Source organism: Equus quagga, chromosome 15, assembly GCF_021613505.1.
Source record: "Equus quagga isolate Etosha38 chromosome 15, UCLA_HA_Equagga_1.0, whole genome shotgun sequence".
In the NCBI taxonomy this organism is placed as follows: domain Eukaryota; kingdom Metazoa; phylum Chordata; class Mammalia; order Perissodactyla; family Equidae; genus Equus; species Equus quagga.
Window position 1 is genome coordinate 47,058,871 of NC_060281.1, and position 288,358 is coordinate 47,347,228.

Below are 288,358 nucleotides of genomic sequence, written 5' to 3' on the forward strand. Positions count from 1 at the left end.
CAAGTGAGAGCTTCCAATTTTGTGAACTACAGAATCTCATAGGGTTTTTAGGGATCAAATTTCATCATCTAGAGAAATTGCTTAGTTATAAGTACTAAATAATAATAATTTCCCTCCTCAAAAACCTGTTAGCTCTTAATATGGCTGGAAGGATTTCAAGAATCCCGATTATTGTTCTATGCCATTTGATATTCTTTCCAACTCATATGTAGTATCTCTTAGAGAAATGTTCAATAATTATTTGTATGTTTGAATGCAGGCAGATTCTTTAAGTTTTATAATCAGCATAACTTATTATAACCCATTCTACTCCTAGTAATTCCCAATTAAGAATGAGTTCTGTACCAAAAATGTGTGAGGAACTCTAGGTTTGGTGACATGTAACTCCAAACTGAATTTCAGCATAGAAACAATGTGATTTTAGAATCTCAACCTGCACAAGTTACTCCATCCCATAGTGAGGCTGATACTACTTCAGGGTAAAATTAGGAAATTTTGAATGCAGATTTCTTCTTGTCTCTTATTCCTTGTCTGCTATCAAGCTTGGTAAAGTTTCCAAGAACTCAATCGCATGAATGTGGGACTAACGTATTATTGTTCCCTCAAATATTGTTTTACCTCAAAGAAATAACTGTAAAATGGGGTAAACGATTGAGATGAAGTCTAAGGGGGGATGTGGATTTTTCCCTATCTCCTCAAATCCTCCCAATTTTCTATTCTAAAGTTTTGTCTTAGTTTGGCCCAGCTCTTTTGCATGTCTCTTCCTTCAAAGCTTGGATATGAAGGTGTCCCCACACAATAAATAGGCTCTAAGAAAGGGATGATTCTTGAGTCCCAGCCAGTCCAGTCTCCTGTGCTGGAAATTCTCAGTCTGGTGGGGTGGAAAGGGAAAATGGGATGTGGCTACAGTTCGGTCTCCTATATATGTAGCCCACTTAAAGATTTAGGTACAGATCTTCCCTGTGAGTTAGCTTATTGAAAATTACTTTACCCTGCGTGTCAAATACCTAGGTAAGAATTGCAAAAGACAAACAATTGTAGTTAAGAAGGATGAGGTGCTTAAGAAGGAAGAGCGTGCATACTTGGCGAGTCCAGTGGGGAGTAAGCGGTGGAGGGCAGCATGAAGCTAGGACGGGGAAGCACAAGAGGAAGTAGATTAATTCTGTCTATCATATTTTGCAACTTTTTATAGCCTTGGTGGTTATGGTCAGAGGCGCCACTGAAAGCCACCATTTGCTCTATAAACTTAGGTCTGATACAGCGTGGTTCCTTAGGTGCCAAAAGGCACTACAAATTCCAAGGTACCGTAAGATTGGTTTCACTATTTGATTTGTACGATTTACACAGTAATTAGAATTGTGCAGTTTGGTGGTGGAGATGGTATAAAAGTCTTGGAGTTAATTATTTGTATCTGATAGCTGGATGATATTAGATGCTTTCTATCTAAGCAGTTATTATGAGCTCTACATACATCAAGGCTTTCATCAGAACCACTATCCTGCTGAGGTTAATATTCATTCTATTTGCAGATGAGAAAACTGAAGCTTAGAAAGAGGATCAGTAACTTCCCCAAGGCTACACAGCTAGTAAGTGATAGATCTGAAATTAAGTCTATTTGACTCCAAGGCTATTTATAAGCTTTAAAATCAAGTGTCTCAAATGAAACATTAAGCCCGTCTTTTTTCAGAGTAGATTTTTCTCCCTAATCATTTGGTTACTTGTCTCAACTCTTAAAGAAATGTTGGGTTATAGTCCTGGCTTTGACTGCCCAGCTCTGTGTCCTGGAACGTGCCACCTGAATTCTCTGGACCCGTCTTGTCCGTTGAATGAGAGGGCTAGACCACACGATCACCAAGACCTTTCTAACGGTCAACTCCTACAATCTCTACACGTATTTTGTGGATTCAGTCTTTGAGCCTAACTCACTTATTCACTTTCCTAAATATAATGCCTTCTATTTGGAGCAAATATATACATACTTTTGTTACTGAATGTACCGCTTACCTCTAATGTGAGCTGACTGTGTAGGTAGTAATTGCGACCATTTATTGCATTTCTTGTATACCAGGAAACATACTAGGTGCTCTACATAGAGGATCACAACAGTCCTACAAGGTGGATTTTCAAGTTCCTATTTTATAGAGGAGGAAGCCAAGGCTCAGGTTTTGACTTATCTAAGGTCAAGCTAGAGAGTGGCGGAGCCAGACTTCCAGCCCTTGTATATTTGACAATAAAGCTCTTATATGTTTAATGGAACATTAATGAAATTGCAGATATTTTCTAATTCTGCTTTAGGCTTAAAGGTCATGGACGTTGTTTTTTCAACCAGTTTTTTTTCTTTTTATAAGATATTATCTCCTATCTTTGATTTTATTATCTGCTTTCTTTCTGTCCGCTTTACCAACCGACGGGAAGAAGCAGAACGGGAAGGTTAACGTTTTTACGTTAAATGCCTCTTTCAAAGACTAAGTTTACAACCAAGAACAGTAAAAGGAATAAACGCTCCGGCTTTGTGCCTCTGCGGCAATCCGCGATCTCCTTCCGCGTCCTCCTGAGAATTCGCGTTCTTCCGCTGAACTACGTTTCCCAGCGGGCCGCGCGGCTGAGAGCGCGGGCTCGACATGCCCTTCCTTCCTCTTCGCCTATCACCGGGTCGCAGCGTGATGATGCAAACTCGTCGGGCGCTGACGAGTGACGGCATTCTGGCTCGCGACCGCGGCGGCGGCCTTAGCAGCGGCAAAAGGCGCAACAGCAGCGGCGACTGCAGGGACGACGACGACGGCGGGGCGGGCGCTGTGCGCAAAGGGGAGGGGTAGGCGGGCGGCGCCGGCGGCTTCAACTGCGGCAGCTACGGCTAGGGCGACGGAAGAATCCCCATCAGCCGGCGGTCGAGTTGGGCCTAAGCGCCTGGAGCCGCTTCGCTGTCCTCTGCGGGGGATCTCCATAGAGACCGTGACATACACAGAGGCGGGGGTCCGCGGGAGGCTGCCGGACCGGAGCCAGCTCCTCGGCCTCTGTCGCCGCCACCCCCTTCCCTGTTGCCAGCGCGCATTCTCTCGCCTCTCCGGCTCGCAGCCTCGCGGTTCCTGGTGTGCCTGTGCTCCGCTGTGTGGGCAGTGCGGGCGGACTTTTGGGCTGGGGCCGGGCGGGGGTGCTCTAAGGCCGCCGCCTCTGCCTCTCCCGCCCCCTTACCCGCCCCGGACGGGGAAGCAGCGGAGGCTCCGCCATGGCCTCGGGAGCCGGAGGAATAGGAGGGGGCGGTGGCGGCAAGATCCGGACGCGGCGTTGCCACCAGGGGCCAATTAAGCCTTACCAGCAGGGGCGACAACAGCACCAGGTACGGGACCCCGACGCGGTGGTGGCCTAGGGGATCGGGAACTCGGCGGGAGTGAACAGGCAGTGAGGGGCCCTGGCGCCCCACGTGGAGCGGACGGGAGGGCCTGAGGAAAGGCCCGAGCGAGGCGGCGGGAGCTCAGGCGGCTGGGGTGGCGACGGGAAGTGGGCTGACACAGGCCCATCTTTCGGCGCACACGTGTGGTTCGGGCCGCCTCTCCCCAACCCTCGGGGCCAGGGGCTTCCCCCGGACAGGCGCAGGGCGGGAACAGCAATTCTAGGCCCACGATGCCCGCGTTTCTTTCGGTTTTGGCGGGGGTTGGGGGTTGAGGGTATTACTCACGTCCTCTCGGGGGAGAAAGGGAAAGATGTGGCTGGAGGCCTCTGCGCTTGCTGTTTTCTAGTCTCCCGCGTTTCAGTGTGTGTGGGGAGGGGGCTGCCCAGAGGAATCTGCCTCCGGGGGTTGGCGGGGGCGCTGTTACACAGAAAGTGGAATAACTTACTTGCAACCTATTAATTAATTCTCCGTCTCCCCTGTCCTTGTCTCTCCCCGATGTGAGAGCATTGGCTTAGATTTTTTTTTTCTCTTAACCGGGTTATACTTAACTGTGGCACTCGGGCATTTTGAAAGTCCCTCTCCACCCTTACGTCTTTTCTCTGCTGCGAGTCTTCCCTCTCCCCCGTTTCCCGTTTGTCCCCCCCCCCTTTTATTTTGGAGGCTGGAATTGGCCATTCTGTACAGTTGACCGGGAGATCCAGTTCTGATCTCATGCACAAAATATTTTAATATTATGGGGCGTATTCTAGAAGTTTAGGTACTTTTGACACTCCGGGAATGTTGGTGGTCTTACAGTTTAACCACCTTGTGCGCTCATGGGTGTTCGAAATTATGAAAAGGAGTTTATCCTAATTGTAAGTGAGATAATTGAGTCTGAGAAAATTTCAATTTTTAAATGTTAGTTGTTGGTTATGGAGATTGAGTTGGAAAATGTTAACTTATTTTAATAAAAGTCACTTATAAAACTTCTCAGTGATACTAAGGTGGGAAGTAAGTGTGTGTCTTAAACATGTTAAAAAACCAGAATTACTGTATAGCAAAAGGGTCTGATAACTTGTTGCATCCTGTTAAAGGTAGACTTCCTAGGTTGCTTTATTCTGGGTGATAATGAATATTGGACACTTTAACGTGTTTGGTGGTGGTGTTAAATTGTATCGTTAAAAAACAGAATTTTAAAAGTAAAGATTTGAGAGAAATTTTTTGGTAGTAAAAATTATGGTTTATAATATTAAGTAGTTCTCTACTAATGGTTAGAAGTCTTGGCATTAACTGTTACTTCTCACCAGTTTTCCCCCAGATGTATATATACAGAAAGTACTTGGTTTTCAGATTTCTTTGTGAGAAACGGGTATGTACTTGCAGGCAGATTTAAGATTAGAGTTCAGGTCACAAGCCTGGCCATTTAACCTAATCCTTTTGTAGAATGGAAGTTAGACACACATGCTTTCTGTTTCTCTTTGAATGCTTTCTTAGGTCTCCTTAAAAGAGAGTTACTACATAAAAAATGAAATTTTTTCTGTTTTAAATACAGATCATTGGATGGTTTGGACGGAGTTTAGAAAGGAGCTAATGTATTCCAGGTGGCAGAAGTTATAATCACAGCTTATTTTTAAATGTACTTAGATAAAAATCTAATTTGGGGGAGATGATGTCTTAACAACATAACACCTATGACCCAAATTGTCTTAGAGCTGATATGATTTCAGTGTGGTTTTGTTTTAGAGCTTGATAATTTTATCATTTCCCCCTACCGAAATTCCTTTCATCTTTTTGCCCCAGCCATTTAATTGAAAAAGAAAATACATTTTTAACTTCTGAATTGAGACTACACATGTTTGGGGTTTCTTGATCAACACTGTAGGTGTTACTTAACATTGGCAGAAACTACCAAAGAAAAGTACGTGTCCAGGAATATACAAAAGAATACTCCTTATCGGTTTTTTTTTAATCTTAAAATAAGGACTTTCCTTAGTCTTTAGTGGAACTTTTGTGGACGTGTAGACTACCTGCGTGCTGTACTGTCCAAGGCTGTCACCTCTGTGTTTTACAGGAGATGCTGAGTCATCATGAATATCAAGGAGCTTCATGACATGGCATGTTTTATACTAATGTTATTTGATTAAATGTCGAAGAGTTTCTGGGCAAAAGTGAAGTTTTTGGATGTGTAGTAGAGAGTTGGAATAAGAAGGAGAGGTCTGACACTGTTAGTTAATGGATGTTTGCCATTGCCTGCTAGGCCAACTGGCTTGTGCAATCATGCAGTACCTGCGACTTTTGCATGTGTTCAGCTGACTTGTAATTTCCTGTTTTGACGACTTCTGGTTTAGCTCTGCTGAGATATATCTAGTTGACGTTTTTTTCTTTTTAACTTCTGATCTTTAAAATGGCATCTTGCTTGAAGTTGTGGAGACAAATCCATTGTCTAACTCAACGAACTGAAGGGTAGTAACTTAAGAATTGTAGAAGCAGCAGTGAAGAACAGCCCTGAGTGATGTGAGCTGATCGTTTTCACTTGCCTTCTCCCCTGCCTCCTAACTCTTAGCCCAGATGCATTTAGGAAATGGTGTCATTTTTCGAGTTGTGAGTGAACAGGTCACTAAAGAGGATGTGGTTAGTTCTTGTCACCTGTTCAGTCTCCTCTCCCATTTCCTTTCTGTGCAGATTGTCAGGCCCAAAAAGTCAGCTCTGGAGAGGTCACGCTGCTTTTCTTGATAGCCACCACACAAAACTTGAGCCCCTGGGCAAACCAGAACCTTGCCTCTGGAAGAATCTACTGCCACCTCCTGGTGAGAGGGAACTATTTATTTTTTGCCCTTTTTTGGGGGTTGTGCTTCAGAGGTTTTGTTTTCTAGTTTTGGAACCAAGGGAATCCACTCATTTTCGCATCCTGGAAGTAGTTACAAATCAGTTCCTGCATTTAGCTATTTAAAAAAAGGGGGAGAGGGGACCCTTTATCTATTGAAGTAGCTTAGATCAGGAGTCAACAAACTTTTTCTGTGAAGCGCCAGATAGTAAATATTTTAGGCCTTGTTGCCACAAATTCTTTGTTTTTACAGTCCTTTAAAAAATGTAAAAATTATTCTTAGCCTGAGGCCGGTATAAAAACAGGCCGAGGGCTGACATGGGCCCACAGACTATGGTTTGCCCAACCCTGGTTTATATGATAGTGTAGTGGTTTTTTTGTTTTGATAGCTTCTATATGATACTTTGTCTTAAGTATGTCCTGGTTGGTATCTGCTGGCTAAAGAGTGTTCCCAGTTTTGAAAAAGAGGGATATTTAGAGGTTGAATACTTAATTCGTTCCAGAAGTCACTAAGTAGTTTTGACTTATTTTTATTTGCTTTGTCCTAGATATTCAATACTATCAGTGAAAATAGAAATGGAAATAGTTGATGGGGAAAAAAACATGCTCTAATGGAGTCAGAGTATCTGGATTTAATCCCTGTTCTGCCACTATTTGGACAAGTTATTTAAGTTCTTTCTGTTTAGTTTACTCATTTGTAAAGTGGAAATTGTTGTGAGGGTTAAATGAGATAATATAAGTAAAGCTGTTAGAACAGGGCCTGACATATATAGTAAGGACTCATTTGAAATTGTTGTGATTAAATAGAACCTTTTGATTTAAATGTTTTAAGGGGCTGGCCCAGTGCCTTAGTGGTTAAGTTCCTGCACTCCACTTTGGTGGCCCGGGACTCACGGATTTGGATCCCAGGCACAGACCTACCTGCTGCTCATCAAGTCATGCTGTGGCAGCGTCCCACATACAAAGTAGAGGAAGATTGGCACAGGTGTTAGCTCCCTAGCAATGTTCCTCGAGCAAAAAGAGGAAGACTGGCAACATGCGTTAGCTGAGGGCCAATCTTCCGCACCAAAAAAAAAAAAAAAAAAAAGTTTTAATTGTCTGAATTTTGCTCCCTCCTAGTTTCCTTTATGTATAGAAGTTCAGTCTTTTCTAGGCTCGTGTTGGATTTAAGGACTTGTTTCCTGAGTGATGAAGCCAAACTTTAAACTGTTACTACCCTCTTAAATACTTATTTATTTTTAACATGTTTTCCTCATAGAATTGCCAGTCATTTAAGTCTAGAGGAAAATAAATCCAAGTATTAAAATGTTTAATGCAGAGTAGGTTTTTTGTTTATGATGAGAGGCCACTGTGTCTGATACTTTGTCAATTTACTTACTAATTTTTGTAATAAGATAAATGACAAAAAAGCCCAGGTGTTGTTTCCATTTCCTGGAAAATTCCCTGATGAGGCAGTTACCTGTTAGTTTGAAGTAAAATGAAGACTTTGGTCTCATGTCACTAATTAAAACCATTTTCATTAGGCACAGAATATTATTGGAAAGATGTAATGACCTTGTATTTTCAAAAATGTTCTGTTTGTAGCTACTTAGCTTATGTCATGGTTGTAATATATTTTTGAAAGATTCTTCTGTGTTGGGAAGTCCAGTTTAAAGTTTTGCCACCAGGTATAATATACTGTGTTTGCTGTCAAACAGAATGGTAGAATACCTTTTCTGTCTATAGATATTTCAGTTTGCTTGTCGGTTTGCTTGATTTCGCTTATCTTTTTCATAGTGTGACTCAAGAGATAAACTCTTACATCCAGTTTCAAACACATTATGTAAGAAAAGTGACATTATCTTGTAGGTAACTTTTAGTGGATTAAACTGCTTTGGGCGTTTATTGGGTCTCCTATTGCTAGTCTGAAAGGTTTTGTAGGGACTTCTTTTTTTGTCCTTATTGTTTGATTACTGTTAATTATCTATTAATACCATCTCTATAATATGGATAACTAAAAATAAGAGAGGAAGCTAGGTCATGTTTCTCCTTACTGCATTAGTGGCAGAGGGTTTTGAAGGAGGTTAAAATTTGGCCAGTTGTACTTTTTAATTTTTTAACTAGAAAAATTTTTATTTTCCTGTGTTTTGACTTGATCTCTTGAAGTTGAGAAGAGAAATGAAAAGTATGGATTTTAAATGGCTAAAAGGATTTGGACTAGGTGGGTAGGGAGAGCTTGACTGCTCAACAACTATCTGTAGGTTGTAAAATATGACAAATAATAGATTTGGAGCTTAAATTCAGATTTTTGAAACTTAAATTCAGATTTTTGAAACTAGATTCAATATAACTGCATTAGAATTTGAATACTTCCTTTTTTCCCTCATGGAAATAACTGAGTGTGAGTTATAATAGGGGTGCATTGTTAAAATAAGTAATGTTAGAATGGATATGTTAAAAAACAACTGAAAGATTAGATTGGCATCTAGGTTTTTAGTATTTAAGATGTTTTTATAATTAGATATTCCCTTTTTTTTTGGAGGAAGATTAGCCCTGAGCTAACCACTGCCAATCCTCCTCTTTTTGCTGAGGAAGACCGGCCCTGATCTAACATCCATGCCCATCTTCCTCTAGTTTATACGTGGCACGCCTACCACAGCATGGCTTTTTGCCAAGCAGTGCCATGTCCGCACCCGGGATCCGAACTGGAGAACCCCGGGCCACCAAGAAGTGGAACTGCGAACTTAACCGCTGCGCCACCAAGCCAGCCCCCATATAATTAGATATTCTTTATGTCACATGAAGTCTTGGATTCTTAACCTTTGTCTTTCTTCATTTGGGCTTGGAGGGAACAAGAGGGAAAACCGATTAGGGAATCTATAAGAAATAAGACTTTCAAAAAAGTTTGGAAAGGAGAGCCTGGAGACACAGGAGTTGAGTGAGTAAGGAGAGTGTGCACAGAACCCTGGAAGAAAACTAAGGGTCAGTGACAGGCCTCAACAAAATAAAGGCACCCAAAAGAGCAGATAGGAGTCAAAGCAGCACTGTATTCTGGGAGAATAGGGCTCCAGAACCGTAAAACTGAAGACAGATAATATTTGGTATTTATAGTTAGAGATCCAGTGAAGTTATTTGAGAAAGGAGATTATATAATCTGAATACTAGTATTTAGTAGAAGATAATGTGAAGAAAAGAGAGTTGAACAGAACTGAAGTCGAGAAAACTAGTAGGAGTAGAGAGCTTTATCTAAGAAGGAAGGCTATGTAGTAATGATAAGGAGGTGACCGTATAGGAGAGATGTCCCTGGTTATTCTGAGATTACAAATTGCTGAAAAGATATATAGGAAAAGAATGTCTTTTTCATTACAAATGAGTTCTGAGTTAGGGTTGTAGAAGGGTCTTGCCCCGCCTCAGCCTTCAGCCTTGAACTCAGGTTAAATGTAAGTTGAAAAACTAATATATTCACAGTGCCTTACATATTGAATGTGCTTAATGCATGTGTAATATTGAGTTGAATTTACTTCTGGCCCCCAAAGTGAGTATTTATTCTGAATCTCAGTGGCATTTTTGACGTTTTTTGCCATGGTTTACCAAGTGAAGAACCCTTAGTTGTTGAAGAGAAAAAAGCAATCAGTTCAAGTTTAAAGATTACTCCTTTAATCCTTGAATTTAGCATCATTACTTATGATCATCTAATGTATGATTATCTAGTGTAGGCTTTGCTTTAGGGTTACGGGGAATATTTTTAAGATTTTAATGCCTCATTTGTTCTGTTGCTTTTTTCTAAGCCCTTCATTAATTGTGCTTTCTTTGGCTACCTTTCTGCTTCTCTCCATTTAGTTGGCTTTGTGTTATTTACCATCGCAGAGGGTGGTTCAGTTTTCCCATGCTCTTGGATAGGTTCACAAGTTGTTTTTTGGAGGAAGGGCTATTAGTGTGGGAACAAAAATAATATAGGCTTAAGGTGAAGCTGTTAGACCAAGCAAATGTATGATTTATTTTTGAATTCAAGAATTCCTGATGTCCGTTTTAGAAACTTGTCATAGAATATTCGTGTGTGGGAATAAGAAGTTGGTTGAGCAGTGCAGTTATAGATAATTAAAACTGTGCACCAGCTAATCTGGGCACTTTACAGACCTGGGGCCTGTCCTCCCAGAGCTGATGCTCTAGTGGAGGCAACAGACGGACTATAACTACCCTCCTGTTTGACACATTGTCATGGTGTAGGAAATACAGGACACTGTTGATGCATATAAAGGAGTGACTTTCCCAGACTTGAAGGATCAGAGAAGATTTTCAGTAGGAAAACTTAGATCAAGTTAGAATGGTGGCAGTTAGGCTTGCCGCTGCAGCCTCTGAGGGCGGGGAGGAAGCTAATGCGGTAAAGTCCAGTCTGAGTAGCCACTCCTTAGTAGACCTTTACTCAGTGTGCCTCCGCTTCTCCCTCAAGTCTTGTCTTGTTTTGTTTTGTTTAAGTGTCAGAAAGCATTCTTTCTTCAGGTCCGTACAGGAAGCCAGTTTGCCTCATTTCCGTAAAGCCCTGAAGCATACTCTCAGGAACTCTTGAAGAGGTAGACCTTTGGGAAGAGAGTCAGAGGAACCTTGATTCCGTAAGGAAACTGTCGGCTTTTCTAACTCCCTTCGCTCTTTCTCAGTTTTCCATTAGTGCCTGAAGTCCATCTTTGGTACTTCAGAACTTAAAAAAAATAGCCTGGCAGGGAGTTAATTCTCCAAATCTATTTGATAAACAAAGGCCCGTACCTCTTTATAGTCTGCCCAGTTCCGAGTATAGTCAGGAGATTTCTTTTGCCCTAGCAGTTTTTAAAATTCTCATATCTGGCAGTTGGTTGTTTACTATAAATAAGCGTGTTAAGTCTTTAACACTGGAAATAAAATAGGTTCAAAGGTAGGCTTTTATGTTTACCTCTGGTTTGATTTTCAGAGTTGATGTTATACAGTAGATACTTATAAAAATTGGTATAATGGTATGATATATTTGATAGATAATGAGATAATCGTGGAAATAGGGTGGTCTTTTAGATAAAATTTTGTATTGTTGTTAGTGCCATCCTCTCATCTTCTGGTGCTCTATCAGACAACGCTCCACTGCTATTCGTAGGGTTTTCGTGGTCAGTTTTTTCAGAAGTGGGTGGCCAGGTCCCTTCTAATCTGTTTAACCTGGAAGCTCTACTGAAACCTGTCCACCATGGGTGACCCTGCTGGTATTTAAAATTCCACCACGTAGCTGCTGCACTATGACAGCTGACAGACCCAGTGGTGTGGTTTTCTGACCAGGAAACAAACCTGGGCCGTGCGGGTGAGAGCGCCGAATCAACCACTAGACCACCAGCACTGGCAGGGTTATATTTACCATGGCCTTAATTGGGAAACTGGTCACTGAGTTTTTAGATGATTTTAGTGCAGTGTTTCTCAAACTTTAATTTGCATAAGAATTGCCTCAAGAGCTTGTTAAAACAAACACATTTACGGGGCTGGCCCCTTGGCCAAGTGGTTAAGTTCGCGCGCTCCGCTGCAGGCGGCCCAGTGTTTCGTTAGTTCGAATCCTGGGCGCGGACATGGCACTGCTCATCAGACCACGCTGAGGCAGCGTCCCACATGCCACAACTAGAAGAACCCACAACGAAGAATACACAACTATGTACCGGGGGGCTTTGGGGAGAAAAAGGAAAAAAAATAAAATCTTTAAAAAAAAAAAAAAAACACATTTGCATTTCTAACATGCTCTTAGGTGACACCAATGCTGTTGGTCTGAAGACTCCAACTTGAGAACCACTGTTTTAGTCCTTTTATAGTAATTAGATACACAGTTGTGTGTCACTTAATGATGGGGATATGTTCCGAGAAATGTGTCGTTAGGCGATTTCACTGCTGTGCAAACATTGTAGCGTGTACTTACACAAACCTAGATGGTATAGCCTACTACACACCTAGGCTGTATGGTACTAATCTTATGGGACCACGACTGTATATGCAGTTCATCGTTGACCAGAATGTTCTGTGGTGCATGACTGGTACATCAGAATCACTTGAGAGTGTTTCTTAAAACAGGTGAACCCTACCTCCTGAGTTTGGTAGGGCTGGCATAGGGCCTGAGGTGATGCTGGTAAAGGAACCACACTTTGGGGACCACTAGTACTGGAGTATACTGAGCTTAATTTTGCTGTTCTTGATGATTTGGGGTCATTTACCCTACAGAGGTATGCTAAAGTGTACGGATGTTTGTTTTTTTATAACGGTTCCAGGTCAGTTTTATCATCCCTATTTCTTTTTACTGTCAGACTCTTCATGCTGTCATTCATTGTGCCACTCGTAACTTCTCTCTCTCACTGTAGTTTTCTTGTACTAAGCTGTCGTGGGCTGAGATTAGATAAATTGGTTAAATTTTGGTTTAGAAAAGAAAAGTTCTCTAAGCAAAGTATGTGAGCTTTACTGAATGAGCTTTATTATATCGATTTTGACTGTTCAATTTTGTTTACTGATTCTTCACAATGCCTGATGCTGCCACATAAGTGACCTTTGGTTAAATATGATGTTAATTTTAAGTTATTCTGTACTTGCCTCCTTTGGGTGAGTAGGGGTCATAGGAATCTCTGATCCTTGTACTAACTAAACTTACCTTAGATGAAGTCCACAAAAGACTTATTTTACACTAAATTCTTGCTATAGTGTTTTAGCTAACTTACCACTTAATATCAAGTATATGTCTTACTTTTTTTCAAGTCTTATTTAAACTGTGTTATATCTTGTAAGCACTTTCAAGTCTTTTGAAATATAGGGAGAGGGTAAATAAATATTTAAGTATAACTAAAAATAGTGAATATTCTATGTATGTTGTTATAAATAATAAATTTTGGATGTAGGTGTATAATCTTTCTTTCCAAAGTAACTAATACTGTGTAACATTAGCACAGAAAAGGGGAACACTGAATTTGTGTTTTTTAGTAGTGAGTATCCTAGGGCCTTTGGCTTCACATGTTGCTAGAGAGCTTACGTTGTGGATGTGTTCAAAATACTGTCTGGAGAACACATGGAAAAATGAGTACATATTTCCCGGTTGTTACCTACACCTTTTCAAACAATAAGAAAATACTATTCAAGTACCTATATGGAAGTGTCTTCCATCTTTTCTCATGACAGGGTTTTTTAAGGCCCCTTTGTCTTGGGTTTGCTTTTGTAGATTTATGTATTCTGTCTTGATTTTGATTATCGTTTTTTGTACCTGCCAATTTGGTTTTTTTGCTTATGTGACTCTTTCTCTGAAATCCTACTAATGCTGCTTTATGAAGCGATGTGTTGCCTAAAATTGGTTACCTCACCCCAGTTTGTTTCTGCTAACTTCTTTTTCTCATCAATTATAAAGTTATTAGTATATCTTTCTATTTTGTAAATTGTGAGGTGCTTTCACATTATTTCATTTAATCTTCATTCTAATTCCTATCGGGTAGTAGTAGGAGGGGGTATTATTCTTATTTTACCTGGAGTAAATTAAAGCACAGGGAGGTACTCGGACTTCACCCTAGGTCCTACCAGTCCCAAAGCCCATGCTTTGACTTTAACCTCGATATGCCTAGTAGTTGTGTTTGTACCTTGAGCAAGTTACTTAACTTCATTGTATGTCTTCATCCGCAAACTGCTTCATAAAATTATTGTGAGGATTAAATTGAATAATATGTTTAAACTGCTTAGAACAGTGCCTGATACATAGCAAAGGTACAATAAATGTTAATAATACTGATAGTTGTTATACTACATTTTTTTCTCCCTTTAAAATTTACCGTAATAAAATTAATTCTTCAGATTTTCAGGCAACATTTGATATAATAAAATTTTACCATCAAAAAAAATCTTAGATTATTTCCTGAGTTTATTATGTTGGGTTACTTGTCTTATTGCCTGTTTTTTTAAAAAAAGACCATGTTTGGTTTGTCTAAATTTTTGTTCTTCAAGAATGTGCGAGAAAATAATTGAGGAAACTGTTGAAGGTATTGTTTATATTGCTTCTTTTAATATGCTGGCATCAGAAGGGATGACTTTTCTCTGGGATTATAAGATTTTAGTGCGTAACTATTACTAAATCTAAGATTTATATTGCTTTCTGATCGCCTATAGGAGTTTTTTAAGGATTAGAATAATGTGGCCATTTGAGATAATTATTGGTTTATGGATATATGCATATGGAAGAATGAAAAAGTAGGAATTTCATAATGTTTATAGAAGTTGTAAAATACCGTTATGTCAGCATTAACTCAAGTAGCTGAATTTTACGAAACTTTGTTGGAAACAGTTGTATTTTGCTTGGTATGGCTTTCTTTAAGTAGGTACATATTTAAAAACATCATTTCTAAAACTGCTTTACATGTTTTTCCCCCCAACAGGGCATTCTTAGCAGGGTTACAGAATCTGTTAAGAATATTGTGCCAGGATGGTTACAAAGATACTTCAACAAGAATGAAGATGTATGCAGCTGCTCAACAGACACAAGAGAGGTACCACAGTGGCCGGAAAATAGGGAAGATGACCATCTGATATATGCTGATGAGGAGAGCTCTAATATTCATGATGGGAGAATCACTCCTGAGCCAACAGTCAGTAATACAGAAGGTAAGTAGAATGTGGACTTTTTTATGAATGATCGGTTTTCGTGCCTTAATTTTAAATATCTTTCTATTACCTGGTTCTGGTAAGTCTAATTGGTTGATACATAAACCATGTAGGAGGAGGGTCATGATCAGGTTCAAATTAGATATCTTTCTTTATTCATCAGCTTCTTGTTCATTAGGGGAGGCTGAAATACTATGTCAGTTAAGAGTGCAAGCTCTGGTGTTAGACTTTGGGTTTGAATTTTCATACCACCAATTGTTAGCCCTGTGGCATGAGGCAAGATAATCTGTTCTCTCGTCTATACTCTCACAAATTGTTGTGAAAAAAGTAAATGTGAAGCACTTAGAATAGGTGCTGGCACTTATGCAGCACCGTATAAATGTTAACTTACAGCGAAACTGTGCTGGTGCCTCCAGTACATCAATTTGGGTATGGTATAACTGCAACTGGCTGCTCTCCTCTCTGCAGCAAGCTCACCTGGGGCATCTCATTAATCTTAAAATTAAGTAACCCTGCATTTTAAAGGCTTGAACTCTTTCGGATCCACTTATAGTATTTTGGTGGAGTTTACGGATATTAAGTAGCTTCAGTATAACCCATGAATATGTCCTATTTAGGAATATTACTCTGTCATTTAACTTTATATAGTTTTTACAGCTTTATTGAGATCTATCTCACGTACTGTAGAAGTGTACAGTTCAGTGGTTTTTAGTATATTCACAGAGTTGTTCAGCCGTTACCACAGTCAATTTTATAACATTTTCGTCACCATCCCTTCCACCCCTTCCCCCCCAAATCCTGTATCTATTAGTGGTCACGTCCCATCCCTACCTTTCCAGCCCTAGGCAACCACTAGTCTGTCTCTATAGATTTACCTATACTGGACATTTCCTATAAATGGAAGCTTAAAATATGTGTTCTTTTGTGACTGGCTTTTATCACTAAGCATAATGTTTTCAAAGTTCATCCATGTCAGCATGTATCAGGACTTCATTTCTTTCCATTGCCAGGCAATATTTCATGATATGGATAAACTACAATTTAATTATCCATTCATCATTTGATAGACATTTGGATTGTTTCCACTTTTTTTTTTTAAAGATTTTATTTTTTTCCTTTTTCTCCCCAAAGCCCCCCGGTACATAGTTGTGTATTCTTCGTTGTGGGTTCTTCTAGTTATGGCATGTGGGACGCTGCCTCAGCGTGGTCTGATGAGCGGTGCCATGTCTGCGCCCAGGATTCGAACCAACGAAACACTGGGCCGCCTGCAGCGGAGCGCGAACTTAACCACTCGGCCACGGGGCCAGCCCCTGTTTCCACTTTTTGAATATTATGAATAATGCTGCTATGAATGTTCATGTGCAAGTTTTTGTGTGGATGTGTTTTTTCTTGAGTATATATCTAGGAGTAGAATTACTGCGTCATATGGTACTTTTAACATTTTGAGGGAAAACTGTTTTCCAAAGTGACTATACCATCTTACCTTCCCACTGGTGGTGTAAGAAGATTCCAGTTTCTTTACACCCTTACCAATACTTGTTTTCCTTTTTTTTTTATTATAGCTGTTCTAGTGGTTATGAAGTGGTATCTCATTGTGATTTTGATTTGCATTTCCCTGATGACTAATGATGTTGAGCTTGTCATATGCTTATTGACCATTTGTATATCTTTGGAGAAATGGCTATTGAAATTCCCTTTTCCGTTTTTAATTGGGTTGTCTTTTTATAGTTGAGATGAAACAGTTCTTTATGTATTCTGGATATAAATCCCTTATCAGTGTGTGATTTGCAAATATTTTCTCCCATTCTGTTGGTTGTCTTTTTACTTTCTTGGTGGTGTTCTTTGAAGCACAAAAGTTTTTCTTTTTGATGAAGTCCTATTTATCTCCCAGTATATGTTTCCTTCAATATATATATTTTTTCACTACATGTTTTGACTTATTTATAATTATAGATTTTTTTCTAACTCTGTGTTAAGTCTTGTCTTTCCTAAATAATTGATGTGGATGTACAACTTAGTAATTTTGGTGTACTTAGTAATGTGTTTTCCTGCCTGATTTGCTTATAGTGAAAACTAGTGAGAATGAGATGCACCTGGAAGAATGATTCTGATTTTGGAGAAATGGCAAATCTAGTTTTCTTAGTGATGTTCAGTTTGGCTTAGTCTTTAAATGTTTGCTTATTTTTACTAGAATAACTTAGGAAGTTTTAAGATCTGTACTTTTAAAGATTTCTTTCACATATGTTACCAAGAACCATCTTGAGACTTTATCTGCTAGATTTCTAAGCTGGCTGCCTTTTCTGGCCATTGAATGGGACTCGAGCTTTTCTCTTTCTTTTGATTAGAGACTTAGAGTGTGCACCAGCGTACAGCCACAGAGACGGAAACCTTTTCCATTCTAATGAACATGCTTGTGAGGATTAACTAACTTGAGGAATTTAATTTAGGTGTGAGATAAATGGAGAGTTTCTCATTTACATCTGTAAAGTTCCTTTTTGTGTGTTTGTACTTTCATTGAAATAATGAAAATAATTCAGTGGTCTGCCAAGATCAATTCCAACTCGAATTTTATTCATTATATTATTGTTTATACGGTAGCTTTTCTGTCACATGTATATTAGACATACCTTTGTGAGTAACTTCTAAACTCAAATTATTACGGAAAATTTCAAACTACAAAAAGTAGGGAGGATAGTACAGTGAACCCTCCTGTAACCGTTACCCGGCTGCAAAGACACCCAGCTTATGGCTGATCTTGTGTTCACTCACCTTCCCACTCTAACGCCCCTGATTATTTAGAAGCAAATTGTGAGCAGCTTCTTGATGTTAACTTCAGAAATTTGATAGCATTTTTTTTCCCCTTTCTTGTCTTAGATCTGAATCCTGCTCTTATCTTAAATTTTGTAAGTTCCAGACAGTTCTCTTCACACAGCCTGCCTTGACCTTTCTCCACGTATTTATTCGATACTGGCGGTCACCTAATGTGTGACTTCAAGTACCACTGATAACTCCCCAATTTGATGAATATAGGTCTTACTAGATATAACAAAGAAATCAGTTTATGTTTACTCTGAAACATTATGCTTAAATTTGACAACACATTCTCAAAACAACTTAGACATATCTGCTCTTTAAAGTAGTGTCAAATTATTGAAAGCTTAGAATAATTTAGATATAACAGCCCTGAACCTTGTTTACTAAATATTAATTTTCCCAGTGTAAATTTTATGTTAATAGTAACTAGAGCTGGAGAGTACTGTACGTTCTTCAAATAGCACAGTGCACTTACTGTTCTTATAATTGGTTATAGAATCTGTGGCCCATTTCAGATCTGTTGTCCACAGCTTTCTGCTTATGGGCCTCCTTTTGTTGACTGTCCTAATAATGGTGAGTCTTTGGATGTCTAGATTTCTTCTGCTACATTAGTGGAATGGATCAATGGGGAGAACCTCAAATAATGTACATGTTAAATTTTCTTTGACTCGATAGGAGTTCAGGCCTCTGAGGGCCCCACAGTGGCATATCTAATACGCTAGTCAGCAGTGGATTGAAGTTGTAGACTACTTTGGCTGATTGGTACCATGTGATCATAGGTGTACTCTTAGAAACTGGGAATTTGTGGCTGATGAGAATCTGCAGATGACATGGCTTGGTTTCGTCTTAGTATCCCAAACTGTGTACTGGGCCTGGTTTGGGGCATAAGGACGCTCTGTAAGTCTAAAAAAAACTGGCATTGCTGTTAGCAGCATACCTTCACATACAAGTATATCGTGCTAGATTTCTGTTTCCTCTATAGCTTCTGTATATACTAGATGTAGCAGATGTCTGCCAATAGCTAGAAAATTGTTCTGTCTCTTTTATCCTGTAGGATAAACTGATGAAGGAGTGAGAGAATGGCTAAGTAAAAAGCACTTTTATGATATAATATACAACAAAATTAAAAACTTCATATCCTAAGAAACATTTCAGCCTTTATCTATGTGAATCCTGACTGTAGAGAAAGTGAAATATTATAATGTTTAAATGCCAATACCAGTAGATTTCTAAGCTCCAGCCAGTAACTCTCTTAACTTGAGCACGCCTGATAAGAAATCATTACCTATAAAATCAATTTAGGTATTCTACTAGATTTTTCAAATAAGATTTTTCATAAATAGTGATTTTTTTTAAAAAAGAATTCTTCATTGCCATTCTTGGTGCACCTTGCTTTTTAAAAAATTGTTTTTTTGAATTGTAAAATATATATAACAAAATTTACCATTTTAGCCGTTTTTAAGTGTACATACAGTTCACTGGCATTAAATACGTCCACATTGTTGTGCAGCTGTCACTACCATCCATCTCAACCGTTTTCATCCTGTAAAACTGAAACTCTGTATCCATTAAACACTAACTCCCCACTCCCCTCTTCCCCCACCCCTGGCAAACACCATTCTACTTTCTCTGTGACTTTGACTACTCTTAGTACCTCGTATGAGTCGAGTCATACAGTATTTGTCTTTTGTGACGGACTTATTTTACTTAGCATAATGTTCAAGGTTCATCCATGTGGCATGTATCAGAATTTATTTCCTTTTTAGAAAAGGCTGAATAATATTCCATTGTATGTGTATACTACATTTATTCATTCATCTACTGATGGACACTTAGTTTGCTTCCATCTTTTGGCTCTTATGAATAATGCCCTTAGGAACATGGTTGTACAAATCTCTTTGAGACCCTGCATTTAGGTCTTTTGGGCATTTCCCCAGAAGTAGAATTGCTGGGTCATATGTTAATTCTATTTTTAATTTTTTGAGGAACTGCTATACTGTTTTCCACAGCAGCTGCACCATTTTGTTTCCTGTGAACAGTGCACAAGGGTTCCAGTTTCTCCACATCTTTACCAACGTTTATTTTCTGTTTTTCTGATAGTGGCCATCCTCATGGGTGTGAAGTGGTATCTCATTGTGGTTTTGATTTGCATTTCTCTCATGATTAGTGATGTCCAGCATCTTTTCCTATGCTTGTTGGCCATTTGTATATCATTTTTGGAGAAATGTCTGTTCAAGTCCTTTGCCCACTTTTTAATCAGGTGGTTTGATTTTTTTTGTTGTTGAGTTGTAGGAGTTCTTTATGTATTCTGAATATTATCCCCTTTATCAAATATGTGATTTGCAGATATTTTCTACCATTCTGTAAGTTGCCTTTCAAACTATTATTTAGTGCACATAGTTTTTAAGTTTGATACAGTACCATATGTCTGTCTTTTGTTTCCTGTCATATCCAAGAAATCATTGCTAAGACCAGTGTCATGAAGCTTTTCGCCTCTGTTTTCTTCCAAGAGTTTTACAGTTTTGGGTCTTACGTTTAGGTCTTTAATCCATTTTGAGTTAATTTTTTTTATGTGGTGTAAGATGAAGGTCCAGTTTCGTTCATTTGTGTGTGAATATCTAGTTTTTCCAAAACTTGTTGAAGAGATTGCCCTTTCTTTATTGAGTGGTCTTGGCCTCCTGTCGAAGTTTATTTAACCGTATATATGAGGGTTTATTTCTGGGCTCTCTAGTCTATTCCATTGGTCTATATGTTTATCTTTATGGCAGCACTGCACTGTTTTGATTACTGTTTTATAGTGAGATTTTGAAATCAAGAAGTGTGAGACCTACAATTTTTTTTGTTCGCTTTCAAGATTATTTTGGTTTTTAGGGGTCCCTTGAGATCCATAAGAATTTTAGGATATTTTTTCTATTTTGCAAAAACTGTCACTGGGTTTTTGAAAGGGATCGCATTGAATCTGCAGATTGCTTTGGGTGGTACTGACATCTTAACAATATTAGGTTTTTCAGTCTGAGAACATGGGATGCCTTTCTATCTATTTATATCTGCTTAAATTTTTTTCAGCAATGTTTTATAGCTTTCATTGTGCAAGTCTTTCACCTCCTTGGTTAATACCTAAGTGTTTTATTCTTTTTGATGCTTTTTTTTTTTTTTAAGATTTTATTTTTTCCTTTTTCTCCCCAAAGCCCCCTGGTACATAGTTGTATATTCTTATATTCTTAGTTGTGGGTCCTTCTAGTTGTGGCATGTGGGATGCCGCCTCACCGTGGCTGGATGAGCAGTGCCATGTCCGTGCCCAGGATCTGAACTGATGAAACACTGGGCTGTCTGCAGCGGAGTGCTCGAACTTAACCACTCGGCCACGGGGCCGGCCCCTTTTTGATGCTATTTTTAATGGAACTGTTTTCTTAATTTATTTTTCAGATTGCTCATTGTTAGTATCTAGAAACGTAACTGATTTTTGTGTGTGGAATTTTTATCCTGTTACTTTGCTGAATTTGTTTATTCTAATAATTTTTTTGTGAAACATTTAGGAGTTTTTACATATGAGATGTATCATCTGTGAACAGAGATGATTTTACTTCTTCCTTTCCAATTTGGATAAATTTAATTTCTTTTTCTTTATTACTCTTGCTAGAGCTTCCAATACTGTGTTAAATAGAAACGAAGAAAGCAGGCATCCTTATCTTGTTCCTGATCTTAGAGGAAAATCTCAGTCTTTCACCAGTGGTATGATGTTAGCTGTCAGTTTTTCATATATGGCCTTTATTATGTTATTAATGTTTCCTTCTAGTCCTGATTGACTTTTTATCTACACCTTATTTTTTGTATAATAGCACTTTGAAACTAAATAGTCAAGAATTGTTTTGTATTGCTTAAGCTGTTAAATATTTTTGAAGATAAACTTTTAGAAAGATAGTACATAGAAGAAAATTATAGAGTAGCAAATACAATCCAGCAGCACGTTAAAGAATAGTAGACTCTTCTTACTCACTGGGTAGAGTTAATCTAGGGATGCAAGGAATCATTCATCATTAGGGAATTATTACTATAATTTGGCAATGTTAATAGGTGAAGTGATCTTATACATTTTCTCTTTTTGATAGGTACTAAATAGGCATTTGCCAGAACTTAAAATCTTGTTTATTTCTGTTTGGAATTTGGAAACTACTGTTTCCTTAACATGTCATCCAAACGCCAGAAATCATGTATAATGGTGAAACATGAGAGGCATTCCCATTAAAATCAGGAGTAATATGGACGCCCAGTCACCACTTCCAGATATTAAAAATGTAATTAGATAAGAGGATGTATGTATATGTATGAGTATTGGGAAGGAGGAGGCAAAATGATCTTGCTTACAGATAATACCTAGAAAACCCAAGAAAGCCAACTGATTTTTAAAAATCTGTTTTGAATAAGAGAATCTAGAATAAGAGAATTCTAGAAATTAATCACAAAGTTAATATTGATAAAAAAATCTAACAACACTCTTTAACCAGTAACCAGTTAGAAAAGTATGAAGGAAGAAAGGATCCCACTTAAAATATCAAACAATGAAAACATATAGAAATATACTTATGAAGTGTATGGCACTCTAGAAGAAGAAGTTCTTTAAAGTCCTGATGAGGGATGTGAAGGAGACATGAACAAAAAGAAAGGTGGGTAGGAAAACAATCTGGAAATGATATTAGTTCCTTCTTGAAATCTTTTAATTTCAGTGTGATCACAGTGAAGTAATTTTAACGTATCTGTTAGGAACTTTGAACATATTTAAGATAAGTATTTTACAGCCTTTGTTAAGTACAACATCTTGGCTATCTTGGGTCCAGTTTCTGTTGACTACTTTTTCTCCTGCTATGAATCATATTTTCTTTTTTTATGAATACCAAATGATTTTTGACTAAATATTGTCATGTTGAATAATACGTGTAGAGATTGTGGATTCTGTTATCGTCCTCTGAAGAGTATTGATTCTTGTTTTAGCTGACAGTAGTTACTGAATGATTTTGAACTTTTTTTTTTTTGAGGAAGATTAGCCCTGAGCTAACATCTGTGCCCATCTTCTCCACTTATGTGTGGGGCACCTGCCACAGCATGGCCCAATAAGCAGTGCTAGGTTTGCTCCCGGGATCCAAAGCAGCAAACCCCAGGCCCCTGAAGTGGAGCCTGCAAACTGAGCTGCTATGCCACCGGGCCAGCCCTGTGATGATTTTGAACTTCTGTAGATTTAGTTTTATGCTTTGTTAATGTGTGTCTGTGGAAAGTCCAAGGTGTTTCTTAAGTCCCCTATGTGGCGGAATTTAGTCTGCAAACTCTTGTCTCCTCTGTGGCTTTTTAGGATGAGTCTCCAGTAGGTCTTGTTCTAGGACATGATCCCTAGTCCCAAGGGGAAGCTTTTCTGGTATCTCAGCTGAATGCCAGGGATTTAAGGAGGTGTTTATGGGATCTCTGAATTCTGAAAGCTCTGGAACTTCACTGTCCTCAGCACTGCTTTTTTCCCCTAGCACTGCTCACCTTCTATCATCTGTTTTCTCAACTCCATAGCAGCTGCTATTTGGTAAGACTTAGGTGGTCTCTCTCTGCATATGTATAGCCCATCTTCTCTCTAGACACAGCTTGTGGACTTCTGGAGGCCCCTCCCTGCATAGTTGGTCTTTTGTTTTTTTACTGACCAGTGGCCTTAATTTTGATTTCTGCCTGCTGTGTTTTGCTTGGACTCCAGCTGTTTGTGCCAGGTCTGAAAATATTCCTAGACAAGCAGCCTGGGTAGTGATAGGTCTCACTTTATGAATTTTCTTGTGCTGTTTTCTAGTGTCTGAAAGCTGTTGCCTCATATTTTGTCCAATTTTAAGTTATTTACAGTAGGATTAATCTGGAGGCCCAGTTATTCCAGCCTAACTAGAAGAGTCTTTGGAAACTTGCCAAATGATTCTAAAGTTCTCAAAAATACGCCTGAACATGAATAGAAAAATTCTGAAAAAGAATAGGGCAATGTGGTGTAAAGTGGACTGACTTTTTTGTGTGTGTGTGTGAGGAAGATTGGCCCTGAGCTAAGATCTGTTGCCAATCTTTCTCTTTTTGCTTGAGGAAGACTGTTGCTGAGCTGACATTTGTGCCAATCTCCCTTTTTATGTGGGATGTGACCACAGTGTGGCTTGACAGTCAGTGCTAGGTCCATACCACAGATCCAAACTTGTGAACCCTGGGCCCCCAAAGCAGAGAGTGCGAACTTAACCACTATGCCACTGGGCCAGCCCTGGACTAACTATTACAGGCATTAAATGTGTTCTGAAGTGAAAGTATTTAAAGCATTATGGTATTGGTACAGAAATTTACAGACATCATTGGGGAACGGGTAGAAAAGCCTCTTGGAATTTAGTATGTGGTAGTGGTGGCTTCTCAATCAGGAAAATATGGCTTATTTAACGTTATTTTAGAATGTAAACAGACTTATCATTTGGAAAACAGTGAAAACTGAGTCCTTGACTACTACATCATAACTGATTTCACATGGAGTCAAGATTAAACATTATTTTGAAATAAAAGCAACAGTACCCAAAAAGAGAAATGAGTAAAATTTTTTATTTCTTACAGTTTTGGAATGGTAAAAGACTGTAAATAAGGTAGAAGTTACTTCTATATTACGGAAGACACCATCAAAAAATGAGTGAATTCAACCAACAGTGAAAAGTTTGTTGTAATATTTCAAATTATATCACACTGATCTTACTGATCAAAAAGAAAGTAGATCTTAACTAATTTTGGTAGTAAGAGAAAGTATATCAGTAAGTAATTAACAGAAGAAATATAAATGACCAACGAATATAGGGAAGGATGCTCAGTACCCCTCTCATTTAAATAAATGCAAATAAAATAGTTATGGCATTTCCCAAATTAGAGTGACAGAAATCAGAAAAGGTTACTATCCAGTATTAGAGAGTATGAGGGAGATGTAAATTGTCATTTGCTATTTGTGGAAGTATAACTTGACAGGAAATCTTTGAATCACACTATCTCTCATAAACAAAAATGAGCATGTACTCTGATCTAGTATGATAGAACAATTCCACATGTAATTGTTTTTTCCATGAATTCTCAGGATACCTTTGATTGCTTAGGCCACTTTATGGGCCCAGCTTCAGACTTGCAGAATCAGATTTTTTTTTGTAGATGACTTAGGATTATTTGTTGAGTAATTTTTCCTCATGTTTGTCTTACATACATACTTAAAGAACCATGGATTTATATAAAAGAATACTCTTAAAAGTCTGCAGATATAAGTGCATGTATGTTTGATAGAGTGTTAGGGAAACAATCACATATATATATTTATAGTTAGAGTAAATCAGTGTGGTAAAATACAATGTGGTCTTTAAAGGAAATGAGCTCTGTATGTAGAGATAAAATTACATTGGAATAGAAAAGCAAGTCGTAAAACAGGATGCAAAAGCATGATTATTTGATTGGCGAAAACATTTGCACGTGCATATAAAATATCTGAGAGGATATACAAATTTAATAACTGTTGTTTCTGGAGGGCAGACTTATCCTTTTTGTGTTTTGGCTTTCTTATATGGTTACTTTGCTTTTATTTTTTATGAGCAGATTTTGTAGTAATATCAATTTAAGGAAAATCAAGAACCAGGCACTTTTGAAAGTTGTATGTGATCACTGAAATATATTTTGATACTAGGTTAGGAAAATTAATTTCAGATGGTTGAAACTTTGGCTGAAGAATATCTTAAATTGGGCTTAACATGGGAGGCCTCAAGGATTTGAATTGAAGCTGTATTTATTATATAGTATATTTTCTTAAAGTAAACACCATTTGTATTGCTTTTTCTAAGTTGTATATCTGTAACACTTATGCTTTTCTTTTAAGAACCCTCAACAACTAGTACGGCTTCAAATTATCCGGATGTATTAACAAGGCCTTCTCTTCATCGGAGCCATTTGAATTTCTCCATGTTGGAATCTCCTTCGTTACACTGTCAGCCCTCCACATCCTCGGCCTTCCCAATCGGCAGTTCTGGATTTTCCCTTGTAAAGGAAATTAAAGATTCTACCTCTCAGCATGATGATGATAACATCTCAACTACCAGTGGTTTTTCCTCTAGAGCTTCTGATAAAGGTATTCTTGGCATTTGGTAGTAAATTTGGTAGTAAAATTAAATTTCATTGGATTATTTTTTTCTAATTTGTTTGTAATTTTCATTTTCTATTTACAAAAATCCAGGGTTTTGTAATTAGTGCTGTTACTATGCATTACATATTTTTCTTTCAGATATAGCTGTGTCAAAGAACACTTCAGTGCCACCTCTGTGGTCCCCAGAGGCTGAACGTTCTCATTCACTCTCACAGCACACTGCCACCAGCTCCAAAAAACCAGCATTCAACTTATCTGCCTTTGTACCACTTTCCCCCGTGAGTACTAATCACATTTGATTTAATCACATTAGTTTTGAGTGTTTATTGCTTATAATTTATCATTATGTTTCTGTGCAGTCACTTGGGAATACGTCAATCCTTAAAACAAGTCAGCTTGGAGATTCTCCTTTTTATCCTGGAAAAACAACATATGGTGGGGCAGCAGCTGCTGTACGACAGCCTAAACTACAAAACGCACCATATCAGGTTGGTTTAAACAGGAGAAAGATTGATAGCCTTTTTTGAAAAAATAATAAGTAACTATTGGCACTCAGAGTTTTAGTTCACTTATTCTTTGGTAAAATTATAGAACTGTGGATTGTAATCGTTCTTTTCATTTAGAGAGTATATGAACATTATTTTAGACCTAAGCGAACGTTTTATGCATTGGATTTGTGTGTGTTTTTTAGAAAGTGTGATTGATTAATTCCTTTTTTTAAAAAAAAATTGAGGTATAAATTACATATAGTAAAATTTTGCCAGTTAGAATATTTGAATTTTAACTAAACACGTATAGTTGGGTAACCACTTCTGCAATCAAAAGATTAAACATTTTCATCACCTCAAAATGTTACCTTGTACATCGCTGTAGTCATTCCTTCGTGCTACTTCTACCCTCTGGCAACCACTGATCTGTTTTCTTTCCCTTTAGTTTTGTTTTTCCCAGAATGTCATATAAATTTAATCATGTAGTATGTAGCCTTTTGAATCTGGCTTATTTTACTTAGCATAATGCATTTCAGATTGATCTATATTTTTGCATATATCAATAGTTAATTCCTTTTTATTGCTGAGTTATAATACAGTTTGTATATCCATTTACCAGTGAAAGAACACTTGGGTTGTTTCTAATTTTTGGCAAAGTGGGGAATAAAGCTACTGTGGACATTTTGTGTGAAACTTAATTTTCATTTCTCGAGTAATACTTAGAAGTTTGAACTGCTAGGTCATATGGTAAGTGTACTCCAAACTTTATGATAAACTGCCAAACTGTTTTCCAAAGTGACTGATACCACTTTGCATTCTCACCAGTAATGTAAGAGTGTTCTGGCCAGCACTTGTTCTCATCAGTTATTTGTTTTTTATTTTAGCCGTTCTAAAAGACATGTAGTGGTAACTACCTCACTGTGATTTTTATTTGCATTTCCTTAATGACTAATGATGTTGAGTGTCTTTTCACGTGCTTGTTAGCCATCAATATATCTTCTTTAGTGAAATACCTGTTAAAATCTTTTGCCCGTTTTTTTAATAGGATTTTCTTATTAATGAGTTTTGAGAGTTCATTATTCAGGATGTAAGTTCTTTATTATATGTTTTGCAAATATTTTCTCCCATTCTCTGGCTTGTGCTAACAATGTCTTTTGAAGAGAAGTTTTCACTTTTGATGACATTCAGTATATTGGTTTTTTTCCTTTTATGGTTCATGTCTTTGGTGTTGTGTCTTAAGGCGTTTTTGCCTAACCCAAGGCTACAGAGATTTTCTCCAATATTTTCTTCCAGAAGCTTGATAGTTTTTAGGTTTTAATTTAGGCCTATGATTCACTTTGAGTTAATTTTTATATGTATCAAGATTCATTTTTTAACGTGAATGTCTGGGAAAGTATACTTTCTCCATTGAATTGCATTTGCCTTATTGTCACCAATCATTTGACCACATATGTGGCTCTATTTCTGGACTTTGTGTTATGTATCTTTGTTGGCAAAAGGCCAACACTAAAGTGTCTTGATTACTGTAGCTTTATAGTACATCTTGAAATCAAGATAATGTGAATCCTGCAACTTTGTTCTTTTTTAAGCTTGTTTTGGCTTTCCTAGATCCTTTGCTTTTTCATAAGTTTAGAACCACCATAACAGTTTCTACAAAGTCTTCTGGGATTTTGATTAGAATTGCATTGAATTTGAAGATCAATTTGGGGAGAATATACATGTTAACAAAATTGAGTCTTCTAGTCCATGAACACAGTATGTTTCTCCATTACTTAGGTCTTTAAATTTCTTTAATCAGTGTTTTGTAGTTTTTATCACACAGACCTTGCACATATTTTGTTAGATTTGTACCTAAGTATTTCACGTTATTTGGTATTAGTCAAGAATAAATAGCCTGACTAGTCTGTTCAATGATTGAATGCATAGCTGAAAAACCTTCCAGCAAAGAAGACTTTAGGCCCAGATAACTTCCCTGGCGAATTCTACCAAACATTTAAGAAAGGAATATTACCAATTCTAGACAAGCTTTTTCATATAATATGAGAGTATACTTCCGAACATATTTATGAGACCAACATTACCCTGATAATAAAACCGGACAAAGACATTACAAGAAAGCTACAAAACCAATGTTTCTGATGAATTACAGACACAAACCTTCTCAAGGTCACAAAATACAAGATCAATATACAAAATCAGTTGTATTTACATATCAACAGAGCACAATCGGAAATTGATAACTTTAAAAACATATTATCAACTAAAGGTAAATTGCAGCATTCTATGCTTTGTCCTAAGAATTTCTTGAGGATCGTAAAAATTCTGTTTTGTGTGTATGTTATGGTGCTTGCGTTACAGGCTTTGGCATTTTGAAGATGGAGGAGCAATAGTGCTTTAAGCATATAGGCTTTGGAGAGGGAAATCCGTGTAAAGATGACAGTCCACGACAGACGTAGAAATAACAGAAACAAGTGTATTGGAAGATTTTGTCTTCTCTTTAGCGTTCTTTCCTAATTAGAGGATGCTTCCATGTATAATTAACAGTAGTTTTGAGTCTTATTTCTGAGTGTGCTCATGAAAGGCAGTATTTTACTTAAGAAAGTGTTAACTGGATGTTGGAGTTACACAGGGAGCTTTTTCTTAAAGCTTAAACCGGCTCATATTAATCTTTTTAAAAAAAATTTTTACAATTAGAATAGTTCAGCATGTTAATAGAAGATAAGATTATCCAAGCCTATGATTCACAGAATAGTTCAAGTCAGAGTATATTCCTGCTGCTACTTCTGTTTCTTATATTGAATCCTGTACTTTTTAATGCTGAGTCCTGGCATATGCATAGAATCCTTCTCAACACAGGCTTCCAAATGTTTATCATTGACATTTGGGATTAAATTTCTTTGCTGTTCCTTTCCTAGAGCATTAGAGCTGGGAGCTATATTAAAGATTCTAATTCAGTTCCATTTTATTGATTTGTGAACTGAGGCCCTGAGAAGCCAGTGGTTAGTAGAATCCAGTGAAAAAATAGACTGTCATGTTTTCCTAGAGGATTTTAATGTTGCCTATGTTTGCCAAAGCCTCTGGCCTGAACAGCAATCTTTAATGGGCATCTTTAATGTAGAATGTTGCAGCTACTCTGAAAATATATTGAATATTTGGTATCAGAGAAACATTAAAGTGGTTCTTGTAGTTCACTTTTTCAGATATTATCAGCTATTTGTAGGAACAGTTATATTTTGATCGTGATAGTATTTTTTTATATTAAACATTGCCAAACTGCTTTGTTTTGTGGTAGTCACTTGGTTATTGAAATGTTGTAATGCATTCTTGAGAAAAGGGAGTGTTTCTATTTGACTCGTAAACATAGCTTGTCTGTTAAAGGGTACTTGTCCATTGTTGATAAGGTTTTTTCCTCAACTCCAATTTTAAGAAAGTTAAAAAGTCATTTATTAAGAAATAGCCGAGTATTTAAAATTTTTCTTACATTAAAATTTGAGAAGCAAGTCAATTTAAAATGTTTAATTTCAATTGCAGTAGAAATTACAGTCTCTTTGTGTAGCTATCTTAGAATTTACTATAACTAAATATTATTTAATACCCAGAATAACCAATATTTTAATGCCGTTCTCATTAGTTTAGTGTTCTTTGACGTAAACATCAGAGATAAATGGATCAAGGTAGTGCTAGAACATTTTACCAGTTACCTAATTTTTCCCGTTTAACATAGCTGGCAGATCTTAAGAGTGGTGCATGCTGTCTTATCACTTTTTTCTGGTTGTAAGGGTAATTTCTTAGGGAACTGGATTTCTGATAAAGGCAAAAGGGAAAAGTTGATGATAAACTTAATGATACCACCCAGAGATAAAGTTTTGCTAACACCTTAACCCTGTTTCACTTTGGGCATCCATTCTATTTTGTAAGCATTTTCATTGCCTGAAATACGTGTTTTAGAGTTTATGCTTCCAACAAATAATACAATGTTTACTTTACAGGCACCGGTCAGAAGACAGATGAAAGCTAAGCAACTCAATGCACAGTCCTATGGTGTGACTAGTTCAACAGCTCGGCGAATATTGCAGTCTTTAGAGAAGATGTCAAGCCCTCTAGCGGTAAATTTTTAAAATCACAATTAAATGCAGGAGTGTAACAAAATTTGTTTAGTGAAAAATCTTAATTTTGTTATTATTTCTACATTAACAGGATGCAAAAAGAATTCCATCTGTTGTTTCTTCTCCTCTGAATTCTGTAAGTTGATTTTTAAACTTTTTTAAGAGATATATTGGTGATGAAAGTCATTTTTCAAAGTTTCCCATCTATTCTAATAGTGTTTTATTTTTTCAGCCTCTTAATAGGAGTGGGATAGATACCACCACAGACTTTCAGGCCAAAAGGGAAAAGGTAATATTTCTTTAGTTTTTATTTATTTAAAGTATCAGCAGTTTTGTTGTATTTATTTTTAAGTTATCAAGTATGCAAAGTGCATTTAGTTGATAGTCATTAGGGAACGTGTTTAAAAAATAAGGTTTTTTTACTTAGATATTGTAACCTCTTGTGAGGGCCTTAGCACAACGCTGTGTATGTAGTGATGCTCAGTCAGTAGTTTTTGGTTATTGGCATTTCCATCTTCAGCATCTTGCCAGTCTTCGTGAGTAACTCTTGCCTTTTGATAAACAAAAATAAAAGTGAACAGAGCTTGAAGTGCTTAGTAATTAGAAGTTCAGTGAACTAAAACCCTTATGGAACATAGTTATCTCGGTAAACTTTCCTTGTTAACAAACATTATGTCAAATCTGTTATGTGTGTTGGGGGCCGGCCCCATCGCCGAGTGGTTAAGTTCGCACACTCCGCTTTGGCTGCCCAGGGTTTCGCTGGTTCGAATCCAGGGCGCGAACATGGCACCACTTGTCAGGCCATGCTGGGGCGGCATCCCACATACCACAACTAGGGCCCACAACTAAAAGTATACAACTGTGTACCGGGGGGCTTTTGGGAGAAAAAGGAAAAATAAAATCTTTAAAAAAAAAAATATCTGTTGTGTGTAATAGAATTTCAAATTGGCATATCTTTCATTTGTCAGCCAAAATACTGTTCTAGGATAGCAGAGCTAGTAAAAAATATAATATAGATTATATCTTGATAACCCTTTTTATTGTATTTGGTTAAAATTAGCTTTGGAGGTTACTGTGGAAAAAGTAAAATGCTTGCTTAACTAGCAAGGGTTAAAGAGTTCCATTTTTTGTTGGTTATGTGTGTGGCTAGTTAAGTATCCTTCAGGGGAAGGAGATTCCCAGATCCTTATTTGTGAAAACATTTGTTACAACACCAAGTTCCCCCAGAAATAATTGATTAAAATTATAATTCTCTGAATTAATTGCAAGGACTCTATTCAAGATATTGGTAAATTATTTTTACTGAAACTCTGATGCAGAGAAGAATGCTAAAATTGAGATTTTCTTGGGATGGTGTTGCTTCTCAATTTTTAGAATTACCTGGACATTTGTAATCAGGCAAGAGGGAATCCATTATTAGCTGCTTTGACGGCATTCATTTAAGCTGTTAGCTGCTTTTATCAGACTCCCATTTATATCAGATTGTTTAAAAAGAAGTAGAATTTAGGGGCTGGCCCCGTGGCCGAGTGGTTAAGTTCGCGCGCTCCGCAGCAGGCGGCCCAGTGTTTCGTTAGTTCGAATCCTGGGCGCGGACATGGCACTGCTCATCAGACCACGCTGAGGCAGCGTCCCACATGCCACAACTAGAAGAACCCACAACGAAGAATACACAACTATGTACCGGGGGGCTTTGGGGAGAAAAAGGAAAAAATAAAATCTTTAAAAAAAAAAAAGAAGTAGAATTTAAAAACTATACCATAATAGAAGTCTTCCTCAATAAAAATTTATTAATTGTTGAGTATAGTATCAATAAAATTTTATTAATGAGTGCAAGGGTATATAAAGGGCAGAATACAATATTGTAGTTCTGGTTTCATGGATGTAATCAGATGGGTTTACAAAACAGACTGTCTCATTGAGTTGTAGGATCACACTTGTGGTGAGGATTTAGGGCAGAGCTAGTAACTGTACAGAGGCTTTGCCCTGGAAACCAGTGTTGTTCACAGTTGCTGCCGGGTGAAAGGACTGTATTCATAGTATTACAGTCTTTGGACATAGTAGAAGTTCTTGGTTTTATAGTCGTCTAACACCAGCAGGACTTTTACTGTGTTTCAGTGTAGCAAAAGACTGTTGACAAAATACTTGTGCACTTAGATAATAAAGCCAGTACATTTTAGGATTTGGAATTCTTAACAGTGCTCTACTAATTAGACTTAAATTATAAGACTTTTGGTTTAGTTTTAAATAACAATAGAGGAAAATTAACTTGGAGAGAGTTCACATTTTTAGCAAATAAAATATTTTCATAGCTGGTTTAAAAATATCTTATTTGCAGCTGAAGAAAATTTAGATAGTAATTTGGAGGAAATGTGGCAAAATTAGTTTTAGTTCATATATTTGAAATTCATTCTGTAAAAGCTTAGATTTGTGGAGTGGTTTTGAATATAGTTCCTATTTTGTGTGTGTGCATGTGTGTTGTATGCACATGTGTGTGAAAGTCATTAAGTCTGGAATGAATCAATCTATGAAACCATTTTGGGATGATATGTATATAGGTGTTTATGTATCTATAAATAAACATTTTTTTTCTGTATACATCATTGGTTCTATTACTGTCAGTTTTTTCTCTTAGTATTTGTTTGCATCCACTGGGTATTTCTCTAGAAAATACTCATAGTCTCTAGGTTATATTAGCTACTGTCAAATAATTTTTAGATAGGCATCATTGATATGTATGAAAATAAAAATTTGTCTTTGATTTCCATTTACCTGTAAGGTGGACTCTCAGTATCCCCCTGTTCAGAGACTCATGACCCCAAAACCAGTTTCCATAGCAGCAAATCGAACTGTTTATTTTAAACCATCTCTGACCCCAGCTGGTGAATTAAGGAAGACTAATCAAAGAATAGATAAAAAGCACAGTGTGAGTATGTGTTTATTTTTGCTAGTCTTTGAATATTGATTAAAATGAATAAGAATAAATAATGTAAAATACAAGTACTCTATCATTGCAACCTAGCAACTAATAATGCATAAAGTTTGTGAATTAGTGATGATTATGAACTGGCATGCCTTTAAAATGGCTGGCACTTTGATCAAATCCTAAATTAGTATTTACTAGTAAACTAGAATATACTCAATGTTTAGATTAAATAGTTTTGCCAGACTTGTTTTATCTGTGTGTTTTATTTGTGTTGTTGAACTACATATTTGAAAATAAATTTCAGGCATTATGTCTGCCCACCCCTAAGTACTTTGGCATGCATCTCATAAGTACTGTCTTCTATTTCTGAAGAAATTAATGTCAGTTCCTTCCTAATAATTGTGTTGTATCTAGTCCATATTCAAATGTTGTTTATAGCTGCTTTTTTGAACTAGAATCCAAGAAAATTTCACACATTGCTTTTGATTTTGTCTTTCTAGACCTCAAATCTTCACCCTCACCAATTTGTTTTAAAATAACTGCTCTACTGAGACCATACCATTCACCAAATTAAAGTGTACAGTTCAGTGGTTTTAGTATATTCACAGGGTTCATCCATCACCACAGTCCATTTTAGGAGATTTTCATCACCATCTTGCACTCCCCAAAAAATCCCATACCTGTTAGCACTCACTCCCCACTCCTACCCCTCCAGTCCTGGGAACCACTAATCTGTCTCTATAGATTTGCTTATTCTGGACATTTCATATAAATGGAATCTTAAAATATGTAGTCCCTTCTGACTGGCTTATTTTACTTAGCATAATGTTTTTAAGGTTCATCCATGTCATAACATGTATTTGAACTTCATTCCTTTTTATGGCTGAATAGTATTTCATTGTTTGGATATACCAGATTTTGTTTATCTGTTCATCAGTTGAGGGACATTTGAGTTGCTTTCCCTTTTTGACTATAATGAATGATACTACTATGAACTTTTGTGTACAAGTTTTTTTTTGTGGACATGTTTTTATATTACTCTTGGGTTTATTTGTAGGAATGGAATTGCTAGTCACATTGGTATTTGAAGAGATCAGACCAGTTGTCATATAAAATGTGCCATATTCTGGATTTGTCTGTTTTCTTGTGTCATTTAACTAAATCACATTCTTTTGTATTTATTGTGTTTATATAGCATCTTACAATTTACCCTTTTTTATATTTAATCTCAATCTTCATGATAACCCAATTTCTTGAAAATTTTCAAACTAAAGTTGAAAGAATAGTACAGTGTTTGCCCATTACTCTTTTATCTTGATTTACTAGTCATTAACATTTTGTCATATTTGCTTTATCAAAATTTTAAAAATATTTTGAACCTAATTGTGGATTTATAGACTTGGGAGAAGAATTTTGAGAACTACACGTTTTGCTGTATTTGCTTTATCTTTTTCTGTGTGTTTTCTGCAAACAAGGAATTCCCTCACATAACTGCAGAACATTTACCGAAACCAGAAGCTTAACATTGGTACAATAGTTTTATTTAACCTACAGATTTTATTTAGATGTTAGCAGTTGTCCCAAAAGAAAAAAAATCTAAGAACATGTCTTGCATTTAGTTGTCATCTCTTCATCTCCTGTAGTCTAGAGTAGTTGCTTAAGGATTTCTTTTTTTGTGTTTCACAACATTGATATTTCTGAAGAGTTCAGGTAAGTTACTGTGTAGAATGTCCTGCAATATGTGGATGTCTGATGTTTCCTCATGATTAGATTCCACTTACGTACTTTTGGTAGTAATACCACAGATTAGATGCTGAGCTCTTCTCAATGTATCATATCAGGAGGCACATACTATCAATTCCTCCCATTACTGACAATGTGATCACTAGTTAAGGTGGTGTCAGTGGCATTTCTCCACTATAAAGTTACTATTTTACCTTTTGTAATTAATAGTATCTTGTGGGGAGATAACTTTGAGAGTATAAATATCCTTTTCAGCCACTAGTGTTAGCATTATTGATGATTTTTACCTGAACCTATTGTTAGTAGATTGCCAAATAGTGGTTTTCTAATTCTACCATTCATTCTACATTTACTAGTTGACTTTCTACTGTAAGAAGAGTTTTCTTTTCTCTGTTTATGTATTTACATATCTATATATTTTTAAGTCAACTTGAATTCTTATGTTCAATAAGATTATAATCCTTTATTAGTATTATTTATTCTTATGCTCATATTCTCCTCTATTTGGCCTTTGAACTGGTGTCTGTGTCCTTTTATTATTTCCCCATCATTTTTTGAGCACTTGGTTGCTTTTTGACATTATAAAATAATCCAGGCTTATCTTGTGAGTTTCTGGCCCCAGCGCTGTCCTGTAATCAGCCATTTCTCCAGGGAACTCTGATTCCTTTCAGTGGAGGAACTCTAAGTTGCAAAGAATTGTTTCAGAAGGGAATATCTTTGTAAATTTGCTTGTGTATTTAATAAGCCATAACAAAAGATAAGTGAACATATTTTCGCGGTTGGTAAGTATATTAACTTTGTATACTACTCTTTTGTTGAAAGGACAGTTGTGCTTGGTGACGTTATATGTATATAATCACACTGTAACTGTTAGTCACCATTCAGAAAGTAGACTATAACTTGCAAATTTCAGACTTCATTAACTAAAAAAACCTTCAAGTTCCTGATTCCAAATTTAACTTCCAAATTAACATTCACAGATAGAAGGGTGGTATTAAGAAAATTAAAACAAATAGGCAAGCATGTAAATATGGTGTGTTTATTGTTTTCTAGACTGGATATGAAAAAACTGTAACACCAGAACAAAAGAGAGAACAACGAGAAAGGTAATGTCAACTTTATAGCTAAACTTCATGTGTAATTTGTAAAGTATGTTTGATTTACATAAGCATTTTTGAAGATTAATAAGGTTAAAAAATTGGAAATTTTACACACACAAAAATCTGTCAGCTTTAAAGTCACTTTCAGCTGAACACGTATTTTCTTGTTAACAGTTCTAAAGCTTTAAGTATTCAGTTAGTTAACAAGTTATGGACCAGAGTAATATATCATTTGTTTTAATTTTCTTTTTCTTTGCCTAGTGGCTTTTCTTACCCAAATTTCAGTATGTCTGCAGCCAATGGTTTATCTTCTGGAGTAGGTAGTGGAGGCGGCAAGATGAGACGAGAAAGAACACGCTTTGTGGCATCTAAACCTCCAGAGGAGGAGGTAGGGTTATATACTTAATACTCTTGAAGTTTATTAAAAGCTTTGGTGTGGTGTGGTGTGGTGGTGAGGGGGATGACCTGGAGGTCCCAGGGAAGGATGGGGTTTGGGGAGACCCAGTACAAGAATAATCTGTCATCGAAGCAGTCCCTTCAAAATGTAAATGTGTGTGTGTGTGTGTGTGTGTGTGTGTGTGTGTGTGTGTTTTAAACCACTAGGCTTTTTTAATCTCCTTCACTGTGACAACACAGAAAACCTAACCTAGTACCTTAAATTTCATAGATATCATTTAAAAGCCATAGTTATTCAAATAAGAGAGATTGTAATTGAAATTATTTGACCCTCCTAATATTATTGTATAGTTAGGTTTTGCCCATTTCTGAAATTTACGTAAATGGATTAAGACTGTATGTATTCATCTCACTTGCCTTTTTCTTCATATTATTTGTGAAATTTATCAGTGTTGTGAAAGGTAACTCTCGGTTATTTAATTTCACTGTTAGATATAATCTGGTATGAAGATTACCAAAATTCATTCTGCAGGGTACATAGGGGTTGATTCCTAATACTTCCTCAGGTGGATATTTATGCACTTCTCCCTTAGCACACATGCAGTATTTTCCATAGGCTGTTTAGGAATGGAATTATTGGATTATAGGAGATGATACATATCTTCAAACGTATTAGATGTTGCCGTATTGCTCTTCCAGGTAGTTTTACATAACACTTCCCCATGATAGTAGATAGATCTGCTTTTTCTTTATCCTTACCACTACTTGATTTTGTTGATTTTTAAAGTTTTGCTAATGTGATGAAGGTGAAATGGTATGCCATTGGAGTTTTATTTTCATTTCCTTATTTACTAGAGAGGGGAGAGATCTTTTTATGAGTTTCTTGGCCATTTCGGTTTTCTCTTCCTTTCTCCGTTTTTTCTATTGGGTTATTTCTTTTATTAGGAAGAGTTCTTTATATATTCTGGGCATGAAAGTTTGAAGAAGGTAGGGTTTAACTGAAGATTGGTTAGATTAACCTTTCTGTCTGTAGGTTGCTCTATTTGTTTTCTAACTAAAGTTGAATTCAGGTTTCATTTCAGTCTTTCTGTAAATGAATTTCAGCCTAGCTGGATCATTTAAGTTTTGATACATAGTGCTTTCATTTGTAGTTTGTTTCTAATTAAAATTTCATTTGTGACTTCCTCACTGACTCATGAGTTTCTTAAGAGTATGTTTTTAGGCTTTGAAACAGGAGGTCTTCTATAACAGTTTCTCTTAAGTATGAAATCGTATTTTGATTGAAATTGTTGTATGTATCAGTGGTGATTTTCTTCATGTTTATTGGTATTTGCTTTGCAGGCTTACTTAGATTGGAAGGTCTTTCTTCCTCATTTTTTCTTTATCTCTTTTCTGATTTAGCAGTTTCGTAGTTGTGCCTCTCTGACTCACTAGAAGCAGACTTCAGCATTTGAGTTTTCTTCCGTATAGCCTGCCTTGTCCTGATATTTGAGATTAGGCTAGGGGACTTGACTCAGTTACTAGTGGTGAGGCTGTCTTTCCCTTAGGTTCTACTTGTTGCTCTGTTGGACTGTTGTGAAGGGAGGGACTGTATTAATGTATTCTACTATCTTGAAAGAAAACTAAAGTCTTGAATGCCATTGATCATACAGTATTTAAAAGTTTGCAGTTTTCTAAGCAAATCAGTTTTCTTTTGTCATTAAAGCTCTTTACGTAGACGAGATTAGTTACATTTAAGAAATGGGAGTTTTTGGAAGCTGGTGGCATAGAAGGACCCTGAGCTCACCTCCTCCATTGGACACAACAGACCTACAACTACATGTGGATTAATTTTCTCTGAGATCTGGAAACTCAGTGAAAAGAACCTCTGTAACAAGGGACAACACAGAGAGAAGTGGAAGAGGCAGAGATACAGTGTGCTGTCCAAGAGCAAGCTAACCACAGCCATGCTGCCCACAGCAATAGTGGCCCCGCCACAAAAGAAGGGCACACACAGGCCATACAGGGGACATCCCTCGAGCATTTGGTACAGGTGATGAGAGGAGAGCACACTGCTGGGCCCCATAAGACATCTCTCACATAATGCTACATTTCCAAGATCAGGAGATGTAGTGGATCTACCAAATGCATAGAAATAAGCACAGAGAGGTAGGCAATCTGAGACAGAGGAATGTGTCCCAAATAAAAGAACAGGACAAATCCTTAGGAAAAAAACTAAACAAAACAGAGATGAACAATCTACCTGATAAAGAGTACAAAGCATTGGTCATAAGGATGCTCACTGAACTCAAGAGACTAGATGAGCACAGTGAGAACTTCAGCAAAGAATTAGAAAATATAAAAAAGAACCAATCAGAGCTGTGAAATACAATGACTGAAATGAAACTTTCACTAGAGGGAATCAGCAGCAGAGTAGATAACACAGAAGAATGGGTCAGCAATCTGGACGACAGAGTAGAGGAAATCACCAAAGCTGAACAGAACAAAGAAAAAAGAATTAAACAGGAGGAGGACAGTTTAAGGCACTCTGGGACAAACATCAAGCTGTTATTTCTTCAGGTAAATTCTCTGTCCCTTTATTTCTCTCTTTTTGGGATGCCTAAAATGTGAATGTTAGTGCACTTGATGTTGGTTAAAGACTTGAATGTAAGAGCTGAAGCCATAAAACCCCTAGAAGAAAACATGGGCAGTACGCTCTTTGACCTCAGTCTTAGCAGTATCTTTTTGAATGTGTCTCCTCAGGCAAGGGAAACAAAAGAAAAAATAAACAAATGGGACTACATCAAATTAAACAGCTGCTGCACAGCCAAGGAAGCCATCAACAAAATGAAAACGCAACCCTACCAGTCGAAGATATTTGCAAATCATATATCTCATAAAGGGTTAATAGTCAAAAATATATAAAGAACTTGTGCAGCTCAACAACAGAAACTTGATTGAAAAATGGGCCTGGGGCCCAGCCCCGGTGGCGTAGTGGTTAAGTTTGGCCCACTCCACTTCAGTGGCCTGGGTTTGCATCCCAGCTGCAGACCTATACCACTTGTCTGTTAGTGGCCATGCTGTGGTGGTGGCTCACATAAAAGGAAAGAGGAAGATTGGCAATGGATGTTAGCTCGGGGGGAATCTTCCTCAGCAAAAAGAAAAACCCATGGGAGGCCAGCCCCATGGCCAAGTAGTTAAAGTTCCATGCACTCCACTTTGGGGGCCCAGGTTAGTGGCTTCAGATCCCAGATGCAGACCTACTCCACTGGCCAGCCGTGCTGTGGAGGCATCCCGTGTACAAAGTTGAGGAAGATCGGCATGAATGTTAGCTCAGGTCTGATCTTCCTTGCACGCACACACACACAAAAAGGCAGAGGATCTGAACAGACATTTTTCCAAAGAAGATATACAGATGGCCAACAGGCACATGAAAAGATGTTCAGCATCACTAATTTTTAGGGAAATGTAGATCAAAACCACAATAAGATACCATCTCATGCCCGTCAGAATGGCTATAGTTAAAAAGACAAGAAATAAGCGTTGGAGAGGATGTAGAGAAAAGGGAACCCTCGTACACTGCTGGTAAGAAGGTAAATTGGTACAGCCACTGTGGAAAACAGTATGGGGATTCCTCAAAAAATTAAAAATGGAGGTACCGTATGATCCAGTTATTCCAGTTCTGGGTGTTTATCCGAAGGATACAAGAACACTAATTTAAAAAGATATGTGCGCACACCCCTATGTTCATTGCAGCATTGCTCACAGTAGCCAAGACTTGGAAACAACCTAAGTGTCCATTGATGGATGAACAGGTAAAGAAGATGTGGTACATACATACAATGGAATACTACTCAGCTATAAAGAAAAGATGAAATCTTGCCATTTGCAACAATATGGATGGACTTTGAGGGTATTATGTCAAGCAAAATAAGTCAGAGAAAGCCAAATGCCATATGATTTCACTCATATGTGGAAGATAAAAACAAAGAAACAAACATATTTACAGAGAATGGATAGTGGTTACCAGAAGGGAGGGAGATGAGGGGAAGGAAAAAGGGGCACATTTGTATGGTGACGGATGGCAGCTAGACTTTAGGTGGTGAACGTGGTGTAGTCTATACAGAAGTCTAAATACAAGGACATACACCTGAAATTTGTATAATGTATAAATCAGTGTTACCTCAATAAGAAAATAAATTTTCGAAAAAGATTTGGCTTACTTTGTATACATAAGGAGATTAGTATCTGATTACTGTAGCATGAGCTTTTTCTTTAGACAAGCTTTTATATTTCTCAGTAAAATTCATGACCCTACTTTTTTAAAGTTTATCCTTGTATAAGGAAAACATTCGCTTGGTTTGGTGTTTGCCAGAAGACAAGTTTGTGAATTTTGCTTATGTCACTTTGGTTTCGATTTTTAAAGACAGAGTTTCTCAGATCTTTAGTTGATATCTGTAGCTCAGTTTTAGCTGTCTTGCAGATATATATTTAGTATGACTTTGATGTATTGAGACTTTTGCAGGGAGGGGTTAAAAATTTATTTACTTTTGTTCTTATTACCTGGTATGCTAACTGTGGAGCTTTATGAAAATCTAACCCCTGAGACCTCTTTATCAACTCCCCCCTTCTCTGGGCCCCCTCTCTTCATTCCAGCCAACTGCCAACTGCCAATTTTACATCCCAAGATGCCTCACCCGACTCCTGTCCCTAGCTCTGTTCCACACTGGGGTTATAGTCTCCACATTTCTGAGGAAAGAGGTACTAATAGTTGGCTGCTCCAAATTTTCTACCTACACTGTGTTTTTTATCTAATAGATTAGGATAGATACTTCCTTACTTAATTACTATCCAGTGCTGTTTTTTTGTTTCAGGTGTCAAATATGTTGCCGTGGTTGTTTCTTAATTGTTACAGTTAATGAGACTTTTTAGTAATAGAAGATTCATTTTTGTAGGTATTTTAATGAAGGCTTTCAGGAAAGGTCAAATGGAAGAAGTTTTATTTTTAATTGAATGTAAACAAATTATGCTAGTTTCAGATACTGTTGCAGCTTAACAGGGATTGGTGCATTTTGATTCACTAAACATTCAGGTTACTAGAACTATGTTGAAAATAACCCATTTCGCAATATGAGGTAATAAGAGCGTGTTTTAGCTTTCACCTTATCTTAGATTCCAGAATTTGTGAAGATTGTGTGTCAGTCACTAAACATATTGGCATTTTGCCTCTACTGTGATATCAGTCTGGGTTTTATAATGAAAAAGCTCATTGATAGAGAATATATAAGCAGTATATAATAAGACTGAGTTTGGGGAGATTTAATTGCTTGATATTGTCATGTCAGGTCATCCTGCCACTTACTAGCTGTGAGTGACCTTGGTCAAATTAACCTCTTTGTACATCACCTTCATCTGTAAAATGAGGATAAGAAGAATAAATATATTGAGTGTGTGTCTGTAGGATGTCTGCCATTTAATAGCAGTATGAAATTAGGCCATATATCTCCCTGCCTCTGTTTCCTCATCTACAACAGTAGTAACTACCTCATGTGAAGGGTATTATAAAGGTATTATATAGTAAGTCACATATTTGATGATTTTTGTGTTCAGCTTGAGGTGTCTGTAAGCATCCGGTAAGAATTTCCGACTTTCTTTCTCCCAAATTTGGGACCTGCTTCTGATGAACTAAGTTAAAATTTTGGTGAATAGGAATCAAATTTAGAGTCAGTTCAGGTTAATAAAATAAGGAACCAGTATGGCCACGTATGTAGCTTAATGAGTTAGCATGAGATATAGGTTATTCATTTGATGTGTCCAGGTGTTGTAAGGGTTTAAAGGCGAGAAAATAAGGCTAAGGGTTGGAGAAGGGAAGACATTTCCCTACAGAAATAGCCAAATGCATCTTTTTTTTTTTTTCCCTAATAGTTGGCATTTTTGTGACCCAACAGGTGTAGCCAGTTCCCTAGGGGCAGGGACTATGTATGTTTTGTTGTTGGTGATGGTGCTGAGGAAGATTAGGTTCTAATATTTTGTTGTTTGCTTTGTCCGATAAATAGCCATCTTACTATTTTTCAGGTGCATTCAGTGTAAGTTGAAGACATCAGTACACTTCACCCTCAGATTCTTTAGCTTACATAGCATGAACTAGAGTTAAATATTTATTGTTTTTTAACTTAGTGAAGATGTACATATAGTAAAATGTAAAAGTCTTAGGTATACCATTTGATGAATTTGACAAATGTTTATACCTGTGTAATGCAGACTCCTATGAAGGTGTCAGACATTTCTGTGACTCCAGAAAGTTTACTTATGCTCCTTCTTAGTCAGTAGTCATTACCTGCTACCCTGGGGGCAATCAGTATTCTCATTTTTTCCACCATATATTGGTTTTGCTTGTTCTGGAACTTCGTATCAATATAGTTTTTCTTTTGTGCCTAGCTATTATGAATAAAGCTGCTGTAAACATTCCTATTCTTGTACCTTTTTGTACACGTTTATTTCTCTTGGAGTGAATACCTGGAAGTGGAGGTGTGAGGTTGTTTGGTATGTGTTCAACTTTTTTTTTTTTGGTGAGGAAGATTGGCCCTGAGCTAACATCTGTTGCCAGTCCTCCCCTTTTTACTTGAGGAAGATTGTCCCTGATTCATCAAGCATAGCTTTATGAGCAGTGTGTAGGTCCATTCCTGGGATCCGAACCTGTGAACCTTGGGCCACCAAAGCAGAGTATGTGAACCTGACCACTATGCCACTGCGCTGGCCCCATGTTTAACTTTTTAAGCAACTGCCACATTGTTTTCCCCAAAGTGATTGTAACATTTTACACTGCCACCAACAGCTTTTCTACTACTCCACATCCTTACCAGTAGTTGATTGTCATCTTTTTAATTTTAGCCATTCTGCTTTGTGTGATGGTATTGTGTAAATTTTGTTGTTGTTTGTTTTTTTGGTGAGGAAGATTGGCCCTGAACTAACATCTGTTGCCAGTCTTCCTCCTTTTTGCTTGAGGAAGATTGTGGCTGAGCTAATATCTCTGCCAGTCTGCCTCCATTTTGTATGTGGGATGCCACCGCAGCATGGCTTGATGAGTGATATGTAGGTCTGCACTTGGGATCCCAACCCACGAACCCCAAACCTCCAAAGCAGAGCATGCAAACTTAACCACTACACCACTGGGCCAGCCCCAAATATCTCATAATTTTAATTTATATTTCACTGATGGCTGATAATGTTGTGTTCTTCTTTATGAGCTTAAAGGCCATTAGTGTATCTTCCTTTGTGAGGTGTCTGTTTGGATCTTTTGCTCTTTTAAAAATTGGGTTGTCTTATTATTGAGTTGTTACAGGAGCTCTTTATAAATTCTTAACCCAAGTACTTTGTCATATACATATCTTAGAAATATTTTCTCCCAATCTGGCTTGCCAATTCATTTTCTTAACAGAATCTTTTGATCAGCAGTTGTTCTAAATCTTATGAAGTTTGAATTTATCTTTTTTCCCCCCATTATTTTTACTGTTCTTTGTGTCCTGAGAAACCTTTGCCCATCCCCAGGCTGCAAAACAGTTCTCCTGTTTTCTTCTAGAAGATTTATAGTAGTGCTTTTTGTTTTTTGTTAATTTCCTGTTTGATTTCTTATATGATCCATGGATTATTTAGAAATGTGTTTAATTATGATGTTAATGTTTTGAAATGTATGGAGACATGTTTTATAGCCCAGCATGTGGTCTACCTGATGAACCTTGGGGAATGTATGTTCTGCAGTTTTGAAGAATAGTGTTCTGTAGATGTCAGTTAGATAAGATGATTGATAGTGTTTCTTAGACCTTTGTTCTTGCTGAATTTTTTTCTTGGGGGTGGGGGTGTGTCTGATTAGTCTATTAAATTGTTGAGAGATGGGAGTTAAAAGTGTCCATTTCTTCCAGAAATCTTAGTTCCCACGTGCTGCCATTTCCCTTCACCCGGAAGAACTTGTCGAGCAGATTTATGGCAATAGATACTCTTAGACTGGTTTTATTTGAAAGCATGTTTATTTTGCGTTTTTTGAGGGTGGGAGTTGGCTTTACTGAGGATGATTTATGTCCGATAAACTACATGCATTTGAAGTACTCAGTTTGTGAGAGCTGGCAGTGAACGTATCTGAACTCTTTCTCCTTTGTCGGTGGCAGCTGAAACGCTTTAGTCTTAGTTGGCTCTTTAGTATCTGCTTCACACACATGTCGTTTACAGGTCTGCCAGAGATTTGAACAGTTTATATGCAGACGTTGGGCTCCCCTTCTGGAGCTCTTCATTCTTGCGTCTTCCCTCATTTTCTAGCTGCTGTGGTTCCCTAGTCTGTTCTCTGATTCCTTAACCAACAGATTGCAGTTTCCTCTCTGAATTTCACCCATCCAGTGGCACCAGTTGAAAGAGAACAAGAAGCTTACTCAGTATCCTTCTCTTCTTCTAAGTATCTTCTCCCCCTCCAGTTTCTGCTTGCTTTTGGTTGCTTCCCATTGTTTTCAGATGGTTGTTTTTTATGTATTTAAGTTTAGCATTGTTGCCGGTCACAGCATTGGTCAGATACGAGTTACTCCACCATTAGCAGAAGCAAACTCTTTGTGTTTACTCTTAATCTGGGTCATTTGAGACTTGGAGTGGTCTTTGCTGTGTTGAGTTAAAAAGCAAGGCAGTTCTCCAGATTCATCAGTACTGAAGTTTATTAAGTGCTTATTTTACGTGCCAAGACCGTATATAACTTTGTTTCATATTAATACCCAAACTATGGTGTATTAAATTTTTTCTCATTTTCACCATTTAGGAAATTGGTAGTCAGGGTGCTTAGGTTCACAAAGTCACATGGCTGGCTGGTAGCACAGCTGGGATTCAAATCTTGTTTAGTTCTTTTGATTCAAGAGCCCGCCTTGTTAACACTGCATGGTGCTACCTTCTCCCTATTTTAAATTTACCTGTAGCTATATCAGTTCTATTTGAAAATAAGTATAGATAAAAGAATGACATGAAAAATGGACTACATCATTATAAAATTTGTGTCGTGTTGTAGGAAATGGAAGTACCAGTATTGCCGAAAATCTCTCTACCCATCACCAGTTCTTCACTACCTAGCTTCAATTTTAGTTCCTCGGTGATCACAACCTCCTCTCCATCACCCATTAGTCCTTCGCAGTCATTAACAAACAAGGTATAGAACCATTGTACAAATAGAGGTGATTTTTGTTCTTATTCTTTATTTTTAAAAATGTATTATCTATTTAAAGCAGTGATTAATTTTCACTATGGAAGTTAATAACAGAGTAAGAAGAGAAAAATGGAAATTGTGTTTTGCTTTTTTTTAAAATTTACATTATAAGGGATACATTATAATAGAAGTGTTCTTCAATTCTTATGCAATATGTTAGAGAAAGAGATGATTGTAAGTTTGTTATTAAACACTGTTTCCATTAAGCTACCTTTTTTGGTTAAGAATGGATTTATGTTTTTGTTTCTCAGGTAGGATTAACATCTTTAATCTGCTCCTGAAATTTTTTTGCTTTCTTCCTGGCTTTTATTTTTCCTGAGCATATTTTATAGTAGGCAAATACTCACCTCTAAGATAATGTATACTTCTCTTCCAGGAGGAAGCTAGATTTTATAGCAGTTGCTGTTAAATATTTTTCAGAAGTTAAAAAGTGATTTTTAAATCTGAAAGGGAAAAAAATTGCTTTTGGCTTCTTTGGAATAATTAATTTGCTTAAGGTCAATTTTAATGTCAGTTTCTTTTTCTGAAATGTTCTGTTTCATTTCTTTAATAATTTGGAAAACCAGGTACAAATGACCTCTCCAAACAGCACTGGCAGTCCCATGTTTAGATTTTCATCTCCAATTGTAAAATCTACTGAGGCAGATGTACTACCTCCATCATCTGTAAGTAGCAATCAAGGAATATTTCATGTTTATTGGTTTCAAAGGCATACTGTAGTTTTATCAAATCCATGATGCCCTTGGTGGTAAGAAGTCCCACTAGTTTTCTTCTGACTTATGAAAAAATTTCAATGTACAGAAAACTTGGATGAGTAAACACCTATATATTTTTCACTGCATATATACGTACACACATACACATTTTCTCATGTACTATTAGAAAGTTGAGATGCAAACATCTTGATACCCTTAATACTTTTCCATGTATTCCCTAAGAAAAAGGACATTCCTTTGCATACCCACAGTACAGTTATCATACCCCCCAAATTTAACATGATATAATGATAACATAATCCATATTCAGATTTCCCCATCAGCTCCAGACTGTCCTTTAATTGCTGTTTTGTTTCTCTTGGTCCTAGATTTGATTAAGATTAAGACCTAATCAACTAAATCATATTGCATTTAGTTAGCATGTCTCTTGAATTGCCTTTAATCTAGAAAAGTTTTGAATTTTTTATGTCCCATAATGTATATTTGTTTTATAATTACGAAGTAACTATTTTGAGGGAAGAATAATACATAAGTTTAATGTTTAAGTTGCCCCACCCTTATTTGGCACGTGTATCATTTTAACATTTTGCCTTCCGTTTTTCACTCTGTCCTTGTTTTCTGTCAGAACTAGATATTCTAGATCATTGTGTAATTTCCTTGCCTCATACCTGAAATCTGTCTGTTGTCCAAAAAGTTTCATACTTTTTATTGGAAAATGGCATTTAGAAACCGAGAACTAGGCATTAGAAACACGTTATTTTATGTACTGCTCTGACGGAAAACAATGCTTAAGAAATTAAAAATGCTGCTGTTAAACTATGACACACCATTCATTATAAGAAGCGTCCCAATTTTAGAGATTGTAAAATATGAAAAACTACGAATCTTAGAATGCATGAAATTCAATGTTTTTTTTACTTGGAATTTAAAAATACTCTATATTTGATATTTGTTTAAAACGAAATTGACGGTTAAAGGATACTGTTTCTCTTTACAGATTGGATTTACATTTAGTGTGCCTGTTGCAAAAACAGCTGAACTTTCTGGCTCTACTAGTATTTCAGAACCAATTACAAGTAGTTCAGGTAAGTAAAAATTTCTCACCAATTTCAACATAAAAATAGTTGCATACAGTAAATAGTATTTCAAATTCTTTCTTTCACCTTTGGCAGGTCTTGTAAATGCTTTCTTTCGTTTGAATGAACTTAGCTCGGAAAAGCAAATAGAAGCTAGAATCAGCCTTTTGACAATGCTTTTTAGTAATTTTCTTTGGATATATTTGGCTCCCTAAGTGTAAATGTTACCATTTGGTTGTGAGAGGGATAGTCACAACAGCAAATTTATCCACTGTCTTTGATGAGTCAAGATAAAGTGACAGTTTATTATTAATGAAATCTCATTGTAAGAAATCCAAGGGTTGTCTACCTTGTAATTGCTATGGATTCCATCTCTAGGTTTACTCTTCAGTTCACAAGCATTTTTATGGTTAAGCGTTATGCTGACCCCTGCAGATCATGATATGTAATTTCTAAACTCAAGAAATGGGCGTAACTGAGGGAAAGAAACTGAGTACTCAGTTAATTAAATCATAGGATTTTGTTGTGATAGTGGTGGTTTTCTTTCAAGTGTTTGAGAAATGGAGAATCATCTGGGCTGAGTTAGGTCAAGAATTTTGGAACGAGGGCATTTTATCCAAGAAAAAACAGCAAATGAAAGAGAACAAGAGGACATGACATAGTTTGAAAATTGCGAATAATTTGTCTGAGGTTGAGACGTAGCTTTAAATCCTGAAAATTCTTGACTGCTATGCTAAAGAGTTGGATTTTAATCTGAGTGTAGTAGGAAAACATTGAATGATCTTTATATGGGGGTGAGATGGGTATTGTGGAGTCACAGCAATGTGTTGAGTGAGGGTGTGGTTGAGAGTCGGATATTATAGGCTGGGACATCAGTTAAGGGGCTCTTGCCCTATCCAGAAATGTTTCTTTGGCTATTTGCTGAGTTTCAGAGTTTTTATAAACTAGATCCTCCCTCAAAAGATAGATTAAGAAATAAATCAGAGAGTCGGGACATAGAAGCTAGAGAGATCTTTGGCTTTGGGTAATCGGGAAGATAAGAGCATAGATTATGAGAGTGGCGCAAAATAAGAATTTGACTGATATGTTTGCAATCCTAATTTTTATTGAATAAATAGCCTTGAGAAAGTAACAAGCACATTTCAGGTGTACTTCTTACCACAAGATTTTTTTTCTTTTTTGAGCTCAGGAGGAAAACCCTATTCAAATTACCATTTTCATGCCTAGTTGTGAGGAAAGGTGTTAAAATTCTTTCCAGTTTTTACCAATCGTAACTGAATGAGCAACAATTTGTTAAAACAACTTTTGTGTTTCATTACATCTGGGGAAATTACCTAGATTTTGAGAGTTTATTATGAGTGGCATATTGAATTGTGAGAACTGTTCTTATGTTGACACCTCTGATTCTCACTACTTCTGTCATTAAAAAGCTGATTGAGGGGCTGGCCCGGTGGTGTAGTGGTTCGGTTCACATGCTCCACTTGGCACCCAGGATTTGTGGGTTCAGATCCCAGGCGCAGACCTACACACCTCTCATCAAGCCATGCTGTGGTGGTGTCCCACATACGAAAGAGAGGAAGACTGGCACAGATGTTAGCTCAGCCACAGTCTTCCTCAAGAAAAAAGAGGAAGGTTGGCAACAGATGTTAGTTCAGGACCAATCTTCCTCACCAAAAGAAAAAGAAGGAAAAAAAGCTCATTGAAAATGTGAAAGTCATGATTAATTACTTTGTGACAGGAACCTCTTTTTCCATTGTTTTCTTTTTCCATCTCTTTGAGTACACTTCAAGGAATCCTTAAAATTTAACTTAAATTACTAAAAGCAATTTAATTTTGATTACAAAGGAAGACAGAATGGGATAAAGTGATAAAAGCATATGTTTTCTTTGTTTTGACAGTTATAAGAGGGTAGATATGGTGTTTCGTTTTTTGCATATGTTTGTTATTGAGGTGAAATTGACGTAAGATAAAATCATTTTAAAGGGAACAGTCAGTGGTGTTTAGTGCATTCACAGTGTTGTGCAACCACTACCTCTATCTAGTTCCAAAACATTTTTATCACTCCCCAAAGGAAACCTGTACCCATAAAATAGTTGCTCCCCATTTTCCCTTTCCCCCAACTCCTGGCAGCCACCAATCTGTGTTCTGTTTCTTTGTTTTTACCTATTCTGGAATCATACACTATGACTTTTTGCATCTGGCTTCTTTCACATACTGTTTTCAGCGTTCATCCGTGTTGTAGTATGTATCAGTACTTCATTCTTTTTATGGCTGAATGATATTCCATTGTGTGAATATATCATAATTTATCTATTCATCCACTGATGGACGTTTGGGCTGTTTTCCACCTTTTGGCTGTTGTGAATAGTGCTATTACAACTATGCATGTACTTGTATTTCTTTGAATAGTAGTTTTAACCCTTTGGAGTATGTACCTAGACCTAGAAATGGAGTTGATGAATCAAATGGTAGTTATGTATTTAACTTTTTGAGGAAGTACAAAATTGTTTTTCTCAGTAGCTGGCTCCTTTCGCCTTCCCACCAGCAGTGTATGAGAGTTCTAATTTCTCCACATTCTCACCATGCTTATTATTTTCTGTCCTTTGATTATAGCCATTCTGGTGGGTATGAAATGATACTTTGTGCTTTTGATGTGCATTTCCCTAATGACTAATAGCGTTGAACATTTTTTCATGTGCTTGTTGGCCCTTTATATGTCTTCTTGGGAGAAATGTCTGTTTAAGTCTTTTGCCCATTTTGAAATTGGTTTGTCTTTTTGTTGTGAGATAAAAGCACTTTTATATAGTCTGGATACTAGATCCTTATCAGATATATGATTTGAAAATATTTTCTCCCATTCAGTAAATCATCTTTTCACTTTCTTAATAATGTCTTTATTTTTATTTATTTTTTTAAAGTATACTTTTTGGTGAGGAACATTGGCCCTGAACTAACATCTGTTGCCAATCTTCCTCTTTTTTTTTCCCCCCTCCCCAAAGTCCCAGTACATAGTTGTATATGCTAGTTGTAGGTCATTCTAGTTCTTGTTTGTGGGATGCCACCACAGCATGGCTTGATGAGCGGGTCCATAGGTCCATGCCCAGGATCCAAGCTGGCAAACCCTGGGTTGCCAAAGTGGAGTACACAAACTTAACCGCTTGGCCATGGGGTCAGCCCCCTAATAAAGTGTTTATATGCACAAAGGCTTTTAATTTTGGTGAAGTTCAGTTTTTTTCTTTACTTGTGCTTTTAATGTCGTCTCTAAGACTCCATTGCCAAATCCATGGTCATGACAATATACCTCCGAGGTTTTCTTCTAAGAGTTTATGATTTTAGTTCTTCTGTTTAGGTTGTTGATCCATTTTGAATTAATTTTTCTTTATGGTGTGTTATAGCAGTAGGTAGATTTTTTTAGAACTGCTTCACCCGCTACTTTTACATTGTCAAATATTTAAGGAAAAAACCTGGTTATTTATATTTTATCATAGAAAATTTCAGACATTTTCAGAAGTAGAATAGTAGACTGAATCCCCATATACTCTTAACTGAGCTTCAACATTTACCATTTTATGACCAATCTTGTTTCTCCCTCTCTCCTTTCTTCCTTCCCCCTGCCACACACCCACATAAACACACCTTTCAGGTTATTTTGAAACAATCCCAAACATGTTTCGTCTGTAAACAGAGACTTTCCCCCTTAAAAATATAAGCACAAAACCATTATCATACTCAATATAGATCTCTTATTTTAAGTAATAAGGATGTGTTCATCTTAGGAAGTTTAGAAGATATAAAAAGTAAAAGCAGTAAATAATCACTAGCAGCCACCATTATTCTTTAGATGTAGATATTCAAAAATCTTCTGGATTCTCTAACCTCCGATTTCCCATAACTATGCTTCTAAAAATGATTTTTGTGGCTGCATAGTGTTCTATCATGTCAGCCTTCTGTAATTTCTGTAACCAGCCCCTTATCATCCAGGTTTTCAAAATTATAACTGAAGGATATTTTTAATCACAGAATGAATTTCTAGAAATGAAATATCTGGCTCAGTTGAATATTTTTAAGGTTTTTTTGGTCAGTATCATAAATTGCTGTTTAATCAAACACCTGTTTCATGCAGTATATGAACTTGATGAAATTGGCATATCCTCTCCAATCTTCATTTGATTTTCTTGATTACCAGTGAATTCACTGTGTGACGAGTCCAGATTATATTTTTTGTCCTTTTGGAGCAGAGAGATGTACAGTATGGGAAATAGTATTTTTATGTCTTTATAATGGCAAATTAACCCTGTACTTTGTCATTTGTTCATTTTCTTTGAATTCATGATGTTTTAGAAGTTGATCCAGATTGGCTTTGAAAGATCTTTCTAGTACATTTAACTCAAGTCCAGTACTTTTCTTGGCATAATATCTTTTACAATTAAAAAAATTACAGCTCAAGATATCACTGCAGCGAACAGTACAATCTGTAAGAAGAAGCCAGATGAAGTTTGTGAGGGCCCTTTTAGACCTGCAAAGACCCTGAAAGAAGGAAGTGTCCTAGATGTTCTGAAAAACCCTGGTAAGAGAACAGCTGCCTTTGAGATAACCTAAAATCTTAATTACAAACTCATGGTCTCATTTTAATGTCATTTGTGTTATACTGTAGGCTTTTAAAAATTGCAACTAGTTTGATAGGAGATTGACTGTTGAATGTAGACATAGTCAGATGTAATTATTTTAGGGGAAATGTCTTAAAAATTCCACTTGTCTCTTTAGAATTCAAGGACTCCAAACTAAAATGAAATCTCTAAGAGGCAGGTGTAGAAGGAGAAAATGAATTGCCTGCTAATAGAGATAGGCCAATATGGAATAAAAGTAAATAAATCTGAAGATATACCTGGACAGTCTTTCTCTGATGAGAACATTGAACTGCTGCCTTCTCAAATTATTCCCCAGTTGTGGTATATACATAACAAGGCCAAGTGAAAAGAAAACATTTGCTGATTGTAACATATATACATACAGGGCAGTACTCACTGGAAATGAAACAAGATTTGAATGCTTATTGGGTAACAATTTGAAGGTGATGAATAGAAGTCCTGAAATAGGAATAACTTTCGGTTTGAAAATCAAAGAGGATAGTCATAATTTCAATTGTGATGTGTACTATAAGAATATGAAAGTTTTTATAAGATAATCTAGTAGCTCAGAAAGAATTGAGATTTACCCAGCAGATGTGTTCATGTATAATTGAATAGGAGTTTCAAAATGAGGTTGGATGCTACAAGATTTAGAAAGGTTAGGTGTTTTTGGTCTAGCTCTCATTTTATAGTTGAGTCCCCTGCCTACAGGAGTCTTGATAATTTAGGCAATTTTACACAGTTATGGCAGAACTCCAGAATGCCTGTACTAGAATTAACCAAGTAGTCGGTAAGCATCAGATGCATATAGTTTACCTTTGTCAGAGTTACACTTTGCATTTAATGCCCACTACTTCCCCCTTTTTAACTTATTTTAAATAGCAAAAATTTGGAAGAGTCATGTTCTTTTGAGGGAAATTAGGACAATCCACAAAAGTAGGAGGAAAAGAAACGTCTTATAACACCTTGAGATGGTTGCTGTTAAAATTTTGCCATCCTCAGTGACTCAAATGAATCATTAACTAAATGGTACATTGTTAACCACTGGGAGTAACTGAAATATATGGGATTGTTTTGCCCTTATGCTAAAAATTGCTCTAAGCTGGATTATTTCTTGGTACCACTAGAAAATGTCTAACAATCTTCTGTATATTCTTCCCCTCCAATTTTCTTTTCCTTTGGTGCTAAAGGCTGGAGAAACAGGTCACTGAGTTTGTTGGTATATGTAAAATAAGCTAATGGGTCCAAAGTAAAGGATCAGAAAATTATTCCATAAAGTGTAGCTTGAGTGAATCATTTCAATGACAGCAGTTTTGGTAGCAAAAAGACTTTTTTTCTCTTATTATTCCATGGTTCTATGTGAATACCTTAATTCTCTAAATACACCTTCAGTGGTTACAAAAAGGATATACTTACGATATGAAAGGCTCTGAGGTTTTATATTAGAGCTATCTTTGAGGCACTTTTGTTTGAATTAGTGTTTGGTAACTTCACGTGGACATGTGTTTGAGTAGCATGAACTTGTGCTCCATTAGGATAGACTGAGTCTTAATAATGTTTGTATTTCTAAGGTTTTACCATATGGTTTGGTACATCTTTGTTGGAATTTGTCATCATATTTGTCATTGAACCATTACCATTTAAAAGCTTTATATGAGTTTAGTGTAATTAAAAGTAATCCTTAACACTCTGTTGTACTTTGAAGGGACATCGGTCAACTAACCATACCTGCACAGCTCAGCTGATTTTTACGGAAGTAAAGGATACCACACTGTGGATTATGGCTGGACAAAATTCAAAGATTACAGATAATTGAAGTCATTTGGCATAGCCAAGGGAACACCTGAAAGGATGAGGAAGGCAGGCTATGAATGTACCGTAGTTCAGTGTTGCAGGAAGGCAGAGTATAGCAAAATGTAGATGACAGTAGTATATATTAGTAAATTAGTACAAATTAAAGCCTTAAATTAGGTATTAGTTGAATTATAGTAAATAGAAATTCCTATAGGAAGATGATATACTATAAACAAAATTTCTGTTGTAGAATTTTAACTAGGTCCGTTGCTTATTAATTATGTGATTAATACTAGAACTATTGCTTAGGTGAAAAACAACACTTTAAGTAGTCCAGCTTGGATTGTAGTAATTTTGCAATAAGATAAATGTGTTCTCCCAGTAATGATATTTCAGTTAATGTTTAGATTAGAAAGCTTCCCTAATTGTTTTTTTTTTTTTTTTTTTTGCATTCTCCTCTTCCCATCGTTATAGGTTTCACCTCACCAAAGGCGGATTCTCTTGCTGCTCAGCCTACCACTACGAGCCCGGTGGTTTATACAAGACCAGCAATAAGTAGCTTTTCTTCTAGTGGAACTGGGTTTGGGGAAGGTTTAAAAGCTGAGTCATCGTGGCAGTGTGATACTTGTCTACTCCAGAACAAAGTTACAGACAACAAATGCGTAGCCTGTCAAGCGACAAAATCACCACCAAGAGATACTGCTAAACAGACTGGAATTGGGACTCCAAGCAAAAGTGGCAAACCAACTCTTTCTGCATCAGGGACAGGCTTTGGAGACAAATTTAAAGCAGCAGTAGGAACTTGGGATTGTGATACCTGTTTAGTACAAAATAAACCTGAAGCGATAAAATGTGTAGCTTGTGAAACACCGAAACCTGGAACTGGTGTTAAGCGAGTCATTACATTGCCAGTGGCTTCAGAAAGTGCCGTAACTATGGCTGCTTCATCCTCCAGCTGCACTGTGACCCCTGGTACCTTAGGATTTGCAGATAAATTCAAAAGGCCTGTGGGATCTTGGGAGTGTCCAGTATGCTGTATTTCTAATAATGCAGAAGACAATAAATGTGTGTCCTGTATGTCTGAGAAACCAGGTACGTTGATGATTGTTTGGAATAATTTTGTCATTTCTTTAGTAGAACATTTTAATTTATTCTCTATAACACCACTAAGAACAACTTCAGTATTTTAAATTTTCAGGATGAGCATTTCCTCATATGTCTTAATTTTTCTAAACTATCTTGAGGTTAAAATGACTGGCTTGAGGCTAGGTCTGCATGTTCTCTTAGGATAGGAGATGTTTTCGTCAATCCCATATATACCTTGACCTCTTCTTGGATGTAGTTTTATCAGAAACTTCTTGCTCTTCATGATCGTTTTCAAAGTTGACTAATAGAGATAATGTAAGGTCTTAGAATGGGGCAGTGTTTCTCAAACCTTTATACAAAATGAAATATTACTTTGTCTCTTTTTCTCTGAGTAGAAGTGAGGATGGCTAGTGGTCATTTCCAGAGAAGGTTTCGTTAAGGGGTAGACAACGTTGCTTTATGAAGAGGCTGTGGGTGAATATTAATGGTGATATTGTGCCTGTATGCTTTCTGCCAGAGATACTGCCGCTGTAGTTCACTACTGAATCATTAATGAAAACATTCTAACTTAGCCCACCAGAAAAATGGAGTTTGGTTTGAGTTTTTCCTGTTTCTCTGTTCAAATTTGAAAGAGTTACTGAAATTCAAATTGATCTTTAATTCATCTGGAAATGACTCTTTGCTGTTTTTGTAATGCTATCATAATTATTTGGTACAGATATATGGTGACATGGATGCTAAATAAAACATATATGAGTATCCTGGGAATTATATTTCCTATTTTTATTGCATTTATTCATGGACGTGTGGTTTTATATCTGCAATGGAAAGCTCTTGAGTTATTAGCCTAAACCCCTTGTCTGAACACAAGGAGTGAGCCATATTTCTAATTCCTATTGGACATCGCCACAAGAATAAGATTTCAGAATCTTTGTTTTAAAATATCTTCGTCTTCCCATATGGCATCCCTCCTCTAAAAAAAGTAGAAAGCCCTTGATGCTTGTAGGAGACCAAAATTCTGAGTTGACAGGAAAATAAAACTTTGAGTCAGGAAATAAATTGTTACACACAAAGGCAGCTCATATATGTATCAAAGAACTTTGACTTCATCCTGTAAATGGTGACCATCATTTTAAGCAGAGGAGTGATAAAGTCAAATTTGCATTTTTGATAAATCATTCGGTGGCTTTTTGGAGGATAGATTTGAAATTCAGAGACCAGAGAATAGTTTAGGAAGTTGTATCAATAATACAGGCAAAGTGTGATGTGTACTAATGAAATTAAATAAGGATGGGGTATGTAGAATAATGTACAGTTGAAGACATGTTGATTTCAAGCTGCTGAAGTTGACATTCAGATATATGTGAGGCCTTTGGATATACTGATAATGGAGCCTCTGGGCTGGAGATCAGATTTGGGAGTCATTGGCTCATAGTTTTCAAATAAGTCATGGGAGTCAAGGTTATGTAAGGTGAGTGAATGGAGTGAATAGAGAAGACAGCCTAAAACTGAATTCTGCTAATTTAAGGGAGTGGCAGGGATAAAACTTTGGAACACTTAATTTCTTAAAGGCATAACTGGACAGGGAAAACAAAATCCACATGATACTTGTTGCTTCTTAGAAGGATGAATTTCAAGGGAACAAGACCAGAGGTCTGAATAAGAAGGTGGTTATTCAAGCAGGAGATAAGGGGAGCTTGAACTAGAACAGCAGTAGAAAGGTCAGAAAAAATGAGAAATGAAATAGATTAGAGAAATACGTAAGGGAGGAGGAGCCATCTAGCCAATCTCACCAGGTGGATAATGGAACTATCAGCTAAGAAAAAGACCACAGGAATGAAGCTCAGAAGTGTGGGTTGTAGGTACAGATCAGGAAACTTTTATTGGTGATGAAAACCATCAGAGTGGATGAGAGGTTGTGAGAAGGGCAGTGGACCAAAGATGGAACCTCAGGGAGCAATTTTATTGGCAAGATGGAAGAAAACATGCCAATAAAACACAGAGGTCAGGTAACTGGGAGAAGTGACAACAATTGGAAAACATTTAGAGAAGTGGGAGTACCAGAATGAATGGCTCCATTCTCAACCCTGTATTTCTTCAGCATTGTGCCTTGCAGACCCATCCTTCTTGTGCAGCCTCCTCTCCCCACAAACTTGCTAGTTCTGCTTAAAGATTTAAATAATCGAGTCTGTGAATCCATCTCCTGCTCCTTAGCCATTTCTTCCTCCTTTGCACTCTTGTTTAGATCATTTCTCACTTTCCATCTTGGTGATGGTGCTACATGTATTTATGTTTTTCTTTCTCCTTTTTAGCTCATGAGCACCTTTAGAAGTTAAGCAACATTTTATTCATCTCTATGTCCCCAGAACCTAAGTACATTATGGTGTTTGATAAACGTCTGTTAAATGGCTAGCTTATAACAGAAATGCCATGAACATAGTAGTAGGTGATGTCGAGTTGAATTGCAAAGTGGATGATAGAATACTTCTACGCAAAAATGATTATTTGAAAGGCAGAGACCTGTGCTTTGAAATCTTGAAATTAATATGGTCTGTGGCTGTGTATTTTTTATGTCTCCAAATAATGCCTCCAATTTATATCTTACATTTTATAATGCTGTGCTGTTGGAAGAAATTTGATAAAGAGTCTTAAGAAAAATTTAGTCCTTTAGGCTCCGATTTGTGAGCATGATTTTTTTTAACTGGCTATTCAAACTTGAGGTTAAGAGGGAGCTCATCATTGAGCAAGGTGAATGTGAGCTGCTCATTTATAAGAGTAAAAGAAATCTGAGATGTTTTTACTGTTTTTAACAATGTAATGTCTATATTTCTGGCGTTTTCTCTGTGTTAATAGGAAACACTAATAAAAATGGAACGTTCGGACTTACTGGTATCATTAAGATACTGACATAATGCAAATTAGAATTTTCATGTGTATCCTCATTATTTTTTAGGCAGTTCAGGACCTGCCTCAAGTAGCACCACTGTCCCTGTCTCTCTGTCTTCTGGAGGCTGCCTAGGATTGGACAAGTTCAAGAAACCTGAGGGAAGCTGGGATTGTGAAGTATGCCTAGTGCAGAATAAAGCAGATTCTACCAAATGCGTAGCATGTGAAAGTGCAAAGCCAGGCACAAAATCTGAGTTCAAAGGTAAGGTGTTGGTAAAGTGCCTCCTGGTATTGCCATTTTAAAGTGAAATATTTGCAAACAGCTTTAGTTTTAAAATTACTCATTCTCTATTGAAAATTCACCTAAAATGAGGTATTGTCCTAGACTTCTGGCTCACGTCTATCTCTGAGTTACTATAAAGTTGGATTATTTGCTGGTCAGCAGTGGGGTATCTTTCTGTAGCAGGGTAAAAGAACTATTCTGTCACGTGTTACTGAGTCTGAGAGAGTTTTAGGTTTCTATTTTTAATTGTTAACAGCCCTTTGGCATCTCAATGAATTTCCTGACTCTTATTTGGCTGGGAATTTACACCCCTAGAACCTTATTGTAAAGAATCTAGATTTGGGCTTTGGTTTCCCAGAGTATGTCTCAGATTTTGTTATGTTATGTAAATGGAAAGAAGAACCTCTGAAAGTAACTTATACTTAATTACCTGGAGGCCAAGTTTTTCTAGTCTTCATATTCCTGTGTGAATTATTTCATGTTTTATATGGGACACAGTTTAGTCAAAATTTTGATTTTGGGTAAATCAAAAGCTGGATTTTGGGGAGGGGGGGGAAGCTAGAAGGGAAAAGAAATTTTACATCTGAGAAAGATTTTAATCTGTAAGAGAGTAGGCCTAAAAGATGGGAATGTAAGAGCATTAAAAAAAGGAGTATCCAACTTTTACTACTCATAATTACGCCTTGGATTAGTTATTGGCTTTCAAACTTTTTTGACTGCAAACCAAAGTCAGTAAACTTTCGCCTTGTGACCCGTCACATGCACAGTGTCTATGTGATTGAAAGAAAAGTTTTACAGACTAATACTTATCTCTAGTATGTGTAAGATACCCTAGTGTTTTCTATTTTTTTTCTTTTTAGAAGGCAAATGCTGGTTGCCGCCTACTAAATTAATTACATGACTAATGGGATACAACAGGTTTGAAAGCCACTGCTGCCTTCCAGTGTACTTTAGCTCCCTCTCTAGCTGTACCTCAGGGTCCCTGTCCCATGTTTTCTACCTGTAGTGCAGTAATCATCATACCTTTAAATCTGTCCCTTTGAGGCAGAGGTGATAATTAGTTAATTATTTTCTTTGGCACCATTATTTATAGCTTTCTGTGTACTACCACTTAAGTATTTCAGAGACCATGTGGATGGCCGTTTGCTCCTGAGATTCTGATGGACTGTTTCCATTAAGTTTCTTAGGGAAAGAAAGTGGGGTGGGTAATCATTAAAAGGGGAAGACGGAAGAGGAGGGTTTGTAAAGCTTGGCCATCGTTTGTCTTTATTTCCACATGGGTAGCAGAGTTGTGGATAAATATCTTGGCACCCTTCAATGATTCCTTTGCTGAGTCAGCCAGTCAAGTGCTTCATTTCTGGTTTATTCAGCTCCAGAAAAGCATTAGGAATCCAAGACTTTGATCTCGTCAGTATAGCAGTATCTTTTTAAATACTGCTTCCACTCATGTAATTCTTGTTCTTTGATGGCTAAAAAAAACCTGTTTTAGATTCTTGAGTAAATAACACATTTATTCAGAAGATTTAAAAATTAAATTATGATAGGATTCACAGTGAAAAGTATTTCATGACCCCACTGGCACATTTTCCATCCTTCCTCCCCCAGCAAAGGTAATAGCTGTGGTTAATTTCTCATAACTCTTTCAGAGTTTCTTTATGCATATCATAAGCAAATATAGTCTTATTCTGTATCTTCTTATTTCCCTCTACCTTGTTAGAAAAGGCTATATACCACAGTGCCTTTCTGCCCCCTTGGTTTTATTATGGATTAGCTTGGACACATATTTGTTCTTCATTCTGGATTACATATGGCATTTTGATTGTCTGTGAATTTATCTTTCAAATAAAGACTCAGCTGTAGAATTCCTGGGTCAAAGGGTATATGTGTTTGTAATTTTTGGTAAATATTGATGAATTGCCTCCCATAAATTTTGTGCTAATTTACACCTCCACCTGCAGTGTGTTAATAAAGTATCTGTTACTCCTAGTCTCATCACCAACACTGTTTTATCAAACTTATTTGACCTCTGCCAGTCTGATAGATGACAAGTGGCATGTCAGTGTAGTTGTGACGATTGAGATGTAATTCCCATGGTGAATATTGGCACCTTGGTTCATGTTTACTACCATTGCTAATACTCTTCAAAGCAGGCCTTTTCAAAGTTATTCCTACTCCCTTTGGTTTTCAAAGTTTAGATTTTGTTTGAGAAAATAACTGTAATTCAGTGTCTTTGGTGTCTCTTATATTTTTTGAAGGCTTTGGTACATCTTCCTCATCTTCAAACCCAGCAGCCTCATCCTTCAAATTTGGTATCCCATCATCCTCTTCCGGGCCTTCTCAGACTTTAACAAACACTGGAAATTTTAAATTTGGAGATCAAGGAGGCTTCAAAATAGGTGTGTCATCAGATTCTGGGTCTATAAACACCGTGAGTGAAGGCTTTAAATTTTCTAAACCAATAGGAGATTTGAAATTTGGAGTTTCATCTGATTCTAAACCTGAAGAAGTTAAAAAAGACAGTAAGAATGATAATAATTTTAAATTTGGACTTTCTTCTGGTTTAAGCAATCCACCTTCTTTAGCTCCATTTCAGTTTGGGATGTCTAATCTTGGGCAGCAAGAAAAGAAAGAGGAACTGCCTAAATCTTCATCTGCAGGCTTTAGCTTTGGTACAGGTGTTATTAACTCTACCCCTGCTGCTACTAACACTGCGGTGGCCTCCGAGAACAAGAGCAGCTTCAGTTTTGGAACCACAGAAACCAAGAGTGTCTCAGTGACTCCTTTCACATGTAAGACAGCAGAAGCGAAAAAAGAAGAAATGCCTGCCGCCAAAGGAGGGTTTACTTTTGGCAATATGGAAGCTGCCCCTCTACCATCTGCCTCATTGTTTGCTTTGGGAAGGACAGAAGAGAAACAGCAAGAGCCTGTCACTTCTACTTCTCTGGTGTTTGGGAAGAAAGCTGACAACGAAGAGCCAAAGTGTCAACCAGTGTTTTCCTTTGGGAATTCAGAGCAAACCAAAGATGAGAGTTCTTCAAAGTCGACCTTTAGTTTCAGTATGGCAAAACCATCTGAGAAGGAATCTGAACAGCCAACAAAGGCCACTTTTACTTTTGGAGCTCAAACCAGTACTACAGCTGGTAAGTATTAAACGTTTTCTTACAAGGTGTCTCTGATATCTTGACAAACGCAGCAAGTCAAGGAATGGTTTACACTGAACATAGTTGAGAGAGTACCAGTAACAGAACTCTTGGGGAAGGAGCCTAGGATTCTCAGTTTTATCTGCTTCAAACCCCCATGATTCTGATGAAGTTATCTACGGATCGAATTTTGAGAAATACAGCTCTAAGGGAAAGCCCACGATACACATTTGTCTGAGTCTTTCTTCTGTTTGGGCTTTTATAATCAGAATTAGCATATGCTATTCAGGATAGGCATTCTTTCTTAAGCTCATAAAATATTTCTTAACTAATAAAATCTTTATGAATAGGCCTTCATTTGGAAATAGAGATAATTACTCACTATCAGACATTTAAGGAACATGGACAACAAAAATAATTAATTCCTGAGGAATAGAGGTGGTTATGAAAACTAAAATCCTGAAGAAAAAAACGAAATAGCATTTTTAAAAGTTAAAAAACATGGTTGGTGAAATAAGATCATTCTGTACACTGAGTAGCAGAAAAAACATAGCAGATAATCAGATTAGTGTACTGGAATTTCCCAGAACACAGTAAAGAATCAAATTAAACACTTATGAACACTTTTGGATAATAAATTGAAAACACAATAAAATGAAAAATTAACTTAAAAAAATAGTATGGAATTTAACACATAGGTATGAGTAGTTTTTGTCTATTAAATTTTTACTTGAAAATTTAAAAACACTTTAAAGAAAAACTAAATTATGTACTATATGGAAAGGGATAAAAATGAGGTAGGGTCTAATCAAATTTAATCATGGTGTCACCATACTGTTTCCATTGAAATCAGCGCTCTTAAAGCCTCCTGTTAACCAACTTGAAAATGAGCCAACATGCTCCATTTTCTGTGAATCATACTACTGTCCATATCGTAATGTGACCAGCCCTGTTTAGTAGACAATATGGGAACTTCAGTAAGGTGGCTAGATCCAGGATCACCATATAAAAATCAATGGCTTTTCTCCAGATCTGCAATAAGTAGTTGGACAACATATCTCATTTGTATTTTCTAACATTTCTAATTTGTATTTTATAATAGCAACAGAACCTGTTACATGCTAAATAATGAAAAGAACATAAAAGTCTACACAGAAATCGAAGTACAATGATGTACACCTGAAAAAAAACATAAAGGGCATATTTAATACTTGTTCCTAAGTGAGAATATTCCCCCCATCCCCAATATAATTTCTCTTCTTAGAGGAATTTTTGCCAAGCGTGATAGGCTAAACTAATTCTAAAATTTCATATGGAAGGAGAAACGCACAGAAGATTTTGGAGAGAAGGGCAAGTACACAGTCGGGTTTGCCCTACTAATCTCAAACTATACTGTAAAGCTACAGTAATTAAAACTGTCTAGAAACAATAACTGTAGAGGAAACATGCACATATATCTGGAAATTTAGTATGAGATAAAGGTGGAGTTAAAAATTGGTGAGCAAAGGATGCACGAGTCAATAAATGCTGCAGAGAAAGTTGGCTATTATTTGGAGAAATTGAAGTTATAATCTTGCTGACATAAACTTCAGAATCAAATTTATAAAACCACAGCTATCTCCCACTGTCTGAATTTGCTATCCAAACACAGTATCCAGTTAGATTGGGATTTAAGGGATATTTTAACTTTTGTTAATCTGAAGGCTGAAGGTTTTCGTATGTAAGACAAAAAATCCATAAGCCCTAAGAGAAAAGCTGGGTGTATTTGACTGTTATCAAAATTTAATGTAACAGTTGTCCATTTGATGAATGAATCTATATAGAAAACTTAGTGATTCTGTTTTCTAATGAAATCTTAGATTTAGCATAGGGAAAAATGCTTTCTGGACTGCTTGTTCTTAAAGATTTTTGTTTTTTAATTTCTGTCTTACAGATCAAGGTGCAGCAAAGCCAATTTTTAGCTTCTTGAACAACAATTCCTCTAATTCAAGTACACCAGCCACTTCTGCCTCCAGTGCACCTGCGGCCTCCTTTGTGTTTGGACAGGCCAGCAATCCTGTGAGCAGCTCTGCCTTTGGTAACTCTGCTGAATCCAGTACATCTCAGTCTTTGCTGTTTTCTCAAGAAAGCAAACCAGCAACCACGTCCAGCACGGGTACAGCTGTCACCCCGTTTGTCTTTGGTCCTGGAGCCAGCAGTAATAATACTGCAACCTCTGGTTTCAGCTTTGGAGCTACAACCACATCCAGCTCTGCAGGTACATTTAAAAAAGCAAAACCATGCTGGATTGGCTTTAATTATATCAAACCTTAGCAAATAATATAGCAGGTTATCACAAAACAGCATGGGTGCCTTTTAGGTCATCTATACCCGGGATGTTGTCATTACTCACCATGTGGAATAAATGTACACTTTGTGTTCAAGTTTATTATAATTAATTCTTGGAAACAATTTTTCTAATCTCAACAAGAGTGTAATCTTTAGTTTTTCCAAGTGTTCTTTTTGAAATGTTAAATTGTAGGTAAGCAGACACTGGGCATTATTTTATTAAACATTAGTTCCTCATTATGCACTATATACATGATTATGACATTAGCTGATTTCTGCAGTGTATTAAATTTCTGATGAGAAATCAGTTGACTTCTTAGATATATCCCTTTACCTAAAAATTTTGGACTATGAAGGTGGGGAGGCTTGTTAATAGTTTTTTTTAATATGGGTTCTATATGGTTTTACTAAATAATGGTAGAGAGAATAGTAATCTTAATCATTATTCAAAACTTGTCTTGATGGGATTTATTAAGCAAGGTAAGAATCTGAAAAGAAGTCTGAAATTTGCTTTTGCATTTATAGAGATTTCTTGAGGATTATCTCGTTTTAGCTATCATGGTGATGCAAGTATTTCTGTGGGCCTCTAGGATCCTCCTTTGTATTTGGCACTGGACCTTCAGCACCATCTGCCAGTCCAGCATTTGGTGCTAACCAGACCCCAACATTTGGACAAAGTCAAGGTGCCAGCCAGCCTAATCCGCCAGGCTTTGGGTCTATATCATCTTCAGCAGCATTGTTTTCTGCTGGTTCTCAGCCTGCACCACCTACTTTTGGGACAGTGTCAAGCAGTAGCCAGCCTCCTGTCTTTGGACAACAGCCTTGTCAGTCTGCGTTTGGCTCTGGAACAGCTCCTAATTCCAGTAAGTGTGTGGTAGTGATGTAGTTTGTATCTGTACTTAGGTTCTGTATGTTTTAAATATAATTTTTCTTTGAACTTTGAAACCATGTGTATGTCTTTCCTTGTTTTGGTCTCTGGTACTTGGCAGAATAGAGAGGTGCATGTCTAGACTTCACTGTAAGCAACATTCCCTATTTTCACACTATTAAGCACTTTTAAGGTACTAACGTGTTTGATTAAAATGTAGTTATTTCTTGCTCTTTGATTAGGTGCTGGATTCATTCAGTCCTATTTTTCCCCAGCTGAATTTCGGGGCACTCTAGATTTCAGCTGTATTTCCTAATCTCTTTATGACTAGATTATACCCCAGCTCCAGGCTCCTGGACAATCCAGCTGAGGGGTCTCATGACGCTTCCTCTTTGAGGATACTAGCTTTTTCACTTGCATGTTTACATAAACATTCCTGTGGCTTTTTAAATATCACTAATCACATTGTAGTATAATGATGTATTTCCTTAAGATTGCACCGTGTATATTTTTCTAATTGTGAAATATAACCTCATATAGAAAAGCATGAAACATAAGTGAACTATGCAGTGTTGAAGCAAACCCTTGTGTAACCAGGAGCCCCTTCTGTATCCCTTTTTGATCACATTCCTCTCTTCTTTCCTTGCTCTAATGCTATCTTGGTTTTTATGGTAATCATTTTTGTTTTTTTTTAAAGTTAACTACTGATAGACGCATCTCTACAAAATACAGTTTTGCCCAATTTTTAACTATATAAATGGAATCTTACCATATTCAGTCTTTTGATTATTGCTCCTTTCACTCTGTCTTATCTGTAAGGTTCATCCATGTTATTGCATACAGTTTGTTCATTTTCATTGCTGTAGAGTAAATCACTGTATGAATATACAGCAATTTATCCATATAGTGTTGACAAATGTTTCTGTTGTTTTTAGCTATTAGGGAATGCAACCCTGCACATTCTCCCTGGGAGAGGGATTGCCAAATTAAAAGGTGTGCATATCTTATACTTTAGAAGATAATATAAATTTTTCCTGATGGATTGTGCCAATTCACATCCTACCAGCATTGTATAAGGATTGTCATATTTGGATTCTACTTGATTTCATTTTTTGGGAAGTCTTTTTATAAGGTTTTTGGGTCATTTTTCTGTTCAGTTGTTTTGCTTTTGTTTATTGATTTGTAGGAGTTCTTTCTTCTAGATATTAGTATTTTGTCGGTACATGTAGCAAATTTCTCGTGTTTTGTGACACTTTTTAATTGAGATTTATTGACTTTATTCTCCTAATGTGGAATTGGAGAGAGTTTAGCTTTCTTTGATACAGGTAACATTGCCCTCCATCCTCCTAATGTAGTGACATACAGTTAGATCGGTATTCTAAGTATGCAAATACAGTATGATGTACTGTGATTTTCTTTTCTATACACAGCTTGGGGCTGTTTTTCACTATCTCAAAGAAATTTCTCACAGAATCTTCTAGCATGCTCCTCCCACCACGCTTTCTAGGACTGCTGTTTAACTGTCGTCTCGGGGATCTCTTTTTAACTGTCTCTTTGTAGATTCCTTTAGCTTCCTCTTAAAGGAATCTCTGTTTCCTGGATGCCGTGTCTTCCTTCTTTTTCTCTTGTTTTGATGGAGTACATCTTCCAGTGATTGCTTAAAGACTCAGGGAAGAAAATTTTGAGGCCTTGCATTTCTTTTGGAAGGATGTTTCTTCTGCCCCCATGTTTGGTAAGATTTTGGTTGAATATAGATTTAGATTGGAAATCATTTTCATAATTTTGAGAGCATTCCTTCGTTGTGGACTTTCTGGCTCCCAGGGTTACTCTTCAAGTTTTGACTACTCTGTGATTTTTGACTTATTTCTTCTTTCTGGAATCTCAGAATCTTTTGTTTTGCCTCCAGTGTTGTGACTTATCAGGAGGATGTTCCTTGGTCCGAATCCATTTTATCTATTGATTATGTAAGGAATGTAGTGTGTCCTTTCGTGAACTTTGATTCCTGGGAATTTTCTTGAATTATTTCTTTGAAGATTTTATGCCTTATTCTCTAACTTTCATTCTCTCTTTTTTTCCCCACTTTTTGTCTTTGTTGTACTTTCTGGGAAGATTTCTTCACTTTATCTTTTTACTTCCGCTAGTATCACTTTTTAATTTCCAAGTCTTCTTTTTTGTTCTGTGGATATTTCCTGTTTATATCCTTCTGTTGTTTCAGAACTGTTATCTGTTGATCTCTTGAGGATATTAATAATGAGGTGGTTTATTTCTTAAAGCTTTTGCTTAGTCAGTTTCTCCAAATTGCTTTTGGTCTTAATGTTTCTTATGAAATACTTTCCTCAAATGTCTGTTGCTGCTTGACTATCTGCTCCAAGCTTTTAGATTTTTTTCAGTTGGAGTAAGAATATTTCACATGAGTTCTACACTTTCAGCAAATAAAGTGAACAATACAGCATTGTTAACTATAGGCACGCTGTAGAATAGCAGGCCTCTAGAACTTACTCATCTTGCCTAACTAAAACTTTATACCCACTGAATAGCAACTCCCAATTTCCTCCCATCCTCCTCCCCACCACCAGCAGCCACCATTCTTCTCTTTGCTTCCATGAGTTTGGCTGTTTTAGATACCTCACGTAAGTGAAATCGTGAAATACTTGTCCTTCTGTGACTGGCGTATTTCACTTAGCATAATGTCTTCCAGGTTCATCCATGTTTTTGCATATTGCAAGATTTCTTTCTTTCTTTTTTTTTTTTTTACTTAAGATTATGATAGTTTACAACCTTGTGAAATTTCAGTTGTCAGTCATGTTGTAGGTACACTCTTTCACCCTTTGTGCTCACCCCCACCCCCCCTTTCCCCTGGTAACCACTAATCTGTTCTCTTTGTCTACATGTTTAACTTCCACATATGAGTGGAGTCATACAGAGATTGTCTTTCTCTGTCTGGCTTATTTCACTTAACATAATACCCTCCAGGTCCATCCATGTTGTTGTGAATGGGACGATTTTATCCTTTTTTATGGCTGAGTAATGTTCCATTGTATATATATACCATATCTTCTTTATCCAGTCGTCAGTTAGTTGATGGGCACTTAGGTTGCTTCCACATCTTGGCTATTGTAAATAATGCTGCAGTGAACATAGGGGTACATGGGACTTTTGATATTGCGGATTTCAGGTTCTTTGGATAGATACCCAGTAGTGGGATGGCTGGGTGATATGGTATTTCTATTTTTAATTTTTTGAGAAGTCTCCATACTGTTTTCCATAGTGGCTGCACCAGTTTGCATTCCCACCAGCAGTGTATGAGGGTTCCTTTTTCTCCACAACCTCTCCAACATTTGTCTCTTTGTTTTGGTTATTTTTTCCATTCTAATGGGTGTAAGGTGATATCTTAGTGTAGTTTTGATTTGCATTTTCCTGACGATTAGTGATGAGCTCTTTTCATGTGTCTATTGGCCATCCATATATCTTCTTTGGAGAAAGGTCTGTTCATGTCCCCTGCCCATTTTTTGATCAGGTTGTTTGATTTTTTTGTTGTTGAGTTGTGTGAGTTCTTTATATAGTATAGAGATTAACCCTTTGTCGGATATATGACTTGCAAATATTTTCTCCCAATTGGTTGGTTGTTGTTTTGTTTCAATCCTGTTTTCCCTTGCCTTGAAGAAGCTCTTTAGTCTGATGAAGTCCCATTTGTTTATTCTTTCTGTTGTTTCCCTTGTCTGGGAAGACGTGATGTCCAAAAAGATCCTTTAGATACTGATGTCAGAGAGTGTGCTGCCATGGGGCCGGCCCAGTGGCACAGCAGTTAAGTGCACACGTTCCGCTTCTCGGCAGCCAGGGGTTCGCTGGTTCGAATCCTGGGTGTGGACATGGCACTACTTGGCAAAAGCCATGCTGTCGTAGGCATCCCACGTATAAAGCAGAGGAAGATGGGCATGGATGTTAGCTCAGGGCCAGTCTTGCTCAGCAAAAAGAGGATTGGCAGTAGTTAGCTCAGGGCTAATCTTCCTCAAAAAAAAAAAAATAAAGAGTGTACTGCTTATATTTTCTTCTAGAAGCCTTATGGTTTCAGGTCTTATCTTTAGGTCTTTGATTCATTTTCAGTTTATTTTTGTGAATGGTAAAAAAGAATGGTCAATTTTCATTCTTTTACATGTGGCTTTCCAGTTTTCCCAGCACCATTTGTTGAAGAGACTTTCTTTTCTCCATTGTAGGCCCTCAGCTCCTTTGTTGAAGATTAGCTGTCCATAGATGTGTGGTTTTATTTCTGGGCTTTCAATTCTGTTCCATTGATCTGTGCATCTGTTTTTGTACCAGTACCATGCTGTTTTGATTACTGTAGCTTTGTAGTATGTTTTGAAGTCAGGGATTGTGATGCCTCCAGCTTTGTTCTTTTTTCTCAGGATTGCTTTAGCAATTCGGAGTCTTTTGTTGCCCCATATGAATTTTAGGATTCTTTGTTCTATTTCTGTGAAGAGTGTCATTGGGATTTTAATTGGGATGGCATTGAATCTGTAGACTGCTTTAGGTAGTATGGACATTTTAACTATGTTTATTCTTCCAATCCATGTGCATGGAATGTCTTTCCATCTCTTTATGTTGTCATCACTTTCTTTCAGGAAAGTCTTGTAACAGTTTTCGTTGTATAGGTCTTTCACTTCCTTAGTTAAATTTACCCCAAGATATTTTATTCTTTTTGTTGCAGTTGTGAATGGGATTTTGTGTTCTTGAGTTCTTTTTCTGTTAGGTCGTTGTTAGAGTATAGAAATGCTACTGATTTATGTAAGTTGATTTTATACCCTGCAGCTTTGCTGTAGCTGTTGATTATTTCTAACAGTTTTCCTATGGATTCTTTGGGGTTTTCTATATATAAGATCTTGCTGTCTGCAAACAGCGAGAGTTTCACTTCTTCATTGCCTATTTGGATTCCTTTTATTTCTTTTTCCCGCCTAATTGCTCTGGCCAAAACCTCTAGAACTATGTTGAATAAGAGTGCTGAGAGTGGACACCCTTGTCTTGTTCCTGTTCTCAGAGGGATGGCTTTCAGTTTTTGCCCATTGAGTATGATGTTGGCTGTGGGTTTGTCATATATGACCTTTATTATGTTGAGGTACTTTCGTTTGATACCCATTTTATTGAGAGTTTTTATCGTAAATGGATGTTGGATCTTGTCGAAAGCTTTCTCTGCATCTGTTGAGATGATCATGTGGTTTTTGTTTCTCATTTTGTTAATGTAGTGTATCACGTTGATTGACTTGTGGATGTTGAACCGTCCCTGTGTCCCTGGTATAAATCCCACTTGATCATGGTGTATGATCTTTTTAATGTATTGCTGTATTCGGTTTACCAGAATTTTGTTGAGGATTTTTCCATCTATGTTCATCAGTGATACTGGCCTGTAGTTTTCCTTCTTTGTGTTTTCCTTGCCTGGTTTTGGGATCAGGGTGAAGATTTACTTCTTTTTTAAGACTGAGTAATATTCCATTGTATGTATGTGCATCATTTTCTATATTTGTCTATCTGTCAATGGATTTTTAGGTTATTTTTACTTCTTGGCTATTGTGAATAATGCTGCAATGAATATGAGAGTCCAGATATTTCCTGAAGATCCTGATTTCACATCTTTTGGATAAATACCTAGAATGGGATTGCTGGATCATACAGTATTTCTATTTTTGATTTTTCGAGGAACCTCCATACTGTTTTCCATAGTGGCAACACCAATTTGCATCCCGACCAACAGTGCACAAGGGTTCCCTTTTTCCTCATCCTCACCAACACTTACCTCTTTTTGATAATAGCCATTCTAACAGGTGTAAGGTGGTACCTCATAGTGGTTTTCATTTGCATTTCCCTGATGATTAGTAATGTTGAGCATCTTTTCATATACCTTTTGGCCATTTGTATGTCATCTTTGGAGAAATGTCTATTCAAGTCTTTTGCCCATTTTTTCTTTTAAAGATTGGCACCTGAACTGACATCTGTTACCAATCTTCTTCTTTTTTTCCCCCCCTTCTTCCCAAAGCCCCCCAGTACATAGTTGTATATTCCAGTTGCAGGTCCTTCTTGCTTTGCTATGTGGGACACTGCTTCAGCATGGCCTGATGAGCAATGCCATGTCCACACCCAGGATCCAAACTGGCGAAACCCTGGGGTGCTGATGCAGATTACACGAACATAACCACTCAGCCACGGGGCCAGCCCCCTTTTTCCCATTTTTTAATTGAGTTATTTGGGGGTCTTTTTGCTGTTGAGTTGTAGGAGTTCCTTATATTTTGTTTATCAGTCCCTTATGAGATATGGTTTGCAAATATTTTCTCCCATTCTACTCATAATCTTATGAGTGTAGGACACCTCAATACCACTTGATAATTCTTTGTACATGGCTAGGGCTTATAGATCTTGAATTTCATTATAGGTTGATCTGACTGCTTGTTTACTTGGGAAGACCTGAATGTTTGTATCTTTAGGTCTATCCTTTTAGATTGTCAGATTCCCCAGAGAAAATTCTTGCAGTCTCCTTTCTGGAGGGTATGTACATCCTGCTGACTGCCAGTGTTCTGGGCGCTGAGTCTGGGAGGGAGGCTGCAGTTCTAAATGTTCATTACATCAATCTACTCTTAATCTTGCTGTTTTCAGTGTGATATCCTTGCCTTTAACTCTGCATGATTTCTCAGTCCCGAGACCTCCAGAGACTGAAGTTCTGTTCTTCTGCTAGGGTAGAGGAAGAGAATTACCATTCTGTTTCGTGTTGGCGAGCGATTGATCTAGGTATCTGCTTCTTAAACATATTCTACCATCCTTCTTGTTTTTTAGTCACAACTTGATTCTTACTTTCCGGGGTACTTGGAAACCTAAACTTTTTGGGTATGTTTAGTGTAAATGGCATTGCCTCTGTGCTTCCCCTTGCTGCTGATTTAGTATTCCATTCCAGTCAGCCTTCTAGCTTCTAAAGTTTGTTGCTGTCATCTCCTCTCTCCCTATCTTTGTAAAAATCCCATTACTGTTATTTTAATGTAATTTTTGAAAAAGATAGTGCTAAATCTGTTTGTTGATTCCGCTGTCTTTAACCAGAATTCCACCCTGCCCTTTTTACCTTGGTCGTGGGTAAGTTGGGTCACTTGTTGGAGGATGTCAAGTATGTATTGTTTGTCACTGGAGAAAATGCGTAATTTCAACTTGAAGTGATTATAAGAGAGCTTAACCGTTTACGTGTTTTTGTATGTAAAGGTCAGAGTCATTACTAGAAAAACTATCATTTTTACCTTAATGGAGCTTTTCTGCTTCCACTGTTGTAGGTCCAGCTTTCCAGTTTGGCAGCACCACTACCAATTTCAACTTTACAAACAACAATCCGCCAGGAGTATTCACATTTGGTGCAAATCCTAGCACACCTGCAGCCTCAGCCCAGCCTTCAGGCTCAGGGGGCTTTCCATTTAGCCAGTCTCCAGCAGCATTCACTGTGGGGTAAGAGAACTTTTTGTTGAAATGGGGAATTTTACATGGTATGGGTGTGTGCATATGTATTTAGTGTGTATGTGTTGTGTTTTTAACATCACCAAGATGTACAGTTCAGGTAAAATCAAGTATATTCTCCAGTATCAATTTACCATATTATAATTTTGGAGGATCATAGCCTGAGAAAAATAGCAATAATTGTGTGTGTATTAGGTGTAACAGAAAACGTGTTTACTTTGTCTTTTTTTCTCCCCTTTGTCACTGGTCACATTTAATGTTATTATGACTCTGAGATTTTATCTGAGCATCATGTCACAGGAAGTTTTTATTTTTCACAGGTCAAATGGGAAAAATATGTTCTCCTCTTCTGGAACTTCAGTTCCTGGTCGCAAGATAAAGACTGCTGTTAGACGTAGGAAATAAAGGTCACAATGGTGTTATACACAACAGTTTTAACAACGGCTGGTGCCCTTCTTTCAGATACTGGAGTGTACTGTGTGCTGGGGTTATCTGAAGTCAGATCTGCCTAAGGACTTCTTTAATTTTGGAATTTTCCTCTTCTTTCTTTACAGAAGTCCCATCCTCACCTCTCCCACCCCCTTTTTAAAAAATAGTAGCTAGACTGGTGACTGATTCTTCAGCAAAAATATTTTATGATCCAGCAGATTATTCACTGATTTGGCATAGGCTGGCTGAACCCAGGATTAGAGCCCGCTCGGTGAATGGCTTTGTATAGAACCTCTTCATCTGCACCACTATGTGCGTTGATATGCGTTTATGGAACGCACTGAAATTGTAATTATATCTGAGGAATTCTGTATAGATTAGAGGATGTTGAAATGAATGATTTCTATGCTGAGTTTGTGCTGGTGTATGTGTGAAGTGAGTGAGTTGGGTGTATTGTGCACTAAAATTTTCTGATAGAGGAAGCCTGATTTTAAAGAATGGTCCATGCTAAGGACTTGTTAGATCTAGTTCGTTCTCCATTTAATAATTATATGCTATTTCTATATTTTCATCCTTCTGACTATCACCTGTCTTGCCTTTTTCATTATTTTATTATGAAACTTGTGTAAATACAATTTTGTTTCTGTACTTTTTTGGCATAACATAAATCTGTGAACTTGAAATTTTCATTTTGTGTTAGAAATGTTTTTTGTTGTTTAGTCTTGTCTCAGATTTTATTATGTAAATCCCATTATTCAAAGTTGCCTAAATCCATTTGGAAATCTTTAAAAAAAAAATTGGGGATTCTTAAAGTGAATTTATTGGCTTTTCTGATCCAGTTTTGTTTGGACCAAAAACCAGTATTGTACAAAGTATTAAACATATATTTTTATATTTACTGAAATGGACTGTGGTGACTTTGGATAATAAGGAAAAGTTTAATATTAAAGCCATGTTTATTACAGTATAATTAACATGTTAAACCATGGGATAAATGCCATCAATAAAAAAATTATGAAATACTTTTTGTTCTAGTGTTAACTCATAACAAAGGTACCAGTGTTAATGGAAGGGAACTCAGAAGGTTAGCAGTGGTCAGTTAGAAGAGAAATTCCAAAGAATACATGTGATTTGGAGAACTCCGAAGTGTGAAGGTGAAAGTGTCTGAATTTACGACGTGTGGAAGGTACCCTGCTTTTTGTCTGGTGCTAGGAATCTCGCCTACTTTGCACATAAACTGACGTATCTTTTTAAAAGTTGAAAATAAACACACACAACCATTTCTGTTTGTACTTGTATCTTCCTTAATAGGTGATTAGACAGTGTTTATTGATCAAGTTCTTGGAGATACATGCCCAGAGCAGCTCGCAAAAACTTCAGTGGTCCTTTTGTGTAGTCTTTTGGATTATTTTGCCAAATGTTTTTGTTTAAACTAGATTCCTTTTTTATGGTCCATAAAAGAGCTCGTGGGACAGCATTTAATAGTTTTATTCTTCAATTTGAAGGCACAGTTATTTTGTGCTGACTTTTATTTTGCTGAACTAGTTGGAGTCTAAATTCAGAACTTAAAAATGTTTAGGAGCTTTTTTGTCTGTTTCCAATGAAAAGATAATTTTTCTTATTGAAAATATCTTAGGCCATCATCAAATGCTGGTTTTGGAGTAGAAGTTTTATATTTCTAATACTTTATTTATTTATTCTAAAGATTGGCACCTGAGCTAACAACTGTTGCCAATCTTTTTTTTTTTTTTTCCTGCTTTTTCTGCCCAAATGCCCCCAGTACATAGTTGTGTCTTTTAGTTGTGGTTGCTTTTAGTGGTGGCCTGTGGGATGCCACCTCAGCCGGGCCTTACAAGCGGTGCCATGTCTGGGCCCAGGATCCGAACCAGCGAAACACTGGGCCGCTGCAGTGGAGCAGGTGAACTTGACAACTGGGCCACAGGGCCGGCCCCTCTAATACTTTATTAATAACACACATTTGACATGGACCTGTTTGGGGGCAAACAATAATGGTAAAGTAAACTGGAAATCTGTGGTTTGAGGGTGAGAAGTTAATGACTAATTAAATTGCAGGCGCATTCCTTCTTAGCCATTCTCTAGGCCCACATGGACAGGAATATTCTGGGAAAGATTTTTCATAAAAAATGTGCTATAAATTATGTTTCATTTTATTTAGTACTTTAAAAAAAAGTGACTGAAAAGGATACTTAGGGTAGCTTATCTTAAAAAGGAAATCTTCTAGCCCCCAAAACTGAAGCTTATAGGGCTATACTCAAGACTTGTTTTTTCCATCTCAACTGCTGTAATTCTCAGGCTGCAAATGAGAGCACTAGAATACATTCTTGGTAGCAGCTCAACCTCAAACCTGTTCCTGCTTAAGTTCCGCAGAGGTTATCTCCTTATTACACTGGTTCAGATTGCAGACCCACTTCTGAGCTATTCCCTGTGGCTGTAACATCAGCCTGGCAGGCTTGGGTTATATGCTCTATGCAGAAGTGAAAACCGAGGGCTGTTTGTGGAAGAAGGGGACACATCATGGAAAGAAAACAATAAAAGCCCACTTCCCATGCTGGACCAGTGAGGGATTTTTAACTGAAAATAATTGCAGAAGGGAGGAAAGCTATATACAGAAAGATTGAATAATCAGGTATGTTTATATAATTTGGTTGATTGACGAGGGGTCAGTCATTCTCACTGAACGTGCAGCAGTATAACTTGGTGAGGTGTGTCAAATGTATATTCTAGGCCCTCCTCACCAGAGAGTCATTCATTCCCCGGGTCTGGATATGGCCCAAAACTCAGTATCATTAAATAAGCACCTGGAACTCCTGATGCATGCAGTCCAGGCATGCCACTTTGCTATGTTGTTTTGAGTAATTTACGATTTCAGGCATTAAGAAAAAGTACAATTCAGACAATTGAAAACTGTCTTTAACCAGCTGTTTATTAATATTTGTTACAGATTCTCTCCTGAAATTGTTTATGTAGTTAGGATTTTATTATTTGAAATAAGTGTTGGATTAATTTTAATAATTTGTAACCAGGCCGTAAACTTCCTAGTTCAGCCTGGGGAGCACTTGTTTACTTTAATTGTATTCGCAGTATGTCATTTCCTGGGCCTGTTGAAAGTCTGAAACTCAAGGAAATTTTACAAAGGTTAGCATGTGTCCAATAGAAACTGTCAAATTTGGTATAGTAAAATTGAGAAAATGGGTATGTTGGGTCTAGCTACACACACCAGCTAGATAACTGTGTCAGAGCCTTCATTTCCTTATAATATGGGGCAACTTTTATAAACGTTATCTCAAAAGTTCACTGTAGTTCCAGAATGTGGTGTTTGTGTCTGGGCTCATAACAGCACAGTGCCTACAGGACTCAGACCAGGCCATAGTTTAGCTACATTTATCTTTTAAATCTTTGTCCTTCTTGAGGAACCTGTTTTTTTATCCTGTTCTCCTTCCTCTCTAGATTTGTTCATAAAGGTTAGAATAGGAAATGCTTGTAAGATCTTTCTTAACTAGGTTTACACTGCCCGGCTCAGTCATTTACTAGCTATGAGACTGCACTTCTGGATCCTCATGTGTAATGTGGGCCCTTAATATCGTACACAGTGGTTGGGATGGTTAACAACTTTAAGGAAAGGACAGGGTTAGTTTAACATTGTTAGTCATCTGTGGGTAACTTTTGAGTGATTTGCTAAAAGAATATATCCCCAAAAGTGGGTGATTTTGTTTGATACACCTCTATTTCTGAAAGCACTCTAGTTGACTGCTGTCGCCATTCTCTTGAAGGCAGAGAATGCTAGAGAAGCTGTATTTGGAAGCAAGGTCTCCCTTAAGCAGGAGGTTCTAGAGCAAACCTTCTCAAAGAAATGGGCAAAACACAAAAGCACTGGTGACTGGGTATTTATTGAGACAGAATACAAATTGGTGGCATACAAATTATTAAAAATAGAATGCTGAATTTCATTTATAGGCAAGCCATCAGATACTGTTTGTGGGTCAAGTCCTATAATGAACTACAAGGAAATATAGATACACATTTTGAAATAAGAACTTTACCCAGGCAAGCACATACTGTAAAACTTTTCGCCTTTGGTATAGGGTAATGGGGAATGGTAAGTAACTGAAATGATACTTGTCAGATTTTAGGAATACTGCTGTTAATCAGGCATATTCTTTAAAAGAAACAATAGCCTGTTTTAATAGGGATAAGTGCAGAATGAAAATATTTAATACTCCCAGACCTCTCAAAAAGCTTTATTCCCAAGTAGTAAGTAGTTTCAATTAATTTTCAACTCCTTTCTACCGTTCTTTTGCTGGAAATACTTATGCATAAGTGAAGCACCCAAAGTCACTTAAGGGAACAAATCCTTTTAAAGTAGAGTTAAAACAATTTTTACTCTCATTTGAAACAATAAACACTGAAGACTCATTTTTATAATTTAGAGAAAGTGGTCCTCAAATACAGTGCATCTTTTTCAATCCAAAATAATCTGAGTGAAACTGGAAGGTAAATGTTTACGTAGAAAGAAGTAACTTCTGAACCAGTGCTATACAAGTAACAGTTGGGCAATATTTTAAAAGCTTACTATCCAAAAGTGTTAGCTGTATTTCTATAATCACACATTAGTCTAAAAGCAAGGCTTGCTGTCACTCTCACCTACCTAGGCCCAGCATGAACATGGTCAGTATGTCAAGACTTCTCACGGTGAACTAGCCACTGGGGCTACTTTTAGTAATTGGGTACTGAGATTTTCTAGGTGCTAAGTTAACTGCCTGTTCTGTGGTTTTATTTAGGGCATATTCGTTGAAATAGTATTCTCACTCAGCTTGACTCCTAATTTTTGTTCCCCTATTACTTATCTTGTAAAAGTGATGAGTAATGTTTGTACTATGAAGACAACTTTCTTTTTGCCTTTTTAGGTTAGAGCTTCTGCATGAGAATTATACTTTGACACAGAAAATTAGCATCAGCATCTGGATAACTGAAATAAACTAAATAGAAAAGTATTGAAAAGAGGGAGGTTCCATCCCCCTCAAGCCAGAGAGAAAAAAATGTGACTCCTCCTTCTTGCCTAATGTCATTTTTTCCAACAATTTGGAACCAAAATCTCTTTCCCTAAGTGCCAAATTCATAAACAGAAAGAGACTTGGATTTTGTTGTAAAGGCAGACAAAGTAATATTTCTCTTTATTTCATAGGGCTATACAGTATAACTTGAATCCTGAGATGGGTCGAAATGAACCTACATAGATATTAACCTGAATGACTCAGGTATGGAAAATGTACAGTATTTTAATTATAACTACTGTTTTTGTTTTACTGTACAAATAAAAATAGCCTAGATGGCAAACTGTCCAATTATCTGAGAAGAAATTATACATCAGATGTATTCCAGAGCTACAGGACTGAAAGACATTTCAACCTGAATTCCCAATCAGTGGCTAAAGTAGTGTACACCCCAGCGCTAATGTGTATGCTACTAAGCAGTAAACTTATGTAACAATTCCTAATTTCTGGTCTTAATAACAAAATAGTGGGTTGTTTTTTTGGTTTGGTTTGGTTTTTTTACTGTGATGGGCCGTAACACTTTAAATACCTTCCTAGAGGCTACAAGTGAATGATCTGTTTAGTACTTTGAGACACTTAGGCTTTCCGTGATGTTGGATTTAACATAAAGTTATTTTGAAAAACATGGTTCATGAAATTTTACAATAAAAATGTATTCATAAGAAACCTGTTAAGGTTTCTATAAACATCAAATGTGAATATTTTCACAGTTGTAAATTTCAAAGAAAAATCCAATTTAAAAATTGATACAATGATAATGCACGTCTTGCATTTGCTCTTAAATGCCAAAAATAAAGCCTAGATTGATCCTTTAAGCAATCTAATTATGAACTGTCCAATACAGTTTAGTGTTTTTTTGGAAAATAATATCAAAGTTGGAGAAAATGCCTCAGAAACAAAACTTTTCGTTCAGGTATATCTCAACACAGCTAACTGGGCCATCTGAAAACGCACACACATATACTTAAAACTCCACAACTTTGCTTCAATAGAATAAATTAAAATGGCAATACAGAAAGTATTACTTAGCTCAAAACTTCCTTCAAAACATTATCCTTGGCAGTCCCAAAATGAGCTTTTGGCCCACAGAACCAAAGAACTTAGAATAATGCCTGGAAATTCTACTCTTCCTTGTTATACAGAGAACAGTCCATAATGGGAAAATTGCTAATACTTCACAGGTTACTAGTATTTAATCATCAAATACTAAGATTATTTAACTCGTTTCAAAAGTTATGGAACTATATAAAATATAAAAGGAAACTAACTAGTATGTGAATACCCTGTGTATAAAGAGAAGATATATTCAGAACACTGAGAAGCACTAATACTTTCTTCATGCTGCACACATACTGGGAATATTGTTTTACAGTCAATATGCAACAGTTTGATGGAAGTAATTTTTCCCCACATATTTATAGTTTGATTTTGGGCACTGAAAACACTTGCACATGAATTTTAAGATAAATTTACAGTAAAAATTTACTTTTTCCCCCCATCAAAAGCAATCACTAACTTACCTTTTCATTATCAATAATATAGCAATATGACTTAATACTTTTTCATCATCATGCAAAACTTGCCCCCAAGTCCATGTATAAGCATTAAGAATAGCTGTAAAGTTACAGCATTCCCGCAGTAAACTGCGGTACAGATTTCACAACTTCAGGTCAGAGAACTGCTGGGCCTGCCTCACTACCCACTTTCTCTTGAGCTGAGTCATCACCACCTCCTGGGATGGGAGATAAGTGGATTACCAAATTTGTGTCCCCACTCCCTCCCCCCAAAAGGCAAAGACAATTTCCCCAAGAAGTGTTAACTAAAAGATGAATACTGTGTTTACAAAACACAACTGGACATATTCCATTATTCTGGGATAAACCAAAATAAATTTTTAAGGTTTCATTTGGCGATTTCAAAGCTGAAAAGGCTTTCAGTCAATTCTAATGCCTTAGATCTTAAGAAAGTATACTGTCCGTTGTTGATTATGAAACCACTTGCCTTCTTTTTGATCTAAAAACTTTAACACTTGAATTTAACAGATTTTCTTCTGAAAAAGTTCTTTGGCATTCAAGTAAAATCAATACTTCCAGAATAGTCACCTGCATCACACTGGAGCGACTGCTTTAATTTCTAAATCATCAATTAATGTGACCCAGGGATACTGATGGCCTTGATACATAATTTAGTCTTGTCATTATTCCAGAGTATGGAATTCAGGGCTTTTTTGGGCATCATCTGACCCCATTTCTTTTTACCACAATGGTTCCTGCTACAATGTCATAGGCTGTTCGATTATGCTGAAAAAACAGCAGTGTGATGAAAGCAGGGAAAAAAGAAGCAATAGAAAAATTCTTGATCAAAGCTCGTATAGTGGACCTAAAAAATTAAAGCAAAAAATATCTGGTAAGTTGTCTACCAACCACACAGAGATTGATAGTATTCTATAAAGTTCAAAATATGTATTTAAAGCATATTTAAAGTGTAGTTGAGAGAATTTTATCTGAGTTACTTTCAAATAGCATTATATTATGATCAAACCACCCGGGCTAGTTCTAAAGACTTCATACAACATAAAAGTTAAGACTTTAGAACTTGCACATGAAAGCAGTAGTAAACATGTATTAGAATGTGAACTAAACGTTTACAGTATTTTCTGGTATTTCCTTTTACTTACCTTTTTCTACAGTCACTCACTACTGTGTGATTATCTTCTAAACTCAGTATGCTTACTTCTACCTTGTGTAAAGTACCAGCATTTTAAATTACTGTGTATTCTATTATCAGCACTCTTCTTTCTTTATGGGGTCCTGTAATTAAGGAAAGCTTTAAAAAGCTTTCAACAACTGCTCGGAATAGAGAATAATCCTAATAATGTTAGATTTCTGCCTTTTAGTGGACTGAAAGGCTATAGAAAAGCCCAGTGGCTAAGAGTGTGGGCTCAATCCAGACTAGTTGGTTTTAGATCCGTTTTCTACCAACTACTAGTCGTGTTCCACATCTGTAAAAAGGGGATAATAGTACCTATCTTATACGGTTGTTAGGATTAAATTAGTTAATATATACGCAGTGTTTTCAACAGTGCTTGGCATATAAAAGGTGCTCAACAAACATCAGCCATTATGGACTCTCATTAAAAGTAGGAGCCAAGATTATTATAATCACAAAATTGTAAGGAAATTTTGACGATGTCAGCAAAATCAAGGCTTCTTCTAGAGTCTCTTGTTCATATTTCTTTATATAACAATCCAGCTCTGAATCACTGGCAGCAGTTCCTGCCAGTTTCTTGTATTGCTCAACGGATTACCACCTACTCACCTCCACAACTTCCATTATCACTGTTTGTACCTCCCCCCACAGCCAGACGCCAACAGCGAGCCATGAGTACTGGGAGTATTACAAGTTCTATCACTTAAGAGCAGGAGCAAGATGCATGCATGCATAGCTGTCAAAACTCTTACTGCCTATTCAAGATGGGGTAATGACAGGGACTACCAAGCGGAAGCTCAAGGCAGATCAGTAACCCATTATCCAGAGATCTAGAGGATAAAAAAGCTAGGCACAGAGCCCTGCTATCGATAGCATCAACAGCCAAATCAGCCTCTCATTATTGTGACTTATATTTCATAAAATGGTTATCTTGAAAATGTATACTGAAGAGGGGTCCACAATCAAATAACAGTATTGAAAAACACTCATAAACTTTGTTTCAAACTTAATAAATGTAAGCCTATCTATACATGCCATGAAAAAGAAAAAAAAAATACCAACATCCTAAAAATACTATATCAAATGGTATAACTTAGGAATTATATTACTATACTTAAATTTTTTTTTCATAAGTACATAGATTAAGCTAAGAAAAGAACTTACGTTGTAATGCTAACATTTGAGGAAGGGATCACTAAAACCCGACTTGGTGCAATAAGCACTGATGTGTCACATGTCACAACTCGAAGCCCTAGCAGGAACTTCCCTGGGGTAGCTCCACCTGCTCCCCAAATGCAAATTATCTAAGGAAAGAAGGATAATTTAGAAATAATTTACTGGCTCTACTATACCAATTTTAAAGGTAAGTTTTCCTGCTATACTATAAATGTTTTAAAAATTTCAAGTTGAAAGAATTTCATAGAATACTAAATGGTTAACTTTTTAATGCATTTCTGCAGGTCTATCATCTTCAATACAAGATTTCTACTGTAATATTTCTCTATGACCCATTATATTTTTTAGCAAGTTGTTTCTATGGAAAAATACATTTCAAGTTCCACAACCAACATATATTTTTGAACCACAAGACAAAAATACATTACAAAGAAATTGCAAAATGTCTCCATTCAGAAACTTTTTTTTAACTTGAAAAGTATTACGTTAATTAAAGAAAACTTGGAAAAAAACAGAACGAGACATTTGACAAATACATGACTATAAATTTCCATTACTTTTTTGTCTTGGGCTGATACTCTAAAATTAGATTGTTAACTATTAATGTGCTAAAGCCAGCAGCTTACCTCATAGAAACAAACTAATAATCTGTATACAAGAGCCACAGCCATCATTTTCTGCAAGTCTTCCATTGACGTGTCCTCGTCTATTTCTTCTATTATATAGTGCATAGCAAACTTAGAGATATCCCTACACAAAATTAATAGTTGGGGGTTAGAAAGAATTAGTTACCAGAGCAGCTGCTTTTTTTTTTTTCCCATTAGTGTAAGTCACAAACTTTAATTGAAATTCTAAACTAATCTTCAGGTTTCCAACCATCTAGTTTCACAAAACGTTCCTTCGATCATTCAACAAATAAGCAGCACTATCACGAGCAGGCACTGGACTAGCCCTGGGGATAGAACGGCGAATGCGTTCAACATGGTCTCTGCTTTCCTGGAGATTCTAACCTAGCAGGGAAAAACAGTGATAAGTAATAATAAAGCGGGATAAGGGCTATGATAGGGAACTGCAGGGTACTTAGAAACACATACTAGGTACTCTTAACTTAGTGAAGGCTTCCCAGGAATGACATTTGAGATCTAAAGGATGAAGAGAAGTTAGTCAAACTAAGAAGGGAGAAGTTCCAGAGAGAGGGACTAACGAGAGAAAACCCTGGAGCAAGTGTGAGGGAAGCTGTAGGCAGTTTAGTATGGCTCAAATATTAAGTGTGAGAGGCGACAGTGACTAGGAAATAAAGGCATATGTAAAACCCTATGAAAACATTAAGACTTTATCCTGATGGCAGTGAGAAGCCTCTGAAGGGTTTTGAGGCAGGAGAGGGGCAGAATCAGAATTTGTGATCTCTCTCGTGTTCTATCAGAGACTGGATGGAGATAAAACAGGAGACAGGACACTGAGATACCAGTCAGAAGATTTTTGCTATAACCCAGGCAAGAGATGACTAACTGGACTAGGGAGAAGCAATGACAATGACAAAAGGTCAGACAGCAAAAAGAGGAAATAGTCTGGGTTGAAGGTCAGGAGACAGCAGAAAGGAGCGCTTACCGGATTGGCTGTGTCGTGGGGAGGGGAGGGAGGGAGGGAGAGACAGGGAGGAAGCACAGTAACATTCAGACTGCTGGCAAGGGCCCTGAAATTTCACTACCAGGGTTTGAACTTGACTCTCACTTATTACCTTTCAAACTTTGTAAATTCTGGGTTTACATTCTTGTAAGCCCAAATTTCAATCTCTATAAAATGGAGGTATTAACCTCCGCCTCACAGTGACGGTAAGATTACACAAGAATCCATCTAAAGAGGTGAAGTCAATGCCTAGTTTGGAGAAAGTCCTTAGCAACTGATAACCACTATTATGATCATTCATCTGAAAGAAGGATTATTCAAATAAATGGCTCACTTTGCAGTTCACTTGGGACTTGCCTGATCCTATCTATAAGCAATCCCCTTCGGAAAAGCCATCTGGCTGATTATTAATACTTCATCTACCAAAAACTCTTAATGCCTTTGTCTTTAGGTACTCCACTCTGCACGAGGAAATTAGTCCTTGACCTAAGAAAACAGTGACTAAAATCAAACCAGGTTTGGAGTTTCCTTTTACCTACTTTTGATAGATGAGATTCCCACAGATCTTGTAGAATTTATTAAGTGTTTTTCTCTCCTTTGTAGTTATTTCTTAAAACCGACAAGATAAAAACAAACCTGAAAAAGCTCCTAAAGAACTCATGACACTGGCACACAGATTATCCGTAGTCACTTGCAGGCATGAACGGAACTTAAGAAAGCAACATCTCTAGACAGTAGGCATTAAAACCTTTCTGCAAATGGCCTGAACTTACTTTATTCCACTGAGGTGCATAATGCTTAAGACAATGGTTGCTTTTATAAAGAAGAGAATAAAGAAATCCACCATCTCTGCCATAAATCTGTGGGCCAAGGACGGAATAACATACTCTCTGCCTGCAAAAAAAAAAAAAAAAGGAAAGAAAAAATTAGGAATACTAATCATTTCACAGAGGCCTTGGAACACTAGCCAGGTAATAAATGGGGAAGGTAAAGTCAAGATACAACTTAGCCATAAGAAACAATTTCTAACCTTGCAACAATTATTGGTATTGACTCCATCAATAGTGCACGTATTGACTCCATCAATAGTGCATGTTATTAAGATATAGCAACCCCACTTCTCTATTTCCTGAACAGTTTAAAGTTTGCTTTCACGTCCATCATGTTGAAAAGTGGTTTCACAGATAAGTTTAATTATTTAAGGTACTCAATACATTTCACTAGGGACTCAAATGAGAATCCAGGTGATCACAGCCTATGACACAAAATTAAACTTTTTTTTCTTTTTTACCAAAAATCAAGGTTAAGTATAGACAATTAATACAAAGTAAATCCCTGTGTTCCTCACATTAACCTATTCATTTCGTTTGTCTTGCTTTCTAGGTAATAAATTCAAGGATTACGAATCTGTCATCCTAAATTCTAAATGGGATCTAATTCCAGCATCAACTAGTTCTTGTCCCATATATCTGTGGGCTGAATAAAAGTCTAAATAATAAACTAAAAAGTGCAAGCAATTCAAAATATTCTAATTCCCATACAGAACTAAACAGACAATATACAAGATTACGCCAGGGCCCAGTGAAAGGTTTATAACTCCAGTGGTAATCATGTAAATCTCTTTTTACATCCGTCCGTCCTTAATATACCGGGAATACGTAATTATATTAGTTACATATTCTATGTTATCGATACCATAAATCTTATAGTACAACATATAGATAATGTATAATAAATCCACGTCTGGATTATTTCCAGCATTGCCAGTCAACCCCTCCACCCCCGCCCCGTCCCCAGAGTGTGGGTTTGTCATCTGAGAATTACGCTCTGCATCTCACTCTCCAGAGCGTGGCGATCACGGTTAAGAGGACGGAAGAGGGGCCAAGATTGCTTTACGCTTGGAAACTAGTCCCAAGAGGAAGGCAATCCACTCGGAGTGCCAGGTCTAAGGGAAGAGGAAACCGTCCAGCCCCGCTGGACGCTTCGCAAACGGAGGCCTGGGCAAACGAAGGCTGATGCCCACGGACACAGCCCGGTCCGGGCGGCCGCGGCAGGTACCAGCCGTAACGAGCCTGCCCGCCCTGCCCCGGGAGCGCGGCGGCCCTTGCCGCTCCGCCCAGCCTCTCCCCCCGCAGCGCGTCTCACCTGCCTGCCGCCCGGTCTCGCTCGGGGCTCTCGAAGGGGCGGCGGAGCCTACCCTCGTCACTGGGGCTGCCCGGACGGCTGCCTGCCCGTGAGGAGCCCGGGGTCCCAGGCCCGCGACGGGGGCAGGGGTGGGGACGCCGGGAGCCGCCCCCGGCTCGGGCCCCGCGGCCGCTGCGCTCAGGAAGTAGAAGGGATTGTAGTAGCCGAGCTGGGGGGTCTGCGGCCCGGCCGGGGGGGCGGCGCCGGCGGCCGAGAGGCAGCTCGGCGTGGGCGGCTGGGGGCTGCAGTAGGCGGGCAGGGCGGCCAGGCCGCTGTGCCAGGTGAGGTAGCCGCAGTAGGACTGCCACAGCCACTCGTGCACCTGCCGGGAGTACTCGCGGGCGCTCAGCCGCGCCGGCCTCTCCCGGGGCGCCGCGGCCTCGGGCGCCTCGCAGCCCGCCGGCTCCTGCGGCCCCGCACCGGGGCTGGAGGCCGCCTCCCCCCGCTTCCCGGGCTCGCGCGTCGGCTGCGACTCCTCGGCGGCGGCCGCAGCGGGCGCGAGGCCCAGGGCGGGGGGCCGGCCCGGGACCTGGGGCTCGGCCTGCGACCCGTCCCGGGGGCGTGGGGCCGCGGCGGCAGGAGGGCCTCTCAGGGAAGGGACGGGCTCGGGGTCCCCTCCGCCGTCGTCCTGCCCGGGAGGGAGGCCTCGGGCTTCCTCTGGCCCCTCTGCCATCGTCGCCTCAGCAGCACCCTCGGCGATCCTGTCACTGCGCCCTCTCCCTCCCCCACTGGGCCCTCCCCAACGGCCCGGTGGCCACCGCAGCAGCCGCAGGCGTCAACAATCCGCCACCGGAACCGGAAGCCCCGCCCCTCAGCAGCGACGCAGGCCGCGGGGCGGAGCCGGGCAGGGAGGGCGTGGAACTTATTGGCTGTTGGGCATAGGCTGTCACCCAGCGCCGCCTCTCTCGCTCTTAAGGTTTTCATGAAGGCCCAAGTTTCTCCAGATCATCCACGGGATGTGGACTCGGGCTGTCCCGGGAGAAACAGCTGATGGAGGAAGAGGATTTCCGAGAGGGGTCCCAGAAGTCCGCGCCGCCTTGTCTGTTACCGAACTGTTTTAGTCTCCAGGCACTGTGCTCGTTGCTTATTTCCACCTGCGGTGTTCCAATTAAACTACTCCTCGGCCATGTGTACTCAAGAAGGTGGTACAAGACGTATCCCCTTAGAGGATAAGAAATTAATAGTCAAACTAGGATATAGATCAATATAGTATGCCTCAGCTGCAGAGGTTTTCACTGTTAAGAGAAGGGAAGAGAGATAATGCTGATGGAAGAGCTAGACGCTGTCATCATCCTGGAGCTAACGTGTGTCCATAAAATCTTAGTTTCCACTGCTGTAGACACGAACTTACTACGCCAGTAAAACTGCATTTTCTCAAATCCATTGTCTCAACTTTTGGTGCCTTTTATTTTGTGTTAAGGCAAGGCCCTGTTCATTGTCCAGGGCTTTCAGCCTTCTCTGAGTACCCTAGCCCAGGCACGATTTCTCCTTCCTCTGAACTATAAATAACACCTTACATATTTATATGTTAATGTACTTTCTTATTTCCTCAAGTTGATTGAGTGATAGGAGTATGTCTTTGTATCCGCAGTACCGTACAGAAGACCTACAGGGGCCAAGTACTGTGGGTATACTTAGTCCTAACGACATGGAGAATCATTCTTGACTTTGTTTTGGGAGATATAAAAGTGAAAAGGTGTAACTTTTGCTGTTAAGACGTTAATGATTTAGCTAAAAGGTGTAAATATTCCCCTTAAGAAGCTATAGAGAAGGACTTTCACTTGAAGACCTATTTACGACAATATGAGTATAATGTGAATCCAAAATAAGGGAAAGATCATGGTGGCCTGTAGCTAGAAAGGTTACCCTTACAAAGTTGGTTTTAAAATCAACTGTGAGGACATTGTAACACTTAGACAAGCATCCCAAGTTTAGGTGAGGGAAGCAGGAGGAGCGGGAACAAAGGCATGAAGATGGCATGGAATGAGTGTGAAATACTGTGGTTTTGGAGACGTGGACTTTGTTTTGGATACCACAGATTATATAGCACCTGGCACAGTGCCACCCACATAGTAGACATTTATTTTAATCGGGCTTCTTGGTTGTAATTGTCAGAAATCCAATTATAACTGATGCAAGAGAAAACAAAGTATGTGAATTTATTGACTTGCATAACTAAAAACTGCAAGAGTAGTTTAGATTTCAAGGATATCTAGTTACAGATAATCAAATAATAACTTTCGGAATCACCTCTTTTTCTCTGATGTTGATTTTGAGAAAAGTAAGAGTGTTTTTGTTTCAGTGATAAAAAAACCTAATTCTAACTGGCTTAAGCAAAAATGAAATTTTTTGCTTCATGTAACCAACAAGTTCAGAGGTTCTACAGAATATAAGAGGGTGCAAAAGTCCACATAATAGGCATTCCAAAAGAGAGAAGAAGAATTAATGGCCAGTAATTTTCTAGAATTAAAGAAAGATGACTTCAAATTGAAGAAGCATAAGTTTTGAGAAAACAATATATGCATCATGATGAATTTAAGCAAAGAGAAAATTTTAATGATCTTAATAGCAGTTAAAACATAACTTACCTACAAAGAAATGACATTTAGACTGGAAGCCGAATTTTCAAAAGTAAAAATATATGCTAAAGAGAGTGGATATATATAGTGCTGAGGGGAAACTATCAACCACCTAGAATGTTATAACGAAGTAAATCATGCTCAAGAATGAGGATGCGAGGTAATGCACCACTGCCAATACAAATGACATCCTGGTCAACCCTAGCTCCTTCCCATCACACTCAGCTAAGGACTGAAGTCTCAGGAGTGTAGAAAGAGACATATTCATGAGACAAAAATATAAATGGATTCTGGATAGGTGACAGTGCATGAATTTTGAATCTCCATGAATCCCCACATAAAAACAGACTAGATAGTGAAACCAAAAATGCATAGAACAGCATTTATAATAAATCTAGATGACAGATAACTCCATAAACCCCAAAATACAAGAGGGTGGAGTCAAACCACAAATGCAAAACTTGCACAGTGTCAGTGCCCAAAAAATCAAATCAAAACTGTATTAAGAGATTAAGAAAATGATGTAAGACATGCAATGGCAAAATAAGTCAGAATAAGAAAAACTCAGAACTGAAGTAACAGAACTTGGGAAAGAATTAGAAATAAGAGAAAAAATGATTTCAGAAAAGAATACTAAACTAGAAGGAACAAACACAACAGATAGTGCCCAAAAGAACTAGAATTTGAAAATAAGATTTTTTTAAGTCAAAAAGAAATATAGAAAGAGAAATGATTTGAGAGAAATGATAAATATTGAAGCTAGGCAAAGAAGATCCAACATATGGATAGAGGGTCCCTGATAAAGCAAAGCAAAGTCAGTTAACAGAATACAACACATTATAATTCAAGAGAACTTTTCCTGAAATAGAAATATATACCTTCTATTTATATATATTCAAATATATTTATATATTCCTATGTATATTTATATACATATTTGAAACCTCATATCGAAAGAGCGTACTGTGTACCTGAAAACATTGAGAATGAACAAGATATGTTCTAGTAAAATTCTTAGTCTTTACATTTTGAAAAGTGGTCATTTAGGCCGAAAACGTAATTTATGAGAGAGAAAAATTGGATTATCATAAGACTTCAACATTAACACTTTATGTGAGGAAAAAAATGGTGAAACATTTAAAATATTCAAAGAAAGAAAAGGAGAACCGAGGACTTTGTATCTAGCAAAACTAGCTTTCAAGTATAAAAGGATAGACTAATTTGTTATTAAAATGAAAGAACTTAGAGAATGTTATTCACTTGAGTTCTTCCTGAGGAATCTACTAGAGAATGAAGCTCAGCAACCAAAATGACTAACAGAAGCTTCTTGGAGAAATGGATGATTCTAGTTCTGGTGCAGGAAATTTATAGAATGAGTATGAAATACCTTGTCATACTAGAGAGCAGAGGAACTATTAAAGATGTCTAGGATCGTGCCCAAAGGATTCAGGAGCAAACTGGAAGAGGCTCCCTCTGGCCAAAGATGGGACAATTTGAGGTCAATAAGGGTAATGATTAGAATGGACCGAAACCCAATACGTATGTTTGAATACACAAACTCAAATAATGTGTAGTCTTACCAAAGGGATTACACCTGAGTCTGATCAAGCCTCTAGATCCAACTGCCCATTTGCAAGAAACAAAGGACAAAGAAGTATGCTGAAATATACCACGAATGTGCGATCTGCAAAATCCAGACTATGGAGAACCCTACGAGTCAAACGACTGAGTTCTTAAGTAGATAAACTGTAAGAAAAAGAAAGAAATAGGAAGAACCATTAGATTAAAGGAGACTTGAAGACATCAAATTAAAGAAAAGATCAAGACTAAATTTTAGTGTCTAGGAATACACAAAGAAATACAAAAAGGTGATGACTTTCAAAGTCAGGATAGTGATTACTTTTCAGGGAGGAAGGCATTTGTGATTGGGATGGAGCACACAGAGGCTTCTAGTATGGCTGACAAAATTCTATATCTGGATTTGCAAAGCAGTTACAAGGATGTTCACCTTATAATAAACTATCAAGCTGTTAAATTGACAAAAATGGAGGGTTAAATGAATTTGAGAAAAATAGTCTGAAAAAGCATGGTAAACTGACCACATGTACTCAAATATTTTCCAAAACACCCATTGAAATGAAATAAGAGAATAAAATTATAAACCTACAAAATGGATGTAGTTTTGCAAGATAGAAGTTCACGACTTAAGGAAGAGAGCCTCAGAACTTGGAGGTATAAGGTACTTTGGAACGTGGAAGTGAAGCATGGGGCTTACAGGAAGCGGGTTAAGTAAAAGTTTTTATCAGTGACTCTATATCTCCCCATTTTCCCAACCCTGTTCTTGAAATTCCATCAGCCAAACCTGTGCCTCCAAAGCTAGATATTGGAGTATTCTTTTGAGAACCTGGATGGTCCCAGAGAAATCCTTCAATATGTTACCATTTGGGGGCCCAAGAACAAAAGTTTGGTTTGCCAGTTTATCACTCTACCAGTAGATAAGAGTAGACATTTAGGAAAAGTCTCCAGAACAAAAGTGAAATCTATAAATATGTTTGAGTTGTGGAAAATAATATTGATGAGCATTTGACAATTAAAAAAATAGTTGGATAGGCATACAGAAAATGAAACAAAATTTTTTTAAAAAGGCAATCATTAACCAGAAAAAGCAAGTCTTTCCATGCTACCCAGAAAGGCATTCATACGGCATTGTTCCGAGTTCCCGTTGTAACTTAAAGAGAAACTTTCACAATGTCCAGAGCCCTTGATATTCTGCAAAGGAAGGCGGTGGATGTTCTCAAATTCCTTGCAGCAGGAACCCTTTTAGGTGGCATCGACTTAGACTTCCAAATGGAACAGTTCATATACAGGAGGAAAAGTGATATCCACATCATAAATCTTAAGAGAACCTGGGAGAAGCTTTTGTTGGCAGCTTTTGCCATTGTAGGCATTGAAAACTCGCTAATGTCAATGTCATATACTTCAGGAATACTGGCCAATGAGCTGTGCTGAAGTGTGCTACTGCCACCAGGGTCACTCCTATTGCTGGCCTCTTCGCTCCTAGGACCTTCACTAACCAGATCCAGGCAGCTTTCCAGGACGGTGACTCCTGGTGGTTACAGATCTCAGAGCTGACCGCAGCCTCTCATAGAAGCATCCTATGTTAACCTGCCTGCCATTGCTCTGTGTAACACAGATGCTCCTCTGCACTACACGGACATTGCCATCCCATGCAGCAAGAAGGGAGCTCACTCAACAGGTCTGATGTGCTGGATGCTGGCCCAGGAAGTTCTGCACATGGGTGGCACCATCTCCCGTGACCATCCATGGGAGGTCACACCTGATCTCTATTTCTCCAGGGATCCTGAAGAGATTGAAAAGGAAGAGCAGGCTGCTGCTGAAAAGACTGTGACGGAGGAGGAATTTCAGGGTGAATGGACTGCTCCAGCTCTCAAGTTTACTGCTACTCAACCTGAGGTCACAGACTGGTCTGCAGGCACACAGGTGCCCTCTGCCTATCCAGCAGTTCCCTACTGAAAACTGGAGCACTCAGCCCACCGCTGGAGACTGGTCTGTGGCTTCTACTGCTCAGGCCATTGAAATGGGTAGGATCAACCACTGCGTTGTCTTAGAAGCTGTTCTTCCACAGACTCTTAAACAGAAAATGGAAATAGAGTGATGGAAAATAAAGTTTTTTACAAAGCCCAAGAAAGGAAATGAAATATAATCATAATTACTACTTATTCATCACTGAATAATATTTACAGAGTCATAATAATATCAATCATTTTATTTTAATGAAAATTGTGATGTATTTAAGAGGGTGGGATATAGAGAAAGTGGGAGGAAGGCATAAGTTAGCTAAATGCTGATCTCCTATATTAAGAAGTTAATAGATGACATCTAAAACTGATATATATAAAAAAAAATTGAAGTAAATATATTATTTAGAAATATGGAAGAAAATGCCAGATGAAAAAGCTAAAAGAATTGAAAGTACTCAGGGTCACGTTCATAAAAGGCACTTAAACCTGTCAGAAAGTTGTTGTAATATCCTGATTTTGTAAAAGTCAAAACAAAAAACACTCCCATCTGCAAGAAAATAAGCATAACATCTATGTTGTGAAGACACCTGCTAGGGGTATGCAGTGCACACCCTGCACAACAGTGAGCTTCTTCCAGGGAGCAGGATGGGGGTCAGAGTGAGGAATGTGAGGCAGGGTATTGCCATTTTTTAGTTGTTTGATTTTTTAAAACTATATATATTACTCTGATGGCAAAGAGGAAGGAAAGTAGAAAAGAAGAGAAAGATATGGCTGATTTCTGGTATGGCTGAATAGAGAGGGTTCAAATAATGTCATCAGGATCTGGGTTCTGTCTCTACAATGCAAGCTCTCTTGTTAGGATCAAAAGATGGCTTCGGCCTTTACATTTTCTCCTAGTCTTGAGAAGGAGTGAGTTTTCTATGGGTGAAAGTTGTGGGCTAATAGATGGAGCCTGGAGCAGTTAAGGGATAGAAGAGTCAGTGAAAGAACAAGACAACAATAGCAGGAAAGAACACTTAGAACCAAATAGGAAATAGAAGATTCAAAAAAAAAAAAAAAAGGAAAAATTTAAAATCTAGCAGAAGAGTCAAGGAAAATGGAGATGGAGAAAAGAACACAGAATTGAAGAGGACATTGCTGACTCTGACAGAACCGTTCCACGGAGCACTGGAAGCCAAATCGATCTATTGCAATGGTTTTCAAAGTCTGGATCTTAGACCAGCAAGCAATAGCTGCATCACCTGGGAACTTGTTAGAAATGTAAATTCTTGGGTCCCATGTCAGACCTTCTGAATCAGAGACTCTGGACCTGGGCCCCACCAATCTGTGCTTTAACAAGACCTCCAGTTGATTCTCATGCACTCTAAAGTTTCTTGGTGGTGTAAATTGGTACAATCCCTATCTGGGACAATTTAACAATATCGGTTATAATTAGAAATGCATATATATGTCCTCTGACTCAGCATTTTCACTTGTAGAAGCACATCTTACAGTTATTTGCATGCAGACAAAATGACTTATGGACAGGTTTGCAGCATTATTTGATTGGAAACCAGATGTCCATCAGTAGGGGATTGGTGAAGTCTGTAGTGGTGCATCTATACCATATAATGCTATGTAGCCATAATAAACATGAGGAAAGTTTACATGCTATCTCCCAGACGAGTTGTACTGATATTTCCAGAGTAAGTTGCAAAAACAGGGGCCAGCCCCGTGGTTGAGTGGTTAAGTTCACACGCTCTGCTTCAGTAGCCCAGGGTTTCGCCAGTTCAGATCCTGGGTGTGGATATGGCACCTCTCATCAGGCTGTGCTGAGGTGGCATCCCACATAGCACAAACGGAAGGAACCACAGCTAGAATATACAACTGTGTACTGGGAGGTTTTGGGGAGAAAAAGAAAAGAAAAAAAAAACTTTGGCAACAGATGTTAACTCAGGTGCCAATGTTTAAAAATAAATAAATAAACAAGTAAATGTATTCAGTTGCAAAAACAAGGCGCAGAATAGCATATCTATTGTGCTGTCATTTGTCTGGAATAAGAAAGGAACAAAATAACATACATAATGCATTGACCTTATGTGTCTTGATAAAACCTCTGGAAGGACAAATATGAAATAATACAGTTACCTATTGAGAGGATTAGGAACTAGGTTATAAGGAAAAGGGTGAGAGGGTATTTGAATCCTGGGACTTTATTACTTAATCCAAAAAACATATATCTTAAAATTCTCCCATGAATTCTCTATTACTCTAAAGCAGGTTGTCATCGATTTTACTGGAGAGTGCTATGATATCACCTGCGATGCCACTGGTCTCCCTGTCTCCATCTCCAGTCCTGATCACCTCCAGTTCACTTCGTACACTGCTGTAGACAGAGTTCCTCTAAGTCCAGATAATCAACCAAGAGACAGAGCTTGTGATACCTTTCCTGAGTCCCACAAGTCCTCCTTTTCCCCAAGTGATTGATGCTGGAAAAGACTATCCCATCCAAGGTGACCAGGTCTCTGTGCTGCACATGCATTTGCAAACCTCAATAATATACTGCATTCAAAGGCAGCGCCGACTCATACACATAAAGTATCAAGGGGGCCATTTTATTTCTCTTTCTGTAATTGTTATTCAATGCTTTGGATTTCAGGTCCAAACTAGGAAATTTTACTTTGAAGATTTTATTTATTTTTTCCTTTTTCTCCCCAAAGCCGCCCGGTACATAGTTGTATATTTTTAGTTGTTGGTTCTTCTAGTTGTGGCATGTGGGACGCCGCCTCAGCATGGCCTGATGAGTGGTGCCATGTCCGCACCCAGGAACCAAACTGGTGAAACCCTGGGCCGCTGCAGCAGAGCACGCAAACTTAACCACTCTGCCACGGGGCTGGCCCTTGAAATTTTACTTTAAACATATTTGATATTTTTGGTTTTTATGTAACAAGATTGCAGAAGGTTGGCTTTATCTTTATGTAACCCTAACTTACTCTAGCCTCTGAGGTTTGGGAGCAGAGTGAGAGGAGGACAGCTGGTGTTTGGGTGTGTAGTGAACCGCTCTTGGGTGTGTATATATATATGTGTGTGTATGTATGTTTGTGTGTGTGTGTGTGTGTGTGTGTGTGGTAAGAATACATAACATGAGATCTACCCTCTTAACAAAATTTTAAATGTACAATACAGTATTGTTAACTATAAGCACTGTGTTGTACGGCCGACCTCTAAAACTTATTCATCTTGCGTAGCTGAAACTTTATACTGATGAGCTGTTGTTTTTTTACTGCCAGTATCCTTTCCCCCTTCTAGCAACAGCCTCCTGCTTATGCCTTGGAAAACTGTCTCTCCCCCATTCTTTTGATTCTTGTGGAAGTGGGAGTGTCAAACACAATTCTACCAACCTGCCCTCTTCTGCTTGCATTTGGGCCAGTCAGATTTTTATCTCAATAAAACTTGCATCTTGAATGGTGACTGAAAATGGTCCATCAGTCTAAGAAGACCGTCCATGAGTTTCTGTTACTGGATCTTTGGATTGTTCCTGGTTCCTCACCACTTTAAGGCCCAGTTGTTCACCTTTCCCTTTGATTCTGTGAGTGACTCATTATTCTTATAATAAGTATTTTTTTCTTATCAGCCAGAGTCAGATTCTTTGGATTGTAACCAAAGAATAGTAACTGTAACAGGATAATAATTACAAAAGTCTGTGCCAGTAGAACTACATGAAATAGACTTATTTTTTTGCTATTCGGCATCTCTTTGGAGAACTATGCTTCCTTCTATTCTTAATTTATGTGGTTCAGATGAGACTGACTTCACCCCTCTGGCCCCTAGATGTAGGCACATGAGAGTATCCAGCCCCATAGCCATTGTTCGGGGATAGGAAAGTGATATGACTTGGGCCACATAGAGTTATCCCTGGGATTTTACCATCTGAAGGAGGTACTCATGGTTCTCCAGACTGCTAGCTACGTGCAAGGATGGTGTGAACCTATAGCTGCTGGTGGCCATTTTTGATGCCACATGGATCAACCTTGCCTAAAAGTGAAACCAACATAGAGAAGAGTGGAACCAAGAGATGGAGAAACAGAAAAAGTCCTCTTGTGACATGCTTCTCTCCTGGATCCAGCTATGTCTGAAACCATCTCCTTGAATTTTAGAGTTGCTCAAGTTAATAAATTCCTTTTTCCTTTGTTTCTGTTACTCACAACTAAAAGAATCCTAACATAAAATGAGATTTCAAAGCTCTTCACATTCCTTCTTTTTCCTTGTCAGTGAACAAAATAGCTTACAAGTTCTCTCGTGTGCTATTTTCCTTGGGAAGGAGAAAGGTTGACATCACTGTTTATAGCTTTTTACAAGATTCACTTTTGACAAACTTCCTTAGAGCTGGGTCATAAAAATTCAAGTGGTACGATCTGGTGTTATTCTTGAAAGCATTCCTCCTCATTGATTACACACAGTGCCCAGGTCAGAGACCAGTGATGTTAAAGCTCTTCCCTTTATGAGGAGCCATTTGCTGCCTGGGCAGTGTGCTCCTCATTATCCCATAGTCGGGCTGCAGCCATTTCAGGAGTACGATGTACCAGCGGTTCTCAGTGCTGGCTGCACGCTACAGTCTCTGAGCAGCCTGTAAAAAATCACCCATGTCTGAGCCCCACCCCTAAAGGTTCTGATACAACTGGTCTTGGTTAGGGTCCAGCCACCCATATTTTCTAAAAACTTCCCAGGCAATTCTACTTTGCAACCAAAGTTGAAAGAACCACTGACAAATACTGTGTCTCTAGATAGGCCTAGCTCAAATCAAAAAGTGTTGTCTCTGTTCTCCCTGAGTTCCTCAAGGAAGTCTCTGGACTTTCTCTGCCTTCTCTAGTCACAAATTCATTTCTCTACTCATCCACTGAGCATTTTAAGTGCTGGATACTATGCCAGGTACGAGGAGTACAAAGGTGAACGAAGCCCAGTGTTTGTAGTCGAGGGGCGACAGGATAGATGGAGAGATGGTATGTAAATAAGTACAGAGCAGAGAGTGAGCCCAAAGGAGGGAGTGGTTAGTCCCAGCTGCGAGGAGACAGAGCTGTGACTTGGGAAGGGCTTTTTATAAGAGGTGACTTTGAGCTGAATTGAGTCTTCAAAGTATTTATCATAAGGACAAAGTAGGGCAGGTTATTTCAGGGAGAAGGTGCAACAGGAGCAAAGTTCATGAAAATTACTAAACTGATGTTTATGCTCTGGGATGAACCAGGTAGACATGAATCTGGAGAAGTAGAGAGGGCTTTGAAGGGCTTTTTCCCTTATAAGGGAGTTTGGACTTTCTTCTGTGGGCTTTAATCAGGGAGATAAACCCGGTCATATTTGTTTTTTTAGAACTATCTCTCTGCTGGCCATGCGGAAGATGGGTTGGAATGGTGTAAAACTGGAGACAGGGTCTCCAGCTGGGAGACTGTCATCTAGATAAGATGAAGAGAACCTGAACCAAGGCAATAGTATTGGGAATGCAAAGGAGAGGAGGCCTTTGGGGGAAATTGAGGAAACCCGATTTGCAGAATTTGGTGACTGAATGGACTTCGGAAGAGAGAGAGAAAAGCATCACACAGTCTCTGGCTTGGATGCCTGAGTGAGTGGACCGTGATGCCATTCACGGGAATGAAAGCAGGCAGAAGGAAGTGCAAGGTGGCAGAAGGAGGAACAGTAAGTTGCTCGTGGAATGTCCAAGGGATACTGGCCGTTTAATCTATCATATCTGTAAAGCTCCGGGTTGAGGAGTCGTAAGCATGCAGGTGGTCACTGAAGTGATGAGTAGGTGGAAAACCCTGTGAAAAGAGAGGAAAAAGAAGCCAAGAACAGAGGCCGGGGGAATACTAAAGAAGAAGAAGAAAAGGCTGAGAAAGAATAGTGAGGGGGAAGGAAAGTCGGATTGAGTGGGAGGAGATAATTTCCATAAGGAGGGAGCTCTACCTGGTGTCAGAACCATAAAGAAACCAAGGAGGATGAAAACTCTGGTGGGCATTTTTCTTTTTTGACCCCTCTACCTTTCTCCTTCTTTTGGTAACAGCACCCCAATTTCCTCTTACTGAATAACCCCTCTCCCAATATGTGCAGCCGTGGTAGGACTGTCAGGGCATTCTGCTCTGCCTCTCCAAGCCATGGGGTGGCCATGTGACCAAAGCTCTGCCAACTGGACATGCTCACCTGCTCTTGGAAACTTGAGTCAAGTGATCCCGGGATGGTGTAAATTTAATGCCAGCAGAGACCCTGATAAGACAGTTGGTTATCTCTTCCTATCTATACTTCTTCTTTAATTTCAGATGCTGTGATAGACTTCCAATAAATTCCTCTTACGTGAAAGTTAGCAAGTGCTAGTTATGATCCTTCCAGCTCAAGAAGCTTAACTGCATTTGGTCACCGGTGGCTTTGCCTGAATAGTTTCACAGAGTGAAGGGTGAAAGGCTGATTGAAAAGGGAATGGAAGGTGAGCAAGTAGAGATAAGTTCTAACCTTTGAGGAGTTTGTTTTGGAAGAGAAGGTGTTAGGGAGTAGCTAATTATTTTTAACCATGTTTGAATCCACGTTTTGCTAGGACCACTGAAAAGAGATTCCTGAAAATTGAGCAGCCGCGAATCTGTTGTTTTAGTATTGATTTCTCTAATTTTTAGTGAGATTTTGTTTATCAACATATTGCAACTATTCTTACTAGTAATATATGACAAACCCACCCAATGATGGCAAATCACTCTTTGAAGCGTCCACTTCAGAATAAATTTGATACATTGATAGAAGACAATTTGAAAAACAAAAGGTATGACCACCATCAAAGACTTCTTCTGAAAACACGTCCAATGCACCAAATAAAGGATTAAATTTTAAAATAATATGATTTTGGTACCGACTTTTAGAAATACACATAACAGAAGGCATCTTTTCCTTCTCTAGCCAAACTTGGAGTGAAATGCTGTATGATGCTTTTCTGCCCTCCAGTGGTTGTTAAGCAGCATTAAGAAATTTATCATCTGTTTTAAATATTTTATAACAATATGTTTTCTTTATAACAGAATTTTTGATTTTAGGAATTCAAAGTGATTTATAAATGTATCAGCATTCACAAGAGGCACATGTGACTCTTAAAAATGGGCAGAACTCATAAAGCAACAGCAAACCTCATTATATAGTGCCAACTGACTTTAGGTAACCAGCAGGTGGAGAGAGATCCAAAGCTAAGAACTTCACGCTATCCAAATCCAGCTTCAGAACCTTTAAAAATAATCGATCCAGTCTTCTCCGTTTTATACTAACAGAAACCAAGGACGGTTGACTAGCTCCAAGTTATATATACATAAACATACAGTGCCCAGGAGATTCTGGTAAAAAGGAAGACCATTTTAGGTTAGGATTAGATTTTACTTGCAAAATATGAGAATTGGGGGTGAAGTGAAATCTTCTTTAGGTATGGCTAGCATGACATAAAAAGCTGAAAATATGTAGAGTCTATGAAGAAAATGACTATGACATAAGGAAGGAAAGAAGCCAAAAAGAGAGTGGCCTGGTCTAGTGTTAGAAGGCATTATGATGTACAGAAAGGTCAAGGGAGGGAGGCTGAGTTTGCCTTTGACCCAGTCAGCAACAGGAAGATATTGGGACAGACAAAGCACAAATATTTGTAAAATATAAAGTGTTGGTACCAATGAATGTGAAAAACATTCATTTGCCTCTGCCTGCTGCTTTCTTTCTTTCTTTCTTTTTTGCTGAGGAAGATTGGCCCTGACCTAACATCTGTTGCCAATCTTCCTCTTTTTGCTTGGGGAAGATTAGCCCTGAGCTACTAACACCTGTGCCAATCTTCTTCTATTTTTTGAGTGTGTGTGTGGGTTGCTGCCACAGCATGGCCACTGACAAATGGTGTAGGTCCACACCTGGGAACTGAACCCAGGCAGCCAAAACAGAGCCCACTGAACTTAACCACCAGGGGAAGGGGCCGGCCCCCTGCTCCTTTTTTATTAGCACTGGAAGCAACCAATCCAGAGGGAAAGACACAGAAGCTCTCGAGTACTCAGGAGCTTATATACCTAACTCAAATTCTTCCCCTAGAATTTCCTCCTTGACTGTGGCACCACTCCTTCTTCCTAAACTCCCTCCAAGACAGAGCCAACTAGCCTAAATGCTACTCTCTCCCTCTTCCTTATTATTCACTTTATTTACATGATTTTTCCCCATCATGTTATCATTATCATCAAGTGGGGCCCCACAGCCAGTCCAATCTGGAGTTGTAAGCACACGGGACAGTAACTGAAACTTCAACCCACCTTCATCAGATTCCCACTCTGCTTTTAGCCCGTCTCTTTCTTGTGGTCAAAAGAATGAAAAATTCCACAATTCTCTTAGTTTCTTTTCCATTTTCTCTCTTGTCTTGGTTTTGTTGACCTGTACACTCTTTTATAAATTTAATGTCCTGGTTCATTTTATGCTTGTTAACTAACCATGATAACTTATCTTCTTTTTATGCAATAGGCTCCCCCACAACCCCTGATGAATTTTATGTACCTTAATAGGCCACATCAGACTGGAAAAATTACTAAGATTGTTGGTATTCAGTGTTGACAGGGTATGGCGAAATAGGTTCACTCATACATAGCTTGTGCAAGTGTAAGTTTGCACAACTTTTTTTTTTTTAGGTACGGCACCACAGCATGGCTTGATGAGCGGTGTGTAGGTCCATGCCTGGGATCCAAATCCGTGAACCTCCAGCTGCTGAAGTGGAGCACGTGAACATAACCTCTATGCCACCAGGCCAGCCCCTGCACAACTTTTTTGAAGGCCATTTTAGTGACATCCACCAACATTCACAATATCTAAGCTTTGTGACTCATTAATCCCCATTTTATGAATCTACCTTTCAGAAATATGAGCATGAGGGTATAAAGATGCAAGTCAAGCATATTTCCTGGTAAAACAATAAAAATAAATGAGATAGCCATAAAAATTTTAAAGATTAGAAAGCAGAATGATAGTATAATTTGTCAATAAATCTAGTTCTTTGAAGGAAAAAACAACACAAGATCTAAAGTTATCGCAATGTTAATTAAGAAAAAATGGATAAATTACAGTATAGAACATTAAGAATTAGAAAGAACATATAATTTAAAATACCAAAACAATAAAAAAAACAGAATATGATGTTTGCCTTCATTCCAACAAATTAAAAAATCCAGAGATCCAGAGAAAATGAATTTCCTAGAAAAAGATAAATTGCCAAAATTGACTCAAGAAGAAGACAAAAACCTAAAGACGTTTATAACTACTGAAGAAATTTAAAAATCAAAGAGCTACCCATCACATGGTTAATCTTTTAGTTATTTTTTAATTCTCATTTTCTAACTTCATTGTCTTGAGCTCAGAGACAATGCCTGTATATTTTGGCATTTTGGAATTTGAGATATTGGTTTTGAACTACTGTATGATTAATTTTAAAATGTCTTCCATAAGATATTGGAAAAATAGTCAATATAATTGGCACTTTATAGCCAACTTGCAAAAAATAGAATGTTCCTTGCCTGCCTACCTCTCTTTTATTTTTATTTGCAAAAGTAAAATACGCTTGTTATAACAAATTAAACCGCAAAGAAATATCGGTGCACCCCAAAGGATTACCATCTACATTTTGAGCATAGATCTTTCTACATTCTCTTCTACTTTTTTCAAACATAAAAGATTACATTTTAATTTTTATAATTCTTTAATATTTGTTTTATTAATTTATTTCTTCTATATTCCTTTGATATGCCTTGTTTCCTTTTTCTAACTTTTTGGCTAGAATGCTTATCATTCTATAGTCTTTTATATATTGCACTTCCATTGTTGCTATTGTTATTGCAGTATTGCTTTCTTCTTTGATTCAGGAATTATTTAGAAGAGTAATTAAACATTTTCAGTGGTTGGATTACTTTGCTAAAATCTTTACTTCTCTGTTTGAGCTTTATTGCCTTGTTGTCAGAGACTATGGCCCATATAATATTTACTTTTCAGACTCTAAGATTTTCATTTTGTCCTAATGCAAGATTAAGTTCATAAGACACTGGAAAAACAAGTATATCCTCTATTTTTAGAGTTCTAATAATATTTCAAATCAATCTTGTTAATGATATAGTTTAGCTTTTTGGTCAGTCAAATTTATTTTGCCTACTCAATCTGCGCAAGACAGAAATATATATATTAGAGCACATTACTTTTATACTTTTGAAAACTCGTGTTTTTGCATTTTTAACAGTTATTGCTTAATACATTTTCGTGAAAAACAATTCAGTACTGTGGCAGGCAGAATTCTAAGTTGGTCTCCAAAATTCCCGCCTCCTGGTGTCCGCACTGTGTAGAATCTCTCCCCTGGAGTGTGAGACAGATCTGTGAATCTTATTCCCATGATCAGGGTACATTATATGGCAAAGGTGAAGGGATTCTTCAGTGATAATCAAAGTCCCTAATCAGTCAACTCTAAGTTAATCAAAAGGTAGATTATCCTGAGTGGACCTGACCAAATCAGATGAGTCCTTTAAATGAGAGTTTGAAGGTCAGAGATGGAAGAGTTCGGAGAAATTCGGAGAGACATCCTCATGTTGGTCTTGAAGAAAGAAACAGCCATATTGTGAACTATCTATGGAAGGGGCCATGAGGCAAGGACTTGAGGGTGGCTTTTAGAAATTAAGAGCAATTCCCAGCTAACATCCAGCAAGAGAACGGAGACCTCAGTCCTACAACCTCAAGGAACTGAATTCTGCTAATAATCTGAATGAACTTGGAAAGGACCCCAAGCCTTAGATGAGCTCAAATGAGAATGCAGCTTGACGCCATCTTGATTTCATTTCGGTCTTTCGAGCCTCTGACCAGCGCCCTCAACATCACGCCCAGACTTCGGACTACAGAAACAGGCATTGTTTTAAACCATTAAGTTTATGCTAATGTATTATGCAGCAATTGAAAACTAATACAGACACATAACGACTTCTGAGAGTGATATTTTTGGTGTGAATTGTATCCTTTATCATTATAAAATGAACTGTAAATTTCGGTTTAATGTATTTACTTTGAATTTTATTGCATTACATATTAGTATTGTGACTCCTGCTTTCTTGTTATTTGCATTCATCCAATATCCTTTTGCCCCTCCTTTTAGTTCTAATGTTTTGAGACACTTCGTTCTAGATGTGGCTTTTGAAAACAGTGTATATACTTGTTGAATTGAGTTTCTGTATTCTCATGGTATAATTTATCACATTTATATTTATTTTCACAATATCTGTGGTCTTATATTTTATCTTCCTCTGTTTTTTCTATCTCATTCATGCTTTTATTTTCTGTACTTTGGTATATAACTTTTTTTTGTTTTTTTCTAGTGTTTTATAAAGTAGGCATTTATTTTTAATAATTTTTTAGAAATTGAAAAGAAAGTTTGTTTCTCTAAAGAATTATTCAACCTATGTTTTTCTTCAAAGCAGTGTCTGTGACTCTTGCCCACTTGTGTCCTCAGTACCAGTCACATAGAAGTGTTCCAAAAATATTTAATTTACTGAATTGAAATCACTAGGTTCTAAGAAATTGTGCAAGTAAATAGCTTTTACCACTTTTTTTGAAATAAGCTTTTAAAAAATATTGATTTTCCCTTTGGATTATATTTTTTCATGTCGATTAAAAAACACTTCCTTCATGTGTACTCTTTTGAAACAAAAACTTGTAATCTGAAAGAGGTGAATAATAAATTTATGAACTAAAACATAATTATCTTCCTTTGAATGTATTTTAAAAATTATTGATGTCTAATAATCACAAAGAATTATGGGAATTTTAATAAACAAATACTTATAAGGCTTAATCTGACAAATTCAACCAATAAAGAAGAATAAAAAGTGAAAAGGTCTTTCCCTTCAACCCCATACTCCAAAGAGAGCTATTGTTGCCATTTTAGTGCGTTTATCTTTCCATGTTTTTCCCTATGCTATAATGATGATAATAATAGTAACTAATACTTATATAACCTTTACTATGTGCTATACATATATTAATTTAATCCTCAAAACAACCAAGTGGGTAAGCACTATTATCATCATCTTTATGTCAGGGATGAACAAACTGAAGTGAAATGATTTTTCTCAAAATTATACAGCCAGTAAGTGATAAAACTAGGATCCATGCTCTCAACCACTATACTAAACTGTCTTGCATCAGATATATGTTTATATTCCTTTAGATGCAAACAAAATATAGCTTTTTTAATTGGCATACATTATAATAAAAATATTCTTACTATTTGTTTTTCTGATACATGCTCATTTTACTTAACATATTGCGCACATCTTTCCGAATTCTTTGAAGGTATTTCTGATGACTGAGCTAGTAAATCAGAGGGTTCCTTAGGTGGCATAATAGTTTAGGTAGCCTAACCTACTCTGATAAACAAATCCAAATAGGTAATAGTTTAAGCACAAGGTAAGTTTATTTCTCATGTAACTGCTTCTGCAGGTTCACGGCAGTGAGTGGCTCTCTTCCATATTGTGACTCAGGGACCCAGGCTCTTTCTAACTTGTTATTTTTGCATAATCAGAGCATGTTGTCATCTACATGATGAGACTAGTTGCCATGTCTAGGATCTGGTTGGAGGAAGGGAAAGGGAACATGGGGAAAACATGCTGTTGTAGAAAACTGAGTCCTGAAGTGGGATTTATATTACTTAACACTGACCTTCCTTCAAGAAGAATCTAGTCACGTGGGATCTGACTGCAAGGGAGGCTGGGAAATGTAGTTTACTAAGGAAAGAAAGACTAGATTTTGGTGGGCAGCTAGTGGCTCTGCCTCAGCAGTTTTATTATATATTTGTTTAATCATATTTGAGAAAAATTTTAACACATTGATCTCATTTTTAAAGGATTACATATCTTTAGAGGTGTCACAGGCATTTGTCAAATGCATACACCTCTGGTTAATGGTTTCCAGAATGGAAACCAGGTCTTATGACTCCCATGCCAGAGCTCTTTCTAATTAATGCAAAATCTATTTTTAGTTTTTTGAAGAGTTAGTGTAAGTATGAACTTTTTAACCCTCAGGATAAGCCCTGTTGGAAACGTGTCTATCTGGTAAGATGTTAAAGAGAGAACTTATTTCTGTAAACTATAGAGTTTATAGAGTCAATCCAATTTGAGAAAATAGTTGTCTAGCCAGTTGGTGGAAGCAGGCTGCAGAATGTAGACCATATTGCTGTGTAATTATTTGAGATGTTAACAAATGAGAGAACATTTTGATAATTCTCTAGTGAACCAGATTTTAATTGTTAGTGATGGGATGTTACTCCCTGAATTCCACATCCATGGAATGGGCTCACGTTAAAATAGTCCTGCTTTATTCTTCAGATAGCTGCATATCAGCTGTGACTGAGCACATAGGAAAATGTTGACCACTTATTTAGTGAATTTGGACAGGCAATTTTGATAACTTCAGTTTTCAAAGACTATTTCTTTTTCAACAGGCACACACAATTTCTTTTTGCTTAGTCAGATAAATATCAGAATCTCTGTTTTGATTTGCCATTGTAGTGAGAGCTAAAGAAATGAGATTCGTAATGGTGGAGGAAACTCCTGGTTATTTCTTCCAACTTTTCTCTGTCCCAGGATATGGAGAATACATATAACAAACTCCTTTAAATACCACACTGCCATGAATTTATATCCTTTTCCTGAAGATACATATCATACATGACTCTTGTAAAATATTTCGCTGGACCTCTATACATCTTTTACTAATGCTACCATAGGACAATATCTTTAAATATCCAGAGAGGATCATAGACTTTGCTCATGCCTGATTGAGGAGGGCAATTACTCCCCTGGAACTGACAGTCTGCATCCACCTAACTCTGATATTTTTCCTACAGCTTTTAAACTGAAGAGAAATGTTGAAGCAGAGGGTGTTATACTATCAGCTGCATGCAGGGCAGGCTGCTGAGGGACATGTGTCATTAGCATCACCCCTGCTAGGGGATGTGTACCATTCATTATGTGTGGGCATGGTTATGGTTCATAGGGACAATGAACAGGAAAGATCAGTCTTCCCAAACAAATCTATAAAACCATTGTGTTCATGGGAAGACTTCCCATTATATGTTTATCAACTTATGAGTTGAAGAAATGAGGTCACAGAGTTATTAAAAATAACAAAAATTTTTAAAATACACACCTTCTGATTAGTTTCCAAGAATTATTGAGCTCATGGGAAATTACTAACTGAATTTTAGTGAGAAAACCTTTGTGATATTGGTGAATGAGATTTAAAAATTAGCATTATGGTTTGGTAAGTGTGGTCAATGATGCATTTCTTTCATCTGGATCTTCACGTCAGATGAGGTATCATTTTTTGACTCTGATGGTCTTAAAAACCAAGATAATGAAATAAATGTGGATTTAGAACTCAAATATTCAAAGTTGTGGGTTCTTTTTTTTCCCCCCAAGGAAGATTTGTCCTGAGCTAACATCCATGCCAATCTCCCTCTATTTTGTATGTGGGTCACCACCACTGCATGGCTGTTGATGAGTGGTATAGGTCCACACCCAGGAACCAAACCTGAGCTGCCAAAGTGGAGCAAGTCAAACGTAACCACTAGGTCACAGGGCTGGCCCCCCAAATTGTAGTTTTAAGCAAAAATTATCTTTAAATATAAAATAAGACATTGTACTGGTGGGAAACACGAAAAAAAATTCTCTACTGATAGGCAAACATTATCCTTTCTTAGCTGCATATTCTGTGCCAAGTTACTAAACAAACAGTAGAGGAACAAAAAACATTTGGAGAAATCGGGATGAATTATCAATGGTTAATTTGAGTTGACTTACTTTCTACTGGTAGCACAGACATAAATTTCACCATGTACAGAAACACTGAAATGGTCAAGCTTGAGGAAGATTGGCACAGATGTTAGCTCAGGGACAATCTTCCTCAAGCAAAAAGAGGAAGATTGGCAACAGATGTTAGCTCAGGGCCAATCTTCCTCACCAAAAAAAAAAAAAAAAAAAAAGAACGAAAGAAAGAAAGAAAATGGTTAAACTTGCAAAAGAAATCTGTGAAAGACTATAAAGTCAGCTTGTCTCAGTTAAGGCAATTAAAGCCCTTAAAATTCTGTCTGTATCTGCAGTGCTGCAGACAGTGCTAATGGTTTAAAATAATTCTTTTAAAATGAACGTGTTTAATGAAAGTCATTTTTTGGAATATTAAACTTATGAAATGATTCTTAAGGATTTGGTATCAGAGGCAATGGAAGGACTCCAGACCAATATCCAACTGTCTACTCTCCATTTCCCATTACATGTCACAAAGATGCCCCGAATCAAACATGTTCAAGACTGCACCATGGCTCCCTCCAGATCCTGGATCTCTTTCAGTGTTTCCAATCACAGAAAATGGCTGATTTGAAATCTCTGTGAAAAGTATGAGGAGGCCCTTGACTGAACTAGAAAGGCAGATGAGGAAAACATGGATTTGTGTGGAAAATGTGCATTAGTTTTAGTTATGTTGAATGAAGTTGGGACAGAAAGGTAGAAATACTCAGTGGACTCTTGGAATTAAGAATCTGGGGAGATATGGGGCCTGCCCGGTGGCATAGGGGTTAAGTTGGCACATTCTGCTTTCGCAGCCCGGGGTTCGCTGGTTCAGATCCTGGGTGTGGACCTCGCACAGCTTGTCAACCCATGCTGTGGCAGGCATCCCACATATAAAGTAGAGGAAGATGGGCACAGATGTCAGCTCAGAGCCAGTCTTCTGCAGCAAAAAAAAAAAAAAAAAAAGATTGGTGACAGAATGTTAGCTCAGGGCTAATCTTCCTCAAAACCAACAAAGAATCTGGGGAGATAGATTTGAGTTGGGGATGTAAATTTGGGAGTCATCTACATAGAGGTGATAGATGAAGTTAAGGGAGACAAATGAGCATATGAGAGGGGGGAAAAGGTAGAAAGGAGAGGAGGCAGATTGTGTATCACAAAATCAAAAAGAGTTTAATAAGAAAAGGGCAGTGTCAAGAATCTCAGTGGATGAGGAATGAGATAAAGCCACTGGATTTAATGACCTTTGAGAGTGTCAGAAACACGGTAAGACTAGAAGCCAAATTACAGTAACAAAAAGGTGTGTGCTTGTGTGTGTGTGTGTCTGTGTTCTAGTCCTTGCTTTACCTCTAACCAGTTGCTTGTCTTTATTCAAGTTGCTAATGTCACTGGACCTCTGCTCTTTCATCTTTAAAATAAGGGGCTTAGATAAACTCATCTAGATTCTAAGAAGTTGCAGTAGACATTTTCAATGATTGAAAGGGTAACTATATGTATTTCCTATCAGTTCTAGAAAGAATTTCCATAGATAAGGAGAAGTGGTTCGTATTGACTACTCACTTTAAGATCCCTTGCTGTGAAAGGAAGATTATTATAATGGATTATCTAAAGGAGATAGCAGTATCGAGGAAAGGATTTTCAAGACACCAAAGACTTTTGGATTATCATTTTGATTCTACAAATGATACTTAGTAATATTACAAAGTGAAGAGATCCAGGAGACCCTTGGCACTCAATTTTCTGGCTGATACTTACTTTTCTTTCGATTTTTTTGCAAGTGTGCATGACATGCAATTCTGCTACATACGAATTTCTTACTTCTTTGACACTATTTACTCGGTCATAGCACTGGTGACACTGGAATTCAGCAATGTGCAGGAGCGAGTGTAGTGGAAACACAGCGTTGCTTTGTTGTTTTCCTATACATTGCCAGTTTCTTTGTTTTTCTTTTCCTTTTTCAACAAATTCAACCTACCCAAAAAACCAGTAGGTGACGTGTGGCTGGTAAAATTATTGTTTGAACCTCAAGTCCAGGTTTTCAATGACTGTGGCGAAGCATTTTGACAGGCTGATGCCAAGTCGAAGGCCAGTCGGCAGAGTCTAAGAATTTTGACTGGACTTCTTTTTCAATATAAAATTATTACTACATAATGGGTATGGAGCATGTCCTTTTAAGAGTCTTTTCTTCCTACTTGAATTTTTTCGTCCAGACGTTTATCTATAAATTTATTATAAAAGTTATTCATATTTATATTACACATTAAAAAACATAGCAGATGTAATACTGTATCATATTTATAAATTAAATTTATTTTCTGGGATGTTTATATTAACACAGATGTATGAGGGGGATTTTCTCAGTGAAGAGGACTTGAATTATAAAACTGGATTCTAGAATTTTATGACAGTCATTCCAACTGCACAGGGCCTTATCCGATATCTATCTCAAAGACGCCACTCTTCAGGGAAGCTGATGGCACACTGTATATATTCTCTAATTCAACCAGCAGGACTCAGCTGTCTTTCCTTAAATCTGACATGTGAGCAAGGGGCAAATCAAAGCGGAAAAAAATAATTCTAACACCCAGAATTCATCACAGTATTTAAACAATTAGAACTTTACTTTATTTCAGAGTAAGTTTACAGTTGAAAAAAAGATATTTACTAAAGCCACCACATTATTCATATGGACAAAACTTTTATAGCAAAACCTCATCCATGAGCATTAGTAATCTGAATACTATATGGGTATAGAAGATATTTAAAAAACGGAAATGATATATTCCAAAGGCTGTAATAGGCACAATATATATGCTTGTATTGGGTCTGCAAGCATTATGCTATAATTCATTACACATGATCCGAGGAGCTGCAGACTTTCAGCACTGTGTACTGAAAAGATACCACGGAATAGCGTAGTCACTCTTGGGTTGAAAAAACACGTACTATCAAAATAGGAGCAGAAAGCCAAACCAACAGACAATTCCTCAGGTTTTGGAAGAAGTAATACATCTCTGGCTTTTTCATGTTCATTTTTGAGACTGCTTAGCAAGTCTGGCAAGTGGAAAAGGAGAACGTAATTTGTAATAAAACATTAAAGACATCATTTACGAGGCATCTGATATTTAACAGGTTCAAAATTGGGAAACAAAAACACTGAGCTTGATCTGAGAGCAAAATTGTGAGGTGTTATATCTGCTTCCTCCCTACCAATTTCTGGCATAAAAAGCTTCATGCGGAAAAGTAAGTTTTGCAAGTGACATGGCGCAAAAATATTTAAGATAAATCATTAGAATTTACTTTTGGCTTTTAGTAACTGTAAATTCAACAAGTCTTCCGAGGACCAAGAAACTGGATACAGTCCTTAGTACGGAATTTTCTCAAGTTTTGTAAAAACACGGGTTGAAGTTATTCGTGCCGACAGTGTATCCACGCTGATAGAGGTGAACATGTGGCAAAACTAAGAAAAAAATGGTATATTTTTTAGAGCACACTACTCCTACATCATATCGAAATTGTCTAAAGGGTAAAAACGTACATCTTAGATCCTCAAAGGTTTTATTTTCCAACTAGCAATTAAACGTAAGTGTAAAAGGGAATCATGCAATATTTTTACGTATCAGCTACTGTGTTAATGACAGGAGGGAACAGAATTCCTTTTTTCCCCTCTAAATGTTTAATGCTCACAAGTCATCCTGTGGAACTCAAATCACACACAAAGGCAAATCAGGAAGAAACGTTAAATACTTCAAAATGCCCACGATGGCGTGCCAGAAATGATGCTGTTTCTATAGCACGGAATTGTTGGAGGCCAAAACTAAAGTAGTAGGTGCTACTGCCACTTCTAGATCTTTAATGCTGCTTTTTTCCTTTTTTTTTTTTTTTTTTTGCATGGGGGAATTCACATCAGGGGGCTCGGTCTCTCGAGAGGTTAGGCCATAATTTCTGCAGGTTCAGTGACCAGCTTGGATCCATCCCATGCCGTCTTGAACTGTTCAGGAACAGGAAATTCTCTCTGGAAAAAGGCAAGAAGAACCAAGTTTTTTAAACCCAAGGTTTCCTTTTGCCAACAGACGGAAGGCTGATTAGTGTCACATGATGGACAAAGACATTTTACGGAACCCATATATCATGGAGAGGTCTTCTGTGTCACAGGGAGATTTGCACAGTCATGTGTCAGTTCTGTGACTGTTTGCCAGCATCATCCTTAAAGCTAGCACTTACTAAAAACCAGCCATTCTTCTAAGCACTGGATATATGTGAACTCAGTTAATCTCCTACACATCCTTATGCACCAGATATTATTGAGACACACCTACAGGCAACAGGCCTGAGAGGTTAAGCAACTGGCCCAAGATGGCATCACAAGAAAGCAGGGCAGCCAGAGTCCAAACCTAGCCAGCCTCTCTTACCCACTACTCTCCACCAGACTCTAACACGCACACGAATCAACTAGGCATCTTGTTAAAATGCAGATTCTGATTCAGCAGATTTGGGAAAAAGAATGAGAACCTTTATTTCCAACAAGTTCTAAGGGGATGCCAAGGCTGCTGGTCCCCAGTCACACCGAATAGAAAGGATTTTCCCAGCATTGTCTATTCTTTGATGAAATATAAACATGTGCTTTGGGCTGTATACAAATTTCTTACTCTTTATCCTGTCCCCCTGGTCTTCCTATTGAGAAATACATGCACACCATCACATACGTACACCCATCCACACATACGCACACATACACGTCAAGAAAAATGCAGAATAGCCAAAATAAAACCAGTTTGGATTCTCTCCTTTCCCCAGAGAGTGATTCCCTAGTCATTTCAGAAAAGGATCGAAAAGGAAGGCAAGGAGCAGTCCCCTCGGCCCTGGTTTCAGTGGCCTCCCTGGACTTCCTGGCCACACAGCGCTGTCGAAACCCCAAGAATCTGATAAGCATGATGAAGAAATGAAAAGTAATAGGATATATTATGGGAAATGAGGAAGCCATTTGGTTTAAAACCAATGAGGCTTGGCCTTGTTTTTCCAGAAAGGCCTGACGTGGCCTGCTGAACATACATTGTACATCTGCTTTAAACACTTACAACATCCCAAAGCCAAGAATGATGCCCTTAAAGATAGAGATGTGGCTCCCCACCCATCAGCATTTCTTTAAGGGTAAGCATCTCTTCCCAGAATCTAAGGATTAATTACTGACTTGCCGTGTTCACCTTGTGACCACTGACTTGCTGACCCCTGACCTACTGAGTTCATCTTGTGACCACGGACCTGCTGTGCCAGCAAAGCATCTTGTGATTGCTGTAAAAGGGAAATTCCTGTCATATGTGATGTATACTCTTTGTTCCAAGATGGTAAATAACCACCCTGTACACTCTGCTTCTTTGGAGTGCTTCCTTCCTTTGTGAAGGTACTCCCCCAGGCTTTATGGTCCTTTAGGCTTGGCTCATAGTAAATTCACCCCAATTTTGATTGATAGATTGATTATGGATTATTTGCATCGACCAGCTGATGCCTGTGCTCATCCGCTGGTGAGATGTGATGTATCAGTGGACTGCACACAGGAGTACATATCTTCCTAGATGTAGGATCCAGCTGTTTCCTTTGGAAGAAGGTGTTATTTATTTATTTTAAGGGGAAGGGTCTTTCTATAATGAGTGATGTTTTCTCCTTGAGGGAAATCTGCAATGGAAGGTCTTAAGATGAAGCAAAGAAGCCACAGTCTTAATAACTGAGTGTGTATGTGTGTGTGTGTGTGTGTGGCTGTGGGGCTGTGTGTTTATGTAGCCAATATTCCTCTGGGGCTCTTCTTAATGAGTAAATGAGGCTTTCTATTTGCTCTTAAGTACCAGCCCAGGGAGAGAATGCTCCAGAGTGGGAGCACCTCTTTGACACTTAACAGCTTTACAGCTGTTCCAAATCTTTTTGGGGAGTGAAGTGATAGTCACATGATCACAGATCTCCATTTATCTTGATGGATAAATCATCTTCATCATCCATTCCCAGATGACAATGCCCCTGGCAGGACCTCTGTATTGCTCCCTATTACCTCCAACCGGATAATTGCGTGAAGAGGGCCATGGACTGAGGGCACAAGACAATTCACCTGTGAAGGGAAGATGACTTTTTCAGCATAAAAGCTCAGGTTTTGACCTATACTCATCCTTTAGGTCAGTGGAGCTCAGTCTTGGCTCCACAGTGGAATCACTGGGAAGCTTTAACAAATACAGATGTCGGGGTCCCACGCCCAGGGATTCTCTCTTAACTAGTCTGGAGTGTTCATCCAAACCCCACTGCTTTTCTTAGTAGATCCGGTTCCCATGCAGCTGTGCCTTCTGCTGAAACAGCTGCAAAGGCCAGGAATCACCCCAAGTTTTGGCTCTCCCACCTGAAGCTGGGCTGTACTGGCTTCAGCTCCTCAGTAGTCTGCTTCAGGCGGAGAGCCCAAGGGGAGAGTCCTCTGACTCAGGGTTCAGCTGGCCATACACCTAGTAGTGAAGCATGGCCCAAGGCTGCCAGAGTTTTGCTTCTTAGACCTAAATGATGAATTCAAGGCTTCCATATGTGATGTGTGGCTGGGTAGTGCTGAAGAGCTTACTGACAGGTGGGGAAAGAGAGCACAGCAGCAGTCATATTATCTGCCTAAGGAGATTAACCGGACCGCCGACTGCTGTGTAGATGGCCAGTGATTGACCCACAGGCTGACAGGCGCCCCTCTTCCAAAGGTGTGCCTACTAAATTAGGTTTTCTCCCATCCTTCCCTAGTTCACAACACTCTTGCACAGTTAGAATCAAAGGGCATCATCTCTGGATTTATTTCCCTACTTCCAAGAAGTAACACCTAGTAGGAAGCAGTAAGTCGCTTCCAAACAGCAACAACCAGTGGGTCCACTGCACTGCGCGATGCAGAAGATGTACTGATGGATACTTTGCTCTTAGCGTGTGAGAATATCTACATGCTTCTTTTAGAAGCTGCTTTGCTTGGGAGAGGAGACAAAGAAAATAAATGGTGGCAAAATCATTAGGCTAGTGTTTCTCAGAAGGGTTGTTGGATGGACTGATGGCATCAGAGTAACCTGGGGTGCCTATTAAAATACAGATTCTGGGCCCCACTCCAAGCCTCCTGCACCTTAGGTGCAGACTTTGTGAGCTGGCATGTCCATCAAGCTTCCCAGCTGACTCTCATGCTGAGTTTGAGACCCTCCGATGTATAAGTATACCTACACAAATAGGCCTACTTATTATCCCATTTTTTCTCCCAAGCATTTCCCCCTCTTTTCTGTTTGCCTCCACCATAGCAAGTGAAAATATTTAGTCCTAAGTAATATGAACTCAGATGCATGGTGTACTATTTGGTAAAAGCTAGCCTATTAAAGTAATTATTAGTAAACTGCCTTGAGAATCACAAATCCAGGAGTAAGCATAGTCAAGAAGCTAACAGGGGAGAAGATATGTGGAAGGCAGCTCTGAATACCTCTCCTGCCCGTGAATTATTCTGCAAATGAAACTCATAGCTCGGGAGCTGATTAATCAATCTCTAAGAATGTTAATCACAAAGGCTCAAGAAAAGTGCTTTACAGACTTTTACAAGGTACTTACATAATCCCCATCCTGAGGGATAAGTATATTCATCTCGGATGACTTGGCGCTCACAATCGCACAATCTAGTGCATCTTCACTGAGGTATATGTGGCAGCCTTCTGTCTTATTAATGGAAATTGTTGGCACTTTCCCCATTACCTGAAATAGGAAAAAAAAAATCTTGGACCAAAGCAAAGAAATGGAAATTACAACGTCCCCAAATAAGTACAATTCATGGGCCTAATCAAGCCTTAGGAATAGCTGGGCCAGGGCTGGACAGGCTGGGTAACGCACCGTCTCCAGGCTGAATTGGTGGTGTCATTTGGGGACACAATGAAAGGACCACACAAGGGGATTCTCAAACCTCAGGGTCTCTTTCCTGAGACAAAATGAAGGGATTAATTTGAAAACAGCAGCTGAATGTTGAGAAAAAGTCTCGCAACCTATTAGTGGATTTGAAACATATATTTGATTTCATGATAAAAGAAACAATTTGCATTTGCTTTTATGGGGTTAAAATTTAGTTTTGACAAATCTCTATGAAACTTGGATTAAAACAAGTAGTAATATTGTCACTTAAGAGTAAATAAATTATTCCGTAACTGAGTAGATTTTTCCTGAACGTAAATAAGAAGAAATAAGAAAGATTACAATTCTTTTCACATAAGTCCTTTGCTGGATAAAAGTCTCACTGGCTGAATGTGAAGCTTAAATGAGATAATGAATGTCTAGGTATTTTGAAATGTATTAATTTCAGGAGCCAAAACTGGAGACCTGGTTCAGGCCACTCATTGTATAGGTAAACAGGACCACAGACCAGAGGAGGCCACTCTTTGGATTGTTTACAAATATCAAAGTGCTATAAAACTTCTGATCAGTTTTAAATTTCTCTTTTAACAGTCAGTTTTCAGACAACCCCCCAAAATCTCTATAGGGGCAGACTGTTCCCCCAGTGACCATATTACTCTATAACTTTTCTTGTAACGGTAATTGAAGCGATAAAGACATCTCCTCTTTCACCCTGAAGAAAAGACTGGATTGCAAACCAAAGGAGCAACTCCTGTTGACGGTGCAGGTGATGTAAAGAATTCCTCAGGGGCAGTCCTGCCAGGTCACTACACTTCTCTGTTTTCTCCTCTCTCCATAGAAACTGGACACCGAGTTGGAAATGAGCCCCAGTAAAAACAAAGAAGGCAGAGGTAGTTCAAGGTCAGGTAAGCACAGGGCGTTGCCATAAATAAAATAAAATAGTAAGACATAAATGCATGTTTCAAAGATGTGTTGGCAGTAATGTGTCAGCAGTAATGTTTTGGCAATCTAGATTTGTTTATTTTATAATGATGAAGAGCGTTTACATAATAATCAGAACTGTATAAATATCCAGGCAAGGCAAGGAAAGGAGTAAATTGTCACTGAGTCTCAGGTGATTTGTTTAGGAGACAGAGTGGAAGCACATGAGGCAAGCACACTATGCTAATACATTTTATTTATATTTATGTATTGCTATATTACGTTAACAATATTGACATGCCCTATGTATCCAAAAATCTGAAAAAGCAATAGCAGAATTTAAAAAATAGCCCTGATTTTGTAAGAATTATCATGTCCTACCGTTTTGGTTAGTACTACATTAAAGTAGATTATATACATGCCTTTTTTCCCTGGTAGCCTGTGACCACTTGGAAAACAGAGATTCTTTCTTATCAGCAGAACTGGGACAAAATGTACTCCTCTGCTGAGTGACAGGTGATACGTGACCTTACCCAGGCCAATGGCTTAGCATTTAATTCATGTTTCTGTATTAGTTTTGTTTTTCATGAATTTATTTCTTTATAAAATTTTTAAAAATTTCCATGGAATATCTTCATCTCTTCTCTTCCCCATAATTTGTACCATTTTCTTGGATACTTTGCTAAAAACATAATTATTGGACCAAATCATATGAACTTTGGTCCACGCCCTTTTTTTCCTTTCAATCTTTTTAACAGCATTATTGAGGTAAAATCTGCAAACGTAAAATTTACCTATTTTAAGCGTACGATTTAATGATATTTAGTAAATTTATAGAGTTGTGCAACCATCACTTCAATTTGGTTTTAGAATATTTCCATCATCCCCAAAAGATCCCTAATGCCTGTTTACAGTCAAGCCCTGTCCTCACCCCCAGGCAGCCACTAACCTGCTTTCTGTCTCTATTGTGTCCAGGCCCTTTTAAAATAATTTATTAAACATTTTAAATAGGTAATGACATTCACTTGGTTTGAACATCCAAAAGTTCAAGAAGTATTCAGTGAAATGTCTCTCTCTTGTTTCTGAACCACGCTGCCAAGTTTCTGTCCCTCTTGGACAGACAGCCACGGTTTATCCTTCCAGATTATTTTTAGAATGCATGCCCACAGCCTTAAAAAATTATGATATACTCCAAACATAGAGGCATACAAAGAGTAATATAACAAATACATAAATACGTATATGTCTGTTAAACAGCTTTATCAGAGCTTAACATTTTGGCTTATTTGCCTTGTTTTTTGGGACTATCATCTTACAATATAGTTGAAGCCCCCTCTACACCATCCGACATCTCTTTCACCACCCTTCTTCGCTCCCCAGATGTAACTACTCTTCTGAATTTTTTGTTTATCATTCACACCAAGTCTGTCCCTTGGGTGAGGTGACCTTGAGCCCTCATAAGTACATTTAACACGTGCATATTGTTCTCCACGTTTTTACTCTTTAGCTACAGGGACACATTATACAGTGCCTGCCGTTCTATCACCTGCCTTTATTGCTCAATGCTGCTTTTGAGATTTACCTATATTTATACATGTAACCGTAGTTCATTCATCTTAACAACTGTACGGTATTCTACTAGGTGGATTTATTTATTCATTTACCAGTTGGTGGTCATTTAAATTGCTTTTGTTTTCATTGCCATTATGAATGATACTGCAATAAACACTTTTTACACGTCTCGTCGACATATGTACAAGAGCTGCTTTAGCGTAGGCTGTGAATGTCTTTATTAGATGGTGCCAATTTGCTCTGCACAGTGAGTGTAACAGCTTTACTCTCCTGACATTGATATATCAGGGTTCCCATTATTCCACTTCCTTCACAATCCTTGTACTATCAGACTTTTTAATATGCAGGCAGTCCTCAAGTTGCACAGTTCTGATATGCCTGAGTTTCAGTTAATGGGCTCCTTGCAAAGTAAGGACAGCCTGAATGCAAAACTGATGAGTGTGAAAAGATATATCTAATTGTAGTATTAATTTACACTTCTACTTTTATGAGGTAGATTATACATATGTTCACATACTTATCAAACACTTCAGTTTGTCCTTCTCTGAATTGCCTTAACATTCTTTGCCCATTTTGCTACTGGGTTGTTACTCTTTTCCTTATTGACTTATGTTAAGTTCTTTATAACTTCTAGTTACAAATCCTTTTTGACTATCTGTGTTGCAAGTATCTTTCTTCAGTCCATGGTTTGTCTTTCACCTTTGTATATGATGTCTTCTGTTGAGTATATAATTTTAATTTTAATATGGTTAGATTCATCAGTGCTTTTCTTTGTGTTTTTTGACCCTAATTAATTTCTTTCCTACTCTGAGGACATGAAGATTTTCCTCTGCATTTTATTCTCAAAGTTCAAAAACATTTCTTTTCGCAATTAGGACTTTACTTTCATGTATGGTGTGAGGTAGGAATTCAGTAGTTTTTTTTTCCCATATGGATTGCCCCAAAATATGTCTCCATGTATGCATTCATCTATTTCAGGGCTTACTATTCTGTTTCATTGGTTCATTTTTGTATCCCTCCAACAATATAACAGTTTACAATGACTCTTACTATCTGGTATGCAGGTCCCTTATTGTTCATCTTTAAAACTGTTTTAGCTACTTTTGTCCATTTTTCTTCCAACTGAGTTTTAAGACCATTTTATAGTAAGGACCCTGTTAAGATTTTGAGCTGAATTTCTTTGAATGTGTAGATTAAATGGGACAATTGATATTGATATCTTTCTGTACATTTATTTACATTTCTTTTGTATTTTTTTTGAATATCTTATATTTCTGCTGTTTAATTTTTTCCTAGGTACCTTATAGTTTTTTTTTTCTTTTGCTATTTTAATCTTATTTTCTAATATTTATTTGTGGTGTAAAGAAATGGTATTGATTTTGCATGTTGATACTATACCCAATCATCTTGCTGAAAATTCCTATAGTTTTGCAGTTTCTTGAATCTCTTGGGCTTATGTAAAGGCAATCATTTTGTTGGCAAATAAGGACATTTTTGTCTCTTCCTTTTCCAATTTTATATTTCTCAATTATTTTTCTTGTCTTATTGCATAGGTTACAACCTTTAACGCATTACTGAATGGAAGTAATGATAGAAGGAATTCTTTTCTTGATTCTGACTTTAATGGAAATTCTAAAGTTTTAAATGAAGTATGATTTTTGCTATAAGAGTTTGATAGATACCCTTAATTTGGTTACAGAATGTAGTATATCTTCTGTGACTTTTTTTCTAGGATTATCAGACATGGATATTATCTGTGTATATATGTATGTATGTGTATTTAGAAAAATGAAATCATTCTTGACATAATGGTATAAAAGTGTTTTCTTTTAACAAGATATCATGGTCTTTCTAGGTCACTTTTTAAAATGGTCGCATAGTACACTGTAACAAAGTACATAGTTACATTGTATCGAATTCAGAAGTTTAAAATTTTTAAGTAGACATATCTGTCTATCTTTTTTGGTAATTTCTTCTATTCTCAATTTCGATTTTTTTCTCCCTCCAGAAATTTGATGAATATTTAGAACTGTTTTCTCTACTTTCTTATAGTTTCATGTTTTCTATTTAATTCATTTGGTTTTTTACTTTGAACCTGATGTATTTACATTAAAAAAATAATGCTAACTCCTTATATATGGTATCATCATTGCCACCCATCCCATTTCTGTAAGAATAAAAGCTTGAAATAAGCCCTCTAAAATGAAGAGGGGGGATGTTAGATTAGATTATTTCCAAGATACTTTTCAACTGGCTAACTATGTACTCTCATCTCTGCTAAAGAATATTATTTCTGGTTTGTTTGTTTTGGTTGAAAATAATGTGAAGTGAGAAAGCCTGGCTCTTTACATAGGAACTTCCACCACGCAAAACAGTTCTTCAGAAATTGTGGACTCATTATTAGGTTTCTATGAACCATACTTGTCCTTAAGGAATTGAACTTTCTCTGACATGAATGATTTCCTTAAAATTTTCATGTGTAATACTTTGGGAGAGGCAGTGTTATTAAATGGATAAATGTGGTTAACAGAAATACAAATTGGGAGATAGTGTTATCAGAATGTAAACTTCATGAGAACAAGGATTTTTGTCTCATTTGCTCTCTGCATTTTTAGTGCTGAGAGCAGTACCTGGCATATCAGAGATGTGCAATAAATATTTGGCAAATATATCAATGAAAAATATGAGTGGTAAATGCTACGTGGTCTTGGGCAAATAACCCACGTTTTGGAATCTGAAGTGTGACCCAAGGATAGTCAAATTTCCCTGTTTACACAGTGAAGGTGACAATACGCTATATGTCTGTGGGGGATTGTTTGGTGCTTTCTTCTAAATGATTTTCTATCAAGGAATGAAATTTACAAAGGAGTGGAAGCAGAATGGTTAGGGGATGGGGATAGACACAGAGGCATTGAAAAGAATATAGGGAACTGGAAAGTGAAAGAAATCAATGTATCCATCCAAGCTATGTGGCAAGAATATTTAAAATTTGGTCTGGAGAGAACTTAAAATTCCTTAGCTTAGCCTTGTGTTTCAGGGCAAGGAACTTGGAGTCAGAGATGAAGTGAATCACCCAGGGGCACAGAGTGGGTGAGGGCAGAGCTGGTGCTGGTGCCCAGGTCTCATGGTGCCCAATTCAGGGCTCTTTCCATTAAAGGGACACACACAAAACCAAGTTCTTAAATGGCAATTAGTGAAATGTAAAAAGTGCAGTTGAGTGTACTCTAACTAAAAGTGGCAGTGGTAAAAAGCCCAGTAAAACAAGAGAAAGCTCTATAAAACCAGAATCCAATTTTAACAAACGCCATAAGGGAACATCAAATAATAAGGGGTAATTAATAATATGAAAAGAGTGTAATCAAAGATAGAAGTTATAGTTGGCTAAAAGTAAGAAGCTCTTTAGCTTTTGGGGTATTATAAAATCCCATTGGGCTAAGTCAAAATTTCTAGAGGAATGCAGATTTCCTTCCAATCCTTCTTTCCAGTTTCTTAGTCTGATTATCTCATTGACTCCTCAGAAAAACTTCTCCTCCTCCTTACCCAGAACCAATTTTTCCCAAGGAAAAAAATTTCTCTTCGGCATGGTACTATTATGCCACGAGACTCTCTTAGTATTTTTGTTTATTCATTAGTCAATTCATTCGAATCAGTCACTCATCAAACATTCACTGGACACCTACTGTGTGCAGATACAGCAAACATTTCTGGGGCTGTAAAGGTTAATTAGCTGTTCTTGATGTAAAGATTCATTAGCTGTTCTTGAAATAGAGATGGTAAACCAGTCATTGCAGTACAAGATAGGATGTGTTATAAGAGATTGAAAAGCAGGAATTAACATTGTCTAAGAAGAAGATAGGGCTTCAAAGAACAGCTGATGACAGAGCTGTGTCTAGAGGGAAAGGGAATAGGAGGTTCCAAGAAGACACGGAGGGCCCTTGCAGGCAGAGAGGATGGTCTGTGCCAAGCCATAGCAGGGGCAAAGCATGACTGAAAGGGCCACTTACCTGCATTTGAATGTCCTTGGAGTTGATCACTTCCACAATGCCTACCACATTGTCAAACACGAGGCCAAACTTCTTACAGTTGTCTGGGGGGAGAAAACAACTCCACTAAATACACATAGCATGTTTATACAGAGCAACTTATGATAGTAACTACAGAGCCATAGTTCTGCCCTACCGATTATAATAGAATTTATTTTCCCTTTCATCTGTAGAGTAGACTTGTTGCAATTGAAAATGTAAGCCACTTGTTTCAGTTCAGTCTGTGGAATCACAAGGTCATTCCTGTCTTCTTGGTACTCCTAAAATGAAAACATAGGCAAATATTAAACATAAGGATGTGCAGATAAATTGAATCCATTGCCTACTGAAATTACTACGGAGTTCAGCATTCATTAATTATAGCTTTTCAATATGTCTTTTCTTTCAGAAACCATTTTCTCACAGACTAAAATACAGGTCTTACTTTGTCATTGTAACATTAGAAATGGATGGAACCACTACTTGGAAGAGGGTCAATTTGCAAAGAGTCAGGTATCAGGCCCCCTGGCCAGCAGGTGGGGGCTGAAGCAGGGATGTGAGAGCGTTTTATTGAGTCTGGATGCTGAGTCCAGACTTGGTACTGCAGCAAAATCTGCGGTGTCAAGTAGGAGTTAGGCAAATAGGCTAGTAAGGGTCACAACAGTGGTGTAAGTCCCAGTGTCATTTCAGACCATGACAACCCTTCCGGGGAATTTGGCCCTCCATCTTTGGCGAAGCGCCTGGATTGGCAGGGGGCACCAGCTTCCATCCACATTCAAAGTGTCTCTGTCCTGCTCACACAATGGTGAAAGTGGTGGGGGAAATGGTAGCTTGTATCAGTGCCTCCATGAGTGGGATAGAAGGAAACACCCTGCAGCAGATCAGAATGGGGCACAGATGAAAACAAAGGGCTGTCAAATTCAGAGAGGCAGAAAGTAGAATGGTGGTTGCGGGGGGCTGAGGTGGGGAGGGAATGGGGAGTTGTTGTTTAAGGGGTACGGAGTTTCCATTTTACAAGAAGAAAAGAGCTCTCTGGATGGATGGTGGTGCTGCTTGCAAAGAATGTGAATGTACTTAATATCACTGAACTGTACACTTGAATGGTGAAATGGTAAATTTCATGTTATATGTATTTTACCTCAATGAAAAAAAAATTTCTAAGTTGAAGAAAAGAGTGCATGAGAAATAACAAAAACCAAAAATGTTTAGGGAAGCATTCAGAAATGCCCCAGTTTCTGTTTTAGCCAGTGGCTTCTGCCTCTGTCATTTCACTTAGAAATCCTTAAGACCTCGGTAAATGGTTCAGCCATTGGTCCTTCCATGGGACTATGTCAGGAATAAAGGTACAAGGGCTTCACTCACCACTCTCCATTTCTTTCCTTCCAACTCGAACACAGGAGCATGTTTCTGAGGAGGAGACTGGGGAGGCTTGGGGCCTGGCGCGTGGCTTTTGGTTGGAGATGGAGTTTGTCCTCCTTGAGCCCGTAGGCTGGGATTCTTGTATGTCTTCTGGTCATCTCTGACATGCCGGAGCCCTGGGAAGGTAATACACAGAAACATTTCTTTATATTTTATGCAAAGAGAAATGTCCCTCGCTTCTTAGATCAACACGATGTAAACAGCACAAGAAGTTTTGATAATGCTGTTTTCAAAGCAGCCTAGTGTTTTCTCAAGGTTAATATGCAGAGTCTGAGACTCTGCATTAAATTTAGAGTTAAGAGAAGCACTGTAAGTATTTTTTAATTGGAGGAACCTCTTCTTTAAGGAGATAAGATGATAGATAAAAATTCTGCAAAAAGCAAACCATCTTACCACGAAGGATCATATGATTTACTTCTCTCACGGCTAAATCATTCGCCAGACATAGCCTAAAAGGTTAGGGCACCCCAGTAAGTATATGTCAGAGCATGGAATTGACTTTAGGGTTATGAGTCCATTCCTTCATTGGCAGATGAGGAGACAGTGCAGCTGGTTGGAGCCAGAAAACAAGTTAGAATTTTGGGTTCTTAGCTCCCAGCCCAGTGCATAGGGACACTTCTACCACAATTCCTATTATTCATGCAAAGCAAAAATACATTTGCATAAAGTTTTGGGCAACATGATTTTATTGTTTAGAATGCATGTGCCCCTGATCCTGATATATTTTAAATATTGTATTTTTTTTTAAATTAACTGTTCACTGTGAGGACAAAGGTAGTTCCATGATAAAATTCTTTGACAAGTCTGCACACTGCTTGAGAACAGAGGTGCTGTTGTTTGTCATTTTTATTTCACTCGATCTTGACACCTTGGTTGTAGGTGTTGCTGCAGCATCCGAGGCTGAAGTGGTGATGCAGTGCAGTGGTCCATTTAGAACCCAACATATCTGAGTTCTTTCTGGTCCACACTATGGCCCACTGAGCCCATCTATCTCAGGATGAAGAACGCTGCAGGCTTCTGTCATCCCAAGAGCAGCTCCCTGTGTGTTGGGGATTGGGATGGAATGATGCATCCATCACTGTGGGCTCTGGGGATCTGCGTGCCCAGAGCCAGAGGGAGACACCTTCAAGGTCTGGTTTTCTCACCTTTTGTAATCGCTGCTCCTTGGTTAAGTTGGGCAAATAAAGCTGAGCGTGAAGGAGAGGACTGCTCTTTTCTGCCTTCATTCTCAAAAAGTGGAGGTGGCCCTGGAGGAGGTGGAGGAGGCGGGGGTGGAGGAAGGCCAGGCCCAGGGGAGAGGACAGACAATGCTGATGCAGTTGATGCTACTGGACCCTGTGGGAGAGAGAAGATGGAAAGCATTGCATTAAGACGGTGCCCTCGCCAAGAGCTAGGATTTTGTCCATGTTACTGAGAACCTGTTGTCAATGAGGGAGTGAGATTCAAGACTCACAAAGGGCACTCAGGAGGCACACTTGTGCATCACGAATCTGTTTGGGAGGACCTGGGACCCGGGGTGGGGGGAGTCACCTTGGGAATGGAGCATGACTTAGCTGTCCAGCCTTTTCAGTAGAAACTGCATGTCCAGGATTCACACTGCCAACTCAGAGGCAAACAAAGCCATATTCACAGGTTCATGTTCAAAGCTCAGCATTTGAATGAAACCAGGCCTTAGGCAGTTGAGAATCATAAGAAAAATGTGGTTCAAATGATAACAGGATTCGCTTTTTTGGGACGCTGGGAATTATAACCACCAACAGAGACAGAGAGTGGTGAAAAATACTGAGTGGCTACTAGATGTTTTTGAGCCTTTTTGAGAAGCTAAAGAAAGACATACTGAAACCTTTGGAACTCATTTTTCAAGGAAGTATGCCTCAAACTGACCCCCAAGCAAGGACCATATTTGATCCGGATGCCCGTCAAACGCGAAGGTGATCAGGGTCCAGGACCCAGCTGATGGTTTGGTTCATCTAATGCTGATTGTTAGCGAACCAACCAAAAATTGGATTTTTCCTGAGCATGATCTATGCTTATTTTTTTTTGTCTGCTACGTGAAGTGCATATGAAGTTGCAAGAGATTCAAATGGCAGTAAAAGGTGTTAGAGAAGAGGGGGATTTGTTTTAATGTTTGGAGAGGACCCCATAGATGAAGTTCTCACAGAGCTTAAAACTAGTAGGATAGAAACACACATGTACAATAAACTTAGGTGATATACCATTTTACTTTTAAACCCTGAAGTAGAACTAGATACCTATGAGAAGGAATTATAAGCTACTTCATTTAACATAATAGCCAGGAAACTTAAAAATTTGAGAGTAATGGAAATGTGGCTTAGGCTAGTATATTTTCCATATCAAATAGAAAATGCAAAACATCACATAAGTGCTAAATATGAACAAAGACAGCATATCCTTATTTTCATAAACAACTCAGTATTACAAAGGGTCAGGAAGTTTTAATCTGTGGTAGTTTTCAGTTGAAAAAAAAACACCACACTATTTTCAAAGGACTTACATAATCCTTTTAAGTGTAGAATTACCCTGAAAACAAAAGATTCTTCTCTCATTCAGAATGCATGTCTTAAAAACTGAGCAGGCTGGAGGTCTCGTCTCCTGAAGATATAACTTGGGATGGTTTTGTGTTTTTAAGAAAGAGCAGCTTAACTCCATCAGGAGTCTCAGGTCAAGGAGAAAATAACTGCACAGTTCTTGAGACTGATCAATTTTTCTTTTTCCAGTATCTTAAACGTTTTCAATTATGTTACTGGAGTGAAATTTGAGAATTTGCTTTGAATCATAATATAACATAAGCTTTGCGCATCAAACAGTATTCCAGTCCTTAGTTCCAGACACTGAGAGCCACGAAGTATTACTACTCATAAGCACGTAATAACTCACATAGTCAGTGAAGGGACAGACCCCTCCTCCACGTCCAAAACACTGCAGCTTTATCCTCCTATTTTGTAGAAAGAGGAGACGATACTGGCCTCCAAATTTTAGAATGTCTTAGTTGGTTCCCTCGCTCTCAGAATTCAGAGCCTCTCTCCAAGAGCCTTTAGAGGACACTGAAACCAATAAGTCACATATTCAACTTTTTGGGACTTTGATACATTTGGATGGCTGACCCAGGAACACCAAACAAAGGATTTACTGCAACAGATGTTGACTACAAAAGCCAAAAAATAAGAGAACTCAGGACCAGCTGAAAATCTGCCTTGGACTTATCCTTTGTAAGTTCTGGCTCGTTCCTGTATCAGCCCCAGCGAGAGCATAACACTAGGCTCTGGTTTCCACGGTTACTGTACAATTAGCATTCAGGGGCTTTACTGTATACAGTGCACTCGAAAGCAAACTCATTAGACATTCCCTTACCGGGATCTCTGTGGGCTGCCCCTTGCAGCACCAACTTCTCTCTGCCTCTTTCTCCTCTTCTCCTGCTGCAGGATACTACAGCACATGAGACCAGAACTTTCTGCATTCTCACATGTGCCTGGCCATGAGTGGCAGCCACAGTGACAGAATCACAGCTCAACACTAAAGTCTTCAGGCGTCCCAATAAAAACAGAGAGGAGATGGTCAGGGAAGGAAAGGGAGCCAAGAATTCTGGAAAGTCTAGCATGTGCCAGTCATTGTTTCCATTCAGGGAACACATATTCAATGCTCCGTATAAGACAGGCTCTATGCCCAGGGTTCCCAAACTTGGCTGAACACTAGAATGATCTGGGGATCCGTTAGAAATTCCAACGCCCAGGCCATGTCACAAAAACGCTCTCTGGGGAGGTAGGACACAGGCATCTGTATGTTTTGAAGCTCCCTACGTGATTCCAATGTGCAGACAAGTTTGGGAACAACTCCTCTATGGTATGTGCTGAGACCGATCTGAGTTATCACAATATTACTAGGAATACATTGAAATCCCTCTTTAACAGAACATAAAGCAGGACATCAGAAAGGCTGACCCAATATTAAATGGCCAGTAAATGGCAGAGACATAATTCAAGCATATATCTGCTTGATCCTAAACGCTTCTTCAAGATTGGTGGTTGCCAGAGGTGGGAGGTGGAGGTAGGCAAAATGAGTGAAGGGGGTCCAAAGGTACAAACTTCCAGTTATAAAATAAACAAGTCCGGGGGCTGTAACGTACGGCATGGTGACTATAGTTAAGAATATTGTATTGTATATTTGAAAGTTGCTAAGAAAGTAGATCTTAAACATTATCATTAGAAGAAAAAAAATTTGTAACTGCACGTGGTGACAAATGTTAACTAGACTTATTGTGGCAATCATTTCACAATATATACAAATATTGAATCACTATGTTGTACACCTGAAACTAATATGTTATATATCAATTATATCTCAATAAAAAATTACTTAAAAAACCAAAGCCTTCTTCAGGGAAATCCTTTACACTAAATTCACACTTTTTTTTTTACTAGTCACTAGTCAAATGAAAGAACCAGAGGCGTGGTCTACTTCAACACATATGTAGTGTTGCTCTTGGGCCTCTGGCTTGAATATACATGACTGAAGTATTGGGAGGTCATGTAATAACGGCTTAGTTTGTAGGTCCATCCCTCTATGCCTTAGCAGCTGACTGAGCTCCTACAGCCAACTGTTGAGCCAGGCTTGATCCTATGGTGATAGAAGAAGTCTTGGGTGTTAACGCTGGCATCTCAGCAGCAAATCACCTTTGACACTGGTTTGTTGTGACTCTGTGCCTTGGCTCTAGAAATTTGTCATATACATTTTTCCTGAGTACCCAGCGGTTCCAGGAATACAGTACTTGCACCTAAATCTTGTTTCCCTGCTTAGCGCTCAAGTTGTTCTGAGATGGGGTCCTGAACCCCCTCCTGGGGACTGGAAATTTAAGGCCATTTTCTCTTGGTGGGATTTCCTTTTGAGATAAAGTCTCATGGCAGACGGAATGCACCAGGTTGTCTAGACTGAATGAAAAGCAGCGGATCCGATCAGGGCATATAACCTCAGCTGCCTGTTGACTGATCCACCACTTCTTATTCTCAGTGGGAGAGGGGCCCTGTGGGAAGTGGAGCTAAGAGGAGAAAGGAAGCCCAGAAGAGGGCAGATTTGGCAGAGTTCACGTTCTGAGTTGGGTCAGTGTAGCGATGGAGAAGGATAGCTCCGAGATGGGCATACTTGTCTGGGAGGCGCTGGGAACCAGGGCTGGGGAGAGCCTCTGAGCCACACACCTGCTCCAGGAACCTGAGAGGGTCCTGAGAGAGTCACAGAGGATGGCATTTAATTAGCTTACAGACTACATTCATTTCTCCTAGCAGAGGCTAAGGGGTCAGATCTACAGAAGCAGAATGAAACAAAGACATTTAATAAAAGATGCCATTTACTTGCAAATTATCCGAATATTTCTGGTCTTTCTAAAAGAACCCCTTTCTTTCTTTTTTTTTTTTTTTGTTATTTAAAACAATGTATATTTATTGATATCTGAATGTTACCTCTGAGCAGCAATTAGAATAGTGGAGTACCACTTTTATTGTATAAGCTTTTTTTGGTAATAGCTTTATTGAGGTATAATTCACATGCCATAAAATTCACTCATTTGTAGTATATAATTCAGTGGTTTTTAACCTATTCACAGAGTTGTGCAACCATCACTACAGTCAACGTTAGAACACTTTTATCAGCCCAAAAGGAAACCCCCAACCTTGAGCCATCAATCCCCAGTTCTTCCATCCCTCCCATTAAGCAACTGCTAATCTACTTTGTATCTCTCTGGATTTGCCTATTAAAAGAACCCCTTTCTTAACAGAAAAAAATTCTTTATAGTGCGTTTGACCTTGGCAATTAATTTTATTTCTACAGTGTAGAATTATACTTCTAAAAGCTCAGAAGCTACAGGATTAGGATATCATGGGACTTGCACAAGGTCACATCGCCCAGAAAGTCAAGGTGAAGACTGAAATAGAGGAACCTGAAGGGAGAAAGACTTCACCTTAGTTAAGCACCAATGACCCCCACACAAATGCTTTTTTAAAGTCCTACTTTGTCATGCTGATGAAATGAGTCTCAAGTACCTTAGAGACCCGGACTGGGAACAACTGAACAATAAATTTCATTAAGGTCATTGTAACAGTGGCTTACAACTTAAAAACAAGAAAAGCAGCACACGTGATTTTAAATGTCCATATTAGGAGTGCAAAAGTTTACTTACGTTGCAAGACCACAGCACAAAACCTAAAAACGCTGCTTTTGAAAGCTCAATTAAGATTAATTTTGGGAGCAGACGTTTGATTATATACTTTTTTAGGGGGGCACAAAAAGACTTTTTTAAAAGCCTGCAAATCCCTTTCTCTAAGTTAATTTCAACTGTCCTGGGTACGGCTGCCTCCTTTGATTTTAAATACATGAATTATAACTATAAAATAATGAAACCATTGTATGCGGCATGTGGAAAGCTTGTAACGTTTTGGTTGCATATACTATCTATACACAATTATATAACTATTTTACATATAATATAATTACATACTAATGTGCATCAAAATTTTTTTTGTTATTTGAAATAATTACTAATCATTTTATTACTTTAGAATTTAGATTTTATTCTGAAAGGAAAACTACTTCCAGTTCTTAAATGAAATATCCACCTTGCTTTGTTGGTGGCAACTACGTATGTAATTAACAACCCACTTCTAGCTTCCGTGACAAACCCAGTTGCCTTAGTTGTCCAGCTAATTCTGAGACAGTCTAGTTTTGGATCTAAGTAATCTACAAAACTGACTTCAGGGGGCCAGGCCGGTGGCACAGCGGTTAAGTTCCCACATTCTGCTTCGGCGGCCCAGGGTTCCCCGCTTTCGGATCCCGGGTGCAGACATGGCACCGCTTCTCAAGCCATGCTGTGGTGGGCGTCCCACATATAAAGTAGAGGAAGATGGGCACGGGTGTTAGCTCAGGGCTAATCTTCCTAAATAAATAAATAAAATGACTTCAAGGATGCGTTTTGTTGACTTTGTAGGAAGTATGACCAATAGGGTACTTTTAGAGGTTTTACGTTTTTGTGCAAAATTAAGCAAAAAGTGAAGCATGGCTGCTCAAGTTAAAAAAAAAATCAGCTCTAAAGAAAATTTTTGTATGTAAGATTTTCTGTCCCAGATAATTAAATTGCTTGGAAATTTCACATTTTAAGTTCTAGGATTTTTCAAACCCAACAATAGAGGTAGCAAGTGATTTGGTCCAAACAGAACCTAACTCTTTACTAGATGAATTGAAAATGAATTAGACTAAGTAGGGCTCATCTGTCAGTCCATTCGACAAGCCTTCACCGAGTGCCACCTTGCCAGGACCGGGGTATACAACGAAGTAGGCATACGTCCTGTTTGTTAGGAAGTTCATAATCTAGGGGGGTGGCAAGTGCACCAGTAAGGAACCGCAGGTGCACTCTGATATGCGGCATGTGTCACAAGAACAAGGGACACTGGAGGCACAAAGGAGGAAGTGACTGGCTCTCCTCAGGAGGGTGGGGTGAGGGCAGCCAGAGAAGGGGCTGATTCGGCTGAGGCCTGGACCACGCCATCGTATGCTTTGTAGGTCTCTGTCCCATAAGGAGAGACACCAAGGGGTTTAAAGCAAGGGAGAAATGTATGTATAGATAACATTAATCTCCAACTTGATGAATAGGTCAGGCAACCTATATCCTGGCCTGTGTTTTAACTAATTTTTTAGAAAGCAGAGACCAAGAAAATAAAAATACCTTGTGACAGTCTCTTGGAACAGGTGGATTGTGTCCCTCACAACAGAGCTTCTGTTACGATGTTTCTTCTATAAAACTAGCTTAGTGATAGCAATATTTTGAGCCACCTGTCTTTAAGTATTTGTGGAGATCGTAGAGAAACCTACAAGTGAAACAGCTAACGTGCAGTGATACTGTTTATGGGTTTTACTGCCCCCCTGTCCTTCCCTCATGGCCACTGTCCCAACTCTCCTTTGTGCACACACACATACTGCTGTCTTCTGGTTCTTGGTCAGATCCTCTCTTTAGCTGTCCGTCTTTGAGCCATCCTGGCCCATTAATCACCGGGATTACAGTTAATGATCTCCAGGTAGCAGTGACAACTTACATGTGCCCAATTACACACGTCAAAAGCAGATTAAATATCACAAAGCCATTTCAATCACAAATACACTTACAGAAACATGCTTCAGCTACAGGAATTCACAGTGTTTCACAACTGAACATTTTTGTAAAATGCAGCTTATTAATTTTTCCAGAGACGAAGAATCTCAAATGACCTTGTGTAACATGGCACATAAAATAAGAAGAAGATAAACCTCTCATATACCACAACAGGAGGAAGGGATTAAAAGAAAGAACTATTGGGCTAGCCTCATGGCCTAGTGGTTAAGTTGGCTCACTCTGTTTTGGCGACCCAGGTTCAGTTCCCAGGCACTGACCTACACCCCTAGTTGGTGGCCATGTTGTGGTGGCAGCCGACATACAAAATAGAGGAAGATTTGCAAAAGATGTTAGCTCAGGGTGAATCTTCCTCAGGAAAAAAAAAAAGAAAGAAAGAACTACCAATTTCAGAACTGAAGACTCACTTTTTATACACATAGTTTTCACGGCAGCAAAAAATACTTCACAAATTCATGGTTTAGGGTTTGTTTACATTTTAGATGTCAAAACTAATTTCTTTCTATTTTCTGCAAGATGTACTTTGATCAAGAACAAGACACATTTCCAAATTTGTCAATTTCGGTAAGTACTTGCAAATTTTACATTCATATTTATATCACACTTTTATTGGCAGACAACTATAATCAAGAAAAAAGATTGCACATAAACTAACAGATGATCATCCTGTACAACGTTAAGTGTAAGCCAAAGTGAATTTATGACTTTCGTCTCTATTCTCTTATTTTTATCACTTTCTATAATTTTGAGACTTCTTCTGCCAATGAAAACAAAGTTTCTGGAGGTCTTTGCAAGAAAACAGAATTGTTAAAAATACTACAATGAAGGGCGGTATAATATTTTAAGCATATGTTTATTAATAATTTTTTAAAAGTCAATTTAGGGAATATTTTCTATTTCATCTACGTCACAGAACACCACTGGAATTTCAGATTTCCAGTGAATTTCCAGTGCAACGGTAGTTACATGCAGCCGAAATAAAACGATGGTCCTACAATTATGACAGAAACGTGGGGCCCATTTTGATGAGTTTTCTGCAGAGGCAAGACTCTAACACCTCGATCTCAAGATTGAAGTACATGAGGGAAGGTAGTGAAAAACCTAAATCTTGTGGTTTCATCAATGACTTCTGATAGTTTCACTCTTCCCCATGCCTCCCAACCTCCTGTGGTCTCTGATGACCTGGAGGGTTGGAAGCTATGGCGGTAGTTGAAAAAAGACAGAACAAGAACCAAAGTTGCTTTGTAAAAACAGCTTTAAATTGGGAAACAGCCTGGGAATAACATATGCAGTTTACATTAGTTCATGGAAACCAGTAACTTTGGTGTTTATGCTTGTCGTTCTCCTAATTTAATATCTGAACGTGGTCCTTCAAAAAAAACGGGGTGATTTCTGTTCTACATGCCCAAGGTAGAAATGTTTGATAAAAGCAGACCAAGCCCTCACAGCAGAATATGGAACACCATCTAATTCACTCACGTGATCTAGCTATTTTGCATAAATGGTCTTGATAAGCAGCCTTAATTAATAGTTTGGCCTTGCTTTGGTCCTGCCATATGAACCAAATCTGGGATTTCCAGATTGACTTCTCTTCTTATCTGCCAGGTTTGGCAGCTTGAAAATATAATTTCCCATAAAAAAAGAAAAGATAAAATTAAATCTTCCACGGGAAAATTTTCCAGAGTTAAAGATAGAGGATACCCATCAAAGAGACAAACTATAGATAGCCAACAGTTATATGAAGACCAAGACAGACATGTGGCTTGAATTATCTGGACAACTACTTCATCTGGCCAGAAAAGCCTAGATCTGAACTATCATTGAATGAAAGTTTTTATTTTTCTTTCAGATTTTAGGGTCATAAATAAACTACCGTATTTCTCAAATTATCCATACTTGGTAAATGGCAGAGGTCGGGGGTGAGGCAAAATAATAGCTGTTACAAAGATGATTACCATTTGGCTCTACATTAGGGACGTTATTTACCTAGGAAAAAATTTAAAAATAGAAGAGTCAACAACTCCAGAGCTTTAGAGTTGAGGCACACTAAGACAGAGCAACGTTTGCCTCCGTTTCAGTTCCAAAATCCACAGGAAAGGTTAATTGGTGCTTAAGTCTGGGATTAGCAAAGCTTGCATCAAGGCTACCACCTGGCCCAACAAACTGTGATCTGGGCTGGGCTGTGTGTTATATTCTATGAAAGGTTTGTTTTTATCTTTAGAAGGCAATCTGGACGTTTCCCCCATCCCTTCTTAAGAAAACCTTTTTGCTTAATCTAACATTGGCTTGCATTTCCTGAGTTTATACCAACTAGGAATTAGGGGCATGTGGGTGGCAAGGGATAGATACAGGGAGGCATTTGTGATCAACATGCCGTTGTCTGTAATAAAATGCGTTGTCCATTTCCATCACCATCATTTGATCGAAGAAATAAAGAAATGTTATTTATGTAGCTCTTGAACAACGAACACAATCTGTAGTTAATGGAATAACACTCAAAATTTCCTTGTGAAGAAATGCGATTACAAATTAAACTGTACAATTTAGCAAATGCGTTTGGACATTGTCTGTGTTTAAGGCCGCATATCAGTCACTGCTGCAGATCCCAGGCAGAATGGGAAAAGGATCGTCCTTTCAATGAGCTCACAGCCTCGGAGGAGACAGAAGACACTCAGTGTTCCCAGACAAGGTACTTGGCTCTTGGCCTTTGTGTCCTTGCTCAGGCTGGGCCTTTATTTGGAAGGCTCTTCCCCAATTAACTATCTAGAAAGCTCTTACATATCCTTCAAGGCTCAACTCAAAGGTCTCTTCTTTTTGTAGGTTTTCTGGAGCTCTCCTAAGGAAATTTTCTGTTTCTCTATTATAAGGACCTGTTAGAAACACCCTTATTATGATACTTCATATTATTTTGTAATTATTTATCTGTGAATTCAGGTTTGGTCATCTCCCAAGGCTGAGCTCTGAAGAGACACTCATTATTCATCTTAATGTCACCAGTAATGTGCCCCAGTGCCTGAAACGTGGTAGGTGCTTCATAAATATTTACTGAAGTGACTAAGTAACTGCTTTATAAGGTAGAAAGTGTTAAGCATCACAAAAGAAGCACAGATTTTAAGAAGTCCTGTGGAGGGAAAGGATAACTTCCAGCTTGGGGCAGGGCATGGTGATAAGCAGGGATCAGAGAGGCCTTTGGGAGAGAAGATGGTTTGAAATAGACTTTGAAGGATGGATGGACCGGATTTGACACAAGAAAGCAAGAGCAAGGGGATCCCAGGAGCAGGGGACATGAAGGTTGTCATTACAACAAATAAATGTAACTGAACTGTTAGCCGTCACATAAGAACTTACAGATCCACATTAGTATTGTCTTCCAAAGCATTACCTTCTGATGCCACACACCTTGTTTCATGACTTTCTTTTAGGATTGCCTTCAGACCTGTTTCCAAAAACAGACACACCAAATAATCATTCATGCCTTATACTCTGCTCCTTTTGACTGGAAAGAGTATTATTTGAATTAATCTCTCTCCAGAGAGGGTCTCAATGGGTTTTGGCCATTTGAAAAGATAAAATTCACTTTTAAAGAAGAAAGATATGCTACCAGTTAGTATCCTAAAAAGGATGGGCCAAAGGCTTTATCTGCCATTGCCCTTTCTCACTGGAGGTGGGGAGGGACAGGGAGACAGAAAAAGCCATTCAGCAGTGGCAACAATTACTGGGAGGCCCAGTCTTAGGAAGTGGGGGAGTCCTGGGGGAGTAAAGGCTAAGGGGGCGGACCCAGAGGTGTGGCACCTCCACAGTGAAGGAGAACCCAGGGATGCCCAGTGCGGCTCCGCTTTCGGCTGGACTGACAGCCGAGTTTTCTCAAAGTCTCCTCCTGTCCAGGCACCACCAGCTCTGCTCTGGAGAGCACCTCTGGCTGCACCCTTCAACCACAACCTCCTGACTTTCCTAAGAGGAGCTGGAGGAGAGAGGGGCAACAGGACCTCCCCCCTCCCCCACTGCCTCCAACATTACGCATTAAAGAATTTTAAATAAACACGCCTTAATTAAAATATTCCTGAGGTGATGGTTTAAACAGGAATGTATATTAACTTGCTGGACCTCAGGTTTAGAGAGTTTGAGTTCTTGGTTATGAAACAGTTCTAGCAAATAAAATTATCTTGATCGTTAAATTAGGCAGTTTTAAAAGCTACTACTGTTTTGATTTAGGGAGAGAAAGATTTAAATACTCTAAAAACATTTATGTATTCTTATCAACTAACAATAAAACTCAAAGGTATTTATGAGACAAAAATAGTTCTAAATATAAAAAGCTTACTTAGAGCTTCAAAAGACAGCTAACTTTAAACTACTGTGAATGACATTGTAGACATTTATTGTTGACTTACATTTATTCTACTGAAAATACAGCATAGGTAAAAATAAAATTCACAAATAATCCCCAACCTTCAAATGGCAGAAATTGAACCTATCGGCAATAATCCATCAAATCAGACAACTGGTCCATAAACAATTAAGAGATCATTACACAAAATCTTCTTACTCCTTAATTCTATAAAACTGCATCTACCTCCAACCTTCCAGAAACTATTTTCTAAAGGTCACTAATAAGATGGATGATGGCAGCCTTTTTCCAATCCTTACTCTCCCTGACTTGTCATAGTTGATAGCAATAGCTAGTCTCTTTCTTATAGCTTTGAGACCCTCAAATCTTTAGTTCTTTTCTCTCTCTTCTTTGTTGCCTTGACTCATTTACTCCATTCCCTAAATAAGTTTTTATCTGTTTTATCCTCCATCACATTCTCTTTTTTCTATCTTTCCATCTATTCCACTATCATCTCTAGGTCTCCCCTTTCAGTGAATTTCAGACCTGCATTTCACCTGCCTGCTCCACCTCTCCATCCAGATGGACGTCTCACTTGCACCTGCTGAAAGCTCATGTGAATACTTTCCTTACTCATGTGACTATCTGGTGAAAAAACATGGTGGAAGCTCACATGAATATTTTTCTTGCCCTTCTATTAGCTCTTCCTGTTAATTTCCCTATTTTTATTGATGTTACTATGATTCTCTCAGACTTCCAGATTGGAAAATTTCTGTTTAGACTTGATCTCTCTCTCTCTTTCCTCTGTCCTCCAACTCAGCGTCCACTCCATCTCTTTGCATTGCCACGGTCACCCTCTAGGTCACATACTAATGACCCCTCCCCTAGCCATCCACTTGTCTTCTAACATGTATCAGGGCCTCTAATCGCTTCCCTTTTCCATCTATCATGAACAACTGCTAAATTATTATTTACAGTGTGTAACTTTCTGCTTAAAAACCTATCTTGAAGGAAAAAACCCTGCACATCACTACAGACCCATCTTCTTAGGTAACACATAAGGATTTCACTACCTCGCCCCAGTTTGCCTTTCTGGCCTCACCTCTTGCTATGTTCAGCTCTGCAAAACTACCAGCTTTTCTCTCAAAGTACTTTGTTCACATCCTACGTGCATGTGCTGAATTCTCTGCTAGAAATTGCCCCTTCCATTACTGTCTGCCTAAGGAACACCGAAATTGTTCTCATGCTTCCAGACTCAATCAAATGTCAACCTCCTTGTTGCCTTCTGTACCCACCCAGGTGTCTAATTTGCAAGGTTTACCTGCTAATAGAGCTTCGTATTGTTGTTATTTATTTTTGCATCATAATTAAAACCTGCTCCTTGATGGCAGAAACTGTGCCATAAATATAATGTCTAGTGTGTGCTTTGTACATGGTAGGTAGCCACTAAACAGTTATTAAGTAAATGAATTACTAAATAAATAAATGAGTAAAAGTTAACGATCTCCCTTGAGGCTTGCTCAAATTGGACTCCTTTGGTCCAACTTGAACATACTAGAGCAGTGCTTTTCAAACTTCAATGTGCATATAAATCACCTGGGGGAATCTTGTTAAAAATGCAGGTTCTGACTCAAGAAGTCTGGGGTGGGGCCTGAGATTGTACATTTCTAACAAGTTCCCAGATTGCTCCTGGTCCAAGAACCACACCATACTACAGGACTCGGTGTTCCTCCCATGTTTTCCTGGTCAATGCAAGCATCGTGCCTTGCGCTTACCTCTAGCACATTACTCACCTTGTTATATATCGTGTTATATTGTTCATGTCTTCTTCAGCTAGAATGTGAGTTTCAGGGGACAGGAACTGTGTCTATTGTGTCATATACCCATCTTTGTATTCTTTGCACCTTGCCCGAAACCTGGTGCACGTAGGTGCTTAAGCAATGTTTGTTTAATTACTGTAGTCTCTTTCAGGCTGAACTCACAGCCATTTCCAACCCAACTTCATTATCTGTGCATTTGGAGCTCCTTTCTTAGTCAATGACACTCCTAACTCCTCTGAGCATTCTGGATCTCTTCCACAGGAGAATGAAAGTAATTGGCTACCCAAAGCCCCCAAAGGGAGCCAAAAACCCAGGAGCAATTAAGTAGACTGAAAGCAGCCGTGGTCAGGCAGACTGGTGAGAACCACTCTCTGTAGACCCATAGAGGAGATCAACGAGCTTTGTGATCCAGACAACCAACACACCCTCTGAGGCTTTACTTAAACGCTTTGATTAACAAATAGAAGGCACAAGTTTGGCACAAGTTCTAAATGAAAATTTTGATATAAAAGATTGAGAACAGTTTTTGCTTGTAAAAATCAAGAGAGGCCAGAAGATTTGAAAACTTACAAGACATACATATTTAACGACATGCTACAGAGTCTACATTATTTATAAGTCAGGATACCCTCTGGCTGAGTTTTAATTTGATCACAAGCAAACTGTTAAACTTTCGCTCTGTTAATGGACATTTGGCTTTTATATTGAGGAATAGGCTGAAAAGAAATATCCACTTGGAGGAAAAGGATTGATCATAGAGAGTCTCGCTTTGAGAAAAATAAAACCCCACTTTGTCTGTGCTTGTAACCACTCTCAACTATCTGCATTTTCTGGAGGGCAGGTTAGGATGTGTGACAATTGGCGTATAGGATAGATTTCTTAAATCCACATTATTAACAGAAAGAATTACATCACCACTGCATAAGACTTTCTATACATCCATCTATGTGTAGTTTTACTCTATTCCACAAATAATTATACCCTCGTTGTTCCAAAAGGCAAAGTAATTCGGAAAGACATACGAAAGGACAGAAATATGTTAACAAGTTTAATTCCAGAAAGTTAAGAAAACAACCACATTTCTATCCTATTCATTGAATTCTTTTCATAACCTTTTCCTGGCTAGGTCCACACAGAATAGAATAATAATTTGAATGTTGATCTGGACAATTCATAGAAAAAAATCAGTCATTTCAGTAATTATAAGTGGAAAGATTAGGCCTTAGTCTTTCAGCTTTAGTTATCTGATTTGCAGGAACTGCCAACGACTATTCCAAATCTGACCAACTACAAGGGATGATACACAACATTGTCTCTATTGGGTTCCTGCCAAAAGATCAATTTATTCAACAAAGCGCATTTGAAACCCGGCACTGAGGAAACTATGTAAATTAACATGGGAAAGAATTCCCAATAATTAAACCAACTGATAACTGCGAGAGTTTCTGGTATAGTCCTTCTAGTTCACGGTCAGGTTGAAGAAAAGCTTACAGAAATGAGAAGATTCCTTTTACCACAGTAAATGTAACAAGAAATTCCAGATAGATTACTCCACAGCCGCTTTTTCCCCCAAGCGCACCCCCACCCCCACGCCAGCACACTTGTGCACACACATAGATCCCACTCTCCAATCACGGTCCTGAAAAATCGCTGGCCTCAAAGTTTTACATTTTGCCCTGACAACTGAAGGGAGCAACAGTTGCCCGTCACAGCTGCAGTCTGAACACAAAGGTTAGGAGGTGGGAGGAGGCAAATTCAGTTTCAACTATTAACTCGGAGAATGATAATTTCTTAGAGTGGCGCACCCTCAGAAACTGAGTCCGGGGCAGCATGTTGTCCATCACTAAAAACCCCCAAGAGCTCAAATCTCAAAATCCAGTTTGAAAATAGAAGAAAACAACAGTTACTCAAAATACTTGAGATGTTAAGTCGCCTCAGCTTTTCAACTGTGTCCATTAAGATGGAATGCGTCTCTTAAAATTTCTGAATATTGTGGTCTCAGTGAACACTAACACGACATCTCTCCACATTCTCAGTGATCCTTATCATCTTACAAATACATACTTTTGGGATAGTTGTGACCAGCGGGCAAATAAATGATTTTTATTTATTTTTTTCTTCCCAAAGGCCATTTGATCAGACCATTCTAATAGCTTTTTCCTTTCTCCTTACAAAAATGCTGTGATTCTGGTTAAAATTGTTTATCATTTATTTTGCTGGTACATCGACAGACCATAGTAAGTGAGGAGAAATTAGTTTGATTTATGCTATGGATTATGTTTTGGAATCTTTTAAATAGTTTTCAATAATTTAGATTAAAAATTAAAAACTATAATTTTTATGATATACTTTGTAATCATTTTTTTTCTACCCCTAAACCTTAGAAGAAGAGGACAAAAATATTAGGAAATATATTTCTATGCATGTGCCTTAAAGCTTGTCAAAAAATTTTGTACATATGATGTTATCTCTGAATCAACATTTTCTTGCCATAATCATTCCTCACTTTTAATATCTGGCCAAAACTTTATCGTACTACTTTTCCACTAAAGAAATGAAGTAGATGCTTTGCTTTATAATGCTTACTATTTTAAATAGAAATTTCTCATAGCATAACATGTACTCAATAAATAATAGCTGTCATTATTATTATGGCAATCCATGCTGCCCAATGTATGTTCTAAGGATTATATTCTATATAAATGTATATATATTTATATTGTATAAATATAACACTTATGTTTTATAATGTGTTTTTCAAATGTGGGATGTGACCCATTAGTGGGTCATGAAATCAATCTAGTGGGTCTCAGCTAGAATTATATTAAAAAAATGAAATAGAAGAGAAAATATCTGAATGAATTTCACGTGGTAAGAGAAAGCATTGTTTTGTGAAACTTGTTTTAGCATTGTGAGTAGGGTGCGTGTGTGTATAAAATGTATTTCTTACTATGGGTTGCTTTAAAAGTTTGAAAGTCATTGATTGTCACATGGCACATATTTCCAATGAACATAATGAAAAGATAAGTATTCACTTTAGAAAAAGGAAAACAACTACATTTATTTTTCTATAATTAATAATCAATTCTTCTCTTTTATGTTCAAAACACGATTACTCAGCTTAGTACATTGCATTAAAGGTATTCAAACCATTTAAAAGTAATTTTCTATTCATTTTCCACAGGCACCATTAGAGAATTAATAGGCTAACATTTGTTGACATGATTATTTTCCCCAAATGGATTCTCACTCCTTTACCATTTATCTATCATGAAATAATAAGACATCCAAGGACTCTCGATGTTTAGTCTATATTCTCTAATGATGACCTATCTCCATGGCTAACACGTGACAATTCCTCTGTATGACACACCGATCCATAACAAAACAGCATCTCATTGGAAATCTATGAAAAATAATTCCAATTAGTCTGTACAAACATCCACCTACATCCACATACACCCTTCCATATTAAAACCTTTCAAATGTTTACGGGCTCTCTTCTCAGAAATCATAATGTTGTGTGTGAAGAAAAATAATCAACTTAGTTCTTGTATCTTGCACTGTACATTTCAGTACTATGCAGAAAATAGGCCAAGTAGAAAATAAAAAGAAGCATCAGTCTTTAGGAATCAATTTTAACATTTGTACACATGTTGGGGAACAAAGGCAGAAGTCCCATACTCCCTTGAAAAATCACAAACTCTGCCTTGGTATTCAGCCTGCTATACTGACATCAATATTCAGAACGAGGGTTGGGTGCTAGAGTATAGCTTTCAGCAGAGTGAAGGTTCTGCCCTTGAATAGAATTCACAAATACGCCACGTCGTCCTCTCAACATTTACTCCAGTGAGACCATCCACCGTGACCATTCAAAGGTAACAGTGATTTCTAATGGAAAGGAGTTTCCATGGGAATACTTTCTATAAGAAGTGCGGTGACTTAAAAGGGCAGGGAAGATTCTAAGAGTCCTCTGCCTCACAATTTAGTGCAAACCATTTACTGAGTACTTACTCTGTGCCAGGCACTATGCTGGTGACTGCAGACAGAGATGAGTTTCCACTCAAGTAGTAAAGTCCCAAAAGCACCAAGAAATTACAATTCTCTCTGCTAAGGACTATGATTGAGCTATACTCAAGATATGAAGGAGGCGTAGAGAGCCACCCAACCGGGACTGGGAGCCAATGGAGATCAATGGAAATTTCTTAAAGAGGCAACGTTGGAGCTGAGTATTGGGGCAGAGGGAGGGGTGCTTCCCTGAGGGGACTCAGGTCACACGGCATAATATATGTTCGGGACATTGCAATACAGTCTAAACCATATGAGATTTGCAGATTTTGCCACAACAACAATTGGATTTGGTTTGACCTAATCATTGCATGTGTTCGGAATTTTACACGTGGTCTGGCAGTACTGGGATGCAGGGAGACACAGGAAGATGGGAGAGACGAGGCCGAAGAAGAGGGCAAAGGTCAGACCAACTTCTCACAGGGAATTCAAGTGGGAACAGATGCAGGCTGAGATTTTATCCTACGTCTAGGATAACACTAGGATTACCCAAATATTCAAAAATATTATTTGATAAACTTTAAAACAGCAAAAAAGAAATTAAAAACATTTAAAAAGACAGTTTATTCATAACTCCACCTCCTTAAAATGGTACCTATTTTCAAAGCATCCTGTTTCCTTCCCTTTTTCTCACACAATTTCTTAATATATATGCCATCCTAGTACTTATAAACTTCTGCATTCTCCTTTATCACTTAACATTGACTGGCAAATCACTTCCTACGTAATCATCCTATACGTTATTGTTAATGGCTGTGGAGTGTTTCATTGCATTCTTACCGTGAATAACTCAACCATTTTCCTTCTGTATGTCATGTAGGCAGTTTCCAGATTGTAGGCATTTCCAGTCCTATGACAAATGACATTCTCATAAACAGTTTCTACATGTATATTTTGTCTTATGCTTTTCTTGAGGTAAATTCTAAAGTGTGAGATTACGAGGCTACCAGGAATGAATATTTTTATGGACTTTTATTACCTTGGTGGAAGGGGGCTTGGTACTCACTGTTTTGCTCCAGGTGAGGCCCGTGGTGTGGTGCTCCTTGATGTATGTTTGAAGCTCACTCCAAATGTTCAAATATGAATTCACCCAATCCACATGGCGTAAATCACTTTGTTATAAAAGAGAGTGGAAGAGAGTGGAGTTAGGATCCAAAATAAAATTTAAAAAAGACTGAGGGGCACATGGAAATCCAGTAACCAAGACTCCAGATGACTCTGGAGCAATTGTCTTTCCAGTCCAGTCTCCAAGAACTGATTCCAGAAAGAATCATGTAAGGATGTTGGTCCAGGTCTCTCCGAGAGAAGCCAAGTGGAGAAGAGAGGACCACAGAGAGGGGACCCCACCGAACAAGCCAATTTGGGCTATGTGTCCTCATGTCATCTCTAATGGGGAGATGAACATAGAAAGGAGACCGTTTCTTTCTGAACTGCTTCTGATGCAAAATGAAAAACAGCTTTCAGGAGGGAGAATGGTACAGAGAAGAAAAAAAGTCCTTTGGCTGGTTTTCTAATAGTTTGGTTGAATTATTCAGTTGAAAGTATAACCAAATTAGAGAATTTTAGATTGGTAAGGAAGTTGCTATTATAAGAAAAGTTATTTCCTACAAATAGGTAACACATCATACTTTTAAAGGGACATTCACTCAAATTACCTTAATTTGATACTCCTGATGACAAGGGCATGATCAGTATTTTTATCCCAATTTTACTAAACCAAAAGGTAGTAAAATGCTTACCTTTTAAAACAAGATTAAGATACAGGATTGAGAGAGCTGTTAGAAATATTAAACTTAAAGACAGGAAAAAAAATAGTTGCATTTCCTTTGGATAATTTCCACCCACGTATTTTTTTTCCACTTTGAATGAAGTAGCGATAAATGAGAAAATGATGAAATCTCAGTTAACAAAAATGTAATCATGAACCTGGGCGGGTAAACTGAAGACAATCACTGAAGGAAATCTCCATTATTCAAGCTCTTGTCAATAATGACTTGTCTCTGGACATATTTTGTTTTGTTTTCCTTGAAAAGCTCCAAGTACCACCAGCATTTTTAGAATCCCATTGCATTATCAGGCCATTTAAGACAAGTGAAATAGGGAATTGAAGTCATAATTGTCCACCCCTCAAAAAGGAAAAATGTGAGCGTGATTTTGTTCCACATTTTCAGGTTTACCGAACATATTTATCAAATCTATGAAATACTTCATTGTCACTTTCTCTCACTTTCACAGTCAAAACCCAAAAGGCTAAGTGTGGCTCCACATGTCTCTCATGTCAGTTTCCTTATCCTATAGGGTTTTGTGCAGGTCTGAGTACAGTGCCTTGCACATAGGAAGCAGTATATACAACAGTTATTATTAGAGAACTAAAATCATCTCAACATAAATGCACACACATTTATATATATGATCATTTAATACATATTATGAATATGTATATATGTGTATGTAGATATAACACACACATGTCTGTAGACATTATAGAAATAGCAGGCTGCATGTTCAATATACTTTCTATTAAAAAGTTTAACAACTGGGGCCGGCCCCGTGGTATAGTGGTTAAGTCCGTATGTTCTGCTTCGGCGGCCCAGGCTTTGCGGGTTGGCATCCCAGGTGTGGACCTACACACTGCTCACCAAGCCATGCTGTGGCAGCGTCCACATACAAAATAAAGGAGGACTGGCAAAGATGCTGGCTCAGGGACAATCTTCCTCACAAAAAAACGAAAAACAAAAAAAGTTTAAGAACCGATGAAGTCCAAACCTGCATAGGCAAATTCATTTTTCTTTTAACTATTACAGTATGATTTTGACTTGAAGAAACTGCTAGCAAAACTTGTAGTAAGGAATAACAGTATGGTGCCTTTTAACTTGAACTCAGTCTCTAAGAGACAACAAATTGAGCAGGACTCAACCACACACTGGGAGCTGCGAACCCATCCTCAGTTTCCATTTGCCCTGGAAGAAGCTATGGTGGGGGCATGTGACTTTTAATGATCATGACTCAGAGAGGTGGTACCTCCATAACATCAAAATAACTAACTTGCCCTATTCATTTATTAAAAAAGAGCCAAATGACAAGTCAAACCAGTCGTAAGGGTTTCACAGACAGAGTCCATTGCCCACAGCCCTTCTGTTTCAACCACAAGGAAACCTGCCTTTCAACTCAGCTCCACAGGCCTACCTGTCAGGGAGGCAGCAATGAATGACAAATGACTGCAACATCCCGCAGCTTTCACTGAGCCCACACAGAGTGAAGGCACGGTCAGCCTGGGTGCGTCCAGAAATCGGTGTTAGGCGAGTGGTGTGGAGTACTCTGTTTTTGTTGGGTTACCACCCCTGGAAGCTCAACAGTGACTGTTGGGACTGGTTTGACTGCTTCTGGAAGGGAAGTGAACGAATCCACCACACCTCTGGCTGCATACGTCCAGCACATTACACAGTCTTCAAGGGGTCCTTTAAGTCTGACTGAGTTGTCCTTGATGCTGCCAGAAGTACACTTCTACTTAATAGCTGACGTTGAGGGGCAAATACTGGACACTCTCCATATGTGTACAAACAAGTGGAAAACCCCAACCTTCTTGGCTATGCCACCACGTGGGGAGACTCACTGACACCCATGGCCTCAACATACACTCAAGTAGGGACTGGGAGGAGGACAGAAGCTCATGGACTGAGATCAAAACAAAAATGGCCTCCATGGGTGATAGGCAAAAACTCAGAGGTCTAGGAGGTGCCTAAGGTCTGAAAAGGAATGTATAGGTGTGTGTTTGTACATCCTGAAAAAAATACTAAGTGAAGAGGTCTTTTATGATGTGGAAGTCACTATGGGTATATGTTCATGCTGACACATTTTTACGCCCAGGTTTTGTAACTTAACCTTGTTCTTTCCTGAACTGTTCTTTTTATGTGAGCACAGCAGGCTGACTTCTACGTCTCATGCCTTTTCTCATCCTTATTGCACAATCTTACAGTCTCTAATGCAAGATGGCGACATTTGGAGTTGTGTCATTGGGCACAAGCACAGTTGTGGTTGCCTCCACCACAGTTCTCTGGGTGAAGGAAATCTGTTACTGAGTGTCATTGCTTTAACCAAAGTTTCCTCAGGGTGGAAGACACCTTAGGAGGGAAAGAGGCAGGCTAAAGTCTCCTAAAGCTGCAACTCCTAAAAGCTACATGACCTATTTTGCTAGCATAGATCGACAAAACTCTATGAGGGGAGCGGAGGGCTGTTTTTGGTTTTGTTTTTTAATATAATAACTTTATTGAGATATAATTCACAACCCATACAATTCACCAACTTAAAGGGTACAATTCAATAGTTCAACATCTAAACATGTGCAATCAACACTACAGTCAATTTTAGAACATTTTCATCACCCCAAAAAGAAACTCCATTCCCATTAGCAGCTACTCCACATTTCCCCCAAACGTCCCCAACCCTAGAGAACTGCTAGTCTACTTTCTGTTTCTATGGATTTGCCTATTCTGGAATTTCATATAAATGGAATCACACAATATGTGTTTTTTTGTGTCTGACCTTCTTTTACTTAGCATAATGTTTTCAAGGTTCAACTATGTTGCTGCCTGTATCAATACTGCATTTGTTTTTAGTGGCTGAATAATATACCACTATGTGGATATACATTTTATTTATTTATTCATTAGCTGATGGACATCGGACTGTTTCCACTTTTCGACACTATAAGTAATGCTGCTATAAACATTTGTGTACAAGCTTTTGTGTGGACATATGTTTTCATTTCTTCTGGAAATATACCTAGGAGTGGAATTGCTGAGCGTGGCTATTTTTTATAGCCAAAAATATTGGTACATATTTCTTAAACTGAGTGGTGGATGTATGGGTATTCTTTGTATTATAATTCTTTATATCTTACCTATATTATATAGACATTCTTTTGTATCTACTCAATGTTTACTAAAACCAAAAGTAACCTAAAAAAGAAATAGTTACGCAAAATTGGAACATGCAATATTGGTCAATGAACTGGAACTACAGTAGGTATTTATTTATACATTCTATGCAATTTTTCTATATTCCATATAAAATTTGTCTTGTAATGTTATTTTCTCCTTTTCCTGTCTTAAAATGCACCTTTTCTTCTGGTTCATATTTTTGGATCTATGTTAGTAATATAAAGAGGTGAATTGAGGCAATAATCCAGACCATTCAGATCCTCAACTTTCTTTCCACCTGAACAGTCTGGGTCCATGAGTGAGACGCAGGGGCCCCTGCCTTTGCTGACTGATGGTCGCTTTGGCTTCTGCCACCTAATGGCTCAGAGGGGGAGCCACTCTTGAGCCCAGCGCCTAGGGGGTGGAACTTCCTTGCTCACACCTTTGCCTCATTCCTTCCCTGAGTGACTAGGCATCAGCCACATCACATTTAGCCAGCTGTTTACAGGGCAAGCCATGACATTATCAGAGGATGAGGAGTCTCATGATACCCCTTTAAGGGGTTTAGAGACATTTTCCTGGCTATTTAGCTCTGGCGTCTCTCCATTCAGTCCCATTTTCAATTCTAACCCCAGTTTAAGCCTCTCTAGGATCTGCTACTTGTGCTAGAGAAAGCAATGTCCTCTTAAGCTCATTCTTCAGGCAAAACCCCTTGGTTCAGACTCACCTACTTCCAGCAGTCCTCTTTTTTTGAGGAAGATTAGCCCTGAGCTAACATCTGCTGCCAAGCCTCATCTTTTTGCTGAGGAAGACTGGCCCTGAGCTAACATCAATGCCTATCTTCCTCCACTTTATATGTGGGACACCTACCACAGCATGGCTTGCCAAGTGGTGCCACGTCCACACCCGGGATCCGAACTGGCGAACTCCAGGCCGCCGAAGCAGAATGTGTACACTTAACCGCTGTGCCACTGGGCTGGCCCCTCCAGCAGCCCTCTGAATGGCGTCTACTCTTACGATGTCTCTCTGTTCATCCCAAATGTATTTCATCTTAAGCCAGGCTCTGGTTTCCCTCTCTTTGGACTGGTTTATTGTCTCATCTCATTTCTGTTCTTCACTCACACTTCATTTCCTGATTCCTCCTTTCTTCTCTCTGATCACCCACCAACTTTATTTTGATCAATGTAGAAGTTTTGTGACCATATAGAGCTGGGCTATCACAAACCACCACAGAGCCCTCTCTTTATGATGGGAATATGTAAGAATGACATGCATTGAGGTGGGGCGAGTTTATTCATTATAAGAGCACTGAGGCCGACCTTCTAAAACACTTGTATTACCTGGATAACTGATTTCACTCTCCACTTTGCTTTACCTGCAAAGATGGGATTTTTCCTTAACATTTATAGTAAACTAGGCTTTGAAAGAAATCAGTAATGAACTATATTATGTTTTGGGACAAATGTCTAAGAAGGGATCAAAGGAAAATTCGGTCAGTAAAAGAGGGTACGTACCTGTGTTTGTAGTCCTTTAAGACCCTGTTAGTGTAAAAGGTGGCAGCATCATTCATCTCCTTGACATAAGGACCAGGTTTGGGGGACTGAGAGAACAGGACCATCACCCAAGCATAGAAGGGAAAAAAAAAAAAGGATAAGAAAGAAAATGCCTTGAAGGAGAAGAAAAGCAATGGAGAAGTTAACTTGAAAGTTGGAAGCAAACTTTGCCCTGTAAAGGTGGATGAGACACTTCCCACGCCTCAGAACACAAGGCACTGAACTTCAAACAGGGCAAGAAAGAGCTGACGCATTCAGCCTGATCAGTGTAGCAGCCGCAGGACGAAGGAGCCTGAAGGTACTCTGAGTTCTAAACACTCCAAACATGTGACGAGGTGCAGGGGCAACATTCCATCCGGACTCACCACAGCGATCCATCCAAGGGCAGGGATGCTTTCGCTGACGGCCGAGAGATGATTAAACATTTTACTCCCCCGGTTTCTCTCTCTGAAAGTTTGGATTTCCTGAATCTTTTCTGATATTGGTTTCAGAAGTGCAGCCACGTCATTCTGTAAGCAGTCAAACAGGACTGTTACTAAGGACAGAACAGAAACACATGAAGCTCTACCCATGTTGACCCGAGCAGAAGCACTCCGGACTAGCCATTTGTCCAGGGGCCTAAAAGAACAGGTATCCATCTTTCAGAATAGAATGGATTTTTTTTTTTGTTATGGTAATACTGTATTTTCGTTCTCTGAAGTATGAACATTGCACATATTTCTAACATTATGAATGCTGTGTCCGGAGACATGGAAAAAAACCAGCAGGACGATACAGCCGCTGTTTTGGAGAATCCTGCAAGGAGTACAGTGAAACTGCATAGATCAGTTATATTTTCCAATGGAATGCACGGATCACACACTAGAATAACACAGGTTTCAAACTGGGGCGGGCAAGAGGTCAGTAAAAGGATATCTTCCCATTCCTGTGAGAAAATGATGTGAGGGATGGTCCTTGGTTTTACCATAGTTACCATAATCCATGTGAAAAAGTGGAAGTCTTTCATTGAGTCTCTTTTCAAGAAAATGTGACAGCTTCTAATATTTATAGTTACCTTACTGTGATTTGGCTTTCTCCATTGTCCCCGGCCAACTTGGCCTATGACTACAGGTCACTCCCACTTCCGATTAACTCAACCACTGACTTCTCTGGTCTTATAAAAAACGACTTTCAAAATTATGTGAGCTTGGTTCTGAAGTATCACAGAGACAGGTGCTTGTAACATCTCCCCATCCATCCCTGTAGCATTCTCTACTTTCTTTGGTTTTGAAGAGCAGATACAAGGATACCTGATTTTGTGTGTGTGCGCTCCAAAGAAACAGCAACAGTCTTGTACTTCAGCTTGGTAAAAACAGCCGAAGAGGTTTCAGCAGCATTTTACTAAATCTTGTTTGCATGAAGTAAAATGGAAAAGCCCTTAAAGCTCCTTAATTTCTTTAGCCAAGACTTCAGGGCAAAGGTTCCCAGCCTTGGCTCACCCTGAAATCACCCAGGGAGCTTTAAAAACCAGAGGCCTGGGGCCCATGCCCAGAGACTCTGATTTAACTGGTCTGGAGCTGGCCCGGGTTAGGGGGGCATTGGAAAAGCTCACCAAGTGCAGATTTTAATCACTGCTACAGGGGTGGCTTAACACCCCAAAGGACAGTTGTTTCTACCAGGACAGCAAACCATTAAGAAAGAAATTATGTTCAGCTGTGGCAGCTTCTAGACCTCACTTCTCCTTCTTGACTCCTTTATATAACCCTCCCCTAAAAGAAAGATATGTAAGGGGTTTGGAATTACAATGACTTTGGTTCAAATCTCAGCTCTGACACTTACTACCCCTGGGGCCTTGAGCAAATGACTTAATCTGAGCCTTGGTCTCCTCATCTGTAAATCAGAGACAATGATACCTACAGAGATAAGACATTTTAAATCTCGTCAAGGGATTCTTTTTACTCCAAATTCAACATCCAATCAAAGGTGTGTCATAGGTTTTCCCAGAAGGCAGCTGATTTTCAATTATGGCAAAATTAAATTACTAAATTAAAATACTAAAAAGCATCCTAACTTTCCCCAACAATTTGCTAAGCCATAATATTTCTGATGCAATGACATTTTTGAGAAAGACCAGAATATCTGAATTGTCCGTAATACCTGGCCTATTGCCCCAAGGGAAAAAAGAACCAGAAACTGTGTATTTACAATGTTAGATAGATTTATTAAGGCCATCTTTGTTTATCTCTAACTTCTCAAGAACAAACTCTAAAGTCCGAGGAGACAGAATATTCTGGAAGATATTTTATATTGGTTATCTGATGAAAGCATTATAAAGATTGAGATGGTTTCCTTTTGCCTTAGTTTGGCAATTCCGTGAAGAATTGTGTTCATTTAAAAAAAAAACAATTCTGAGAGAACTAAGTACAACGGCTATTTGCAGAACCCTAATAAACAGTACGGCTTTTATTCTGTGCCAATAGATTTCTCCCGTACTTTAAAGTAGGCTTACATTCTCCAGCTGATCTTGAACTTTCACAGCTGGAATCAAAAATAGAGAGAGAACATTAGAGTTATGGTGTGATTTCCATCAAGGCTGATCATGTGGGATGTCAGACGAAAAGCAAATGGGGGAGGCTGTTCATTAGAGGTACTTCCACCTGTTTAAGTGTTAAGACTGTATTAGGCGTGCTCAATAAATACAGGGTGAATTGCACTGATGTCAGTTAACACTACAAAAGGGCTTTCCACCAATACGAGAGAAATTTAAGAGGCGTCCTGGCATCCTGGGTTTTTCCAATGGAATGCCTTGGTGGTGGCTCCTCAGACACACCTAGTGTGACTAGTGTGCTTTGGAATGATTTCAAAACAGCCAGTTTTACATAGATCTCACTCAGATTGCTTTTTTAACTTCTCACTCAGGTTTCTTTTATTCTGAGAGACATTTCCCTGAAAGAAAATAATCTTTCAAGGCTCTCGTGAAGATTAGCTGAAAAATCTCCCCCACCCTTCCCCAGGTTTCTGGGGCTTTAACAGAAGGTGAAAAATGGCCAAAATGGAAGAGATGCATGTGCAAACTGCAAGAGTCAGCAAAGGTTTCCAGGGAATATCTTAGCTTGATGCATCTGTACTTTGGAGCGTATTTCAGGACTCCATGTCTTTATGACCCTAGTTTCTGCTTTAAAGTTGAAGCATTGAGATCCATTATCAGCTTCATCTCAGTTTAGTTCCAGAAATAATTGTTTTGCAGAAAGCAAAATTAAAGAGCTTTATCAGCAAGCTTTGTAGAAACTTTACCCAAAAAGGGAAACCAAATTCCCACTCATGCTGTTTAGTACGGGATGGAACAAACTCTGAGAGTTTGACCTCGAAGATGTGTCACTGAGTAAAACGAAATAAGCCCGTTATTTCTGGAATCCAGGGTTTTTATGTGGTCCTACATCAGGTAGAAAATGGATCAATCTCTTGTTACTTCTTTTTAAGTAATTTCTTTTTCTGATTATAAAATTAATATATGCTTTTTGTGAAACATGGGGAAGTACAGATGGGAAAACATAAGTAAACAATAAACATTCTTAATTCCACTACATGAAAAAAAGCGGGCTAATTGGTTTTTTTCCCTGTAGACATAATTACTAGAGATATCTTCAAAAATAACAATAATTATTTTAAAAATAATGACTATTAAGACCATCAAGAATGGTTCTAAGAGTTCAATTCAAGCAGGTCAATTAAAATAAGCAGCTACACAAACAAAATCGCATCACTATATTCTCCTCAAGTTCTGTGAGAAGGCTATCATTTTAGAGAGAATGTTTTAAACATAAACACTACAAAGGCATTACTAGTACAAACTTGGGCAAACCTAACAGCATTAAAGTAAAAATTGGACTTTTTAATATTCGTATCCCACCTACGTTTAAAATTCTAGGAAAGCTCATATCAAGGAGCACTTCTTAATCAACCATGCCGCCAAATATCAACCATTATTACTATGGCTTATGTGTTTTTGTGCAAAGCTTTACCAGGTGATTCCACCTGGGTGCATGTGTGTGCAAGTGTGTGAGTTATAGCACAGAAAACATATGGAAAGATATACACCAAAGTGTTATCATAAAACATTTATTTAATTTTATTGGTTTATCCATAATCCTAAATTTTCTAATATGTACATGCATTTCTTTTATAATTAAGGGAAAAGTTTTAAAACATATTAACCAGTTTTGTACCTTCAATGGTAGAAAAAATTTCACATAGGTGCTATTAAATTTACATATACTAAAACATATTAAGATTCTTTCTTACCATCAGGGAAGTAACTTCAGGAAATTATATTCAAAAATTGCCAGAATATTAATCTCCATAATATATAAGGAACTCACACAACTGAACAATAAAAAAACAACAGCCCGATCAAAATATGGCCAGAGGATATGAACATTTTTCCAAAGAAGATACACAGATGGCCAATAAACACATGAAAAAATGTTCAACATTACTAATCATCAGGGAAATGCAAATCAAAACCACACTAAGATACCAGCTTAAGCCTATTAAAATGGCTACAATCTAAAAATAACTAAATGTTGGAGAGGGTGTGGAGAGAAGGGAACCCTCATACACTGCTGGTGACAATGCAAACTGGTGCGACCACTATAGAAAACAGTATGGAGATTCCTCAAAAAACTAAAAATAGAAATACCTGCGACTCAGCTATCCCACTACTGGGTATCTACCCAAACAACTTGAAATCAACAATCCAAAGTAACATATGCACCCCTATGTTCATCGCAGCACTATTCACAATAGCCAAGACATGGAAACAATCCAACCCATCGACTGATGATTGGATAAAGAAGATGTGGTATATATACACAATGGAATACTACTCAGCCAGAAAAAGAGACAAATTCACCTTGTTTGCAATAACAATGGAAGGACCTGTAGGGAATTATGCTAAGCGAAATAAGCCAGTCTGCGAAAGACAAATACCAGATGATTTCACTCATATATGTAATAGAAACAAATACATGGACAAAGAAAACAGTTCAACGGTTACCAGGGGAAGGGGGTGGGTGGGCACAGGGGGTGAAGGGGAGCACTTATGTGGTGACAGTCAAGAAATAACATACAACTGAAATCTCACATTGATGTAAACCATTATGAACTCAATAAAAAAAATTACCAGAATAAATTATTCAGACGAAAAAGAATAGTTAACATTTTCTCAGACAAAGGTTATCCAAATCAGGAACAGCATTTGCTTCTAAAAATATATTATTTGGGTACATTCTAATAACTGAAGCAATTGTTTTCACCATTTTAAGTCAGGAGCAAATATTTTTTTTATCAGAAATGTTATTTCGAGTTAACTTGCTTGGGTGCAATTATAGACATTTTCCTAGGCTAGTTCCCCTTCATGTTCTTCTTATATAAAAATTTTCCACTGTCCAGGAACATTCTGGAAGTTTCAGAATATGCCTCATGATAATACTTTCAGAAACATTTGTGTACTTAAGACAACCTGAGATTTTAAATCATCTGCAAAACTGTCACAGAAGTCAATTTAAATTAAAAAAACATACTGAGCACCACAAATATACATGATACTATAGGACTTGCCATTATATTGCATCATGACATATTCCTTGGAAAATATTTTTATATGTTCTTAAGGCTCTACAGTCCACATATATATCTCATTTTATGGTTGCTAAACTCTCTTAAAAATACACTCAAGAATCTGAAAGACTTTTGCTTATATTTCTTAAAAATGATTCTTAAAGGGGCTGGCCCAGTGGCACAGCGGTTAAGTGCGCACGTTCCACTTCTCGGTGGCCCTGGGTTCGCTGGTTCGGATCCCGGGTGCAGACATGTCACTGCTTGGCACACCATGCCACATATAAAGTAGAGGAAGATGGGCATGGATATTAGCTCAGGGCCAGTCTTCCTCAGCAAAAAGGGGAGGATTGGCGGCAGATGTTAGCTCAGGGCTAATCTTCCTCAAATAAAATCATTCTTAAAGAGTAAAACCAAGGAGATTTGGTCTCCTTGGGGTATGAATTCTTTGGAGAGTTGCATTATCTTGATACTTTAGAGAGAAGCTTCTAGCACACACGAACTCCTACTTACATTTTTAATACAAATCTTTCAACAACTCATTATACTCATCAGCACATTTTTTTTAGCAATAATTTTTTTAAAACAAACTCAGACATACAGAAAAGCATAGAAAACAATAATGATAGGCATTCATGTATATGAAACATAATTTAATATCACATTGGGGTCCAGGAGCATCACTATGACATTGCTTTACTGTTAACTGCTGAAGGACAGCTGGAAATACAGAGACTTGGAGCCTGGGACATAGAAGCATTTAGATAAGATCTCAGATGTTGCACTGAACCTTGTGTCAAATTGTTCTGTTTTTCTCATAAAGGTAGAACAGTGCACTTGCAGTTGCCAATTGGACATTTTTAACATAGTCTTTTCTGCAAAAGCATTCGGCAGATCATAGGCCAAAGAGCCTTCTCCAAAGTCATTTTCTTACTCTTCAGATAATAATTTACACTGTTGCTATCAATATATTTTGATTTGTCAGAATCATTTAAAACCTTATTCAGGATTTGGGGACCACTGACACAACGAACAATAGATACTTCTTTGTCAGTTACCACTTACTATTTTTTCTTTGCCACTGTTCACAGGTGCGAGCCCAATCTCCCATCATTTCTAGCTTTTGTTCTGCAGTATCCGAGGAAGTCCTCACTCTAAAACCTACAATTTATTCATCAGAACACAGTCCTGCTGACATGATATGTGAGCCACAACTTTTTCTAAGCTCTCAACATTTGACATGTCTCAAAAGGGTAGGTATGTGATATAAAAAGTGAAGTTCAATAGAAATCTAAATGTTTACACAGTGACCCACAATAGTTTGTGCCCTTACAATATCTCATGTCCTGAATATTGCTCTAATGACAGTGGTCAGAAGATGGTAAATAACAAAACAAAAGAACTAACAAACAAACTTTTTTTTTTTTCCTGAGGGAGATTAGCCCTGAGCTAATGTGTGCCAATTTTCCTCTACTTTATATGTGGGTCACTGCCACAGCATGGCGGATAAGTGGTGTAGGTCCATGCCCAGGATCCAAACCCGCAAACCCGGGCCACAGAAGTGGAGCGTGCCAAACTTAACCACTAGGCCACTAACAAACAAATTCTCAACATTAACTGCTCCCTCAGGTTGCGATTGATAATTTTCATTCTAGTTGTTCTGACAGGTAGAGCCTTTCACTGGTAGTGCAAAAAGATAATAGTCCAGTCAGAGAAAACATATCTTTTGTATTCATGCATTAGTGTGCTGGGTAACAAACAAACATGGGGTGCACAGGCTGTTCTAGTATATCTCTCCTGGATGACTGGACTTGACAAAATGGGTTCCTAGAAAATGCTGGGTTCATGACAGGGACATGGGATTAGCTGGATTATTTGAGATCCAGAAAGGAAGCAGTGGGTCTTTTTTTGAGGAAGATTAGCCCTGAGCTAACATCTGCCAATCCTCCTCCTTTTGTTTTTGCTGAGGAAGACTGGCCCTGAGCTAACATCCATACCCATCTTCCTCTACTTTATATGTGGGACGCCTGCCATAGCATGGCTTGACTAGTGGTACGTAGGTCTGCCCCCAGGATCCGAACCACCAAACCCCCGGCCGCCAAAGTGGAACGTGTGAACTTAACCACTGCACCACCAGGCCAGCCCCTAGCTGTGGGTCAATAACGGGCAATGACAAAGACACATAAAATCATGGCAGAGAGAAACCAGAGGGGAAGATTAAGTTGAAAATCAAAAGCTTAACCTGGTCATCCACAATAAGCATAAGAGAACAGACTGGGTGGCCAAGATGACTCTCATTTTGCACTTTGTTATTGTTCCAGCTTACTTTATTGGCCCAGCTGAGAAGATATCAACTCTTGCCCTATCTGGGTAGGTACCATGTGGCTCCTGACAGTGATGAATTTTACAATCACCTATAATTTTCCTTTATGGGATTCTGAACATTAAACTAAACAGCAGTAGATCTAACTGTGCTTTACTTAAACGCACACAGGCTTCACTAACTAACAATATCCAGGTATGCAGATTGGAGAAAACAGCCAAAATCATTCAAATTCACCAGCCTTTGAAAAGCTAAAACAATATACTGTGATCAGAAATTAGTTCTCTGAAATAGCAAAAATAAAAAAATCTGAACAGCCATTAATTTTTTTCCTACCAAAATTGGTTGAATGTTGACTGTATGCCAAACACCAGGTTGACTGGTTTTTACCAGTATGTCTACTTCCTAATGATAAATATCAGTTAAACTACCAAAGCCACCATTTGAGAGATCCCAGCCCAGTCAACTGCATTTACTGGGTCATTGTCTTTCCCCCGGATAAGTGGCCCACGGTAAAGGGATGGCCAGATCTTTTCTCTGAGATTCATCTAAGCAGAATGTCGCTGAGATGGTGTAAATCTATAGATCCCATTTCAAACTCAGGAGATACAAAGGATTTCAACAAACTACCCTGTGAGTCCTAACTTATTCCACAGGGTAGATGAGGCATTACTGTACAGAGCTACTGATACTTAGCTCCAATCATTCTTAATCAGAAATCTGCTTTTTCTTTTAAGGATAGCACGGTCTTTACAAGCTTCCACTGTTCACTTTGCTCAAGAGCAGTGCTTCCCACAGTGCCTTGAACAGAGCACAGGCCCCAGTTTGGTCAGCAGCTCAGCACAAATGGCGCTGCCTGGTCAATGGAGTTTGGGGGAATTCTGCATATGGCATCCCCTTTTTGGTGGTCAAGATTTACCTCAGAGTACTAAAGGAGGTACTAAAGAAACCTATTTACCTTTCTTTAACCTGATGTTTCTCAAGCTTTTTTGCCCGTGGAACTTTTTATCCCCCCCGCCACCCCCACCCCCAAGTTTTCCAGTGAACTGGTACTCTGCACAACAGATCCTAGGAAATGCTGCTAGAGGAAGTCTGCGGAGTGACTTCTGGGATTCACAGGGATCAGCTAGGTGCTCATGGTGTATTCATTCGTCCTCCGCCTTTCCAGTATATTTTTGCTCATTACCATGGAGACGCTTCCAAGGGCTGTTAATGGAGGTAAAGACGTCTCTTCTCTCTCACCTCCAACACACACACACACACACACACACACACACACAGTGGAGGTTTTCAGGAGCTATAATAATCTCTGGAGGGCACACCCGTCACCCTCTGCACTGAAATTCTCTTTTCTTGCTGCCTCTTCTGTCAGTCTTTCTTTGGCCAGCCTTGGCCCCGCTTCTAATCACCACTGGCAGTAACAATCTCTTTCCTCTCCTTCTTTCTCCTTATCTTCTTTGTTCTCTTTCTACTGTCACACATCTAACTTGAGCATGAAAAGGCAGACGATTTAGAAACAATGCCACTGAATCACAGTATTTTTTTCCTTCTGCAGAGCAAACTCATGGCCAATGCCATTTGCTTTAATCTTCAGGTCTTGAGCGATCTTTCCTCCCCGTGCTGCCCCACGGGCATGGGATGCTTCTTTGTTACCCAAGAGAGATTTCTAGCTACTTCTAGGTCCAGAGGAATCCCATGGCTTTTCCTGATTTAAGGCTCCCTTATGCCATGGCTCACATGCACGCAGAGTCTCACCAGTGCTTGCAGATGGCTGTGCTTTGTTTTTCACATTGACCCCAAAGGGAAAGTATGGCAAACAGTATGTGTGAAGCTGGCATCAAATGTGATGTACACGCGGAACTACTTTCTACGAGGCATGTGTAGGAAGGCTGCTCTTGGATTTTTGCCTTAGTTATTAGATATAAAGCCTATAGCTCTTGACCATGTAATAAAATGGAGATGATTGTACTCACCGTATCTCTAAAGAGAGTTATCTTGGTATCAGTTAGTTCATTTGTTTCTTCACTTATTCAACAAATATATACTGCGTGCCATCTCTGTGCCAGGCTGGCCAGAGGTGCTGGGGTAGAGCAGCAAACAATACAGGGACTCATACCCCTGCCATTTTTTGTTCAAGTCGGGTGGGGAGTATATTAGGGTTCTCCAGAGAAACAGAACCAATAGGATGTGGTATATAGATACACAAAGAGTTTATTATAAGGAATTGGCTCCTGCGATTATGGAAGTTGATAAGTCCCCAAATCTGCAGAGTGAGTCAGCAAGCTGGAAACCCAGGAGAGCTGATGGTTTAAGCTCCAGTGTGAAGGTCATCCAGCTTGAGACCCACAAAGCTGATGTTCAGTTCGAGTCCAAAATCAGGAAAAAGCTGATGTCTCAGTTTGAAGGCAGTCAGGCAGGAGGAATTCTCCCTTAATAGGGGAGGGTCAACTCATCAGATGGGGATGGGGCTCACTCACGTTAGGGTTTCATTTGGTCTACTGATTTAAATGTTAATCTCATCCAAAAACATCCTCACAGAAACACCCAGATAATATTTGACCAAATATCTTGGCACTTCATAGCCCGGCCAAGTTAACACATAAAATTAACCATCACAAGGAAAGACAGGCAATAAACATAACGAATAACTAAATTATATAATATGTTAGGTGTTAAAAGCCACAGGGAGAAAAAGGAGAGTTGAGCAAGGAGGTTCAGAAATGGGAAAGAGTTGCAATTTAAAATAGGATGGCCAGAGTAGGTCTCAATGAGAAAGTGACATTTGAATAAATACTTGGAGGAGGCATTAGCCATGTGGATATCTGGAAACACGTCTTTCCGGACAGAGAAAAGAAACATTGCAAAGGTCCTAAGGCTGGAATGTGTCTCCAGTGTTCAAGGAATAGCAAGCAGACCGGTGGAGCTGGAACGAGTGGAGGAGAAAGAGAGGGGGTATGAGATGAGAGAGGAAATGGTGGGCAGCAGGAGCACAGATCACATAGCCTGTTGAAAGGACTTTGGCTTTTATCCTGGATGAAATGGAAATCACCACCGAGTTTAGAGCAGAGGAATGACATGATGTGATCTTCCTTTATAAAGATGACTCTGGCTGCTGTATTGAGACCCCACTGTCGGGGGTGGCGGGTAAGGGTGTAAGCAGGGAGATGATATTTGAGACTCGCAATAATTTGGATGAGCAATGAAGGCAGCTGGGATCAGAGTGACTGTAGAGAGACAGTGAGAAGCAGACTCTGGAGTGGATGCGGGCTATCTGAGCAAAGGAGGAGTTAAGAATAAGTCCTTGGGTTTTTGACCTGAGCAACTAGAACGACGGAGTTGCCATCGCCTGAGAAGGAGAAATCGCAAAGGAACAGGTTTTAGCAGCAGACCAGGAGTTCAGATTTAGACACACTGCTTAGTCTACCCTTAACCAGCCTTTCCCCAATTCACTACTAATACTATCTGCAACATGGCTGTTGATATCCTTAATGTTTTTCCCCCCAGCTCGGTCCCTTTCTGGTTTCACTCTTCAGCTTGCCTTTGCTTGGGAGCATCTTCTCACATTCTCAATTCAGTGCAACACGATATATAAATGCGCAGTTCTTCACATACAAGGGTGCTTTGCGCCTGCAATCAGCAAGGAGTGAGCTCTGTGCTCTTTCTCCCCTGGTGATGGCTTGTGCTGAGTCATCCACTTTGGCCAGCAGCAAATGTTTGTGAGACAGCTAGCCTGGATGATGGGTACACTCTGTGGTTGGCGGTAAAATTATTTTTGTTAATTTCCCAGGTTAATTATTCATTATATCTGGAAACTAACTTGCCCATAAAGAGATCAAACCTTTGCACCTGGCTTCATCTGTATCGTATTTTAACTAATTGAGGTAACAGAGAGAGACACACTGTTTAAGATGGTTGATCTGGGGTAGACAAATCATGTCATAAGTGTATACTGGAGATCCAGCTTGCATTTATGCTAAATACAGTGCTTGTCACATAACAGGTAAATGAACGAATGAACAAATTAATGTTGAAGTGATAAATAAAAATGAACCTTCTGAGAAGTCAGATGTGATCTGGGTAGCAGAAATAAACTTATCTATCTAAAGACAGCAATAGTTTAGCCTGTTTTGACATGTGTACTTTTTTATTTATAAGTGAACAAAATTATCAGATATTTTCTTTTACATCTTCCTCCCCCCATTTTCCTTTCACCTTTTGTCTGCCTGGTGTCCACTTACCCTGATCTCATCATGCTTTCTTGATCCTTTTATCTGTTAATATATTTATTGGGCACCTATTATGTGCCAGGTATAATCCTAGGTATTTGGAATGCATTAGTGAGAAAGGAAAGACTTCCCCTATGCAGTGTATAATAGACAGTAAATAAATCATACTATGAAAAAAGGAGTAGAATAGTAAAAAAGCAGCAGGGGTGCTGAGAAGTTTTTATTAGTGTCAATGGCTTAAAGGAGAACATTTGGCTGAGTGAACATTTGGTTAATCCTGATTGCTCTAGCCAGTCTGTCACATGCTAGCTGCTGATCAGAATGGAAGATGGAGCAGCCATGAGGAGAAAACTAGAAGGGGATACAAGTTGCTTTCCCCCACAACTGGCTAACCTGAATTCAGCCACTCATGGGCCATATAGTTCCCTTTCAATTCCAGACACTCTTGACCTTGGCACATGGCACAGGATAATATGCTTGCTGCTGATGAGCATTACAGAATAAAATCCACCAGCTGTAGTTTCAAAGAACTGCTTGACCACCTCGGTGTCTTACCAATCTTGGTTTTTCTTGTAGGTACCTATTCTCAGCTCTGGGTCCTTCTTACTTCCAACCCACAGAGTTACTTTATTAAATATACTTGGTTTCTTGGGTTCTTTTTTGTTGGCGAGCCCAAAATACAAAATTAAAATATGAATACATGCACCTTCCCACTGGCCAACATCCTAAAAGAAGTTGGTAAGTTTACAGAGAGGAAAAATATATAACCATTTCCCACAGTTGGTTTTAGAAGATTTCTCTGAATTTCTAAGATGCACCTTCCCAGCATCACACGTTAGTGTTGCAAAGCACAAAATATCATTCTGGCAAAGGAAAGGCCAAAAGGTCAAACTCCTTCCTTCCTTCTGGCACATTAAGTGCTCCTTCAAGAACAGACATAGGCACAGACTGGGCCAAGAGCGGCTGAGCTGGGCAGCCTATGGGATTTGGTCCTCATAAGCAGGCCATGTTAGGAACCCCACAAAAGTCTGTCTGAGCTGTGTGGCAGTGAGTATCATCTGAGGATCAGTTTAGGGGGAGGGAGAAAATGAATTATTTATTGCCTACTATAAATCAGACACCGTACTTTGTATTCTATAGCTTATTTAAACACTGCAAAACCTTTGAAAGATTGGCATTATTATTCTTGTTTCACAAATCAAGGGACAAGGTGGAGAAATACTTAATGACTTGCTCAAGATTACCTGGCTACAACTGGAACTCAAACCAAGATATATCTGGCTCTCAAAACTTATATTATTAGGCACAACAAAGAAAGCACCGGCTTTGGAGTAGGACACATCTGGATTTAAACACATCTTTCACACCATTTGGGGCTAATTCCCCTTTCTGAGCTCCATTATCTTCAAATGAAACGTGTGATATTCATCTGTGATGTTCTGATGATGACTAAATCAGATAATGTGTGCATAATTCTGACACATAACAGACATCTGAAAATGGTAGCTGTTATTATTTTCATAATTTCCAGCATTTTACTCACCTCAGATATCGAAGAAACAGTATGTCACTGATAGCCAAACAAAATGGAATTATTGCTGAGTTAAACATCATAGCTGATAAAGGCACTGAGGGCAGAGTGCCCACAATACACAGTCAGAAGGACAAGCTCAGTGCAGGCCCTCCTGGATGGGGAGGAAACTTGTGTCTGTTCATCCCAAGAATCCCAGGCAACTTTCTCATGTGCTCCTGGGACATGCTAGATAAGCTGAAGCACAGATGGGGCACCCTGACAATCTCTGGAGCATTGAGGGACAGTCTTCAATATGACTGGCCGCCCAAACTCAATGCCAGGAATGACTGTATCACCTCTGAGGTATCGGCACTGGACTCTGAGAACGGAACGCTGTTGCCTGTTGGAACCAGCACTGAAGAGTAGTTACTCTGCTGCTGATTTGCTTTCAAGGCAATTTCTCTGGCGGCTCATTGTAGCCATCAATTTGATAAATCTTGGAATTAATATCAGTTTCTAGACTTTCTGGTGGAAGCGTTTCCTGGTGTTTGTAGGAGGGACCACAGGCAAAGACACATGTCAACCTCTAGTGGAAGAATGTCCTTGTGCTACAGATCCCTCAGGCATGAGGAAGGGCACAACGGGGTTTCCACACACCATGAGCACCGGAGTCAGTCCTGGGTTTTAGTCTTGACTCTGCCCCTTATTAACTGAGAGAATAATATTCATCTCACAGAACAGCTGTGAAGCAACAGGTGCTCCATCTTCCTTAATCCCCTCCCTCCTTACACTTCCAGAGGGTATAATTTGAGGCCAACTGTGGTCACTCGGAATGCATACTTCAATGACTAACACAAATTACTGCTATTTAGTGAGATGCTCTGATATGACTGATACTTATGGTTTCCACCTCGATAGATGCTAATTCTCCTAAAAACTTTGAAATTAAGTATTATTATCCCCATTTTTCAGCAGATGAAACTGAGGTTTAGGCAGACAACATTTTGTCTCTGAAATTAATGTTGGCTTGTAATATGAATGTTTTTTCTTTTTTAAAAAAAAAAACAGGGTCTACAATTTTGAACAATTACTACTAATTACCACAATGACCACATTCCTAGACGGTCCCAGGAGCAAATGGTTACAAGTGGTCAATGGAACTGTGGGACTGAGCCTCGTGATGGGGTGGGGGTCAGGTGGGACAATCCAGAGAGGCCATGTTTGCTCATTCTTTAAGGATGAGAAGAAAAGTGAGGGGAAGAGGTATTCTAGGCTGACAGAAGAGCAGACAGAAACACACAAAAAAGCACAGAGGCAAAAAAAGTCATGATGTGCAGGAAACAACAAATTTTCTTGGATGGCATGGAATACAAATCCTGCGGGGGCATTCTGGGTGATGAAGCTGCCCAGCCACAGGCGATCTGCTCTGGGGGAGCCCCACGTGCAGTGCTGAGGAATGTGGATTTTAGTAAGGAGCCTGGGAGGGTTCTAAGCAGAGCTGTGCCCGATTCGGAAGCAGAGAATAAACCCATCTGGCAGGAAGGGGAGATTCAGTGCAAGGCGCAGGGGGCCAGCACCAAAGCAGAGGCAGCGAGGCTGGTTGGGGGGGCTTATAAGGCATTGATAAGGGACTGAGGAAGGCAGTGACAAGGACAACTGGGAGAAGGGGGTGGATCTGAGAGGAATGTAGGACGAGGATGGATTCTGTTTTTCTTTTCTGCTGTATCTTGAGCACCTGGCACATAGTAGGCACTCAGAAATCAGGTGCTGAGTTGATGAATGAGGTAAGTATGAAAAGTGATGGCAGAAGAAGACATGGAGGCTGATTCTAAGGCTCCTTGTTTGGAGAATGCTATTTAAAACTACAACTGCCTTCTGTTAACGAAAGCAAGGAAAACTGCCAGATTCCATAGCAGAACAGAGATGGTGCAGGCCGCCTCCAGAAGCTCATCTGGAAGCCAGAGGTGACCATGAAAACCTGCTACACAAGGACTTCCAGATAGCCTGGGATTTCCACAGGACATGGATTGAGCAATCAAGCCCATCCTACCTAAATCCTAAGGGGAAGAGTGACTTCAGGTGGCCTTTGGGTTACAGTCAGAGTCAATAAGAGAAAACATTTTAGAACTCTAACCTTTAATGATCCCATGTGATGGTATTTGGGGTCCTTTTATAAGAAGCACTCCTATAGTCTTTTTATGATATCCTGGCCATGCTGCAATGTTATAAGTTATTTATCTAGGTTGTTCCCTTAAAATTTTTAAATTAGCAACAGTCACAAATTCCTGGAGTTTTACTTCCTATTCGTTTGTAGGATTTTTCTATTTTCTTGGTTCTTAGAACATGTTCGGCCACAAACATGGAAGATTGTTGTATATGAAGGATGTTCGGGTTCTCAGACTTTCACAGGGTTACGGCGCTGTGGATGGTGGTAACGTCCACTCGGCATCCATCCGCTATTCCTCCTTCCCACGGGCCTCCTCACCCTCAGAAGCCCCTGCGCTGTGTGGGGCCCTAGCAGAGCCTGCCATGGAGGTGTAGTTTGAGGGCTACTTCAATAGAAGGTTCTACGATTCTGGTTCCTGACAATGAAGAGAAAGAGCTTTTAAAACAGGGAAAAGGAGGTAAGGGTGGGAAGACCTGGCTGCCATTTAGATTGTCCTTTCAAAATGCATACAACTTTTGGATAAGTACGACCTTATTAATAATTACTAACCCCTTTAGCTATCAGTTAACCCTTTTTCAGGGTCAGTGGGAATCAACCAAGGGCAATAAATAGGCTGACAAGAAAGGAAGAGGAGTGCAAGTGGGAGCTGGCATGGCAGGAAAGGGGTGCTGAGAGGCTGAGGTCCAAATTTACCATTCTCATTGCATCTCAGGGCTAGCCCTCATCCTAATTCTCAGAACCAGCTCACTTGCTGTATTGGGCCAGATGTCACTGGTGACTAAGCCTGGCTGGGGAAAGCTGGGTGGCACTGGTAACCAGAGGCTTCTGCCCTGGGCTGGAAGAAGCCCAGGTGGTCACTGCAGGTCTCTGGCAAGTTCTGTAATTAAACATCTGCAAGCTTTGATCTCTCCATCTGTAGATGGAGTCTAACATTACTACCCATGCACTCTAGGATGACACTGAATATTAATAGGTGATAGAAGAGTTTTGAGATCCTTGAATTAAAAGGTCCCTCATAAATAGTCACACAAAATGCCATAAATACTTATACCATTTATATTAGGATTGGGTGGAAAACCCCTCAGGACTGGGAAATTTATTTATTTTACTATTTCTATTTGCCCTTCTACTTATCTCAAATTCTCTCCCTGCTGAACTCTTCAACTTCACAGAAGAAATACTGTCCCTTCTATATTGGCACTCTCACTGCGAGTAGAGAAAAGATCGGACAATAACGTTTGAATCTTGCATTTTGAATTCATGTAGAAGGCTCTTCATACTACAAAATCATAAAGAATGATTTTCAAAGACAGTGAAAGAAGACCATCTTTGATTTAGAATAGTTTGTGTCCAGAGAAACAACGAGATGTGGATCCCAAGACAATGACACAATCCATCCTTCATATATAACAGGGGCAAATCCAGGCTTCTACAGGCAGCTGCTCAATGGTCTCAGAACCAAATTCTTATTGGGTTTTTTTACCCAAGACAATTCTAAGGTGCTGCCACAGTCAGATTTCCTGGTTAGGTACGTATGTGTTGCTTGTACTGAACCCAGGTCCACATAAAGTTACCCCCACACTTGACTGTCCAAAACTCACAGCACACACACTCAGCCCCATATGTTTCCTCCTTGATTTTTTTCCATCTGTAAAACCCTATGGGAAACATGTCAGATAGAGATGAGGAGTAAGGTGTTTACAAACTGGTAAAGAAATATGATACTTATCCTGTCAGCTGAACTGAACCTGACAGATGTATTTTTGGTTAAAATTAAAATTGTGAGCCCTATCCTGTTACCCATGATGATGCCACCAGATGCACAGCATGTGTCTGAAAAAGAGGCACCCGTGGTCACTTGAGCCAGGCTGCGGGTTCCAATAATTCACGACATGGGAGCTTACTATAAGGACTTGCCTGGGAGGTGGGCCCCACCCTTGTGTCGAATACACAGAAGCAGACTCATGAAAGTGGTATAGAAATGTCTATTTTCTATCTTTCCCTACCCATAAACATTCTCACTGTCAGGGAAGAGCTCTGAAAAGAAAACGAATGGAGTCAATCATCTTTGATTTTGGTCTGCAAAAATGGTTCTCATCACAGGCTGGTAGACTAGACATGTTCCCAAGGACATAAGCATGGGAATGGATCAGTTCTTCCCACTGCTTGCTGGGACTTCTCTTCCCACTGGACTTACCCAACTCCAAATAGGAGTGACCTGTATATGTCCAGAAGACATATAGGAGAGATGCAGGAGAGAACTGAAAGGGCTATTTTCTAAGGCAAGCTCCTCTGGTCTTATTCAGGGTTCTCCTCTAATGGTTTATGAGCATGGTCCGGTTTTCTTATCACTGAACAATGAGCTGATGGTTCCTGGTGTGAAAACAATATTGCTGGCAATACCAGTGAAAGAAATCCCTAAACTGTTTTTAAGACCAGCCTTCCTAAAGGGCTCTGTGGTGCAGTGGTGGGAGCTCAGCATGTGACAATGCTATATCAAGGGTTCCTGGGGCTACAAACAGGCCTGAATTTCCATCCTTTCGTACCTTCCCTTTACGCACTAGTATTTGTTTCTTTTGCACAGAGGTCTAAGGCCAACCGTATCCCATTGTAAAAATAAATCCTAGTCAAGTTGTATCCTTTGCCATCACCTTATCTGCCCCGGTAGAACTAGTCTACTGCTGGTTATGTCTCCCTCGAATGTGGCCTCCTGCATGCCCACCATGTCTTTCCTTCACATTTACATGTGTTCCGTGAGTACACATGACATCTTAGGAAGTCACAAAGATTTTCACAGAATTGTCCATAAGAATTAAAAAGGAGACAATGGAGGGAAAAAAAGAATTAAAGAAAAGAGCTGTATGTTACTCTGGACTCTTGAGAAGGAATTTTGGGGATGGTAACACCCCCCCCAAAAAAGGATCTGAAGTAGAGAACCAACAAGACACAACAAACACAATATGCTAAGCTTCATAAAGAATAAATAAGTTGAACAAATAAAACTCACCAATTAACAGTCTGAGTCCTATATAACAGTTTTGCAATTTTGAGGGGAATGAACAAAGCCCTGGGGACCTGGGGCTATCCACATGAACACGTCTGAATGAACTAACGACAACAGCTTCCAAAGAGAGAGAGAAGAAGTAGTTATCACTATAGAGGAATATGGAGTGATATGAAACTCAGCAAAACCTGCAAATATTACAAAGGAATAAAAACACAAAGAGAAGAATTGGTGCAGCACAGACGGAGCTAGTGTCACCATGACATGCTAGAACATCTGGCCCAAATTATGGCTGCATTACACAGATAATAATATTGGGACAGTACCTGGCAAACCTAGTGTTAATCATTGAATTTTATCTCCCAAAATTCATACGGTGAAGTCCTAACCTAAGAACCTCAGAACATTACCTTACGTGGAAACAGGGTCATCGCAGATGTAGTTAGTTAAGATGAGGTCATACTGAAGTTGCGCAGGCCCCAATCCAAAATGACTGATGTCCTTATGAAAAGGAGAAATTTGGACGCAGAGACATGCACACTGGGAGAATGCCATGTGAACATGAAGACAGAGATCAGGGCGATGTGTTGAGAAGCCACGGAATACCACATTGCCAGCAATTCCTCAGAAGCTAGGAGCCAGGCTTGGAAAAGATCCTCCCCTGGAGCCTTCAGAAGGAGCAAGGCCCTGCTGACACCTTGATTTTGAACTTCTAGCATCCAGAACTGTGTGACAATAAATTTCTGTTGTTTAAGTCACTCAGTTTGTGGTACTTCGTCACGGCAGCCGTAGCAAACTAAAACACTTATGAAATAGAATAAGGAAGCTCAAGCTTTGGAGAAGAGAAATCCAATGGAGTCAGGAAAGGATCATGATGAGCACAAATTTAGGAACAGTGATAACAGAAATTTGCTGACTGGAAATAGACTTTTGACATAGACATCACGAGAATCCAGTCAAATCCGCTCAGGGGTGGGTGACTTCACAGGCCCAAATTTCCCTTCACATGCTTGTCTATCACCTTTAAAAAAATACATAGAGACAAAGCAAAGCTTTAAAGCTATCCCAAATAAGGGAAGTTGGTACTTAATGATATGAGGATAATAATTTCGTTAGATTTCCCTCCTTAGACTTTGGGGGAGAATAGGGCTGGGTAGAAAAGCTATGACAAAGCCAAGAGAAAGAACTTGACTAGGGTCACCTTGCTCTGTGAAGGCAGAGGAGAATATTTTAAGACTTAGAGGACCTAAAACATTTGGCCAACTAAAATTAAAAAGTGGGTAACAAAGACTCATACCCATTATGTCATTGTAGGAGATAATTAAGGCTAGACAGAGAGTTAAAGACCTCTTTGAGAAACAAACGAACTAGAGTATTAAGTAAGGATTAATTAATAATCCTTTCACTAATAATGAAAACAGTTGGTAAATTAGCAGATAAATTCTTGGAACTATCAAGCATTAGCAGAACCTCAAAAGGGTCTCAACTAATAACTACAAGGAATGAACAGTAGAAAGGGAACAAAAGGCTCCTTTCGTTTCCTAAAAGGGAATCAAAGTTTATTTAGTTAATAATAGAAATAAATTGAAGCAATTAAAATGGTTTTTCTGAAATACATTAATGTTAAAATGGTAACAAACAAACCAAGGAAGGTTATCTTTTGGTCCAGCTCAAAAAGAAATAGAGTTTAAAATCCACTACAGAAACCACAGAAGTGAAAAGAGAAAGCAATAAATGACTACAACAAAGATAATTTACTTGGGCTTAAGGACAAATAATGTATTAAAAAGTAAATGTGAACAGCCAAAACTTGCTTATTAAAACAAAAAAGTAACTGACTGGATTAAAAAATAAAATTCAACAATCTGTTGTTTAAAAGAAATATTTTTAGCACCAAGTCATTTTGATAGATGGAGTGAGAGAAAATGATCTGAGATTTAACCCACTTAAATACAAAGGCGGACATACTTTAGCCTCTTCCATTTGTTAGATGCAATTTCACATCCCTGAATCCTGTTTATCTTGCAAGATGGGGTTAAAGGGGCTCCTTTGCTGTGACCCCTTCTCCAACTTCCCCATCCCACAGGCAGTGTTCAAGACTGCTACCCAGAGGCCCTCATTAGCTCAGCACTTATTACAATGAACCACAGTTAGACTTATCTTTTACCCTCATTAGACCTGGAGCTCCTCGAGAGAGCAGCTCTTGGTGTTTCTAAGCCTAGGTAATCAAATTATGGAACACGATATATCAAAACGAAAAATACACAGATTAGGAAGGAAAGGATGGACATTTCGGTCTATCATTCATTTGCATGAGCAAAGGAACATAGGCATGGAAGTATGTATGTTCAAAGAACTTGGTTGTCCAGTGTGATTGGGATACAGGATTCGTTTTTGGGGAGGAGTTTTGGGGAGAGGACTCAGACACCTAAACAATAAGTTGCAAAGAGCCTTGAATGTCATCCTACACAATCTCTGGAGTTGATTGCATAGGCAATGGTGAACAACGGCAGGATTCCAGATGAGTTTTGTTTTCTGTTTGTTTGCTTTGTTTTGTAACAGTACCTATGATGAAAGAATGAAGAACAGAATGAAGGAGAGGGAGCTTTGAGGCAGAGAGATGAGTTACAAGGCCAGCGTTTGTCAGGGAGTGGTGGGAATTTTTCTTCTTATGTCCTTTCTTTATCTCTCAGTTTTTTAAAAAGCAAGCTTTATATTAAAAAATTTTTAAAGCAGGCTATCTCTTTCTTCTCCTTTCCCCTTCTTTTTCTCTTCTCTTTTCTTCTGTTCTCTTCTCTATTTCCTTCCTTCTGTTCTCTTCTCTCTCTCCTTCCTTCTCTCTTCCTCCCTCCCACCTTCTTTTCTCCCTCCTTCCCTCTCTTCCTTCTTTTTTTTAACTTCTTCCTCCCTTTTTGCCCTCCTCTCTCTCATCCTTTCTTTCTGCATTAGGGCAAGGAGGGTGGAGCCAAGGTTGCAGATCCCATAGATTCCTGTGGTCAGGGCGTTGTTAGGACTCAGAGACTGGTTGGATGTGACAGGTGAAGGAAAAGGAGTAGTCAAAAAGACTTAGGAATTTCTAGTTCAAGTGAAAGGGTGGTTTGGGGTTCCATCAATTGAGAAAAAGAACCAGGAGGGAGAACAGCATTTGGTTGAAGTGTGTGCAGTTCTGGACAAAGTGCATCTGAAGCTCACATAGGGCATCCGGACCTAGGGTTAAGGAGTAAGAGCCTGGAGTCTGGAGACATACAGTTGGCACCATTAGCATATAGGTGATTGACACCACCATGGAAATAGATGAAATCAACCAGGAAGAGGCTAGGTTTGAGAAAGTCCTCTTCTGATGACAAAGAATGAAATCCTGAAGGAATGTGTACATTTAAGGGGTAGAGACAGAAAGAGAAGTAAGAGAAAGAAATGAAATAGATAATTTAGAAAGAATAGAGTTTCATTCGCAAGGGAAGAAAAAGTTTGAGGAGGGTGATGGTCAGTGATAAAAGTTCTTCAAGGAGGTTGAATGGAATGAGGAGAATTAGAAAGATACCAGAGCACTGGGGAAGTCTTTTTTGGTAAAACGATAAGGAGAGAAGACAGATGACAGGAGACTGAAAAGTGATGGGGAAGTGAGGACATGAAATCAGAGAGGACAGATATTCTTAAGAAGTTTGGCAGTGAGGAGAAGAAAAAAGATGGTGTAGGGGGGTCAAGGAAGCTGGTTTTTGTTTTAAGGGATACAGAAACCTGATTTGCTTTGTAGACTAAACAGAAGGAGTCAGTTGGGAGAGAAAGAAGGAATGATTGATTAGATAAGGTTCCAGATAAATCAGAAGGAGGTCAAGCAAATAAGGATATTAATAATGTTATCAGATTAAAAAGAGAATTCTGAATAAAAAGCAATGAGGGGTCACTATAGGATTGCAATAGGCAACCTACCTAAAATAGTAAGTGTTATTATTTAAAATAGTAAGAAACATAAAAAAAATACATATAAGAAAAGCAGGGAAAATGCCAGAAGAAATAAAATTAGTAATTGCATAACTTAAACTCTGTTCAAGACATGCCTGAACAAATAAATAAAGAATAGAGACAAAACTGAAAATGGCAATAATTAAGGAAAAACTAACAGGTATATCAAATGATAGAATTAAAAATATTTTCTTTTCAACAAAAACAGATCTTTCCCCAAAATTTATCACATAAGAGAAATAAAGTCACACTTAATAAACATATATCTACAATATTGTTAAACAATATTAGGAAAAAAATCAACTGAATTTAAGCAATATCATACAATTAAAATTTTCTTCTTATAAATAATATCAATAAAAGAGGCAAGCCATAGCCCAATCCTTGTACCCTTGAATTTCTCTTAGAACCTAACCCCTTAAATCTATTTTCACCCCAACTCTTCATGATTTCTCCCCAAGCTCAGCTGAGGACAGTGGGTGGTGTTTGCTCTTTATAAATCCTGACTTGTTTGATGGTCTTCTCATTCTTCTTCATAAATACAGATTATCTTTTATATGTATGGGCTAAAATTTATTAGAGAATAGAATAAAGAATTAAGGTATGGATTATAAGAATTTATGACTAACCAAAAGTAACTCAAAGATAGGAGAATGCTTAATCAAATCATGTCATATATAATTATTGAATACTGTATACCTATTAAATTACAGACATATGGATTATGTTGATATGAGAAAATGTGAGTATTTAATTATGTTACACGCAAAGAGCAGAAAAACTACTCTGACACAGAACTAAGGAGAATGTGAAATAATATAAGCCATTAGAGGATAATAATATTCATTACATTATTTCCTTTAGAATTTCTTAAATTCACTTTTTCTAACACAACAAAAAAACCAGGGACAAAATGGTAATCCTCTTTGAAGAGTCAAGAAAATAGGCAGATCATAGAAAATTCCAGCAAAAGTAGTCTTTTTAAGCGAAACAAGTCTATCTCCAGGTCCCATTAATAGTAAAATAAATGCTCCACTTAGAAAAACCAAACAAGATTAAAACCCCATAGAGCATTTCAGAGAAATAAACAGCTTGTTGGTGAAACTTGTGGCAACGTTCATTTGGCTGATTTTACAAGTCAGTTATCTTGATGTTCAGGTAGGAAGAACAAAGTTTAATTAGCATTTAAGGAAAAAACAAAGAACAAAAAAGCCAAATCAAAAAGAGATTAAGGTGATGCATACATGCTCAGAATTGGAAAATTTGGCTGTCAATTTTTTTCTCCTGTTGAGGGACATCACGCAAGTAATCTTTCTGTGCTTTCTTCCTTATCTACATGGGAAAAATATTAGTTTTTCATAACCAACTCACTGCCAAGAGATAGTTATGCTGAGGGCTTCCATGATGGTCTTGTCGAGTATCACTCTCACTTTTGCTAGAGAACATGCATGCATCCCACACGTATGGAGAGAAAATCCTCTTCCAGACACCCTCCGATTCTTACTGTAGAAAGTGACTGAGGTTGACTCTCCATGTACTATTTGTTTCCACCAAGCCAGACAAGAGGAGGTTCCCAGAGACTCATTTAATAAGTGATCTTGGATGATCAATAATCATCCTGAACATCTGGGATCTGGTTGGTTTTAGACGGTTTAGTCATTCTGTTTCTTGTTGAGCACCTTCTATGGGCACTGGACAAGAGCTGGGCATTCACTGCTCACAAGGACTGAATAATCACATCTTATTATATTAGTCCCTCCCTCCTACTTACTGGTAGTCATTTAAGTGATTACTCACTACCTAGGTCAACAGTCAAATTGATTTGGTGCCAGGAACAACATAAGAGCATTAAGAATCAATCAATATAGAGAAAACAACTAAGTTTAGGGTAACCTGACTCAAAATAAAGATATAAAAACAAGTCAAAGGAAACTAAAGTGGTCTGATGACATGTTCCAATAGCACAGGCAGCCCCATTCCTTCATTCCTGCTTTCTCACTAACACCCATGCTTCACTTTCCCGTCTTGGGGGCTACAAAGGATGGACAAAGACACAAACAAGAAAATAAGAGCGAAGTGCTCCAGAGAAGTCACATGCTAAAAAGCTCCAAGGTTTTTGGCTCCCAGCTCCCTCCCTCTCTTCTAATTGATAAACCTCAGGGATATGATTTTCCTTCTCTACTCTTTTTCTTCACATTCCTCTCATTGCTCTTCTGTGACTCTTTTCCCCCTGAAATCCTGAGAGATGGAAGAACAAAGAAAAGATGACTGAGAAGTCCACGGCCAAAAGAACCCTCCCAAACATGCTCCTCGGTCAGGTCTCCGAATGCCGTGATTCTTTGGTTACGACTGTTGAAAAGGATAATTCAATCTCAAGCACAGTATTAGAGAATCACAGAATGATTCTGAACGTCTCTGTCCAGGTCAGAGAAATGCTGTCAAGAGAGGAAAAGAAAAGGCAAGAGTTCTCATTTTCCACAAAAAGTATTTTAAAGATATGGATCATCCAGTGCATCTCTACAAAAAGACTCTGCATTCTAAAAAGTCAAGTAAAATCACTACAGCCCTCATCAGTTTCAGATGGTGAGTTAGGATACAGACTTTTTATGAGCTGTATATGCAGTTAGAATTCATTAGGGACTCATAGTTAAAGTGAACAGGATATTTAGAACCACTTTACAGGACGTGGTGTTACATTTTCCCATTTTAAATAATTATAATGTTTGAGTTGTATCTTACTTTTTGTGAAGTATAGTTTGCCCTGTCTGCGCTTTATTGGCTGTCACGTTGGTAAAAGATGAAGTTTCAAATTATATCCTCGCTCCTATGGGAAAATGTAAGCCAATTTCTGACTTTCCGAGAGGAATCCTGTACATACCCAACTATAGGATATTCAGCCAAAGAAAATGATGGGACTCCTGCTGTTTGAATCATTTAAATCCAATTTGTGTGATGTGCTGCCCATTATTCTATGTGGAGAATCCATCTGGACGGAGCTGGGATGAAAGCCTGAAGTTCTTCCGCACTGCAGTTTCTGAGGTTCGAACTGCGATGTTACCAGCTTCGGAGGGCAGACGCTGGACACTCACCATAATTGCACAGCCTCAACAAAGTGCTGTTTTTCACAATTTACATGAAAACTCTGCACAGGGAAGAACCCGTTTAATGGGAACACTTTTGCACAGCATTTAAATAGCAGGCCAGCTGGATCTCCACAGCACACTCTTCCCAGAAGCTATATTCTCTAATCGTTGAATGCTTGAGCTACATGTGTCACCCAAATCTGGCTGTGACCATTTGTCATCATTAGCTCCACACATCCAGAAATGAACCATTCTGTGGGAGCCTCAAAGGCACTCATATTATAAAAGGGTGCATAAGAGAAATGGGATCTTTGAAATGAAATGCCTTACTAACACATATCACTATTCTTCCTCTGATATTCCCTTTTCCAAATTCCCATAAGGAATATTTTTTCAAGGCTAATTCTATGTGGCTGATCCATGACTTACATTTTATCAGTTATACCCTCAGCTGATATCTCAGTCTACACCAAAGATACCTCCAAATATCGAGTTCTTTTCTTTTTTGGTAAAAGATAACAGTATCACTAAATAAAGACATCAATTCACTCTGTTCGCTTCCTGCACCACACTGTAATCCATTAACCCAGCTTTTATTTCTCCAACAAACCAAAAGCAATCAGGAGCCCAAGGCTCTGTTCTTATCAAACTTGACGTCAAATAAAATATAGTTAAGACCACAATACCTCACAAAAGCAAAGACGCATCAACTAGAAAGATCCTCGAAGCTTTTAGAATCTTTTTGAAGGGATGGAAAATATGTACAAAAAATTAACAGTGGAATGTTTCTAAAATAACACAAACAAGTTACTGGTGCTTTGACGGAAACTACTATATAAGTGCTGAGGACAGTCAGAGCTGCAAAGAGACCATCAGAAAGCAGGGAATATGTTCCTTAATAGAGGAGAGTGGGTAGGCAGGTTTGAATGGTGGTTGTGTTGGAGGCAGAAGGATGGTAACAGCTAAGTGCAAAGCACAGGGATATATGAATCATGACAAAGAACATCACTCAGACCCTATTTTTCCAAAGTATGTTCTCACACAAATGAGATAATGATAGATGTAGAAGTACCAAATGCTATGGCAGCTCTATAGTAGGCATCCAGTAAATGATTTGGTTAAAAAAAAAAGCCCCAAGAAATAAATTAATGGAGTAGAAGAAATGAAAGCGGGCTGGAGGATGTAAGGTGAACAGGGTCTAACAAAGATTTGAAGCAACTACTTACAAGCAGATTTATCTAATGAGCAACTCCAGATATGGAAACACTAGTCCTCACAGCAGCTAATCTCCCAAAACCTGGCAAGAACATTTTTTCTCTGTTTAGGTTTACGAAAAGACGTAATCATCAAAGAAGCACATTCTCTAGGTGTTTGCCACTAGAAACAAATATTAAGCCACACTGAGGGACGCGATGTGGAAAATAGAAGAAAAAAAGCTTGTGCATATTTTCTTCTCTCAATGAGTTTGGGAAACGTATTTCCTTTAAAATAAACTGCCATCAGTAAGAGGCTCTCTTGTTCAGATTAGGAGAGGAGCTAGAAAGTGTATAATGGTGAATCGGGGTCTTTATTATTCTGGCAATGCTGACTTGCTCATGTTCAAAATTTGTGTTTTAAAATCTCTGGAAGGCACAGTACATTTCAATTACTTAGGATATACAGTAGCTTGTCTTCTCCTAAAAACAATTATGCAAAATTTATTCTGGATTATCTGTAATTTTAGTACTTAAGGAAGTGTCTGCATTTTCAATTAAGGGCTAAATATACAAATTAAAAGTGCTGCACAGTGAAGCTTAAATCGAGCCCTCACTAGTTGGTGCACATAAACACTAAGATCAAATGATGGTTTTGTCATGTGATTCGTCCCCCAGCACATACAAATATAGAACATGACCATAAAAAGTAACGGTCCATGCCCTCTGCTTAGTAATTTATGACGGCGGATCCAGCCTGGAATGCCAGCTGGAATTACCTTCTCCCGGTCTGCTATTTTCGCATATACAGCTTTGCACAGATGATAGAAGTTATGTCCTGCAAAGAGGACCCAAGTTAAAGCTGCTGAAATGATGAGCAAGTAGCAAATCTGACGGCCAGAATACGTTTGGCTTTTAAAAAGATTTGTTGAACAACTCATTGACCTCTTTTAAAATTAATTTTTGATGCAGGCCGTAAGAGAAAAACTTGCAAGCCTTCCAATTTTTTTATATCAGATTTATGGTGGCTAGCAAGCAAACATTTAGCTTCACAGTAGAGAATGATAAATAGTTGATAATTATTTTATTAAAAATACAAAGTGATCTTAACATTTGACTAAATGGAGGATGAAAATTCCCTGGCCATATACATAGTTCTAGCCTTTATGCAGAATTTGCCATCGAGGCAGTCTGGAATGGTAACAAACTTAGTATGAAATAGTTGATAAAACAAAAGATATTATCCTTCTTTATTAACCTTTACCCCTCAGATAATCTCTCAAATCCCCTGTGTGTGATAACCACCTCACTTCCTTTGGGCAGCCATTCATTATCTAATTCATGTCTTACACAAAGAGAGATGAGCTAATGTGCTTTATCAGATTAAAAAAAAAAAGTCACCATGAGTGATGTCCAACAGAACAGGATCTTAGCAAATCCTTTCTGCCTCCATAGTCCTGGGTTTCTAAATACCTATAAAGCTACTAACCCATGGGCATAGCTCGCAGGCTCATTCACAGCTTTATGGTGCTAAAGCAAACAGTCTGGGCTGAAGAATGACAGAATTACTCTCCTTTCTGATTAGCCTCCTCCCCGTATCCTGATAAACTAACGATTAGCTTTCCTGTCGGGATTCAGCCCTGACTGGGTAGCTTCAGGCTGTCAACTCAAGCAGACCCTGCTGGTATCACACAAACCTCTTCCTCTCCTTCCTTCTCTGGAGCTTTATTCTTCATTAACCAGGTCGATGTCCAGCCTTCACATGCTAGCCAGGGTGTAATTACTACGGAAAGGCTCACATGAAAATCAAAGGCTTCTTTTTGCCTCACTTCTCCACCTACAACAGGAATTGCTACTCAGAAACTGGCTAGTTACAAAAAGTGATCCTGTAGGTATCAGTAAGCACTCAGTTTTCACCTGCTCTTCATAGACTGTATTTCAGCAGATATAAGAGTTGGGCTTAAGCCTGTACTCTTCCCTAGAAATTAAAGGCACCTATTGCCTTTGGGGGCTTTTGAGTAGCTGCTGCAGAGAAGCAACCCATTTAGCAATATCAGTAGGAGCAGAAACTTATGCATATTTATGAACTGAGAATATAGAATTAATTTGGAAAAGTCCACAGAGTGAGCCACTAGTTAGATTCTAAAGCGCTATTCCTTCCTGAAACTCTGTCAACCCAGACCACTGGGAAATACTTCTACTTAATGAAAACATAACTGAGTATGATACACAGGGTGAAAATGTTTTACCTTTTATTTCTTGTAGGGTTTTTTTTCTATTTTCAAGATAAATGTAGAATTCTATATTTAAAAATGGATTAAAAATACTTGCTTAGCACATATAGTTAACGGCAGTTACTCAACAGAATATTTTCTTGATGCCTTCATATTAAGAAAAAAGGCTTTACAGCAATATTTTAAAGTAGGCATTTCATTTTACATTAGGGCCAGAATTACCTGACTTCATTACATTATCTGTCATATGCCTCCTAACAACAGAACTTAGCAGCACTAATCATGGCCAAATCTTTCAAGAAGATTCAGCAGCTCTGATTGAGCAACGTGGTGACATTTTCTGGGCATGAACTTAAGGAACACGTGGGAGTTTGGCTTCGTTCATTTGTTTTCCTTTACAATTTCCAGACCTGCCACTAACACCACCTAGTTTACCCAAGGCGTGCTCTGAGATCAAAGTCACATGACCATTTTATTTGACATTTTAAAATCCTGGACAATAATTTGACACCTTATAGTTTTGGTAAAACATTAGAGAGGCAAAAAAGGATGAATTCACTCTAATTAAAAGAAATTTTGAGATATTTGTATAAATATATCTCTATGTATACCTCTCTAAATATACCCAAGTGCAATAAAAACACATTCAACTGTTAGATTTGAATGTTTTCTCTGGATGGCTAATGGGGGATTAACTTGAAAAACCCAGGTGAGTATTTAGAAAGATAATATATTTCCACTGAGATAGACCTCACTTTAGCCAAACCAAGTTACCCACTTTGGCAGACTGGCTAGCTGCTCACCAAATCTATGACTTCTTCATTCCAGACACACAGGCTGGTTAAATTCCCCTGCCCATCTTGCTGCTAGGAACGGCCTTGGGACTGAATGAAGGCAGAGGTGACATATGCCACTTCCGGGTCTGGCCCATAAAGCTTTCCCAGGAATGATCCTGCATTCTCTTTCCTAATTCAGTGGCTGAGGACCTAGAGGAGAGAAGGGCCGCAAGATGGAGTGGGTCTCTGAATGATCATATAGAAGACCATCAACCAAAAACACCAGAGCAGACCTTATGTGAGCAAGAAAAAATTTCCACTGTGTTAAGCCTTTAAGATTTAGGACTATTTTTTTTTATTATTTTATTTTATTAAGCCTAAAGGATTTGGACTATTCTGACTAAAGCTGAACACTTCTACTCAGTCACTGACTCTTGCATGCTTTTTCTCATTCAGTCCTCACATAGGAACCTGGGAACAATAGTTCCTGTGAGGTAAGAACTATTATCCTCATTTTGAAGATAAGGAAACACGGGCTTGTGAGAATTTAACTTCCTTCCCTCAAATGGGTAACTTGAGAAGTTGGCTTGGTTATTGTGGCTCAGTGGAAAGTATTGTGACCTTTACCAGATTAATCTGCCAGTAGTCACCCAGAAAAAGATAGAAGATTCTCAAATTTAGGAGACACAGATGAATTGGCTTTTCTCGCATTTAGATTAGCAGAGTTAATGAGTAGAAGATCTGGGATTCAAATCCAGGTAGGCTCAAGTCCAAAGTTTCTACACATCTGATCGCCCTCACAAATTAATATGTTTACAAAAATCTCAAACATATTTAGGCCCACTAGTAATGTGGATCTATCAATGCGCCAAGTAATTAGCTAAAGTCCTAAAGTGACTATCTCTGGGCTTTCTTGCTTAGTTTAAGAATAACAAATTGTTAACAAAGTAGATTCCTGCTCCATGCATTAGAAAATCCACTGAGCGCTTTGAGCATAGCACTGTGCTCGTGTGCCTATTCACTCAGAGATGGAGGAATGGCCAGAAGGAGTCTCTCATCTTCCTTCCCTTTCTAATTTTTCAGACTGTGTAAACAATGAAAGGACAAAGAATCAGTTTTCGATTCTGCTCTATGCACAGGACAGCACTATTTCCCATTTAAGCGCAAGTCCAAATCAAGACAGAAAAGGAGAGGGAGAGTAGAAGAAGCTCTCTTTGTCACTTTTGGAGGAATGAAAAAACTCAGACTTCCTAGTCATCCTAATAGCATAAAATCCACAGTCAAAGACCATAATCATCTTCCCTGAAGTTGGAAACTTGGGGTTAATTTTTTTCCTCTGTGTAACAATACACATTAATTCCATGCAAACATATGCATACCATTTCCTTGTCAGGTCTGAGCAGCAGAAGAAATGCTGGGGAAAATATGGCAAGTGTGGGTGGGAGGGAATGAGAAAGCCTGCTGTGGTGATGGCACAACAGGTGTGATCTTCACGGTAGCTCTGCTTCCCGTCGGCCTACACGCTAACCAGGGCTACAGGTCGTGAGGCCTGGGTGGGAGACCCCCTGGGAGCCCCCTGGGGATAGCCTCCTTGGAAGTGGTGCCCATCCAGGGCTTCAGAGGCACTGGTCTACTGGAGGTTACGTGTTCAGCTCAGGCCAGAGTTTTGGGGTCACCCATGGTGGAGATGGTTAAAGATTATGTTTCACATCTCTCTCAGGTGATGTGAGATGTCTCAATGCCCAAAACACTTGTTTCACCTCTCTCTATCCAACTAAACACTTCCTACAGTTTTATTTTGACATATAACTCCTATGAAAGACTGTGTGGTATGGCTCTTATTATGTGTAGTGTCTGTGAAAAGGGCTATGAATGATCAGTAAAGGAACAGGTCCAGGTCTAGATTGCGTGGTGGCCAGGTCATTCATGTGTCACTGCATTTCATTTGCATGCGTGTCAATTAGAAATAACAGATTTTCTCTATACTCACCTGTTGTAAAAATAAATGAATAGTTGAGTGTGCCAGGGTCCCTTGAAAAATTCTGCACTTACAGAATAGGGACTTTTTGGCCATTTTCCATAATGAGAATCCTTCCATCAACTGGGAAAAGGTGGGCTTGTTAAATTATCACCAAAATTCTTAAACAATGATACTGAAAGAACTAGGCCGTGGGGTTTTTTTGAGGAAGATTAGACCTGAGCTAACATCTGCCACCAATCTTCTTCTTTTTGCTGAGGAAGATTGGCCCTGAGCTAACGTCCATGCCCATCTTCCTCTACTTTATGTGTGGGACACCTGCCACAGCACGGCTTGACAAGTGATGCACAGGTCCACACCCAGGATCCAAACCAGAGAACCCCAGGCCACCAAAGTGGAGTGTGTGAACTTCACTGCTGTACTGCCTGGCCAGCCCCCTGAGCCATATTTTTCCCCAAAGATTATTTTTATAAATTACAACAAGGGGAGAGAAGAAAAGCATGAGATGTTCTGCACATGTTTTATAACTTGTTCTATGTCATAAGCATTCACTGTCATGTTCCACTTCAGTGAGAACGGTGCTTTCAAAGTGCAAGGTGTGATGACCCATTAGTACATCAAGAAATTGATTCAGTGGGTCATGATCAGCCTTAAAAAAAGAAGAAAAGAGCAGAGCAATAAAATGGACTAGAAGAAAAATACCAGAATGCAGTACATATGGTAAGGATAACTGTTGTTTCATAAAACTGGGTGGTAAAATAAAATATATTTTGTTCTACGGTCATGGTTAAAAAATTTGAAAGCCCTGGGGCCAGCCCGGTGGCGCAGCAGTTAAGTGCGCACATTCTGCTTCTTGGTGGCCTGGGGTTCACAGGTTCGGATCCCGGGTGCGGACATGGCACTGCTCGGCACGCCATGCTGTGGCAGGCGTCCCACATATAAAATAGAGGAAGATGGGCACAGATGTTAGCTCAGGGCCAGTCTTCCTCAGCAAAAAAGAGGAGGACTGGCAGTAGTTAGCTCAGGGCTAATCTTCCTCAAAAAAAAAAAAAAAAGCCCTTATATTAGAGAATATAAAAACCATGTTTCTTGGTCCAAAATGAGAAAGGAAATTTGAAATTGGATGTCATCATTGCCAATCAGGGCTGTAGATGAAGCTCTTATCCTGCCTCTCCCAGGACAGATGCCGTGATTGGGATGGGGGAGGAACTGGGGAGCAGGGGAGAGAAAGCAAATGGCAGGGTGGCTCGAAATTTTGGTCTGTGGCTTATGGCCTTATTAAAAAACCCAATTAATTGTTTTAGAGTCTGGCAAGGAGAAGGGAAAAGAGGCAATCTGTATTAGTTTTCTATTGCTGCATAAATTACCAGAAATTTAGTGGCTTAAAACAATATCCATTTATCACCTCACAGTTTCTGTAGGTCAGAAATCTGGGCAAGGCAAAGCTATGTTCTCTGCTCAGGGTCTCAAAGGGCTGAAATCAAGGTATCCACATGGCTATATTTCCATCTGGAGCTCAGGGTCCCCTTCAAGGCTCACGTAGTTGTTGGCAGAATTCGGTTCTCTGCAGCTGTAGGACTGAGATCCTTGTTTTATTGCTGGCTGTTGGCAGGGGATCCCTCTCAGCTTCTAGAGGCTGCCCTTTCACAATGTGGTGGCTGACATCTTCAAGGCCAGCAGGAGAAACTCTCTCCAGCCACTGTGACAGTCATATATGACACAACTTGATCACTGGAGTGACCAACCCACACCCTGCTCATAAACCTAATCAAAGGAATGATATCCCATAATTCTCAGGTCATGCTTCCCCTAAGGGGGAGCAGATTATACTGGGTGTGTCCATTAGGTGGTGGGAATCCTGAGGTCAATCTTGGAACTCTGTCTACCACAGAACCCCTGCTAATAGAATTCACCTAAAGCAACGACCATCAAGCATTTAGAACAACTTAAAAGAAATGCACACATCGACATTCTGCAAACGGGGCACCAGCCTTCTGCAGGACATGAAATAGACGTCCCTCTATGAAAAGCCTCCATGGTCAAATAAGTTTGGGGAAATGTGGGTTTAATAATGTTTAACACATTTCTTCACTGAACAGAGTATGGAATTTTCCCAAACATATTTAACCCAGGAACGTTTTTTTGAATTTGTGCTAAACAAATCCACCACTTTATTAATATTAATATTACTGTAATATTAATATTATTAAGAAGCAGTTGTATTACTACTCTTGTATTGTTCTTTGATTTCCTCTACGAGACCTTTCCTCATCCCCTTTGTCTACAAGGTCCCTACTGCTCCGAATTTTGGTACCACTAAAGGTCTACCTTGATTGATTGGCAGTTTGCTTACAATTGGTAAATACAAAATATTTTAATTGTTTGATGGTCACCCCCTAGTAAACTTAATCTCTTTGAAGGCTGGCACTCTGGCTTAAAGCAACAGCGCAGACCACTGGAGGCGGCTGTGCAATGGTGAAGCATGTAGGCTGAGATTTCTGGGGATCAGAGTTATCTGGGAGCAGTTTATCAGCATTGGCACTCATGAGCAAAACAGTTACCCTCCCTCTGAACCTCTCCTGGCTCACCTTTGCATTGTGAGTGCTGCACGAGATGATTTCTAAGGTCCCTTCCCATCGGATATTCCACATATGCCGGTCCCCAAGCCCTGCCCATCTGATAGGGGTTTTTCCAGAGCCTGGTTCACAGCAAGCACTTGATAAATATTTGCTAACGTTAATTGCAAGCTTGCATTGCTGTGGGTTCCAGCATTTTATCAGTGTTCTTCTTCTGTGTTCTAGGAGGTTGCCAGCTTCCACCCAGCCAGGGTGTTCACACCCCATCTTGGGTATCTAGCGTATACAATCCTCAGGCCACAAGTGACCCCTAATGTTGGTTTGGCCTTGCCTTATGCTTCTGCAGTCTAAGTAGTGACCTTCATCAACGGGATTGCAGGCACCGCCTGGAAGGTTCTCTGCCCTAAAATATCTTCCCTTCCCAACGCCCGAAACTCCTATTGAAGATTCATTCTCTACCCTTTCCTCTCAGAGCCCTGTTACAACTCTAAGTAAATAATTGTATGAATAATTACTTTAAGTAAATAATTATCTGGGTGATTATTTAATAACTCATCCACTAGAAAGTAAGCCACCCTGTAACAGGCACATAGTAGCAAGAAACAGACTGCTGTTATGTCACTAACACTTAGGAGATGTTTGTTACTGCAGCATAACACAGCCTGCTTTGATATCGAAACGTCAGGAGAAAAGAACATGAGTTTGGTATTTGACTACTAAGGGATTTTGTGCTTGTAGGGATTTCAGGCGGTGACACCTAAAGTTTTGCTGGTCAAAGTGTTGAAACAGACTAGCAGAATCAGCAGCACTGGCAGCTTGTTAGAACTACAGATTCTTGGGCCTCCCCCGAGATTTACCAACCCAGATGCTGCACTTTAACAAGACCTCCAGGTGATTCAAATGAAGATTAGAGTTTGAGAGGCACTGGTCTAGAGGCAGCTGGGAATGAAAGTCAGAAGCATCTGAAATCAATTTGAGCCACAGGTGTAAATAGGAGAGCAATCCATACACCACCGATTCTTGAAGTCAGGTTGGTCCCTGGACAGGTAGCAGCATCGTCACACGGGAACCTTTCAGAAATGCAGATTCTGGGGCCTCGACCAGTACTTAGTGAACTGGAAACTCTGTGAGGCCCAGCAATCTTGTCTTAACAACCCTGCAGGTGCTTCTCACACACACTAAAGTTTGAGAACCACTGCCATATATCACTGAGAACTGAAATTACAGGAGTTAAATTCTCCTGCAAGAAGAGAAGACGTGGACAGTAATAACATTGTTCCTATGAGAAAATACAACTTGCTATATGATAATCTTCTTTATGATGCATCTTCTAGAATGTTCACAGGAAAATCAAGGCCTCATCATGGACTATTTTCACCAAATCTGCTTTCCTATTGAGTGGAAGTACTAGGTGCTTCTGGGCAAAGATGGAGGGGACAGAAAGGGAGGTGGTCATCAAAAATCGCTTTGCATTTGCCTCCCTTATCTGGAGCACCGTGCCAAACGCTACAGGGAACCTTTCCAGCACGTGCCCTTCCTGAGTACAAGTCCCCTGAAACCATTCCTCTCCCTTTTCTCAAGAATGCAGTAGAGAAAGTGGAAACTACAGATACTATACCCAGGAATCTCCACAGCCACATGCTAAGCCACACATGATCCCTGACCATGGCTCATTTTGGAATGCCATGGTCCCAGTGCCTTCATTCATCTGTTCCCTAGTTCACTTCTTCATCTAAGATTTAGTGAGTTGACTTTTCTGTGCAAGGCCAATGGAGAGGCCTCTTGTTCTGTGCTTAAAGAAGGGATCGAGCAGGGCATGAGCCAGGAAAGTCATGGTTCTTCCCTTCATCTGAGACTCTCTATGATGCATTGAAGTCACCTCTCCTCCCACCTCAACCACAGAAAAGCCAGGCTAAGGCTGTTTCTAGTATGTATCACACCGCGATTTCCTAGCCTCAGTGTTCTCTTTTGTAAAGGGAAACAAAGAGGAGATTGAGAAGGCCAAGGAGGAAAATGCATCCACAGCGGAACATAGAATATTTCCATCCCTACAAAGCTGCTGCCTAGGCTGTGTGCTAACTCCTCACTTCACAAGAGGGAAGTGATGCATCCATCCAGGGTCGGGGTGGCAGCTCTGTCTGCAAGTTAGAATCACCTGATGAGCCCGTAAAACCCTCAAGGCCAAGACTACTCCTCAGACCAATTAAACCAGAACCTCTTGGAGTGAGATACAGGCACTGCTATTTTAAAAAATTTTCTGGGTGATTTCTCTAAACAGGCAGGGCTGGGAACCACTGTTCCAAGGAGGGTCTGGGGTCTCAGGTCTTGGCCCTTTATAGAGCTGAGCTTCATCCCCTGAAAGTCAAAGTCCTAGTTTCTCAGGATTCTCAGATTTTCTTTTCTTTTTTTTCCTGATGAAGATTAGCCCTGAGCTAACACCTGTGCCAATTTCCTCTATTTCGTATGTAAGATGCTGCCACAGCATGGTTGACGGGTGGTATAGGTCTTCACCCAGGATCTGAACCTGCAAACACAGGCCACCAAAGCAGAGTGGGCTGAACTTAATCACTATGCCACAGGGTCAGCCCCTCAGTTCAACTTCTCAACTTCAGGAGTTTGTTTTAGAATTCAAAATGAGCTATTAAATTTAAGCTATTGTGTTATAATGAATATTTAATTATTTTTTATATTTATATGGTTGTTAACAGACTTCAGATACAGAGTATTTAGTCAAGAGAACAATTCTTATTTTTTTCTTATTAACAAGGTATGCTGGTTGTAGTTCTACTTTTTAATGAATAACTTCATTTATTACATAATTAGCACAGTTAAAACGTTGTTCTTATGCACCCTTGATAGAGGGAGCAGAGTTATGTGCCTGATACAATGTCAGTGGTTTGGGCTGCTGGTGGTGGGGCCTGGGTTTAGAGAGTGAGAAATTTACAGTGGCTTGGCAATCAGAAGGACCCCTGCCAATCACCACTTTGCTCTTAATATCCGCTATTATTAATTTTTTTTTTCCTGAGGAAGATTAGCCTTGAGCTAACTACTGCCAATCCTCCTGTTTTTGCTGAGGAAGACTGGCCCTGAGCTAACATCCATGCCCATCTTCCTCTACTTTATACGTGGGATGCCTACCACAACATGGTTTTTGCCAAGCGGTGCCATGTCCGCACCTGGGATCCGAATCTGCAAACCCCGGGCCACCGAGAAGCAGAACGTGTGAACTTAACCACTGCGCCACCGGGCCAGCCCCTATTTTTATTCCTTTCTATTTTGAAGTTTACTCTGGGCCTCATACAGCAATGTTATGGTAGGTTCAAAGTTGTTAAAATCATTCTACTGGTAACATCGGTGCACTTAGCACCAAAATCTCTAAATATCTTAAACCTAAGAAAAGTTAATCCATATTCATGGTGGCAGAGAAAAGAGAAGTAGAACATGCCTAAGTACGAATAGAGTCAAAAGATTCTCTCCAGTTTTGGTGTTTTGAGAATGAGAATCATCAGCATGCATATGAACTTATTAAAAAGCAGATCTCGGGCCGTATTCCTGGCCCAATGGATCAGAAAATGCACTGAAGCTCCCTAAATGGTCCATATACACAGTACTTTTAAGAAGCACTGACTTAGCCTAGCTACAGTGTTTAAGAAATAGGAGCTATCAAATTCATACACAGAATTTATACATGATGACAGATGTGAACAGTTTTTGATAACAAAGCAGCACAAAATATGAACTAAAAATCAGTAGTAAACACTTCCTTGATTATAAAACAGTTGTGAGACTAATAGAAAGGAAAAGCTACGGATGACATAAATATATTGACCTTTTAAACTGGTGAAGTCAACTGTTACAGTATGAATTCAGTCATAATAAGAGTATGAAGACAGAAGAAACATTCCACACTATGATCTGGATCTGAGACAGAACCTACACATGCTAAAATCTCATTTTCAGGATGTCTGTCACAGTAGCTGGTCTGTTGCCTCCTTGTTTTCTGTCTCACATCACCCATTCCCTAGGCAGCCCCTCTCTCAGGACACACTCTTACCTCTTGGGGTTGTTGGTACTGAGAGGCCATCAGAAGGAAAGCCCGCTGGGCCTGGAAAGCACTATGCACCATTTCTGCCTGGGAACAAAGAGGAAGAGGGAAATTTAAATGTCTGAGCTCCTAAACAAAGAGTTACCACCACCAGCATTTCCACCTCTAGGTATATACCCAAGAAAAATGAAAACATAGGTCCATAAAAAAACTTATAAATTTGTTCACAGTAGCATTATTCATAACAGCTGAGATAAGGAAACAACTAGAATGTCCACTAGGTGATGGATGGATAAATGAAATGTGATATAGCCATGTAAAGGAATATTATTCAGCATTAAAAAGAAATGAAGTGCTGATGCATGCTATCACATGGGTGAACCTTGAAAACATTATGCCGAGTGAATGAAACCAATCAAAAAAGACCACATTGGCATGATTCCATTGATATGAAATGTCCAGAATAAGCAAATCTACAGAGCAGAAAGTAGATTAGTGGTTGCCAGGCACTAGTGGTGGGAGGGTGGAATGGGGAGTGATGGCTAATGGGTAGGAGGTTTCTTTTAGGGGTGATGAAAATGGTCTGGAATTAGACGGCGGTAATTGTTACACGACTTGCCAAATATACTAACAACCACCGAATTGTACACTTTACAAAAGTGAATGTTGGGGCCAGCCCAGTAGCACAGCGGTTAAGTTTGCGTGCTCTGCTTTGGCGGTCTGGGGTTTGCAGGTTCGGATCCCGGGCACAGATGTATGCACTGCTCATCAAGCCATGCTGTGGTGGCGTTCCACATACAAAAATAGAGGAAGACTGGCACAGATGTGAGCTCAGCAACAATCTTCCTCAAGCAAAAAGAGGAAGATTGGCAACAGTTGTCAGCTCAGGGCCAATCTTCCTTACATACACACAACAAAGAGTGAATGTTATGATATGTGAATTATATCTCAATAAAATGGTTAAAAAATGTTTGCACCATAAAGTGCAGTTGTTTTTAAATGGTGTCTTTCCTGTCCTCTTTCATGATGTGCTCAAATTTGTCCCATACCTTCTGGTGGAAAGAGAATTGTCCCTTAAGCCATCCCCATAAAGATATCCTCACCAAGAGCCAGTGGCTTCTACAATTATCATTAAGATGGATCTGGAAGAGATTTCAGTGCCACTTGGATTCAACCTACCAAACAGGAGCTGTACAGGTGGGAACATCTTCAAACACGTGGCATCGTATTCTCTTATCCTCACCCTCTACCTGCTCTTAACTAATTCACTAATTCTTTAATTTTTATTTATTTATTTTTATTTTATTTTTTTGAGGAAGATTGGCCCTCAGCTAACATCTGCTACCAATCCTCCTCTTTTTTGCTGAGGAAGACTGGCCCTGAGCTAACATTCATCCCCATCTCCCTCTACTTTATATGTGGGACACCTACCACAGCATGGCTTGACAAGCGATGTGTAGGTCTGCACCCGGGATCCGAAACCACGAACCCCTGGCCGCCGAAGTGGAATGTGCAAATTTAACCGCTGTGCCATGGGGCCAGCCCCAATATTCTTACTAAGTTTTAAGAGTATAAATTATATTCTTAGTAAGCCATTGTGAGGAATCTGTTTCTGTTCTTTAAGTTTTATTCTCTTTGAGGGCTAGTCAATGTCTTTCCTTTTGCATGTTATTTTCCTTTCTCACACACTATTTGTAGCTGCCATGTGGGTGATTTCTTGAGCTTTTTGCCACCATATTGGACATCAGTTAATTTTCCCTTTCAAGCAACAGTTTGAGAGCTAATTGCTTTGCATTCTGTCTACTCTTCGAAGGGCTGACAGAACCAGAAGATAGGGAAAGGAAGAGCTCAGCTGAGGTGATGTCCAGTCTTTATGAGAATTTGGGTGCTATTCATTCTTCTGGGAATGTTAAATATCCTAAACCAGAATTCACTCCATCTACTTGGAACACAGACCATTCTGATGGAGGGTCGCCTCAGATTTCAGATCATTTCTCCAATTCAGAACCCAGACATGAAGCCTTTACCTCTACAGATGGAAGCAGCCCCATGGTTTCTTTTTCCTGTTTCATATTTCCCTCTCCTAATTTCATTTCTTTTATGGTATATCTTTAAGGGGGTGGGGAATACAAGCAAAGTTAGGAACCAAAAGCTGCTCAGTGTTCAGTTACTGAAATGTATTGCTTTAGGTTATAGCTTTTTGTTTAGTTACTATCAGTGAATTTTTTTTCACCTTTTTTTTTTTGGCTTATTTGTACAGAGGGAAAAATTCTGATTCAATTTTATTTGGTCATAAATTTATATTCTTTTGTATATTCTTTTACACTAGCGATTTCATCTTTCGTCTCCTCCTTGTTATCTTCACATCTGTTTGGGGGCAGTTTCTATCTCTCTGCCATCCTGGATGACTAACTTCTCTAATAGACAGGTAAGAACCAGCTTAATACATTTTCAAACACGGGTAACTTAAAACAGCAATACCAGGATTAGGTTAACTTCATCCCAGTGTCAATAGCAGACAATTTTCTGGGCTAAAATGGTAAATGTGTTAACTAACTGGGAAGGGACTAGTTTTTGTCATTCCACTTCATTATCACGTTTTGGTATCTGACGAATTTTCCAAATACTTACTGAAATGAACACCTTAATCCTGTTTCTAACTTTTCTCATTATTTCTTATCCAAGGATTTTTTTTCCTTACTGAGAAGAAAATGCTTGAAATCAAACCAAGATTTGTAGGCTATTTATATTTAAAATCAAAAATTCAATCATCAACACTGTAAGAGATTAAGTCTCATGAATGTTTAAATGAGGGTGTATTTTTCTTTTTGGAGTACACCGTCTCCTCTTCTCTTTGTCCCAGTAGCCTGATTGCTGAGATTATATTGCTCAAATCTCAAATTTTTGATATTCCTTGAGGAGGATACAGGATGTTCAAATTTTATAGTCCTGGAGGCCATTATGACCCTATGAATGTGAAGCTCTAAGCTGCATGAATGTGTATCCATATATCGAAATGCGTATTTTCAATGGTTCAGAAGGAATTTTGTCAGTCTCTAATGATGACATTTCCAAAAAGAAGACTATGAGACAACTTTCCACAGCCTGGATATAAATAAAAGAACTGCACTTCTCCTAGCAACAGGAATACAGAGGTATCGTCCTCATCTGTGACGAGCCTTGCAGAGTCATCTAAATTGTAGTTGCTGTGGGAACAGTAAATTCGGGTTCGCCTGACTTCTGTAGTTAACATTGCAGCTCAGAGGTGGCATTAACAATATTTTTGTAGTTATCCCAAGATGAATGCTATCATTAGCCTTTCTTACTTTCCCTAGTTACAACATTTAGCCTGTTGCTAATAGAGCAATTTTCTGGCGGGTCTGATTAGCGAAGATGGCCAATTTCATTAATTAGTCTCTTCCCCCAAATGGCCTTTCACTCAACAATAGGTGTGGAGGTTGGAGTGGAGAATAGCTGAATACCTAGACGTGTGCTTCAACTCTTCCCTTCATTTTGCTTATGTAGGAAAATCTTTCTGAGGAGTCAGCTGTGTGCTTCTTCCAGCTCCCTGGAACTCTGGGCATCATTAGCAGACTCTAAACCACATTCATTTTTAACCTCATCAGTCCACATTTCAAAAGATTTTCATCACACCTTTGAGATATTCCGATCCACCTGCTTCATACTTCTGGAAAGTTCCATGAATCCCCTCCACCAGACAGCATCCTATTTAGGAGCAATTTTACTGAACTTGCTGAGTTCTGACAACTTGAAAGGGAGAATTTGGCTCACTCAGGCAGTTCAAAACATGGTGAAAGAAAAAGCCAAACGTAGGGATTTTCAGTAACGACAAATAATTGAGGGTTTTTGCTGAGTTTGTCCATCACACATGTGCAGGGCTCAGAGAGCCTCAGTGACCTTTGTGGGTAAACATGGGCATCTATCCACCTGTGAACACGTGTGTGCAGGGATGAAAGAGAGAGTCTGAGTAAGAGTGAAAGCTGTGCATTTTGTTTTGTCTGAACTCCATCAATAATCACTTAGGCAACTGCAGCTCTTAGGCAGATAGGTTGGTGGACTGTCTCATTCTGTGGTCCTCAGGGACAGAGTAGGAGAATGAATTTCAGTAATCAGTTTAAAGCAAGCAGACACCAGCTAAATATGACTTATTTCCATCTAATCCCCTGGCAGGAGAGCTGGCTCCCTGGGGAAGCCCAATTGATCTCTGAACACTCATCAAAGCTTTGCATTGTTTCACTGGGAAAGCTACAGGCCGCAAAGTACCATGTGGATGGCAAAATGAACAGGCACAACTCGGGGAAAAGGCACAGGCGAGACCAGGAAGAGATGCAAAAAGCATCCAGCCAGAGTGCCTGTGCTGAAGGCACTTCCAGATCTTCCAAAACTACATCAGCCCTCTTCTTGAGAACCAGACAGCCGAGGGAAGGGGCTCCTCTTCCTCTGACTAAGGACAGGAAGATGGGCATCTGCTCGTCGGATGCAATTTGTGAGCTCTGGGAAAGTCACTGTCAATGCTTTCCCCACATACCTTCCCAATTAGTCTGCCAATGTCATATATTTCATAATTAGAGATATTGCATTTTTAGATTTTATTCTTTAGGGGCCTCTACTCTACCGTAAAGGAGAAGTCCCCTGAGTTTCAGCCAATGAAGATGTAAAAAGGGATCTGATAGATGAAAGCAAGACAGGAGAATGGGCTGACAAAAAAAAAGGTGACAGGATGCCAAAAACACATTTCACCTACAACTTGATTTTGTTTAAAACAAGACTGAAGATGCCTAATTTTGTAGCCATGAACATAAGCACTGACTGTATGAGTCAGATTATAAAAGGCATCTGTGTTGACATATTAAGAACCAGAAAGAAGGGGTACACCAGCGGTTCTCAAACTTGAGTGTGCATTATAGTCACCTGGAGTGTTTGGTAAAACAGACTGAGTCCCAGTTGAGTCCCATGCCCAGGATTTCAGATTCAACAGATTTTGGTGGGCCCAAGAATTTACATTTCTAATAAATTCTTAGGTGACACTGATGCTATTTGCTATAATCACTTATTAGGTCCAGGAAGTATTTTGTCTTTCAGATTTTCTAGGTAGGTGATCATGTCATCTGCAAAGATAGTTTTATGTCTTCCTTCCAAATCTATATACTTTTTCTTTTCTTTTCTTACCTTATTGCATTAGCAAGGACTTCTAGTACCATGATGAAAAGGAGTGGTGAAAGGGAACATCCTTGTCTTGTACCTGATTTAGTGGGAAAGCTTTGAGTTTCTCACCATTAAGTATGATGTTAGCTATAGGTTCCTTATAGATAGTCTTTACCAAGTTGAGAAAGTTACTCTCAAGTCCTAGTTTACTGAGAGTTTTTTCCTCATACATAGGTGTTGTATTTTGTCAAATCCTTCTTCTGCATCTATTGATATGATCACGTGATTTTTCTTTTTCAGTCTGCTGATGTGATACAATACATTAATTGACTTTTGAATGTTAAATCAGCCTTGAATACCTGGAATAAATCCCACTTTATCGTGGTTAGAATTCTTTTTATACCTTTTGGATTCAATTTGCTAATATTTTGAGGATTTTTGAATTTATGTTCATGAGAGATATTAGTCTGTAGTTTTCTTTTCTTATAATGTCTTTGTCTTATTTTGGTATTAGGGTAATGTTGGACACATAGAATGAGTTAGAAAGTATTCCCTCTGCTTCCATCCTCTGAAAGAGATTGTAGAGAATTAGTATAATTTCTTCCTTAAATTTGTGGAAGAATTCAGCAGTGAACCCATCTAGGCCTAGTGTTTTCTATTTTTGGAATGTTATTAATTATTGATTCAATTTCTTTAATAGATATATTCAGGCTGTCTATTTCTTCTTCTGTGAGTTTTGGCAGATGTGTCTTTCAAAGAATTAGTCCATTTTATCTAGGTTATCAAATTTATGGGCATAGAATTGCTTATAGTATTCCTTTATTATCCTTCTAGTTTCCATGGGATCTGTAATGATGTCCCCTCTTTTGTTTCTGATATTAGTAATTTGTGTTCTGTCTCTTTTTTTCATATTTAGCATGGCTAGAGGCTTATTGATTTTATTCATCTTTCAAAGCAACTGCTTTTGGTTTCATTGATTTTCTCTATTGATTTCTTGTTTTCAATTTCACTGATTTTTGCTCTAATTCTTATTATTTCTTTTCTTTTTCTAATTCCCTAAAGTGGAAACTTAGATTATTGATTTCAGATCTTTCTTCTTTTCTAATATAGTCATTCAATGCTATAAATTTCCCTCTAAGCACTGCTTTGACTGCATCCCCCAAATTTTGATCTTATGTTGTCATTTTCATTTAGTTCAAAATATTTTTAAATTTCTCTTTAGATTTCTTCTTTGACCCATGTGTCATTTACAAGTGTTTTGTTTAATCTCCATGCATTTTGGGATTTTCCAGTTACCCTTCAGTTATTGATTTCTAGTTTAATTCCAATGTGGTCTGAGAGCACATATAGCATGATTTCTATTCTTTTAAATTTGCTAAGGTGGGTTTTCTGTACCAGCATGTGATCCATCTTGGTGAATGTTCCACGTGAGCTTGAGAAGAATGTGTATTCTGCTGTTGTTGGATAAAGTAGTTTATAGATGTACATTATATCCAGTTGATTGATGGTGTTATTGAGTTCAACTCATCCTTACTGATTTTCAGATTACTGGATCTGTCTATTTAAGAGAGAGAGGTGTTAAAGCCTCCAACTACGGTAGTGGATTCATCTATTTCTCTTGCAGTTCAACCACTCTGATGGTCTGTTGTTGGGTGCACACATATTAGGAATTGTTATGTCTTCTTGGAGAATTGACTCCTTTATTATTATGCAACACCCTTCTTAATCCCTGATAGCTGTCCTTACTTGGAAACTTGTTCTGTCTAAAATTAATATAGCTGCTCCTGCTTTCTTTGGATTAGTGTTAGCATGGTATATTTTCCTGCATCCATTTACTTTAAATATATATGTCTCTTTATATTTAAAATGGGTTTCTTGTAGGCAGTATATAGTTGGGTCACGTTTTTTTGATCCACTCTGACAATCTCTTTCTTTTTTAGTACGTTTAGACTTTGACATTCAAAGTGATTATTAATGTAACTGGATTAATACCTACCATATTCATTACTGTTTTCTATTTGTTGCCCTTGTTATTTGTTCCCATTTTTGTCTTCTCTTCTTTTTCTGGCTTTTGTGGTTTTAATCGAACATTTTATATGATTCCATTTTGTCTTCTTTCTCAGTATATCAATTATATTCTTTTTTTACTTTTCTAAGTGGTTGCCCCAGAGGTTGTAATATACATTTACAACTAAACCAAGTCCACTTCAAATAACACTACTACTTCAGAGCAGTGTGAATACCTCATAATGGCAAAATAATTTTAATTCTTTCTTCCCATCCCTTGTATCATTGCTGTCATTGGTTTCACTTATATGTAAGCATAAATATCTATATACATAAGATATATAAATAAACATACATATTTGAATACATTGTTGCTATTAGTATTTTGAACAAATTATGTCAGATCAATTAAGAATATGAAAAATAAGTTTTTATTTACCTTCACTTTTTCCTTCTTTGGTGCTCTTCCTTTCTTTATATACAACCAAGTTTCTGAGCTATATTATATTCCATCTCTCTAAAGAACTTGTTTTTTTCCCCCTGGGAAAGATTTGCCCTGAGCTAACATGTGTTGCCAATCTTCCTGTTTTTTTCTTTTTCCCACCCCAAAGCCCCAGTGTATAGCTGTATATTCTAGCTGTAAGTCCTTCTAGTTCTTCTATGTGAGCTGCCACCACAGCATGGCTAGTGACAGAGGAGTGGTGCGGTTCCAAGCCCAGGAAATGAACTCAGGCTGCCCAAGCGGAGTGTGCTGGACTTTACCCATTAAGCCATCAGGGCTGGCTCTAAAGAACTTGTTTTAACATTACGTGCAAAAAAGATCTACTGGCAACAAATTCCCTCAATTTTTCTCTGAGAAAGTATTTCTCCTTCACCTTTAAGGGATTATCTTGAAAGGTACAGAATTCTAGGTTTGTAGTATTTTTCTCTCACCATTTTAAATATTTCACTCCACTCTTTTCTTGCTTGCATGGTTTCTGAGGAGAAGTTGCATGTAATTCTTATCTTTGTTTCTCTATAGATAAGGTTTCTTTTCCTCTGGCTTCTTTCAGGATTTTTTCTTTATCTTTGATTTTCTCTAATTTGAAAGTGATAGGCTGAAATGTAGTTTTCTTTTTTGGCACTTGTCCTGCTTGGTGTTCTCTGAGCTTCCTGGATCTGTGGTTTGATGTGTGACACTAATTTGGGGGAAATTCTCAATCATTATTGTTTCAAATACTTCCTCTGTTCCTTTCTCTCTTTCTCCTCCTTCTAGTATTCCTGTTATGTGTATGTTATGCCTTTTGTAGTTGTCCCACAGACCATGGATATTCTGTTCTTGTTTTTTTTTTTAAGTCTTTGGTCTCTTTTTCAGTTTTTGAAGATTCTATTGATATATCCTCTAGCTCAGAGATTCTTTCCTCAGTGTCCAGTCTACTAATAAACCCATCAAAGGCATTCTTCATTTCTGTTACAGTGCTTTTTATCTCTAGCATGTCTTTTTGGTTGTTTCTTAGGATTTCCACGGCTTTGCTTATACCGCCCATCTGTTCTTGCATGCTGTCTACTTTATCCATTATTTCCCCTAGCATATTAACCATAGTTGTTTTAAATTCCCATTTTGATAATCCTAACATCTCTGACATGTCTGGCTCTGATGCTTGTTTTGGCTCTTCAAATTCTATTTTCTTTTGTCTTTTGGTATGCCATGTAATTTTTTCTTGATAGCCAAACACGAGGTACTGGGTAAAAGGAACTGCTGTAAATAGAACTTAGTAATGTGGTAGTGAGGTGTGAGGAGAGGGGAAGTGTACTTTAATACTGTGATTAGGGCTCAGTCTTTTAGTGAGCCTCTGCCACTGGAATGTGAAGTTCACAAGTGTGTCTCACTTTTTTCTTCTCCCTTATGTGGGATAGGACAGCTAGGTGGGCTGGACTTGGCTATTTCCCTTTCCCACGTGGATGACTAGAACCAGTTAGAGTTGAGTATTTCCCTTCCCCAGGTCAGATATGCTCTGATAATACCCTACCAGGTTAGGTTGTGATTAACTACTTCCCCTTGAGGGCAGGCCTTGTAAAGATCAGAGTGGTCTGGCTTACTTCAAAATGGTTCCTCTTCCTCTCCCCCTGCCAGAAGCCTGAGGAGATTTTTCTCTAATATTTACTATGGGAACCTGGTCGAGCTCTTGGAGGTAAATCTAACAATACTGTGGGGGCCCCCTATGAAGGGTCCCCTGGAGCTCTTAACTCTCAGAGTGGAGCCTCCCATAAGTCATCAATTATAGTTCAGGCTTTCCTCCTCAAGTCCTGGTTCTCCTGGCAGTTTCCCTCATGTGTAAGCCACAACTCCCTGTATTTGCCTGTCTCTCTGTTCTTGGAGACAGCAGTCTGCCCTGTGTCCTCTCTTCTCTCATGGATCTGAGAAGAGGTGTTGGCTTTTCAGTCTGATCAGCCTTTTACTTGTTGTTAGGATACAGTGGTGACTTCCAAACTCCTTACACACAGAACAAGAAACTGGAAGTCCTTCCTTCACTTTTTTTAAAGGAGAAAAAAGTTATTCCATTTCAACTTTCAGAAAACATTTCGGAACTTCACTCTCAGCTTCATCTTCTTGGTGACAGAGCATCTCTCCATTACCCATCTTTTGATGTGTATGTGGAATTGTGCATAAGGTGGGGGGGTGGGTATGAACATACAGAGATGATATGAACACCTATGTGGGAGGGGCTTAGGGGCAATTATCTGGTGGAAAGGATGGTGGGACTGTGATGATGGAGGTCACTAAGAGACTCTATGATAAACACTCTATTTTTACTTGGATTGTTTCTCTTTGTTAAAAATAGCAACGTTTTCTAAATATGCTTTTATCCTCATGACATGAGATTTTATTCTTTGTGCTTATTATGGTTATTTTTATCATATTTATCTCAGGATGCTTGGAGGTGCTCATGGAGATTATGGGGGAAGGGGGACTAACGCAACATCCAAACTGCCCCTTTACGCTGTCATAGCCAAGAACAAAACATACAAGTATGCAGTGTTTCTTCACTACGACTTCTTTAGTTCCCATAGACTTTACCTATTTTGCATGATAAGTTTGGGAAACAGCTCTCTCTCTTCCCAACGTGCCGAAGGAAAGGGCACAAAGAAGCAAGCCAGAATTGCCATTAACAAACTTGTACATCTGCTTATGCTAAAACTTGCTCTGAGGGCAAAATCTGTTTTGTCAGTAACGTTAAGCCAAAAGTCAAGAAATAAGAAATCAGATTGACTGCTATTTGTTGTTGAATCTGGAGTTGCCACAGTGACACAGAAGAACCAAGTTTTGCTTGGACTACAATCAGCCCCATCATGTCAGTCAGCATCTGAATATCTCACCTGGCCTACTCGTACCCTGCCAGTGCTTGGCCTGTGTCACTTGTCCTTATACCTACGGCTGGCAGAGATTACAGTGTTGATTCCATCTTATCAAGGAGAAAATAGGACTTTGAACAGTGTCTTCAAGAAATAGATAAGCCATCATATCAATGAGAGTTATCTCTGAGTCGTGGGATTATGAGTGGTCTTTGTTCTCTTCTTCATAGAAAACTTTCAAATGTTTCTACATCAAATATTTAAATTTTATTATCAAAAAAAATTATTAAAAAGATATAACTGCATAAGATAGAAGTTCATTATTTAATTCACAATCAAAAAGTATTTTCTGAGTACCTCCCATGTACCTAGGTTCTACTAGCTATAGATCAGGGGAAACAAATCATGAACACAGAGAATGACTAGTGAATGGGAGTCATAAGTGATATGGTGCTGGCTATGTGAAACAGAAAACAAACATCCAATCTTGAAAGAAATGGATTGCTGATATCAACAACCCATGACTGAATGGGTAAGTTCTCCCATTCAGTTAGCTTGAGAAAACACAAGAAGCATTCTCATTTAAAAAAGGGGAATGTTTTCTTTTTTCAAGAAAAGATTTCCTTCTCTCTAGAACCAGGAAGTACAAGGCTTGGTACCTAGCCATTTCTAACCATCGTTCCCCTCAACATGGCTCTCTGGCTCTTCGAGACACAGGGTTCCCTAAAGCCTAGGACTCACCTACAGCTGCCTACAGTATCCAGTGTGTACACAATAAAATGGAGTCTAAATTTACAGACTGTCTAGGGGAAGGAAACAGTAATGTCACACTCCACTCACTTAAAAATATGTTGGCAATGCTCCACTGAATCACAAAGACAAGTTAATTTAAAGACTCTGGCCTGCTTAAATACCAGCCAACTCCCAGTGATTCCAGGCTCTGCCTTAACCACAGCATATAGCAAAAGGGCAATAATTTTATGTTAGGTAAATGTTATAAATTAATATTTTTACTGCCCTTACAATTGACTGTTTTTGTTTTTTTCAATGATTCCACCTCCATTGGCAGAGAAAGGAGGCACACATATTGAATAGAGGTAAATAGTTTTGCAGTCTAGGAAGGAAAGATGAGTAGGTAGATTGAGAATGTCATTGTTAGACTAGTAGGCACATCTTACTAAAAAAATAATCATTCAGGTACTGATAATAAAAGAGGTTTATTCTTCATTAATAGCACTGTTGCCCTGGCAACTTCCAGCTCACATAAGTCTTTACATCAGCCATGGCGCACAGTCCTGACACTAAGGAACAACTCTAACACACCTCTCTACATCCATGCCCGAATCTTCTAGTATATATCTCAGCCACATTATTGATCTCAGTTAATGTGACCTCAGCACCCAACCACCCCCACCTAAAACAGATCATATCCAGCCGAAAAGAGGCAATGTAAACAAATTTCTCGGTACATTAAAAAGATAAAAGGTAGAACCGATCACTGATTTTCTTTTGCAAAAAGGATGGCTTATATAGAGAAGTACAGCTCTGTCTTTATTTTCCTGCTCATCCAGCAGAGGGCAAAGTATTTTTAAACAATCAATACTATGAATATTAATGTGCATTCAAATCATGCATTGTTTCCCTAAAATTCTTATTTTCCTAGTTCTTAATTATCACCAAATAGCCTAAGGACTTTTAGACACAGTATGTCTAAAGAGTATGAATCAGGACAACGTGTGTGTGAGTGGGAGGAATGGCGGGGGTGGGGAGGGACAGTAAATATTAGGGAGTGCTTGCCATTGACCCAGCACACTTCCAATTCGAGGAATCTTCCTGAGAAAATAATTGCATAATTATAAAATAATGTTTGTACAAGAATATGCACTGCAATTTCATTTCTAATAGAGGAAAAGCTGAAAACAAGTCAAATGTCACTCATTTTTTCAGTGATTATATATAATACTACTAGATGACCATCCTTGCAAGGATAGGACCAGGGTGAGGCTGGTGAGGAGCTCAGGCTTGCTCACTCTCAGGGTCACACCCTAGGACATCCCTTGTCTCACTCTTAGTCCCAGCTCTGCATTCTTTTTTATTTTGAGGAAGATTGGCCCTCTACTAACATCTGTTGCCAATCTTCCTCTTTCCCCCCCCTCCCCCAAAGTCCCAGTGCATAGTTGTATATGCTAATTGTAAGTCATTCTAGTTCTTCTATGTGGAATGCTGCCACAGCATGGCTTGATGAGCAGTGCATAGGTCTGCACCAAGGATCTGAACTGGTCAACCCCAGGCCACTCAAGCAGAGTGCACGAACTTAACCACTCAGGCACAGGACCAGCCCTGGGCTCTGCATTCTTGTCCATACATTATTTCCCTCTTGTATGATTTGGATTGTTTAAATCAATTATGGTGTAACCACACAATGAAACACTATGCAGTTGTTAACAATGATAATGTAGACCTCAAGTTGCTGACACGGAAAGAGGCCCAGAACATATGGTCCAAGTTAAACAAGCAGGTTACAAACCAGAATGTGCAAAAAAGTTTACAAAATCTTTAATAGAAAACTAATCACTGTAATTATAAAAACCCAACATAGAACTCTTCTAAATAATTAATTGTTACAATTTACATTAAAAAAAAGGTGAAAGGGGCCAGCCTGGTGATGTAGTGGTTAAGTTCGTGTGCTCCACTTTGGTGGCCTGGGGTTCGTGGGTTCGGATCCCGGGTGCGGACTTACACGCTGTTCATCAGCCATGCTGTGGTGGCATCCCACGTACAAAATAGAGGAAGATTGGCATGGATGTTAGCTCAGGGACAACCTTCCTCAAGCAAAGAGGAAGACTGGCAACAGATGTTAGCTTAGGGCCAATCTTCCTCACATGCACAAAAAAAGATGAAAGATTTGAAAGAATTAAAAACAATGAGTATTTCTCAAGGCATGGGAATAGAAAAAAAGAAAACCCTATTGTATGTTTCAATCCATTTGCTTTTCTAACAGGTTATAAATACTGATACAAGTTTGTATTCTGAATAAACCATTCTCCTAAATTAACTTCATTTTCAAATTCAATCATTGTGTAGCTACAAAACACTTGGCAGACTGGCCCCTCTCCAAATTCTCCAACTTGTTTTTCTAACACTTAAGGAATCTAAAGCATTTTATCAACATGTTTAAACCAAATCTTTTGACTTAGGAAGCCAGAACTGCTTCATGGTTGATGCATCTTGGGTCTATACAAGTAAAGGATACTTGGCTGCTCTAAGCCCACTCAGAAAAATTAGAGACAACAACACACTCCTTCTTCTAGAATGCACTGTAACACTACGCATTGTCCTTTCAGGTGCTGTTATTTAAGTCACATTCTTATTTAACTTCCAGGCATGTGTACATGCCTTGTGTCTCCAAGTAGGTAATATGCTCTTGAGAACTAGGCCTGTGGGTACCTACATACTAGGGCCTTTAGTCTAACAGAAGCTCAATAAGCACTGCTTAATAATGAATGATGAGGGGCCGGCCCCGTGGCAGAGTGGTTAAGTTCTCGCGCTCCGCTTCGGTGGCCCAGGGTTTCACCAGTTCAGATCCTGGGCACGGACATGGCACCGCTCATCAAGCCATGCTGAGGTGGTATCCTACATACCACAACTAGAAGGACCCACAACTAAAAATACACAACTATGTACCAGGGGGCTTTGGAGGGAAAAAGGAAAAATAAAAATCTTAAAAAAAATAATAATAATAATGAATGATGAAATCTTGGAAAGCCGTGTGATGGAGTAGAGAACCCGTGAGCTTCAGGTCCACATAGGCCTGGGACAGAATCCAACCCTACCCCTTACTACATGCGTGGCCATAAGCAAGTTACCCAACGTTTCTGAAGCTTGGCTCCTTTATCTGGAATGTTACCCAATCTAAAGGGTTCTCCTAATGCTCAAGTGAAGTAATGCTTGTGAGTAGCTGTGCAAAGAGCCTGACACATAACAGGCCATCAATAAATGCTAGTTCTCTTTCCTCTTCTTTACAATCGCCTCTCTTACTAACACAGAAAATGAAAATAAGGTGGGGAAATAAAGTTGATCTCTAGTGACTACAAAATTTGGCTTAGAACCAGATTTTGTTCATTCATCAACCATATCTACCCAGCATCAATCCATCCAGACTGAGGTCTTACTATGAACACTCAACCCATGAAAGGTCCTGCTGAACAGTGGTTCCCCAACTCCCCATGGATTCCCAGGCAGCTTGAACCCCTGACCACTAGGACGCCCTGCAGCCAAGCAACACGGGATCGACACCACTTGGTGCCTGCATTTTCTCTTCACTTGTCTTTTGCCGCTCAGTGAACTCCCTTTCAGGCAATACTTTGATTCCAACATTCTTTCTTCCAGTACCAAATAGTCCTTCCCCCCTCTTCTGATGAGAACAGTAACACATACTTGTCATAAAAAGTTCAAAAGACATGGATCTTCAGGAAGTGGAAGCTTCCAGTAAGTCGAACCCCCAAAGTGACCATTGTCAGCAATTCAATGAATATCCTTCCAGACTTTATTTTTTAATACAGTGAATCTTTCTTAGGTGTATATATCACCTTTTTACTCTCTCTTCTTTCAATTCCTGCTCAGTTATCCTCAGAAAATCTCTTTCCTTGCCTTTTTTGCCCCATTTGTGAATTCCAAAGTTACCCTTATAATAGTTGCTAACTATCAAGGAAGTGTAACTATATACTCATATAAAGAAAAAGAAAAATCCTATCTTTGGTAGCAAAAGTAGAAAAGAATCAGGCCCAACAGCAGCTCAAAGTACGTACAATCTACACAGGAATCTCCATCTATTTCTTTGTCTGTCTCCAATTATACTCACATTCCCCTAGGTATCAGCATTCATAATAAATGACTACTTTTCATTTAATGTTATATCTGGTGGCAGACCATTAGCAAAGAGCTTGGGGACAGTGTTGATGTGTGTGCTACAGATGGAGCAATGCTCTTCTGTATCTTTCCTTCGGAACAGAACCACCATCACTTACATTAGCTTCCATTAGGTCTATGGGCAAACATCTTCCAGGTTTCTAAGAACCAATTCACAAATGAACTTTGGGGTGGGATTCCCCATTTAAAAGTTTGAGACTGTCTGTATTTCAACATATTGAAGCAATCTACTGACCTTTTCCCTTTTCATCCAGATGATTAAAATTATATCGATACAGCTAAAGACTCCTGAAATCAGCAAGAGTTGATTATTAGAAATATGCCTTAAAGTCCTAGACATAAATTTAATTTCCTAACTGGCCCTTTCAGACTCCAAAGTTATTTCTTGCCTGTAGCTATCATTTTGAATATTAATGATCAAAGGGAAAAGCAACGTGCCAAAACCCAATCCAAAGAGAAAAATCACACAAAATTCTATTTCTTTTTAAAATCGGACCTTCAGTTTAAAATACTTACAGTAAAGATCACAAAAATATCTTGTCTCAGACAGAGCTCACGAGATTTCTACTGGCAATGACTACAAGTCAATACATTGATGGATTTTCACGTTACTGATGAATTCTCATCTAGTTTTCTTAAGTTGCCTTAGAGTTCTAGTCTTTCAATGGCTCACTTTCCTCAACTACAAAACAGACACAAGAATGAAGGGAACAAGGGAGGTACTAGATAAAGTCTCAGGGCTGTGATAAATTCAGGACGTGTGTGTGATAAACAAAAATCTACAGAGTATGTTTCTTCATTTTTCACTCGCTAATTGATGACTTAAAACCTGGCCTTCATTTTTTTTAACTGCTAGTCTAGGATATTGCTTGATGTAGATTGTCAGCCATAGTACATTCACCCATCCATTGATTCAGTAATTCATTAAGGATTTGATTCATTCATTCAAACATTTGTTTTCATTCATTCATTTAGCAAATATCTATTAACCACTTATTATGTACACAGTACTGGACACTGAGAGGGCCAGGGGAAAACAGCATACTTCTGGAACCTCGAAATAAGCCCCAACACTCAACAGGTGGGCCTAAAGTGATAAATCACACTGCCTTTTCTGTACATTAATCTGTTTTAATTAAAGCAATTGAAAGTCAAGTATCAGTGTTCCAAGTACCTTATTTAAAATATTTATTTTGCAAAGTGTTTTCTGAAAGGGAAAAGATTTCTATTGCAAACACATACAAGTGATAAATTATTAATTCATTGAATACTCTTTTCTTTTATATCACTAAAACATCTTATAGTTAATGTACTAAAAAGAGTTGGCTTGTAATGTGTTATAAAATGTATAAACTGCCATGTTCTAAAACTTACAACGTTAAGCCACAAAACTTACAATGTTAATCTAAATACAACTGGAAAGGGAAAAAATATACTAAAGGTGAGAAAGCATATTTTGGACTTGCCTTGTGCACTAACAAATCTGCAAACACATTTCCTACAATCAGAGAGACTCTTGGGTCAGAGCTCCCATATAACTGACCGAGACTGCTTTTTTTTTATATGTAGCTAATATATATAGCATTATGAAGGATTCTTAGGTGAATGGTGGATATGTGCACGCATGCGTGTGTGTGTGTGTGTGTGTGTGTGTGTGTGTGTTGTAGGGATGGATGCATAGATAGAAATAACAAGATAACCTAAATGAAATCAGGTCATTACTTTTAGACAAAGTATTAATTTTCAGATGCTGAGGCAGCCTCCAGGCAAGCAATTAAATTATCCTGAAATCTAGATAGAAAACAACAACAAATGTTCCAATTATTGACATAGCTTTAGAAAGAAGGAAAGACAGGGAAAAAAGAAACAGGAAAGAGAAAGAGAAAGAGAAAGGGCATCTATCTTGCAGCACTGGGTACCATGATTAAATTTTGACATGAGAAGTAATCCTCTGAAAGGGTATTTCTGAGGAGAACAACATTTGGAGAAAAGTTGCTGGTTGCCCTCAGGAACTCCTGACATGGACCGAGTTGTAGATTCTTGCTATGCTTTTACGTAGAGCAACGCCATTCATGTGAGACTCGATAATCTAATTTTTCCCCAGGTGCAGACCAACAGGTGCCAGCTGGTGGGTGACATAGCTTACTCTCAACCACAGCAGCCTGGGCGTGCTCAGAATGCATCCCTGCGTATTTTGGCTCTTCCATTTTGCTTATGCCAGTGAACACAGAACAGAAAACAATAACCAGGGCTGGCATTCCAGTTTTCCTTAGAAGGTTTCCTTTAAGAAGCAAAAAGAAAATCACTCAGGCAAGTTTGGCAAAAGCATTATTGACCGTCCAGAAAGAAAAAAGGGCAAGTATCATCTTAACACGAGAGATTCATAAAACCTAATGCGTTGTTTCAGAAAAATATTTTAGTGACATATCTTATTTTTGGTAGCATAAATGGGGCGATCCTGGTCATTAGCGATGCCTGGTGGCCCTTCAAGAGATGTTTAGATTCCATGTCCAGTTTCTTATGAGTCAGTCGCCAAAGCTCTGAATGTGCTATGCAATTAGAATGCTCAATGAAAGAGACAGGGATTATATGTTCTAAAAACAAATGTGCTTAAGTAAAAGAGTGGTCAGAGGAATGTCGAACTAAGACCAGCGACTTAGCAGGAGATGAGCTGTGAGTCAAAGCATATGTTTGGTAGCAAAGTATGTGTTCAATGCTGAGAATAAAAATTCTCCAGATTCTTGGGAAGAAATGATAACAGAGACTGATCTATCTCTGACCTTTCTGAATTCTGCAAATTTGGTGCCAACAGCTCAGTGAGTGATGATCAGGCTTCTCGAGACGAGGCCAGTGTGATGGAGCCGAAGCAAAGACCCATGAGGGACACGGTTCATCTGTCCTGGAGGTCATCATTCTCCCTGTCACCTCTCTCAGCGCTGCTGTGAGGAGACACCTGAGAGACACGAGTTACAGTGATGTTCCACCCTCTCCTCAGCCCTGAGCCTGAGCCAGCCGTAATAATGACCTTTCCGTATATTGTGGGTATTTGGTGGGGGGATGGTAACAGATGTAGAGTGCACAGGGCAGGACAAAGGTGGCAGGTAAGTGCCACTTGCTTCTCGCTAGGGATCCAGTTACCCCAAAGGTGGTGGGAGACACAGCTGCCCAGCAGGTCAAGGCCAGGCGTCTCCCAAGGCCTGATGGAGACTCTGAAGACAAGATTCCTGGCTCTGCCACTGAGATACAATGCTCCATTCAACACATCGCCTATGTCACCTAACCTCTCTAGTTTGCAGTTTCCTTCTCAAAGAAAGGAGAGAAAGACAGGTAAGAAGGAAGGAAAGCAGAAGAAAGGGAGGAAGGGAGGGAAGCAGAGAGGGAGGAAGAAAGAATGAAGGAAGGAAGACAAAAGAAAGGGGCTACTGGAATGTATGATTTCTACGGTATTTCCTTCTCTAATAATTCAGACTATCATTAACTGGCTAAGACAGTAAGAAAGGAGATTCCCAATTTAAAGCCTGTATGAAATCCAGAGCTGGAATTCTTTATACAAGTCAATTTTTGAATCTCTGCCATTTGGAGAATGTGAAGGGCATACAGATCCTTTGGGCTCGAGATTGCCGAGGTATTTCATGTCTAGTCATAATAAAAATAAATGTGCAAATTAAAAGAATTAGCAGGAAAATAGAAGTGAATGGCAAGCCCACCTTAGCTGAAGGTGAGTGGGAGAGTCCGGGAGATCTGTGTAGAATGGGCTGTCAGGTTGAGTCAACATCCAACCTGTGCTTCTGACAATTTTGGTGGGGGGGGGGGGGGGGGGGAACTATGGCAGGAGGGTTCACACAGACCCAGATTATAAAACACCAAAAATGCAAACGGTCACTTTTTATTTGAGTACGAATAACCTATAAATGTTTTCTAAAATCAAAGAAAGCATATGGATACAATTAGTAAAATAAATGTGCATTTTGTATGATTTATCCAAGACATAAGGTTACTGATTATTCCAGAGATAAGGTCCATGTAAAGGAGGAAGTGACATCCTGTAAGACCAAGACAGACAGACTCAGGGAGGCCTCAAGGTCTTTTTAAATGAATGAGTCTGATCTTCTTCTCTAGCCTAGGAAAGCAGGGTGATACTTTATCTTTAGTGTTCTGGGTATCCTTTTCCTGACATGTTTTCTTCAGCTTGTTTCGCGTGTTCAGATGATTGAGGTGCCTTCCCTGGCACAGCTCAAAATGCTTTTTATAATGGGGATGATGCTGCCCTGTCGCAAGCTCTTTGTTTGGAAACCAAATAGCCCCCTCATGCTTTAACACTGAGACAACGAATGAGTCACTCCAACAGGCTGTGAGAGCCAGAAGGCCCTTGGAAGAGATGTTGTCCAGCCTCATAACTGAGGAGGTTAAGGGACTAGTTCAAGGTCATGCTGTAAAAACTAGAGTCAGCTCAAAAACTCCAAATGCAGGGGCCGGCCCCGTGGCAGAGTGGTTGAGTTCATGTGCTCAGCTTTGGTGGCCCGGGGTTCACAGGTTTGGATCCTGCACAACGCTCATCAAGCCACGCAATGGTGGCATCCCACATATAAAAAATAGAGCAAGACTGGCATGGATGTTAGCTCAGGGACAATCTTCCTCACCAAACAACAACAACAATTCTAAATACAAACTGTGGGTGCCAGTCAGAGGAGGAGGTACTTCTCACTTTGTACTCTTTGAACCTGTTACCTACCCAGCATGGCATAAAATGAACAAAACATTTTGTAGATGATTTAAGCACATGACAAAGAATAGGAACACGTAGAACAGGGGTCATGACCCCTCAAAAGTGCCGCTATAACAATTGTCTAAAAATGCCCATCCTTTATAAAGTCAGGGAACTCGAAGATGTAATATTGTGCAGTGTGATTTAATCCTACTGTGCTTATGCACATAATAGTTCTTAGTTGAATTTTATTGCCCTTTTGTTCAAATTGTGGTTCTCTCATTTTTACTATACAATTAATAAAAGAGAGTTTCTTTTTTACCCATTTTAAGCAAGAATAGGACATGAATGTTCCAGACTTCTAGAAACATTTAAAAACGTAAATTCTTCTGGGTGGTGAACACAACGTAATCTACACCAGAATCGAAATACAATGATGTAAACCTGAAATTTATGTCATGTTATAAACCCATGTTACCACAATTTAAAAAAAAAAGAAAAAATGTAAATCCGATAAATCTCCAAAATTTTGGTTTGAGTTAGGAAGAGCTATATGATTTGCAGGTGTTTCAAGATTGTCACACGGTTTAGGAATAGACCTGAGATTAGTTGCATAGACCATGAATAACAACAGGACAGCTTTGTAATAAAAAATCACATTAGACCACTTAAGGATAAATGATGTCTGACCAAGCGCTTGGTATTCTGTAGGCCCAGTTTCTAGAGGAGCCTTTCCTTTGACACTGAGGACTATATTTACTCTAAACATCTATTACAAAATTATGCGTTGTTTATTCTTTCTTAAAAGGGGTGCAAGCTGTGTCAGTGTTCCTGGGTTGAAGAGTAATTTAAATAAGCCCTTTGGTTTATGTTGCATACAAGAAGGCTTTACAAGATCTAATCTTTTCTAAACCTGTTATGTTCTTCGGTTCAGCAGAGCTTCCTAATTGTAGCTATTAGTTCCCCTTTTTTGTGGTCTGTTCTGTCAATAGACTATTGAGCGTGCAGTAAATTAAGCCCAACCAGCAGCCAACACATCGAGACAGACGTTAAATCATAGCTTAGCTGCCCTTATTCATTATTAGTATCTGTAAAATAGCTTTTATGCACAGGGACAGGATTTAACATGATGCACATTTGTGTCATTCTCAAATTTCCATACTGTACAATCAGGTATGTGAGGGTTTTTTTCTAGGCAACAGGTGTGTTCTTGGAACCAAAGTTCAACCCCCACTTCTGGCTTCCGTGAGAGGCAGCAGCTGCAAGCTTAATGTCAATGACACATGGTTCTATAAGAGAGAAAAAATAAACCACTTGTTCAATGTATTAAAGTAATGGGCAGATGGACGATTGCTGCCTGGACTTTTTTTGTGTTGCAGAATCAGAGTCTAAACTTTCAGATGACAAGTGTTTTTCTCTTTCTTTCTCTCTCTCTCTTTCTCTCCTTTCTTCCTTCTTTCTCTCCCTACCTTCCTTCCTTCATTTTTTAAAACATAGTGAAAAACATAAATTTCTTTAAGCATTATGTACTCATGATTGAGAATATTCCTTCATTTGAGTCATACTTTTTTCAGGCTGATGAGTGGAGAGAAGAAAAACTTAATATAAATCAAGCTATACTTCATTCGTTTATTTATTAACTCACTTTGTTCTAAAAAGAATTTAAAGGAACTGTTTACGATGCAATTTGAAGAGACTTACTATGCAAAGTCTACATTTTTTAAAAAAGCAAAATTAAATATACTTATTCATTGGCCTCATGATTCTCTAGTATAAAATTTTTGCATAGAATTTTGTGAGATATTACTAATAAGAGTTATAAGGTACTGTGTACCTCAGAAACATAGTGTCAATATTAATTAATAATAACAATAATGATACAATAATTATTGTAACAGTGTTCAAGAGAGTAAATATTTGTCAAGCACTCAAGAATCTCTTGTTAGTGTATTGGCAGGAAGATTCCATTTTATATGTTAGCTTTCAGGTATTATCATGCCTCAGAATACAAGCAGCTCAGTCACTATCTCACGGCATACAAGGTTTCTTATAAACGAAAACATTAAGCTCAAGAACAGACCAGGGTAATTATAGAGCTCTGTGACACATTTGAAGTGAACATGTCTTATTACAGACTTTTCTAAAACTCCTGTGTGTCAGAGCTTTCCCTCTTTTGCCAATGGGTATGTCAACAGGAATATTTGATAAAAATGGAGGTCATGGGAAGAATCTTCATTTTTCTCAGACGTGGTGAACAAATTGGTTTTAAATGTGATGAGATAAACGCCTATTTAATTATAATCCTGGAACCTCTGGTATAACTTGAGTCACCAGATCCCCTGGAAGAGTGGTGTTGGGTGTTGCATATGTCTAATTGGGGAAGGAGCAAAGAGAATCCCTTTTTACATTTTGCTTTCTTTTTTTTTCACCTCAGACCACAACTTTATTCAAGAATCAGATTTTCTATGAATCTATAGTGAAAATGGTTTTGCCGGGATTGTCTCATTGCTGAGAACTCTATAAGCAGATGGATTTGGAATGCAATCCTCTGTGAGAAACAAAGGCAAATGAAAGAGAAAAACCTGGTGATAAATTTCATTTAGGTTTTTAATTGGTTTGGCTACTGCATTAGGTTTTCACTGAATGCATGCAAATAACGACTAGCCTTGGAGAGGATGCTAAACATTTTTAAATGCATAAAAAGTGTCTACAACTGAGAGGCTGGCCTAGATATCATGAAAGGTCTCTATTAATCGAGAGATTATCCAATTCCAGGACTTTGCTCTTACTCAGGCTGTAGTTTTTTTAAAAACTGTGGTAAAACACACATAACACAAAATTTAGCATCTTAACCGTTTTTAAGTGTGCAGTTCAGTAGTGTTAAGGATATTCACATTGTTGTACAACAGATCTCCGGAATCTTTTCTGGAGTTTAGTTTGCATTGCAAAACTAAAACTCTGTACCCATTAAAGAAGTTCTCATTTCTCCCTCCCGCCAGCCCCTGGCAACCACCATTCTACTTCCTGTTCCTATGAGTTTGCCTACTCTAGATGCTTCATAGAAATGGAATCATGCAGTATTTGTCCTTTTCTGACTGCCTTATTTCACTTAGCATAATATCCTCAAGGTGCATCCATGTTGTACCATGTGTCAGAATTGCCTTCCTTTTTATGCGGAATAATTCCCTTGTATAAATATACCCTATTTTGCTTATTCCATTCATGTATCAACAGACACTTGGATTGCTTCCATCTTTTGGTTATCGTGAATAATGGTGCTATGAACATGGGTGTACAAGTATCTCTTAGAGACTATCCTGCTTTCAATTCTTTTGGTTATATAACCAGAAGTGGAATTGTTGAATTGTATGACAATTCTATCTTTAATTTTTTGAAGAACCGCCATACTCTTTTCCATACTGGCTGCACCATTTTACATTCCCACCAGAAGTGCACAAGGGTCCCTATGTCTCCATATCCTCACCAAGACTTGCTATTTTCTGTTTCTCTCATAGTGGTCATCCTCTCCACAGAACACTGGGGAGGAAAGTACTCACATGAGTCTCCACATCACCAGCAAGGATCCTACTCTTCTTTAAAAACTCGGTCACCATGCTGTTCATCAACTTATCAAAGGCTTCCACCGAGGGTGCCACACCTTGGGAAGAAGAACACTGTTATTCCTGGCAGTTTCATGAAAAGATGGTACTGCTTTGCCATAGGCAATATGGAAATTTAATATCATTCATGTCATTCTCATTCTATTCACTAAGTCATTCATTCACTCAGTCAGTATTTATTAAACACTTCTCAATGGCTCCAGAAAACAGTGTTTTGGTATTTTTCATCCTCCTGAGGAAGCACTACATAATTTCACTTAATTCTCCCCCAAACTCATGAGGTAAGTAGCACCATCACAGCTTTACCGGAGACGCAAAGAGAGCACCTAACTTGACCCAAGCTATATATCAAATAAGAAGCAGAGCCAAACACGGAAGCAAACCTTAGTAATCCAAAGCCAGTCTGCTTTCCTCTATCCTGACCTGTCCAGGTGCTGTCACAACCTTGCAAACAATTATCAAGATTATCCAGGACAGCTGAAAGGTAATAATGAACTCTGGGCCAACAGGAAAAGAAAGTTGATTTCACACATCTGGTTCCTTCTGCACTTCCCCAGGGGAAGAGGCGGGGAGGCAGTGACAGTGGGCATTAAAACGACTGCCGAGCTAACACATTATGTTTTGATCTGCCAAATTACTGCAAAAGCTGAAATGACAAGGGCCCAAGCTGGTAAGCTCTGCATTTCTTTCCCTGCTTTTTAATTAACAGACAAAATGTGTCTAAGTCCTTGACTTCTTGTCCCTAATACTGAGAAATACAATATTGGGAAACTCAGCACTAAACTATTAAAATCCAAACCAAAACCTAGAATTCCCTTTCTCATATGGGACAGAGATATCCATGCACATAAACTTGAAAGGTTAAATGTCATTTTCTCCTTTTCCCAGTTGTGCATTTCCACAGGCCCAAAGGGTGACAGAAACAGATGTTTACAGCTCTCTGCATCTACAGACTAACTTCTAAGTGGGCTACTGAAGCTGAGTTATCTTAAAGTTCAAAATACAGTGTGTACCAACTTCCAGAACATAAAAGGGGCGCAGGCCCAAAGACTCCTTGTGGATCCATTTGGAAACAGCTAAACGTGTTTGTTGCCATGGGAGAGGTCTGAGAGGTCTTTGCTGAGTATTTAAAGCAGGAGAAAGTTTCAGAAATGTGACTGAGGCCTCTACATAGCAGAAGGTACAATGATAAAAGGGAATATTTTCCAATGTCCTTTCATCACTCAGTTCTGCTCACACCTCCTCCGGGCAGCCTTTAATGACCTGTCGTTCTCCCTAGCTCACATCCTTTGAGCATCCCTGAATCAAAGCATTTGCGGCCCTGAATAGTAATGCATCAAGACCAAAGATTCTGGAGGATTAGGACTGTGTATAATTCATCTTAGATTTCCTTGCACCTAGCATAGTATTTGTCACTTGGCAGGCAGGCAAAAACATTTCTTCAAGTGTGGAGCCAAACTTACCTGATTGTCAGGGAAAAAAACCCACATCATAAAATACATCACATCACCAGTATCATAAGAAGGCAGTGCTTTGATTTGTGCATATTATGGTTTTGTAATAGATTGGGTTCCTTCTAAAGTTTCTTTTTAAATAAAAAAATTTTTTTTTATATTTAGTTATAACATCAGTGTAATGATGATGTTTATATTTAAGGTGAAAGGTTGTCCTTAAGGATTTGCTAAAAATAGAATTTAGAAAATTTCCGAAGTTTACTAATTAAGAAGAAATGGAAGTGATGTTTAGGATTAGCAAAACGTTTTAAGGATGGATATCATTCAGACATTTTACTAATTATCATACTTACTAATTACCCTACTTCATTTCAAGTAGGATAATAAATTGCTAGCTAAGTTGTTTTAAAAGATCTTTAATAACTGGTTTGGAATAATTTGTTACATTACAAAATATCTGTTTAAACACTTAAATAATTTAATTACATGCCTTCCAATTTTGTTTAGCCTATTTTTTTTCTTTAAAGAAAATACAAAGTGCAGCCTAGTACCTCTTTGAGAAAGCAAGCCTCAAATTCTGAGAGTTTTTAAAATTTCCTTTACTCCACAACACTAGACAATCTCCTGCGAGTTGGACTTTATTTTATGTATTCACAGGCTTTATGTTTGTAGTCAGCAATCTTAGAGAAATGCCTTTCGACCACCTGACGCCAAAGGCATAAGGAAACAAAGTTACTGAAGATATCATGAAAACATTTTCTTACAAATAAGATCTACTGAATGTCATATATTAACTGTATAGTTAACAAAAAGAGGCTTAAAATAAAATCAGAGATGTGTCTCAGTCGATGCGGAAAAAACGTACAGGCCTCTGGCAGCCTCCCTTTAGACAACAACCCCTTTCAATTCATTCAAAGCATTTTAACTTTCATTATGCTCAGGGGAAAAAAAAAAAAACCCAGCCTGTGTATTTGTGCTCACACAGTCATTTTTGTCCCAGGGCATGTAATACAAGGCACAGCTCCAAATATCCCTGAAATTCTACAAGCTCCAATGTGGATCTTGCCTGGTGAAAGCTTTTTTTGAAGCCCTCTCTTCCCTAAGGTTTTTCTCAGCCCCCAAAAGGCTGATAGGATTCAAAATGGGTCAGATAAGGAGGAAATGCACATGAGACAAGAACAGCATTGCCAGATTAAATACAGATCACCCAGTGAAATTTGAATTTCAAATAAACAATGAATAAATTTTTAGAATAAGTGTGTCCCATGCAGTACATCCCACGCAGTATTTGAAACACATTTAGACCAAAAAAAAAAAATGCAGTTTATCTGAAATTCAAACTTAACCGAGTGTCTTGTATTTTTATTTGCTAAGTCTGCAACCTGAGACTGGAAGAAATTGGAAAAATGACTGTAGATAACTTAGAGAGTTTGCCATATATGGTACCCTTTTAAAGAAAGTGGTTAACTTTTTATGTTTGATCATGTCATTTTTTAATTTTGTTTAAAGTGTGGTATTAGCTTATAATCTTAAAAGCATATTTGATTAGGAATAGGCAAAAGTCAAACAATGTGATGTGATCGTGTTACATCGAAGTCATATTTGGCTTCACATCAGACTCACTTCCTTTCAAACTGCAGTTCTGAAATTTAATGACTTGTTCTCTTTAACATTAAAATCTACAGAATGATAATTCCTCCCAATTTACATTCTAACTGAGAATATTAGTTTCTTTCTGATTATTACTTACATAATATATTTAGTCATTGAGTGTGCAACAGCAGTATAAATGTTAAAACAAAAGAATAATGACATTTGGCCCATGGATTATGCTCTTAACAGGCACAGATACTGGTAATTTTTGTGGACTGTGGGTTGAAACTTTCCCCTTCTCTTTTTCAGGGATGGCGTGCAACTGGTTAATGTCATGGTCGCATAAAAAGGAAGGAATAGGGAAGTGGAAGAAAGTAGATGGAAATATTCCTTGAGAACTAAACGATGGGGATAAAATTAAGTGACCCACATAGATACCAGTAATCACAACTGTTCGTGACCCTACCTCCATTGACACCATTAATTTCCCCACAGTCCCCAGGAGGCCGGTGTGACTCTGCAGACAGCAACTCCAGTCGGCCGACCACCCGCTCCAGTCTTTCCATCAGTCCCTGCATCTCTGCCATTCTAGAAAAACACAAGCACAAATGGAGGCCACGTGAGCATCAGGGAGGATTAGCAAGCTGACACCATTAAATTTAACAGCAGCAAGAAGGAAAATAAAAATTACCCAGAATGGTTCTAATTACTTAGAGAGTATTTCTCCATGTCAGGAAAATATGTGAAATTCAAAAGAACATAAAACTTGGAACAAAAAAATAAACAAATTATATGGAATTTATTTTCTATTCAATTCAACGTCTTTTACAAGCCCCAGATGCAATACACAAATCTTCACTCTCTTTACACTACCATCAAGTGTCTCCTTGGCTGCTGCTTTGTGCTATGATACCATCTATTTCTAGCACTTACTTAAAAGCCCATGAACATATATCTCACAATTAATATTGCTAACTCTTATCCTGCTAATTGGTGGAAGCATATTTTAACTATTCCCAATAATTCTTTCTGTTAAAGTATAATTCTCCAGGGGACACTAAACCCACTGATAATCCTTGTTTACTCAATTACCTTAGACCAAACAGCCCAGCGTAGGAGAACTATGAGTTTACGAAACTGTGCATCACTCAGCAAGCAAGCAGGGTCCTCACCTCCAAGAGCTAACTGTCTTCTCCTTTTTATTAGTTTCAGTGTTTCTGTGGCTGAATTCTTTCAAAGCACAATTATTCTGAATGGAGGAGATTTTAATTTAAAATGTTAAAAATAGCTATTTCCCTTTGCTGCTGGTTATTTTTAGACAAAATTTAGTTTTTGGTGTGGTTTTTGGAGACAGGGACTTTCAGTTACCCAGTACTCTCGGCTGGGATAAACTGGATTTGAAGCTGACTAAGGGATCTGGATAAAAGTGGGGCTGGGTATCCATCCTTCCTGCTTCCTAACAGATCTTAGATAACTATGTGGAGGGTACACAAGGTATGAACCTTAAAAGTATTGGCCCTAGAACATAACATTATTACGGCAACCTCCGAGGAAGGGAACTCAATCTTATTTGGCCAGGTTCATGAGATCCAGTTTATCGGCACCATAACTCTGACTATTCCAACCTGTGATGGCTCTCGGCAAAATCAGGCTGCTGCCCCAGAGATAGTACCACATGCCTCCTCTTAATTAGTGTCTGTAGTTCTTCTCACTCTTAGGAACTTTCCAAGCATCATTCTGAGCCAAAGAGAACTGGCATGCCTCTACATCAGAGCCAACACTGCCCGAGAGCGTGGGTGAACTGTATTGCTCTAAGACACATAAATATTTTCTACTTCTGCTGGGAACCAAGTAATGCATTTCTCTTTTGTATTTTGTATTCCATTAGTTTTGAGCTGAAACATACTGATGACTTGCCACTGCCGTTTTTCAAAGCAAGGTTATACTTATCAAAACATGTGGACAGCTCTGCAATTCTGTGCCCAAATGTCAGATGGTCATCAGATACGGATGGGGGAGTTCACTGTCTATTTTGGAAAGTCATCTCCTCTGAAACTGCCAGCAGCTACTCTTTCAAAATATGGGGCAGTGTTCTCTGCATGGCTGAAATCAGCATCTAATCCCAAGGGGATTCAAAATTAGAAGTTTCTCATCTATTCTTTTCCTCTTAACGTCAGAGCTTTTGCTTCCATCGCAATTGGAAAAAAAAAAAAAGGAAGAAGAAATTTAATTGAATCCTTTACGCAATCTTGCAAGGGAACTGGGTATCCTGTAGGTGGGTGAAGGCCATTTGAGTAATGATAAAAGCCCCTCAAATCTTTTAATAGTTGCCCATCTGTTCACAGTTATCTACGTTCCCTGTTATTCAACTTGCCAAATGTTACCACCATAGACCTAGCCTATGACAGAAAAAAAAATGTGTTGACTTTGTTAGCAAGCTCCCTATCCCCCAACAGAAAAGCTCCAACCACCTCCAGCAGCTCCCAGAGCTGTTTCAGGAAGGCCTGTTACATTTCACACGTAGGACTGCTGTCCCTGGCTGTGACTTCATTAGCCTCTCTGACAAGACTCAAACTCACACTATCTAATAGTGCCCCATAGTTGAAAGACAACAGGAGCTAGCCCATGAACTGCAGGGCTGGGCAGATTGGTGTGGAATGCAGTCTAAAAGCGACTCAGATGTCACTTCATGTAAAATCACTATGAACGAAGTCTTGCAACAGCCTCTAAAGGGGTCAAAATACAGCTCATGCAAGGAAGCTGGAAAGATGTCTCTGGGTTTAACATTGTAGAATAGTTTCTAAAAGAAATGGAAGAACAAATAAAAGAAAGAATACACCAGGATATCAAAAATATACATGTTAGCATTCCAAGGGAAAATGACGGAGTCCAAGATGGCTCTACCCTCTTCTCTCAAAACACATACACACACGCACATGTGCACACGCGCGGGGGCACACACACTTCTCTCCACATGTGCCCTCAGCTGCTATCCTGGCTCTCAAGAACGAAGAAAGAATAGAGCAGCAGATTTTCCAAATTCTTCCCAGGCAGTTCCCTTAGCCTTGGTTTTTCAAAGTGGATTTAGCCAAGTTTGATGAGGAGGTGGGAACTAGGAATTAAGAATTAGGCTGAGGAAATGGACAAGGCAGTCAAAGCAAATGTAGACAGCAAGGTCAGGGTAAGGAATGAGTCCGGGCCAGGTGGACAGACAGATGAGTTTGGATCAGGAAGCCAACAAAGAAGGGGGATACGGCAAGATGGCCGGACACAAGATGTTCTAAGAATCAGATGAGAAGCAAAGAGAAGTCAGATACATAGCTGGAGGATCAAGAGACTGGGTTAGCTGATACAGCTTGAACTTGACCTCTAGATTTTCTAGTCATTCTATTCAAGTAGAAACCAGCCCTGAGTCGAGGTCCCCTATAACCTACTTATAGAGGATAAACACAGACATTCGACCAGAGTGTGAGGGTGGATGGAAAGAACAAGGTAAGAAGCAGAGAATTTCTCAGCTTTCTCTTTTTAATGTCTTAGGAAATGATACTTGAGGTTAATCTTAATTTTTTGTTTTATATTAATTTTTGAGTATTCTCTTTTTTGAGTTTCTTCATAATGGGAAGTATAACATCCTTGTTTGCCTTTTTTTTCTTATTTGAATTTCCCTCTCACTTTTCCTTTTTTAAAGTTTAATTTTTATTTTTATCAAAAGATAAACATGCACAGAATTTAAAGCATCAATAATTCTACAAGGCTTATTACAAAAACACAATAGTCCTCTGACTGCCCCTTTCCACTCTTTGTCCCTAGGGTGAACCATTTTCAATTATTTTACCTGTTTCTTTAGTAAGGATCTCATCTCTAAATAACATACTTATATCTCTATGTCTTGTTTGGTTTTCTTCAGTTTGGGGCATCATCCATTGAGTTCTCATCAAAAACACAAGGGTTTACTTTTTTCTTGCCCAATCCTCACCACCACATACATGCATATTTCCTTTTGTCCCATCCTCCCAATAGTGTTCTATCACAATTTTTGTGTGACCAATAATCAGCATTAACACAATTATGACTACTCACAGCTGAGTCATGAGCTATGCTAAGATTTTTCATTTTTGCACAACCTGTTTTCCTAGAGCCATGTTTTCAGCTTCTCAGTTTTCTGTATACTTACAAGTTACTCATCTCCAAACTCTTGCCCCATTGTGTAAGTCTCCTTTCAGTAAGACCAAACACACCTGGAATTCTATTAGTTTCTTCTTTTTAGAGGCATCTCTTCTGGGGAATTTCTCCAATCTGTATGATTGCTCTGTAGGCCTGCTGCACATCTATAACCTGGGATCTGCCTTCACCTTCATTCTAGAAATTTCTCTCTCCTCCCTCTTATGTGGTATCACCTGTTTCTTGGATTCTATATCCTTCTCTTTCTTGGTGTCCTGTCTTCATCGGAAAGAACATTCTTCTGAAAAAAGATACCTGAAAGGTCAGTTTTTTTGAGACATTGCAAGTCTGAAAATATCTTTATTTTGCCCTCACACCTGATTGGTGGTTTGGCTGAGTATAGAATTCCAGGCTGAAGAAACTTTCCTCAGAATTTTAAAGGAAAGGCTCCATGTTTTCTAGTTTCCTAGGTTGCTGCTGAGAAGTTCAAAGCCATTCTGATTCTTCATCCTTTGAATGTAACTTGTGTCTTCCTCTCTGGAAGAAGTTTTTGCAATCTTCTGTTTGTCTCCAGTGTTTTGAACTTTCATGATGACATGCTTTCTTGGTGATCAAATATTTTCTTTATGAATGATTTTTGAGAGGCGTAGAAAAGATAGGAAAATGGGCATTGCATATTATTTGTCTCTGGGTCAGTCTATAAATCAAGTTTTGGTATTTTTTTCCAATAAAGAAGTTCGCATTCTAACTATTTAAACAACTTGAACTTCTCTCACACCAATTGCCTACATTTACAAATACTTCATACACTTCAATAAGAACACAGCGAGGCAGTATTCTCTCATATACTGCCTTGGAATAATAAGGCATTCTAGAAACATTTTCCTAGGAGAAAAGATAGCTGTCACTGTTTAAAAATTTTTTTGTTTCATTGGTCATCTCATAAAACCCATCCTTAAAGTTCAGATATTTAGTGCCTAACATTGTCCAATTTTATGTCCAACACTATGCCAATAGTCCAATGACTATGCTTAAAGCACTAAGAGAGACAGCATTTCTACCCTTTTTCATAGCAGTTTCCAGAAAGGGAGAGTTCCCTACACTTTCAAACGTTTTGTAAGGTCTTGATTGTTTTGCCCATCTTTAACTGGGGCAGTACTAGCTAGGAGATGTTGGGAAAAGAGACTCATTTTGCTTTGCTTTAGTTACTCCCTGTACATAGGGTTGCTGTAAGTATGTATATAAGGCATATAGAGTTCATCACATGGTCAGCAATAAACACGTTAGCTACCGTTATTAAGACATCCCATCTTGTTTTGCTCCCAGTGGGAACAGTTAGATCTACAAACCACTACATCAAGTCTTGATGTAATTGAAATGTTGAGCAATCACGTAGAAGATCTGGCCAATGGAAATGACTAGCCAAAAACTTCAGGTCGGTATACCCTTATTATTTTTTTCCAACATTTCATTTTCCTCTGTCCATGTACTTATTCCTCTGACATTTCTAAAAGAGGTTTTCTCAAGTCCACGTGTAATGGTTATTATAAAATGAAAGTTTTGGTAATTAGTGGTTTTTTAATCACATATGTTCCCCCAAAAGTTTTTTAATTGAGATATAACTGACATATAGCATTATATGGTTTATTAGGTATTAGTCTTAGGTGCACAGCATAATGATTTGATATATGTATACATTGCAAAATGATCACCACAATATATATAATTAATATTCATCACCACATATAATTACAAGTTATTTTTTTCTTGTGATGAGAACTCATATCTACTCTCTTAGCAACACATATACAATACAGTATTGTAACTATAGTCACCATGCTGTACATTACACCCCTGGGACTTATTTGTCCTGTAACTGGAAGCCCCTACACATTTTTACAATGACTCTTTTGCTTTAAATAGCCCTTTGCAAAGGACACAAGCCCAATCTCCGTGAAACCATTTTCAGAAAATAACACTCCTTCATTCCTCATATTTTCTCACCCAAACTATCTTATGCTCAGTGGTGAGGGGTCTGCTAAGGCCCTAACCAGTCATAAAAAGCATCTTTCATAGTTGCTTTGAAAACTGACACCCATGACACAGAGTAAATGGTGATAAGTCCAGAATAACAGCCTAATGTCTATACTACATTCTTGGTATCTATAAGACTTACTGCCCAATTAAAATATTGCCTTGTGCTATCTTTTCTGCTAGCACATGCACACCTTGTCTCCCAAGGAGACCAGTCTGAGTTTTTCTGGGGCTGAGGTCTTATCTTACTTTCTTTGTATCTCCCACTGAGTCTGCATGCTGCCACGTACATAGAGAATTCTATAAATATTTTTTGATTGACTATTAATTGGCTACCACTCACTGCTTTTCTCTTGCCTGCCCACTCACTGGCATAATCCCAGATCAGGTGGAAAGCCAGATTTTCACAGGAGAAATTTTCGTTTAAAAGAATATACTAGATTAGGAAAGGAAACAACAAAGATTAGAGCAGAAATAAATGATATAGAGACTAAAAAGACAATAGAAAAGCTCAATGAAAGTAAGAGCTGGTTCTTTGAAAAGATAAACAAAATTGACAAACATTTAGCTAGGCTCACCAAGAAAAAAAAGAGAGAGGACTCACAGCCAGAAATGAAAGAGGAGATGTTACAACTGATACCACAGAAATACAAAGGATCATAAGAAACTATTATGAACAATTACACGCTAAACAATCAAACAATCTAGAAGAAATGGATAAATTCCTAGAAACATACAACTTACCAAGACTGAATGATGATGAAATAGCAAATCTGAATAAACTGATTACTAGTAAGGAGATTAAATCAGTAACAAAAACCTCCCAAATAACAAAAGTCCAGGACCAGATCGCTTCACTAGATTAGTTTTCCCCACTTAAAACCACCGTGGCTTCCCCTCATGCTTTAAAAGAGCACATTTGCTCCCTCTAATGTGAACTTTTGGGTTTTTCATAGCTCCTTTTTCTTTAGGACTTCAAATTTTTAAAAACTCCACATTGTCCAAAGGGTTTTGTAAATTCCTCACAGCAAGTTCATAAAACAAGTAAGGGAGAATGCTACCTTGGTAACATTTTCATCTTGATAAAAGAGCTAGGCCTGCTGGGTTGCTAGTTTACAGCTCTCCTCTCTAGGCCAAAGGTGCAGAAATAATTGCGGTGCGAGTTTCTCCTCTAATTCTGTAAGGAGACCCAGATCCAACGGATCCAAAGATCATGAGCCGAAGGTTCAACAGAAAATAGACTTGAAGTGACAGGAAATTGAAGACTTTCAAACAGTTTCTCGTGGCGAGGCTGGGCAACTGGCTTATATGTGAGCTCTCTGCAAATAATAAAGTCACAGTGGACTACTTTCTCTATAAATCCACCCAAATTAAAAAGTATTTGTTACACTACCGTCAAACCAGACTATCCTAGATTGTTAAATTCTCTTTACGATGACTGTATCAATTACCTTCTTTCCTTTCTCAGGAAGCTACCAATCACTGGGGAAGTGATCTGGTGATTCATGGTTACTAATGGGATAATGGTATATATAGAAGAAACAAGCCATGATATTTATTCATTCATTCGTTGACTGGCTCATTGAATATGCTTGTCTCATCCATTCAGTTAGTCCCCACTATCTGCTAAGCACAATGCTCATATCTAGAAAATCAAAGGTGATTAAAATACATTTCCTGCCCAGATGTAGTGGGAGGGGGTTGGAAGCAGACCCCGCTCAGTCAAGCCAGGGAGTTGTTTCCCTAAGAGACACATTCATACTGCCAAGGCACCCACCTTCATATTTTTTACTTAGTCTCCTATAAGGGATTTCTGGAGCCAGCTTCTCACCAAAGAGCAAAAAAGCCACCATTTTCTTTTCACTACAAAGAAGTTTCAAGAGTCTCTGAGTTTTGAAACAGTGTAATCAGAATATGAGAGATCAGAGAGTTACACAAGTAAAAGAACACTTCGAATTTTTCACAAAACCGGAGAAAACATGTATGAGATCCTGATTAGCCAATTTATTTCTCTAAAGCCTCTCATAAAGTCGCACCACAGAGAAAAAAAAGCAAACTCTTCAGTGTGATTATCAAAAGGACCTCACCCCAGCTCTATACGCCTCACCAGGTTCCTAAGGTCCAGTCTCGGAGACAATTCAGCCCTCCCCAAACACATCCCCTACTCCTTCCTCTACACTGCAGTTGTGCTGTTTCCACTGCCTGAGGGCCCTTCCAGGAACCGCTGCGCCCATTCTCCAAATCCATTGTCCACAAGCCAGGGGGAACCTCCCTTTAAGTCTTTATTTCCTGCATCTTCATCAAATCCAGGGTAGAGTATAGAAGGGCAAAATAATCCCCCACATGAAGAATCTACCTCCCATCCCATGGCCCGCTCCACTTTGGTGGCACCACTCCTCAGAACGATCCCTGATCAGTCTTGTAAGATAAATACTTCTCCTCTAAATTGGAATCTCTGAAGGTAAGAGGCTAGGACGCATAACTTGATGTAGTGGGTAAAGTATTTTTGGCATCAGAGAACCTTAATTTGAGACCCAGTCTCTTAACTGACAACCCATGTGACTCTGGGCAGATTACTTAACATGGCTGAGTCTCAATTTTCTCACTTCCAATACATGAATTCACTCCTTCTTCATTCACTAACTTAAGAAAATCGTATGTAAATGCGTTCTGAGGTGTGTTCTATGCCCGATGCTGGGGCTGGTCAGATTGGTGAGACCCAGACTCTATCCTCAAGGCTCCATGATCTCCTTGAGGAGTGGACAGTTTGGCTGTTGGGGACAGGCCAGCACAACAGGACACTAGGCCACAAAGAAGTGGGCTATTTAAGCATAAAATAGCCCAGTGGGAACTGAGACCATGGGGGAAGTCTAAATATATCTTGAAGGCTGGCTCTGTGCCCTGACTCGGGCTGGTGAGCTTGGGTAAGAACAGAGCCATAAAATCATAGACTCTGAATGCTCAGTGGGACCAGGACAGACTCCTATTACTCCCCTGTCTTGAATTAGGAACTCCCTTAGCTAAATGTGAGGCAAGGACCCTTCAGTGAAAAGGAGCTCCCGCCTCAAGCCCCTCCATGACCCTTTCCACACGCCTATGCTGTTGAGGAAGCTCTTTCTAGTCCTGTGTTCCCACGCTTCCCTTTTGATCTTCTTTAGGCCATGGAGGAGTTGGAGGTCAAAGAGGTGCTTTTAAGAGTTCCCCAAGGGCCACATCCTGGCACTGGGAAAAAAGAAGAGCCACAGAGACCCGCCTGGCCAGGCTGCCACAGCCTGGGCAGGGTTTTCATGGATGTTTTGTCCCTCCATCAAGTAAAGATGTTGCTCTCCTTGTATCCGGAATATATAAAGAATTCTTACAACTCAATAAGAAGACAGATACTCCACTTATAAAATGGGCAAAATATTTGAATAGACATTATTCCAAAGAAGATATGTGAAGAACCAACAGTGCACGTAAAGACACTCAACATCAAGTCATTGGGGAAATGCAAATTAAAGCCACAATGAGAGACCACTTCACACTCACTAGAATGGCTACGACCAAAAAGACAGATAATAACAAGTGCTGTTAAGAATGTAGAGAAATTGGAACCTTCCTACAGTGCTGGTGGGAATGTAAAGTGGTGCGACCGCTGTGGAAAACAGATTGGAAGTTTCTTAAAAAGTTAAGCATATATTTGCCATATGATCCAGCCATTCCACTTGTACTCATCTACTCAAGAGAAATGAAAACATATGTCCACACACACACCTGTACACAATGTTCATTTCAGCATAGCGACACACACAAAAGAAAGGAAACAACCCAAATGTCCATCAACTGATGAACGCATAAACAAAACGTGGTATATTATACAATGGAACATTATTCAGCAATAAAAAGGAATGAAGTGCTGATACATGCTACAACATGGATGAACCTCAAAAACATTCTGCTAAGTGAAAGAGCCAGACACAGAAGACCATATATTGTATGATTCCATTTATATGAATGTCCCGAAAAAGCAAATCTGTAGAGACAGAAAGTAGATTTGTGGTTGTCTAGGGATGGGGATAGGAATGGGGAGTGAGTGTAAATGAGTGCAAAATTTCTATTTGAAGTGATGGAAATGATTCAAAATAGGACTGTGGTGGCAGCTGCACGATGCTGTAAATATACTAATAATCATTGAATCGTGCACTTAACATGGGGGAATTTTATGGTGTGCAAAATGGTACCTCAATAAAGCTTTAAAAAACAAACAAAAAATTAGTAATGCTCCTCTTTATAAAAACAAAGTTGAAAACCAGTTAAATCGGAGTGACTTTGCTGCTCTCATCTCCCAACAAAGTCACAGGTGGTAATTGAACTTAACCAGAGACTGCTCTGAGTGGCCACCCCCTCGCTCCTGGAACTCATTGTAGGGATCACCATAGTGACAGAATAGAACAGCGATTCTCACTGCTCCTCTCTCTCCTGTGCATCAGAATCACTAGGGAGAGATGGGGCTTCCTACATGCAGATTCCTGGGCCCCACTCTCAGCAGTACTAATTCAGTGGTTCTGGGTATTCCCAGCAATCTGCATTTTTAAGAAGCACACTTCAGAGTACAGCGGCCCACACTTTGAGAAATCCAATAATAGAGTTGCCCAGGAATGCTGTGGGTGCATGTGGGGATTGGGGAAGCAGTCAAGAAGGGTGGGCACTCAACTGAGCCCCAGGAAGCAGGGAGGCTACTAAAATCTAGTAAATCTCAAAGAATGAGGAGGTGTTGTTCAGAAGAAGAAAGGTGAGTAAAGGCATTCCTGAGCCTATGCCCAGCATGTGCAAAGACGTGGAGGCATTACAGCCTGAAAATATTTATTGAGTGTTCACTATGTGCCCGGAGCTATATAAGAAAGCATGAGAAACAAGGGATTGACGAATAATTAGAAAGAGTGGTAGATAAAGCTGGGAGGAGACTTGGGAATTTACTATGGATGTGACAGTGGAATGAAGATCTGAGAGATGTATACACTGGGCAGGATCTGAGAAAGGATGAAATGGATTAGACGGGGTTGGGAGGGAAAGGGAGAAGGGAGGATGCCTTAAATGTCTTGCTCCCGGGTAGGGTGGTGCCAATGAAAACAGAGATGGGGTGGGGCTGGCCCCATGGCCTAGTGGTTAAGTTTGGCATGCTCCATTTTGGCAGCCCAGGTTCAGTTCCCAGGCATGGACCTATACCACTCATCGGCAGTCATGCTGTGCGGGACCCACATACAAAACAGAAGAAGATTGTCAAGGATGTTAGCTCATGGCCAATCTTCCTCAACAGCAACAACAAAGAAATAAAGATAGGGAATGGAGGTGGCTAATGAAGAGGAGGACTCATATCAAGACATGTGAGTCTTAAGTGCCTTCAGTGATATTGAGATAACAGTTGGCAGTTGAAAGTAGGGACATGAAGCTCAGGGGACTTCTGGAATGGAACTATAAGTACTACCTACCTAATAATAACACTTGCCCCAGGATTCTTGGGAAGATTAAAGGAGATGATGAAGTGAACTTTGTGAACTATAAAATGATGCCTAAATGTCATTATTATAATTTATCTCTGAATGCTCCACAGCATCATCACTGATCTGTACCCAACGAGTGCTCAGACTGTGAATTATTATGGCATGTGTTATCACCTCGCCTATCCCCCAAACACGATGACCACAACATCTCACACATACACTTCTAAGGCCCTGTCATAGAACAAATAAACTGCAGAAACATGATTGACTGAAAGGCTTAAAGGGGACAGTATTTCATATGGTCAGTTATTTCTCACAATATGACTCAAAATATTTTACTTTATTAAACCCTGCCATTTTAGTGTTAAGAATGTCATGTCTCTCTGGAATAATAAAGGTAATAAGGTTTGCTGAAATTCCTTCAATCCTAAAATTCACTGGCATTTATTGTAAGATTTATATACAACTGAATAACAGATTCAGCAACTCTCTTAAAAGAAAAACTCTAAGGATCAGTTCTTAAGTGCTAGGCCGGTTTGCTGCATGGACACTTCCAACAGTGCGAGTTTGATCATTTGATTTAAAATAGGCAGGGGATGGATTTGGCCCAAACCCTCTCCTTCAACCCCTTTTTGCTTCTTCATGTGTCTCCAGACTCCCGAGTCTACTTTCATACTTCACTTCGATTTATTACTTGTAACAAAATCAGAATTTTTCAAATAGAGCTGCAGGCCACCAAAAGACTAGAGGTTCTTCTTTTTTGCTCTTTGGATCTGAGAGCCCAAAGTAAAAGGGAAACAGAGAGGGCGAAGAAGAAAGAAAGGAATGGTGGGGTGTTGGGGAAAGGGAAGGCATCAAAAGGAGGAGGGGCTGCCAGCGACGGTCAAGCGGGAATAAGCCCACTAAAGCCCATCCCTAAACTGCTAAAAATGCAAAAAGCAGCTCCCGACTCTGAAAGACAAATAACAGCAGGTGAAGCGAGCAGAGCAAACAAAACTTGAAAAAGGGACTTATTTGGGAGTACGCTTCTGGGTTTTTCCTCTATTCTCTCCAGGGCTGACCCATGGTTGGAACTGTGCAGGAGATGCAGGCAACAGAAACTCCGAGAGAACCCTCCTTTTTGTGTCCAGAAGACCTGGAAAGGAGGTCCCTACAAGTGAAAGAATGTGAGGGAAAGTCCAGGCTTTTTTTTCCCCTCATTTTTCTCTCCCAAGAGTGGCTGCAGCCACAGAACTGTGTGTCAGAACAGCAAGTAGCAGCATAAGCAGCTAAAAGTTTCTTTAAGAGAGACCTAGTCTTACTGCCAGAGGAGCGCCGAGGAGGGCCCTTGTAGCGCAAAGAGTGTGGGGAGAATCCCTGTTATCCTTCCCTCTCACTTTTCTCTCACTGCTTCTTTGCCCTGAGCATGGCCCCAGCCTTGGCGAACTATACTGCAGCAGCGAGACAGCTAAAACTTCAAGAGAAACCCAATCTTCCAGGCCAGAAGACCAGGAAAGAAACGGGCAGGAGAGTGTGGGAGGAAACCCAGAGAGGAGAGAGCTGAAGAAGGGGATCCTCTGACTGTGTGCATGAAGCAGTGCAAGCCCTAGTCTTGCCCCTGAGCTGTGCACGTGTGGGACAGATCTAAAGCCTTTGAGAACTGGACTACCAGATAAGCCACTGCTCAAGTTCCAGACTAACCTCTAAATAGCACTTCCATGGGACCCAAAGCAGCACAGCAAAGACTTTGAAAAACGGACTGATGTTGGAACCTTGCCCTCAGAATGCAAGACACAACTGGGTTGATCGCCTGGTTAAAAAAAATAATAATTGAGCATTTCAAAAGGACCCAGAGTCTCATAACATAATGCTCAAAATATCCAGAATCCAATCCAAAAATATTTGACATGCAAAGGACAGGGGAAATGTGATGAACTCTCAAGAGAAGACAATCAATAAATGCCAACACCAAGATGACACAGACTTTGAAATGATCAGAGAGATTTGCAGGAGCTATTTTAACTATGCTCCAGGAGATAAAGGTAAATACTCTTGAAACAAATGGAAAGATAGAAGTTCTCCACAGAGACAAAGAACCTATAAAAAGAAACAGGTGAAAATTTTAGAACTGAAAAATACAATAACAAAAAAAACGCACTGGATGGGCTCAATAGCAGAATGGAGATGACAGAGGGATGTGACAGTGAACTTGATGATATAGATATTATATATTATCCAGCTTGAAGAACAGAGAGAAAAAAGGTTAAACAAATAAAATGAACAGAGCCTAAGAGGCCTATGGGACAACATTAAAGGTATAAGATTAGTGTCATTGGAATTCCAGGAGAGGACAAAGAGATTGAGGTAGAAAACATACTTAAAGAAATAATGACCCAAAACTTCCCAAACTTGGTGAAGGCGAAACAATTACAGATTCAAACAGTGCTATCTGTCTGGTTATTTCACACATACATGCATACACACATAATACCTCACAGTGAGTGCCTCCAAAGAGGGAATAAGAAAGATGAGTAAAGCAAAGATATAACTGCCTACGAAGAAATAAATAAAGTGTGACGGGCTAGCATCCCCTTATGAGAGGTGTCACAGGTACCAAGACCTATAATTCGTAAATGTCTTCCCTAAATCTAGCAGAACAAGGAGCCACTAGAACCATGTCCATCAATAAATTCGTTCATTTACAAACAACAAACTTTCAGAAAGCGTTTGCCACATTACAGACTCATGATTTTTGGTCAGAAAACAGAGGCAGGGCGAGCTACAAAGGGATTTTCAAATTTTTACTTGTAGGTAACCTAGAAGAATTTTCTAAAACCCTCTTGCACATTTTAAGATGTACATGTACAAACTTTCACCAAAATGTGAACAGCTGTGAAGAAGGTAACTTCCAGCACTCTGTAAATACTGACATATAAAAGTAGAACTATTTTATCACTCACTGAAATATGTCTGTTGAAATTCATCATTATTCATTTAAAAAGAATACACAAACAGGCTGCAATTTGACATTCACAAATTTTGCATAATTGCATTTCTTCCTCGAACTTAGATTTCCATTCTTCTTGCCGTATAGAAGTTTATCCTAGTTTTATATATTTTATGCTTTAATGTCATTTTTTCATTACCTTATCATACTTTTCTACATCAAAAATATGTAGGTAAACAAATTTAAATTCAATGGCAAAAAGAATGCTCTTCTGATTGTTACCATTGTAACTATTAAGAGACTGCAACACATCAAAAGAACACAAATACTACAAATGTTGACACATCATTACTAAATGTAAATAAAAAGTATTTTTTCATTGGAAACCCCTCTCTTTTGAGCACTTTTATTTTTCAATTATTTCACGCATACGTGGATGAGTATACTTCTTAGTAGAATGAGTCAAGGTTGAACAACAATTTGATTCTTAATTTTTGTTTTTATCAGTGTAAATTCTGGGAAACTATGTTCATATAAACCAAGAGACGGGAATGGATGAAATTTTGTAATAGAAATGTCACTGAATTCTTTGAACTCCTTTTGAGTTACAGACTAAACATCACATGGTGATGAAATATCAAAAATTATTTTAATTGTCAATGTAAGGAAAAACTAAGGAAGACTCAATTGCTGTCCCTCTCTCAGTCTGGAAGAAGCCAGTTTTACATCCATTAAGCAAATTCATTTCAGCATTCCTATCAATAATCTCCTTTGAAATGATTGTAGACTTTTCTGGCTCTCTCGTTTTTCAATTTGTTTAAAAATATTCATTTTTCATTTGTATGAGAGTCATGATTTCATCCTCTTTTAAATTTTTCCTTTAACATCAGTTTATGATTTGATTAGATTGACCGTCTGTTGTTTCTTTTTTTTAACAAAGATTTAGAAAACACACGATTTGCAATGTCCAAGCATTAGAATCATTCACTTTCTCACTCCTAAAGCTGATAATCTGAAATGCCCTCCTTTTGCCCTCCACACCCCGTAGATTTTTATATCCTTGAACAATGCAATTTAGTAAAATGGGTTAGAGATAGGCCTTTTAGTAAAATGAACTAGTAAGATGGGTTAGAAATAGGCTTTCCTTATGTCAAGTGAGAGAAAGGCGATTATGGAAAAGAAGGTGGGAAAGAGAACCTGCTTCTCTATCACAGAGACCAGTCTGAGGAAAAAGTACATTTGGAAGATGATTTGGAAATCTTCTCAAAAACCTGTGAGCACGTACCTCTGGGAAGTCTTCGTGCATAGTTAAGGTACAGTTTGAAGACTGCTGGTCTAAACTAAGAAGCATAAAAATGAGTCCCATCCCTAAGTCTATATTCCCTAGGCTCATTTGCATTAAAAAACCTCTTTTTTAAAGTTTTCAGTTACCAAAGAACTTTAATTAGATAATCATCCACCTTCTATTCAGAAGAGACACTGAGGGAAGAGCAGTCTTAATGAAGGGAGAGGCCACTCTAAAGCAGGATGGAAGAAGGGGCTTGTCCACAGCAGGAACTTGGAACAGCCAGAGTGTATGATGACAATACTAAGAAACAAAGAGGAAGAAATGGAAATGGAGAAGGAATTAAAAGCCAAACTTTAAAAATTTTGCCTAAATACTTGTGTACCTGCACCATACCCCCAAAAATCTCTAGCCAGAGCTTCTAGCATGCTAGAAGTTGATGCCAGGAGAAAGCTGTCTGTGTTTAGTCTACCTAATGCCAAGCAACCAATTAGATGGACTTTTCCATCAACATACTCACTAGGCCAGATATCTGAGCTTCCTGCCACTGGAGAGAAGTGAGAAGTACCAGACAGTATTCATTAGATGGAAAGATCACCCTTATATCACACTAACACCTTACCTACACACTCTGGGCAATACATAGGCTTCTACACATAACGTGGACAGCCTCAACTACACATCAGACTATGATCAGACTGAAATATGCATTCACCACTTGGAAGCCTCCTTTACGCCATTAGGAAAATCTCATTGGCCAGTTTTCTTAGCGTGGTTCAATTTGACTATTTCTTCTGGCCTTAGAGTAAAAGAATCAATTTATCTCCTAAGAATGCAGTAATTCTCCTCTGAATAAAACTAAACAGAAACAAAGTTGGAACTACTCAGGAAGTAGATCCTTTGAGACCTATGTTCACAGCTTAGGTCATCTCCTGTCCATCATCTCTTCCTTCACTGACATTCATTTTTGCATCCCCAGTGATTTTCACTATGCTGGGCATATAACAGTCATTCAACATAGGGGAATGAGTAAATAATCAGTGGACCCCACAGTTTCTCTGGATTTCCAAGTGGACTGATACAAAGTAATAAAGGTTATTCTCTCATTAAACTGTGTACTAGTATAGACACAAGACAATCAGTTATCCATGGACTACAAGGTCTGTCTTTGCAGTCTCCAGCATCTAGCTTCTCCAGGGACCATCCTCCTCTTCGATACTGCCATTCTGACCACTTCCCTTCTATTTTCAGTCTCCCAGAACCCTCCTGCTCTTTAATACACTTTCCTATCAAAACATGAATGACTTTTGATCAGACTGTTATAATTGCAGAATGGCCTTTAAGTTCTGCAAACTTGGGGGCTAATAGGAACCTCAAAGTTTACCTAATTCATCGACTCATCAGAAAGGTGTGAAATTTTAAGAATTAGGGTTCCTGTACATTTTCCACTTAGCTAAGTGGTCAATGAGAAGCCAGAATTATTAGATGCCTAACTATCTAGACAGGGCAGATGAAGACCCCATCCATAATAATCAAATCTTCTTCTGGTTTTAGACAGCTTCCTATGTTCCTCCCTATATAAGTCTGTGTAATGAAAGGGAAACTGTCCTATTACACAATTTCTCAGCAAAAGGAGATATGTTTTCTATACATGGCAAAAGGATCTACTTAAGAAAAACAAAACAAAATGGAACTCCCCTGGATATAAAAGCTCCCGTAACAAAAGGACAACTGTTGTATGACTCCACTTATATGAGGCACCCAGGATGGGCAAATTCATAGAGACAGGAAGTAAAATAGTGGTTAGCATGGGCTGGGGGGAGGGGAGAATGAGGAGTTGTTTAATGGGTGCAGAGTTTCAATTTGGGATGATGAAAATGTTCTGGAAATGGATGATGCTGATGTTTGCACAACTTTGTGAATGTACTTCACGCCACTAAATTATACACTTTAAAATGGTTAATATGGTAAATTTTATGTTACATATATTTTACCACCAAAAAAACTTTTAAAAATTCCCTTTATAATGGCATATTCTGACCTTAGGGTGCTTTTCCTCTTCTTAAGTATAAGTAGAAATATCCTAAATGAGCTGCAAAAGCTCAGAGCCTGAATCAGGGCAGACTGGAAAGTGCTCAAGGCTAAAACACCAGATTTCCAGTTGGCTCATTGTTATCAGAATAACCAAACTAAATCATGTTAGAAATACTGGATTATCCATCAGGATACACAAACAAGGAAAACGTCAGCGAAGGTTAGTAACCACTTACGTACCTTGCTTAAAGCAATCTCTCTTTGATTCAATAGTTAACATTGTCCTCTGTTCCCTCCTAAACTCAGGTGATAAAAGGAGATGAAGATGCTCATGAGTGATTGGGTCAAGTGGTCCTGCTGTGAAAATCACTTGTAAAGTTTTAGATTACGTTTTCCCCCATTTCTTAGGATATGAGAAAATAGATATTACAATTAGAATTTAAACAGAATGAAAAGTCAGGCTCTCAGCTCTAATCACTTTATCTAGTTTAGGGAAATGAAGAAGCTGGGTATATAGCATTAATGTATGCACTGGAAAAAGAATCAACTTTTTTTTTGTCATCAAAACACATGGCACATTCAAATTTACACAGAAATGCCGAGACAGATGGAAAAAAGTCTTCAAAACAGCACTCTTTGTAATAGAAAAACGTGGGAACCAATCCAAATGCCTATCAAGAACAGAATGAATAAATAAATTGTGGAATATTTGCCAAAAATTACTATATAGCCACATGTAACAATAGGGAAAATTCTTAACAATGCTGAGTTTTTAAAAAGTGAGAAGGTTATACATAACTTTTTTATAAATCAAAAAACAAACAAAACTAAACAACATATTGCTTAGGAACACATACATATGTCAGAAAACTGTATTACAATAAAACTAGGGAATTATTAACACAAAATTCAGGGATGGGGGGACATGGGGAACAGCATAGGCGAAGAGTGCAAAGAAAGATGCAACATATAGGTAACAATCCAGTTCTTTTGTTCTAGCCTTCTGTTTATTTTCTTTAACAGCTTTGTCGAGATATAACTCACATATGATACAATTCACCCACTTGAAGTGTACAATTCAATGATATGAGCAACCATCACCACAGTCGATTTTAGAACATTTTCATCAACTCAAAAAGAAACCTTGTACCCTTTAACTATCACCCCCAACCCCCAGCCCTAAGCAACCACTAATCTACTTTCTGTCTCTACAGAGTTCCCCGTTCTGGACATTTTCATATGAACAGAATTATACACTATGTGGTCTTTTGTGACTAGCTTCTTTCACTTAGAATAATGTTTTCAAGGTTCATATGTGTTGTATCACATATCAGTACTTTGCTCCTTTTTTATGGCCAAGTAATATCCCATTATATGGATATACTACATTTTATTTATCCATTCATCAGTTGATGGACATTGGGTTGTTTCCATCTTCTGGCTATTAAGAATGGTGCTGGTTTCAGAGAAGTGGAGGCTGGGGGAAGCACAGGTGAAGGACAGCACCCCTCCCCCTGCCCAGTGCTCCAGATCTACCATTGGCCAGAGGGTTGCACAGTGAGGAAAGCAGTCAGTGGCCAGAGCTGGGGAGCCCCTGATCATGCTGGGCCCAGAATTCACATCGTGTGATCCCCACCCAGTGAAGGCACGTGGCAGCAGCGACCAGATAATAACACCACACAGAGACAAAAATCGACACCATCAAGCAGTATGAGAAAGTATATTAAACCTCCAGACCATAAGGAAAATGACAAATGCCCAGAAACTAACCCTGAAGACACAGAAATCTATAACCTAAATGACAAAGAATTTAAAATAGCTATCATAAAAAAAACTCAACAAGTTACGAGAAAACACAGAAAGACAAATAACGAATTCAGGAGCTTCTTCACAAAAGAGATGGAAATTTTACAGAAGAACGAATCAGAATTGTTGGAGATGAAAAACACAATGGATGAGATAAAAAAAATTTGGACTCCCTAAACAACACAACTGACAATATGGAAGACTGAATTAGCAATTTAGAAGACAATACCATAGACATGTTTCAGAGGGAGAAGAAGAGAGAACTAAGACTAAAATGAAATGAAGAAGTTCTCAGAGAAATAGCTGACTCAATTAGGAAATGCAACATAAGGATTGTAGGTATTCAATAGGGAGAAGAGAAGGAGAATGTAGGACAAAGCTTGTTCAAAGAAATAATAGCAGAGAATTTCCCAAACCTGGGGAAGAAGATGGAAATCCACATGAAAGAAGCTATCAGAAGTCCCAACTATGTTAATGCAAAAAGACCTACTGCAAGGCATACAGTAGTAAAGCTGGCAAAAGTCAATGACAAAGAAAAAAATACTAAGGGCAGCAAGGGAGAAGAAAATAACTTACAAAGGAACCTCTATCAGGCTTTCAGCAGATTTCTCAGCAGAAACCTTATAAGCTAGGAAAGAGTGGAATGATATAGTCAAAATCCTGAAAGACTAAAACTTTCAGCCAAGAATACTCTATCCAGCAAAAATTTCCTTCAGATATGACAGAGAAATAAAAACTTTCCCAGATAAACAAAAGCTAAAGGAGTTCATTGCCACAAGACACCCCCCCCCATCAGAAATCTTCAAGGCCCTCATATCTGAAAGGAAAAAAAAAGCAGGAAAAGAGGCTACAAAGCCCTGAGCACAGAGATGAATAGGTAGGCAATAACCAGAAAATGGCAGCTCTCTATCAGATCAGATTGGTAAACACTTAACTTTTATATCAAGGATAACGAAAAGGAAAACACCAAACTAAAACTTATCTCATCATTTTAACCACAAACTCACAACACAAGATGGAATAAGACATGACAAAAATAACTTAGAAGGGGAAGAGGAAAGGGACAGAATCAGTATAGTCTAAGGAAATAAGAGACAATCATAAAATGGACTATCTCATCTACAGACTTTTTCTATGAACCTAATGGTAACCACTAAACAAATAATTAGACAGAGACATACATGACAAACAAGGAGAAGATGAAGAAAACCAACACAGAAAACTACCTAACCAAATCAGTAGTTCAAAATACATGCAACTAGAAAAAAAGGAAATGCAGAAGAACTGGAAAACTCACACTAAGATGGCAGTATTTAGCCCTCATATATCAATAATCACTCTAAATGTAAATGGACTGAATTATCCAATCAAAAGACACAGAGTGACAGGATGGATTAAAGAACAAGACACAACAATACGCTGTCTCGAGGAAACACATCTCAGCTCTAAAGACAAATATAGGCTCAGAGTGAAGGGATAGAAGACTATACCCCAAGCTAATGGCAAACAAAAGAAAGCAGGCATCGCCATACTTAAATCAGACAAAGTAGACTTCAAGATAAAACAGGTAAAGAGAGACATAGAGGGGCAGGATATAATGAAGAGACACTCCACCAAGAAGACATCACACTTATAAACATATATGCACTCAACATAGGAGCACCAAAGTACATAAAGCAACTATTAACACACCTAAAAGGAGATATTACAACAACACAAAAATAGTAGGGGACCTCAACACCCCACTTACTTCAATGGATAGATCATTCAGACAAAAAGCCAACAAGGAGACAGTGGAATTAAATGAAAAACTAGACCAGATGAACTTAATAGATATATAGAGAGCACTCCATCCAAAAACAGCAGAATATACATTCTTCTCAAGCACACTGGGAACATTCTCAAGGACAGACCATGTACTGGGAAATAAGGCAAACCTTAACAAACTTAAGAAGATTGAAATCATATCTATTATCTTATCCAAACATAATGCTATGAAACGAGAAATCAACTACAAGAAAAAAGCAGGAAAAGGGCCAAAAATGTGGAGACTAAACAACATGCTACTGAACAACCAATGTGTTGTCAAAGAAATAAAGAGAGAATTAAAAAAATATTTGGAGACAAGTGAGAATGAAAACACACAATATCAACTCATGGGATGTAGCAACAGCAGTCCCAAGAGGGCAATTTATAGCAATACAGGCCCACGTGAACAAACAAGAAAAAGCTCAAATAAACTATCTTAAACTACACCTAACAAAATTAGAAAAAAGAAGAACAAACAAAGCCCAAACTCAGCAGAAGGAGGGAAATAATAAAAATTAGAGCAGAAATAAAAGAAATTGAAACAAAAAAGACTGTAGGAAGCATCAATGAAACACAGAGCTGGTTCTTTGAGAAGATAAAATTGACAAACCTTTAGCTAGACTCACTAAGAAAAAAAGAGAGAAGGCTCAAATAAATAAAATTAGAAATAAAAGAGGTGAAATTACAATGGATACCACAGGAAGACAAAAAATTATAAGAAACTATTATGAAAAACTATATGCCAACAAACTGGACAATCCAGAAGAAACGGATAAATTCTTAGACTCTTACAACCTCCCAAAACTGAATCAAGAAGAAATAGAGAATCTGAATAGAACAATCACAAGTAAGAGATTGAAACAGTAATCAAAAACCCCCCTAAAGAATAAAAGGTCAGGACCAGTCAACTTCTCTGGAGAATTCTACCAAACATTCAAAGAAGATTTATTACTTATTCTTCTCAAACTATTCCAAAAAAATTAAGGAAGACGGAAATATTCGTAGCACATGCTATGAGGCCAACATCACCCTCCAAAGCCAGACAAGGACAACACAAAGAAGGAAAATTACAGGCCAATATCACTGATGAACATAGATGCAAAAATCCTCAACAAAATATTGACAAACCTAATACAACAATACAATAAAAAGATCATATACCAAGATCAAGTGGGATTCATACTAGGGACACAGAGATGGTTCAACATCCACAAATCAATCAATGTGATACACTAGATTAACAAAATGAGGAACAAAAACCAATGATCATCTCCACAGACACAGAGAAAGCAATTGACAAGATCCGACATCCATTCATGATAAAAACTCTCAATAAAATGGGTATAGAAAGAAAGTAACTCAACATGATAACGGCCATATATGACAAACCCACAGCCAACATCATACTCAATGGGGAAAAACTGAAAGTCATCCCTCCGAGAACAGGAACAAGACAAGGGTGCCCACTCTCACCATTCTTATTCAACATAGTACTAGAGGTTTTGGCCAGAGCAATTAGGCGGGAAAAAGAAATAATAGGAATCCAAATAGGCAATGAAGAAGTGAAACTCTAACTGTTTGCAGATGACTTGATTTTATATATAGAAAACTCTAAGAATCCATCAGAAAACTATTAGAAATAATCAACAACTACAGAAAAGTTGCAGAGTACAAAGTCGACCTAAAAAAATCAGTGGCATTTCTATACTCTCATAACGAACTAACAGAACAACTCAAGAATACAATCCCATTTACAATCACAACAAAAAGAATAAAATACCTGGGAATAAATTTAACCAAGGAAGTGAAAGACCTTTGCAAAGAAAACTATAAGACATTACTGAAAGAAATCGATTAATGACATAAAGAAATGGAAAGATATTCCATGCACATGGATTGGAAGAATAAACATAGTTAAAATGTCCAGACTACATAAAGCAATCTACAGATTCAATGCAATCCCAATCAGAATCCCAATGACACTCTTCACAGAAATAGAACAAAGAATCTTAAAATTCAAATGGGGCAACAAAAGACCCCAAATAGCCAAAGCAATCCTGAGAAACAAGAACAAAGCTGGTGGTGTTGCAATCCCTGACTTCAAAATATATTACAAATCTACAGTAATCAAAACAGCATGGTACTGGTACAAGAACAGGCACACAGATCAATGGAACAGAATTGAAAGCCCAGAAATAAAACCACACATCTATGAACAGCTAATCTTCAACAAAAAGAACATACAATGCAAAAAGGAAAGCCTCTTCCATAAACGATGCTGGGGAAACGGGATGGCCACATGCAAAAGAATACAAGTAGACCATTATCTTTCCCCATACACAAAAATAGACTCAAAATGGACCAAAGACTTGAAGGTAAGATCTGAAACCATAAAACTTCTGGAAGAAAATACAGGCAGTACACTCTCTGACATCAGACTTAAAAGGATCTTTTCGAATACCATGTCTACTCAGACAAGGGAAAAAAAGAAAAAAACAAGTGGGACTTCATCAGACTAAAGAGCTTCTGGAAGGCAAAGGAAACCAAGATCAAAATGAAAAACAACTCACCAATTGGGAGGAAATATTTGCAAATCATGTATCTGATAAGGGGTTCATCTTCATAATATATAAAGAACTCACACAAATGAACTACAAAAAAACAAACCAACCCAGTCAAAAAGTGGACAGAGGATATGAACAGACATTTTTTTCAAAGAAGATATACAGATGGCCAATAGGCACATGAAAAGATGCTCAACATCACTAATCATCAGGGAAATACAAATCAAAACTACACTTAGATATCATCTTACACCCATTAGAATGGCTATAATACCAAGATAAAAAACAACAAATGTTGGAGAGGTTGTGGAGAAAAGGGAACCCTCATCCGCTGCTGGTGGGAATGCAAACTGGTGCAGCCACTGTGGAAAACAGTATGGAGATTTCTCAAAAAACTAAAAATAGAAATACCAGATGACCCAGCTATCCCACTACTGGGTATTTATCCAAAGAACTTGAAATCAAAAATACAAAGAATTATGCACCCCTATGTTCATTGCAGAATTATTCACAATAGCCAAGACGTGGAAGCAACCCAAGTGCCCACTGACTGCTGACTGGATAAAGAAGATGTGGCATATATATACAATGGAATACTATTCAGCCATAAAAAAAGAAAATCGTCCCATTTGCAACCACATGGATGGACCTTGAGGGCATTATGTTAAGTGAAATCAGCCAGACGAGAAAGACAAACATCACATGATTTCACTCACATGTGGAAGATAAACAAACTTACAGACAATGGGAACAAATTAGTGGTTACAAGGGGAAGCGGGGTGATGGGGCACACTTATATGGTATTGACAAATAATAATGTACAACTGAAATTTCACAATGTTATAAGCTATTATGACCAAAACTTTTTAAAATGGTTAAAATGGTAAAAAAAAAAAAAAAAAAAAGAATGCTGCTGGTTTACACATTTGTGTATAGGTTTTTGTGTGGACATATGCTTTCATTTCTCTTGGGTATGTACACTTAGAGTGAAATTCCTGTATCATATGGTAACTGTATGTTTAACTTTTGAGGATCTGTCAAAGTGTTTTCCAAAGCAGCCGCACCATTGGTATTCTCACCAGCAATGCATAAGGGTTCCAGTTCCTCCACATCCTCATCAACACTTATTATCTGACTTTTTTATTCTAGCCATCCTAGTGGGTGGGAAGTGGTATCTCATTGTAGTTTTGACTTGCATATCTCTGATGAATAATGCTGTTGAGCATCTTTTCTTGTGTTTTTTGACAATCTGTATATCTTCTTTAGAGAAATATCCATTCAGATCCTTTGACCATTTGTATATGAGTTATTTATCTTTTTATTATTGAGTTGTAAGAGTTCTTTATATATTTTGGATGCAAGTCCCTTATCAGATACATGATTTTGAAATATTATCTCCCATTCTGGGGCTTATCTTTTCAGAATTATCTTGTATTAAGCTCTAGCTTTTAAAGTTGCGATGGGGTCCCAGGTGGTCATTTGAATATAATGTTTATAGCTTACATAAATTTAGTATATTATTTTTATATATAAAATATTACATAATTAATGACTTTAAAACAAAACATCATGCATAAAGATGTCTGTTAGGAAATACTCAAGACAAAACAAAATACTATAGTGCCCCAAATAGATGAATGCTACTCTTGAAGGCATTTAACTTAACTTCCAGGCACTCAGAGAATCTGACTCATTAATCCTTTCAAAATTTCTTCACCGAACTCTACCACAGGGTAGCTGGTAGTAAACTACTACCAACAGGACAAGCCTGCCCCTTCTCCCCTCCTGTTTTCATGTCTCCCCCTCCTCTGCCAAACCAAGAATGATTTTTACATTTTTAAATGCCTGGAAAAAAAGAAGACTATTTTGTTACTGGTGAAAATTAGATTAACTTCAAATTTCAGAGTCCCTACATAAAGTGAAACAGAGCCACCTCATTCCTTTATGTATTGTCTACGGCTGCTTTTAAGCTACAACAGCATAGCTGAGTAGTTACTAAAGAGACCATATGACCAGCAAAGCCTACAAATTTACTATCTAGCCCTTTACTCAAAAAGTTTGCCAAATCTTAGACTATATCAGCAAATTAAATTACTTCTTGCTTCAACCATGAGCGGCAAAAACCTATTTCCTACTAGCCAAGACCACCTTGATAGTCACCTTCATGATTTCTCACAGTCAATTTCTTTTTCTCTTTCTCTTTAATAAATATTTACATGACACCTTGATTCAAATTTTATTAAGGAGTTTTAAACTTGGGGATTCACGGAGCAGTCTTTCCCTGCAAAATACGCAGTATCTTCAAGAAGTCACGATCCAGCCACACTCAAGCTATCAAGTTACTGTAACAAACTTTTATTGCCTGCTCATCACATGCTGAGTCAAGCACTGTTTGGTGCTGTAAGAACTACCAAAAACCCCATCCTTGCCCTCAAGAGGCTTACAGTCTCATTAGAGTCTAGTAACTATAAGAACAATTTCCCCAAAGATCACTCCACTGGTGTAATCTTACATGAAGTGGGCTTAGATATTTTACCAAGAACTCTGAGGCACGTTCCTAAATTAAAGAAATCTATATAAGCCATAAAGAAATAGTACTCTGCAAACAACTCTGGTAAACCATGGTGCATAAGGCCCCCAGGCTTCTGCATTCCCGTGACTACATAAGCAAAGGTGCTTGATCTTTTTGCTAAGTGTTCATCTCGCGCTCTGGCTGTTCAGACCTAATCCTAGTTCAATACCCTAAATGCAGTCACCTATTTTTACTCATTTTAAAGAATGCACCAATTCAAATACTGCTAAAATTTGCAGCCTATTTGTGATGCCAGACACCAGTCTAATGAGAATAAAGGAAAGGCCATCTGAATATGTTCTTTTTAGCCCAAAAAGTGATGAAAATGCGGCTATTTCTAAGAACAATCGTCTACCCAAAGCAGTCAGAGACCTAGCTGTGAGGTGCCCTTTTCAGAGCTGTGCCTCACTGCCTCAGTTGCCTTTGCATGTTTTTAAAGTGACTCATTGCCTCAAGTCAGGTTCTGCAGAGAAGCCAGGTCTGTTTCATTCTAGCACTTTCTGATCGAGGTGGCGAGGGTCAGATCCAGTGCAATGACAGCCCCCCCCCCCCCACATACACGCACCCCAGAGCCGAGGGAGAACCCCCAAACTTAGTCGGGCCGGGCGCGCGGCAGCTCCGAGGGCGAAGCCGAGGCCACCCGCCCGGCCCCAGCCCGGAGTCCCGAGCCCCGAGCCCGCCCCCGCCCGCACCGACTGCCGCGCGGCCCGGGCGCCCGGAGCTGGGCCGGCGGCGGGGGCAGGGCGCGCCGCGGCGCTGACCCACATGGAGCGGCCGCCCGCGCCCGGGTTCCAGGCGCCCAGGTCCCCGCTCCCGCCCGCGTCCCTGCACCAGGTCCCCGGCGTCCGGGCCCCGCAGCGCCCGCGCCCGCGCCCGCGCCCGGGCTGCCTTTATTCCTCGCGCCTCCGCCGCGTCGCGGCCCCCTCTTCACCCCACCCATTCGGCGCAACTTCCGAGCGCCGGCCGCGGGGCGCCCCCCGCACCTGCACCCCCGCCCGCCCCCCGTCACGGGCCCGGCCGCTCCAGGATTACCTGCCTGGGGGTCCCGGGGTCCTGTCCTCGGCAATGCAAATCCGTGTTCGGCCACTTGCACCCTCCTCCCGCCTGCCCTCCTCCCCTCCGCCTCCTCCCCCCGAAAAGGAGTCGGTGTCAGTCACGCTGCTCCTGGGGAGAGTCGCCGGCGGCTTCCGGGAGCTCCAAATACAGACAAGCCGAGGGGGAGAGAGAGAGAGGGAGGGAGAGCAAAGCTAAGCGGGTGGCGAGTAGAAATAAAGGGGAGCAGAGAGGAGAGGCGGATGGAGGAAGGGAGGGGCAGATGGGCCGTGGGAGAAAAGAGAGGGAGATGGGGAGGCAGAGGAAGGGAAGCACAGCCTGCCAAGAGCCAGGCTATGGAAGACATGAATTCACCGCATCCGGCAGCCTTGCAAAGTGTGGAAAGATCCGGGAGGCTCCTGCCGAAGGAGCCCCAGATGGACTGGATCCTCAAAGACTTGTGCAGAGAAATGATGGGTCCCTAGGAAGCAGGAGAGCGGCCTGTGAGTCCCCCAACCCCGATATATGGATAAAGGCCCTGGCAGAAGATGGAGTTGGACATTTAATGCTTTAGCTAGCCATCGAGTTCAGAGGCACTCATATCTTGTAACAACATTCTTTTTAATGTATTTTACATGCGCCTTTCAAAGAAAAAGAAATTGCCTGGTTATTTAAAAACAAATGTACCCCAAACCAATCTATTTTTATGTGTGTATTTGTGGCCATTTCACCTTTATATATTGATTACGATTACAAAATTGGAGGCTTTTTACTTTTTTGTTAATACTATTAGAAGAAAAACGGTGATTTTCAATTTTCATCAGTTTATTGCAATCTAAAAAAGTGGACTTGAAGCTCTTCATTGAATGAATGCCAGGAAAATAATTACAGACAAGAGAGAAAGGGGGAGGAAATGTAACTGATACTTCTTAAGGCAAAATTTCCAAACAAACAAGGATGAATGTCTAGAAAGTCAATGTTCTCTGTTGATGTTAAAATTGCATCTAATTCAGTTCTGTACATTACAAGGATTGTTCTGACCCCAGAGGTCACAACCTAAATGAAGGTCATTCCTATTACACATTGCTCTTGGCCAACAGCGGTGATGGGGAGTGACTCTTTGCTTCCCTTTGTCTGGAAAGAAGTGAAACAAAATGACACAAACATTGATAAGTGAGTGCATACACTTCATATACCCGGATCCACGAGCATCTCTATCATGCACATGCCTTGCATTTGGTAGATATTCAATACATTTATACTGAATAATGAATAAATAGATGGATGACATATATATGAATTTAGAACATTTATGTTTCAGGAACACAAAAAATAATATATCCACAAGAACCAGTTGGTGCAGGTTCACAGGAAACTTCCATCATCCAGACTAATATGACTTTTCTTTTCTAGCATTAACTTCCACAAATATTAATAGAGCGTTTCCTTTAGCTAAGTATATTTTACATTGGAATATAAAATATTATGGAGTATAAAGGTGAATAAGGCACAAATCCTGCCTTTAGATTTATAATATAGTAGGACGGTGAAGAGAGTATAAAAATAACCACCGTGTAAGGAAGACTGGAAGAAAAGTCCTAAGAGAAGTCTGAACAAAGTTCTGTGGATGTGCAGAAGACAGGGAGGTTGCTTCTAGTACTAGGGGTCAGAGACTGCATGCTGGTGGAATTGAGAGTTGAACCTTCAAGGAGAAATAAAGCAATGAGTGGATGGTGGGGGAAGGACACTCAAGATGAAAGGAGCAGCAGGGACAAAAGTGGAGAGGTGAGAAAGGATGGGACATGTGTGGAGGACAGTCAGTGAGCTCCCCTGGAATGGAGAGTCTTGAGAGCCAGATCTGGGAAAGAAGGATAGGTCCCAGCTGGTAGAGGCCTTGAAACATAGCCTAAGATGTTTGAACCCTAAGGGGCAGGCAGTGGGGGACTAGTGACAGTTTTTGAGCTGAATCATGATAAAAATGGTTAATTTGGTGGTGCTATCTAGAATTGGAAAGACTTAGGAAGCAGAGAAATCCTCTAAGAATTAATTCACGAGTTGGAAGGGAGTAATAAGTCTTAATGGGGTAATGAGTCTTAACCTGGAGCCTGAATTCTCCCCTTAACTAATTGCACCTAGCATAGCATCCATCTGCTATGTGACATATACCCCAAGGGGGTAACCCCCAGTGAAGTCTTCCTCTCAACTCTCTAACATTTATGGTCCCTATTTTCAAAGAGACCTGACAATTTGAAGAAAGCAGGGATCATGTCAGTTTAAAGGTTCAAGGCTGTTTCCCCAAGGCTGACACAGAAAGGTCATTGAGTACATATTTGTTGATACATTTTTCTTTTGCAGGATCAGTTCTGAAGGTAGTGTAGTTGGAAAGAAGAGGACAGATGCCAGGCTCTTCTAAATCTTCTCAGTACTCTGAGATTCCAACCCAACTCTGCCTTTCTCCTTAGCAGATGATCTTACTGTCTGCTGTGCAAGGAGACTGATGCCATGTTAACTTGTCTGCCTTCAAATTTTCTCTCCTCTACCTCAAAATTTCTCCTCTGCTGTTTATATCTCATTTGAATTAATGCCCCCTTCCTTGCCAAAGCTAACAATTTTCTCGTCTTATTCCACCGTGCGCCCCTACTTTTGTATCTAAGCATCTTTCTCTCCATTGATTTTGTCCCCCTGGATAACATTCCAATTGCCACCAGCCAGGGCTGTACCCAAGAGCTGATAACATGGTAGACACAGGGGGAAGAGGAGGGGCCCATCACTGGAATGGTTCTACTGTTCATCTGCCTTTCTTTATATAGCAGAAAACTTTGAAATTAACTATTTTATATGAAGGGGATTCGCTGGAATCTCGACAGAGAGTAGGTGACTCAGGACCTCGAAATTCATAGTCTATAAGGCTCATCCAAGCACTGGGTGGAATCCAGGCTTCCATGATCCTCTCCCAGAATCCGTTCTGAGGTCCAAATCAGTCTGATATGCAGAAGACTAATCATCGCTGAGCTGGCTTGGTGCAAAGTTCTCCCTCGAAAGGGTGTATTGGATGGAAACAAATGGACTTAAATAGACCCTCTTTCCTAAGTAGTGTTTATACTGAGGCACAGACAGAGAACAGGTCCCTGAATTCCAGTTGTGCCCTCAGTGAAATTATGCTAGGGCCCCAGGTCTCTCTGAATCCTACTCCACCCACATGGCTGCTGAGACTACTGAGACCAGATTATTGCCCCTGTGCTAGTTTACTTTAATCCCCTTTATCCTACTGTATGGTCTCTTACTGGCAAATGGAAAACATCCAATGAACACAGTGTTCTTTTTGGGAGCTTTTCCTGGTCTGTGAAGGGTGAAGGATAAAGATGGCGTGCCTCCACAAACACGCCTTCTCAGGAGTCAGAAGTTCCGAAGAACATGTTACCAGTGTTTGGTGAGAGTTTGTATTTTATTTTAAGAACTTCTAAGTGGAAAGTTATCAATGGCAACTTACCAGTGGTTGATTCACACATCATGGGTGCTGAGAATACAGCACTCGAAGTGAACTGATAATAGTAATCTGAGACTTATTGAGCACTTACCAAGCTCCATTTTAAGAATTTTATATATGTTAACTCACCAGCCTTATGAGGTGGGTCCTGTTTTTACCTGCACTTTATAAATGAAGAAACAGCCACAGAGAGGTTTAACCATTTGCCCAAGATCACACAATGTTGGTAGTGGGATTTCGGATCCAGCAGTGTGGCTTGACTTTGTGCACTTAACCACGACACTTTACTGGAATAAATAGGAACAAATAGGAATGAATGGAAAACTACCAGTTGATACTATGACAAAAACTTACTACAAGACTAGATTTCTGAACAGTTATGATGGGATGGATGCCTATGCATCACCAAGAATACCTAGAAATAAAACTGATATCCTGCTTCTGTTGAGCTGATGTACCAGGAATGAATAAACCTGACAAAGGAAAGTGATGGAACTTTATAGTTCCTCAGAGCGAACTGCGCAGAGAAAGGGGCAGCTGAGTCATACTCTCTTGAGTTCATAAAATATGGACAAAAATAAGTTATATAGGTTAAGTGTCGTCTCATCTCTGTAATACAAACTCCCTTGGCAGAGGTTAACATCAAGTCACTGATTGCTTTGGGTGAATGAATTCTTTACATTCTTTCTTCTCAAAGAGGGAACCGGGGTAGCTCAACTCTTGCATCCTAACGCTCCTCGTCTCCATTGGAGCATTGGAAGCTTGTGCCAGAGAAGTCAAAGACCCTGAAAACAAGTGTAAAATATTCCAAGCTTTTGCCATGTGAAGGTCCTTAGTAAGAATTTCTATCTTATTTACTTCCATGTGTCCTGACCCAGCTTCCATAAGAAAGAGAACTCTTTGATGGCTGTGCTATGTGGTCTGATTTTCCCTGAAACGGAGGAGTTGTACTGAGCTTTCACTTGATGGAGCAGGTACAAAGTATGGCAGAGCTGGCCACATCACATCACCTCTGCAACACCACCTCCATCGCCCACATTCCCCTCCACCACCAGCACATCCCCACTTCCTTGGCTACACCTTGCTCTCGGTTACATGGTTCTAGCACATTGAAACAAATTGAAGGTAGCAGCATACTGCCTTCTTCTTTCCAATGTGAGGATTCTTAGTCATTATTTTGATGGTTCTGTCCACCCACAAATGTTGGGGGGAGGGGAAGGGATATGCAGGAAAGTTGAGTAGATGAACTATAAATAGAAGAAAGCGAAGGTGAACACCACCAGTTTCCCCAGCACCACAGGCACTAAAAATGACACTTTTTATTTGTTCCGTGAGCAGAGATTCTTAACCTGCGATCTCTAGACAGGCTTCAGGAGTCTACTCAGGAGTCCATGAATTGTATGTAATGTTTTAGGTTTTGTGCACTTATCTGAGAAGATGATCCACAGCCTTTATCATATTGTTTTTGCAGTCATCTATAAAAATTGATCAAGATATCAATAATTTACAAAAGTGCCAAACAGAGAAAAGTGGTTCCTTCCTGCCTTTTCTTTCCAAGTCTCTCGGCAAAGCCAGCATCTCATCCTCAGGTAAAACGAAAGCTCTGGTTCTCTGGAGAAGAGGCATGAACAGGCTCACTCAACAGAATCACCCAAGTAGATCATATTTGCTATGTTTAACCTTTGGGGAATATCTTCTTTTTTTCAAGGGCGTCTTGTGATGGCCATTCCTTAACTCAAAGGGATAACTCACTAATCCCAGGCACTGAGGTGGGCGTGGGGTGAGGTTCAGAGGCATTTGAGAAGATGAAGGGGGCTGGCGGACACCACTCAAACCACAGGGCATGTCTCTAATAACCTACTTTGCAGATAAGATTGTCCCTGCATGAAAATTTTATGTAACTAGAAATAGATAAGACCGCTGGTCTTAAACCTAAGGAGTCTTTTTATATTCCACTGACTCGTTGGAACTATACCTAAATACTCCAGTCCACATTCATCTCTTCCTTCATTGAATACCTTTGAAATTTACAGTTTATTCATTAAATTTGAAAGAAATTACTCAATTAAATTTTTTTTGCTTTCTATTTTTCAAATTTCCCCTATATATATATATATATATATATGTCAGTGCCCAAAAGCAAGATCTCAGATTTATTTCATATCATTATGGAATGCTGAGGAAAGGGCTGCTTATAGTCTCTTCCTCTTGGCACATGTTGACAAATAGCCTCCATTCACCTGTTAGCCAGGTGCCTTGTGCTGGGCACAGCTGCACAGCTCTACACACTGGTCCTAACCAAAGACAGTGCATGACGGGCAATCAGGGGTCAGTAAACAGTTTCATTGGTTTGCTTACGGAAATATTCCACATTTAAAGTCAGAGCTCAGAGAAGTACATAACTTTGTCCAAAATAGTCATGAAAATACAACTACTGCCAAAAGTGTTTAATATTTTTTTAACTCCGATTATTGGGAAGAAATAAGATAATAGCTTTGAAAGTGGAATTAATAACAGGAAAGCCAGATTCAAAAGTTTAGAGACAGCCTAAGGGAGAGAGATTATCCAAGAAAATTAAAGAGACCCAGAGGCCAAGTTGAACCCAGAGTGAGTGTAGAAAAAGATGCCAATACGGTATTTAACTCTTGTCCTCTTACCGAGTGTAAAGACGATTTGATGAGATGAAATTGCCTAAGGCCAATGGTTAGACAAGGGTTTATTAATAAGAAGGCAAGCTTATTTATTTTTCATTTTAATGTAGTATCTTAAAAATAATGGAAATATAGATCACATACAAATAACCATATCACCCTAACACAACATGCTAGTTAGTTGTATATTCTTTCATTTCTTTCATATTTTCTATGTGATATATTTTGTAGTTATAAGCTAAAAGTGAAGCCTAAAATAGAGAGTTAGATTTCAATTTTTAAATAAGATCATATCTATTAAGTGGAATACTCCTGTCTTTCTCATTTAATCATGGCAGAAGTGAGGGCTTATGCCATTGCTATAAGATGGGACAGCTAATGATGTTGAAGAAAGAAAAACAGAGGGGTGTGGGGAAGTCTACTTAGAACTTAGCCAAAATTAACAACCCTCTTATAAGTGACAGATCAAATATCCATCAACTTCGCATATAGAAGGCTTTTAATAGATATTGATTGGACTGAATATTGACACATAACTCAGGAAACAATCTGGAAAATATGCATTGTCTGGAAGAAATTTTCATTGTTTAAAATAACTGTAAACAAGAAATATAATAATCGTTGGTCTATTATGAGTTTAATGTACGTATATGCATTATATACTTAGTGGGTATTAAATACAGAATATGTTTAATACATATGAAATAAAAAATAAGTTGATGCACAAGTTCATAGAATCTCTAAGATAGCAAGTGGAAAATTCCAGAACAATAACTCTCCCTCCAATCAGGTAAATTCCTACTCAGGGCACCTAAAAGCTTTTTACAGTGAACAGCTCTAGATAGCCAAGTCTCTGCCTGTTTTGTTTCAACAGTCATCAACAAAACAGGAAGGATTAACTTCAAATAATTTTCCTGGGCAGATCTCATACTTGGAAAATAGTATTCTATTGAGTTGTTTGGATTCCTCAGTTTTTTGGAAATGATGCAATACGGATTATGTATTTGTAATGATCCTTAAAAAAATTAACAGAAAGCAATACAACTGACTTAAATTTTGGTCCTTCTTTCGACACCTCAAGAGTTTTGTTGATATGATCAGTTGTTTCTCATCGAATGTAAAGGATAGACTTATGAGTTACTCAAGTGTCTGATCTACATGAAAGGGAGATCTATGAGCCATCTTACCCAATTCCGGCCCGAGCAGTGACCATTTGTCCCCTCCTTCTCTCCCCCACGCTTCCCATCCTAGATCATCTCCATCATCCTGTGACTGAAGGAGAAAATAACTCCCCAGCTGTCGGTGGCTTTCTCAGCTGCCAACACAAGAACTTGATCATAAAGAGGGAAATTCTTGAATTAAGGAGAGAGAGCCAACATGCACACTTTGGACTGCACCATCCAGATTGCTTGTGGTAGTAGTGGGGGGTACCTCTGCCTGTACCCACCAGTGCTCCTTGAAGCGTGTCTGAAGCTACAGTAGGCTCAGCTTTTTTGTTATTCTTTTAGATTTTGCACAACTGTTCTTTCAAATATCTCATGTGCACCATTAGTAGCCAGGTTTAAATGATATAGAGAGAGCATACCTTGTTCGCTTTATGCCATTTCAGAAATTCTCTGGGTCCTGTCGGATCTGTTACAAGTTAGTAGACTAGTGGTAGGAGGAAAAGTGTAGGCTCTGACTGAGGAGCTGGGGCTTTCCTTAGCACTGGCTCTTTTCCCGTGCTTCCATTTTTGAAGAATCAGTAGGCCTGGAGGCTGGAGAAACTGGAGGTGTGTGACTGAGAGGAGAAAGGCGAGGAAACCCATGGATCCATCTGGCAGAGCATGTGTGGAGGGAGGCCCTGGAGGAGGCAACAGGAAAGCTGTGGGGCACTGAGCAGGGCAGAGAGGAAGACAGAGTCAGAGCCAGGACCAGCCCATGGGACCAGGGTTGGGGAGAAAGGTGGCTGGCTGGGCTATGAGTATCACTAGTGGGTAGAACGAAGGCCTGGCTGGAATAAAAACTTTCGAGGCCACCATCCATGACTGGTGTGCAAGTCTCATTGAAAATAATTCTAAATCTCAATTGAAAGAGCCTAGAGAGGCTATGTTTTTGTTTTCATGTTTTAAGAAAAATAAAAGCATCCGTAAGTGAAATTCTGCATTTTTGAAACTTCAATAAGCACCTAACTATACTTCGTGGATTTCTCCTGGTAGTGATGAAATAAAAGTGGATGAAGTAAAACCAGTGTAACCTCTGCAATGTCTGTGTGGAGACGGCTGTAAACCAGAAGGGGGAAAATTCTTCAGCACAGAACAGAATACAGTTTATATGTCCAGGTTCTGACCTGACAAAGAAGAATACTGGGGGCCTAAATCTAAGTTGACTTTGAAAAACAAAGTGATTAATTTCTTACTACTCAGAGACCTAGCAATGAAAATTCATTCTTCATTCAACAAAATTTGATCTTCAGACAAGTCTTGAATGATTTACTACAAGCTCATAAAGAGTGTCAAAGAGATCTGTAAAATAAGACCAGGCTGCCCACATTTTTAAAAAGTAACTACAAAAAGTCTGAATAACTGTGTGGTGTCATTCAAACATGTTTGATGGTTGGTAAGGCTTCTAAAATTATAATTATACACTCGAATTTTTTTTGTTTGTATTATGTACTTTTATTTAGAAGATGATTCAACTACAGAATGAAGCTCTTTTAGCCTTGTGAAAACTCATTTTAAAATCTGAAAATTGTGTTTTTCTTTATTCTAACTTCCATAACTCAGAAGAGATTCTAGTATCTGATTTTTCCTGTCTTCAGGAATTTTGCGTGAAGTCTAATGCGGTCATTCATAAAAATTATAACGAAAAGTAACTGTAATCATAACTCTCCTGTGATATAAAAACAGTTGATGTCAGGAAGTAGCTATCTTGCTGAAATTTTCAGTCATCATCTCCTTGATCGTATCTAACAGAATAAAACTTCCTAAGAACAGGAGCAGCATAAGCCTTTCATTTATTTTGATCTGATTCCAAATATCCATTGAGAAAGCTTTGCCTTCCCACCCACCCAAAGACAGAGAACTGGTTGCAAATTTGAGCAAATGCTGACACAGATTTGCGTTTTCCAGGATCCTTCAAAGCACAAGTAAGAGCCCCATGGCCTCCTACGGAGTAGCCAAAAATAGCCAATTTTCCATGGGCCATTGGAAAATTGGCATTTATCAGTGAGGGAAGCTTATTCATTATGTAAGAGTACATTCTGTAGATAGTTTTTCAACTGTCCACATAAAATCCAGTTCTAGTGCCAAAGTCCCAGGTCTCATCTTTCCCTGGTGTCTGGAGCAGTGATGACGAGGCTGTGTTCTGAGTTCGCCTGAGGATGGCTGCTTCATGGTGGCGTTTGCTCTGTATATTTTAAGACAGGCAGCCGGTACAGTTCAATAACTGTTCTAGTTCCTGGCACTGCAAGCAAGCAGACAGCAAATTTCATTTTGCACGTTAGTTCAGATCTGTCATGTTCAAACACCTTCAGCAACTCTCCATAAAGCAGTGCTGTCCAAAAGAACTTTCTGTGGTGACGGAGGTGTCCATTTAAGTTTGATTTGAAAAGTTCAGATGTTCTCCTCCACCACCACTGCCAGGAATCATCTTTGTCAGTTAGCCTTTGGTGAGAACAGAAATAGTAAAATGGCAATCCGACAGGAAAAGAATGACAAGGAAACAGATTTCTAGCAAAAAGTGCTCTAGAGTTGCTCTGTCCAATATGGTAGCCACTAGACACATGTGGCTATTATAATTTAAATTTAAATTAATCAGTTAATTAAAATAAAATGAAAAATTCAGCTCCTCACTGGACACATTTCAAGTGCTCAACAGCCACATGTGCTAGTGGCTACTGTTTTGGACAGTATAGCATTTGGCTGTCCAGTTGGTTGTAGGGGAAAAAGAGTTGAAAGGAAAGAAGGGTTCTACCACATACACAGCCCGTCTCTGACACTCTGTCCTCTTCCTCATCACCATTATCTAATGATTCTAAGTTTTTCTGTTTTTTGTTTTAATTTTTCCTTTTTCTCCCAAAGGCCCCCGGTACATAGTTGTGTACTTTTAGTTGTGGGTCCTTCTAGTTGTGGCATGTGGGATGCTGCCTCAGCATGGCCTGATGAGCAGTGCCATGTCTGTGCCCAGGATTTGAACTGGTGAAACCCTGGGCCACCGAAGCAGAGCGCGCAAACTTAACCACTCGGCCACCGGGCTGGCCCCTAATGATTCAAAGTTTTAAAAACCACAGGCCTATGGTCTAAACTCATCAGCATTGCTTCTCATTTATGTAATACATTTGTATGATAAGAAGTTCAAACACTTTTCAGATATTGTTAGGGTTCAACTTTTTTAGCATCTTTTATTGATGGATAGTTGACATAAAGTAAATTGGACTTATTTAAATTGCATAATTTGTTAAGTTTTAACATCTGTACATAACAGCAAAACCATCACCACAATCAAGATGAGTGTATCCGTCACCCCCAAGAGCTTCCTCTTGCTTCTTTGTAATTCATCTCTCTTCTCCCTCCATTCCCCAGCACCCACTGACCTACTTTCTGTTATTATTGATTAATTTCCACTTTTCTAGAATTTTATGTAAATGGAACCATACAGCTCATATTCTTTTCTGGTCTGGCTTCTTTCACTCTGCATAATTATTTTGAGATTCACCCATGTTCTTTTTATTATTATTATTGTTGAGTAGTATTCCATCTTATGGCTATCACTCAGTTTGTTTATCCACCCACATGTTGATGGACAATTGGCTTATTTCCAGTCTGGGGCTGTTACAAATAAAGCTGCTGTGAACATCAGTGTATAAGTCTTTGTATGAACATATGCTTTCCTTTCTCTCAGGTAAATACCTAGCAGTGGAATGTCTGGGTCACAGGGTATGTGTATTTTGAAATTTTTTAAGAAACTGCCAAAACACTTTCCAAATTGGCTGTACCATTTTACTTTCCCGCCAGTAGTGTATGAGAGTTCCAGTTGTTCTATAGCCTCACCAGCACTTGGTATGGTCAGTCTTTCCAATTTTAGACATTCTAATGTCTAACAAAAATTCCACATTGCCCATTCTAAGCTTTATTTCTTCATCTGACAGGCACGTTTTCAGCATATGACATTGAATTCTTGTTATCTCTTCAATTAAAGTCATCAAAGTAATGGGTTATTGATATTTTTAATAAATGAAAAAAATAACATCAATTTTTACTTTACAGTAAGATCTGAACTGAGGGAATTAAAAAGAAGGAATGGAGGAGAGAAATATTTTTATAGATCTAGACACAACCTCCTTTAAAGCCTGGATTAACCTATAGCTGTTTGGATAATCTACTATCCTAATATTTTGCAAAGAAAACCCTATTAGAGGATTAATAAAGCACAGAGATGAATTTATATAAACGATTTTTTTCAAAACTAACTTTAAAAAAAAAAACTTAAACATGCTCTTGTCAAAATTTAAATAGTACATAAAGAGGAGTAGAATGTGAAATGTAAAAGTCTTCTTCTGTCCCTTGCTACTGCAAATCCTTCTCGCTGTGGCACTGTGCATAATCATAATTAAGAGCATTCGTGTGTGTGTACATTTCTCAAAAATGCCTCTACATAGAGTAAACACAGGTAAAGATGATCAAAATCAATCACTAAGGGGCCGGCCTTGTGGCTGAGTGGTTAAGTTCGCACGCTCCGCTTCAGCAGCCCAGGGTTTCATCAGTTCGGATCCTGGACGCGAACGTGGCACCACTCATCAAGCCATGCTGAGGCGGCATCCCACATGCCACAACTAGAAGGACCCGCAACTACAATATACAACTGTGTACTGGGGGGACTTTAGGGAGAAGAAAAAAAAATAAAATCAATCATTAAGAAAACATAAGTTAATAGGCTAGCCCCATGGCCTTGTGGTTGGGTTTGGCATGCTCTGCTTCGGCAGCCAGGGTTCATGGGTTCAGATGCCTGGCACGGACCTATACACCACTTGTTAGCCATGTTGTGGTGGCAACTCACATACAAAAATAGAGGAAGATTGCACACAGATGTTAGCTCAGTGAAAATCTTCCTCACCAAAAAAAAAGAGAAAAAAGCAAAGTAAATTAAAACTACAATGAGACACCACCCTTTAGAGTGGCTAAAATAACAGAAAGAAAAAACTGACACTACCAAGTGCTGACAAAGATGAGGAGCAACTAGAACCCCCATACACTGGGGATAGGAAACTCAAAATGACACTGTCATTTTAGGAAAAAGTAAGGCAGTTTCTTATAAGGTTGAGCATACACTTACAGTATAACTCATCAATCCTACCCCTAGATATTCAACCGAGTGACAAAAACTTATCTTTACACAAAAGCCTATATACAAATGTTTATAGTAAGTTTATTCATAATTCCTTAATTCTGGAAACAGCCCAAAGGTTCTCTAACCGGAGAATGAATTAACAAACTGTTGTCTATCTATATAATTAAATCCTAATGAGTGATAAAGAAGGAACCAACTACTGATATACCTAGTAAGAGGGATAAAACTAATATTGCTATGCTAGCTTAAAGAAACCCGACTCAAAAGGCTGTATAGTGTGTAACTCTGTTTATATGACATTCTGGCAAAGGTAAAACTATAGAGGACAAAAAAACACATCAATGGTGGCCAGGACTTGAGGGCGAGGACTGGGATGGACCCCAAAGTGTCACAGGGGAGTTTTTTTGAGTGACAGAACTACTCTATATCTTGATTATGAAGTGACTGTACAATTGTATGCATTTGTCAAAACATTCAGAACTAGACACTAAAAAAGGGGAATTTTATTGTATGTAAATAATAGCTTAATTTTTTTAATGGGGAAAAATAAGTTATAAAAAGTGCTTGTGCATGTGTGTGTGTGCATCCTTTTTTTGTTTTAGATAATGAAATAATAGTATAAATTTATTCTTGCCACTTGCTTTTTTCAAGTAACAGAATGTCTTGGATATCTTATTATATTGGTACATAAAGAACTACTTAGTGGTAGATCTAGTTTGTTTCCAAGTTTCTCCTGTTTAATCTCTCTTGAAATAAACGTCCTTGTATGTATAAGTCTTTTCCCAGTTGTTCAAGTAAAAGTATGATAAGCTCTTTGAAATATAATTACTGAGTCAAAGAATACATACACTAGAATTTTTAATAGATACTGCCAATCACCCATGGAAAAAGTGAGCCAAGAAATAAACTTTGAAAGAATCAATAAAACTAAATGACTATGTCTGGAAGTCACATGACCAGAGAGGTTTTTTAAAAACTTAATTTTTTTCCAGTTCTGAAATCTGAAGGATTGAGAAAATTGTGATGCCATTTACAGAAATAGAAAAGTCAGAAAGGGAACTGCTAGAGGTGAGATGGGATTAGCAGAGGAGAAGGTAAGGTGATGAGTTGACTTTTAGATCTGTTGAATTTGAGGTGAATGGAGAATAGCCAAGTGGACATGTCTAATGGGTAGTTAGAAATATGCTGTTTTCGGACAGAAATAGAGGTCCCTTAGCTATTGCTGAAGAAATGATAATTGACATATCATAGAAGATCTGGATTTCCAGGATCAATGAACTCTTCAAGCATAAAGGGATAACTGAGACCTGAAGTTTGGAAGGTCAGAGAGCAAACTCAAACGGAAACACAAAGTCACAATAAAAAAGAACCAGGAACGAACAGCATTATAGGAACAGAAGAAAGAGAATTTCAAGGGAAAAGAAGTAGTCACCAGTACTTTAGACAGAGCAACTCTCAGAATGACCAAGTGACACAAGCATTCCTACAACTGAACCAGTTAGATGAGGGATGAAAGAGTACATTGCTTCACAATAGAATAGGTCTACCAAAAGTCAAGGAGGATGAGGGCTAAGTGGAAAAAAGTCCTGGGATTTGCTAATTAATAGGTCACTTTTAATTGTTCACTGTCAAAGCTGAGATGAGGAGGTGGTGGAATTCACCCTGTATGGGGCTATAGAAAGTGAATTGTTAGAAAATCGTGACAGTAGGCAAAAAGAACTTTGAAAAAAGGAAAATAGAATGGTGACTTGAGAAGTAGAAGTTCTTAGCTCCGAATCTTCGCTCAGAATCAAGTCTCCTCTTCAGAACAGCTATGCCTTTCCTACAGTGAGTCAGCTCAGAGCTTGGCTCATTTATGCCTTATTCAGGAAGAAGCCTTGCAGCAATGGAAGCCACAGAAGAGAAGGTTAAAACTTAGACTACTGAGGTCAAACAAATGAAAGAAAGATAGATATCTAAATCGAGTGAATGCACATGGATGCTGTCACTCAGGAATATTTAAATTTTAATGTACACCTTTGCTTTATTTTATTGTCTATAAACATGGATTGGATCATTGACTGAAGACCCCAAGCTGATAATCAGATGATTAGATTCAGCTCCATTGTGAAATTCCATTTTTCTTAAAGAAAAGAGAATGTAACTATAAGGTAGTGACATGAATATCATGTAATAAATGGTAATGATATTAACATCATTTTATATTTTTGGGGTGTATTATAGTTTAAAAAAATGTTTTTAAGTTTGCCTTCAAATGAAAAGTAATAAAAGTAATACTTTTAACAAGGAGTCATCAAACTTTAAGATTAAAGAAATTTAATCTAGAAAGAAATTTTCACTTGAGAAAACTTCCGTATCTAGGGAATGTCCATTTGTCATCTTAGTTCTGAGGGAGTTTGTATGGTATTTTAACTTGAGGAATAAATTCAGAGCCAAATTTCTGAAATATGGATTTGTAATTGAAACACTTGCCATTGGATAACTAATTTTGTAGTACAATAAAAAATTAATTGAATGCCAATGGCAATGCCAGAGTAGTACCTCCAAAAATATTCTTCTTCATCAAAGCAATGTGAACACTGGAAAATTTTCAAAACCAACTTTTGCAGAACTCTGGAAATTAAAGGCTTGCAGCAATCTGAGGAGAGTTTATTCAAGAAAAATGGCCAAATCAGGTAAGAACAGTGAACTCTGTGGTGATTTCATTTACCTTATTTCCATTCCCCACACCCCAGGAACGTGATGATTTTAGAAACCAACAGCCCAATCTCACAGTGGAATCCCACAGCCTGGTAGGCACTGGTGGAGCAAAGCGGGGTGGGAGCTCTTTTAAAGCTCCATTCCCAGAGAATTGTCAGTTTTTGCCTGTCTGGTGATTGTCTGAAGATGCCACTCACAAATCATGTTTTTATTTGCTCTGATTTGGAGCATTCCTAGTAAGAACAGCCTTTTCTTCAGGAAAATTTTTCAAAATCAATAAACAGCAATTGAATAAAACAGTAGCAACCTAAGCAACCTAACCTAACTGTTGGGGTGAACAATAGGCTATCCAAAAGTCTAAAAGGAAAAACTGAGGAGTGAGATTCCAAGGGGACTTCGAAAGGCTCTAACATATTCCAGGGAATCTGGAAGTTCGTAGGCATGCGCAGGAAGGACCATGTGCATGCTCAAGAAAGACCTGAGAAGGCGCTAAGTTTTCATCTCTGCTTAACTGTGAGTCTTTACACAAGCAGGAAGTGAAGTAGGTGTGTCATAATATGCACAAAAAGGGTCTTCTTCCCAGCAACGACCGGGAGACTTACTGGTTCCAGGCATTTTGGAAATCTCATAAAATCGTTAGCTGACCACTAAACTGACAAAGAACAAACTCCCATGGCCACACATGACAAGGAATACAGACTTTACAGAATTAATTCTGAAAACAAACAAACATAAAACTGCAACCAGTAACAACAACAAACCTGGGGAGGGGAAAGAAGCTGATGTCCAAAGTTGCCACATTGTATTATTTTGAATGCCCAGTTTTCAACAAAAAATTACGAGTCATGCAAAGAAACAGAAAAATATGGCCCATACATAGGAAAAAAGCAGTCAAAACAAACTTACTGAAGAAGCTCAAATTTTAGACTTATGGACAAAGACTTTCAAACAGCTATTTTAAATATGCCCAGAGATAATTAAAAGAAAGTGTGAGAATTTTCATTAGAGAATATCAATCAATCAATAAATAATTATTTTAAAGAAGAACCAAATAGAAGTTTCAGAGTTGAAAAGTATAATAACCGAAGTGAAAAATTCACTAGAGAGGCTCAACTTCAGATTTGAATAGGCAGAAGAAAGAGCAGCAAACTTGAAGCCAGGTCAAATGAGATTATCCAGTGGGGAACAGAAAGAAAATGAAAATGAAGAGAGCCTCAGAGACCTGTGGGACACCGTGAAGTGAACTAACATATACATAACGTGAGTCTCGAAAGGTGAAGAGAGAGAAAGAAAGGAGCAGAGAGAATATTTGAAGAAATAAAGGCTGAAAACTCCCCCAATTTAATGAAGAACAACAAACACATACAAAAAATTCCAAGTAGGATAAATTCAAAGAGATCCAAACCTAAATGCATGATAATAAAATTGTCTAAAGCAAAAGACAGAGAAAGAATTTTGAAAGCAGCAAGAGAAAAGTAACTCATCATGTATGAGAGATCTTAGATAAGGTTAACAACTATTTCTCGTTAGAAAACATGAAGGCCAAATAGGCATGTGAAAAGCTGCTCATCATCACTGATCATCAGGGAAATGCAAATCAAAACTACACTAAGATATCACCTTACACCCATTAGAATGACAAAAATATCTAACACTAATAGTAACAAATGTTGGAGAGGTTGTGGAGAAAAAAGAACCCTCCATACACTGCTGGTGGGAACGCAAACTGGTGCAGCCACTACAGAAAACAGTATGGAGATTCCTCAAAAAATTAAAAATAGAACTACCATACGATCCAGCCATCCCACTACTGGGTATCTATCCAAAGAGCTTGAAGTCAGCAATCCCAAAAGTCCTGTGTACCCCAATGTTCATTGCAGCATTATTTACAACAGCCAAGACGTGGAAGCAACCTAAGTGCCCGTGAACAGATGAATGGATAAAGAAGATGTGGTACATATATACAATGGAATACTACTCAGCTGCAAAACAGAACAAAATCATTCCATTTGCAATAACATGGATGGACCTTGAGGGAATTATGTTAAGTGAAAAAAGCCAGCTAGAGAAGGATAATCTGTGTATGACTCCACTCATATGAGGAATTTAAAAATGTGGACTAAGAGAACAGTTTAGAGGATGCCAGGGGAAAGGTGGGGTTGGGGTTGGGCACAAAGGGTGAAGTGGTGCACCTACAACACGAATGACAAACATTAACGTACAACTGAAATTTCACAAGATTGTAACCTATCATTAACTCAATAAAAAATAAATACATACATATTTTAAAACCAAAAAAAAAAAAAAAGAAAGAAAACATGAAGGTCAGAAGGCAGTGAGATGACATACTCAAAGTGCTGAGAGAAAGATTGTCAACCAGGAATTCTATATCCTTCAAAAATGAAAGAGAAATTAAGACATTCCCAGATAAATGAAAGCAGAGGGCGTCCATCACTAGCAGATCTTCCCTACAAGAAATGCTAGAGGGAGTCCTTCAGGCTGAAATGAAAAGACACTGCCTAGTAACTCAAATCCACATGAAGAAATAAAGATCACAAAGAAAGGTAACTACACAGGTAAATATAAAAGGCAACATAATTCTTTGTCTTAAAGCTTTTCCTTTGTTTGATTTAAAAGACAACTATATAAAGCAATAATTATGAATCTGTGTGTTGATGGGTATAAATGTATAGAGATGTATTTGTATAACAACGGTACAAACGAGGGGGGAAGAAAGGGACCTTACAGGAGAAGAACTTTTGTATACTGTTGAAATTAGGTTGATATTAAACCAAACTAGACCTGGATATTAATCTGGGGATTAATTATAATCCCCAGGGTAGCTACTAATAAAATAACTAAAAATATATGTAGTAAAAGGATGTTAAAATAGAACATAAGAAAATCTATTTAATGCAAAAGAAGGCTATAATAGATGAAGAGATGAACCAAAAATGACACAATACATATAGATACAAAGGCAAATTGGCAGACGTAAATCCTATCTTGTCAGTAATTACAGTAAATATACATGGAGTAAACACTCTAAACAAAAGGTGGATATTGGTAAAATGGATTTAAAAAATAATCCAGGTATATGTTTTCTACATTTAGATTCAAATACATAAATAGCTTGAAAATAAAAGGATGGCAAAAAAAATACTGGGCAAAAGTTAACCAAATGAGAGCTGTCATGGCTTTATTAATTATAGACGAACTAGGCTTTAAGACAAAAATAGTTACTAAAGAAAAAGAAGGGCATTTTCTAAAGATGAAAATCTCAGTCCATCAAGAGGATATAACCAATACAAACATATATGTACCTACAAATACAGCCCCTAAAATACGTGAAGCAAAAACTGACGTTCTTTTCAAAATGGAGAGAACAACTAGAAAACAAGAAAATAGACCTGAATAGCAATATAAACCAACTAGATCAAACAGATACCCACAGAACTCTCCACCCAACAGCAGCAGAATAGAATACACGTTCTTCTCGATGACACACGGAACAAGTTCCCAGAGAAGGCATTTTATCTAGGATAGAACTAGGCCAAAACGTCAAGCCTCAATGAATTTAAAAGGATTGAAATCATATAAAGTATTTTTTCTGACCACAATGAAATGAAATTAGAAATGAATAACAGAAGGAATTTGTCACATATACGTGGAAATTAAACGTGCTCCTGAATAACCAGTGGATCAAAGAAGAAATCATGGGGGAAATTAGAAAATACTTTGAGAGGAAAGAAAACAAAAACACAACATAAAACTTATAGGATGCAGCCAAAAAAGTTCTTAGGAAGAAATTTATATCTGTAAATGCCCATATTAAACAAGAAGAAATATCTCATCAATAATTTAACCTCTACCTTAAGAGAGTAGAAAAAGAAGAGCAACCTAAATGCAAAACAAGGAAAGAGAAGGAAATAATAAAGATTAGGGCATAAATAAATAAAAGAGAGAATATAAAAACAATACAGAAAATCAACACCACCAAAAGTAAGTTCCTTGACAAGATTAAAAAATATCACAAACTTCGAGATAGGCTAACCAAGAAAAAAGAGACAACACTCAAATTATTAAAATTAGGACAGAAAGGGAAGACATTATTAACAACCTTACAGAAATAAAAAGAATTATACAGGATTGGGACCGGCCCGGTGGCACAGCAGTTATGTGCGCATGTTCTGCTTTAGCGCCCTGAGTTCGCTGGCTCAGATCCCGGATGCGGACATGGCAGTGCTTGGCAAGCCACACTGTGGTAGGCATCCCACATATTAAGTGGAGGAAGATGGGCACAGATGCTAGCTCAGGGCCAGTCTTCCTCAGCAAAAAGATGAGGATTCGTGGCAGATGTTAGCTCGGGGCAAATCTTCCTCAAAAAAAAAAAATGAATTATACAGGATCAATATGAACAACTGTATTTCAAAGAATTGGATAACTAGGTGAAATGGACAAGTACCTAGAAAGACACAAATAACCAAAGCTAACTCAAGAAAAAATAAAAATCTGAATAGGTCCATAAGGAGAGATATTGAATTAGTATTTATAAAGCTTCCCACAAGGAAAAGTCCAGGTCCTGGTGGTTTCATTGGTGAATTTTATCAAATAGTTTTAAATACAAATACAATACAAATACAGATAATACAAATTCTTCACAAACTCTTTTAGAAAACAGGGCAGAGAGAGAACAGTTCTCAGCTTATTCAATGAGGCCAGGATTACTCTGACACCAAAAGTGGAGACATCCCTAAAAAATAAAAAACAGAAAAGCATATGACCTTCTCTATAGATGCAAAAAGGGCATCTGACTAAATCCAACTGCTTTATGAGAAAAATATTCAACAGACTAGAGATGGAAGGGAGCTTCCTCAACCTGATAAAGGACATCTACCAAAACCCACAGCTGGCATCATACTTAATGATGAAAGACTGAAATCTTTCTCTCTAATATCAGAAAAAAGACAAAGATGTTTACTCTTGCCATTTCTGCTCAACATTGCACTGAAGGTTATAACCAGGGCAATAAGGCCATTAAAAAAAGACGTCTAAATTGAAAAGGAAGAAATAAAACTCTCTCTAACTGAAGATGACACAATCTCTATATAGAAAATGCTAAGATACAGCAAAAAACTATTCGAGCTAATAAATGAGTTCAGCAAGCTTGGAGGATGCAGTATCAACATACACCAAAAATTAATTTTCTTTCTAGCAATGGAAAATCTGAAAATGAAATTAAGGAAACAATTCCATTTAAGGAGTATTAAAAACAATAAAATATTTAGAAGGAAAATTAACAAAAGAAGTGCAAGATTTGTACACTGAAAACTACAAAACATTATTGAAAGAAATTAGAGATGATCTGGGGCCGGCCCCACGGCCGAGTGGTTAAGTTCACGTGCTCCACTCCGGCGGCCCAAGGTTTCACCAGTTCGAATCCTGGGCGCGGACATGGCACCGCTCATCAGGCCATGCTGAGGTGGCATCCCACATGCCACAACTAGAAGGACCCACAACTAGAATATACAACTATGTACTGGGGGGATTTGGGGAGAAAAAGCAGAAAAAAAAAAAAAGAAGATCAGCAACAGTTGTTAGCTCAGGTGCCAATCTTTAAAAAGAAAAAAAGAAATTATAGAAGATCTAAGTAAATGAAAAGATCCTATATTTATAGGTTAAAAAAATTAATATTGTTAAGATGGCAATACCCCCAAATCAATCTACAGAATCAATGTAATCACTATCAGAATCTCAACAGTCTTCTTTGTAGAAATTGGCAAGCTAATTCTAAAATTCCTATGGAATTGCAAGGCACCCAGAATAGATAAAACAATTCTGAAAAACACAAAGTTGATGTACTCACATTTCTTGATTTCAAAACTTAGTAAAAAGTGACAGAAATCAAGACAGTATGGTACTGACATAAGGCTAGATAGATAGATCAATGGAGTAGAATCAAAAGTCCAGAAATAAACTCTTAATTTGTGAGCAATTGATCTGTGACAAGTGTGACAAGACAATTCAATAGAGAAAGAATAGTCTTTTCAACAAAGAGTTGACATTGGATACTACTGAGGCAATTGAATAAATATATGCAAAAAAGTGAATTTGGATCTCTACCTCACATCATATACCAAAATTAACTCAAAAAACCAAAGACCTAAATATAAAACCTAAAATTATAAAACTCTTAAAAGAAAGCATAGATGGGGCTGGCCCCGTGGCCGAGTGGTTAAGTTCACACGCTCCGCTGCAGGCAGCCCAGTGTTTCATTGGTTCGAATCCTGGGCGCGGACATGGCACTGCTCATCATACCACACTGGGGCAGCGTCCCACATGCCATAACTAGAAGGACCCACAACGAAGAATATACAACCATGTACGGGGGGCCTTTGGGGAGAAAAGGAAATAAAAAATAAAATCTTTAAAAAAAAAAAGAAAACGTAGATATGAATCTTTAAGACCTCAGATTAGGCAATGTTTTCTTTTCTTTTTTTTTTGAGGAAGATTAACCCTGAGCTAACATCTGCTGCCAATCCTCCTCTTTTTGCTGAGGAAGATTGGCCCTGAGCTAACATCCGTGCCCATCTTCCTTTACTTTATATGTGGGACGCCTGCCACAGCATGGCTTGCCAAGCGGTGCCATGTCTGCACCCGGGATATGAACCGGTGAATCCCAGGCTGCCAAAGCAGAATGTGTGCACTTAATTGCTGCACCACTGTGCCAGCACCCTAGGCAATGTTTTCCTAGCTACGACACCAAAAGCACAAGCAAAGAAAAAAAAAGACAGATAAATTGAAGTAGATTCCATCTCAAGAAACCACTCTCTGTGCTCATCCATAAGAAGCAACTCCTCATTCACTAGACTTTTAGCATGAGATTGCAGCAATTCAGTCACATCTTAAGGCTCCACTGCAAATTCTAGTTCTCTTGCTATTTCCATCACATCTGCAGTTACTTCCTCTAGTGAAGTCTTGAACCCCAAAGTCAACTATGAGGGTTTGGAATCAACTTCTTTCAAACTCCTGTTAATGTTGATATTTTGACCTCTTCCCATAAATCATGAATGTTCTTAAGGGCATCTAGAATGGTGAATCCTTTCCAGGAGGTTTTCGATTTACCTTGCCCAGATTGATCAGAGGAATCACTGTCTATGGCAGTTATAGCTTTACAAAATGTATTTCTTAAATAATAATACTTGAAAGTCAAAATTACTGCTTGAGCCATGGGGTGCTGAATGGATGTTGTGTTAGCAGGCATGAAAACAACATTAATCTTGTTGTACATCTCCATCAGAGCTCTTGGATGACCAGATGCGTTGTCAATGAGCAGTTGTATTTTGAAAGAATCTTTTTTTCTGAGCAGATCTCAACAGTGGGCTTAAACTATTCAGTAAACCATGTTGTAAACAGACGTGCTGTCATCCAGGCTTTGTTGTTCCATTTTTAGAGTATGGGGAGAGTAGATTTAGCATAATTCCTAAAGGCCCAAGGATTTTCAGAATGGTAAATGAGCAATGGCTTCAACTCAAAGTCACCAGTGCATTATCCTCTAATGAGAGTGAGCCTGTCCTTTGAAGCTTTGAAGCCAGACGTTGACTTCTCCTCTCTAACTATGAAAGTCCTAGATGGCATCTTCCAATATAATTCCAGTGTTTTGTCTGCATTGAAAATCTGTCGTTTCGTGTAGCCACCTTCATTAATGATCTTAGCTAGACCGTCTGGAGAACTTGCTGCAGCTTCTACAGCAGCACTTGCTGCTTCACCTTCATGTTGTGGAGACGGCTTCTTTCTTTAAACCTCATGAACCAACCTCTGCTACCTTCAAACTTTTCTTCTGCAGCTTCCTCGCCTCTCTCAGCCTTCATATAATTGAAGAGAGTTAGAGCCTTGCTTTGGATTAAGATTTGGCTTAAGGGAATGTTGTGGCTGGTTTGACCTTCTTTCCAGACCTCTAAAACTTTCTCCACATCAGCAACAGGCTGTTTCGCTTTCTTAGCATTCGTGTGTTCACTGGAGTAGTACTTTCAATTTCCTTCAAAAACTTCCTTTAAATTCACAACTTGGGGAGCCATTTGGCACAAGAGGCCTAGCTTTCAGCCTCTCTCAGCTTTCAACATGCCTTCCTCATTAAGCTTAATCATTTCCAGCAGTTGATTTAAAGTGGAGACGTGCAACTCTTCCTTTCACTTAAACACTTAGAGGCCATTGTAGGGTTATTAATTGGCCTAATTTCAATATTGTTGTGTCTTAGGGAATAGGGAGGCCTGAGGAAAGGGAGGGAGATATGGGCTGGCCGTTCCGTGGAGCAATCAGAACACACACAACATTTATCAATTAAGTTTGCTGTCTTGTATGGGTGCAGTTTATGACACTACAAAACAAGTACAATAGTAACATAAAAGATTACTGATCACATGGGGCTGGCCCAATGGCTCAGTGGTTAAGTTGGCATGTTCCGCTTCTCGGTGGCCCAGGCTTCACCGGTTCGGACCCCGGGTTCGGACATGGCACTACTTGGCAAAAGCCATGCTGTGGCAGGAGTCCCACATATAAAGTAGAGGAAGATGGACATGGATGTTAGCTCAGGGCCGGTCTTCCTCAGCAAAAAGAGGAGGATTGGCAGTAGTTAGTCCACGGCTAATCTTCCTCAAAAAAAAAAAAGATTACTGATCACAGATCATTATAACAAACATAATAACAATGAAATGATTTGAAATATTGAGAGAATTACAAAAATGTGACACAGAGACACAAAGTGAGCAAATGCTGTTGGAAAAATGGCACTGATAGACTCGCTCAATGTAGGGTTGCCATAAAACTTCAATTTGTAAAATATGCAATATCTGTGAAGTGCAGTAAAGCAAAGTACCATAAAGTGAGGTACGCCTGTGTGGATTTTTCCATATGACCCAGTCATTCCACTCCTAGGTAGCTACTCAAGAGATACAAAAACATATGATCACAAAAAAACTTGCATGCTAATGTTCATAGCAACATTTTTCATAATGTAAAAAAGTGGAAACAACCTAAATATCCATCAATGGATGAATGGATAAACGAAAATGTGCTATATCCACACAACAGAATATTATTCATCCCTAAAAAAGAAATGAAGTACGGATACGGGATACAACACGGATGCTAAGTGAAAGAAGCCAGACACAAAAGGCCATGTATCCATACAATTGCATTTATATGAAATATCTAGAAATGGCAAATTCATAGAGACAGAAAGTAGGTTGGCAGTTGCCAGAGACTGGGGAGAGAGTGAAATAGGGAATGACTGTTAATGGGGATGGAGTTTCTTTTGGGGTTGATTAAAATGTTCTAAGATTAGATATTTTGGAGTTAATTTTTGTATATGAAGTAATGCAAAGATTTAACTTAATTTTTTCTTATGTGGATATCCAGTTTTCCCAGCACCAACTGTTGAAAAGACTATTCTTTCCTCATTGAGCAGTCTTGGCACTCTTCTTGAGAATCATTTGACCATATGTGTGAGGGTTTATTTCTGGGCTCTTTGTTCTATTGCACTTGTCTATATGTCTGTCTTTATGCCAGTACCACCCTGTTTTGATTACTGTCTCTTTGTAATAAGTTTTGAAGTCGAGAAATGTGAGACATCCAACTTTGTGTTTTTCAAGGTTATTTTGGCTATTCCAGCTCTCTTGGACTACTGAGCTTATAGGACTGCAAAAGACATCACTTGACACATCTATCCCAGCTTTACCACTTTCAAAGAGAAAGTTAAATGTCAAAATATCAAGAGCTAAAAAACTCCCAGAATGAGAAAATTACATATCTATCATTACAGGTGAATAGATCCATTAAAGTGTTACATAATTACATTGTTTCACAGGTTTGAAATCATCTCAAGAATTTTCTTTAAAATAATAAGTAGTTTCTCCAAATAGTTCATTCTGATTTTTTTCCATATGAATTTTAGGGTAGATTTTTCTATTTCTGGGGAAAAAAATCATCATGATTTTGATAGGGACTGCATTGAATCTGTAGATCACTTTGGGTACTATTGATATCTTCAAAGTATTGTCTTCCAATCCATGAACATGGACTGTCTTTCTATTTATTAATGTCTACTCTAATTTCTTTTGTTTTCTTTAAAGATTTTATTTTTTTTCCTTTTTCTTCCCAAAGCCCCTGGTACGTAGTTGGAAAATTTTAGTTGTAGGTCCTTCTAGTTGTGGTATGTGGGATGCCGCCCCAGCATGGCTTGATGAGTGGTGGCTTTTTGCACCCAGGATCCAAACCAGCGAAACCCTGGGCCAGAAACCCAGCGAACCAGAGCATGAGAACTTAACCACTCGGCCACGGGGCCAGCCCTTCTAATTTATTTCAGTAACATTTTATAGTTTTCAGTGTACAAGTCTTTCATCTCTTTCATTAAGTTATTCCTGAATATTTTATTCTTTTCAATGCTGTTGTAAATGGAATTATTTTCTTAATTATCTTTTCAGATTGCTCATTGTTCGTGTTTAGAGATGCAACTGGTTTTTGAGTGTTGCTTTTGTATTGCAACTTTACTGTGTTTATTAGTCCTAACATATTATCTTTAAATAAGCATAATTTTACTTCTTCCTCTCCAATTCGGGTGCATTTTGTTTCCTTTTCTTACTTAGTTGCTCTGGCTAGGACTTCCAGTACTATGTTGAATAGAAGTGGCAAAAGTGGGAATCTTAGTCTTGTTCTTGATCTTAGAGGAAAAGCTTTCAGCTTTTTGTGATTGAAAATGATGTTGGCTGTTGGTTTTTCATATATGGCCTTTATTATGTTAAGGTAGTTTCCTTCTATTCCTAGCTTGTTGAGTGTTTTTCTGTTGGAGGGTGCTGAATTTTGTCACATGCTTTTTCTGCATCAATTGACGTGACCACATAGTTTTTTCCCTTCATTCTGTTAATGTGGTGTATTCCACTGATTGATTTTCATATGTCAACCTGTCTCACATAAGTTTCTGATCTATAGACTAGCTAATATTGAAGGATGAATGAGTACAATATTTACTGTAATAAATAATGACTACTTAAGAAATCATTCAGCTTTTGCCTGTATCTTTCTCTTGCTTATAACTTTTGTCTTATAATATTATTTTTAAAGATTATGGAAGTCCATTATTCTCATTTTATATAACTCAAGGTATTTTAGAGATGCACGAAGTGAATTGGTAATAAAAAAATTAGAATGAACTATTTGGAGAAACTACTTATTACTTTAAAGAAAATTCTTGAGATGATTTCAAACCTGTGAAACAATGTAATTATGTAACACTTTAATGGATCTATTCAATTGTAGTGATAGATATGTAATTTTCTTATTCTAGGAATTTTTTAGCTCTTGATATTTTGAAATTTAACTTTATCTTTAAAAATGATAAAGTGGTGGCACCTGCCTGGTGGCATAGTGGTTAAGTTCGCATGTTCCGCTTAGGCAGCCTGGGGTTCACAGTTTTGGATCCTTGGTGCAGATCTATGCATCACTCATCTGGCCATGCTGTGGCAGCATCTCACGTACAAAATAGAGGAAGATTGGCACAGACGATAGCTCAGGGTCAATCTTCCACATCAAAAAAATAAAGTAAAATAAAATAAATGATAAAGCTAGGATAGGTGTGTCAAGTGATGTCCGCAGCAGTCCTGTAAAGTGGAGGAGCAGCGGAACTGTGCTCTTAGAGCAGCACTCCGCATTAGAAATGTGACTTGAGACACGTGCAATTTAAATTTTCTTGATAGTCACATTTTTAATAGTAAAAAGAAAAGGTGAAATTAATTTTAATGTTTTATTTAGCCCAGTATATTCTAAATACTATTTCAACATGTAATCAAATTAATTTTTGTGAAATTTATTTATTTATTTATTTTTAAAGATTTTATTTTTTCCTTTTTCTCCTCAAAGCCCCCTGGAACATAGCTGTATATTCTTCGTTGTGGGTTCCTCCAACTGTGGCACATGGGATGCCACCTCAGCATGGCCTGACGAGCAGTGCCATGTCGGTGCCCAGGATTCAAACCAACGAAACACTGGGCTGCCTGCAGCGGAGTGCTTGAACTTAACCACTCAGCCATGGGGCCAGCCCCGTGACATTTATTTTTAAGATTATCATTGTACTAAATCTTTGAAATGTAGTATGTATTTTACATGTGTGGTTCATCTCAGTTTGTACTAGCCACATTTCAAGTTCTCAGTAGACTCGTGTGGCTCAGGCTATAGTGCAACTTTAGAGCTTTACAATTCCTGAAATTATAACAGAATTTTTTTTTTAAGATTTTATTTTTCCTTTTTCTCCCCAAAGCCCCCAGTACATAGTTCTGTATTTTCAGTTGTGAGTCCTTCTAGTTGTGGTATGTGGGATGCCACCTCAGTGTCCCCTGATGTGTGGTGCCATGTCCGTGCCCAGGATTCGAACTGGGGAAACACTGGGGCTGCCTAAGCAGAGCGCAAAATCTTAACCACTCGGCCACGGGGCCAGCCACTATGACAGAATTTTTAAATCCATGAAATCACATTATGGAATAGTTGGCTATAGCTCAGCATAATGTTTGTGAATGTCTTTTAAGGGAGGAGAGGCTGAGTTTCAATGAGAAATGATTATCTCACTATTTGCTCTATTTGGGGCCTATTGCCAGCCCTCAGAGGCCTTGGATAGATTGTTTTACTGCAATCATAGTTGGTTCCTGATTTTTTTCTTTTTTATCAAAAAGTTAGGTGTCTGGCAGTGCTCACCTAGTGCTAAATGTAATTGCCACTCATTTCCAATTTAGAATATTTGGCCTCAATTTAACATTTTAATTTAATTTTTAATAGGTATACAAATGTCTGAATGACAAAATGGCATATAATGGAAAGTCTCTCTGTTACCCCTGTCCCCTATCATCTCAGTTCCCAAGTTTCCAGTGCACAGTCATTGTTGTTTCTCATTTATCCTTCTATCTAATGAAGCTTAGCTTTAAGACACTTGATTTGCCTAGGGTCCTGGGTGGGGTGCTAGCAGTGTGTTCACAAAGAAATAGATTTTTGTAAGTGTTGCAAACATAAGATATTTTCACCTGTAACACATGAAGATCATTGTCTCTTTCCACTCCAGCTCGCCTCCCAATACATCTTCCCTCATGTGGGTGGTGATAGAGTGGTTGCTCCCAGTTTTGGGTTTTAGCCAAAGGGAAGTTAAGTTAGGGATACATTTAATTTAGGCTTAGAAGTATATATTTATGTGGTTTAGAGCACTTTCAGGTATAGCTAAGTTATTGATAGCTGTTCTGATATAAGAATAGATTTTAGGAATATTCTTACCGTCCTCTCTGCTGAATCACTCTGCCTGATGACACATAGGTACAGGGCCAGAGATTGTATCACTGCACGGACATGTCATAGCTTATACAATACTGGAAGCCCATGTGTAATAGAGGAAAAATAAAGTTTGAAATGTAGAGAGTCGAAAACAGTCTGTGGAAAATTCTTCCAAACACCAAACATGCAAAATTATAAATGGAGGATTTGGTTCTCATTTACATTGGATCAAAACTAAAGTTCTCTCCTGTCATGAATATACTCAATAACATATAATTATAAATGTACCATGCATTTTTTCTAGTAAGATTTGTGTAAAATAACATTTATCAGGAATTTCTGCATTGGTAGGACAGAAACCTGTAGCAGTGCCACAAAGAGTGAGTATATCTGTGTAAAAATGTCACAAATGTTGCATATTTCGATATATTGGACTGTATCTTAGCATATCTCATACAATTTACCCTGACAAAGTCTGGTGCTTTGTGAGGAAACAACACCCAGAACTGTTATTAATTCAGGAAATGATCAAACATGCTAGAGGAAAGACTAAATAATATATCTATTGTCCCCAAATAAAACAATGTTATAAATTATTATCATGCAAACAGGCAATAAAAGAGTAAGCAGCCTGAAAAGTTGGGGGAAAAGCATTATGGTGTTGTGTCAGAAATTAATTAATAAAAGTATTAATGCTTTATTCTAGATTTTGTGATGTTTGGAATATTTTCTTATATATGCCCATGATATGGTGAAATTCTCTATCTTTTCCTCTTTTTTAAAAAATATATTCTTGCCTGAATAAAATTCTTGCCTGATAACTCCAATATCTGGAGCACACACAGCTCTGTTTCTATCATCTGTTTTTTTCCCTTGGTTTTCAGTCATTTAGTTCTATTAATTGGAATGCCTAGTAATTTTTCTTTGAATGCCAGATATTTTGTATGAAAATTCTAGAGGCTCTGGAGATGTTATCTTCCTCCCGAGAAGGTAAATCTTTACTTTGCTAGGCAGATATCATCTTAGACTCAGGTGGGCAAACTCTTTTTGAAGGGACCAGATAGTAAATATTTTAGACTTTGCATGCCAAGAGGCAAAACCAAGGACATTATGTACCTATTTATGAGAAAATAAATTTTCAAACCTTCCTTTTTTTTTTGAGGAAGTTTAGCCCTGAGCTAACATCTGCCAATCCTCCTCTTTTTGCTGAGGAAGACTGGCTCTGAGCTAACATCTGTGCCCAACTTCCTCTACTTTATATGTGGGACGCCTGCCACAGCATGGCTTGCCGAGTGGTGCCATGTCCGCACCCAGGATCCGAACCAGTGAACCCTGGGCCGCCAAAATGGAACGTGCAAACTTAACCACTGCACCACCAGGTCAGCCCCTCAAACATTCTTTATTGATGAAATTCAAAATATAGGGGCTGGCCTCTCTTACAGTTTAAGATCGGAAAATGTATCCACTGAAAACTGACATGTGAATAGAGACTTCCTTCTTGTTTTAAATTTTTCCAGAACAGTAGGTGTACAAAGCGTCTTGACATTACTTACAATTTAAACATTAGTTGTTATCAAATGACTTCACCACAATGTAAGTTTCATATATAGGTGTTGTTTTGCCTGGTAATTTTAAATTGAATTCATTAGGAAACATCATCAAATCTACAGCAAAACTAATTTCAGAAAAGAAGAAAGCTCTCAAATCTATAACCTAAACTTCCAACTTAAACTAGAAAAAGAAGATAAAACTAAACCCATTGTAAGCAAAAGGAAGGAAATAATAAAGATTAGAATGAAAATCACTAAAATAGAAAAACAAAAAGATAGAGAAAATAAATTAAACCAAAAGTGCAATAAAACTAACAAACCCTTAGCTACACTGACCAGAAAAATAAAGAAGAAGACAAATTACCAAAACCAGGAACAAAAGAAGGGCTATCATTACTGGCCTTACTAAAATTTAAAGAATTGTGAGGAGCACTATGAAGAATATTATGACAACAAATTAGACAACTTGGATGAAATGGAAAAATATTCCAGAAAGACACAAATTTTGAAAACTTATTCAGGAAGAAATAGAAAATCTGCATGTACCTATAACAAGAATTGAATTAGTAATTAGAAATCTCTCACAAAGAAAAGCTCAGTTCTAAGTGACTTCACTGGTAAATTTTATTAAGTATTTAAAAATAGTACTAACTCTTCACTAACTCTTTTAGAAAATAGAAGAGGAAGGAACGCCTCACCACTCATTCTATGAGACCAGTATTATCCTGATAACAAAGCAGACAGAAACATCACAAGCAAAGAAAACGAGCCAATATCGTGAACATATATGTAAAAATCACTGACAAAATATTAGAAAACAGAATTCAGGAGCATATAAAAAGCTACAATGATCAAGAATATGGTACTGACATGAGGATAAGCATATATATCAGTTTGGCAAGCCATTTTTATAAAGTGCCATGTAGTAAATATTTGAGACTTTGTGGTTTCTATTGCCATTACTCAACTCTGCCATCAGGGTGCAAAAGCAGCTCAAACAAGATGTGAACACATGGGAGTGGTTGTATTCAATAAAACTTTATTGACAAAAACGATAGCGAGCTTGATTTGGCCCACAGACCATACTTTGTGATCCCTATTATGGATCAATGGAATAGAATTGAGAGTCCGGAAATAAATCCTTACAGTTGTGTTACATTAATTTTCAACAAAGATGCCAAGACAACCAAATGGAGAAAGGATAGTCTTTTCAATAAATAGTGATAAGGCCATTGGATATCCATTTGCAAAAAAGAAAGACATGGAATAAACAGACAATACAAACCAACAAACATAGAATATCTCACACTGTACTAAAAAGTTAGCTCCAAAGGAATCTTAGCCCTAAAAGAATTAAAATGGTTAAACCTCTATAAAAACACATTGAAGTAAATCTTTGTGCTCAGGGGTGAGCAAAGAATTCATAGATGACACTAAAAGCACAAGCTGTAAAAGAATAAAACTGATGAATTGGACTTCATTAAAATTAAAAACTTGTGTTTCAATAGACAATGTTAAGAAAATGAAAATATGAGCCACAGATTTGAGAGGAATATTTGTAAATCATATATCCCATAGCATGTATCTAGAATTTATGAAGAACTCTTACAACTGAAAATAAGATAACAAAGAGTCCAATTAAAAATAGACAGAAGACTTGAATAGACATCTTCCCAAACAAGACATGTGAATGGCTATTAAGCACATGAGAAAGTGCTCAACATGGTTAGTCATTAGGGAAATAAAAATTGAAACCACAATAAGATACCACTATACACCTACTAAGAACGCTTATGATCAAGGCGACAATACCAAGTATTGGCAAGAATGTGGAGAGACTAAACTCTCATACACTGCTGATGGGAAGGCAAAATACAGCCACTTTGGAAAACAGTTTGGCAATTTCTCTACAAGTTAGACATAAACTTACCATGTGACTCCCATATTTACTCCTAGAAATTTAGCCAACAGAAATGAAAATGTAGGTCCACAAAGAGACTTATACATAAACATTCTTATCAGCATTATTTGTAATGGCCCCAAACTGAAAACAACCCAATTATCAATCACTAGACAAATGAATGAACACATGGAATACTATTCAGCATTAAAAAGGAATAAAATACTGGTACGTGCTACAGCGCAGATAGACTTCAAAAGCATTGTTGTGAAGGAAAGAAGCCAGACTCAGAAGACTACATATTGCATGATTCTATTTATATGAAATGTCCAGAGAAGGTAAGTTAAGAGTCAGAAAGCTGATCACTGTTTGCCTAAGGCCAGTGCTGGGAATAGGGATTGACTGAAAATGAGCTTAAGCAAAAAAGTGGGTTATTATGGTTCCACAACCCCATTAATTTACTAAAACTCATTGAATTGTGTAATTCTGATAGGTAAATTTTATAGTGTGTAACTTATACTTCAGTGAAACAAAAGAAAAATAGGGCCGTTTTCTCATATAACAAGATATCTAGAGATATACCCTCCAGGTCTAGTCAACGGTTCGAACATGTTGTCTTGTCAGGATTCATCCAATCTCTTTCTCTTTCCAAATCGCCATCCTTGTGGTGGTAGCTTTCATCCTCAGGCTAGTTGCCTCATGATCTAGCCTGCCACCGATCTAGGCATTAAATTCACACCCAGCTCTGAAAGAAGGGAGGGGGAGGAAAGAGGATGCTGACAGTTGCGTCTGTTCCTTTTTCCCCGTAAGCTCTAAGTAGGCTTCAACTTACATCCGGTTGGACAGACCTAGTAAACGTGGAATTTTCCAGCCTAGACTCAAGGAAATCTGGGAAAGTGTCATTTAGCTTTGCAGCCTCTGTTCAGGAAGGCAGGGAGGAGAGATGGGAATGGATACTAGGATATCCAGCCAAGAATTTCTGATACTCTTTTCTTCTCCACCAAAGAAAGTCAATCTTAAGTAATAGATTTCCTCATGTAGAATGAGGTCAAACTATTTATGCAGATATTTTATGGAAGAAGGAGTACCCCTGGTACATGAATCATTCTAAAGGTACATAATTATGTTTCTTCTTACAGCCACATAGCTTTAATTGTTGTTCAAGTTTCTTCTTTGATATAAAAATACAGATTAAACTTCACAATGATGGGAAGGACCTCAAGATAAATATTAGAATAGCTGCAATTCTCATTCTTAAAATACTTTTTAGTAAAAAAGCAAATTTAGACAGCTGATCAAAATAGCTGGCAAAAAGACAAGAAAAAGAAACAAATACTGCTTTATTTTAGTGTGCCAGCCTCAAACCAGCCTTAAATATCTCTGTAAAATCTTTTATGAAGAAAGATTCACTCCAGGTGTCAAATGCTTGTTTATTTGTTTGTTTTTTAAAGGTATGCTTTTTTGGTGAGGATGATTGGCCCTGAGCTAACATCAGTTGCCAATCTTCCTCTTCCCTCCCCCCCCCCCCCCCACAAAGCCCCAGTACATGGTTGTAGATCCTAGTTGTAGGTCATTCTGGTTCTTCTATGTGGGGTGCTGCCACAGCATGGCTTGATGAGTGGTGTGTAGGTCTGCACCCAGGGTTGGAAACGGCAAACCCCAGTCCACTGAAGCAGAGCACACAAACTTAAGCACTCAGCCATGGGGCCAGGCCCCAGGGGTCAAATGCTATAGGCATTTGCTTTTTTACTCCAAATACCCAACTAAGTTTGTTCCCCTACTTCCGGTTGAGGAGGCTTGCTTGACTCATCAGAGTCTATTTGAGTATCTCTTTCCAACTGCAAGTTCAGTAGTGTCCGTACTGCTAGCTTGAAATCAGTCACGGTGGGAATATTTATACCACAGAAATTGGCAAATGCTACAAATCAGTGTTTTTCTTCTTCCTGGAGAGCAGTGAAACAACTACTAGTATACTCCGGCCAACTTGCATCAATTTTTAGAGTGATACACACACATTACACACACACACACAAATTCCTCTCCTCCCATACAAAACATGAATCCCAAATGGATCCGTTTGCTATTTCCTTTGAAGGTTTATTTTTTTCCTTTCTTGACAACACCACCAACATCAAAATCAAGGTAGCTAGTAGCAATTTTTTGGCCTAAAAAGTTAAGCCATGAAAATATTGGGATAACGAATTTGAAGTTTTTGGTGGGGAGATGGCTAAAACATAAATTTTTGGCACAGTAGTTTTGTGCAAGAGCAACGTGGAAATCTTTTGGCAAGAAAGTTCCCATTAGCATCAGTCAAGTCAGCAGGCATGGGACAAAGTACAGTCCTCCCCTGAGGTCTAGGATCAGGGCAGAAATTGATCTACAGCTCTGGTCCCCGTTGTCTAGGAGTGAGGGGTTTTTTCCCCTGAATATCATCAAAAACTACCGTCAGAGTGTATAGGTATATAGAGGAATTGCTACACCACGGCTACCAGTATCTCAAATGGTAGCGGCCATCCTTGACACTAGGTGCCCTTGAATGATTGTGGCCAGAGGAGAAAGGTGAAGCAGTGCAGAGGAGCTCTACTCACCACTACTGGGGTGAGACCAAGGTTGAGCACAAAGGATTCTATCAGCTCCAGACACACAATCTATTTCTTCTTCAATGAGATTATTCTAGCCTAGATGTTCATCATCTCTTCCGTGTTTGGAATTTAAAGTGGTGCTTTTGATAAAGAATTATGCACCATATTCAGTGAGGAGAAAACCCTTGGACCACCTGTTATACTTCCTGTGCCTATCATAAGAGTCTATCATTCTTGATAGAATTGATCAAATGAATAAAAGTATGTAAGACATAGTATTACATCTTGTTTTTAAACATTAAAAACCACAAGTCAATTTTTAATTTATGTCATAAATTGTACATTTTTGGAATCCCAGAATTGGCCTTAAAGATCCTCTGTCTGATACTTTTCCACTTCGTCTAGCAAGACGTAGCTTGGTTTCTGCTTGAGCATCTCCATCGATTAGGAATACAAGATCTCAGAAGACTATCCATTTTATGGTTATGCTGAAGATCTTCCTTATATTGACCTGAAATTTGTCTTCATGAAATGTCCCCTCTTTGGTCCTAGTTTGGATCTTGAAGACCCTTCTTTCAACTATGTCATCAAATGTCTGTGGCAGCCAAATTATATTCTTAGTTCATTTGGAATGTCAGTCAGCTAAAATCCCTGTCTTATCCAATGAGACTTTATTAAACCATGTTTTCTGTGGTGAATGGGATCTGGATTTAGTTGTTTCTAACAATTACAAATCCACCTCATTGTCTTTGGATCCAATCCATTGATAACGACATTGTGATATTGTGATAAAATGAGAAATATATATTTGGTCTTTGTCCCCAGTTTCTGGCACAGAGCTCTTAAAACCATTGTAATTTTCCAAGTGATAGAACCAGAGGAACATCTTTGGTTATAATGTTTGTTTTTTATCCCCAGTTCCTGAAATAGTTCTAAAGCAATAAAGGGAAAAGGACGGTCTTTTGTTATTCATAACAAGCCCAGATCCACCACACCTAGGTTCATGTTAATGAGGTGACTTTTGGAAGGATGTGGGCTGGTTGCCAGGGGGAATAACCTTGTGATTAGAGAGTTGGAAATTTCAGCCCCCTCTCTTGACCTCCAAGGAGGGGAGGGGGGCTGAAGATTCAGTTGATCATTCATGGCTCATGATTTAATCAGTCATGCCTACACAGTGAAGCCTTCATAAAAGACTGGAGAGTTTCTGGGTTGGTGAACTCACCAAGGTGTTGGGAGATCACAGAAGCTCCACACTCCTCCATATGTTGTCCCATTCATCTCTTCCACCTGCTGGTTCCTGAATTGTATCCTTTGTAATAAACCAGTACTGGTAAGTAAACAGTTTTCCTGAGTTCTGTGAGCCGTTCTAGCAAATTAGCAAACTTGAGGAGAGGGTCTTGGGATCCCCTGATTTAAAGTCAGAAGTAGTGGAGGCCCAGACTTGGGATTGGCATCTGAAGAGGGGATAAATCTTGTGGGTCTGAGCCTTTAATCTGTGACGTCTTGCTAATTGCAGGCAGTTAGTGTCAGAATTGTTTGGTGTGGAAGCCCACACATTTGGTGTAAGAAGTGGTGTGAATAGCAGTAGTAGTGTAACCACGGGCCCTCCAGGACCAGTTCAACTGAGCTCATCTTATCAACAGAGTAATTAAGAAATTGTCTTTCAAAAAATTTGCCAAGTCATGTAGCCAGAGCATGCACAGAGGAAGAAATCTCGATTTGAAATGACTGTGGAACTAAAGATTCTCCTCCCCATGGAACCAAAGGACCAGGACATGACCAGAACTTAAAAGCTGGACTTTTATCAGGAGCAAGGGGTCCATCACTCAGGAAGATCTGGTGTTAAAATTCCTTCTCCACCTTACGGTAAATGTTTAAAATCTCAGCATACATGTTTAGAACCTCGGCATAGATGTTCAGAACCTTACCATAAACACCTGAAGCCCACAATCAAAACCTGTCCTGCCAGAATTTCCACATGCCAGCCTGTTCTCCCTAACCTCTTAAATTTCACCCTGAATCCTGAAGTAGGAAGACAGATTTGCGGGTACATGCCCCCTGCCTCCATGCAGATCAACCTTGCAGAATAAAATTGACTTCTCCCCCAAAAGCTAATGCTGTAATTAATTGGCTTGTTTATGCACATTGGACAAGAGAACCCAAATTTTGTGTGGTAATAGTAATAGAGAAGAATAGAAGTTTTCTTTTAGACATTGAAACAAGGGGCCAACTTGCTCTAACTATACTCAGTTGTCTGTTTGCAAAAGTAGTTAGATAATGCATTGCTAAAACCCACCCTATAGATAACACCTGATGCCTGAGTCACCACGATAACTGGTGCTGGAGTTTTTCAGTTCCTGCAAGTCGACTCCTTGTCCGGTTCAGGCTGTTGGATCACTGACTCATCAACCAGGTCTGCACATAGAGCCGAAATCTCCTCCCTCAGATCACCTCAGCCACCACGTTGTGAACATCCTATGAAGAGCTATGAAGCTTGACCACGGTTGCGCAGATCATCAATTACCTCATTCTCCATACCTCCAATCATCTATTCCTGCTTCAGGCCACTCCACCCCTTTATCCCGTAAATCTCCCTAACCCCCATTTTTGGGGGAGGCAGATTTGAGACTGGTTCTCCCATCTTCTTGCTTGGCTGCTTTGTGAATTAAACCCTTTCTCTGCTGCAAACTTGTTGCCTTGGTGATTGGCATAATTGTGTGGCAGGCAAAACGAATCTGGCTCAGTAACAACATATTCATGAACGTATTCCTAATGAACCCATGGTGACTTTGATTGGTTACCTTTTGCTTTTATAGTAAAAACAATCACACAATTGTAAATGAATTCTCTTGTTGAAGTATATAAAATGTAGAAAGAAAAAGAATTAAAAGTGAAAATTCTCTTTTCACTCCTCTAGTCTAATGCCTTTACTCAAAGGAAACTACTGTTGAAATTGATGTTTATTCTTCTGGATACTTTCTTATATACTTACATGTATAAGTATTGATGTTCATATTTTCTTTCTTAAAAATTATATATGGATACTGTTTTATATTATCTCATTTAATGAAGTACCTGAGGATCTTCCATGACACTACATATTCTCTTTTTTTTTTTTTTTTGAGGAAGATAAGCTCTGAGCTAACATCTGCTGCCAATCCTCCTCTTTTTGCTGAGGAAGACTGGCCCTGAGATAACATCCATGCCCATCTTCCTCTGCTTTATATGTGGGATGCCTGCCACAGCATGGCATGCCAAGAGGTGCCATCTCCACACCAGGGATCCGAACTGGTGAACCTTGGGCTGCTGAAGCGGAACATGCAAACTTAACCACTGCGCCACCTGGCCGGCCCCCATATTCTCTTAAATAGCTTCAAAATAGTCCTCAGTTTACCACAATTTACTACTGTCCTTTTCTTGGACATTTAGGTTGTTGCCAAGTTTTTGCTTTTATAAACAATCCTGCTATGAACACCCTTTTATCTTCAGGCAAATGAGAAAGAATTCATGTAGTGTAGATTCCTAGAAATGCAATTGTTATATTAAAAGGCATGCACATTTTAAAATTCTAATGAATACTATAAATTTTTCTCCAATTTGTATTTCTTTCAAGAGTATCTGATAGTACTCCATAGCCTAGCTATGCACAGTGTGGTCCTATGACAAACAGAATTGGCATCATCCGGGAGCTCGTAAGGAATGTAGACTCTTGGGCCCCATCCAGACCCACTGAATCAGAATCCGCCCTTTAACAAGCTTCCCAGGTGATTCACATGGTCATTAAAGTTTGATACGCTCTGCTCTATACATTCTTTTTGTCATTAAAATATCTTCGATCTTTTTAACTTTTTCCCATTCTCCTTTACTTTCCAAGTACTTAAAAACTATTTATTTTATTAATATTCCCTAGAATTGTGTCCGGGATCTCTACCAAATGCATAGATTGATAACTGACAGAATCCACTCTTTATAAATATGAGGATAATATTTTCCCTTCTCTAATGTTTCGGCATGTCTTTCATTCTCCGAGATTCCTTGAGGACAATGGACTATTATTTAACAAATTTGTCTACTGGTTGCCTCCGTTTTTCTGGGACATAATTTATCCGGGTCAGGAGACCTAAATTTATTCAGAGCAGTGAGTTGCTCTCTTAAATTCTTCTCACTTGTGCTTAAATCTATAGGGCAGTTCACAGACCATCTGGAGGATATTTAAGAGCCATCAGAAATCTGTGTGCCACCCTTGAGAACTACTGCCTCAGGGGATCGTTTAACAAAAGCTCATGGAACTCCTACATTCATTTGGTTGGTTGGCTCTTGAGGGGGGTTTGCCCTCTCTGCCTTCTACCTCCCACACTGTCTCAAAGCAAAGAGCTTCTCTCTGCTTCCTGTCTTGGGGGAAGGAAGGCAGAGTTGTGCTGATTGGAGTGGATTTTTCCTACATTATTGCCTAAACTGACTTTGTATACACAACTTTTGAGACGATCATTGACCTTTATGCTGCTGATAAATATTTACTGAGTGCCTACTGCATCCCAGATACCATGTTTTACACGCTACCAGTTTTATTTATCCTCGAAGCAGCCCTCTAAGATAGATACCATTATTAGTCATTTTCCAGAGTGAAAATTTGGGGATTCAATAAATGATAGTAAATGGTGCGATCCGACTTAACTCAAATATCACCATATACCCCCTACAGGTGACCAGCAGAATTATTGGGAGGATCAGAAACTCAGCATGACTGAAGACTTTTCATGCAAAGCATCACTTTGCTATTAAGTAAAGCGTATTATAAAAAGTGTTGCCATTTATGGCATTAGTAAATACGAAACTAAAACAAAATTGCTTTAACTATAAACATCAGAAGCATTCTTGGGTCTATTTGTTCCTATGAATACTGTTTCCTAGGGAGTTTAAGGATTGGAGTTGACAACAGCTCCTATTTCTAGATTTCCTGAAAGAGTAAGTTAAAGGAAAAATAAACTTATGGTTCTTAACCCTTGTAAAGAGATCGCAGTGGCTGCACGGGGTGCCGTGGTCCACCATTAGGGTTAACTAAGCTTCAAGGTCCTTGAGTTTCTCCCTTCTATGTCCCTCTAGCTGTAGTTTCCATAAAGCAGTTTTAAGTTGTTAATAAAATTCTATCAGCACAAACTGCTGGTCTTCTGTCTGCTCTCGATACTCAAACATCACAGGAATGCCCCAAATGTTTCCACTTATTTCAAGGATGTATTGATTGCAACTTTAAAGGAAGTCTCACACTGAAATCAACCTCAATGAAAAATAGATATTTCCTTCTCAGTACTGATGTGGATTAAGGCTGCCCCAGGTAGAGAAGCCCAAGGTGACCTGGCCTACATACCAAACTATATGACCCAGTGGATTTTTATGGTATGAATTAGGGCTGCCCTAGGGAGAGAAGCCCAGGGCATCCTCACCTACATGCCGATCTATATGACCAGATTCATATCTAAAGTTATATGACCGCACAATAACCAGACCCCATCTGCACTAAAATCGTTTAATGACTTTTTGCATCATCTTTTCTTTTTCCAGTAAAAACAAGTCATGTACCCGTGCCTTATAAATTTAGCCCTAACCCTCAACTCAGGGAAGCAGCAGGACCTCTGACTGCCCATGGGTCCTGTCCCCATGCTATTCCGTACTATTCTCTAAATAAAAGAGCACCACTGCCAGACCTTGAGAGTCCAAGAAATCTTTCTTTCGACTCTTCCGCTCACCGTCCCCGCATCAGTACTTTTGGGGGGAGAGAACGTGTGTGTGTGGTTATCATAATATACAAGACCTTAGTAATTATTGCTGAAAGAACCATGATACTTATTAAAAGATTTTCTGGAAGCTAGAGATTCTATTTTCTCAAATATCCAATATACTCTCCACATTAATTTATGACCGGGAGAATCAGAACAAACAATGCAAGGCCTTCTTGGGGGCATTTCTTGATTTGGGTCCCATCACAAATGAAGTTTCTACATAAATATTAGTTAGCTGCACTCCATTGGCTCAACTGGCTTAGATATTGTAACCTAGAAAGAGAAAAAGAAGGATAGCAATGATCTATAAAGTCTATATTAAAAAGTACCAAAAAGGGTGAAGTGGTGTACCCACAACATGACTAACAATAATGTACAACTGAAATCTCACAAGGTTGTAATCTACATAATCTTAATTAAAAAAAAAAGTACCAAAAAGGGGCTGGTCCCGTGGCCCAGTGGTTAAGTTTGTGCACTCTGCTTTGGTGGCCCAGGGTTTCACTGGTTCAGATCCTGGACGCGTACATGGCACCACTCATTGGGCCATGCTGAGGCAGTGTCCCACATGCCACAACCAAAAAAGGACCTACAAGTAGAGTATACAACTATGTACTCCGGGACTTTGAGGAGAAGAAGAAGGGAAAAAAAAAGAAGATTGGCAACAGATGTTAGCTCAACTGCCAGTCTAAAAAAGAAAAAAAAAAAAAAAAAGGAAAAAAGAAAGAACCCTATTCCACTATAGGAATAACCATAATGTCCCCTCTGACGAATTTTCCTGACTTAAGGCCCCAAGGAAAACTGTGAGTGAAACATTTATAAGGCAAACAAAAGATCTTATGAAATTATGAGAAAAAATTTACTTGCAGGATAAGGTTGATGAGCAGAGCTGGGGGGAGATACCATATTTCCAGATTCTGTTCTTGGGAGAGAACCTAAAGGTTCTCTTGCAAAATGAAGTGATAGCTTGAGTAATTTTAATTAAGTTGGAATACATAGCAATTTGTTAAATTGTTAAAAAAATGTTCATAAAAGATAAAATCATGACTTTCATATACGTATAAAATAAATAAGGGTCAAAGAATTTGTTTAATTCATTAATTAATAAGGGAGCCAGTAAGATATTACAACTGGTTCTAAGGATAATTTTAAAAGTGGAGGCATAGGTAGGCAATGAAATATATTAGCAAATAGATGCAAAATTGGCTATTTCTTCAGAGTAAGGGAGAGAAAGAAATTGTCTCTCCACTGGACAGAATTTATTTGCAGGTCTATTGACAAAAAATATTTGCATTGAGGTCGGCCTAGTGGCACATCAGTTGGATTCACGTACTCCACTTTGGCGTCCTGCGGTTCACGGGTTCAGATCTTTGGCGTGGACATATGCACCACTTATCAAGCCATGCTGTGGCAGGTATCCCACATATAAAATAGAGGAAGATGGGCACAGATGTTAGCTCAGGGTAGATCTTCTTCAGCAAAAAGAGGAAGATTGGTGGCAGATATTAGCTCAGGCCTAATCCTCCTGCAAAAAAAAATTGCATTGCATTTATTATCTACAACTTATAGAGTTGTAAAGTAGCTCAAAGCCAATGAAAGGCACATGCCCCATAGAACCAGATGACTCAGAAGAGTGTGCTCTATGCATAGTTTTCCATTGAAAACACCCAGTAGCCTGTTGGTACATTTCAAAGTCTTTCACAATTTTTTCCTACACAGATGACATAAAACCAAACACAATTATCCCTTTGATTGTCTAAAGTTCTTAGTATTTCATATTTGATTTCATTCCAAACAGAGCAATGGTATAAATTTATTTTTTTCGGATGGTAAAGATTAGTCTTTTCTTTGCAGAAGCAGAAGATTAAAATGGACATGGAGAGCTCAGTGCCTCTTGGAGTGTGCATCCCATGTGGTATTATAACGAGACCATGATAGATGGGGGGGGGGGGGGGGGGCGGGGCGCAGCTATCAGATATGAGGGCACATCAGAACCGGGAGATGGAAATGGGGGGACAGCCGACTTTGAATCCTTGGTGAATCTGGCCCTGGGGTTGTCAAATGAAACATCAAGAAGCATTCAAGATTTTCAATATTTCTGGAAATTTATTTCTCAATTCTTCTAAATCTTGGAAAATATTATCTTTTTTTCTTTTATCAGAACATCAACTTAATTTGCGTCTCTCAGATGAGCCAGTAATTTTCTGATTTTTTCTCTTTTGGCTGTCTGACCCAAGAGTTACATAGACTTTGCATGAACTCTCTCTTCGTTTATTCTCTATAATTTTTTCATCCTGAAGTTCAAATTGTCTTTCTACCACCAATAATAACAACAGTACAGAAATTGTTCCGATGTAGCGCTGATGTTCCAATCAAAGCTATTTCTCTCAAGGTGATTCATCTTCTCAGACTTTCAAAAATGTGCAAACATTGATGTCATTACTAATATACGAGGAAAGCTTCAGTTATACCAAAGGCCAGAAATAAAATTAGAACAGAGAACTAATTAGCGTTGTATGTACTAAAAGAAACTGGCAGTTACTTTTTGTGTTTACCACTTGAGAATAGGAGAGTGGGGTTTATCAAGTTTAAAACCCAAAGCATTGACAAGGTTCCTTTCAAATCTTTTAAGATCCAAACAGTAGTACTACTGGCAGCATGCGACGTCATCTTTAAGAAATATAAAGACTGGCACCAGAGAACCAATTGCTCTGCATCGGGGAAAAAGTATTGAGTGCGTTTCGGCTTTTGAGCTTTTCAGAGCAACAAAATTGTGTCTCTTCTGACTGAGAAGCTGTAATTGTAGCTCTGATAAAAAGATTCCTTGAGACAAATTCTTCTTTTAAAAAGCCTTGTTTAGATTGTTTACCCTTAAAATTGTGTACAATGGGGCTTTGTACAAAATCGCGTTAGTGTCTGTACTGTTTTTCTGCAGGATTTAAAAGCTTATGCTCTTTGGGCTGTCACCTCCACTCCTTTAATGTATCTGGTTGAAGCGACTTCACGCTTGCAGGGGAATTTATCACTTAGGAGGATTTGGTCTGTCTGCCTTCCAAAGAACTTTGCAGTGGTTGTCGGGAATCGGCATGGTAGAATGGAATAGAAGTGGCTCTTGATGCATTCTATCATCTATTTTTTCCTCTTCTTTTTCAGTTTTTTCACATGCTGATGCTGGCTACTAAAAGCATCTTTCATTCCTTATGCCTAGCAACCGATCTACTTCAGGAATAGACAACTGTGTTGCAGCAATGGCGAGGAGTAAGAGCCCATCAAAGATTAGCATGGATTCTCCAGCCAGGACAGCCCGGATTTGAATTCCAGCTCTGTCTTTCACAGCGGGGACAAATCATTTCATTGCTCTATTCTCAGCTTCCTCATCTGTACAACAGGGATGATAATATTAACGCCTACCTCAATGGGTTATTTTAGAGATTAAATGAGCTCACGTTTGTACAGTGCTTAGAACACAGCTTGGCACTTGATACATGTTATATATTTTGAATTAGTTAATTAAGCTAAAATAGTTGCTTTCAACTGTGAAGGCTAGAAACAAGCTAAATGTCCATCAATAGGAGAATGATTAAATCAGACATAGTACATTCATACAGGAGTATATAATGCAACTATTAAAAAGAATGTGGCAAGTTCACCTGTATAATATGGGAAGATCTCCAAGAAAAAACCCACATATACATATATATATATATATGTACATAGAAAATGCAGTCTAGAAGAACATGCAGGTATCTACAATCAGTGATTGTTTCTGAGTGGGAATGAGAGACTTGGGAATTCGAGAGGTTTATTTTTTATTATATACCCTTTTGTTCTACTAAAACATTTAATCCACTTTCATTATTACTTTTTCAATAAAGATCTAGTTAATTATGATTTTATTAGGGTAAAAAGGGATAATTGTGAAAGAGTAAGGACATGAACTTGAATTTGTTACCTAAAAGAAGAAAGGCAAACACAAGAGATTCTGAAATACTTTGCGGATATCTTTGGCATTAAACACAACATTAGTGTTTTCTTTGGAGACTGAAAGCTAGCAGTGGAAATTCTCAACCTCGTCCTCTTCTCCAAGGCATGATTTTTGGCTGTGGTATAGGCAACAACTGATTGTAACTGAGGCACATTTTATTACTTATAAGTATGAAATTGAATGTGCTTCAGCCTGCCCATCCTCCCACAGGAGCTTTCGTTCATTTTTGCAAGAGGTGGATCCATATTAAGAGGACAAGAATAGAACCAGAAAGTGAGTTGCCACAAGGAAAACACAGAAAGCTGGTGAATCCTTATAAAGTGGTTGCCCCAAACATGTTCCCTATCAGTCTCCTGTGATGTCTATAATTCCCATCATTAGTCACTCATTAGGGTTAAGGTAGAGACTCTATAGACATGGGTTTTAACAAAGAGGAAACCATTATGCATGGAAGGCAAAACGTGAAGAAATTGAACTGTTAAGAGTTGGGTAGCTAGTGTGAATGTGGACTTCTGAGGTGGCATCCAATGGTGAAAATGACATTGACGTGGTCAAAATTAAGTTTGGATCCTGGCTCTGAAACTATTATATGTTCACTTTGGGAGTTAGTTCACATCTCTGAGCCTCATTTTCTAACTCTGCAAGATGATAATAATACTAGTATGTGTGATAACACGAAAAACTTTGTTTTGCTGTATATCCCCAAGAACCTAGAATCATACTTGGTATATAATAGCTGTTCAATAAATATCTGTTAAATAAACAAATGAATTAAATGAGATAATATAGACTACTTTAAGGTAGGAGATGGCCAGTATATCTTCGTTCTCTTCTTCTGGCTCCTGCAAGGCATTTGACTAGGTTCTTCATGGTATGTTCCTCACGGACTAGAAGCAAGGATTAGTAACTGTATCAACGACTATAATCAAAGGTGCATTAATGGATAACTGTCAGCCTGGTAATGGGTTTTAAGACTTAACATGGGACTGTCTTTTTTGTCTACTAAACATTTTTGTCGTCTACTTGGGTAAGAGTATAAACATATATTTGTATGACACCAAACAGAAAGAAAGGATATACTGGAGGAAAGAATCAGGAGATTTTGGTTGATTAATTTGAGGAACAGAATTAAATAAGATGAGACTTAGCAGGATAAATTTCAGGTCTTGCATTTGGGTCCAAAAAAGCCTTAGGCCTATGAACATGATGGAGGAGACTTTATTTAATAGCTATGTATGTGGGCAAGCCACAGATGTTTCTGTCTTCAAAAAACTCAGTATGTATCAACTTCAAGTACTGTTTGTAGCAAACAGGTCATGCAATCTTGAGTTGCATCAATGAAAGCGTGGTATCAACTCAGCAATGGGGTCAACTCAAGTTAGACCACGGTCCCAAATTACTCTGATTGCTGGAAGGCTGCATTGTACTTTTAGAGTCCCAGTTCCAAAACAATATATGAAAACTAGTTTGAGTTCAGAGATGAGTGATCAGGATCATGAAGGGACCTGGCACGAGGTGTGTGAAGTTTGATTGAAGAAAAGGAAAATTCAGCCTGCCTGAAGGAAAAACTTCGATGAGGCTAAGCTGTTGCCAAGCTGTCATATGGCAAAGAAATTAGATTTGATCTATAAGGCCCCAACAGCTAAACCATCTTTAATGGGGAGAATTAATAGAGAGATCTTTGTCTCAGTATAAGGAAGACTTTTTATGGGTAAAAACTGTCCAAAGATGGGATAAACAATAGTGATTTTCTTCATTGTAAAAAGAATGCATGTCCTTTTAAAAAATCAGAAAACAAAAAATGTTGAAATGTAAACATTGTTAATATTTTGAAACCACACCATCTGTTTAAACTCAAGCATGCTAGTGCATCGTTGAAAAAAGGTTTTGAGTTTAATAGTTCACTAAACTTGGCCGATGTTCATGCAGTGGTTGGCCCAGAGCTTGTCAGTGAATTTACAGACAGGATGGCACTTAGATTAAATAACACTTTGTGCTCTTTCCAAATCTATGAGCTTATTATCTTACAAATGTGAGAAGCATGATTCTATTGAGATAGTAGCTCTATCTGGCCTTAGCTCTAGGCCTCCTGTGAATATGTGAGTGTTAGCTCAATCCTTGGACTCTAACAGGCTCCATCCCCAGCTAGTTAACTAGAATGCAAAACTGATGCAGTTGCCAAGCAACTCAGATTTGGATAAATATGGCTCCCTTTTCTAGTGTACCAGATAAGTGGATAAACAAATATTGCCTTGAATATGACTCAATCTTATCCTATGAGTACACTTAGAAAATGAATGAAAGAACCAAGGCAAACATTTAGGTAGTTCAGGACAAAAATTTCTATGAATAAATAATCTAATAATTTAAAAGCCCAAATGGCTTGCCCTATGTGAATAATTTCCTCAATCCTACATTTTAATGCGTGAGTAGGACAAAGTCTCAACAACACTACGTTTATCCTTGAGTAGGCGGTATTTGGTGTAGCACCAGAGATAGAAAAAAAAGAAGACAATAGAACTGGTATTTTTCTACTGTATTTGCAACTGTATTTTTTCTATAATTTGGAGTTGATTTGTGAGTTGGGATGTCTTTTTTTAGAATCTTGGACCACAGTCAGTAGCTGCTAGCAAGACAATGAGGTCAGTTTCTGGCAGCAATGAAATGGTTGTTTCCCCAACTAGACTGTGAGCTTTTTGAGGGCATTTATTTTTGTATTTCACAATATCCAGAAAGCATAGAGTACTGGATATTAATTTATTATGATTGCAGATCAAAGATGTCCTTGGCATAATGTATATTCACTTATGTTTCTCAAATTTATAGGCACAAAATATACACATTATACTAAATATACATAATAATATGCATACCAATCAAGACACCTGAAATGATGCAAATGAATCCTCTGAATATATTTATTATTACTGTGACACTTTAAAGCTTAAGCCAAGAAAAGCATTTTTCATGAAACTGGTGAAATATTGGTATACACTTATCAAACCTTTTTTCAACAATTCACTGCTATGCTTGTGTTTAAAAGACGATGAAGTTTCAAAATATTGTGTTTCTATTTCAACATTTTTCTGATTTTAAAAAATGGAATATATTCTTTTTACAATGAAGAAAACCATCACTATTTTATAATTTAAAAACATCCGAGGAAGATTCCTACTATTCTCTGTGGAGAGAGTGACATTTGCCTAAATCATGCTGAAGCAGTCCCTATTGGTGCCCATATGGCAGGGGGTGAGGAGTGATGATGGAGTGGAAATCTTGAACATTGAGGCTGAAGGCTCTCTATTTATCATGTGCTGTAGAGTTGGCCTGCATTGAAGGGCTGGCAGCCACACTTCTATTGAGGCTGAGGAGCCTGCGGTGGCTGCTGCTAAACTTTCCTCACATCTCTCTACTCCACACATCCTACTGTGCTGTCCTCACCCCCACCCCTACCCCACACTTCTCTCTTGGGATTTCTAAGGGTTTTGCATTGCCAACAGCTTGAGGAGTCACCAAGGCTAAGAGGCACAAGAGGAAGGGTATTGAGGGAATTCTTCCTGTAGCCTTGAAGGACAAATTGTTTCAAGCAGAAAAACTAGGCTGGATAAAAATAAGTGGAAAATCAGATTTTCTGAAGGCCACCTTGTGAAAAGTAAGCTCTCCCCTTAAAACACACATTACAGGCTCTATGTTACTACATTGTCACAACTCTAGAGGTTAAGCATTATCATCATTCTTATTTACATACAAAGAAATTGAGATGCAAAGAGGTAAATGGCTGAGACAAGATTTGTTTTCTCAGTCTGCTGGAGGCAAAGCCATTATGACCTTTTGAGAAAGATTGTTTAGAGAAGACAGAATCAGTAAGAGCAGCGGCTTTGTTTAATTTAAATCACCACCCCCACTACGGTTCTCTGTTATACGGGCAGAGATGACTCTACTTAAATCAGGACTTTCTCATCTTTCTCATTCCTTTCGAAAATCTAAAGATTATGAGCTCTTTAAGGGCAAGATTGTGTCTCAAGAGCCCGTCCCTTTCGCATCCCTGGCACCTAGCATGATGCCCGACACCCAGGTGAGAGGCATGGAAAAAT

At 38.7% G+C, this 288,358-nt stretch overlaps 3 protein-coding genes, 1 long non-coding RNA gene and 1 pseudogene across 9 annotated transcripts; 3 read left to right on the plus strand and 2 right to left on the minus strand.

Annotated features, from left to right (window-relative positions):
* The first annotated feature begins 2,777 nt into the window (after positions 1-2,777).
* NUP153 (nucleoporin 153) lies at positions 2,778-73,460 on the plus strand. Of its 2 annotated transcripts, XM_046639646.1 has the most exons (22): positions 2,778-3,337; positions 14,570-14,795; positions 25,498-25,746; positions 25,900-26,039; positions 26,121-26,249; positions 30,239-30,355; positions 30,447-30,491; positions 30,588-30,644; positions 33,132-33,278; positions 36,075-36,127; positions 36,383-36,509; positions 45,534-45,671; positions 46,295-46,393; positions 47,442-47,529; positions 51,962-52,087; positions 54,417-55,034; positions 57,982-58,176; positions 60,453-61,337; positions 63,271-63,594; positions 64,256-64,528; positions 71,832-72,000; positions 72,330-73,460. In XM_046639646.1, the coding sequence occupies exons 1-22, from the start codon at positions 3,227-3,229 to the stop codon at positions 72,412-72,414; spliced, it is 4,401 nt and encodes a 1,466-aa protein (XP_046495602.1). In that variant the 5' UTR covers positions 2,778-3,226; the 3' UTR covers positions 72,415-73,460. The 2 variants fall into 2 exon arrangements, with proteins under 2 accessions (XP_046495602.1, XP_046495603.1); XM_046639647.1 differs by lacking the exon at positions 33,132-33,278.
* A 2,867-nt stretch (positions 73,461-76,327) lies between these two features.
* FAM8A1 (family with sequence similarity 8 member A1) lies at positions 76,328-85,988 on the minus strand. Of its 2 annotated transcripts, XM_046640377.1 has the most exons (5): positions 85,167-85,986; positions 83,795-83,915; positions 82,022-82,145; positions 81,384-81,523; positions 76,328-79,889 (listed from the first exon to the last, which is right to left on the minus strand). In XM_046640377.1, exons 1-5 carry the CDS (start codon positions 85,876-85,878, stop codon positions 79,745-79,747), a joined length of 1,242 nt encoding a protein of 413 aa, XP_046496333.1. In that variant the 5' UTR covers positions 85,879-85,986; the 3' UTR covers positions 76,328-79,744. The 2 variants fall into 2 exon arrangements, with proteins under 2 accessions (XP_046496333.1, XP_046496334.1); XM_046640378.1 differs by lacking the exon at positions 81,384-81,523 and having other exon boundaries at positions 85,167-85,988.
* Positions 85,989-90,532: 4,544 nt separating this feature from the next.
* LOC124227310 (40S ribosomal protein SA-like) lies at positions 90,533-91,413 on the plus strand (annotated as a pseudogene).
* Positions 91,414-108,492: 17,079 nt separating this feature from the next.
* Positions 108,493-240,202, minus strand: CAP2 (cyclase associated actin cytoskeleton regulatory protein 2). Of its 4 annotated transcripts, XM_046638691.1 has the most exons (16): positions 240,004-240,202; positions 230,461-230,516; positions 228,362-228,489; positions 212,767-212,888; positions 209,191-209,291; positions 185,503-185,580; positions 147,183-147,326; positions 146,779-146,864; positions 141,352-141,457; positions 123,109-123,298; positions 121,907-122,079; positions 120,702-120,825; positions 120,527-120,609; positions 113,739-113,879; positions 112,189-112,245; positions 108,493-110,163 (listed from the first exon to the last, which is right to left on the minus strand). In XM_046638691.1, exons 4-16 carry the CDS (start codon positions 212,885-212,887, stop codon positions 110,080-110,082), a joined length of 1,488 nt encoding a protein of 495 aa, XP_046494647.1. In that variant the 5' UTR covers position 212,888; positions 228,362-228,489; positions 230,461-230,516; positions 240,004-240,202; the 3' UTR covers positions 108,493-110,079. The 4 variants fall into 4 exon arrangements, with proteins under 4 accessions (XP_046494647.1, XP_046494645.1, XP_046494646.1 ...); XM_046638689.1 differs by lacking the exon at positions 228,362-228,489 and having other exon boundaries at positions 240,004-240,201; XM_046638690.1 differs by lacking the exons at positions 228,362-228,489; positions 230,461-230,516 and having other exon boundaries at positions 240,008-240,201.
* Positions 216,481-221,685, plus strand: LOC124225959 (uncharacterized). Its single transcript, XR_006885165.1, has 3 exons — positions 216,481-216,783; positions 217,788-217,896; positions 221,654-221,685. It is a non-coding gene; the product is annotated as an uncharacterized LOC124225959 (long non-coding RNA).
* Positions 240,203-288,358: the final 48,156 nt, after the last annotated feature.

Bases quoted from the DNA above. Each gene is read 5' to 3' on its own strand.
- FAM8A1 (XM_046640377.1), bottom strand. From the start codon at position 85,878: ATGGCAGAGGGGCCAGAGGAAGCCCGAGGCCTCCCTCCCGGGCAGGAC. The intron at 81,524-82,021 runs GTAAGCTGCTGG...TTCTTTCCTTAG, and splicing joins TATTAGTTTGTTTCTATGAG to ATAATTTGCATTTGGGGAGC. The intron at 79,890-81,383 runs GTAAGTTCTTTT...TTAATTTTTTAG, and splicing joins TCAAATGTTAGCATTACAAC to GTCCACTATACGAGCTTTGA.
- CAP2 (XM_046638691.1), bottom strand. From the start codon at position 212,887: ATGGCAGAGATGCAGGGACTGATGGAAAGACTGGAGCGGGTGGTCGGC. The intron at 209,292-212,766 runs GTAGGGTCACGA...CTTCTTCCCAAG, and splicing joins AATTAATGGTGTCAATGGAG to GTGTGGCACCCTCGGTGGAA. The intron at 185,581-209,190 runs GTGAGTACTTTC...CTTTGTTCCCAG, and splicing joins CTGGTGATGTGGAGACTCAT to GCAGAAATGGTGCATAGTGC.
- NUP153 (XM_046639646.1), top strand. From the start codon at position 3,227: ATGGCCTCGGGAGCCGGAGGAATAGGAGGGGGCGGTGGCGGCAAGATC. The intron at 14,796-25,497 runs GTAAGTAGAATG...TTTTCTTTTAAG, and splicing joins AACAGTCAGTAATACAGAAG to AACCCTCAACAACTAGTACG. The intron at 61,338-63,270 runs GTAAGTATTAAA...TCTGTCTTACAG, and splicing joins TCAAACCAGTACTACAGCTG to ATCAAGGTGCAGCAAAGCCA.